A 228,434-nucleotide genomic window follows, 5' to 3' on the forward strand; every position below is an offset into this window, starting at 1 on the left:
GGGCTGAATGAGGTAAGCACGTGGTGGAGCAGGTGGGCCCCTGAGTCAGGTAAGCCCAAACAGGGTGAGAGAGACATTCCCATGGGAGGCCCACCCGTCGTGGAGTGTCAGAGATCCAGGGGAATAGGCGGGTGGACTAGAGTGCTGTATCCGACTAGAGGATACCCCACTCTAGGGATAGAGCTTCTGTTCCACTAAGAGGACCTGTAGGGGAGAAGTGACTGCAGTTTGAGATTGGTTGCACAGAGGAACTGATCAAATAAGTCAAGATTTTAAGAGATTAACAGGAACCAGATTTCCCACTTTGGGAGGAGAAGCTACAAATATGGAAAGAAGGAAAGCTGGGAGAAGCTATGGAGTTGGAAAACTTGTGGTATTTTGTCATGTGTACATCAGTGTAGAAATATGGTTCTAGGTAAATATATATTTGCATCGATAGATCCAAGAATAAATATAAATGTAAACATATTTCCTAGCACTCCCCACCAAAAGGGCATGGGATCAGTGATAACAGTGAAAGCAAAAGTGACTTTGCACCTTGATGTGCCCACGATACTCCTAGGATGAGCAGTCGCCATCCTCAGTGCCCAGACTGGTTCTAAGTAACATTTTCCACTAAAAGGAACTGGGACTCCTTGGAGCAATGGTTGATTTTAGTCCAAGGGCAAGTTACAAATGGGACTTCCTGGTTGTAGTCAAGACTCCATGCTTCCAGTTGAGGGGGCACAGGTTTGATCCCTGGTCAGGAAACTAAGACCCCACAAGCCGCGTGGTACAGCCAAAAAAAAATTTTTTTTTAAAGAAATGTACAAATGAGTCTGAGACATCTTGCACCAAAAAACAAGGAAGTGCCCAAAGAAAATAGAGATGTGTTAAAAGGATCCAGAAGTCCTCTTGAAAGGGCTCCCACTGGCCAAATATAAGACAATAAGCATCAAAATAATGATAGTAAAGTAAAAGATTATAATCCATTGAATAAAATATCAATCTGTGACTCTACTGATATAAACACACAAATTGAAAGTTTGATGAGGGACAGGGTACTTACATGGTTTCCCAGTGGCTCAGCAGTAAAGAATCTGCTTGCAATGCAGGAGACCCAGGTTCTATTCCTGGATTAGGAAGCTCCCCTGGAGAAGGGCATGGCAATCCACTCCAGGATTCTTGCCTGGAAAATTCAATGGCCAGAGGAGCCTGGCAGGCTACAGTCCATAGGGTTGCAAAGAGCGGCCACACCTGAACAACTCAGCACACGCACACACCTACACACACAGGGTCCTCACACAGGCTCAAAGAATCTCCTACAAAATACTTATTAATAACAAAGGGGAAGAGAGTACGTTCATGGCGTGGGAGGGGGAGCCCTGCAGACAGGATCTAAGTGAACATCATCAGTATCGGAGCAAAGAATATTGCACCTCCTGATGCAACAAAAAGGACACAGAGCTACTTTTGAGATATTTATGCAGAAGATGCATCACCTGAGGGATCAAATCATGAGGAACCATCAGCAGACAAACCCCAACTAAGAGCCATTCTGCAAAATCGTGGGCATGAAATTTTCAAAATTGTCAAGGTCATGAAAGTTAAGGAAGGACCAAAGAACTCTTTTGGATTAAGGGAGACCAAAGAGATTTGACAAGTAAATATGATGCAAGAGTGTGAGCTGGAGCCTTTTGTAATTAATACAAAGGACTCCATTGAGACAACTGATAAAACTGAGTGGGGTTTGAGGATTTAGTGACTATTAGCCATATTTTCTTGATTTTAATGTTTGTATTCTGGCTATGTATAAGAATGGTCTTTCTATAGAAAATATAAAAAAGTATTCAGAGGTGATACAGTATTCACCATTAGAATATCCATTATTCTCAAATGGGAACAAATGTTCTTTTTACTGTACTGAAAACTTTTCTGTAAGTTTGTAATTATTTCACATTAAAAAAAAATTAAATCAAGGTAGAGAAAAGTATGTGTTGTATGCTTCATTTATCTAAGAAAGGGAAATAGGAGTGCATATATGCACATGCTTCCATTAAAAAAAATGAAAGAAAAACCTAAACAAAAATTTTAAATGGTTATTTACAGGGGCAGAGTGGTTATATAGGGTGGAGAGAATGGACACCAGATTTAATTTTTTTTTTTTTTTGTAGATTTGGTTATGGAACTGTGTAAATATTTTACAAAATTATAAAACAAAATTAAATGTAAACCATTTATAATAACTCAAAACAACTAAAATGTTAATCAGTGGTGAACTGGTTAAAACAGTTTTGCTACATTCATAAAATGAATTCTATGCAGCTGTAAAAATGAATGAAGGTGACTTTTAGTTACTTTATGGCATGACACTGTGCTGAACGATGTATAGATAAATCACAGTTATATAATAATGAATGTAATCTATATTCATATTTGCCTACATTTCAACAAACTCTCAAAGGATACTCAAGATGCCAATAAAAATGGTTGGAAAGGGGAAAATGAAAAAGAGGTTGGAAGATTTCTTTTTATCTTTTTTTGTTGTCTTGGGTTTGACTATATGAACGTATTATCTCTTTAATCTTTATTTAAAAAATTTTTAATCATATATTTATTTACTTATTTTGGCCGTGCTGCACAGCATGCATGTGGGATCTTAGTTCCCCAACCAGGGACTGAAACTGAGACCCCTGCTGTGCTAAGTCTTAACCACTGAACCACCAGAAAGGTTTTTTAATTGTGTGTGTCCTCTTTTAAAAAACAAAATTAGTTAAAATGCCATTTAAAAATGAAATGTTAAAAAAAAAGAAATTCCTAAACATCAAAAATGGACTAAAACAAAGGAATCTGTATATCTAGTTAAAGGGCATACCCACAATGAGCGACTTTAAATCACAATACGTAATTGACTTTATAGTCCTTGTAGAAAATACTCAACAGACTAAAGAACTGCAAACACTTAAATTTAGCAATCATGCTGTTGGTGGTGGGGTTGGCTTTGTCACTCTGAGCTGTGTTGTGTGTGGCCTGTAGAATAAAACAAGTGAGCAATTATTTTGGTGTCACTGAGGACCGATATGGTGTTGGCACGGAAGAAAGCAGACAGATGATCGACAGGGTTAATTAAAATATGGTTGGGTCTTATATTTGAACAGACAATTTTAAAGAATTTATTTTTTAAAAAATTGTTCTTCAAAATGTGGGACTTTCCTGATGGTCCGGTGGCTAAGACTTCATGCTCCCAAATCAGGGGGCCTGGGTTCAATCCCTGGTTGGGGAACTAGATCCCACTTGCCGCAACTAAAGATTCTGCATGCTGCAATGATGATCAAAGATCCTGAGTGTGGCATCTAAGACCCAGCACAACCAAATAAATATATTAAAAAAAAAACCAAAAAACTGTTAAGACAAATAATATTTCCAAGTTCAGCGACTGGAAAGGACCGGATATAATGACCAATCCAGTCGCAATGAGATCCCTGACACCCAGATTCTAGGCTCGGAATATTACCTCCCACTGAAAAGAAACAGGTATCTGTGGAGGAAATTGATTGATTCCAGGTCTGGGGGTGAGGGTGGGGGGCGGGGCAGAAAATGTCCAAGGGGAATCCAGAACACATCATACCAGTAAGTAAAGATGCTCTCAAGAACAACAGGTCACTGAGTCAAAACAACTCAGGAGCTAGCCTGAATAAGCTGTTTGGCATCATTAGTTACCAAGGAAATGCAAATTGAAACCACAGGTGAGATGATGTGAATGTCATTAAGGATGATAGATACCTGAAGCCCACATGCCCTAGAGCTCTGCTCCATAACAAGAGAAGTTCCAGGCAATGAGAAGCCCGCATCCACAGCTAGAGAGTAGCCCCCTCTCACCGCAACTAGAGAAAGCCCGAACAACACTGAAGACCCAGCACAGCCAAAAAATCAGCCAATAACATTGTTTTTTTTTTTGCATATTTCATGGTACATGTAACATAATTTATTCAACCAGAGCTCCTGTGATGGACATCTGTGCTCTTTCCAGTCTTGTTAGCACCACAAATAATGCTGCAATTTCATGTACAGAGTATAGACTGATGTTTTTATTTCTGTAGGCCACAATCCTCAAAGTAGAATCCTATGTAGAGGGTTTTGTGTACTGCACATTTTCAAGAATACCAAACTTAGAAGGCCAAGTTGCCTTCTGAAAGGGCATAACAATACTTGATTATTCATTTGCCTAAGTCCTTCCAGCAGGCTTCCCACATGGTGCTAGTGGGGAAGAACCAGCCTGCCAGTGCAGAAGACCCAAGAGACGTGGGTTCAATCCCTGGGTCAGGAAGATCCCCTGGAGAAGGAAATGGCAACCCATTAATGCACTCCAGTATTCTTGTCTGGAGAATCCCATGGACAGAGGAGCCTGGTGGGCTACAGTCCATGGGGTTGCAAAGAGTTGAACATGACTAAAGCGACTTATCCTTACAGCACTTGATGTTACCAATATTTAAAATTTTTTTGCCAGTCTGTTGGATAGAAAATGGTATCTTGTTGGAACTTATATTTCCTTGGCAAGGCTGCTTAGTATAGTGTCTAAACATTATTTTTTTTTTAAAAAAGAAAATGAAGGGGAATCTGTCTTAGGATCGATTAGAAGAGATAAGAGACATACCAACCAAGAACTAGGTATGGACCACATATGGATCCCAGTTCAAACAAACAGAGGGAGTGTTATGGACAGAATGCATGTGTCCCCACCCCCCTCCCAAATTCAAATACTGAAGCCTGCATCCTTAATGTGATGTATTTGGAGGTGGGGCATTTGGGAGGTAATTAGGTTTAGATGAATCTTAGGTAAAGAATCTCCCTGCGATGCAGGAGACTGGGTTTCTATTCCTGGATTGGGAAGATTCCCCTGGAGAAGGAAGTAGCAACCCACTCCAATATTCTTGCCTGGAGAATTCCATGAACAGAGAAGCCTGGTGGGCTACAGTCCATGGAATCGCAAAGAGTAGGAGACGACTGAGCCACTAACATACTTTCTAGGTTTAGATGAGAGTATAAAGTTGCAACTAGTGTCCTTAAAAGAAGAGGGAAGGACCAGAGCTCTCTCTCTTCCTGCCACATGAGGACACAGAGAAGGTGATGGTCCACAAACCAGGCAGACAGCCCTCACTAGACCCCATATCTGCCAGCACCTTGATCCTGGACTTTCCAGCCTCTAGAACTGTGAGAAATAAGTGTCCATTGTTTAAGCTACCTGGTCTATAGTATTTTGTAAAAGCAGCCCAAGCTAAGGCAAGGGGTCTTGAGACAGGGCAAATCAGGAAAAGCCTGCTAACAGAGACAATGCTTGCTCTGAGTTTGGAAAGATCAGCAGGAATTGTCCTGGCAAAGAGTTGGGACCAAGTGTTCCAGAAAAGGTACATCCTCATTCAGGGAATTGCAGTAGTTCAGTGAAGCAGGTGGATGGGGAGCACTGGGGAGGGGAGAGATGGGCAGGTGGGGTAGGGAGGGCCAGTTCATGTAGACTGAGTGTCCCAGAGAGGAGAGAGATGAGGTCAGCTCTGTTCCAGGAAGCTCGCTCTGGCTGCAGAGGGGAAGTGATTAAGAAGGGCTGGATGTTCCCTCCCACTGATACCTGGCCATGCAGGGGGCAGCCAGATCCAAAGCTGGCCACAGTCACTGGTCACAGTGGACTGTGCCCATGTGACATCTGGCCAGTATTATAGAACCGTCAGACATGGCATGAGGCCTTGGTAAAGTGAAAAAAAGCGAGTGTTAGTCACTCTGCTGCTGCTGCTGCTAAGTGGCTTCAGTCGTGTCCGACTCTGTGCGACCCCATAGATGGCAGCCCACCAGGCTCCCACGTCCCTGGGATTCTCCAGGCAAGAACACTGGAGTGGGTTGCCATTTCCTTCTCCAATGCATGAAAATGAAAAGTGAAAGTGAAGTCACTCAGTCATGTCCAACTCTTCGCGATCCCATGGACTGCAGCCTACCAGGCTCCTCTATCCATGGGATTTTCCAGGCAAGAGTACTGGAGTGGGGTGCCATTGCCTTCTCCGGTTAGTCGCTCAGTCATGTCCAAATCTTTGTAGCCTACCAGCCTCCTATGAACATGGAATTCTCCAGGCAAGAATACTGGAGTAGATACTAGCCATTCCCTTCTCCAAGGGATCTTCCCAACCCAGGGACCAAACCTGGGTTTCCTGCATTGCAGACAGATTCTTCACTATCTGAGCCACCAGAGAAGCCCAACACCCTGGTGACATGCTAACAAGAATCATAACCTTCAAGACAGGTGACAGTATGCTGATGGCAGTTTGGGGATCAATATAAAATAATTATGCTGGAGTTTCAAGGTGACATACCAGGGGGATAGAGGCTTGGTAAGCCCCCACTTGGGGCTTCCTCTAGAACCTCATTTGGGACAGGCTGACAGGTAGCCACCAAGTGGAACATGTCTGCCAAGGGCAAAGAAAGGAGCCTGGAGGAGTAGTATCCCACCAGCAGGTATCTTGGGAATCGAACCTGGATCCTTCACATGGGACATAGTAAGCTACATGAGAAAGAGGTGTCTGAGGGTCACCTTCCCCAGACCTCAGTACTGCAGGGCTAATTTAAAGTTGTGGAGTTGGGACTTCTCGAGTGGTCCTAAGCCTATGCACTCCCAATGGCCTGGGTTCCATCCCTGGTCAGGGTACTAGATTCCAGATGGTACAACTCAGAGTTTGCATACCAAGACTAAAGGACCCACATGCCGAAACTAAGAGCCAATGCAGCCAGATAAATAGATATTTATTTTTAAAAGCAGTGGTGGAGTGTAAATGAAGAGGTCAGTAAGGCGGTTACTCCCAGGGAGAACTGCTGGTGCCCTGCACGAGGGTGCCATCCTTGAGGTGGAAAGACCTGGAAGGCCTAGGAGCTCCTTGGCTGAATGTGGAGCAAGGCAGCTCTCCCATTTCTGGGAGGGGAAGTCTGGGAGAAGAAGCAGGCTATAGGGTTTTGTTTTTTTTTTTTTAACATGTTGGCTTTGAGGTTTCTGTGAGACAGGCAGGGGATGGTGTCCACAAGGCCACCGGAATAGAGATCTGGTAAAGTGAAAAAAAAGTGAGTGTTAGTTGCTGAGTTGTGTCCAAATCTTTGTAGCCCACCTGCCTCCTCTGTCCATGGAATTCTCCAGGCAAGAATACTGGAGTGGGATGGAGACCCGCAGAGAGAGACAGATTCAGCCGTCAGCAGCCTCCAGGGTGGTGGGGGTCTCTGGGCAAAATGTACTAGGACACCCGCTGTGTTTATTTCGTGAGGCTGCTATAAAAAATGACCACAACTGGAGGGTGGAGGTCAACAGAAATCGGACTTGCCTAATGGTTCACTGGCTAAGACTCCACTTCCAATGCAGGGGGCCTGGGTTCGATTCCTATTCAGGGAACTAAGATCCCACATGCTATGCAAAGCAGCCAAAATATAAACAATAGAAACACATTCTCTCTCTCAGTTCTAGGGCCAGAAGTCCAAAATCAAGTTGGTAGGGTCCCTGCCTCCAGGAGGAAACCTGCTCTGCGCCTCTCTCCCAGCTTGTGGGTTGGCCGGCAGCCCTTGGCCTGCCGTGGCCCGTATCTACGTCACTCCCATCTCTGCCTCTGTTATCTCTCTGCTGCCTCCTCTGTCATTTCTGTCTCCTCTGTGTCTCCTGTAAGGACACTCATCGCTGGATTTAAGGCCCACGAGGATAATCCATGATGATCTCCTTGTCTCAAAAGTCCTTAACTTGCTTCCATCAGCAAAGACCCTTTTTCCAAATAAGGTAACATTCACAGGTTCTAGGGATTAGGCCATGGATGGGCACATCTCTTTTTTTTTGAGGGGTTGAGGGGAGGCAGCATTCAACCCACCACACCATCCTTTAAGGAGAAGAAATATGCAAGAACCCTGCGAGCGGAAGCTTCCCTGCGGGGCTGGACCTCAGATGCAGCAGGACTGCAGAGGGACCCCTCGGGGACGAGAGAAGGTGGGAGTAGATGATTCTACTTTGTTTGCTGTGATGGTTCTACTCCTTGGCTGCATTTCCTTTGGAGTTTAACAAAGTCCCTTTTGCAGGTTCTAGTCCATCTTGGCTGTGTTGCAAAACCTGGTTCCTGGACCAGAGTAACAGATGGGACTCAGCTTACCTGTGCCAAGGTGGTGTCAGCAGACATCGAAGTGAGGCCCTGGCGTGGAGGAAGTGAGGGCATCGTTGGCTCCTTGAGGCACATGGGCTGCCCTCCTGGAAGCCTCCTCTCAGGGTTGAGCCTTGGAGAGTCAGGGTTCTGTTCCATTAAGGAAGGTGGTGTCGTTTACACAGGCTTCCAGCCTGAGAAGCCTCTGAATACTGGTGATGCTAATACAGAAATAAAGAAGGCGGAGAAGGGGCAAAGGTGGGGGTGGGATGGGAGAGGGAGGGACATGGTGTCCAGACCCTGCAAGTTCCGGGTGTCCCTCCTCCTTCCCAGGGAAAAGTCCCTCCAGACCAAGCCCCTCCAGAGCCCCAAGAAGGCTGGGAGAGCCCTTTAGCCACCCCCAACATCAGCCACACAGGCCTCTGCACCTCGGCCCTGAGCGAGATGTGCAGGGCGGTGCGGAGGGAGGCAGGGTGCCCAGGCCCAGCTCAGCCAAGCTTCTCTCTGAGCTGGAGGCTGGAGGCAGGTGGGGAAGGAGCTGGCAGTTGAGAAACACAAAGAACCAGGCAGCCCACCATCCAGATACCCGCCAGAGTCTCAGATCTCCAACGAGAGGTACAACAGTGCGTGTGCTGAGGGCGATGTTGGGGGAGTAAAAAGGGCTGTTGCTATGACGTTTTTAACACACACACACAAAGTGGTCACTAGTGAGGCACTGGGGCGATAATACACTTCTCTGAGGTAACCTCCCCCAACCTAGAAAAGTGGCAGTTCATGTCCTGAAAGCAGAGAAGCCCCTTTAAAGAGGAATATCTGCATGACTCTCACAACTCAGGTTACCCGGTGGGGTGGGGCATCATGAAGATTCATGGGTACCCTAGGGGAAGACCCTTTTGTTTGATTCTGATTCCCCAGGCCCAAGAGCCTTTCCAGAAGAACTTAGGGAGGAGATGCCGCCCCTTCCTTACATTCCAGATGTCTGGCACCAGGAAGTTCTGCTTGGTATCTCTCCTAAGGCCCTCATGCTGCACCCTGGCAGATACCCTGTGTTGGGCTAGGATACACAGACCGAGGGTCTTTGGAGGGGGAAAAAATACAACAGAACTTGAGGACTCTGCCCAGCTCCACAGTGACCACTATACCCCCCTTGACTTTGGCGGACAGGCAGGCAGGTGGGGAGGGATCCAGTTGCCACCTGGAGGAGACAGCCATTCTTAGAGTTCCATTCTCGTCTCTGCTGCTGCTGCGTCGCTTCAGTCATGTCCGACTCTGTGCGACCCCATAGACGGCAGCCCACCAGGCTCCCCCGTCCCTGGGATTCTCCAGGCAAGAACACTGGAGTGGGTTGCCATTTCCTTCTCCAATGCATGAAAGTGAAAAGTCAAAGTGAAGTCGCTCAGTCGTGTCCGACTCTTAGTGACCCCATGGACTGCAGCCCACCAGGCTCCTCTGTCCATGGGATTTTCCAGGCAAGAGTACTGGAGTGGGTTGCCATTGCCTTCTTTGTCTCGGTCTCTATCAACTTCAAAAGCAATTTCCCTTATTACTGGTGCCATTGGCTGGAACCCTGGAAGAACAAATTAATGTTGGAAGCAGGTGGGCACAGTTAATACCTGCGTATGGCTTTATGATTCTCTCAGTGGTAAACAAAGATAACCTGAACGCTAAACAGCCACATTCGGGCTGCCCACCCAGTCCTTCCCACCCATGGCAACTTTGCTCAGCAGGTGATGGGCTTGTTTGTTTAAAAGACCCCAGGGCCCATCCTTCACTCTGTCCAGGTTCAGGGCAATGGAATTGCAGGATTCCATAAGGAGGGGCCACCCTCACCCTGCCAGGGCCGCAGCTCTGCGAGGAGGCTCCCTCCTGCCACTTCCCAGCCCTCACCTACCCCAGCCTCTCACTGCCCCGTAAAACAGAAGTCCTGCTGTACTGCAATTACTGCCACGATCCTGTGACACCTGGAGCCTCCAGGGCAGGCTGGTAGAGGCATCTGGGCACCCCAGCCCTGGCAGCACCCCCACCATCCACTGAGCTTGGGCTGTTCCTCCTTCCTGTTGGGCTCCTGCAGCCTGTGTTCAGGAATATATCTCAGTGAATCTCATGGCCCAGGTCGTGGGGAGCATCATGCAGATTAGTGGGTACCCTAGGAGAAGGCCCTCTTGTCTGACTCTGATACAAGGATCCTTTCCAGAAGAATTTAGGGAGGGGATGCCATGTCCTTTTCTGCTTTCAGGACCTGAACCCCCACCTTCCTAGGTTGGAGGAAGGCGGGTATCTCAGGCTGCTCACCACCCCAACTTCCCTCTCCCAGATTCCATGGGTCTGAGGGCAGGATGTTGTCACAACTCAGCAGGTCCCTCCAGGGGCTGACAGCACAGAGCCCCACTGTCAAGGGTGCCCTGTGGTACTTGAGGCTGACCACATGGGGGTCCCAGAGCAGAGCCCCCCACCACTGATGCCTGGAAGTAAGAATACTCATCACTAGCTTTTGCGTACTTATCATGTATGTGCTGAATGCCCCACATACCGGGGCTCACACAGCTTCTAAGGTGGGTCCTGAGGAAGAGGTGGGCTCAGGAAGCACTGAGGCAGGAGATTGACATGGGCACAGCTGAGGTAGGAATGCTGGGTTCGGAGGCCTCTGGCCAAGAAGCAGCCCCTCAGAACACACGAGTGGGCACTGCCCTCCCTAATATCCTCAGGAGGGTCTTGGAAGCCCCGGAATGGCAAGTGGGAAGTGGGGTGTATTAAGGAGCTGCAATACTGACAACCTTCCCTCTGGTGGAGGTTTCCAAACCCCTGAAGGGTGACTAGGGCTGGAGACTGGTTCCTACTCTGCTACTAACCTGCTGTTAGCTTGGCGACGTCATACGTGCCACTTAGTCTCCGTGTTCTCAAAGGTAATATGGGGGACTGGTTTGGGGCAAATGAAACCACTAGTCATTTTTCCAAAATTTTTTTTTAGCATTAGAGCCTGGAAGCTTTTCCTTAAAGGAGATTTTCCTTGGGAACCTTTAGAACAATATATAAAAATGGAGTTGTGCTAACTGACGGCGGCGCGAGGGAGAAACCCGGGTCCTGATCAGCGTACAGTCTTGTGTCCGCCCTGGGAGGCTCGACAGTCTCTGGGTTTGGTATCTGTCGTGACAGCAACACCGCGGTCCTGACCCCGCCCCACGATGGTCCCTCGACCCCCACCGCGCATCCCTAGCTCAAGCAGGTGACCCCGCCTTCGCGCTGGCCCCTCCCGGGCTGTATTGCAGGTTTTGGACGGGGACAAACGCCCTAAGTCCCAGACCTGGAAAAGGAGTCGCTCGGCTCCAAGTCCCCGGGGAATCGGAGCTGAACTGTCCGGTTTTTTTCGTGCGTCCAGAACCCCTGCGGCTCGGAGCGGGGTGGGGAGGGGAGGAGACGGCAGGGAGCGGGGAGAGAGGACCGACAGGATCCGCCCGGTCTCCGGAGCCGCCCTCAGCCCCGCCCTCCGCGGAGCCTGCCCAGGGAACGCTGTTCCATCGCCCACGGCTGTGCCCGAGCACCTGCTGCTGCTGCTGCTAAGTCGCTTCAGTCGTGTCCGACTCTGTGCGACCCCATAGACGGCAGCCCACCAGGCTCCCCGGTCCCTGGGATTCTCCAGGCAAGAACACTGGAGTGGGTTGCCATTTCCTTCTCCAATGCATGAAAGTGAAAAGTGAAAGTGAAGTCGCTCAATTGTGTCCGACTCCTAGCGACCCCATGGACTGCAGCCTACCAGGCTCCTCCGTTCGTGGGGTACCCCTTAACATTTATGACAGTGTGTGTGGCCTCTGTGATATGAACCAGTAATATTTTAAATTTGCACGTTCTCTATTTATTTATCAAACGTAACTTTTTTTTAAAAAATACGGATTTTTTTTTTTTTTAATAGCAGGAAGTTGGAAACTGCCCATATGTCCTTAAGATGAGCTGGGTAAATAAAGGAACAAGCACAGGATGAAATATTGCAGTAACGAATTGTCATAGAATGTAATCTTCCCAAGAAGGAAAGGTTACTCTGTGAGAAAAGTGAGATACAAAATACGATATACAATATGGTCTCTCTCTCTCTCTTTAATTAAAATGCACGTTGGGAAAAGATGGAGGAAGCCTGCATTGGGTGGTGGCCCGCGGGTGGTGATATGTTGTTCTCTGTCTGCAGTTTAGGGGTTACTTCTGTGATGGAAAGATAGCGCACATTAGTTTTAAAAACGAATTAGCGAAAAGGGAAAAATATAAAAACCCAAAGAACCAAACAAATCCTGCCAAGCGGCACACCCCTGGGCCTGGCACTTCCATGGCTCTCCCTCCCTTTTTCCTAGGCTTCTCTGTCACTCAGGTAATTCGATCCTCCTGGTGAGGAGAGTCTCCATCTCATGGGCTCCTCTCTCTGAGACCAGCTGCGTTTCCTGGACCCAGGGCTCAGGGCTTAAGAGGGAGACGCTGGCTCAGTCTGTACAGCTAGCCCAGGTTGAGAGGAAAGTCCTCTGTTCCAACACGCACTGTGTCCAGAAGTTGAAGTGGGTCTGCAAGACCTGAGTTTGGGTGGTCCTGTCTGCCAAAGGCTTCCTCCCCTTTGGCTAGTTGTTCTGTAGGAAGACACTGGAGGTGGCTCCTGGTCTTCAGAGACAAAGAGGAGAAACTGGTATCAAGGCACTCCCATTTCCGTGTCCTGAACTCAAAGCTCTACATAGATCATTGAACTTAAGTCTAACATTCCTATGAGGTAGATGAGTTTTATTCCCATTTTGTAGATGAGGAAACTGAGGCTCACAGAGGTGAAGGAGCTTGTTTCAGGCAGCAGCAGCAGCCAAGAAAGCCAGAAGATGCTCCTAGCCGCTGGCAGGGCTCAGTCCTGGTCTCCCAGGCTTGTTCCAGTGGGGCCAGGTCTTAGCCCCTTTCCTGGGTCAGGAAGGCAGCAGGAGATCTCTTCTGCTCCTCCTTAGCTGAGCCCCTGGATGGGACAGATCTGACAAGGCCCTCTGCTCCCAGGCTCAGCCAGCCCTGCTGTAGGCGGGTGGGGACAGTGAGCCTGGCCATGGACAGGCTGTTCCTGCTACCTGCCCCTCATTGGGTACAGAATGGACTGTGTTCACCCCTTCAGGGCATGTGCCCAACTGCCCTTGGGGTTTTTTTTTTTTTTTTGTATTTTGGCTGCACTGCACATCATGCAGGATCTTAGTTCCTGGACCAAGGATCAAACCTGTGTCCCTTGTAGTGGAAGCATGGAGTCTTAACTACTGTACCACCAGGGAAGTCCCCCAGCTGCCCTTTGGATAGGCTCCAGCCTGTAGCGGGGTGAAGAAGGGTGTCTGGAGAGACTGGGCTGCGTGGCGGTGTGGCCTGAAGGCCCAGGTTTATACTCCTCACATTGCAGGGAGCCAGGCCTGATCCCCACGCGCCCTTCACCCCTCTGAGGTCTCACCTTCCCAGCTGTGTGGGCTGCCCTTTGGGATGTGTCTGTGCCCCAGGCTCTTAGTTGTGCTGACCAGAGTCACCTTGGAGGACAGAAGGGTATATGGGAGGGGGCCGAGGGGAGAACGTCTGAGACAGACAGCAGAGGACAGGAGAGCAAGAGTTGATCATGAGACAGCAGTGAGAGAGAAACAGAGCCAGCAAGAGCAGACATCAGAAAGATTCAGAGAGGGACGTCCCTGGTGGTCCAGAGACTAAGATATCACGCCTGAGATGCAGGAGGCTCGGGATTCGATCCCTGGTCAGGGAACTAGATCCCACATGCCACAACTGAGAGTTCCCATGTCGAAACTAAAAAGATCCTGCTTGCCACAACTTAAGGCAATGAAGACCTGGCGCAGCCAAATAAATAAATGAATATTTTTTTAAAAAGAAGAAGAAGAAAAGACTCAGAGAGACTGGTGGAAAATGCAGGAGGACCCCCACTGGGCCAGCAGCTTCAGGGACTGTGGCTACGGTGGAGAATGAGCCCAGGCACAGTTGACAGATTTAGCACATAGAAATATAAGATTCCCAGTCCAATTTCAATTTCTACAACCCAGATAATCACGATGGTGTGATCACTGACCTAGAGCCAGACATCCTGGAATGTGAAGTCAAGTGGGCCTTAGAAAGCATAACTACGAACAAAGCTAGTGGAGGTGATGGAATTCCAGTTGAGCTCTTTCAAATCCTGAAAGATGATGCTGTGAAAGTGCTGCACTCAATATGCCAGCAAATTTGGAAAACTCAGCAGTGGCCACAGGGCTGGAAAAAGCCAGTTTTCATTCCAATCCCAAAGAAAGGCAATGCCAAAGAATGCTCAAACTACTGCACAATTGCACTCATCTCACACGCTAGTAAAGTAATGCTCAAAATTCTCCAAGCCAGGCTTCAGCAATATGTGAACCGTGAACTTCCAGATGTTCAAGCTGGTTTTAGAAAAGGCAGAGGAACCAGAGATCAAATTGCGAACATCCGCTGGATCATGGAAAAAGCAAGAGAGTTCCAGAAAAACATCTATTTCTGCTTTATTGACTATGCCAAAGCCTTTGACTGTGTGGATCACAACAAGCTGTGGAAAATTCTGAAAGAGATGGGAATACCAGACCACCTAACCTGCCTCTTGAGAAATCTGTATGCAGGTCAGGAAGCAACAGTTAGAACTGGACATGGAACAACAGATTGGTTCCAAATAGGAAAAGGAGTGCGTCAAGGCTGTATATTGTCACCCTGCTTATTCAACTTATATGCAGAGTACATCATGAGAAATCCTGGGCTGGAAGAAGCACAAGCTGGAATCAAGATTGCTGGGAGAAATATCAATAACCTCAGATATGCAGGTGACACCACCCTTATGGTAGAAAGTGAAGAGGAACTAAAAAGCCTCTTGATGAAAGTGAAAGAGGAGAGTGAAAAAGTTGGCTTAAAGCTCAACATTCAGAAAACGAAGATCATGGCATCCGGTCCCATCACTTCATGGGAAATAGATGGGGAAACAGTGGAAACAGTGTCAGACTTTATTTTTCTGGGCTCCAAAATCACTGCAGATGGTGACTGCAGCCATGAAATTAAAAGACGCTTACTCTTTGGAAGGAAAGTTATGACCAACCTAGATAGCATATTCAAAAGCAAAGACATTACTTTGCCAACAAAGGTTCGTCTAGTCAAGGCTATGGTTTTTCCAGTGGTCATGTATGGATGTGAGAGTTGGACTGTGAAGAAGGCTGAGCACTGAAGAATTGATGCTTTTGAACTGTGGTGTTGGAGAAGACTCTTGAGAGTCCCTTGGACTGCAAGATCCAACCAGTCCATTCTGAAGGAGATTAGTCCTGGGATTTCTTTGGAAGGAATGATGCTAAAGCTGAAACTCCAAGGGTCACGGACAGTATGGTTCCGCCGGTGCAGGTCTCTCCGCTCATCAAGCTCGGCCGTTACTCCACCCTGTTCCTCGGCATGGCCTATGGCGCCAAGCGCTACAATTACCTGAAACCTCGGGCAGAAGAGGAGAAGAGGCTTGCAGCCGAGGAGAAGAGGAAGCGGGATGAGCAGAAGCGCATCGAGCGGGAGCTGGCGGAAGCCCAAGAGGATACCATATTGAAGTGAGCCTGCCCTTCTCCTGAGCAGTGTGGCTGAATAAAGTTTTCTGTGCTCTGTGAAAAAAAAAAAAAAAAAAGCTGAAACTCCAGTACTTTGGCCACCTCATGCGAAGAGTTGACTCATTGGAAAAGACTCTGATGCTGGGAGGGATTGGGGGCAGGAGGAGAAGGGGACGACAGAGGATGAGATGGCTGGATGGCATCACTGACTTTATGGACGTGAGTCTGGGTGAACTCTGGGAGTTGGTGATGGACAGGGAGGCCTAGCGTGCTGCGATTCATGGGGTTGCAAAGAGTCGGACACGACTGAGCGACTGAACTGAACTGAACTGAACTGAACTATGTGCTCAGTCGTGTCTGACTCTTTGCAACCACATGGACAGGCTCCTCTGTCCATTGGATTTTTCAGGCAAGAATACTGGAGTGGGTTGCCATTTCCTTCTCCAGGGGATCTTCCTGACCCAGGGGTCAAACCTGCGTCTCCTGTGTTTCCTGCATTGCAAGCAGATTCTTAACCTGCTGAGCCATCAGAGAAGCCCAGTTTCAAACAACAATGAATACTTTTTTTTTTTAAGTGTAAGTGTGTCCTATGGGATACAGTTGACCCTTGAACAACACAGGTTTGAACTGCATAAGTCTACCTACATGCAGATTTTTTTCAATAGTAAATATGACAGTACTACATCATCCGAAGTAGGTTGAATATCCTCAGAGAAACTCGGATGTAGAGGGCGGACTGCAAGTTTCAATTGGGTGAAGCATCCGCTCCCTTAATCCTCACCTTGTTTAAAAGTCACTGATTTGGGGACATATTTATACCAAAAAAATGATTAATTGTTATCAGAAATTCCAATGTGACTGGCCTTCTGGGTTTTAAATGGCAAATCTAAACCCAGGGTCTACATTTCCCTCAGCTGCCCAGGCCAGTCAGAAGGCATTTATTTGCCCCCTCTGGCCACTGACACCCATCCTCACACAGTCAGGAAGGGGACCCTCCCCGTCCTGTGACAAGCTCAATTTTGTGGAGGAGCTCAGATGGGCTGAGGTGGGTTCCTCAAGGGATGAATGGCAGAAGATGGTCTGGTCCAAGCACCCAGAGGATGCACAGCTTCTGCTCAGGGGCCCAGGCAGAGGGGGTGAGACCAGGGAGATCACCCAGCCCATGCCAGGCAGTCTCTTGGAACGAGCATAAAACACCTTAGCTGAAAGGGAGTTCCCACCCTGCTGAAGGGAGGAGCGTCTAGAGGCCCGGAGAGGCAGGTCTGGGTGCAGAGCCCAGCCCCTTCGGTCCCCAGGGTGGTGCTTTCCACTGGCATGTGGAATGTCGCTGCACCACTGTGGCCTGTGGCCATGACATATTACTGTCCCTCGAGGGGACCTGTGGGTGCTCAGTCGCTTCAGTCATGTCCAACTCTTTGCGACCCTAAGGACTATAGCCCACCAGGCTCCTCTGTCCATGGGATTCTCCGGGCAAGAATAATGGAGTATTGCCATTTCCTCCTCCAGGGGATCTTCCTGACCCAGGGATCAAACCCATGTCTCTTTACATCTCCTGCATTGGAGATGGATTCTTTACCACTGAGCCACCAGGAGAGCCCTCGAGGGGACTTAACATTTTCTATTTAACAAAACAAACTTCTCTCCCCACCTTTGTCTCATTTGAGGTGCACGGCCACCCTAGGTGCAGATGGAACCACCACACTGGACCTGTTGTTACAGATGCAGACACTGAAGTACATACAAGAAATTGCCCACAGTCTTTATTTTTCTTTTTTCCCTTAAAGATTTATTTATTTATGGTCGCACTGGGTCTTTGTTACTGTGTGAGGGCCTTCTCCAGTTGCAGCGAGCAGGGCCTGCTCTCCAGTTTTGGTGTGCAGGCTTCTCATTATGGTGGTTTCCTCTTGTTTCAGAGCATGGGCTCTCAGCACACAGGCTTCATGAGTTGCAGTGCGTGGGCTCACTTGTCTCAGCACATGGGCTTGGCAGTCCTGAAGCACGTGGGATCTCCTGGGACCAGGGATCGAACCTATGTTCCCTGTATTAGCAGGTGGATTCTTTCCCCCTGAGCCACCAGGGAAGCCCCAGAAACTAGCCCAAAATTCGTCCAGAGAGGTGGTGGTGGAGGTACAACCAGAACCAGAGCTGTCTCAGCTGGAGGCAAAGTGAGGAGCCCCAGGGCAACTTGTTACTAATTCTTCAGCCAGTCTGGGTAGGCACCCAGGGAAGTTACCTAGCTTCCACCAACAGAAACTCAAGTTCATAGGCATGCCTAAATGATGAAATACTTTGTGCTATTTGCAAACAATCCCCCACCCCGGAGAGTCTTGGAAGATTCCAATTCATCCAAGAAGGGACTCTGCAAACTTGAGTAAGATAACAGAGGTGCCTCCAGCAGCAACCCACCCCCACAGCCCCTTGCTGGCCAGTGGAGACCCCACCCCACCTTCTGCAAAGGTGGGGGCTGGCCTTGGAGCCCAAGACTCTGAACTCCCCGCTGCCTGCTCCGCTTGAATGGATGCCTTCTGGTCCTCCCCTGCACCTCAGCTTCCCCACCAGTGAAGTGGGTGGAGATACTCTGTCATCTCAGGCTCGCGGCGCCCAGAGAGATAGATGCCCCGTTTGATTACAAAGTGGATTAAGTCCTGGGTACTTGATACGGGTAATTCTAGCCTGTACATGGATAGTCTTGTTGAAAAGCAACCTCAGGTGGCCTTTCACCAGCCTCCCTGCCCCTCCCTTCAAGCCCCCATGGAATGGGTTCTGAAGGAAAGCGAGATGGCCGATAGGCTCCTCCTGGCGCTATGAGGTATCACTGTGGCTGTTCTTTCTCACAGAGGGCTCCTAGGACGACCCTGGGGGCTGGGCGCGCCTAAGCCAGGCAGGCCCCTGTTCCTGCACCATTCCTCCCAAGCTGACAGCTGGTCTTTCCCAAACAGGGCCATCATGACCAGACAATGGGCTCAGACCAGAGGACCAGTGTTCCTGCAGAACATGGGGAGGTGCTCAGGTGTCCAAACACATAACCCAAGCTCAGATCCAGCCTTTGGCCAAGACCCTCCTAATCCCCTGGGCATTCGGGTAAGAGGGAGAGTGTGAGCTGCCCTCTCACAGGGGAAGCTGCCACCCTGTTGCAAGACCACGCTTAGCCAGTTCCTCACAACACACATGGGAAGGACTGACTGGGAGCCCTGGAGGCAGTGCAGAGCTAAGTGTTCAGTCACCGCCATGGTAGCTGGTGGTTAGGTGTGCTTCCGTCTCCCTCCTTGTGTGAGGGTTCCACTGTTCTTTTCCTGTGCGGAGCACTTCTGCAGACTGTGGTTCATCATCTGCCCCTTTTAGAACAGGCCTCGAATAAACAAGTGCACACGTGACACGTGCCCAGTGGTTTTCAGGCAGCTGAAACCTGCCTTCCTGACGGGAATGGAGCAGCATTCCCGTCCCCACGACGGCCGCCGTCTCCCTTCCCAATAGCTGCTGCCCCGGCCTCTGGTGGCCGTGACCAGGCGAAGCCACAGACTGCAAATAGCTGCTGCGTGCAGACCAATGCCTGCACGGGCTGAAACAGTGGGGCTGGCCTCTCCAATTTCAAATGCATGGAAAGTCTCCTGGACTTTATACTTTGACGCAGAGTGACATTCTCCTTGGTTATGGCCAATGCCTAAATTCGGAGACACAGCTCCAAAAGAAAGTTGGAAACCTGTAATTTTTTTCAGATTGATTTTTATTGTGTATGGTTGCTTTACAATGTTGTGTTAGTTTCTACTGTACAGCAAGAGAGTGAATCAGCCACACATATACATGTGTGCATGCTAAGTTTCTTCAGTCACATCCAACTCTTTGCAAACCTATGGGCTGTAGCCCGCCAGGCTCCTCTGTCCATGGAATTCTCCAGGCAAGAATACTGGAGTGGTTTGCCATGCCCTCCTCCAGGGGAGCTTCTCGATCCAGAGATTGAACCTGAGTCTCTTATGTCTCCTGCATCAGCAGATGGGTTCTTCACCACTAGCACCAGCTGAGAAGCCCATACACATACATATGTCCCCTCTTTTGGGGATTTCCATCCCATTTATGTCACCACAGTGCAGTAAGTAGTCTCTGTGCTATACAGGAAGTTCTCATTAGTTGTCTAGTTTATACATAATACCAGTGGTGTGTATGTGTCAATCCCAATCTCCCAGTTCCTCCCACCACCCGCCCTTTCCCCCTTGGTATCCATACATCTGTCCTCTACCTTTGTGAAACTTCTAGTTTTGTGACCAGTATCTACCCTCACTGGCCAGATGGGGCCAAGGCCTGTAGGTCTGGAGCTCAGGATGTGGGGCTGCCTCCCTGCCTGCTGGAAGCCAGAGGTCTCTCTAGGAATATCCACACTCAGTCTCCCCACATACACGGACAGAGGGTCAGCATGGCACTCAGACAGACTTGGTTGGAGTCCTGGCCGCACCCCATCCTGGCTGAGTGGCCGGAATACTGAACCTCTCAAGCCACAGTTTTCTCACCCATAAAGTGGGCGTAATACCACTAACCTCACACAGCTACAAGGAGGAGGGTAAAGCACACACCCAATAAATGTAATTTCCCACCTCCTAGGTTTTTTTAAATAAATTACAGACCAGAAAAAGAAACCATATTCGTTAACAAATGCCATGTATATATTCAACAAACACTTAACAAGTGCCTACTATATGCAAGACAGTTACCATTAACACCTGAGCTCTGAGACAGTTGGCAGGGAACTGGGGGCGGGGGTGGTCCTGAGCTTACAGGTAGGAAGTACACACAGGGACGTGTAGCCTGTGTGGTCACAAGGCATTTTGTGTTTGGAATTTCATGTGGAAAATAGAAGTTTCACCAAATGTGACAAGAGTCTTCAGGAGGAATATCTTGGTTTTCTAACCTCTAGATTGAAGGCAACCTGAAGCAAGGTGTCCGGGGGTTTTGAGGCAAGGTCAAAACTACCATGTTAAGAGGATAGTTCTATGAACATGACTCAGCCAGAGCTAGCATGGGACTGGCTGAAACCTAGGCAGATGGCCTGAGTAAGCTCCTATTGCAGCCTCCAGTAGACCTGAGTGGGATGGAGTCAGTAGACCTGACTTCTGGGATCCCAACAGCCAGACATCTAGGGTTCAGCCCTGCCGCTTACTACTTGTGGGATGTCAGCAAACCACTCAGTCTCCCAGAGCCTCAGTGTCCTTACCGGTGGAACAAGATTGTCCTGAGAATCCGATGAGACGAAGTGTGTGACAGCTCTTTGTAAACAGCCAAGTGCCATTGTTGGGGCTGGGAGTAAGAAAACCCAGGGCTGAGACTTCATCTGCCCTCTTAGTGAGCTTGGAAAATGCACACTCTCAGCAAACCTCAGATCTTCCCATGCCACTGAGATCTGAGGGGAGAATTTTATAAGCCATGATCTATCCAATCTCAGTCAATCACTGGCCCAGGTGCCCCAGGATTCCCTGGGGGCTCCAAAGTGTTGGAGTCCTTCACTGTGGTACTTTACTCAGAACATTTCCTCAGCATAGACAACAGATTTGTGGTTGCCAATGGAGATGGGGGCGGGAGGTGGGGGGCGTGGAAGGGAGGGATGGATTGGGAGTTTGGGGTTGGCTGATGTGAACTAATATACAGAGAATGGATAAGCAACAGGTCCTGCTATATAGCACTGGGAACTATATTCTATATCCTATACTTAAACCATAATGGAAAAGAATATGAAAAGGAGTGACTGAATGAAGTCTCTCAGTCGTGTCCTACTCTTTGCGACCCCGTGGACTGTAGCCTCCCAGGCTCCTCTGTCCATGGGATTCTCCAGGCAAGAATACTGGAGTGGGTTGCCATTTGCTTAAACCATAATGGAAAAGAATATGAAAAGGAACGTATATATATTTATGTATTACTGAATTATTTGGCTGTATAGCAGGAATTAACACAACAGGGACTTCCCTGGCAGTCCAATGGTGAAGGTTCCACATTTCTAATGCCAGGGGCAGGGTTCGATCCTTGGTCAAGGAAGAATATATATTTTTACTTATATATTTGGCCGCACATGATCTTCCCTGTTCATTGCAGCATGTGGGATCTAGTTCCCTGACCAGGGATGGAACCTGGCCCCCCCTGCATCAGGGAAGTCCTGGGCAAGCGATTTTAAAGCAGGAAGATGTACTGCATGTTACACCTCCTCCAGGATAAGCCAGGGCCTGCTGGAGTCAAGGATGAAAAGAGTGGGCAGGGGTCTCTGTCCCATTCAGTGGCTGTCCTCGCCACCTACCCTCTGCCTGAAGAAGTCGCTAACCTGTGGAGCTGACTGACAACACTTACGTCCTTTCCCCCAAAGCCTGGTGGAATGGAGAGAACTGGGGTCATTGATGCTTAGAGGGAAAATGATAGGGGGTGGGGTGAGGACAGAGAGGGACCAGGACCAGGTCATTATTCACCATGTGTGCTTAAAGGGTTAGCATATGGCAGATAATGACCAGATGTTCTCTGTTAGTTCCAGATGGAGTCGGAGAAAAATGGCCTTCGTTGGTAGCATGAAAGATTTAGGTGAGATATGGTGATGAACTTCCTGAGAGAGTTCTTGAGAAAGTGGACACATGTGTCCACTCCTGCAGGTGCGTGTGTGTATGAAGGGGTGTGTGTGTGTCTTGTAAAACCAGAGTGGGAAGAGGGCACTGGGTCTACATAATTCCGTTCTCTGAAACACTTCAGGAATTCAAAAGACAAACCTCATTCTTAAATGAGCCTGGGTCCCTCTGGGCTGGGGACAGAGCGATGGACTCAGACCCTTTCTCTAGGTACCTTGGAGGGCAATTAGCTGGCTGATCCATCAGTAAGACCCCCTAAACCAGAAGTCTGTGGAGCCAGATGGGTACTTACTTCCACAGCCCGGCCCCCTCCCAGACGGCTCTGTGCACTCTCTTCCCCATTAGTGCAGAAAAGACCATCCATCACCAGCGGGATGGTGATGTCACAGCTGCAGGCCTCCGATCGCACAGGAAGATCGCTCCGGCCTCCTCGGAGGTGCTAAATCATTCATGGGGTAGAGAGCCCGGGTGACAGGAGATTTACTGCCTAGGAAACACTTCAGGGACGGGTGGAAATCAATTCTTTAAGAGACCCCATCAGCTAGCAGGTGGCCTAAGGCTGTGGCTTGGCCATGTGATGGGGACCCAATGAAGTGAGTCCAGGCAGCCGGTGGGGTCAGCTTCCCAATTCCAAAGCAGAGGATGGAAGAGAGCCCAAGGCTTGGGGTCCAGGGTGGGTCTAAAGGGAAAGCATATCCCCAACACTCTGGGGGTGTGTAATAGGAGGCAGGCTCCCAGCTTTCCAGCTATGGCTCACACACGCCTCTTGTCATGCCTCTTGTCACTGCTATGGGCTTCGGTGCTCATACCCACAGGGCTCTGCAGATCAGTAAGACAGAACGAGGAACGCTGGAAAGTGTTTGCTAAGCCTCTTGGCTCTTTGATCTTGGGCTACCTCACTCCGCCCAGTCTCTGCCACAAGGAAAGTTCTAGGCTAACTTCAGTTTCTCTGAAGTGAAAGTTGGAGTATTACCGAGCATTCATCCTCTCGTCTCAAACAGACTGTGAGCTCCTTGAATGCCCATTCTGTTTTATGATCTAGAATTCCAGGGCTTGATTCAGCTCCTGGGGTACCATGTGCTAATTTTTTTAAATAACGTTTTTTTAAACTAATGTATTTATGTTGGGCTCTGCTGGGTCTTCATTGCTGCACGGGCTTTTTCTCTAGTTGCGGTGAGTGAGAGATAGTTTCGAGTTGTTGTGCATGAGCATCTTACTGCAGTGGCTTCTCTTGTTAGGAAACACAGGCTCTTGAGCCTGCGGGCGTCAGCAGTTCTGGCACGCAGGCTCAGTAGTTGTGGCTCCCAGGTTCTAGAGCACAGGCTCAGTAGTTGTGGCACACAGGCTTAGTTGCCCCTCAGCATGTGGGATCTTCCCAGATCAGGGATTGAATCCGTGTCTCCTGCATTGGCAGGCGGATTCTTTACCACTGAGCCACCAAGGAAGCCCACTGTGTGTTAATCTATGTGACATCCAGAACAGCCTGGGACTCCTGCTGCCCCACACCATGTAGCACACAGTAGGAGGTTCATAGCCAGCACAGTAGAGCTCTTCTGGTCTCAGCCCAGCTCATCTGCCTCTGTTTCTATGGCTACAGCATACTTCCTCCATGTGTCTTGTACAAGAAAAACTCAGGGTTAAAGGAGTGAAGGAACAGCATGTATAGATCACCTTTAGAAAAGCAGATATAGCTCCAAGGTTTCCTTTACAGATGAGGAAACTGCAACCTAAAGGGGGAATAGACTTGTCCAAAGGCCATGGCATGGGAAAACAGGAAGAGAAAAAGCCCCCAGAAGTCACACTGAGCAGTTTCCACCTCTCTGGAGATGACCCGGGTCACTGCTGCTAAACGGGTGAAGGAGAGCAGGCTGTGGTGGGGAGGAAGCCTGGGACAGGTTGTGGTCCTTGTTCTGCTGCCTTGACTCCGGTCAAAGCCGCTTCCTACGGCAGGGACCACACAGCTTTCAGGACAGGGCTCCCAGTTACCGTATAAGCTGCATCCCCACTGCTTTGGCTCATCCCTCCTGCAGCTGCCCTCAGTCTCAGGAGCATCCGTTTGAACTGGTTCCCACAAGGCAGGAGCCAATGCTAGACTCTCGTTCTTGGAAGAGCTCTGTGAAGGTCAGAATCCAGGAGAATCAAAGAGATTCAGGAATTCCTGATCTGCCAAGCCACAACCGCTCCCATCCTGCCCGCCCCCGCCCCCGCCCATCACACTTCGCAGGAGGGGATCTTGGCTGGTAGCCAAACACATGGAGATTACCCTCCTTGTAGGCATCCCAGCACTTGCTTCTCACTCACCCCTCAGGTTTGTCCTCAGGAAAATCTCAGCATATTCGAGGGTCTCCTCAAGTCCCCTCAGCTCCCCACTCTTGGCTAGATGCCCAAGCCCACCTAGGGAACCTGGGTGTTTCTGAGGCTGGGAGCTCCTGTGGCGGGGGTGGGGGTGGGGGTGCACCATTGAGGGTTCCTCGGTAATTTTTCTTAACCAAGCACTCATCTCTAGGAGTTCTCTCTGGATGCGCCCAACTCAGAAGAGGAAAAAGCCTCAGGCTGGCATCCGAGAACCATGCTCTAGTCGCCGCTCTGGTCCGAACTGGGGGCCTAGCTGCGTCTCCCATCCCTCCTGTGAAAAAAGCTGAGGGATTGGATCAGACAATCTCTGTAGCCCTGGGGAGGTTGGAGGAGACGCTCGGCAAGCCAGATGGACCCTAGCGCCACCAGCGAATGTCCGCAAAGATGCGGGGGCGGGTGGGCTGCAGGGCATCCAGGAAGCTTCTGCAGGGAAGCGCGCACCTCAGGCACAGGGCACGGGGGACCGGGCGTGGGGCGGGGGGCGGTGCGCGACGGAGACGCTTCCCGCTACCACGCCCGGAACGGAACGCCTCGCGCCCGCCACAGTTGCACCGGGAAAAGACCATTTGGAGGTGCGGGTTCTCAACCAATAAAGGCGGACAACTTAACCCCCTCGAATCTGGGAAGACTGAAAAGAAGTGTTCCCGAAGAAATACTTCGCAGCTTCTAAAGCGCTTGCAGAAACATTTTGTTATTCGATTTCTCCAATGGGGCGACAGAGGATGAGATGGTTGGATGGCATCACCGACTCAATGGACATGAGTTTCAGCAAACTCAAGGAGAGAGTGAAGCACATGAAAGCTTGGCGAGCTGCAGTCCATGGGGTCGCAAAGAGTCCCACACGACTTAGAGACTGAACGACAACAGTTCTCTGACTTGGGCAAGCTCCCAATTGACCGATGAAGAAACTGAGGCTCAGAAAGGTCAGACAGGAGCCTAACAAATACATACTTGTTAAATGGTTAAAAATGGAGATTATTCTAATTTAAGACTATTAAATCCTCTCTTTCCGAAGCATCCTAAAACAGAAATAAAAGTCTTTGCCTGATTTTGGGGCCAAATTATTCAGCTAAATTCTGCCTTGGACGTAGGAAGTGAAACATAGCCCTTGGCCAAAACCATATCTGGGTCACCGACCTTTGGATAATCTGAAGGCTTTGGGACCCCTCCCCCACCAACTGCAGATACAGTCTCTGCTTAGAACCTCAGAGTTCCCAAGCCCTGGATCCCTGCAGCCATCCCCCGGCTTCAGGTTGGGGTGGGGAGCTAGGTTTCTAGACCTAGAGGAACCCTGGCCTAGCTCTGGCCCACGGGCTCCTCTCCAGGGCCATGAACCAATTTTCTCCTTGGATCTTCCAAAAGAACATGTGGCGGGTGTTCTCAGTTTATTTCAGGTAAGAGGAAATGGAAGCTGTTCTCAGCCCCAAGGGCTGAGCTCCCACCCAGAGATCAGTCCCCTATGCCCGCCAGCAGCTGCCTCTGCTGACTCCAGTCAAGGACAACTCTGGGGTGGGCACTCAAGCCTTGGCGCTGTGGGGGCCCAAGTCAGCCTGGGTGCCAGCTGATGGGAAGGTAGGAGACGGAAAGGTGCAAAACTGCACAGGCCGTGCCCTCTGGCTGCCCTCGGCCCTTACTCTGAGCAGGAGTTCTGGACCTATGTCTCCCCGGAGCAGAGAATCCCAAGGCGCCCCCTCCACCCCACCCCTGCGCTCTCCTAACCAAGCTCACCATCTCTGGGGCTCAGCTCTCTCACTCTATGATTGACTTCTCCTGGCTTCAACATCTCAAATCAGATTTTTATAAAACCAATTCCTGAAGTTGCTTTTTTAATTGAAAAATGTAATACAGGCATGTGATAAACACATCGGCTTCAAATAATCCAGAAGGACATATAGCTGAAAGCCCCCTGCCCTCTGGCCTCCAGTTCTCCTACATGGAAACCACCCCTATTTGCTGGGTCTTACGTCTCCCGGCAGAGACTTTCTGCGCATAAAATAAATGACACCTAGATACCCCCTCATTTATATTTTTCCACGAACAGAAACCCATGTGTCTTTTGCGTTTTTCACTTAACATTCAGAATATTTTCCAGGCTATATAACCACTGTATATTCCACCCCCCCCTCACTTAAAAAAAAAGCTAAACAGATCGCCTTTCATTTTGTTTTTCTCATTCTTTCTCCATCCTCTCATTCACTCTTTGCCTCCGGCCCCACACCCCAGCCGGAGCTGAATTTCCGGGGTTCCCTGCCCTTTGAGAACCTTACAGAGATGGCTGCACTGCCCGAAGAAAATACGCAGACACACAAACACACTACTTTTCGAAAAATGTCGGGGGATTAACTGGGTTTCGAACATCCCTGCGCGAGTCGACGAAGCACATCACATCTAAGATTCTAGAACAAAGCCCCGAAGGCTGGGCCTGGGCCAAGATCGAAAGACACCGCTGCGCCCCCGCCCCAGAGGACTGGAGCCCCCAGCACGAGGTCCTGACAAGGAGTGGGTGGTGGTGGTGAGATCTCCCAGGGCGGCACCCGGAGCTTGGGGTGCGGCTGCGGGGTGAGGCACCCGGAAGGCATCTCGCAGGCGGGGATGCAGAGTCCGCTACAGAGATAACACTGGGGGTCTGTAATTTGTAGAGATATACGGGTCACGAAATACCGGCGAGCCTACGCGAGCATTCTTTTTATCCTATGGAGAGGTGAGAGTCGCTCGACCCATTTTGCAAACGGGGAAACTGAGGCTCTAGGCAGTGAAGTGAATCACCAAAAAATGCCCACCTGGTAACTAGAGCGCAGAAGGACTTGAAGCCGGGGCTGGGTCTCACTGGGGGATGCTAGTTACCCACCTCTTGGGGCGGAGAGCCAGGGTCCGTGCCGGACCGCGGCCAGTCGGAGCCAGGCCAGCGACTGTGACAGAACTGCCCCCGTCCGGGAGGGTCTAGGTGGGGTTCGGACGCCTGCCTCCCCCACCCCCGCCAGCCCTGCCTTGTAGAGTGGGAAGAGAGCGCGAGGCCAAGGCGGATGGATGACCTCTTCGCCCAGCATCTTCATCACAACGGGGAACTGCCATGGAGAGGGCGAGGTTGGGGGTTATTAGGGAAGCAGAGTGGGGCGTGGGCCAGGAAAGAACTGAGATGGCCGGAGACGAAAGTCGAGACTCCGAGAGAAAGGGGCCGTGTCCCGGGTCGGAGCTAAGGGAGCCGAGTCCTCCAGGGTGAAGTAAGTAAACCAGTCCTTCCTAAAGATTCTGGGGTCCTTCCTGAGCCTGACCCGAGGGTCAAGAAACTCAAAACTACACGTCGCGGTTGCCCGGCTTCGGGCTGATTCGGGTGATGTCTGCGGTAAAGATGAAAGGGTCTCTGTAGCTGGAGGATGTTGCCGCGGGCCGAACAAGACGGGGGACCCCCTGATGGGAAGGCAAGAAGCAGGAATGGGGTGTGCGGGACAGGGCAACAAAGTGAGGACCTGAGGTGGCCCAGAGCCGAAAGGGATCCGGGGTATCGGGTCCCCAGGGGCCGCCCCCTCACCGTCGGGGTCCAGCTCGGGTTACCGGCCGGGCTTTACTCCCTAAAATATGTATGAGTCCTTGCGGGTGCAGTTTCGGTGCCCCTCCCGGAGTGGGGCTGGGGGCGTCGGGGTGCTCGAAGAGCCACGGGGGGAGAAAGCAACGCTGGCTCCCGAGGCCAGGGCCGTCTCGACTTTCAGCCGCGCATTTAAGAAAAGGGAAACTGGATCTGTCTCGGCTGCGCCCCCGCCCCGGCAGCCCCGACGGCCGGACCGCGCGGCCGGGTGGCTCGCTTTGCGCCGCGCGGTGTCCGGTTCTCAACAGCAGGTGAATGGGCCCGGGCGGGGCGCACAGCGCACGGGGGGCGGGGCGCGCTCTATAAAGGGGGGCGCTGCAGGCCGCGGGGGCCACTCGAAGCCGGCGGGGTCTGCGCTACCTCTTTGCGGTCCCGGGCACACCGTGCGCTTACCACCAGCATCCTACAGTCCTTGGGGACCAGGTAGGGCGCAGATGGGGACTGAGCTAGGGAAGCTCAAGACGACCTGGCTGGGTGAGGGAATGCTTGCGGGCTGGGGAGGGCTTAATGTGGAGCCAATCCCCTCCCCCGCTTTGGCCTGTTGGTCCCTGTGCCTTGCTCCCGATCTCCCCAGTCCCGGCCCTGACTCACTGAAGCCCCATCTCTGGCTGTATCGCAACCCCGCGACTTGCCAAGCCAGCCTGCCTGGGGCTGAGGGTCTTGCCTCCTCCTCTGGCGGCCACTCCCGGGGCCTGAGTAGGCCCCGCCCAGGAGTCGGACCTATTGATGGGTTGGTAACCTCACCCGCCTTCTCAGCCCCTCCCGGCTCCGCAGGGGCGAGGGTGCGGAGGACCGTAGATCTCCACCCCATCCCCGGCCCCACCACTCCTTTCGCCCATCTCTTCAGCCTAGGGCCTGGTGCTATCTTCAATCTTAATACAAGAGAAGTTTAGAATTGGTAGGGATTCGGCTAGACACATCCTTTTGCGCGGGGGCGGGGGGGGGGGGTCGCTTCTCAACCGCCAGACAGACGGGGTTCGATCAGGAGAACTAGTGGCTAAAACGGAGGAGGACGGATTAGCGTTTTATTTTAATCTGGTTTTGTCCTGCGGTTGCCGTCTGCGGCAGCCAGGAGGGGCTGAGGCAGGGAAGGGAGCCCAGAACAGCAAGGGTTGGGGGCGTTCGGATGTTAGGATGCTGGGGAAGGAGGAAGAGGTCACCTCAAACGCTGACAGCCTGGGAGTCTCCTAGCCCCTGCCCCGCCCCTCAGAATGCTCCGGGTGCTACCTGAGCGAAGGACCGCTGAAAAGGATCTAATCCGCGTCCGCGCCCCAGCCTTGGCCTGCCCCGCCCCCTCCTGGGGGAGCCATTGCCGCAAAGGGGGCGGGGGGGAAGAAGAGGGGTGGGAACGAGTCTGGGGGCGGCTCCCCTCCCCCTCCCCCTTCTGGGACAGGCAGCCTTTGTTCGCGGCGGCGGCAGTGGCCAGACACCTGTGGGGCCGCGGAGCTGCCCGACTGTAGGTGGGTGAAGACGTGGCGTAAGCCCTTCGTACCCACTCCAGCCCTGCGCTCCGGCGGGTCCGCTGAGACAACTCAGGCTTGCGCACCTTTCTGCGGGGGAGACTGCGGAGATCCGTCCAGTGGCCCCACAGTGCGTCTCAGCTCCAAACGCACTTCCCTTCCCCCAGTCCAGGATCGGATTTCCAAGCTTGCTACCCTACGCGCACCTCGGCCATCTCCCGGCTCCGAGGGCGATTGGGTAGCCGAGCGTTGGGGGCGCATCTCGGCCAGCTGCACCTTGGCCTGAAGGCAGGATGCAAGGAGCGAGGGCAGGCGGCGAGACCCCTTGGGTCCAGAGCTGGCCGAGCTGGACGAGCTGGCGGGGCTCCCAGCGTCTCCGCAGTCCCGGTCGGGCGTGCCCTGCGCTGTGCACCAACCGGAGCCACATTCAAGGTGAATCATCCCCGGCCCGCCCCCTGCCCCTCCCCCGCCTCTCGGCACCTGAGCCAATGGCGTGGCGCAGGGGGCGGGCGGGGCTCAGGGGGCCGTGAACCTCCCAGAGTCATTATCCCTGCACTCGGTGTAGCCCCTGCACCTCTGTGCTGGAGCCCGTGAGCCTCTCTCAGGCCGCGCCGTCCAGGGCACCCTGCGCACGGTTTTCCCGGGCTCCGGGGTCCCCTTGCCTCTCTTACCCTACCCCGCCAGGCCCGCGGAGGCTGCTCCTCCTCAGGTGGCCCGGCCGGGGCCTTCCCCCCGCAGACCTGTCACCCGACACCCAGGAAGCGCGCGGCCCCATCCCGGCTCCTCTTTGTTCCCCCGCCGGGCTCCGCGCTCGGGCGCCGCCTCCTCCAGCGTCGCGCTCTGGAGGTTCTGGGCGCCGCCTTCGGGGCGGCCCGGGAGCTCCTTGGGTTCCGTCCATAGGCCCGCTCCGAACCAGGGTGTCCTTTTTGCCTTGTTTCTCCGATGTGGACTCCTCTCGGAGCTAGGAGGCGGCGGCGAGCCCAGCCCGGAGCCGGCGCAGGTGAGTGTCCGGGGCGGGGCCAAGTGGGGCCAGCGGCGGGCCGGGAAAGGAAGGTGGACTCGGGCGCCCCGGGGCGAGCGGTGCTAGATCCGAGTTGCGGGCAGGTGGCCGCGCAGGTCGGCCTTCGGGAATGACGCGGCAGTGCGGCCTCCTGGCTCTTAGGCGCCTTCCAGCGGAGTCGCCCACGAGGCCCCGTGATCCAGGGGTCCCCCAGCGGACCCTGCTGTGCGCCCAGGGCTGTGCCCTGCAGTTGGGGCGGCAGCGCGGCTTGAGTGCGGCTGGGGTTTAGCGAGGTGCTTATCCACGGTGGCCCACGCACCTCCGTGGGGAATCGAGCTGGGGTCGCGTCGGCGTTTCGCCGCCCTGGTGGGCTCGGATGGAAGCGCAAGGCTGGGAGGAGGGCTGCAAACCGGCGCAGGGAGGGAGTTCCTGCCCTGAGAGCTGGTTTCTTCAGCCTCTTCTCTTGGCATCACTGCAAGTCGTTACCGCTTTTGTGGCCCCGGGGCGGCCCCGCCCAGTCTTAGGGGGCAATCCGTTCTTGGACCTCTGGCTCCCTTCTGTGTCGTGGCCACCCATCCTGGGAGCGTTGGAGCACGCGCCTGAGACACTCTTCCCCCTCGCCCCTTCTCCCATCCCTGTTTGCGCTAGCCAGCCACCGAGGCCCCTGAGCTCTGCCCTGGGTGGGCGGCTGGACGGCGCGTCTCCTGGCCTCACCGGCAGCGCATCCTAGGAATTGGGCTGGGAGGGTGCCGCCCCGGAGTCAGGGATCGTCCCCATTCCGCGGCCCCCTCCAGGCCGAGCCATTCACTTTCCCATCCCCCAGTCCTGGCATCCCTACACTGTGTAGACGTACCCGCCAGGGGCTGGGAGTGCTAATACTGGCTCAGGGCGATTAGGAAACTGGAAGCCGGCGGTGCCCTAATCAACCTCCCCACCCCCACCATCACCCCCATCAGTTAGGTGAGGACCGAGCCTCTCTATATTCTGCCCGGCTTCGCAAAGCTCTTGCGGATTAAAAGCCTGATTTCCTCCTGGGGGCCAGGTGGCGCATGTCTGCGTTATGCCCCTGGTTCTCTGGCTGGGTCACTGGGCTCACTCAACCGGGTGTGCATCACCCTCTGCCCCGCCCGCAGCGGGCCCAACGGGCACAGAGTGGGCAGTTCTTCCAGCGGAGAAAGAAATCTATCCTGACTGGGGGCCGAGCGCACCCAAAGGAAGGTGGAGGCCCCACGCCCAGCTCTCTGCCACAACTGGCCAGCGAATTCCCTTTGAGGTTGGTTCTTGGTTCAAATCCTGGCTGCTGAGCCGCAGCCTCTGCTGCTGGTCTCTTTATTGCTCAGAACCTCCCTTCCAACACTGGAAATCCTGGTGCTGGCTACGGGGAGTGAATGGGGAACCCCTGGAGTCAGTCTTAAGTAAAAAGAGAAAAAAATTCTGGGGTACCAGTCTCACTTGTCAGAATTTCGTTTATGCCTTTTTCCTCTGCCAACCGGGTTAATGGAGCTAGAGAGCTCCTACCTCTGTGTTAATGGTGGGTGCTCTGGCATCCAGGGCAGCGAGCGAAGCAGCTTTGGCCCCTCCCCTAGGACCTCTGGGGAGAAACAACGGCAGGTACCGTGCCCTGGGCATATCTGAGAGCCCCAACCGCCCCTTAGACCTTGGGGACATTTGTCCCATCCCTGCCGGAAGTGGTGGGCACAGCTGGGATCCAGGACTCCAGAATCGTTGTGTAGAAGTGGAGAGCCTCTGGGCTTTCGGATGGTCAAAGACTGGGATCTGGAAGGGTTCAACCTCTTGACCTCTCTGAAGCCCATAGCACTGGAGGAGAACAGGAGACCTGCTCTATGTTTCAAGGCATCTGCACTGAGGGAGGGAAACAGACCAAAGTGTCAAGGCTGTCCCAGCACAGTGCAGGATGGAGCTGTGACCACCGAGGAAGGATTTGTCAGTAGAGACCTTGTAGGGTGTGTAGGATACATGAGACCCTCAAGTATTTGGAGCACTTTGGTGGCACTGTGGGCAGGACAGGCCCACCCATTTGGCCTGCAGGTCGGACCTGCACCAATTCTGGGGGCTTCTTTCTTTGCCAGGAGCTCACTTACAGCCAAGGTGGGAGACAGGGACCAGCCTCCTTGGGGACCTTTTCTTCATCTTCCCACACCCCAGGTGGATTTCTGTGCCTTTGGATTTCAAAGTCGGGGCTGGGTCCCCTCCCCCAACCCTGTCTGCCCAGGGAGGGTAGCGGGAGGTTGCTTGAGGACTCCTCTTAAACCACAGGCCTCGGTTTTCCCTCTTAAACCTTTCAAATGAGGTTTTTGTTGATTACTACCCTCCCAGCTCCCCTTGTCCCCAATTTCCGCAGAGCAGGCAGACCCTGATTTCCCAGGGCCCCTGCCCGAGCTCCCCGGAGTTGAAACTGGAGATGTGCTGCAGGGCCCTGGGGCTTGACCCTAGCTGGGGTGGCAGTCGCGGCCCCACCCCGGCACTGCGGCACCAGGGCCTGCCGCATTCCCGTTAGCCAGGCGGGTGCAGGGGAGGGGCCGCGCCCAGCTCTGCACCGAGCAAGGGAGGCTGGAACGGGATTTGGCCTTGTTAGCCATTCTCGGCATTCTCTCCCTAAGCAGTGGCAAAGGTGAGAACAGAGACTGAGTGTCTGCGCAGAGATGCCACATTAGTCAGGAAAGCACCTAAGAACCTGGTGACCCTGTGCTCTTACCTATGGTCACTTGTATTTCCAGGGCAGGGCAGAGGGGAATCCATAGCTACAGTCCTCTCCTCAGACCCCAGTCTGCTCCTTGGTTGCCTGGGGCCGGGCTAGTGCCCAGTGTTGCTCCCCAGAGACAAGAAGGAAAAGGGAATTCAGGGTTCTGTTTAAGGACGCCAAGTAAGGCTTCTCCTCGCTTGGAGGAGAGGCTTTGGGAAAGAGCTCCCAGACACTTCTGTGGGAGGATCTTCGTCCCCTGCCGTGGAGGGGCCCGGGTTCCTATTAGCATGCAGATTTGTGGGTGTGCCCATCCATCTACATCTCAACAGCCCCTTGGGTGAGCCTGCTGGTTACACCCGGAGAGACCTTGGAAACTACCTCCCCTAGAGCCACTGTCTTGGCTAACAAGGCTCCCAACAACTCCCTTCCCCCACCTCCACCTTCGTCTCTTCTTTCCTTCTGCAAGGTTTGGAGTTTTATGGGGGAAACTGAGACAGACTGCCAGGCAGTGACTTCCAGAAACCTCCTTCCCACCAGGCTGGCTTGGTTCTGGAAGACCAGAGCCCAGCAGGGGCCTGTGTTCTGGCAGGGTGGGGAGTCCCTAGGGGGTGGGGAGAGTGGAGCATAGAGCGTAGAGTGGTGATTTGGGCTCCCCTAGGTACAAGTGACATGGAGAAGGCAATGGCACCCCACTCCAGTACTCTTGCCTGGAAAATCCCATGGACGGAGGGGACTGGTGGGCTGCAGTCCATGGGGTCGCTAGGAGTCTGACACGACTGAGCAACTTCACTTTCACTTTTCACTTTCCTGCATTGGAGAAGGAAATGGCAACCCACTCCAGTGTTCTTGCCTGGAGAATCCCAGGGACAGGGGAGCCTCGTGGGCTGCCGTCTATGGGGTCGAACAGAGTCGGACACGACTGAAGCGACTTAGCAGCAGCAGTAGCAGGTACAAGTGACAAGGGCAGAATTGGTTGAGGATTTGGCGTAGGTGCCAGCAGCCCTGAGGTCCCTGGGAGAAGCATCATCAAGGAGTTTTCATAATTTCTGGACCAGACGACTCTCTCTGACCCTTCCAGGGGGCCGCCCTGCCCTCCGCTCCAGGCTGGCCCAGAGTAGGCCAGAATTACCATTCTGCAGAGCTCCCAGCCCTCTGCCCGAGCACCGGCTCCTCTGGGACCGACCCTCACTCCCTTCCTCCCCTACCTTCCCCAGGGAGCCTGGCACCAGAGGCAGGAGCCTCCACAGCAACTTCTCTCTAGGCAGCCGCTCTGGCAACCACTGATGCAACCTTTTCAGCCCCTCCCTTGCCTCCCTGCCTCCTGCTTTCCTCTGCAGTTCCCTCGGAGCCAGACAGAAGCCGCTCCCCTTGTTAGAGAATGCCTCCAGCTCCATGCATGCTGCCCCCTGGCCCTGGGTCTCCTGGCCCCCCGCCCCTCCTGTCCAGGCTTTTTCCTGCCTGGGTCCCAGCTGCGGGCCAGCAACAGAGATGGCCAGCTTGCACAGTTCACAGTCTGGTCAGGTTTGGGATGAGAGTGGCCGGTTTGGTTGGCCCCCTGGGGCTCCTCTGGCCACCGTGGGGCAGGCTGGGAATGGGGGATGGAGGAGACTGAGGCATCTTGGGACGGGACTGCTGGTGTCCGCTCAGAGGCCAGGAGAGGCGCCCTGGGTGTCCTGCTGGTCACTGTTCATTTGGGGCCTGGCATGATGGGCAGAGAGGAGGCTCCGGCAGCTGAGCTGGATGTGGGCTGGGGGACAGGAGAGGGACTTCGGAGGGCTTTCAGGCCGAGACAGGAAACACCTTGATCTGGATACCGCCCCCCCTCCCCTCCCCCTCTTCAAAGCCAGGAGCTGGGCGCCTCTCCTCAGCTCAGAGGTCATCTTCGGTTGAGACATGGCTTGTGGAACTTGTGAAGGTGCTGGGTGGAACGAGGGGGCGGCTGACCAGAGGGTGGGAGGCTGGGCCTTGGAGCGGGAGTCTCTCTGCAGGTCGGAGGCCAGAGAGCGTGACTCCTGTTCTGTGTATGGCACTGGTAGAATTCACTGTGAACAGTCTCGGTCAGTGAATTACCGAAGGGCCATAAACAGAGCAGAGACAGATCCGCGAGTGTCTCAGGAGCACCTCACCCTCCCTCGCCACCCCCCCTCCAGTGGGCCTGGACGTCGGAAGCGGGCGATGCTTGAGGTACCATGTCCCTCCAGCAGGTTCCCCCCGGGTCCGCACCACTACCGTCTGCTTGGCCGACTTTGGCACTAGCACATTTTTGCTTGTGTCTCTCCGCTCTGAGCAATCATGTGCAGTGCCAATATGGGAAAAGCAGGATGCCACAGCCGTTCACCCCCGCCCACCCCACCCCTGCATCTTGTGTCCAGGTCCCCATTCTCCTCAGCGGCTCCCTGGCCCATCTGGCTCAGCTGCTGCGAGGGCCGCGGCGGCCCGTGGGCAGCCGGATCGCCTTACACTGCCTGGGGCCACAGCAGAGCTGGACGCCGGGCAATCTGAGCTGGGCCAGCAGATGGGGCTGCCCATGGCCATGGGCGGTGGGGGGTGGTCACCATCTGTGGGCCAGCCTGGGCGGTACCATGGGTCGCAAAGGCGGTGCCATGGGTGCTGGCTTGGCTCCCAGCACCCTCCTGGGGTGGGACCTTGCTTGGCAGCACAGGGCCTGGCCTGCTGCTGCAGGAACTGAGGGGGGCAGCCCCTGGAAGGGGGTGTCCTTGAGGTTAGGCTGGGTGCGGAGGTGGTGGGGAGAGCTGTCGTCCCTCAGGGGAGAGCCTGCCATGGAGTGGGTTGTCTGGATGGCACCGTGAGCAGGGTACTTGGTGAGCTTAGAGTCCCGGGGTGTGGTTCAGGCCTTGTGCCTGGAAGGTTCTGGGGTGGAGGTGAATGGTCCCCTTCACACTCTACATGCTGGAATGTGGCTCCCTGGGTTGGGGCTGTTGGTTTTGAACCTTTGCCATCACTGGTGTATCAGGCAACATTACGTAAGTCCCCTCATTGATCTCCATCACAGCCCTGTAAGGAAGTCATGTTGTACACAGAGTAGCAGGCTCGGAGAGAAAAGACCCAGCTGAAGGGCCCAGTCTGTGAGCTATAGCTGGGCCTGATTGGCACTTCAGCCACAATGTGTATGGGGTCAGCCTCGTTGATGGGTTTTGTGCTGTGGGCGCCCCCCTGTCCCCCAGGGCTTGGAGGCACTTCAGCTCTGAATCTATAGGCCTGGTTTCCCAGACAGCGGAGAATGAGGCTGAGAGGCCTGGACACAGCCGGGGACAGTGGTCAGCAAGAACTCCGTCAGCTGACCTGGGATACTGACCAGCCGGGAGCTGTCAGACCCGAAGTCACTGGCCCTGTCCGTGATGGAGCTGCTTGTCCCTGAGGGGGCGAGCCTCAGGCAAGGACTTAGACTGTACCAGTAAGAGCCCTTTTTGGTTTCTGAGCCAAGAAGTGAAGTGGTGGTGGTGGTGATGGGGGGGTGGGAGTTGTGTGGTTGAGGCGGTCAGTCAGTGGAAGATGCCTGGATCCCATGGGCTGCTCACAAACCCTCCTGCCCAGGAACTACAGACCACCTTGGATGGGTCAGGCCATTTCTCTGCTGGTTCCCTACCTGGGAGGAGCCCCCTCCTAGTCCCTCCTGGGTGTGGCGATAGTGTCCCTAGGCAGAAGGTCTTCCAAGCCCCCGAAGAGAAATGTGGCGTTTTTGCTGGTTTCAGGACAGGAGGGGAAGGACTTCTGCCCGGGCCAGCTGCCGCCCTGCAGCTGGCTGTCCCCTCTGATGGCCCAGCCCCCGCAGGGCTGGCCGCCCTGTGCCCTCCTCCTCCTGTGTCTGCTCTAGGCCTAAGATGGCCGACCTGCTGCAGCCCTTCCCCTCCAGAACTCAAGGGCTCCTGGACTGAGGGGCGGCGACAAGGGGCTGACCCCTGGCCAGCAGGGGTGGGGGTGCTGGAAGGCGCTGGTGTGATGGCGCGTCCCTGGGACTTCCGGAGGGCAGCCCTTTGCGATGGGCCCTCAGACCCTGGGTGGCGGCCAGCTGGGCTGCGCTTCTTCCTGTGGCTCTGCTTCTGCTCCCCCCACCCGCACACCTGCCCAGGTGGGCGCCTCTGCTGAGCCTGTAGGTTGGGAGTGTGGAGGGGCTGGTTCTGTGCCTCCAGCCAGCCTTCGTGCCCCACCCCCGCCCCCGCCTCTGGGGGCCCAGCTCAGGGATCCCCCGGGGGAAGCCTTCAGGCCCCAGTTAGTTTCAGTCCCAGTGAGGCCCCAGCTCCTTCTGGCTTGGAGAGATGAGTTCACCCACAAGAGTGGGGACCCCAGGATAGGACCCCTGCAGCCAGCGCTCCTCCCTAAGTTTGGGGTGGGGGGGCCTGCCCCCATTTTGCCTCCCCAGCTGTCCTCACTTTTGTTCCTCACCACCCATTACAACGGGGCCTGAATCCTCTGTTTCCCGGAGGAAGAAGGGCTCCACCCATTCAGCAGGCACCTCTCAGTTTGGGAGATGTTTAGCCCATCCTAATGCCCTGTGTCCCCTAGGAACTCCTGCAGCCTGACTTAAGTCCCTGCCGCTGCAGCTGAAAGCATTTTCTTGTCGGAGTGGGAAGGTCTCTGGGAAGGACTTTGCTCTCCATTTTGGTGTTTTTTTCAAGAGCAGCCACTCCCCGGGTGTCAGCCTCCCAGTGCAGGGCCCCTCGTCCGGGTAGCCGGGGGTGGCAAGACGGGGAAGGGGAGCCTGGGGCCGCTGGAGATGGCAGCTCCCGGGAGGGGCGGTGTGAAGTGGATTTTCCAGACTCCTCGCCCCTCCCCCACACTCCATTTGCTTATTCAATCCCCGCCATTATCCCAGTCCCAGCCCGGCTCTGCGAAATGTGATCTGGCTCCATTGATTGCTGGTGGGGGCTGTGGTGCTGGTGCTGCTAGAGAAGCCGGGCTGGTGCGTCTGAGGCAGAGAAGAGCCCCCCTCCCCAGGCGCCCACCAGCCTGCGGGCGTGGCCGATGAAGGTGGAAAGGGCCTGACCTTGCCCAACACACACACACACACACACACACACACACACACACACACACACACACACGATGGTGGGGGCCTCGGGGGCTTCCTGGCCAAGTTGCTGGTCCCTGGGAATACTCCTGGACACAGAGCCCACTTTGTGCTGGTGCCCCCACAGGCCTCAGTGCCGTCACCGTCACCACCAAGCAGACTTCCCTCCATGGGGGTTCCTCTCCCAGTAAGCATGCCCAGGCCCACTGGCCCTCCCCCGGCCTGCAGCCACCCCACCCCAGTGGGGTATCTGTGGAAGGCCTGGCTCTGTTTGCACCTCTCTTCTTCCCCGTGGCAGTGGCTGCTTTCTCCCTGCCCCTGCTCAGGCCCCCAGCCCTGTGGAATGGGACCAGTCTCCAAAGCCCAGAAGCCTGGGGTTCTGGTTTGGAAATGGGCCCACTTACTGCCCAGGGGGCCTGTAGGGCAAATAGATCTTTCCAGCCATGGAAGGTTGGGCCACCCTGCTGATTGAAGACTTGAGGACCCAAGAGGCTTCCATGCTCTGTAGGAAAGGGCCTCCCCACATCTGGGGGATGTGGTACTCAGGTGCTGGCTGTCCTTGGGGTAAGCTACCTGGAGGCCTGAGGAGGTGCTACCTTAGGGAACCAGGTTGCACTAACCCTCCAGGAGTGTATGGAGTGGTGGGGCGGGTGTGGGTGTATGTGAATTCCTTGGTTGAGGAATTCTGTGTGGACAGGATAAGCTGGTTCTGGTTTGGCCATTCCTGCTACTGACCAGCCAATATGAGTGATGTCAAGGGCCCAGCAGCTACCTGAGCCCAGTCGTGGGGGGAAGGCCCTGCCCAGGTGTTCACTGACCATCTTTAGGGAAGAGACCCCACACATGGACTGATTTGCATCTTTGGGGCTTGATGATAGGGAAAAGTATTTTGCTTCCTTGGTGGCTCAGTCAGTAAAGAATCTGTCTGCAATGCAGGAGACCAGGGTTCAATCCCTGTGTTGGGAAGACCCCCTGGAGAAGGGAATGGCTATCCACTCCAGTATTCTTGCCTGGAGAATTCCATGGACAGAGGAGCCTGGCAGGCTACAGTCCACGGGGTCGCAAAGAGTAGGACATGACTGAGCGGAGCCACTAACACAGACACATACAGGGAAGAGTATTATGTACAGAAATACACCTTCCTACCTGTGGAGTGGAGCGCCCAGCTGGTGACTTTTAAGCTCTAGGGACTGTCATGGGAGGGGTCTTCCTGGATCAAATGGGACCGTGACATGGAATGCCTGGTAAATAGCAAAGCACTGCCACTTCAGCTGTCTCTTCTTTCAAGCCCAGGCAGAGGTTTAGAGAGGCGCCCCAGTCCCCAAACTCCTCTGTCCTCCTTAGCACACCTATCTCCTGCTGAACCACCAGCTGGTGGCCTGGAGTGGGGGCGCCCTGTCTGTGGGGTCTCCTTGAGAGTGGGTGGGCATAGCCTCGGGGCCTGGGCTAGTCCTGATCGCTGCACTCCCCTCCCCCGCTGTCTCCCTTCTGCCGTACACAGGGGTCTTGAGGAGAGGGAGGGCCTGAGGAGAGGCTGGCTCCCCTCCCAGGGCCACCACCAGGAAGGACACCATAGTGACCTCGTCCTAGTCGTGGGGAGGGTGCCTCCCACCAGCCCTCCGTGAACCACGCTAACTGTCCCTATCTCCTCCCCCAGCTCGCGCGGTCCCAGGTCTGCCGCCGCCGCCTGCCTCCCACCATTTTTGGCAATGGTAGAACTCACACTGGTGAGGTAATGGGATCCGGTGGTTCTAGACTTGCCAACTATGGTGCGAGGGCTTGGCCAGCAACTCCGCCAGCCGCCGAGGGAGGGTCCATGCTCCACCTAGACCTGCTGCCCCCTGCGGAGGAGGAGGGGACTCCGGTCCCTGGACCACCGGGCAGTGGCAGAGGGCGGCGCAGCTGGAAGTGAACTCAGCATCTCCCTGCGCCCCCCTAGGTCACAGGTCTCTGAATCAGCCGGCAAGACGTTCTCCGGGGCCCTCAGTGCCACTGAGAGGGCTGGGGTCCAGGCTGAGGTGAGGGAGTGGGCGGGCTGCAGGGCTTAGGAAGGAGGGAACACTGGGGGTCCACTGCTCTCACCCACCTCTTCTAGGTGAGGAGCCTCCTCACCCTTTACCTGGAGACCCTCTGTTCAGGGTGGGCTCTGAGGCCCCAGGGGAGGGCCCCCTTCCCTGTCTCGCTAAGAGCAGGTCTCTCCCTTAGGCTGTTGTCTGGGGGAATGAGGGCAGAGAGAGGACTGGCCGTCTGTCCCCAGGCATCCTTCCTGACACAGTGGTGGACAGGAGGGTAGGACAGAGGCCCTAGAGATGTGATGTTTAATCCATTTGCATAAATAGGGGAACGGGTCCCTTGGAAGTTGGTGGCCCCTGGGGTGAAGCCCTGCTTCCAGCTGCAGCTCTCCGCTGGGTGGACGGCGGGTGTGCCTCAGGGTCTGCTGACAGATGGCACCCAACTTCCCAGGGCCCAGGCTGCAGCAGGAGCTCCTTCAGACAGACCCTGGGGTCAAGAACCTGGCTTGGGTCAGGAGAGGTGGGAGAGTAGTGGGGGGCAGGCCTGTTGGGGAACTTTCTGCGCCTACAGAAGGCTCAGGGGCAGTGGGACTAGAGCTCCAAGTGTGTGTGTGTGTACACATGTGCACACACACATGTATTCTGACTCAGTGAACTGTACAATTACAGATGCAAAATCCTTCCCCCTGCTCCCAAGCCCCCAGACCTGCTCAGCCCCCGATTTCTGGGAAGACCCTGTCCCCTGTAGCTCTAGCTGTCCTTCCCCGCCTCCTGCCCTCAGGGTGGCCAGTGGTTCCAGGCACCGGGGCTGATGGCGGGCAGGGGTGGGCAGCCCACTCCAGGCTTGCCCTGGTCCATGTAGCTACAGCCTTTCAGGATGAGATGGGCCGAGTGAGGAGTTCTGGGCGGGGTGGGGGAGGTGTAGGCTGTTGAGGATGCGTACCCCAGAGGAGAGCGTCTGAGCCCAAGCTCTTAAGAAAGAGAAGGGGACCGTCCACTCACAGGAGTTTACAAAACATGATAAATTACAGCCAGGCACAGGGAGAGTGTGGGTTTCTGCCTCATGCCGGGCATTTATTAAGCACTCACGGCATGCCACACTGTGTAGCTGGAGTAGGCAGCATGCAGGGTATGAGGGGCACTTGCTGGGACGTGGGAGCCCTGGGGGCTGAGTGACATGGGACTTGGATGAGGACGAGGAGGAGGAACGGAGCCTGTTGGAGAAAGCCCAGATTTCCTTGGGGACCACACCAGGCTGGAAGGCAAGAGGCCATTGTTGAGGGCCTTAGGGGCTATATTTTTGCTCTTGAACCTGAGGGCAGTGGGAGCCATGGAAGGCAGAGAAGTGATGCGACCAGGTGAGTGATTTGGCAAGACCACCTGCAGTAGGTAGAGGAGTAATGGAGGCAGGAGACATGGGCACAGGTCCCTGGTGGGGGCAGTGGTCTGGGCTTTGGTTCGAGGAAGAGATGGTGGTCTGGATGGATGGAGGCTGTGGGGCTGGACTGGAGTGAGAGCCAGAAACACTGCCTGGGAAGATGAGTGAGGGAACATGGGTCTCCTGCCTTAGAGGGCTTAGTTCCTAAGCCTGCGAGTGGTGAGGGGTGGTGTGCTGTTGTGACAACACTGCAGGCCCCCTCCAGGGACAGCCTGGGGTGCGCTTGGTGGGGGCCCTGTGTGGTGCTCCAGGGTGAGCAATGGGGAAACAGCCCGATGAGAATAAATTATCGTCAAAGCCGAGGAGCTGGGTGGAGCAGGATGTCAGGCCGTCTGCAACAAGACCCCAGGCCTCTTCCTTGCTCAAGGCTGGCTCTTTGAGGCCTGGAGGGGCAGACAGGAATGAGATGATCTGGGGTCTTGGGGAGAGTTGAAGAAATCCGGAGTAGGGATGGGGAACTTTGGACAGTTATAGTCAAGGAGAAAGCTACCGATCTTTGAGCAACTTACAATGTGTATTTTTGTGATTTCAATTAATCCTCACAGCCGTGGGCCAGCCAGGATCAGGACGGATGACGAAGCACCTTGACCTCATCTAGGGAAGCAGAGCCCTGGCCATCTGCCTCCCGAGGTTGTGAACGCCGCTCTGCACGCAGGAAAGGAGCTGCCCGGGCTGTGGCCCCTTCAACCACTGCGGAGGCCCTGCCCTCTCGAGGGGCCATGGTTGCTGGGGTGATGAGACCAGAGCCAGGTCTGATGGGGAGCACCTGGGCACTGTCTCCATGGCCACCTCTCAGCCCGGCCCCCGGATTGTCCTCGGTGCTAATCTAACCCATGGCACCCCCCCCCACCACCCCAGGATAAAGCCAAGCGCCTTATATGGTTTATGAGGCCTCGTGTGACCTGGCCTGCCTCGGCAGGCTGGCCCCTTGTCACTGCTCCTGACTTCCCTTTGTGTTCTGCTAGGAGAACCCACATGGGGGGTCTTGCCCCTCCACCTTTATCTGTGCTCATGAATCTATGGTCTGGCAGCTATCTGAATGCCCAGGACACACCTCTCCCCCAGTCCTGGCTGCCTCATTGAAAGCACCTTCTGGGAGGTCTGCTTCTCCATCCGTTGAAAGCTATTTGGGGACCCGGCAGGATCTCACTCATACCTTCATGCCCAGGACTGGCAAGGTGTGTAACAGGGAGTGTAATGGGGAGGCCCGGGAATGCAACAGGGTATCAAGTTCCAGCTTCCACACTCTGCATGGCTCTGCTCTCACCTCCAGGATCATGTTCACCCCCAGATCCCAAGTTCCCCAGGACTGGAAGGAACACTCACGGTGCATGTAGCCCCTCGGCCCCTTAGGTCAAAGGGAGGTGCTCCCTTGAGCCAACTGATAACCCTGTTGGACCCTAATGCAAAGGGCTGGGCTCACTGATGGAGGCCTGGCGGCCAGTGTAGGCGGGGCCTGTTTCAGCACATACAGCTCAGCTGGGGTCCAGGACAGGTATGAATAGCTATGTGGATGGAGGGCAGGTCTGTGCCATGGAGATGGTAGGAGGCACTGGGCCCAGAGAGGAAGGCATGGTCCCCACGGCAAGGCTGATCCTGTGGGCTCTGAGTAAAGGTAGCACCTAGATTGAGCCTTCGGAGAAGGCGATGGCACCCCACTCCGGTACTCTTGCCTGGAAAATCCCATGGACGGAGGAGCCCGGTAGGCTGCAGTCCGTGGGGTCGCTCAGAGTCGGACACGACTGAGCGACTTCACTTTCATTTTTCACTTTCATGCATTGGAGAAGGAAATGGCAACCCACTCCAGTATTCTTGCCTGGAGAATCCCAGGGACGGGGGAGCCTGGTGGGCTGCTGTCTATGGGGTTGCATAGAGTCGGACATGACTGAAGCGACTTAGCAGCAGTAGCAGCAGATTGAGCCTTAGAGAAGAGGATCATGTGGAGAGGGACGGGGGCAACAGCCAGCTCCAGGAGGACCAAGCTGTAGCCACGAGATGCCAGAAGAGTCGGGAAGGGAGTAGCGGGAGGTGAGGCTGAGGAACCCTGGACTCGCCCCTCTGCTCAGGCTGGAGGACACGATCCTGCTCCCACCACAGTCATTTGCCATAGGATATAGTCGGAGCATGTGGTTGATACATCCAGGACAGCCAGAACAGTGGTCTTGTGGGGGCATTCTTGCCCCTTTGGGCAACATTGGGCAAAATGGAGATACTTGATTTCAACTGGAGTGGGAGAGCGTGGAGACTAGGGACGTTGCTCAACACCCTACAACGCACAGGATCGCTCCCCACGGCAGAATGATTGACCCAAATGTCAACAGAGCTGAGGTTGAGAGAGCCCAGGACAGAGTGATAGGTGAGAAGCACCAAGTTGACATCTGAGAAGGAAAAGTGTAAAACCCTACGTTTAGAAGAAAAATCAGTTGGACAAGGGCAAAAATGGAGGAAACCAGACTGTAATGAAATGTGGGTGAAAGGAAGAGCTGATGACTCTGGTTAACTACATATTCACCTGAGATGATACTGAAGGAGGGACAGCATCAGGTCATGGGGGTGGGATGGGGGATGGGGATGGGTGGGTGTGAATAGACTGTATCTGTGCCTCAGTCAGGGTCTGGTGCCATCTTCAGAGCACCTGCAGTGAGCTGGACCAGACCAATGACAGTCTGGGGAGCAAGCTTCCCATTTGCAGATTGATTATTGCTAGCTCGGTAATACATTTAAAGATGTGTTTTTAAAAATATTTTTAAAATGCAGCTCTTTTGGTTTTCCCTGGGAGGGTCATTCAGGACATCTAGTCCACTTTGTAATTAGAAACAGCTCACCACTCTCTAGGAAATGTTGGAACTGGAGATTTTAGCCATGAAAAAGGGTGGGAATGTGAAAGCTGTTTTCAAGTATTTGAAGGCATGGAGACCTTCACAGTTCTTTGTGGCCCCAGACACAATAGAAAGACTTTACAGAGAAGCAGATTCTGTTTGTCTCACAGAACTTCCAGGTCAGGTCAGGCTGTGACTTAAGATGGGTTAACTCTCCGTCTCTGGAGATGTTGCACCCTGGTGTTGGGGTGCTGTGGGGGATGGCAGCCTTAGATGGGGGCTAGACCAGATATCTCTGTGACGTGTCAGGTTTAGACTTGGGCTGGTTCCTCAGCCAAGGTGGGAAGGGGGTCTCTTGCATCTCCTTAAGCTCCCTGACCACAATCTAGGTGTTAGCTCACAGTTTCATTGTTAATATTTATTTATTTGGCTGCATCGGGTCTTGGTTGCGGCACGCTGGACCTTCATTCCATCATATGGGATTGTTGTGGGGCACGGACTCTTTAGTTAAGGCATTTGGGCTTAGTCGTCCTGTAGCTTGTGGTATCTTAGTTCCCTGACCAGGGATCAAACCCAGGGCCCCGCATTTCAAGCCAGATTATTAACCACTGGACCTCCAGGGAAGCCCGTCACACACAGCTTTTTAAATGTTTGCAAGTGCTGTTGTGGTGAACGAACTGCAAATTAATGCACGAGTTTTGCATGCATGGCAGATGTGTCTCTCTCTTCTCAAACACCAGACACTGGAAAGCCAGTTGCTGCAGTGGAAGGGCTGGTGGGCTGTGGGTTTTTGATGGTGGGTTAGTCTCATATAAGGGTTCTCAAAGCTCTGCCCTAAGTGTTCCGATGGCTGACCTGAACCTTCCGGGACTGGCAGTCATCCCCTGCACTGGCTCCATTGGGGCTTCTCAGGGTAAGAGGCCCATTGGAAAAGGAGACAGCTGGCTTGGGGAGGGTGATGGAGGTGGCAATGAAGCTTCCCTCTTCTCAGCCTGGGCCCCCAGCTGAGCTCCATTAACAGAGACACTTCTGGAGGGTCTAATGTGTGTGCTCCCCATCCCCTGATATCTGCCCTGCCCTGGAGGTCTCTCTCTTCTGGGAGCCAGACTTCTGCTTTCTCAGCTCTCCTGGGAAGGTGGCATGGGGGAAGGGCGGGGGCTGGAAGCCTTTTGGACCAGAACAAGGACAACTTCCTCTGAAGATTATCAGGGGAGGTGAGATGCCCGAAGAGGCACCCCCTTGTGTGGAAACAGAACCCTTCATTGCCACTGATGAACCCCCAAGTCTGAGGTGTCTTTTATGAAACCAAAGGTATCTTGGTGGGTTTAAACACAAGGTGGGTTTTACTTTCCGCAGTCACTGCCTTTGCCATGTTCTGCTGACTTTCCCTTTTAATTCCTTAATGAGGTTTTGAGTGAATTCCATAGCTTTGTAAATATGGTGCATCATTAGGCCCAGACCACGTGAAGCTTCAGTCTCAATACTGACTTCAACTTCACCCTCTTCCGTGCTTGGAGGGAAGGCAGGACCTGCAGTATTTGGGGATGAGGGTGTGGTCCAGAGCCTCTAGAATGGGGGGTGGAGCATGGTTTTGCAGAAATCCTGTTAGTTATAAGCACTTTTCTCAATTCCAAGGACCCCAATCGCGCCTCTCCAGTTCCTTGCAGGTCTTATACAAATTGGGGAGGGATCAGCTGGAGTGGTGCCTGGAGGCAGCTGGGCTTGTTTTGCCTCTTAGTAAGCCCTGGTGGTTCAGTGGTAAAGAATCCACCTGGATTCTGGGTTGGGAAGATCCCCTGGAGAAGGAAATGGCAACCCACTCCAGTATTCTTACCTGGGAAATTCCATGAACAGAGACTGGTGGGCTATACAGTCCATGGGGTTGCAAAAGAGTCGGACACAACTCAGTGACTAAACAAGAAGCCCTGGTGGAGGAGTGGCTCCTATGATTGGTGGTTTTCTAGAGAATGTAGGGGTTTGAATGTCCTCAGCTGTGTTTCCCAATGACCAGGGAATGGGTGAGCCCCGAGCAGCCTCCAGCTGCACCGTTTCACATGACTCAGAGTGGTCAGCTGCTCATCATGCTGGTCTCTCCTCCTCCCTTTCCTTAGCGATCTGCAAATAACTACCTACAGCCTCTCCCAGAATAATTTCAAAATTGAAAGCACACACATAAGACCCTCCTGAAGTGCCTCTGTTGATGGAGCTGGGCTGAGTGCCCAGGCTGGGAAGAAGGAGCCTTTCTTGTGGCCTCCACTGCCCTCCCCAAGCCTGCGGCCTCGTTTTCTAGCCAACCTCTCACCCTGAGAAGCCCCAGTGGAGCCAGTGCAGGGGGAGACTTCCATTCCTGGAAGGTTCAGATCAAGCTTCAGCCAGCACTTATGGCAGAGCATTACTTTAAAGTAATGCTCAATGGTTGAAAAAACGTGGAAGATGCTGAATGTAGTTAGCATTAAACTTAAGAAAGAATTTTTTTTTTTTTTTGGTGCTTTCTTTTGAATAACTGATGACTTGTTCCTTTCTTCTAGTTACAGGAACCCCATTACTGGGAGCGAAACAGGAACCTTCATCATATCACTATTTTGACCCCACAGTTGGCAAACGTGTGACCTCCTTTTATTTGGTCTTGAGTTCCTTTTTTAAAAATCTCATTGCACACATCCTTTATATAACCTGCTTCAAATTATTTTTTGAGAAAAATGTTTAAAAAACCAAAAAACCTTTTCTTTTGGGGATGATGAAAATGTGAAATTCGAAAATGTTGTGTAGTGGTTACACATTGTAAATACACTGAAGCCCCTTGACTTATGCCCTTAAAATGAATGCACCTAATAGAATGTAAATTACGAATCATTACAACTTTTAAAAAACCTTGAGGTTATTGGGGGTGGTGGGAGCAGAGAGACGGGACACACTATTGATTATCCAATGACTTCTAATTTTCTGACTTAAGACATTCACAGACTCAGGAGGATCTTCGTAGAGGCAATGAAGGGCAGTGCGGAAGCTGTTAGGGATCCCAGCTTGACTGTTCCCTGGCTGACGCAGGTTCGGTGGAAATGATGGCAACTGCCATGCGGTGGATCCATATCCCAGCCCCTGCAAGGGCTGCTCTACCTGTGCGACGGCCAGCCCCGCAGCTGGGTTTGGCTACCCGGCCCCAAGGCTGATTAGTCCGGAGACACACGTGACTTCAGCGGGCCAATCAGCTGTGTCCTCCCCGATACCACCCCTCCCTGTTGGGGAGTGCGAACTTGGGTTCCGAGGACACCGGTCCGTCTTTGTAAGGCACCTCCGGATTTCTGCTGTTCACATCCAGAGCGGTTTTGATCACCAGTGGACCCCAGGAGCTTTCAGTGTCTCATTCAGTCTGTGCAGGTGGGCCGGGCAATGCTGGGGCATGTCAGGACTCACAGTCAGGATGCTCGGCCTAGACCAAGCCAGCTTCCCTGGCTCATTTGCGGAACAGGAGTGACACCCGACTCAGCCACTTCATTGGGAGAGGCAAGCGACTCCACACTGTTGGTGATATAGATCTCCAGAAACGTCTGTTGTCCATGGAGTTTAACCAGTGTTTTGTACCGATGAGAACTGTGGGTTAGGATGAAGAATCCTATTCTGTCTTTCGTCTCTCTTAAGTTTACTCTTGTGAATTAAAAAAAGAAAAAGCTCTCTATAAAAATAGTTCTGGTAAGGGAACTAGAAAATATTTCGGGTTTTGAGAGTCTGAATGGAAAAGCCAGAGGAGGCACTCAGGGAGCAGAGGGCCGTGGGGGTACGGATGACTTCCACTGTCAGAAGTCTGGGAACAATGCCACCAGTCACGGGGCCCTGGGCTTCTCCGTGCCTGTAAGCTTAAACTTCATGGCCTAAATGATGGGTGATGGCTAATGTCCCTCCCAGCTTTAGAGGTCTCTTGCACACAAGGGCCAGGGGAGCCCAAAGACTGGTTGAGGTTTAGGCTTAACTGAAGACATCACAACCCAGCTTTGCCAAGATTTGGCCTGGCTTCCTTGCCCAGAGCTTCCTGGGTTTTAATATTAACTGATCTCTGACTTTGGGCCCTGGGGCTTTTGGTTTTATTTATTTTTTTTAACTTAGTTTTTAAATTTTCTGGCCACACTTCCTGGCATGTGGAGTCTTAGTTCCTTGATCAGAGGTTAAACCTGTGCCCCCTGCAGTAGAAGCTTGGAGCCTTAACCACTCAGATGCCAGGGAAGTGCCCCCTGGTGTTTTTAAAGAAAGCATAACGTGGGACATCCCTGGTGGTCCAGTGGTTAGGACTCTGAGCTTCAGCTGCAGGGGGCACAGGTTTGATCTCTGGTCTGGGAACTAAGATCTGCATGCCATGCAGTGCAGACAAAAAAAAAAACAAACAAAAACGTAACGTGACTGTTCATACTCAAGAATGTTCGAGCACCAGCAACTTCACTACCCTCCACCCTTGGCACAATCTCACAGGGCTGATTTTTCTTAGCAATAAAATCAACATTTTTACATCAAACATTATTTTTACATTTAACAAAGTTAACATTGGATTTTTGCAGAACTATTTGGAAGTAATGAGAATGTGGGAATGGATGTTTTTGGGGTTCTGTGGATTTTCTGATTGAATAAGGAACCCCCGGGAAACTAAGGTCTCTCATTCAGTGGGATGTAGTGGTTGCTTGCCTGTATACAAGTTCCTGTGTGTGTTCGGGTGTGTGTGCGTGCATGCATGGGTGTGTGCATGTGATGAAAAAGCCCAGCCACTGTGAGGATGCTCCTGGTATGGCACGCTCGGGTTAAGGACCATTAACTCCTGCTCAGAACACATTGACCACTGGGAGAGGCTGCATGTGGGCTGAGCTCAGGACTCAGCCGGAGGTTCCTTTAAAAATGAGAATCTAGGGGCTTCCCTGGTGGCTCAGTAGTAAACAATCTGTCTGCCAATGCAGGAGACCTGGGTTCAATCACTGATCCGGGAAGATCCCGTGTGCCGCGGAGCAACTAGGCCAGTGCGCCACAACTATCGAGCCTGTTTTCTCGAGCCTGGGAGCCGCAAGACCGTGGGCCACAACTGTTGAAGGCCCGCATGTCAGAGCCCCTGCTCATCAACAAGAGACACCACTGCAATGAAAAGCCTGTACACTGCAACTGGAGTTTGCCAACCGTACACTATCCCCTCTTGCTGCAACTAGAGGAAAGCCTGCAAGGCAATGAAGACCCAGCACAGCCATAAGTTCTATATATAAAACATGGGAATCCAGATGTGCAGCTCATTTTGTGTCACCTGTCCCCTGAGAGCTTGGCACAAAGAGCTGAGCTTCTGGAGGGAGGCTTATTAGTCTGACCCCAGCTCTCCTTTACTAGTTCTCGGAATTGGCCAAGTCTTAGCTCCCACACCTATAAAATGGAATCTAACCTCCATCTGAGGTTGTGGAAAGGATTAGAAATAAAGGTGTAAAGTATTTTGCATAGTGTCTTGTGCAGAGCAGCCATTTAATAACTGACAATTATTAGTTTCTTAAAGGGTAAATAAATTCAGAAGAAATTTGAGTTGAGACCCAGTTAAGTTACACCAACAATTTTATTGACAAGCGCATTAAGTTTGGGGAATATTTCTAGCTCCCCTCCCCAAGTATTAAATAAGCTACCTCTTAACTTCTTTGTGGTTCAGTTTGCTCATCTGTAAAGTAGGGAGTAACAGAGCTTTTGCAAAGACTAATAAATAACAACGTATAGTAACTCTCTTAGAACAAGGCACACTGTAAGAGCTGTACAAGTGCTCACTATTTTAACTGCTACCATATCAACACTCTGAATTGCAGATAGGCCATGGTTCTCATAAACTAGAGCTACGAAGGCTTTTGTACAGGGCTAGGGCGCAGGCCTGTCCTTACCGTACAAGGTGGCTCTGGAAGACTTGGGTTTTGGGGGTCCTGGCCCTGCTCTGCAGATGAGTATTATCCTGGTACCTTTGCCCTCCCATCTCCAACTCTTTGCAGAAATACACTCCAGTACTCAACAAACATCCGCTAACAGCCCACTGGTTTCTCAGGAGGGAGAAACTCAAATTCAGAGTGGGTTGGGGACTCATTCAGGGACCCAGCAGCAGCGGGAGCAGAATTCTCCAGCTATTTCAGAGTCCAGTCCTAACGCCGTTATCTCCCCGCTCTGTGCGCCTCCTTCCTCTGGGCTGTCTCCACTGTCCCGGGTGGATCTTCTCCAAGAGCTGCCAATCTGGAGCAAACAGCAGAGGCCAGATGGGATGCACTGATGGGTGTCCTTGATGCTAGCATCTGAGCACGAGCTGTGCGGAGGCCACAGGCTGGCCTGGTCTGAGGACCTGGGCGGCCCACAGCCCACTGAGATGGAGGTGCGAGAGGAAATGTAGGCTTGTCTTCCTCAGCCCACGAAGCTTCTGCTCCAGATAAGCTTCGACGTTCCCCCCGATACCAAAAGGGCCTACCACAGGCCCAGAGCTACTCCATCCACAGCTGATGCTTTGCAGGGGGCTGGGAGGGTGCTGATGAGGAGAGAAGAGGAACAGCAGCGGATAGGAAGGAAGGCGAATGCAGAAGCAGGCCCTCTTCGACGTGAGAAGTGGCTGGAAATGAGCCTTGTCTGGGTCTGAGTGAGGCCCAGGGCACACTGGCAGCTGGGGCTCTTCTTACAGGGTGAGTAGTCCCTTCTCTTCCCTGCCCTTCTGGTTCTCCTCGGCTCACTCATCTCAGTTCAGATGGCTCCAGTGGTCACCAGCATCGCCAATGGATCTTCTCAGATGTAGGACTTAAAGGCAAGAATTCCGAGCCCAAGGTAGTTGGTTTCGGTGAGCACCAGATCCTTGTCTGGAGCCTAGATGATAAACTACTTATTGCAGAGGACCCTTCAGCAGATAAAATGAGATAACAGAACCCCTTCTGCCACATCACTCTGTCCAGATGGCACCTTATCACGCTGGGCTGCCGCGGTCTGTTCACACAAAAACATCTCCTCGTCTCATCCTGTTTCTTGGGCAACTGCTATGCTTCATTCACCTGGCACATGGTAGGCATTCACTAAAGCAAAACTGACGCCTGGGGCCAGAGCTGGTCTACAGGTGGGTTTTCTTTTGTTGGCAGAGTATGTAAAAGACTTTTGATTTATTGTTGAAATCAGGAGATTCATGCACAAATCTGGACTCCTCAGTTTCTCTGGAAAATTTAGAAGTCAGGACTGTAGGGCCCATGTTCCTCCTGCTTGGAGACAGTCCACTAGCACTCAGGAGAGGCCACTCTCTTTAGAGATGCTCTCCACTCTGCCCATCTCCATCACTCCTTCCCCTCTCACAATGGAACGGCTTCCGCTTTACTCACTGACTCCACCTGCCGGGGCCCTGTGCAGGCAGCTGAGTCAGCAGCTCCTGCTGTGATTTGGGCAGTAACAGAAATGAAGTTCTCCATCAGCCCCACCAAAGAGAGTTTCAACACACGCTTGTTTAACAGGCAGCATCTGGGTCTTGCCAGGCAAACAGAATTACTGTGCCTATGGAGAGACACCATCCCCACAGAGGGACTCTAGACAGCCAGCTGTTGCAAGGGTGCCCAATGGCAATAATGTCTGCTTCATCTGGCTGCCACCAGTCCTTTCTCTGGCTCACCCTCTCTGGTGACAATAGATGATGATGTGCCATTTGGGCAAGAAGAAGGGAGAAGGGTGGCACTGGCTTTATGGAGCCACCGTCAGTCAGCAAGGAAAACATCTCTGGCCTCCCGCATTCAACTATTGTAATCATTATTACCAGGAAACAGACCCAAACACCTAACAAAAGGAAAGAAGGGTGATGGAGGTGGCAAGGAGAGCATCGTTTTGAGCTGAGGAAAGCAGCGGGCACGAGCATGGGAGTGCAAAGCCACTGGAGCTTTAGGAAGGGCCCGAAGCTGGGGGTGCGGCAGGAGGTAGGGGCAGAATGACAGCTGCCACGTTAAAGCAGTGAGCTGTGAGGGAAGCCAAGGAGGGCGGCCTTAAGGGAACAAAGGCATGGGGCCCCCACTTCAAGAAGGAAAACCCACTGCAATACTGAACACCATTCATGTGGGGAGGACACAGATGGACAAGTACCACCACCCACCCTGATTTTAATGTGGAATGCAATTAACCCCTAAAAAAGGAACTCCAGAGAAAAGGTTTTCTAACCATCTTTAGGAATTTTTAAACTAGATGCCCCCCGCCATAACCCCCCTGGACAGCATTCTGTAAAACTGATTCAACAGAGCTGTTCTGGTGAGGGAACACAGGCAGGAACCACCCCTTCCCCTTCTGCACTCCCCTTACAGGGCTCCACAACGCCAAGGAACACGGTTCAAAGATCACGGAGCTTGAATAGAAGCACCTATTCCTTTTACAAAGCAGAATAAGCCACCCCAAAAGAGAGCTCCTAAGAGGCTAAGTGCTCCTACACAGACGAACAGCTCCACTTCCTGTTGCCACATTGTTAACTATTTATTGAATGAGGCAGTAATAGACAGAATGGAAAACGACACAGAATCCATGCTCTGCTACTGGGGTTCTGCTTTTCTTCTTCTTCTTGGCATTTCTCAAACTATCAGGAGGGTATTTCACCACAAAGGAACACGGACTTTAAAGCCCCTGGACAGTTTCACAACGATGATAAAAAATAATAATTAAAAAAATAACAAATTGTAGAACTAGGACTGTTTTATGTAAATTTCCCTTCCCTCCCCCCATTACATACAGGAAAAAAAAAATACAAAGAACACTGGATAGTTTTATATAAAACAAGCAAATACAAGAATCTGAAACTTTTCTCAAAGGCTGAGCAAGACGTGAAGAATCTTTTTAATGTCGCGTTAAAAAAAAAAACAAACATTAAATACACAGTCACACATGGGAGTGGGGGGGGGGCCCAGGAGGAGGGAGGAAGAGTCGTCCCTGTACTCAAGGAGCAGAGATTTGGCCTGTCAAAAAGTCAGGTGAATTAACCCCTGGAGACTCAGGGCTTGTGGCTGAGAAATCACAGAATTTCGTTACAAAGAACACCCAGACCAATTAACAGCCATGAGAAGGAAGCTGTGGGGCCTGGGCCTAGCATGATGCACCTTGGGACAGCTGCAGGGTCCCTTCTGAGATCGGGCCTGATCCAGGGGCACAGGACGCACCCTCAGCCCTCTTCTCCCCAATGCCCCTCAGTCCGGTGACCAGCCTTCCTCGCGCCAGGAGCCCCTGTCAGTTCTTGTCTCCTCTGTTAAGCTAAAGGAAGTCACAGGAAGGGAAAAAGGTTGCTCCCATTGGTGCACCCTGGTCTTCAAAAGATTTTTCTCTCCCTCCTTCCTTTCCCCTTCCAACTCCTCCCACCGCCTCATTCTCTCTCCACAATGCACACACCCACAAGCACACGCAGCGCGCACGCACTCCTCAAACCCTTAACACTTCTGTCACCCTCAGTTCATACACATGACCAATTCAGGACTGACCTTAAAACCAAAGCGACGGGTTAATAGCTGTGAGACCGAGAAGGTTTCCTGGGGAGGGGAGGAGATGGGAGGCTGGAGAAAACCCTCTCGGTCCTGCCTGGGAGCTTTAAAGACATTTCATTTGCCTGTGGCAAGGTCAGCATCTGGGCCAGCCCGAGGAGCGTCTCAGCTGCCAGACCACGTGGCCCCTGGATCTTGCAAGCACAGTTTCTGGACCTCACCCCAATCCGGAACCTCCGTTCTCAGGTGAGCCCAGCAGGGAGAGTTCTGGGTGGCCACTGGGAGGCAGCTTTGGTGAAGGGCATGGTCACCTCTGCCTGAGTTTGTCAGTAGCTCAACGCATGACCCTGGTATGAACAAAACCAGGTGGCTGTCTGGCCACGTACCCTACACCCACTAAACTGGGTGAATTATTTTTCCACAGCTCACCTTGATTTCATACAGATAATTCCATGCGGGTTTCTTTTATATATATATATATATATATATACATACACATATATATATATATACTTTATATATATATGTAAATGTGTATATTCATATGTACACATATACATATATTCACACTCACACATACACACACCGAAGTATACACACGTTTCCGCAGAAAGAAGTCCTGCCACAATTTGGCTTTTTCGGGACTGTGAAATTGACAATGCAGTATCTTATTCCACCAATCCCAGAAAATCAAGAGTGGTGCTTTTTAAAAAATGCAATTCCAAAATCCACTGCCTTTCTTCCTTTTTAAAAAAAAGGTTAACAAAACTTTTCTTCCAAAGTCGAGAGACTTAATTCCATTTGATTGCACCTCTGCAAACGTGTAAAAAATTTTGAAGTAGACTAGAAAATGATGCCATGGTATGGCTGAATGTCACTGCTCCAGTGTCACCACCTCCACAGCCTGGCCGTCCACAGTGACTGCGCTGTCCGATATCCTGGTGGCCACAGGGGCCATGGCCACCTGCACCGGCCCGTTCCCCTGGGCGAGGCTGGTCACCACAGTCTGGTACATGCTCACAGGGATCTGGACCAGTCCTGGGGAGAAAGGGGAGGCCGTTAGTGCCGCGCATGGGTTCCCAGATGATGGCTGGACAGGGCAATCGGCTCCAGCCCTTGGGGTACCACTGTCTGCAGCCGCAGGTAACTGCATACCCACTGTCCAGGCACAAATACATCCCTTTCCCCACCCCGTTTTAATTCTTTAAAACAGACTATCAGGAAAGAGAATGTGGAGAAGTTGTAGAAACATGCCTCAGAACAGGGCCTCCCCAATGTGCCAAGAGATGACCCCACTTGCCTGCCTCTCTCCAACTTTAGGAGGCTCGCACAGACCCCTCAGGGACGAATTCTCCTCCCAACAAGCCTGTCTCTTCTGACTGCCTTCCTCTCTAGAAGGGGCCACCACTCATGTTCTTGGATATTCTGCTACACTGACTTCTTCAACCCTCTTTCTGCCTATGCTCAAATTTCTCTCAGCTTGAAAAAACTTCTCCCTTAAACTTAGCCTGCCTTCTGGCCATTGTCCCTCTCCTCTGGGTCAGCTTTTTTATTTTTCTAAAGCCTAGGTCATTAGTTTTCTGATTTTAGATTTCATAGACCAGTATAAATTTAAATACATTCTGGGGTCAACTTAAAAAAAAAAATCCCAACTACCTCCTAATATCACTATTATTTCACAGTAAAAAGAAGTGTTTAGTAGAAAGAGAGGAGGAAGTGAATAATTTCAGAAAAGGGCAGTCCTTCCAAAGAAAGGAAAACTGACAATTTTATATGACATATTAAAAAAAAAAAAGAATTTCCAGTTAAATAAGACAGAATAAATGCACATATAAAATTCTTCTTCCTCATAAAACAAAAATTATAGTGAAGGAGAAAAAAAAAGATATGAATGAGAGATGGCAATATATTGGGTTGGCCAAAAAGCTGACTTGGGTTTTTAAATAGCATCTTAGGGAAAACACAAACTTTTGGGCCAACCCAGTATATTTCTGGGAGATGCAAAGCATACATAAAGTGGTTCTGACATTAAAGAAGGGGAAGCTGCACGTCCTGTGTCCTGGAGTTCTCAGGGCTACTGCAGACTGAGAGGAAGAAGTGAAAGACAGGAGTTAGCTGACAGTTTGTATTCAACTGACTGGACCAGCAGGTCCTACCAATCCCAACACCCAGGCCTTTGTTGACCAGACACCTGAAGTTCATCCACTGTATTGAGAAGCTGACCTGGAGAAGCCCCAGGAAAGATCTATGAGGTATCTGGTGGGTGGGCAGGGGAGGGGTCGGGGGTGTGGAGACAATGAAAGATCTGCCACACAGTCCTGATACTCACCACCCCGAGCCCTGCAGGCCGCCCCGCTCTGCCCTGCACAGCCCAGCAGCTGTGTTTCAGTGCCTCACTCTTAAGGAACCCAGAGGCGACAGACAATGTGGGGAGCAGAAACAAAAACAAATGGCCCTAAACTCTAATATCTTCAGAGACAGAAAAGATTTGTATCATACAAACGGATACTTTTATTAAAATGAGAGAAAATTTGTTAAAGAAATCAAATAGATGAAATACATTCCACAGAAAGATGACACGGTAAAGTCAAGGAAATCTTCCAGAGAGCAGAAGAGATTAAAAGATGGAAAGTAGGAGACCTTAAGAGGTCCAATCTCTGATAAAAAAGATTTCTAGAGACTAGAAAAAACACAAGGTAGGAAATTATCAGACACATTGCAAGTAAATCCCTAGAACTGAAAAACATGAGTTTCAGATTGAAAAGGCCCCTTAGATACCCAGCAGAACAGAAGAAAAAAGATCTGGATGCTAAGACACAGCTTTGTAAAATTTCAGAACACTAAGGATAAAGCAGAGGTCCCAAAGGATTTGAGAAAGGGTAAAAAAAAAAGTCACATACAAAGAACTGGAAATCATTATTGGATTTCTCAAAACAAGCCTGGAGGCTAGATGATGATGGAGCAGTAGCTTCAAACCTCTGAGAGAAAATGCTTTCAGCCTAGAATTCTCTCTCCAGCCCATGAAATGACACCCACACCAATTAAGTGTGGGGACAGAATAAACACCTCTTCAGACTTGTAAGGGCTGCAAAAGCCGGCTACCCGTGCACACTTTCTTTGGAAGCTCTGAAGGTTGTTCCCCAAAGAAATGAGACAGGAAAACTTAAGAAATAAGTGGCTGTGGGGTCCAGGAGACAGAGAACCCACTGTAGGGATCTTGGGGACAGGAGGAGGGCCCAGGATGGGGGCTGTGCAGTACGTCTGGAGGACACAGGGGATGTGGCATGAGCTTGTGGGATAGAGTACCTCGAGGGGTCTTCCAGAATTGGGTAGAACCGGTGATTACTCCTTAAAAAGTAGAAGAAAAAAAAAAGCAAGGATTAACCATACCCACTCGTCGTGGCAGTGAACAAGTTTTACCTTTATAAAAATTTTATGTTTATAACAATATAAACATAGAAACTGAGTTATTGAAAATTGTGATAATGTCTCAAGAAATAATTAATATGACTATTATTTAGAATAATACACATACATACCAGAAAAAAGAACATGGAGTGTTGCCTCTGGGGTACATATAAATATATATATATATATATATTTTTTTTTTTAAAGGTCTTTTAGTTCTTTTTGTCATTTAAAACTGTGTATCACTTTGATGAAAATAAAAATTAATTATAAAAAGGGATGTTTTACCAGCATACTTCCTAATGCCAAAAGAAGTATCAAACATAAAATAACATGTCAATTTTACAACGTTAAATTGTATCTAATTGTTTTCCAGGGATAACTGTTGACAGTTTGGAAATAAGTATTTGTTGATGCTTCCCTGGTGGCTCAGACCAATGTAGAAGACCTGGGTTTGATCTTTGGGTTGAGAAGATCCCCTGGAGAAGGGAATGGCTACCCACTCCAGTATTCTGGCCTGGAGAATCCCATGGACAGAGGAGCCTGGAGGGCTACAGTCCGTGGGGTCAAAAAGAGTTGGACACGACTGAGCGACAAACACAATACAACACCGTAACATTTTATGATGCAACCTGAAATGAGGCTAAATGTTCTGTTTTGTAGCGTTTTTAGGATTCCAGGCTTACCCTGCTATGTGTTAATAAGAATGGAAGGCATGGCCCACAGTCCTCACACTGAGATGCTGGGGCCTGAAAGGGGAAGGAGGGGGCCAGCCCATACATCAGCTTCAGAAGGCTGTTGGCTTCAATGTTTTTCACCTAGACCTTTGCAAACAGCTTTCACATCTCTCTAGTCAGTTCCTTTTTCCATTCACTCCTTTCTGCCGCCCAAGTTATCTTTCTGTAACATGTCATTTCCCAAGCTCAAACTTTTCAAATTCCCTGATGCTAGTTAAAAGGTTCCCAAAGCCTATAGTAAAGTTCAAATGTTGGGCCTGGCATTCAGGACTCTTGTGATTTGTCCAGCCTTACTTCCCTTACAGCCTTGATTCCCTGTGCTCTGGGCATCACCCTGGACTATTCTCAATTCTCCAACACATTGGTAACCTTCCTTTCTCTGGGCCTTTGCTCAAGCTGTTTGCTACCTGGAATTCCCTTACTGCCCACACCTTCCCTTTTAAAACCCTCCGCTTGGAAGCCTATCCCAGCTCTAGTCAATACTGAGAGCAGCCTCCTTGGGATTCTCAGTAAGCATTGGACAATAGGATATAATCTGGTAGGTCTGGCTAATGCATGTAGCTAGGTCTTCCCCATCTACCTAGATTGAGCCCTAGATTGAGGGCTCCTTCAAGGTCAGGCCTGGCTCTGGCTCATGTTTAGTATGAGGTACAAGGTATGCCAAATACTGGCATCAGCACAGCCTCAAGGGCAGCAGGTCAAGGGATTTTATTGCGGGCCCTAACCAACGTGTGGCTGGGCTCTAGTCCCTGGCATCCAGACTGTAGGAATGGGCCTGAGTATATGTGAATATGTGAAGACCAAGACCCCCTTCCATCATCCTAGTGGATCTCCATCATCACTTTCATCCTGTCTTCTGGTCAAAACAGACAAAGTTAATAAAGTAACGTTTTTTGCCAAATGCCCTGTGGCAAAACCAGGACACCTCCAAAGAACCCTCACACTGCTGCTGCTGCTAAGTCGCTTCAGTCATGTCCGACTCTGTGTGACCCCATAGATGGCAGCCCACCAGGCTCCCCCGTCCCTGGGATTCTCCAGGCAAGAACACTGGAGTGGGTTGCCATTTCCTTCTCCAATGTATGAAAGTGAAAAGTGAAAGTGAAGTCACTCAGTCGTGTCTGACTCTGAGCGACCCCACGGACTGTAGCCTACCAGGCTCCTCTGTCCATGGGATTCTCCAGGCAAGAGTACTGCTAGCAAACAGCAACCAAAACCAGAAGCAAATATCAGTCTTATTTCACTGTTCTTGCTTCTGAGACTGATTCAGTTCAAAAGCTCTAAGCTGGGATAACAAGTTACAAACTTTACAAATACACTGAATACTGTGGGACCTTCTTACTGACTACGAGCAACGGTCCTGGGTCAGTGCTGGGATGGAGAGAAACTGGAAGAACTGTTAGAATTAAATCTCTTTCTTACTGGTTTATGATGTGTTTGGGTTACCTATGATGTGGGTCCATGTCCCACACTGTTGTTGAAACACTTTTTAGTATCATGGAAGATTTGCCCTAAAATAAAATGGAAAAGGGTTCAAATGCAGAAATTCAAACTAGCTGACACTGCTATAACCGGAATAATCTTTTGAACACAAACTGATTTTGTTCTCCTCTTTTACAATTCTTCACTGGTTTCCAATGGCCCATGGAATATAAAGTCCAAATCCCTTTGGAGGTATTTCAGCCTTTCACATCAGCCCCTGTTGCTCAGTTAGTTCAGCCTGGTGATACGTGAATTCCAGGAAGGTGAACGACTTGATTGAGGCTCTTTCCACACCTGCCTCCATGGTGTGCACACTTTCTGACTTCTGCCTGGAATGACTGTTGGCTTGTTCCTTGAATGGGCTTCTATTCTTCCTTCAGCTGCAGTCTCTCCTTCTCCTGTCTGAGCTCCTCTTCTCCCAAGGGTCCACAGCACTTTGCACTGGTCTCCATGGAGGAGGTGAGGGTCATATACTTTATCACTGGTTACTTGTCTTATCTCCAGGGAAACTGTAAATTCCTTAAGGGAGAGATGGAATCTCCGTATTTGAGTCCCTAGCAATGAGCAGGTGTTTTCTACACAGTTGAATGAAACCTGCCTTCTGAGATTGCACAGGTGTCTACCTTCCCCCCAACCCCAGGACAGAATGATTGACATGGGTGAGCCTTCAGGTGATTAGGAAGTTTCCAGAAAAAGCAACACAGAAACAACTCCATTCAAAGCTCATCCAAATAAAACCATTTTAAAAGACCTCATATTCTGTACTTCACAGCTTGGGAAGGAGTAAATTTGGCCTTTAACAACTGGGTGATGACTCCCATACAAAGCCATCTCGAGAGTGAATGACTAGTGACAGCGACTTCATATCTAAAAAGCTTCTTGGAGAAATCCCATATACAGGGCATTTCATAACCTCGGATGCCTTGAAATCCAAGGCGTTACTCTCTACACACAGTTTCAGTCTGCCTCCACCTTAAATAAGTGCATTACCATCCCACTGTGAGGGTTTTAGAATCTCACACACACAGCCATTTTGACATGAGATTAGATTAAATCATCTCAGTGTCTCTGACCTAGCAGCCTTTATGTCCATGGCAAGGAAAGGGGGAGGGGGCTAGAGGCTTGGAAACCCAGCGCGCACTAAATCGGCTGGCTGCCCTTGCAAGAGAGATGATTAAATGCTGAGGTTCAGTAATCAGGCCAGGATTGTCCCTGCATCTGCTCAGCCTGCCCCTGATTAGCCCTAATCTAGAAGGCGTATGTTAATCTCAGCTTGTATTCTAGGTCATTTCGACTGATTAAGCAACAGGAAGCCTTTCCCATTCTACATTAGGGACTTGAAGTTCTCCTTTTTGTTTTTCACAGAGACCCTGCACAACCCTAGTAAGAAAGCTCTCCTGGCATTTGTACAGTGCTTTTCAAAGTCTTCTCACCCCCACTGCACAGCACTCGCTTCCTGCTGAGACTCTGGAGCAGCAGGCAGGGCAGGTATTCTTCCCTTTCACAAATGATAGGCAAGTACTGTTGGGAGAACCATGGACTTACCATAAAAGCACACACTTATAAAAACCTGGAGCTTTTAGTACCCCAATCTCTAGTACCTCATCTTTCAAAGCTGTAAGAAACCATAGAGTTCTTCAGTTTAGAAAATCTAATCCCCCCTTTTCTTTAAATTCCAAAGCATATGGGTAAAAAGTTGATTTAAACAAAACAAAACATGGACTGAGGGAGACTGAGTGACCGAGCCGGTGGTAAGGCAAGGCAGCTGGGAGTCTCTGCAGGTACCGGCAAGCCTTTACCATTGACCACTACAGCCAGTAGGGACCAGGAAGGGAGAGGACAGTCCCTTTTGGGCTCACTGCTGCCTCTCCTCTCAGGCTTCTTGGTAAGGTTTACAGAATTGGCAAAAACGGAAAAAGAGGCCAAAAGAGACTTGGGAACTTCAGGTCCCAGTGCAAGGATTTCCTTGGCCAATAGCAGTCAGCCCCCAAATCCTGGAGGAACTGCTGGCCCCAGAACAGAAAGAGGAGTCCTGACCCTGCTCTATTTTTCTACCAGTTGGGTATCATTCTTGAGCCCAAATGGTCAAACACGCTCCTCCCATCTTAACAAATGGCAATTACATTCTTTTAGTTGCTCAGGCCCAAAACCTGGAAGTCAGGCCATTCTCACGCAATTCATCAGCAAATTTTCTCGTTTCAAAGATAAACCCAGAACCCAGCCGCCATTGGCCGCTGATCCCCTGGGTGAACTCCTATCCTCTCTTGCCTGGACTACGTGTTAGCTTCCCTCCACATTGCCCTGCGTCAGCCCTGGCTCCAATGCACTCTCTGCTCCCCAGACAGAAGCCAGAGGGATCTTCTAAAACTTCCACACGATGGACATGGGGACACACATTCTGAAAATTCAGATATTTGCTTTTCCTTGGTTTCTGCAAAACGGGTTCTGCAGTGCTCTGTCTCTGAACGTGTCACCAGGGGAGGCTTTGTGGTAGACCACGGGCGCCAGCGAGAGTGACTTCAAGGTTAGGGTCACTGCCCTGCACACTCTGGATTCATCATTCCTGAGCTGATCTACTCTATTCCTGGCCTCTTCTGAGGTAATGAATTCATCACTAACCTACCACATGATGAGTCTCTCTCTCACACACACACATGCATATAACTGGAATTTATTTACTGACGGGAATTCATTTATGGCACCCCACTCCAGTACTCTTGCCTGGAAAATCCCATGGACGGAGGAGCCTGGTAGGCTGCAGTCCATGGGTTGATAAGAGTTGGACACGACTGAGCGACTTCACTTTCACTCTTCACTTCTGTGCATTGGAAAAGGAAATGGCAACCCACTCCAGTATTCTTGCCTGGAGAATCCCAAGGACGGGGGAGCCTGGTGGGCTGCCGTCTATGGGGCAGCACAGAATCGGACATGACTTAAGCGACTTAGCAGCAGCAGCAGCGTTTTGAGATCTGATGAATAAGTCTATACATCACAGTTAGCTAAATCTTGAGATACTGTTTGACAACAGCTACTCCAACTCCCCCCGCCTTTTTAGTGGCTCCCTACTAAGGGAAAATAAAGTCCAAATAGCCAATAGATGAGGGATTATATCAGCCTTTCCCACAAATACTCTACCTTATGCCTTCATCACAACTGTACCTGTCTCCTCAGTATACCCTAGCCACCACATGTATTTACTCAGGCAGGTCTCTCTGCCTAGAATTACCCCTGCCAACCTACGTCCTGTTCTTTCCCTGTCTTTCAGGGGTTCCTCCAGACCTAACAGCCTACCGGGTTCTCTCCTTCTGGGGATTTTATTGCTTCACCACTCATTTGGCACCAGATCTGTGCTAACCTGTTCCCAAATAGGTACTGTTTTTCTCTATACAAACACTGCTTACTTAGATCTTGGCAGGACGATGTTCTTGAACAGTGAGCAACTTGAACACAGTAGACGTTAATACCTGAATATGACAATTGATCACATTCTTCATGATTTTCAGAAACTTGATTACATTCCCCTTAGCTGTGGTCTCTGGCCCGAAGCCTTTTACTCCGCTTTGGAATGAGTACTGTTGTCCCCACAACACTCTTAAGGCAGCAGCCGAGTGCTGTATGGCAGTTCAGTGCATTTGATGTGAAGGTGGAACAGGCGCTTGTATTTCCATTAGCTTCCCAGTCAGAAAGAATCCTGGCTCTGCCACTTACAGGCTTATGAAGTCTCACTTTCCTCCTACATGAAATGGTAATTCCTAATATTCTCAGGGTTGTTGAGAACTAGATGTGCTGACGTGGGTAGAGTCTGGCACAGTGCCTGGTGCACAGTAGGTGAACACTGTCAGCTGCTTTCCCAAATGATTTGGAATGAGAGGTCTGATAAAGCCTGGCTGGGGTCACAGATGTTAGACTACAGCTCTCAGGAAGCAGAAAGGAAAGCAGAGACAGTGCAGATCTCCTTTCAGCTGCGATCTGCTCCTGCCAGGAAGCACATCATTCGCCAAAGGCCTTCAAAGATGTAAAGATTAGAGATAAAAGCCATGAAATCAGGGCAGATGGACTGGAGGGCTGCTTCCTTTCTGAATGCAGCGATGGTCAGCACAGGCACTGGAACCACATGATGACATGTATGCAATAGCTGCTGATTCGGTATAGCAGTAAAGACACAACCTAGGCTAAACCACTAATCAGTATTAAGATCAGGGTCAGTATGATATGATGTCACCATGCCGATAAACTTCTAAACCCCAAAACTAACGGCACACGCTGGAGCCCAGCAGAGCTCAGAGTTGCAAGCCTACTCAGGGTCACCCAGAACCACAGGCTGCCCTCCCCGCACCCCACACCATGACAAGACAGAGCGGACAGACAGCCTGAGGAAGAATGGGCCTTTCATTTGCTCTCACAATCTGGGAAACCTTTGGGAATTGTTGTTTGCTGTAACTGAACCTTTCAGCCCAAAGGCCTTCCTAGTTGGTCATGGAAATATCTTTTAGTTTGGGAAAAAATATTGATGGTTGTGAGAGAAAAGTAGCTAAACAAATTATCAAGTAAACGTAACAGTTGGTGAAAGAGCAATAATTCTTAAAGCTGAAAGGAAAAATTCACCACGTAATACTTTCTGTGGTTTATGCATAAGAAAGTGAACTGTATGTATTAGGAAAATGCTGGCTTAAATGGGGAACCTGTGACTGTGACTGGAAAGGAGAGGAATAAATAAGAAAGTGAAATCATCTATTGTTATTACCTAAGTTACTTCTACAGTTTTTAAAGAGCCATCAAAAATATCTATAAGTGTCCTTAGGGAGGACAGGAAGGAGAGAAGTCCTTTAAAAAATCTTATCTCCAGGCCTGGAAAGAAGTTACATCAGTGCCTGACATCTAAGGAAAGCCACTATTATATGAAGAAAAATAGGCATGGTGTGTCCTGGCATAGAGATGGGAGAACATGATGGAAAACCAGGTAAAGAAGCTAGTAGGCAGGCAGCAGGCAGATAAAGAGGCCGAGAAACACAAACAAGGACCACATGGAAAGAAGACAGATGAGGGCAAGAAAATGAAGGTCATGAAAAGAACAATGATATCAAATGAAAAGGAGAGCCAGGTAACCCTCATAATAGTAAGACAAGGGAGAAACAGAAAAAGCATTTCTCTCTCAGTGGTTCTGTTTCTGCTATATTAGCTGCTCCTGGGACATTTAATCTTCCTTTTCCGTGTTTTTAAAGTCCATGGCTTTTGAGGGCATTTGAGGGATTTATGGATTAAAATATGTATTACATCTGGCAAGTACTGAATATTCTCATGAAGCCAATAGCAGACTCAGAGGTACCCTGGTGTAACAGGCACTTCTCAGCACCCAAGATTTCTCTCCTCTGACCAGACAATCTCAACCTGCTCTTGGAAAAACCACTTTCTGGAATAACTTCCATAGCAGTGGCCTTTTCTGGGTAGGGCAGTTTCACTGTGTCCTTAATCTTGATTTTGCAGACCACAAGAAAATTGTCTTGCCTGCATCCCACAAGCCAAACGTTAAGAGTGAATTCACTTTTACTTTATTAGTGAATGTATTTCAAAACACAATTTGTAGATATAATTTTACTATTCCCTCTTGAAATTACTAGAGTCCCCAGGAACACGAACGAAATCAGGGTTTTGTCCTTTAGTGTTCAGAATCACCATGGGCTACATCCTGGAGACTGAAATCCCAATGGAAGACTGAACAAACTGACTCCGATCCATGCTGTTCTGACCAAGAGGGCTTTAAACCAAAAATGGCAGGAGAGAAAAGTGTTGAAAGCTTGCAGGACATGTAGGTACTCAGGAGGATGTCTGACCAGAGATGTACGGAGAAGGGCGGGAGCAATCCAGTAAAGCTCCAGAGATCACTGGGAGGGGTGGGGAAACACTCCACATCTCCAAGGTCTGTGTAGCAGACAAGGTGTGAACAATACGCAAAGAGTTGGTATTTTTAAACATTAAATGCAGCCCATCTGACAGAAACCTTAGGAGAAAGTTACCAAGCTGTTTACCAAGAGTTTGCAATAGTCGGGTGTAGAAATGGACCAATCAGAAGACCAATAGGTCTTCTTACCTAGAGTTAAGAATGGAGATTTATTTTTCTGTTATTATGTTCAAAATTTTTATTACAGAAAATTTCAAATAGGCACAAAAGGAGAGAGACTAGTGTAAGGACTCCCACCCTCTGTGCCTACCACCCAGCCCTTGCCTCCTCCATCTGAACAAGGACAGACTGAGGCAAAAATCTGCCGAAGGTGCTCTCCTGATTTTTCAATGCCTCACTTAGCCCAATCTTAGAGCATCATTTAGGGGTTTCCCTGATGGCTCAGATGGTAAAGAATCCACTTGTAGGAGACCCAGGCTTGATCCCTCGGTCAGGAAGATCCCCTGGAGAAGGGAATGGCTACCTACTTCAGTATTCCTGCCTGGAGAATTTCATGAACAAAGGAGCCTGGTGGGCTATAGTCCATGGGGTCGCAGAGTCAGACATGACTGAGTGCCTCAGCAAAATTTGCTTTAGACACAGTCAGACACCTAAAGACAGTAGATTAGAGGTGGAAATAAACAGTTAAGGGGTCTGACAATCACAAAGAAAGAAATCTATCTTATAAACTTCATTTAAATTGAGTATTATTCCATCTTTCCTCTGGACTGTAGTTAGCATAACCAAGCTGTTAATGGGGACAAGTTCTTTATAAAAGAATTCCAGCTAATAAAGGCAGAGGAATGATAACACTAGAGAAATCACTAGTTTGAAACTTCTAGTGAAATAATGGATCTACATAATATCATTAATGGTTACTAAAGCCACTGGGGCTTCCCTGATAGCTCACCTAGTAAGGAATCCGCCTGCAATGCAAGAGACCCCGGTTCAATTTCTGGGTTAGGAAGATCCCCTGGAGAAGAGATAAGCTACCCACTCCAGTGTTTTTGGGCTTCCCTGGTGGCTCAAAACCATTAGGTGACCGGGTGATGAGGACTGTAGAATAAAGAAATGCCACCACCCATGTAGGCTGCAGTGCCTGGAAGGGTAGCCTCTTAAGTCTACCCTCCAGCCACTTCCTTCTTTCCACAAAGATGAAGCCCCTGTGGCCTGTTCAGCATCCATTTGCAACAGGCAATTTGCTATACAGAGGTCTGACAATGACACAGAACTTTTCAAAAGCATTGGGCAAAAAGGGCCACCAGAAAGGGCAGCAGCAGGAAGTCTGCTTCCCATGCACACCTGTGCCTGGGGTACAGAGCTGTCTTTGACATCTACCCATGGGGTTTACAAATTCCTTTGGGAAACGTGCCAGCACACTGAGTGCTAATGATGCTCATGATATAAAGGTAGATCTTTATAGTCACCTCTTAGTTGAACCAAAGGAAGGATGGGTCATTTCCTCCACAGTGCCCCCGCTAAACTCTGATTTCATGATGTGCTTTTCTTGTCACAGACTTATTTTCTAATCATGTCTTCTTTAAGCTAACATGAAAACTAATTTGTATTTCTTAAGTATGCAGCAGCTGGGCAGGGGGTGGAGGAGATGGTTCAGGCTTTACCCTGGCTTGCTTAGAGACACTGTCCAAGGATTTAAAATGTGCCATGAGTGATTTGCATGACAGATATTCGGTGTATGGCAACTAAGAATTGACTATATTTACATTTATAAAACCAACAGGGCCATTTCTGTTTCATAGGGCTGCTATGAGGATAAGTAACATTATATTTAAATAATTTAAGTTCTTGAGAAAAGAGATATTGTCTAAATTTGAGGTAGTATGGGTGGCTCACATGGTGAAGAATCTGCCCACAATACAGGAGACCTGGGTTCGATCCCTGGGTTGGGAAGATCCCCTAGAGAAGGGAATAGCAATCCACTCCAGTACTCTTGTCTGGAGAATTCCATGGACAGAGGAGCCTGGTGGGCTACAGGCCATGGAGTCGCAAAGAGTCAGACACGACTGAGCGATTAACATACATACACATCGTTATTTCATAAAGGTTTTCTCCCAGGAGTCAAAGCCACCATGTAGTAGCTAACAGAGACGGACATATGGAAGAAACAAGCTTAAAGGTCTGCCCTTACTCCCCAGACTTGCTGAAAATGGAAGATGCCACCAGCTCAGTGCTCAACCCTCAGGAATATTGTCCACACTCCACATTGTACACAAAATGAACAATCCATATACACAATCTTGGCCCCCAAGTGTTCACATGCCCTCTTGTCAATGAGAAGCTCTGTTTAATGAGAAAAGAATTCTTCAGGCAAACAGTGGGGCTGTGAAAGCTGAAGGAAGGGAAGGCCAGGGAGCAGGTCAGCTATAAGTAGACATTCCAAACATTAAAGTCTTTTCTCATAGTTGCAATACATTTTTAGTATCACTATTATTACTATTTTGTGAGAAGTTGGAGGGGCTGAGGAAAGGACACAAGATTCTTGGAGGAAAAATAATTTTAAGGTGAAAAGACAAAGATCATAGTTAGGAAACACCATTGGAAGCTGATCCAAAAATAATCAGGCAAGTTTCCTTTTCTCCTTCCAGCAAGGCTGAAATATTGGGGTGGCCAAAAAGTTTGTTCAGGTTTTTTCCATAAGTCCAAGGCTCACTTAAGCAGTCAAGACATTTCAGGAGGTTCAGACCAATCTCTACAACAGTCCTGTCCATGAGAACTCACTGTGAAGCAGGGCACAGCGTACCTGTGAGCACCTGACACGTGGCTAGTGTAATTGAGGAGCTGAGTCTTTAATTTTATTTGATTTTAATTAATTTCAGTTTATAAAGGGCTAGAGCAAGGCTCTAAAACCTTCCCAGAGCTTTCAGTGAGCCAACTCCACACCTTAAGCGTGCTTCAACTGCATACACACTGCAGAACATGCTAAGAGTTACTTTTGTTTAGATGGAAACTCAATCTGAAATTAGACACTCTGCATTCACCTAAAATATATTTTCCTGGCATTTCCCTTATTTACATTATAGCTTTTTTCTTTACTGCCCGACCCCATCAACTTATTTTAACACATCCTGCCTCCTGGGTGCCCCGGTGAGAAACTCTGCCAGCACTGGGGAGTACTGCAGTGGAGCTACACATTAGGGCACTACAAGCAGCAGGGGAGGCTGGGTGGGCACAGTCAGAGAACTGCTGGCCGCCTTGGTGAGCCAATCTGATAGCAGGTCTTTGTAGTCTCGCTCACAGCAGTGTCTCAGCTTCCATATTGAGACCCCTTCAATGATTCTCAGATCCATTTGCTAGCTTTACAACAGAAAAGATGTTTCTATCAATTTTACTTTTGAAAACCCCATTTAGGCTCTGAAAACCTCTAAATTGGGGCCTTTCTAATAATGAAGATTTGGTATAATTATAATGTCACAGGCAATCGTGCTGACAAAGCAAAACCAGTATGTCTCCTCGCTGGGCCTTTGCTCTCAACTCTGACCAACAGGAGGAGAAAAGAGGCTTTGTCAGGAGCAGATGTACAGTGGGAGGCCCCGGGAAAGCAGATCTGGTGAATGAAGCAGGTGCCACTTAGACATTCACTTTACTGACTCCATCCACAACCTTCCTTTCATTTGATATCCTGCTCTTGGCAGGAGGATGGGGAAAGAGCATCACACAAAGAGGAAGCATGTTTATCCTGTTCAGATTACTGCTCTGCTAGGCTGCTGCTGCTGCTGCTGCTGCTAGGTTCTGCACATTCGCTCTTTATTAAGCAAATGGTAGAGCTGAGAAGTGAATCCCTGTATTTACACAGGTAATCTGAGAGCCAGAAGGGCCCCAAAACCATAGTGGCTGTGATGTGCAGGCTATCAGAGTTAGAAACAGTGTGCTGACATTCCTTCAAAATCTTAATGCAAGCACAAATAAAAAGAGAAAAGTACACTTAACCAAGAACCTTAAAAACTTTATAAGAATTTCTCCTGTTATGATAATCTAGTTCTTGTGTGAACAGTGATTAATCCCCCTCTTACATGCTTAATTAAAACTGCTTTTTCATCCACATATTGAATAGTAATGATTCCAATTAAACTTGTCCAATTATGGCTCTAGATTTGGTATGCAAAAAAAAAAAAAAAAAAACCCTTTACAGAATATTACCTGCAATGACAGGCACCAAGATTCTGTCTTGGTTACAAGGAGCTGGAATCATCTAAGACCAGAATCTGTCTTTCGAATACAAAGACTCAGAAAGATCTGGGGACCTAAAGGGAAGGAGAATGAAATAACGAAACATGTAACTTGGCCTTGAGGACGCGGAGGTGGAGAGGATGCCGTGGTCAGTGGTGTCTGTCTGCCAGATGGCGGGTACCTTCTTGGCAATCTCTGCCCTGAAGCCCTGACCTGAGAGTCCTCTGCCCAGAACGCCCCTAACTTGTCAAGTTTCCCCAAGCTGAGAATACCAGACACAGACCAACCTGGCTTCACACGTGTGCTAATTCCCTCTGGGGTCCCAAGGAGCCAACTCTGAAGACATTCAGCTTTCAATGTGAAAAATACCTCAAAGCATCTGAAGGACCTGGCCATGGCTCAGATGAGTACTAAGAATCAAGACCAATGTATAGGGGTCATTTCATTGTAAAGGCCCTACCTTTCTCTGAAGGGCCTCAATTAGTAGCAATTCCTTGTGTAAAATGATGAATGCCTGAGGCCACTCCAGTTTATGATGGTGTAGAGGAGATGACACATCCCCTTTGAACTTGCAGACTCTGCAAGGAGAAAGAGGACTCTAAACATCACAATGATCCTTTCTTTTTCTTTGGTTGTGCCATGTAGCTTGTGGGATTCTAGTTCCCTGACCAGGGATTGAACCCAGGCCCTCGGCAGTGAGAGCACTGAGTGCTAACCACTGGACCAGCAGGGAATTCCCCACAGTGACACTTTCAAGAGGCAGTTCTGCTCCTTCGGAATGTATCCACAGGTCAGCATCTTTGCAGGAGACAAAGGCACCAAAGAACACCAAAACTAAAAACTCCTTGAGCCGTATAGGCAATGTCTGATGAGTGACAGAAAAGACTTGGTACTTCTGGAGAACTGGGTCTCAGTTTTGTCTGCCCCAGCATGCCTCAGGAATACAATCTTTGTCTATTAGTGCCAGAGGCTTTCTGAAGCAAGGATTCTCAGTGTGAGATTCACTTCCTTCTTCCAGCTCACTGTACCAGATCCTAAGAATGCATCCCAGAGATGTTATGAGTGAACCCTCTGAAGACTAAATCCCTTCCCATTCAATGTGAGTGTTTAATAACAGTAATAGTAGTAGTAGTAAACAGTTATTGTATGCTCACAATGCCCCCCAAATTAGTGCCATCAATGTATATCTTGGGGGAATGGAGGGGGTGGAGATCAGGGTGTCAAAAAAACTGCTACTTCCCTCTGAGAGCTATTCTGGAAGGCATTTTGGACCTCAGATCATAATGAAGCGGGTGGGGAAGGAGGACAAACCTCTATGGTACAAAAGGGCTGGATGAGTAACATACATGAGACAGAGAACTGTAACCCTCTTTGGATTCTAGAATCAAGAGCGCCATCACACATCTCCACGTTCCCATTTCTCAGAAGCAGCCACGTTTCATTGTGAAATCTGGAATTCATCCAATGCTAATGGCTTCTTTCAGACTGTAACCCACAAGGCTCTGGATATTTCATCCTTTTGGGGGCCATGATAAGTCCATTAGCATACCTGCATTGAAGACGGCTGCAGCTGAGAAGAGGAATTTGCACTTGTGGATCATCCAAGTGGAAATGGGCAAGTGGCCTTGGTTGTGAATACAGGGACCAGAAAGTGAGTCTAGGTGTCGCCACTGCTTCCTGTCTCCGATTTTCCTGCTCAGGACTCTGCAGTGCACAAAAATAGGCCAGCTCTTCTTGCCACCCTCTGCCCAGCTGTTTACTGGCTGCGGATTACTGGAGTCACGTGGCAGGTTTTTTTTAGCAAAGCTCTGCTGTCTCTGAGCTGAGAAGGTCGCTGGAGGAGGCTTGTGATGCACTTCTGCTGCCCTCCCCTGTGCAGGGTGGCACAACCTGCCAGAAGGCCACAGTGCTTTTGCCGCGGTCTTCAGAGCAGCACTGTCCAGCAGTGATGGGGATGCTGCGTATCTGTGTCCTTTAGTAGTCACTAGTTGCATGTGGCGATTTAAACTTGAATGTGAATAAATTAAAATTAAATAAAAAAACTAGCACCTCAGGTCACATATGGCTAACTGAGCACTTTGTGGCTAGTGTGACTGAATAACTGAATTTTTAATTTTATTCAACTTCCATTTAAATTCAAACAGCCACATATAGCTAGTAGCTACCGTACGGGGCACTTTATTTTAACAAATTTTTGGCTGCACCATGCAGCTTGAGGGATCTTAGTTCCCTGACCAGGGATTCAGTCTGGGCACTGGCAATGACAGGTCGAGTCCTAACCACTGGATCGCCAGGGAATTCCCAGGATATAACGTTAGATCTTGGATTTTGACTCCATTTACTTGTTTGCTTCTGTTAAGACTCATCATGACACTGATTTCTAAAGTGAGCAACACATGGCTATGACCATTCCTCAAAACAAGTCTGAAAAACGTGAGCCACACCAAGTAACAGTTTGATCAGATACAGTAAAGATGATGATTTTCATCTGTTTTATACCGTCTTTAGTTTCTTGGTTGAGTGGATTGGCAAAATGGAGTGAAGTGGGGCAAAAGGAGCCCACAGAGGCAGTACAGAGTCCTGGAGATCTGGGTTTGGTTTCACCGTTCAGCAGCTGAGTGACCCTGGGCGAGTCCTAGTGTAGCTGCCTCTACAAAACAAGCTATAAGCTCTGTTCTACCCACCTTCCTGGGTGAAGGGAGGTCAGTGTAGAGTACTTACTTAGTCAACTGCAAGGTGCAGTGGTAGGGCTAGTAGTAGGAGTGTTGATTAAAAAAAAAAAAGAAAAGGAAAGAAGGTAGGAAGAAAAGAAAAAGATGAAGGCCCTAAATAATAATGTTTAATGCACACTGTCAAAAGGCAAATAAGGAGTGAAACTGAAATAGTTATTCTCCCAGTATAACATCTACCAACATGTTTCCCAGAATGAAGATGAATCATCTTAGGAGAAACGTTCAGTTCAGTCACTCAGTTGTGTCTGATTCTTTGTGACCCCATGAATCGCAGCATGCCAGGCCTCCCTGTCCATCACCAACTCCCGGAGTTCACTCAGACTCACATCCATCGAGTTGGTGATGCCATCCAGCCATCTCATCCTCTGTTGTCCCCTTCTCCTCCTGCCCCCAATCCCTCCCAGCATCAGAGTCTTTTCCAATGAGTCAACTCTTCGCATGAGGTGGCCAAAGTATTAGAGTTTCAGCTTTAGCATTAGTCCTTCCAAAGAACACCCAGGACTGATCTCCTTTAGGATGGACTGGTTGGACCTCCTTGCAGTCCAAGGGACTCAAAGAATCTTCTCCAACACCACAGTTCAAAAGCATCAATTCTTCAGTGCTCAGCTTTCTTCACAGTCCAACTCTCACATCCATACATGACCACTGGAAAAACCATAGCCTTGACTAGACAGAGAAATGTTAGCTGACTTAAATGGGGAAGCCCCTCTCTGCAGACAGTGTTTCTCAGGGTGGCCCTTGGAGGACACTGCGCAGGGTCCCACTCTGAGCTCTGCCCTGGCTGCCGCATTCCCCGGTGTGGCACCAGCTTCCCAGGCAGCCCCAGTTCATGGGCTCAGCCTCACCGTTCTTTCTGAGCCACAGCTCAGAGCTCTCCTTATCTGTCCTAAGAAGTGATCGTCCCGGGTCTCTGAGTATGTCCCACACCCCCTCCATTTAAAGAAAGACTTGTGATTCTGAAGGGGAAAACAGCTGTATGACAGATGAATCTTCCTGTACTTTTTCTCACAGAACAGGTAATGCCTTGGCTTGGTCTGACTGACACCATCCTAACATCTTAGCTTCCCCTCAGGTCTCCCTGTCAGTGGAAAAGAGGGCCATTTACTTTACAGGATGGTGGCCTGAAAACCCACAGCTCCTGCTCTCAGGGGGCTTGCAGCCTGAGGCTCTCTCCTCACACACACAACCCTGGGGCTCAGGGGCTCACTGCTTCCAATCTAGGAGGCACTGAACTCCCCACTTTTTCATTAAAGGTACAGACAGTCTCACAGTGTCAAAGTAACAACAGTTATTTTAAAGCTATTATCACGCTTTATGGTGACTGAATATGCACATTTACAGTAAAACTTTACTTAATACAGTTTACTTATTTAAAGTTTAAAATATTGAGGCAAAGAGTGATTTAGTGCACACAAGAATAGCATATCCGCATCTTTTGGAGGCTGCAACATTGACATATTCCCTAAGTTAATTAATACTTACATCTTCACTGACTCTTCTGGGAACAAGTCCATATATTAATGGGTCCAGAAAACGAGGACCATAGGAAAAGGGAGGTGAGATGTATTCTATAGTTTATCAAGATGAGCACTGGCACTTTATCTCTTACTCTTAAAGATGAGCTGGAACAAAAGGACACGCTGCAAATAATAATGGATGATGGTGGTGGTGATAATACAGAAAAAGTGAGAAAAAAACTCACCCTTTGTGATGGAAGCTGAAATGCTGCTGGAAGAGAACAGCAGCCCTGGACCAAGGAAGGTGATATAACCAATTGCAGGAGCCATTAAACAACGTCACCTTCAATTTCCTTCACTCAAGGTTATAAAAATACTCCCATATATTCCCATTTTTACAGTATTCAACTCTGGACCATAAACCCTTCAACTGTGTAAGGTAAGCACTGGGACCTGTCCTACAGACAGGAAAGCTGGGTCTACTGAACAGTACTGTGCGCTCTGTACCACTTAATGTATTTGGGGGGATGCTTGAGAAGAAACTGATGCTGGCAGCTAATAATAATTTCACATTTATGAATGATGGATCTATGTGCCAAGCACTATGCTAAGTACTTCATAGGAATCTCTTTGTTTATTTAATGCTCCCGACTACCTCATGGTAGTAGTATCCTCCTAACTATATAGCTAAGGCTTAAGGAACTTGCCTGAGAGCACAGAGCTCGGCAGTGGTACAGCTTTCAGAGGACCCATCTAGACCTGAAGGTCCTCCCACCTCCCCGCCCTTCCTTTCATTCTCCATGCCACACCAGATACCCTCCGTGACCCTAGCCACAGTTTCTATGGTAGAGGTTCTTCATCTCAGTGGGGGGTGGGGAAATGGGAGCTCTCTCTGATCTACTTGCACTTCTGATCAAAGCTGCAGATTCCAGATAAATCTAAAACTTTTGTGCAGAATTTTTCGCAATCCACAGATCCAAGTTAAGAATACCCTAAAGGTTTCTATAATACACATAAAGCAGGTTTCTACAGAAAGTTAACACACACATGTTGCCTGCTGCAGGTCCAGCTGGGCTGATCTCTTTATAGTAAGTACAGGATGACCTGCTAGATAGGAATGTGTGTTCTAATCTCTCATGCAAGGACCCCACTCAAAAGTCCTGCTCTCCCTTATCTGAACTCTATGTTACTGTCCTCATCCATCTACTCTTTTATCCCCTTTGCTAAAAATGCCAATTAAAAAAAAAAGTATTCCAGTGATCACGGTTGAGATTAAATTCAACTGGGAAAACACATGCATATTTTTAAAAGTTTTTAAAAAGGCTAAAGAAAAACAAGGAGGTGAAAAAGTGATGACATGGTCAATGTGAAAGGAAGATCAAGGTTTTTTCCTCAAAGAATTTGAAAACTGATTTAGTGTGATCTGGCAGTTGGAATGGATAGTAGAATGTACATTTGTTTATAGTGCAGCAAGACTGAGCGGGGTCTTCAGGTTGTAGGAAACTATGTTGATGAATCTGGGGCAAGAGTCAACATTAGCAAGGCTGTTGCCAGGGCCAGGCCAGAACAAAGAGGGGCATGTGGTACTGAAGAGAAATGAGAAGGGCTGCTCCTCTGTGTGTAATGTAAATGCCTTGTAACAACCAGCTTCAGTGTTCAGAAGACCAGCCCTCCAGCCTACTTCTCCATGCCCCACTTCAGGGCATGGGGAAGGCAGCTGTCTCAGGAAGGACAGCACAGGCAGGGGACAGTCTCTGGGTGCCGGATAGTAGAGATGTATTTTATGAACACTTTGGGGAATGAAATCAAGGGCTGGACGCAGAGCCAAAGGGAAGGCTGCAGTGAGCAGGAGGGGAAGCAGTGGGCCAGTCAACTTGCTCCAGGCAGAAATGTACACCCCCCCAAGCTCTTTCCCACATTCCCCAACCGTACCACCTTGGTCTCTGTTTCCCTGGAGACAGGTGGGGAGACTGAAAGAGCCCGGGCACATACTGAAGGGCAGCAGGAGGGCTTGGGCAGAGGATTCTGAGGAAACAACTCTTCACCTGAGTTTACTTCCTCCTGACCATGATCTATGTCTCCCTAAACAAGCTCCGCTCATTCTAAACAGCACCCACCCAGGAATCCCCTGGTGGTCCAGAGGTTAGGACCCTGAGCGTTCACTGCTGGGCCCAGGTTTGCTCCCTGGTCAGGGAGCTAAGATTCACATTCTTACATAATGCCATACACCAAAATAAATTCAAGATATTTTATAGTATTTAAAATAAAAATTGAATCCATAGAACTGGAATGTAATTAGATATTGATCTGATTTGGGTCAAAGAGAAACAAGGAAACAAAACTAAAAGTAACAGAAGTGAAATAAAAATAAACTGGGAAAGCTTGCAACACACACAATAAAGGGATTATATCTTTCTCCTACTGATTTGGAGAAACTCTTTATATATTAAAGACCTCAGTAGAAAAATGGGTGAAGAACACAAATAGACAAATACTAAAATATGTATGTGTAGATAAAAACATGGAGAAAAGAGTAAAAATATCTTTCACTAATATTAAAAAAATGCAAATTAAATAAAATTCAACTTATTGCCTACCAAATAGGTATACACATACAAAGTAAATTATGCTAATATCTAATGTTGGTGAGGAGTAACTAAGTGGGTTCTAAACAGTTCTGTTGGAAGTATTAGGAAGGATAAGCTATGTAGAGAGCAAAGATTCATAGGTGTGGGCAAGATTTTGTACCAAGATGAACACTATTATTCATGTTGTAAAAAATTACCAATAACCTAAATTATTGACAATAGGGGACTGATTATTATGATGGATAATATGATGATATATTAGCAAGTATTAAAGTGATCTTTTCAAAAAACATTTAGCCAGATGAAAGTGGTTAAGATATTTCAAAACAAGTTATAAAATAGTACAACATGATCTTAATTAGATTAAAAAAGTTATGAATGGGGTGGGGGAGGCTATATTTTAAAAAACTCAACAAAAACAAAACCAAAACAAACCCTCAAAAAACATTCTGTGTAGCGTGATCATAGATGAGCTTTATTCAACCCCCCCACCCCCCGCAAGAAAATGCTATGCTCCCCTTTTTTCCTGTGATATTATTAGAAAAGTGCCAACCATTTTAGAAAACACTGATCCTTTCTAAGCAACTCTGGTAAGAAGCTTGATGGACAATAGTTGAAGCAGATGATTCCCATTACCATTATTGATTAACCATGAACTTCAGTTATTTGTTTTGTTTTTTCCCCCATCTAGATTTTTGTCATTTTGTTGTTGTTGTTGAAACAGGGAGGAAGATAAAAGATCTGAAGTGGTCCTGAAGTCCATTATTATTAGCAAAGGGGGTTCTAGGGTACAGAGGATGGTAGAGAGAAAGGAAACCAATGGGCAATTCAAAATTGTACAACCTCTTAAGGTGCGCTGTGGGGGTAAAGCAAGGGATAACTGTTAAAAAGAAGGAAAAGAAAAAGGCAAGGAAAGAACTCAACCAGAGCCCTTTCCCAGCCTTACACATTTTGAAGAGAAAGGCACCTGTGAAAACCTTTTAACTGCACCAAATCATGAAACACCATCATAAAAGACAAAAGACTCATTTATAACTATTTAAAATGAGAGAACACAAATGAAATAGAGTAATGCTAGTGCTTGAGTAGTCCCTTTAGTGTTGGGGTGGGACAGGATCCAGAAAAAAGGAGAAGGCTTCAGGTACAAGGTCTTTGTCAGGTCTGCCTTGATGCCACTGACCTACACTGCCCTGGCTGTCTCGCGCTGGTTACTGTGCTCTAGCAAGTTTCATATGCAGTGGTCCTCCATCCCTGGTGGTTCCATCCTAGAAGACGCTGAAATTCTTGCTTCAGGCCTGAACAGGCCAATATCCACACTGTTCTTATAAGAGTCATCTGCTAGTAGGATTTTTATTTAAGTCATGCTCTGGAATCTGGGATGTATTTTTTTTCTCCCCAGTTATGTCTGTTACCAAATAGCAACTTGTTCTGCTATCATCTGGTTCTTCCTGATAACAATTCTTGATAATAAATTGGGTCTACTGGCAGATACCATAAGCTTGTCATCACAGAAGTGACAAACAATGCCAACATGACACAATCTGAAATAATGATGAAAAAAGAACCCTTAAAAGTCCAGACAGACAAATTAGTTGGTTAAATGAGAATAATTTGGTTCCAAGTCCCAGAGTAAATCCTACAGCACTCTGGGTAAAAATGTTAGAAGACAGAAGAAGGTGTATCAGAATTACTTGGGTCATATCCAACATTTGATTCATCTTCGAATTGCCAAGGTATAGATGGCATGATGTGAGCCTTTGTCTAATATTAGTAGGATGTGGCACAACTCAATGGTCTGATTTGATGGCTGAGTAGACATATCTACTTGGCGGGAGACCCAGAGAGTTCTTACACTTACCTATTAACTCCTCTATCTGAAAAGGTGAGCCTAGGGAGGAGACAGAACTACAAAGCAGTCTCTTCTTGCTCAGACAGGTCAAGACCATTAGAAGGGATAACAAAGTCTCCCATCAAATCCACACTGGGAAGTATTTTCAGCAGTTTCATAGTGAAAAGGGATAGTTCCCAGGTGGTACTAGTGGTAAAGAGCTTGCCTGACAATGCAGGAGATGTAAGTGATGTGGGTTTGATCCCTGGGTTAGGAAGATCCCCTAGAGGAAATGGCAACCCACTCCAGTATTCTTGTCTGGAGAATCCCATGGACAGAGGAGCCTGGTGAGATATAGTCCATAGGGTCACAAAGAGTTGGACGCGACTTAGCATGCATGCACGCATAGTGAGTAACAGTAATTGCAATTCAGAATGTGACATAATCAGATATCCCATCCTTCTCCATTTAGGGTAGATGAGGACTCAGATATGGAACAGAAAAAGAAAAGAAAACAAGAGTAGGATTCTAGCTAAAGAGGGAGGATTTCCTTAATTCAAACTATGGTTCATTTCATCCTGAATATACACGGCTGTAAGATGCCCTTTACTTTGCAGTGCTCTGGTCAAGATCAACTCTATCTCTATTTGGGTTAGTTCACAAAAGCCCCTAGCCCTACAGAAAAAGCAGGCTGTCATTGTAATATGTTTGTTTGTTTGTCTGTATGAAGAAAATGATGCTCAGAAGCCACACGGTTCTTTACATTTCCTATTGTTCTCTGGAAGACCGAAGTGCTTTCTTCTCCCCACTTTTGAAGAATGATGCAGCATTTTGTCTTTCTTCAAAGACTTTTCCACTAACATATTATTCTGTTCTTAGGAATCTATCCTTCAAAAAGTGCCAAGGGCTTTTCTTTTAGCCACTCATGCCACTAAGGAATTGTCTGCCTAAATAAAAGTATGTTATTATTATCCTCTTTCTAGGACTTTAAACTACAGATCTCCAAAAACCATAGAGTAGTTAATTTGTCCTACTTAAACATTATATGTACATTTTAAACGCTCAATAAACAGTTGCACAGAGTCTCACAGAGCAGGGCTGGTCCTCCTGTTGACCAGACTTCTGAGGCACTTTCCCAGGCAGCCCAGTTTTGATAACTGACTCCCAGAGCCTGCTGAAATGGATTCAGAGAGCTGCACTGGAGCTGGAAATCCCTGTCAACGTATTTCTATGAACTTTATCTCTTTTGTTTATTCAGGATAGCACCAATATCCAGAAAACCAAAGAGCTGGGAAAGAAGGGCAGAGTAGTGGCATGTTATTGGCTCAGTCCAGAGGTCTTTGGTGAGGCCGCACTGAACAAGCAGCAGAACGCATAGCATCAACCAGAAAAGCGCCTTTATCACAGCCTGCTGGCTGACCTTGATATGAGATGGTGCTACCTTTCTCAAGATGGTCAGAACACTCTTTGTTACCCCAATGCACTCGCCCACAAGAGAGTCTCTGCTCTACTAAAGGACACTCCTCTACACCATGGGATAAAAAGGATAAAATGCACCTCACAGAAAAATTTTAAATCCTTCTCAGCAAGTCCTGTCACAGCAAACAGTTACTTCTCAAATAAGCCATTCAGTTAGGTAGCCACTATTTTGACTCCTTCCTCCCCCACAGGAAACCCAAAGTCTCCTACTAGGGAAAGAAATCAGAGGCTCCTAGAATTTTTCTAGGTATCAACTGCCTACCAATATAAACTCAAAGTTCATCTTCATTCTGAAGGGCTTGTTGTCAGTCATGTCATGAAGATTTCGGTGGAAACAGGGAAGAAGTTCAATAAAATATTCATGCTGTCTTACCATTAGCATCTTGGACTCCAGTAAGTGCTCCGACAGCTGCTGCGGTTTCCCCAGACAGGACGATCTGTCCCCCCCCTTGCAAGGTGGCCTCGGCCAGGGTGGCGACAGCATGGGCGGCAGCTTCGCTGTGGGTACAGGAACAGGAGGGGGATGTGTGAGGCGAAGGAGAACAGTGCTGCAGCAAGACAAACCAACTTCCAACCCTTCCTAGGATGGCTCCCTGACTCCATGTTTGAGAGCCTCCCAGCAAACAAGGGATTCCAGTGTTACTGAGAGAACCAGAGCAATTTTTAAATGATAATAGTAAATAGCTAGAGAAATGCCAAGTCTTTCATACTTATACAGCTAGAGTGAGGCTTTTCTTTAAACCTAGCAAATGGGTGTTTGAGGACAGACGGCACTCCTTCCCAGTCTCTTTTTTATCAGTATCAACAGAGTGCTTGCAAGTCACAGTGGGAGCTCTGATACAAAGTCACAATGCAAAAGCCATTTTGGTTGTGGATCACAAGGTTTTCTTTTTCTCTTTTCTCTTACACAAGGAGGACCATCTGAAACTGCCCTTTTATGGCCAAGCATGGATGATAATATGAGGAGTCAGAAACCTGGTTTTTTTAATTCAATTAATATTAAATAACAACTGTTCAATACTCTATAGTAACATATATGAGAAAAGAATCTAAAAAAGAATAGGTATATGTGTAACTAAATCATTTTGCTGTACACCTGAAATTAACACAACATTGTAAATCAATTATACTCCAATATAAAACAAAAAAATTAAAATATTCATAAAAATATATTAAATAATAACAACTTGATTTACATCCATGATTCCAAATACAGAGTAATGGTTGACTGGTATCTTGCAAAGTTCACTCCTTCCTTTTGCCTCATGTATATGTAGGCAACACTAAATTAACACTTAAAAGTTTAAATTATCATTATAAGCCCAAACTCCTTGATTCAAAACTTAATAAATAAATCTTCCTTCACTGCAAAGCAAACACTTTGTAGAACAGAAAGATATTAGCCATCTCTTTACACGCTATTCTAACAGTTTGTATCCCATTTTTCTTTTCTTTACTATATACATAAATATTCATTTTTACTGATTCTGTGATGATACAAACTATAAAATGTATTATTACTGTTTTATGTGCCAATAAAAAAGAAAAGTTCCTGTGAATTCCCTGGTGGTTCCCCTGGTCAGAGAACTAAGGTCCCCAAGCCACGTGGTGTGGCCAAAAAAAAAGTTCCTGACAATTGTAATCATAAGATTATAGTTTACCATCCAAACTTCAGAGATGTTAAAATATCGGGTGCTGGGGGAGAGCAAGTGACGAAATACTAGATAAATTCAGCACCTCTCCTGGGAAAGTATCAGGTACCACTTTGCAAAGGTACTGAGGGAATATCAAAAGTGGGCCTGGAGGAGAGAAGGTGGCGTCACTTAGCTTATCAGAGGTGGACGAAGTTCTGGGTCAGACACTGCCTAAGCCAGTGGATTCAGCTTCACTATAGCTGCAGACTCTGCCGTAACTACGGCAGTCATCTTGAAGGGCAAAGGGCTGTGGACTGCTGAGGGCAAACGTGCCATGACTGCGGGCAGAGCAACATGTACCAAACTCAACAGTGTCATGTCCACCTGAGAAAGTCAACAAACAAGTAAAGCAACTGACATAATTGTTCTTCTGGGGAAGACCTCTTTAACACTATAAGGATTCTGGAAGAAGTCTGAGAAGTCCAATGGACAAAAAAGTCTCATTAAATAGAAAACTCTCCCCTCTTGCTAACTTGCTTTGCTTTTTAAATTATGTGTGTTTAAAAAGTTATTTTTCTCTGATAATAAAATGCATGTAGAAACTCATAAAAATTTCATTAAGTATAAAAGAAAATTTTAAAACTTCGAATTACTTTCCTAATAATCTTAAACACTTTAACCAGATAGTCAAGATCATACTGTATTAGTTTTATCGCCTGCTTTTCTTACCTAACTTTGTATTTCCCCATGTAAATATTCTTTGACATTTGTTCAAAATAATAAGAGCAAAATTGCTGATTTTCCCCACTTTCCTAGTTGCTCAGCTGTGGATGTTTTTAATTTCCAGCCTTCTTTGTAATGACTTAGTCCAAGATATTATACATTTCAATTTTTTTACTTCCTTTATAAAAAAATTTGGGGATGGAATTGAGGTTGAGCAAAAAAGCTGGACAGAATCAGAGCTTCCATACAGCCCCTTTAAAAGTCAAGATCAATCTCTACGCTAAAATGTACTTCAGATCTGATATCAACAGCCAGTCATTCCACAGTACCTGTAACATGAATTCAGAGGCAAAGTGGACCCTTGACCTGGAATTACTACTAAGGCTACTCTTTACATTTTACAAGGTAGATTCTAATTTTAGGGTCCATCATAACTATTTATTAGAGATGGTAAAACAAATGATTATTTAGTGCCTAAGACCCATAACTTTGCATATTTTTCTGAGAAACTTGTATCAGATAATACTACCAGACAATTCAACAGTGTTCAGCTATCACTTATTAATGATAAAATATTTAACACTCTGACCTGAGACTTCACGGAAAGCCAAAAAGTAGAGTCTTTGGAAAAGGCTTCAACTATGTGGTACTCTGAAGAAGAAAGCTGGTTTTTGAGAATTGTTTATATGGAAATAGGAGCTTTGTTTACAGGTCGCCTCAGCGACTGCTCATTCCCCACAGTTTTTTTTTAATCACAATCTACAATAATCTTATTTCTACGACCATCAGAGGTGCTGCCCTGCCGCTCTCGGATGCATGCTTCCAGCATGGGGTTTCCCAGGCTCCAAGGGGGGAACAGTTACCCAAGCCCTGACCTGGAAGAGTCCCTGCATCCAGTCACACCCATTTTATGATGCCTGAAAATCTAAATATTTGAAGTCATTTTCTTTGATACCTTTCTAAAGTATGTTATGCGAGGAGAAAAGCTGTGAACCAGCAACGACTAAGGCAACCTGGGGAGCCAGGGATGAGCGGTCTGATGGGGTGACAGGTCTGCACGTTGGTGAGGTTACTTACTGCATGCCCCGTCAGGAGTCAGGGGCAAAGCAGTGACGGATGAATCTTTCACCTGGAGCATGAAGACAATGGTGCCACCAGTGGTCAGCAGACAATTATTTCCAAATCTACTCTAACCACTTACACTAGACTTCATGGGAAATGATCAAATGATATGCTGCTAGAAAAAGATTACCTTTACTTAAAAGGTGAATCAGGATCAAAATGTCACTAAGCCACTACTCTACAATTTTTTAACAAGTCATTTCCAAACCAGAATTACAATGAGAAATTTCCATCAACTCCCCCCTCTCCCTTTTTTCCATCAACTTTTTATCTGCAAGTGTCTAACCTTCATCTATAGGAAAAAGAGGCAGCTGCATTCTCTGCCCTCCATTTCCAGATAAGATTTCTGAACTAGGTTGTCCATCCCACGTTAGTGGACAAATAAATACAAATCTATATATTAAAGCCATGCTTTGTTTTAATAATATCTCTAATTTTAAGCCAATATTTTCCTTTAAAAAACGGTAAGAGTAAATTTTTCTTTAAAAATAGGATTCACTTCCTTTTTTAAAGCCAAGCCTCTTCACTGCAAAAGAACAGCAATTCTAACTTCCTGGGGCATTTCTCTCCCCACAGCACTGAGTCACAGCACCATACACAGTAGAGACGCAGTAAAAACCATCTCCCTGTCAACAACACAGCACACATTTATAGGAGGGCAAACATCGATTCAGTCCACCCATATTTATCATGCATCCTTATGTACAAAGACTGTACTGACTCTGCAGGACCTAGAATGTAAGTCTAGGATGACTTAAACCAACAGACTGAAACTTGAATCACTGTACTGCAACTAGCAAATTGTGATTTCACTTGCTTTCACATTGGCCTGTTCAGGGTGAACACTTTTTTTTGTTTTTTTTTTGAGTTGTGATGCTCTGCTTTTCATTTGTTCATTTTGACTCTCTATCTCCTTCCTAGAAGTACTGATTGATTCTGTATTTTGAAAATAATTAAAATTAACAAGTTTCCAGGGTATTCAATGACGATTTCTCCATACCCCTTTTCGGTTATTGTAAAGCCAGGGTGGGCGACAGGTTGTGACCCCAGGGCCCTCAGTCTAACTTGCTATACAAAACTGCTAACAGCATGGCTGGAAAAAAGAAGGCCAGTTCTGCACCTGCCCGACCGCCTTTCCCATTAGCAGCTGAGGGCGCCCTCTGTCTTGTGTCCACCTGCCGTTCCACGTGGCCAGCCTCTCTCTCTTTAGTCTGTGCCCACACCTGCTGCTTACAGTGCAGCAAAGGTGCAGGTGACTGTTAAGAGAACCAGGCCTGTTCCACCTGCACCCGAAAGAGATGGCTGGAAGAGAGCAGCTCTATGAAATCGTGTTACCACAGGAACAAAGCCCAGATTCACAGTATTTTTCACCAACCACAGAGAAGCAAACACCAAGGGCTTGTGTTTCAAGCCCAACCCTCCTGACATTAGACAGTGATAACAGCTCCTGGAATTAGGAGCCCATGATGTTCCCCTAACAGCCTGCAATGTCTAGTCATCACTGCTAGGCTTGGTTACTTCACCTCCAGCAAAGGCTGCAACACACCATCCCCCAACACTCACTGGGGCCATGATTGCAAACAGATTGCAACATCTCTTTACTCCTCCTTCATGCCACGGTGAACCATATTCTCCTTCCTTTGGAGTAAACACTGTAGCTGCCTCAGCTGCCTCTGAGTTTGTTAACAAGCCCCCAGGGGAAACCATTACCCTCCTTGTCTTTGGAAAAAAGCCCTGGTCCTCACACTAAAGGGAGCCAGAAATGTGCCTCATATTTTCCAGCATACAGGGTTCTCAGGACACACACTTCACTGGACCGTCCAAGGTGCTGGCTCAATGACATGAAATTTTTCTGGCCTTCAATGGTGGCCTGTTAAGGCCCCGTCCATCAGTGAGGGGTTACCAAACCAAAAGGAAGGAGTGTCTCACTCTGGTCTTGGTTTTCAGGAAGTTTATCTGTGTCTTCTCTCAAAGGTACGAGTGGGCTTGAGTCACAGTGCAGGAGACCAAATAAGACTTTCATGTCAGTGAAAAATGATACGGTTCAATGGGCTAAGAAAAAAGTTTCTGTTCCAGGTCTCTCAGGGACTCACTAGTAATTCTGGAAGGATAAGCATGTATATGTTTCAGTTCAATCACCAAGTCCTGGCCATACTTCCTTCAAAATCCAGTCACTTTATCTCCACTCTTACTAGTAGTTTCCAAGCCTTTGACAAGTCACAAGTGGACCACCTCTTCTCAAGTGGACTTCCATTTCTAATCTCTTCTTACTATAAGCAATTCTGAATAGATGAATCTTAAAATCTAAGTTAAATGATAATAAATATAAATCCTGAAATGCTGACTACAGGCCAGCCAGTTTGATGAGACTTATATCCATCATTTCAATGAATCTTTACGGTTCTACATGATGAAAATTATCCTTATTTGATGAGACCAATGCTCAGGGGTGAAATTTCTCAAGACAGTATGACAACTATATGGCAGAGGAAGGATTCAAACCTGAACCAATATGACCTCAGAAATGGTCTCAGCAACTGTACTATACAGCCTCATGGAAACCTGTACCTAACTAAGCCTATCAAGGCCTTCTACTGTCCATCACAGCCAATCTAAACTTTATCTGATGTTTATATTTTGAAGGAGGTGATCCCCTTCTGAATTCCCCCTATGTTCATAGTCTACACTATACAATTGTACAGTGAATTACACTCTAACTAATATGTTTGCTAAGTGTTTTACTGAAATCAATCTCCCAACCACATTATTATTTCTTTAATGGCAGACATTGTATCTTAGAGCACTCGTTATATACAATCTTACCTAGTAGAGTGCTGGCATGTCACAAGAATTCAGCGACCATTTGAGACTAACAGCTGCTGCACATAATGATAACAGCAGCCTTACCATACACTGGACACTAATCTGAGGCTCTCATATGCACTGGCTTTTCCAACTCTTACTCCAATTCTCACAGTAGGTACTGTCTTTACCCCCGTTTTACACAGAGGAAAGCCTGGGCATTGAGGTCAAGTAAACTGCCCAAGTCAAACAGCTAGTAAGGGACAGAGGATGGGATTCAAACCCAGGTAACCTGGCCTCAAAGCACACCCTCTTAACCATTATTTAAAGTATCTGGGTCCATTGAAAATAAAATTGTGTTAGCAATGAACAAGAAGAAGAATAATATGGGGATGATTTTTTTCTGTCAACAATCAATAGAAGGAACAACATGGAAAACAATACAATTTCGTTTTGGGAACTACTTCTTACTAGAGTATTCCATTCACAATATCCTTCCTAAGTATATCTGAAGAAAAAAGGTTCAGTTTTTCCCCAATAATCCAAAACTTATTTTATTTCAAAGGCACTGATAAGCAAAGAACAAATTTCTTGAAAAGTCAGTAAAGTTAGCTCCTGATCAGCTAAAACACGGATTAATATCCATAACAAAAAGCAGTTTCTTTGTAGGGTAAAAGGAAAATCAATCCCAAAGCTTCTTGATTTTTTTTTTTTTTATTATTACATCCTTTGGTCCCTTTAAAAACACAAGGTACACCTTGCTGTTGCTTTTGGTCTGTTAATGATCACAGAACAGGATACAGCAAAAGGGACCCATATCCCTGACCAGCAGGTTTTAGCAGGAAGTCAGAAAGGCTGAACTGGTTGCTGGGGGTGGAGTGGAATGGGAATAGGGTGGGTGAGGGCTGATTACAAGACAACTTTACAATATCTTATGGGTTAAGAGTATTAAGTTTCAAATGCCAGTTGTGACAAAGTGAGGTACGACGTTTCTCTTTACATCTGTATACAGGGACAGAGTCACCCTCCTCTTTTATTGCCCACCCCTGCCTCCACCTGTTGAGTGCCATGGTGACCGTAGCTCCCTGTTGCATCTCCTGAGAAGCTGCAACTGCGGCCTCTGCCAATGATGCTACCGCCTGGGTGGCCTCTGACGCTTGCGTTGTCTGGATGGTCATCTCACCCCCCTGTAACGTGGCCCAGTTTTGTTCCACCTGAGGCAGAAAAGGACAGGCTAGTTAAAAAAATCAGTCACAAGAGGATGGGGATTATGATTTCAAAAGTCATATTTCTAAAAAATTGCCATGTGCTCAGCCAAATACATACAAACTATAAATTAACATGACTTACAATGTATATAGGACAGGGTTTTTAGCATGATATTTTTTGGGTTAAAAAGGAGGTATTAGAATATATATTTGAATTTGCTTACGTTTGCACAAAGAAATTCTGGAAGGACACAAAAGAAACCAATGAAAATATTTTCCTTAGTGTGTGTGGAGATGTGGGAATAGGTTGGATAGAAAACAGAAAGCAAGATTTTCCACTGTATCCTTTCAAATAATTTTCAAAATATCTGAGTTTTTGAACAAACCGTAAGTATACTTCTAAAAAAACATTCAACCTGTACCAAAGGGGATACAGTGCCAGTATTCCAGACTCTTTGCCAAAGGCCACTAGCATCACCTGTTTCTCCATTTCTCCTGCATTTCTCTGCAGGGATATTCTCTGATATATGAGCGTATTTAGACACACACACACTCTGAAGAAAAACTGCAGCATATGCTACATATATTCTTATACCCTGCTTTTTTCACAAACAATACAGCTCTGAAATGATTCTAACTTGGAATGTATCAAACTACTTCATACGTTCATGATTCATAATAATGGCTGCATAGCATTACATAGATACACATGATTTATTTAACCAGTCATTTTTTTAAAGGGCATTTAAGTAGCTTCCAATGCTTTGCTATTACAAACAGTACTGGATGATATATAGTACTTTGTATAGTTTATGTGAGTCTACTTATTCAGTAAATTCCTAGAGGTAGAATTATATATCAAAATTACTTATTTTTATTTTTGATGGAAACTGCCAAATTTAATAAATAAATTTTTTTAATGTAGCAAAAACTGTTTTTTTTTTACTGGTGAGGAATTATGAGGAAACAAAACAACCAACAAAACAAAACAAAAAACCATACTATCTGGTTATTCGAGTAGATCAAAATTCAGCTTTTTTAGATCTAGCACAGGGTTTCTCAGCCTTGGCACTACTGACATTTTAGGTTAAACAATTCTTTGAGTTCTGTCCTGTGCATTGTAGGATGTTTAACAGCATCCTCCCCAGTCATGAGAATCAAAAATATCTCCAGACACTGCCAAATGTCCTCTCTGATGGGCATAGGGGTGTATCTGGCTGACAATGACTGATTTCAGTATAATGCTTTGCATTAAGAGATTCCATCCCCCCATCCCCCAGTTCTGGATACCTGAATCTAGCTACTTCAGTCCATTTTGTTCAATAAATACTGTTGAGTATCTCTCCCATCCACCACCACCAAAACCCAAAAAGCAGCAGGGGCAATGAAAGCCATTTCAGTTCTAAAACATGGCAGGTGATAAGCCAAGCAGCTCAGGTATAGTATTTCTACAGATTCAGGTCTTAGGATGCTAGCTCTTCTTACTGGAGCTCCCACGGGGGCCCAGTGCTAGTTCACTTGTGCTGGGACATTACTGTGTCCCAAAGAAAGTATCACAAGCTCTAAGAGAACAGATCCTTAAAATGCCTCCCTCTTTGGTTCTATTGCTATACTTTGATTATCACAGTGCTTCTCCAAATGTTTGTCAAAGGCCCCCCAGAGAATGAGACACCCCTCTGAGCTACCTTAGTATGTGCCCTGAGTTCTTATGGGCAGTGGGTTGTGGCTGCAAGCCTTCCATGCTCTAAGAGCCAGAGACATCCTACTTCTTTCCTTTAAAGCTGCAAAGGTGCCCACTCAGGAATTCACAAAACTCTTGCTTCTTAAGATATTATCGCTTTGATCTTATTACCCCAATGAGCATCACAGAAAACAACATCATTTGAGATGATGAATTACATTCCCAATTTCTAGATGGCCGATGATTCTATTCTGAAAATCAGCTGAAGCTGGCCAGCCCTGTAGCATTTCCTCTTTCCAGATCTGCCCCACTATACTTCTGCCCACCCTGCTGCAGAGTGTGGCCCTGTGCAGCTCTCCCAAGTACTCAGGCTCAACTCGCAGCAGCAACTTCATACACATGCATTTAGTTACAGCTATTATTTGTAGTGGAAATGGTATTAGAATGTTGCCATATACAGTATACGTTAAGGAAGTTGAATTTATGGCACAGAAGATTAATGGATTGTGGTGAAGGGTGGAGAAGAAGTAGGAATAAGAAGTACATGAAGAGATTTTTATTCAGAGTATTGATAGGCAATACATCAACCAGCTTAGGTGTTAACGTTTCTCTGGAATTTCCTATTCTTGAGTCTCAGTGCTTTGGTTGTGCTTGCTTGGGCTCTTGCTGACTCCCTTGCCATCTTTTGGGAACCACTCTATGGTTATCTATGCCTGGGCATCACCATGTCCCAGAGAAAGGGCCACACACTCTAGAAGGGAAAGATATTCAGAGGACGTATGGTCAGCTTCTGTGCTTTTCTGAGACAGAGCCACTACAGTGAGGCCTTTCAAACCGTGGCGACCTTGTCGCTCTGGCCACCATGAACCACCTGTGGCTCTCCCCCACTGTCACACTGTGATGTGCTGCGTGTGCTGCTCCCTTTGACAGGAACACAGCTCCCGTCCTTCCTGCCGTTGCTTCCTATTTACCCCTCCAATCTGAGACCAGGTGAGATGAGAGCTGGGACAGCTCCTCTTGAAGACAACTCCCTACAGCCAGCCCAAGGCTCAGGACCTCTCATCTTGTGTCCCACCACATCCTCGGCTGGCTTCTACTAGATCCTTATCTCATTGCCATTTTCTCTGATGTGTTTTTCTCTACCAGCTACCTGTGCGCTCTTTAAGAGCAAGGAAGGTCTTTATTTTCCTCTGCTGCTGCTGCTGCTAAGTCGCTTCAGTCGTGTTCGACTCTGTGCGACCCCACAGACGGCAGCCCACCAGGCTCCCCCGTTCCTGGGATTCTCCAGGCAAGAACACTGGAGAGGGTTGCCATTTCCTTCTCCAATGCATGAAAGTGAAAAGTGAGAGTGAAGTTGCTCACTTCTAGTATATATAGTGCCTGGTACAGAACTCAGAAAGCATTTACTTAACGGCCAGATGAAGAACATGTTCCATTATTCATATTTCCCTGCTAGTTCTTCAGTGTGCCCATACTTCAAATAAATTGATATTCATAAAAAGCCCACCTAAAATAAGCTATGCAACTTCAAAACTGTTAACATGTGTTGATGGTTCAGTTTAAAGTTCACATCTCTAATGTGTCCATAGTTCAGCTCTTCTGCTGCTTCTTCAACGGAATCATGTGTACCACTATTATCAGATATCATAGTGACGCAACTAACTGGATGTTGAATGCAGTATGATTTAATCTAAGAGCTCTTACTGGCAAGGCTAGGATAACACAATGACCGTACAACTTCTAAAAGTATAAGTACTGTCTATTTCTGTAAAGTACTTTCTGTTCCTGGGAAGAAACTATGCTAAATACAGGCAGAAGGATGTTTCTCCTGAGTCATCTGATGCAATGCTTTGTTGGCTTCATGTGGTCTTACCTTTCCAAGCCTGTGAGATAGTCTGACTAATCACAGCACTCATGGCTCAAAACTAAGATGCTTAACAATCATGTCAACATCTAAGAGAAATCAGAAGGCAAACAGAAGAGAACCATAAAATCTAAAACATTTTGCCACTTTTTGAGACAATATATGCTTCTTTTCTTCATATGCTTTTTGTTTTATTGGAAATATAGGAAGGGTGAGAATTTTTAAAATCTGACTGAATTTGGGTATTTACCAACAGGTTATTTGTGTATGTCATTCACACACTTCCATAAAAATGACTTAAAATGATGTTAGTCTGCTAGAAAAGCCACAGACACATGACTAAGATGTTTTTTCCTTCATATTTTCCATGAACTTTTGAAAGTGTTGATTACGTGTAGTTATTTTGTAAAACAGGTTTCAAAAAACTCATCTCTAGAGAAGTGTTTAGGAAACTCAAAGTTACTTTCTTTAAATAGAAACTCAAAGTTACTTTCTTTAAACCTAGGAAACGTTCAGTAGGGAGATATGGTTGCTGCTACTGCTGCTGCTAAGTCGCTTCAGTCATGTCCGACTCTGTGCGACCCCATAGACGGCAGCCCACCAGGCCCCACCGTCCCTGGGATTCTCCATGCAAGAACTGGAGTGGGTTGCCATTTCCTCCTGCAATGCATTAAAGTGAAAGTGAAGTTGCCCAGTCGTGTCCAACTCTGAGCGACCCCATGGACTGCAGCCTACCAGATTCCTCCATCCGTGGGATTTTCCAGGCAAGAGTACTGGAGTGGGTTGCCATTGCCTTTTCCGGGAGATGTGGTAAATAACTTCAAAAAGTAACCAATCCCACAGACGTACCAACCTGTGTCTTCACTACCTCCTTCACACTTCAGGGAGTGTCTGTCCTTTAGTCTTAGTGTTTGGGGACTGACAACTTTCCCCCTCAGCTAGTCCATTCTTCCATATCATATGGAAATTGATAAGTCAATTTCCTGTTGACTTTTACCTTTCTATACTGGGAAACCAAAGGCCATCTCCTGCCCCAAATCCTCCCAGTCTCGGTTACCAGAAACATTCTATCCTGAAGGTACCACTTTGCAGCATCTCTTACAGCGAGGACTACAGTTCATTCACACAGACCCCTCTCTGAGAGCAGGGTTCCTGTGTAATTCAGCTCCATACATCTAACACCTGAACTGCAGCATGGCAGGGGCTCACCACACACTGGCTGGCGGGAGCCTGCTGTAATTCTCTTCACCTCACTAGCCATGAAATGCAGCAGTTCTTTATCTTTCCTGAGATGCACAAATTATAGTGATTTTGTGATGTTCTCAGTCTATGGTTTTGAGCAGAGGAGATGGTATTTTTAGTTTCATTTCTAAAATGGCTCTTTGACATCTGTTGGCTAGTTTTCAAACTTCAGGAGTACAACCTTTAGGGGAAAAGCCTACAGTCACTTAACAAACCCTTTCCTGAACTTCACTGATGGCTCAGAGCTTAGACAACATTTTTCTAAATGTGTTACCCAGCTTGCACACTTAGGTTACTCTGTACCTTTAGACAAGTCACTAACCTTTCCCCTTTTTATCGTGTAAAAAGCGAAGATGATAACAGAACCTATACTTCTAGAGCTGAGAAGTGCTTAGTTGACTGAGTGCTCAATAAAGGTTAACTACCTTTAAGTTTATATCTCATAATTAGATCAGTTTTGATATGGAAGAATTTTCTTGCTTTTTTTTATTTTTGCTTCTTTGAGGGTTTTCTTGACTGTGTCACACAGCTTGTGGGATATTACTTCTTCAACCAGGGCCTGAACTTGGACCATGCTGTGAAAGTGCCGAGTCCTGACCACTGGACTGCCTGGGAATTCCCAAGGAAGGATTTTCCTGTGAAGTATTTTCAAAGGCTCATTTACAATGCAATAAATCATGTCTACTGATTTACAAATATATATACATATATATATCCCTTCAAAGAATGTTTTAGTCAGCTTGTTTTAATGATCTAATTTTAAAAAATAAAGTCTAAAGATTAAATTCTTTGGGATTCACAGCATAAAAGTATTTAATGGATATAAAATGCTATGTTGCAAATGTAAAATTTTAAGTTCCTGACAGTTACGTCTGAATCATAAAGATCCATTAATTTCAACTGTCATACACTGAGTATGCTATTTGCAAAACTGGCATGGAATGATATTTTTAGAAGGTTTATATAAGACAATGCTATAGATGTCTAGGCTACTTACAGTCTCTTCATATTCTGGCCCCTCCCTTCTCTTCCACCTATACATTCAAGCATCAAGTGAAAACAGACCGAATCCTCTTTCTTACCTCTCCATCAGCCACCGCCGAATAATTCACTTGGGCGACAGTGACTGTGGTTGGCAATTCTGAAGCATCAGCCAATGTGGCTACTGTTGCCCCTGTACCAACCTAAACAAAAAAATTGAAGTAATAAGTGTCGACGAATGGTTTCTTCAACCTCTCCTTTGCTCAGAAGTAAAGATTCATTCAATCCCAAATTCAGCAGAGGTAATGATTAATATGCATTGAAATATGAAATCAATGATTAAAATAATACATCAGACACTAACATGAGCTTCAGAGTTTTACTTCAATCAAATAAGTCAATATTAGAAGCCATCATGTTTCATCACTGGTGCCTTATGTCAGCTAACCAACTTTCTCTTCTCACCCCAATCTGAATTTTAGAGGTTCCCTATCTGTTTCTGCTTTATTGACTATGCCAAAGCCTTTGACTGTGTGGATCACAATAAACTGTGGAAAATTCTGAAAGAGATGGGGATACCAGACCACCTGATCTGCCTCTTGAGAAACCTATATGTAGGTCAGGAAGCAACAGTTAGAACTGGACATGGAACAACAGACTGGTTCCAAATAGGAAAAGGAGTATGTCAAGGCTGTATGTTGTCACCCTGCTTATTTAACTTACATGCAGACTACATCATGAGAAACGCTGGGCTGGAGGAAGCACAGGAGGGAATCAAGATTGCCAGGAGAAATATCAATAACCTCAGATATGCAGATGATACTACCCTCATGGCAGAAAGTGAAGAAGAACTAAAGAGCCTCTTGATGAAGGTAAAAGAGGAGAGTGAAAAAGTTGGCTTAAAACTCAACATTCAGAAAACTAAGATCATGGCATCCGGTCCCATCACTTCATGGCAAATAAATGGGGAAACAGTGGAAACAGTGGCTGACTTTATTTTTGGGGGCTCCAAAATCACTGCAGATGGTGATTGCAGCCATGAAATTAAAAGATGCTTACTCCTTGGAAGGAAAGTTATGACAAACCTAGAAAGCCTACTGAAAAACAGAGACATTACTTTGCCAATAAAGGTCCGTCTAGTCAAGGCTATGGTTTTTCCAGTGGTCATGTATGGATGTGAGAGTTGGACTGTAAAGAAAGTTGAGTGCCTATAAAGAAAGAATTGATGCTTTTGAACTGCGGTGTTGGAGAAGTCTCTTGAAGAGTCCCTTGGACTGCAAGGAGATCCAACCAGTCCATCCTAAAGGAAATCAGTCCTGACTATTCATTGGAAGGACTGATGTTGAAGCTGAAACTCCATCTTTGGCCACCTGATGTGAAGAGCTGACTGATTTGAAAAGACCCTGATGCTGGGAAAGATTGAGGGCAGGAGGAGAAGGGGATGACAGAGGATGAGATGGTTGGATGGCATCACCAACTCAATAGACATGGGTTTGGGTGGACTCCGGGAGTTGGTGATGGACAGGGAGGCCTGGAATGCTGCGGTTCATGGGGTCGCAGAGTCGGACACAACAGAGCAACTGAACTGAACTGAACTGATCTACCAACAAATTGTGTTTTACCACAGAAAAGGTAATTCAGAAGGACTATTTCCTGGCCACTAACAGAGTAAAATAACAAAAAAATGAAAACCTTTTTTTTTTTTAAACAGAGCTTTGATTTGGAAATACACAGAAAAGCTATCTATAGCTCTGTATTTAGCAAAATACAAGCAATTTAAAATATTATTTAAAAAATCAAGTTCAGGTAGTAAAATCTTAGGGAGCTGTATAAAGTTCATATAAGAATTTATGTAAATAAAACTCTCTAGTCTGACCTGCTTCAGAAATCACAATCTGATTTACTCACCGTAAGGTTTACTCACCTGGATAAGCGAGACAGTGCCATCAGGGTTACTAAAAGTCTGGACTACAGTCTGTGATGGTACCAGGTGGGCTATACTGTGTGTGGTTGTGGCCTGTGTTTGTGTTTGTTGATCTTCAAAAGCATACAAAAGGTCCTCCCGCCCATGCTGTTTATAACAGTTTTTAACTATGGTCCGTAGTGCTTGGGTCCATGAAACCTGTCATCAAAAGACCAGAAAAGCACATAAAGTCACAAAGAACGCTGGTTATTTAGTTCCACTGGGGAATAAGCAGCTGGTTAGTTATCAAACAAACCAAATCAAACTGGGATGGGGTAACTCTTCAGGATACTTCTCACAGACCCTTTTGAACACAGGGAAATTCAGCACCAAGTACCAGAGATTTCACACTGGTTTCCTTCCTGATCAAGGTCTGGATTAGCTTTTGGGTTTTATACCCTACTCTAACCTGAGGTCAACTCGTAAACCTCTCATAAAAGAAGGTTACTCTTTTGTCAAGAATTTTATATGAGATTCTTAGTAAAATTTAAAAGCTAACCAAAAAACAAATATGCAGAACAAGTAAGGGAGGATATCTGGTTTAGTCTTTCTTCTTTTTTAAAATGTTTCATTATCATCAGACTTGACTAGTTTCACATCTCTCTATATGTATTTTCAACAGTGATTCTTGCTAACCAGAAATAAGGACATTTCTGAGTCTTCAAAGTGATTAATGGGGCTTTCCAGGTAGCACTAGTGGCAAAGAAGCTGCCTGTCAATGCAGGAGACTTAAGAGACATGGGTTCAATCCCTGGGTCGGGAAGATCCCCTGGAGGAGGGCATGGCCACCCACTCCAGTATTCTTGCCTGGAGAAACCCATGAACAGAAGAGCTTGGAGGGCTCCATCCATAAGGTCGCAAAGAGTTGCACACAACTGAAGCAACTTAATATGCAAAGTGGTTAATACTTTTACTTCGAGTTTCTTTAGTTTTCCAAGCACCTTATAAAATTACAATAGTCCAAAAGGCAACTGCAGAGAGGAATATAAATTAATAGACCTATCCCAAGTCTTTATGGTGATGGACTGATAAACGGGAATCAGTGGATATCAAACTTCTTTTCGAGGATAGGTTTGACTACTACACATATTTTTAGACTTTTTATAGCCTAAGAAGTAGAACAACAAAAATGAGCTGGTTGATTCAGAATGAAAAAGCAATAGGAAACTCAGGCTAGAGAAACCTCACCCTTTGCTTCTGCTCTTCCGTGCGCACATCACTCCGAACGTTTGCCCATGGGATATCTTCAGGCCACCATATGGGCTTGCAGCTTTCTTTGCCCCAGCCTGGTTTCCCCCGACCTGTAGAGTACTTCAGCATCTCTGGGATAAATGCCCGAAGCTGGGCCTAGAAAACAAGAGCACAGTCATCAGCAGTCATAAAATTCATCTGGGATGTGTTTGTGTCTCCCACAAATTCTAAGATTATAAAATAAAGAGCCTTCCTGGAGGGTCCTAGAGAGTTCCAAAATGTGATGTTAGAACTGACTGCTTCCCACAGGTTACTAGAGCTCCATGAGTGATGGAGAATGATACGTACGTTGATAAAGTGCACCTTAAGCTGCATGTCATAGACTTGTTCCTATAAGATCAAGAATATCTAGTCCTGTGTTTGATTTCTACCCCCTAAGGTTCTACTGATGCTATAGCTCATCTCCCTTCTAGAACATCTATGCATATAAGGTGTCAAACAAAGTCAACATGTTTTCAGAAAAAAAAAACAAATGTGTTGTTCTGGAGATAGTAATCAGAACAATAAGATGAGAGAACTAAGAGGTGAGAACAGATGAAAATCACTGTTATTTGTAAATAGTATGATTGTGTATCTGGAAATCCCTAGAGAATAAAATGAAAAACCACTATAAACAGTAAGAATTCAGTAACATGACTGACTATATGAAAATATATGGGAAAAAATGGGATTTACTTAATAAAAAGGGAAAATAACTCTAAATCTCTTCTACAAAGTTTTTAGTAAGGTAGTCCAATGTCTATGAGTCTGACATATAGATAAACATAATGACACCTGTGTTGACCTTAAACATATTATGGATTTCACCCAAATTATTTTACAAATCAAATCCAGACCAAACAGTTAACCACAGAGACAACTACCATTCTTTGTTTTCTGGCATGGTTACCACGATGGGTGTGTATGCTGGGGGAGAAGGGGAGGCTACTTTGTGAATATTCTTAATTGCTAACAATGATTTTTGGCAAGAGAATCAGTTTATCAAGTTATAGTCTTCCCCCTCAGACCTCCTGCTTTCCTCTGAACCTGAGGGTCTACAGTACTCCAGACATAAGCAACATCTTCCATCTAAGGACACACTTACATTGCCTCTTATGACCAAAATGAGAACAATTTTAGCATGAGTCAGACCCAAGGACATGGACTTCTGGCTTGTAGAGAAAGAAAACAAACAGAAATGGGAATACTTAAGTCTTATTGAGAGAATGAGTACAGCAACCCTTGTATTGAAGAACCTACTTAAATATCAAGCTTTCTCATTTAAATATTATTTAATTGAAAGATGATAGAAATTAGCAGATAATATGGAATCACAAACCCAAATCGGTAATGTTCAACTAATAAAAAGTTTTGGTTGACAGTATTTACATTGCTAATTCGTGTCCCAAGCCTGCTATTTCACCTCTCTTTCTAAGCCCCCCTTGTCTCCCAGACAGTCTCCAGCCTGCAGGATATGATATAATACACACTGTTATATATTTGGCTCTGTGGCATCAAGCAGCAGGCTAATAGAAATGTATCCATTTGCAAACCCAGGCTATCAGCTGGCTCATGAGGTCACTTCTTCAGTTATTTTAAGAAAGTGCATCTCAAAGTCATTTTTCCCTTTATCCTGGCTTCCTAGGAGTGTGTCTTTTTCTAGCCTCAGTTATATAGAGAAGGAAAAGTTTCAATCCTCACAATATTTACATTTCTTCATATAGAAAAACAATAGCTTTCTCAGATGCGTAAACAAAATAAACTCGTATCACAAATTTTTACGTCTCCCCTTTCTTTTAATTCCATTAACAGTCTTCAAAAGGAGAGTTCTTCATATCCATAGAATGAGGAGATAATGAAACAAGAAGGCCAAATATCTCTAAATTAACAAAAAAAACAAAGTATTCATAAAAGTCTGAAAAGATGTTTTATTTGCTAGAACTTCTAGATGGGAAATATTTCAAAGCCCTAGGAAGAAGATAGTAGAGGCTAATGAGAGGCAGCAGAAACAGAAGCAGCACAAAGGAAAGGTGACTTCCACAGACAAAAAAAAAGAAAATCCCATTAAGTTAAAAAATGGACCCAGAGTGAAATTAACAAATTTCAATACAGAGTCAGATCTTAACTTTTTAAAGTACCATCAACTGTACAAAATTTGCCTCTATATCAAAATAAAAGGCAAAAAGCACTTTCTACCAGAAAAGTTAACTTTTCAAGTATGTACAGTTTAGGGATGAAGGACAATTTTTGCATTTAAATGCACAGAGATAACGTGATAAAGGCAATTTTCCACCACACTATTTTTATACTGTTCCAAATAATGAGTGTTCACAAAGGGATATTAATAAAGGGAAATGAGCTATCTAGTATAGAAAGAGTTAAATGATTTCTTTCCAGAATTCAACACTGTGCTCTCATTACCAGTTGGATTAATTACTGGTCCTGGAGAGTTTTGGAAACCCAAGCTACTCAATGTGCTTGTTAAGGAAGGTTTGTCTTTAATCCGCAGGGGAGACAATCAACAGGATGAGCAAAGGTAAAGCCTATCCTCTCCGGCTGTCCTTTAATTGGGCTGCAACAAGCTTTCCTGGCCTCTCATTCTGATTTAGGGCTCAAGACGGGCTTCAAGTGTCCAGCTTGGTTAGTAAGCCCACCTCAAATCAGCAGAGAATAGAAAACACCACTCCTTCCAGGGCACATTCAGCAAAGAAAAAATATGTTAAATTTGTGCCAGTGGCAATCAAAAATAAAGATTATATAGAAACCACAGATAGTTTTTAAGAAGATTTTTCTAACTCTTAAAGTTTTAATCTGGCCAAAATGAAACAATACTTCTTCTTATGCTATAAATTTTCCACTTGTAAATTCAGCCACTCTTTGTGGTCCAACAATACATCAGCCTTATATATTCCCAACTACTCTTCTCATTCCCTCTCTCTTTGCTCTGCATGTACCCGAGATGAAGAATTTTGAGGCTTCAGGTGTCCACTTAGGTTCAGTTACCAAGAAAAGGCCTTTCAAAATAAAATGTTTGCCAACCCCATATCTACTGAAGAGTTTGGAGAATATGCAACATATTTCAAGAGAGAACAGCTAAAATCAAGCCACATTAAAAGATAATGTTTTCTACATCAAACAGGAAAACAGCCAACAGAGCAGAGAAGGAAAACTGAAGAACTTTCAGACTGTGGCTTCATTATTTTAATTTAAAATTGTGAACTTCCAGTTGACAGTCCCTATCATACTCAGATGGATATTTAAAGGGCATTAGAAAATAAAAGCAAAATGATTTTTTGCTCATTATTGGGAATTATTTGTACCCCTGACCTCTGTTCACAGAGGTAATGAAAGTGGTTTTCCCTACTAGAAACACCAATCCTACGTCCCCACATTCCCCAGGAGGGCCAGCAGAAACACTGGTTTCTCTTCATCTCATTTTCCCATAAAACACACTTTCATGGAAACACAGGAAGAACAAGTTTGGAAGGAAAGATAAAATCACAGAATTCAAGGGACAGCCAATGAAGACACTCCTCTCTCAAGCCAACACTTCTGCCTCTGTCTCCATACAACATCAATCCATTACACTGTCTCTCTCCCATTAATCAAAACATTCTTAAAATTCTACCTTCTCTTTGAAGGAGTCTCAGACTGGTCAGTTTCTGCTACCTTATCCTAACTGTGCTCTTCTGTATAAAAATCTAAATAACACGGATAAGATAAGGTCAAAACCCTCTTATTGATCCACCCTTCTCTAATCTAGTTACCTGTCCAGAGACATTAATTTGATGAACATCCTTTCTTACAGGTCAAATTCTATGCATTTGCACAGATATATGCTGGAAAGGCACAGTTTTATATGATGAAAAAAACACATATGTTAGTATAATTCACTTTTTCTACTCAACATTTTGCCATAGAGATCTGCTTGTGGCGGTACAACTAGAATAATCTCATTTTCAAAAAAAAGTAGTTGCCTAGTATCCACAGGACAGATTTTTTCCAATTTACTTAACCATTTTCCTATTGATAAACATTTAGGTTGTAGCTCAGTCAGCAAAGAATCTGCCTGCAGTGCAGGAGACCCTGGTTCGATCCCTGGGTTGGGAAGATCCCCTGGAGAAGGAAATGGCAACCCACTCCAGTATCCTTGCCTGGAAAATCTCATGGACAGAGGAGCCTGGTGGGCTGCAGTCCATTGGGGTTGCAAAGAGTCAGACATGACTGAGCGACTAACACTAACACAACACAAAGTTGCCTGGACATGCTTCTTTGAGCACACCTGTGAGTATTTCTCTATCAGAAAAGAATTGCTGGTTAAAGGGTATATGCATTTAACATTTTCAGATACTGTGTGACTATAGTCCTAAAAGATTTTGTCAACCTTATTCCCACCAAAGGTGCAGAACAAAACCCAGTATTTCAAAACCTCCCTTCACTTTTCACATTTTTCCTTTGTTTTGCTTCCAAAAGGGAAGAAGCGCATAGCTCCAGCACCTGTGCACTGTCCAAAGCTGCTGGGCTGAGACAGGTTCTGGCTCCTGCCTGCCAGCTGCCTCGAGAGCGTGGGGGGAACGGGACTTCACATGTAGCCTCCTGAGCTGCCTTCACATTTTCTAATTATTCTTTTTTATTTTGGCTCGTTGGATATAGGAGAAATGATTTATTTTCATTATCATTACTAGTGAGGCTGAGACTTATATGTGTACTGATTATTTTTCTTTACAATTTTTAAGACTTTATTTTTCTAATTATCTTTTCACTAATTTGAAAGAAACAGTCATCTGCTCTAGATATTCTTTGCCATACAGTACACAATTATTTTTCTCTAATCTAGTTCTGTCCTGAATATGGAATATAAATGCATGTTCCCTTCCCTTAGTATTCCTGAATATACCCTGAATTATTTTACTCTACTCAAAACAGGCTGTGCTCTATATAAGAACACAGCCAATGTTTTTGTTATTTTTCTTTTCTCTTGATTGCATCCTGCCTACCTAACATCTACAAGATATGTAATGGAATCAGATACATCAATACTTTTTGATCATTTTAGACAGTAAGAAAAGCCTACTCTGCTTGTCATGTCAGAGATTCTGACATGACAGTAGGAGAAGCAGTCAGGACCTGTGATCCATAACAGTGGTTCTCAAAGTTGACTGCACAATGGAACTGCCTGGGGAGTTTAAACACTGCAGAGGCCTAAATTTCATCCCCAAATATTCTGGTCCAATTGGTCTAGAGCATGACCTGGGCACTAGGATTTTAAGTTCCCATTGTGGTTCTACTGTGCAGCCAAGTTTGAGGACCACTGAACTAATTACTTCTTATCCGACCTTATTTAAAAATTTTTTAAATTGTAGTAAAATATACCTGAGATTTATCATTTTAAAATATACAGTTAAGTGGCACTAAGTACATTTGCAATGTTGTGCAATCATCACCGCTATTTCCAGAGCCCATTCAACATCAAACAGAAACTCTCTATCCATTAAACAATACTATCCCATTTCTATTCCCCCAACCCCTGGTAACCTCTATTCTACTTTCCGTCTTTATGTATTTGCCCATTCTAGATACCTCATGTAAGTAGAATCACACAATATTTGTCCTTCGTGTTTGGCATATTTCACTTAGCATAATTTCCTAGCCTTTGAGGAGAAAAGGGAAAATATATGCTTTTTTAGAACAAAGCAAAGCAATATGCAAAAAAACCTAACTTGATAACTGATGAATATTTTCTGAGTAAAACCTATTAATCCCTGTGAATAATTTCTTTCAAAGAAGTAATCATACTTTGCTGAATGTTTCTGAAGATTCCCCTGAAAACTGGTGAAGAATTACTATCCTGTTGCATCATTACTCCAAGGGGATATTAAAGCAACAAAGACTGCCCCAGTGAGAGTAAGAGGAGGGCAATAAGTTCAAGGAAGGAGAAGAAAGGGAGAGGTGAAAAGGAGTGGATTTTAACCAATAATACTGGGCTGTTCTTTCCAGAAGTATTTATTCTATAATTCTTTGCCTGGATATTTTCTAACACAAATTCTAAAAAGATTAACAACCTCCCAAGAACAAGAAGACTCCTAAAGAACTCAAATGTGGTAAAGAACATAACTGATTTTCCACCAGCAAAATCGTAATTATTAAAGACTCTACAAGAAATGATTTAAGTCCTTAAACTCAAAGTACAGTCTGAGAGCCAACAGCACTGGCATCACCTAGAAGGTAGAAAGCAGAATCTCAGGTCCCACTCCAGACCTGATCTATAATCTACATTTAAACAAACAAGACTCTCAGGTGATTTCTTTGTACACTGAAGTTTGAAAAGCACAATTAGGCCATCCTCTGGTCTCTGGTGTGAAATACCCTAGAAAATTTTGCTAAACTGGCTTTCAAAACCTCTGAAAAAGATGATTTAATTATTTCATTGTAAACAAGGTTGCAGAATCTATATTAAATTAATGATTTCTTCTCCTAAGCCTTTTCTCAACCTCCTTCAATTCTTATGCAAAGAGGCAGACAGAAATGGGATAAAGTCTAGCAACTGTTCTTAAAGGAGCCTAGAAATTCACGTTTTCATTTTTTCACTAAAAATACTACAGAGCTGTGTGGTTTTTGCCGGATAAACATAAAAATATCAGAATCAAGATATATTTATAACAGTAAAAACAGAAGCTTTTCAGGTAAACAATCTATTTATTCATATAGAATTATACTTTTACCAAAAATAAGCAAAACATAAAAAAACCCCAAAACTAATAAGCTGATTCCTAAAAGAATCAGGGCATTCAGTTCACACAGAATTTAAGATACTATGTTATTAGTATCTTAATTTCAATCTGTTGTAGAAGGCAATTTTGATGATTGTTAGAGAAAATCAAGAAATTGTTTTATAACAGTAACTGTTCAGTGTAGATGACCTGAAACGCTCAATCTGAGTGATGATCACAATATAGTTTTACACAAAAAAGGAAGAGAGAGAGTAACAGGAGTCGGGGGAGAGACAGAGAGGGAGAAGCAAGCACTGGCAGTATGGACTCCAGTCTAAGTTCTATTCGTTTGTCACTAGCTTGCTTCAGTCCCTAGGTTGTTTTCTCTCTTTATGCCTCAATTCTTTAATACCCTGTGAACTGTACTGTTGTACTTCACTGCTGAGCAAAATCAAAATTCTAAGTTCATTAAGTTTCTCTAAGTTAAAAAATGAGTGAGAAATGTTATGTTCAGGTTATTCAATATAGGTAACATATATATCTAGCATTTCTAATTAGTAGTAATACTTTGTGTGATTCCTTAGTTTTCAAACTACTTTTCAATGTAACATCTCATTTTTTCTACCTCCAGCTCCATAAGGTAGGAAGGCATGTCTTCTCACTTTCATTAGATGAAACTAGGAACCAGGGCTACTGTGCAATAGAGCTGGGACTTAAAGACTAGATCTGCTGACTTTAACTAACTATGCTAACTTTCTAATTTTTAAAGAATCAAAATAAAGAAACACAAGAGAGTTCCAGAAAAACATCTATTTCTGCTTTACAGACTATGCCAAAGCCTTTGACTGTGTGGATCACAATAAACTGTGGAAAATTCTGAAAGAGATGGGAATACCAGACCACCTGACCTGCCTCTTGAGAAATTTGTATGCAGGTCAAGAAGCAACAGTTAGAACTGGACATGGAACAACAGACTGGTTCCAAATAGGAAAAGGAGTACATCAAGGCTGTATATTCTCACCCTGCTTATTTAACTTATATGCAGAGTACATCATGAGAAACCCTGGGCTGGAAGAAGCACAAGCTGGAATCAAGATTGCTGGGAGAAATATCAGTAACCTCAGATATGCAGATGACACCACCCTTATGGCAGAAAGTGAAGAGGAACTAAAAAGCCTCTTGATGAAAGTGAAAGTGGAGAGTGAAAAAGTGGGTTAAAGCTCAACATTCAGAAAACGAAGATCATGGCATCTAGTCCCATCACTTCATGGGAAATAGATGGGGAAACAGTGCAAACAGTGTCAGACTTTATTTTTTTGGGCTCCAAAATCAATGTAGATGGTGACTGCAGCCATGAAATTAAGACACTTACTCCCAGAAGGAAAGTTATGACCAACCTAGATAGCATATTCAAAAGCAGAGACATTACTTTGCCAACAAAGGTTCGTCTAGTCAAGGCTATGGTTTTTCCAGTGGTCATGTATGGATGTGAGAGTTGGACTGTGAAGAAGGCTGAGCACTGAAGAATTGATGCTTTTGAACTGTGGTGTTGGAGAAGACTCTTGAGAGTTCCTTGGACTGCAAGGAGATCCAACCAGTCCATTCTGAAGGAGATCAGCCCTGGGATTTCTTTGGAAGGAATGATGCTAAAGCTGAAACTCCAGTACTTTGGCCACCTCACGCGAAGAGCTGACTCATTGGAAAAGACTCTGATGCTGGGAGGGATTGGGGGCAGGAGGAGAAGGGGACGACAGAGGATGAGATGGCTGGATGGCATCACCGACTCGATGGACGTGAGTCTGAGTGAACTCCGGGAGTTGGTGATGGACAGGGAGGCCTGGCGTGCTGCAATTCATGGGGTCACAAAGAGTCGGACACGACTGAGCGACTGAACTGAACTGAACATTGAAACAATACTGAATGCAACTTACTCTCTTTGGATGATTCAGAACTCATTTTCGGTCGTATATCGAATTATATTTCTAAAGTAGTCATCTCCATAGCATTCAGTGCAGATAAGATGATTAGTTGAGCTGTCTGGTTAACCCAAGTCCATCTCTATTCTAGTGCACTTTTATAAATCTGGAATTTTATCACTTCAAGGAAATCATGGTCTCTAGAATTGGTATACACTTAAACTTAATTTAGTATCCAAAATTGGTATCCACTTTGTCCTTTATTGTTACAGATCATATCTGAGCTCTTCCTTGATTATAAAATAGAAATTATATACATACATAAACACTCTCACACTGGACAGCAAGGATTAAATGAGATACTCCTGTAAAGAGTTAGTATTGTGCCTTCCAACACACAGTAGCTACAGAAGAGAATTAAAAAAAAAAAAAAAAACAGTTGACATCTTCACCAGAACACTAAAAAAAAAAAAATTGTTGGACAAAACAAAGCAGAAACATCATAAAACCTGCACTTTAAAAAATTCAATTTTGGGTTTCTATGGTTATAAAAGTAATTCATGCTTATTACACAGAGACAATGAAAATCACCCATAATGCCACCACACAGTGATAATCACTGTTAATATTGGTGTATACACCTTTAAAATTTCACACACACAAGCTCAAGTTTTGTGTGCATGTTTTAAACAAATGAGATCATTAATTCTGTATTCCCTGAATGGAAAAATCTAGCCCCCCTAGTAGAAACAAACAAACAGAAATAAAGCCCTAAACTCCTCAAATTATACGGTACATAAGAAATGCTATTTTATAATCAGTTTTTAATTTAATATACCACAGTATTATTCTACTGTGATAGAGAGATAATCATCATTTCTAGCATCCAATATCTCACTGCATATTCACTTCCAGTCTCTTCTGGGCTAAGCTGCTCTTCTTTCCAGGTAAACACCACTACTATAATTTATTCAGTCACATTATTCTCAGATTTTCCTTTTGTAAACAATGCCATGAGCATGTATCTTTGCTTATTTGGAGGGCATGACATGCACATTGAAAATTTTGCCAACCTGCCCTCTGGAAAAATTTTACCAATGTACATTCGATTGCTGATGCTTTATATTCCCATCACCTTGCCTATCTAGGTTTGGTTTGAAATTAAACTCTGCTTTTACTACCCTTAATAGTTTTAGGATCAATAGGTTAAAAAAACTTTTTTAAAGGGAGGTATTTGTCTCACATTAAGAAATTATTTGAGGAAAACAAAATAAAATACAACTAAATAAAAAACAACTGTGGGGGGGCCACCCCCAGGATTGGAATACTCAGAAATTTCCATTCAGCTGGGAGCTGGGTTTTTCATCGTTCTGCTCACTCCTCCTAACATTTGTTTTGTTTGCTATGTGTTATTTTTCACTTGTCATCTGTGGTGAGAAGGGTACAGAGGGAATGTACAACCATAAAGAAGACGTAGCTTCCAACAAAGCACTTCTGAGACTGACTCATGACTTGGTACCAGCTTCCCTTGGATGCACCACTGCACCAAGCTCTACTGAATGCATATTTCACAAAAATGAAAAAACAGTTTCAAATGTTTTACCCCCAACATGATAATTAAACTGTTTGCTCTGACTTCTATGATCATCAGCAAACTTTCCTAATTATCAGTAGTCATGATTTAATATAATAAAAATCTCAGATTATTTCAACTAAACACACCAAATGTGACAAAGAAGCAAAACACTCCCATGGCAGGAGAAGAGTTTCTTAAACATGGTACATTCCTTCTTCTTAATGATTAAGTAAGCCTCTTAATCAGAAGCTTAGTCAGCTTTAGATGTACTTTATATCTGAGACAGAGTAGATTCTTTACATTAGTCAGGTAAAATTCACCTTATGTTTTCTTTAACCAGTCAGAATAGCCCAACGTATTAACAATAGCAGGTATGAAGTGACAGGAAAAAAGTTTAGGTAATGTTTTCCTCTTTGAACCACTATCTAGAGATGCTTCAAGTATCCACAGAAAGATCTATGAATCCAACAATCAAAAGATTACAATTTAGCTTTATATTTATAAAATACTGCATTACTTCAGACCAAGTTGCTAGTTTAGACTGGCTCAGACTTAGGGGAAAAAAACCAGGCGCCACCCCTTGAGCTGCAGCATCAACGTCTGGACTGCATGAATGCCTACTCAGGAGCCCCGCGATCCAGTTACCCATGATACTGGACTCATTTCTGTTCTGACCTTCAGGTCATCTAATGAACAGATACTATTACTAGAGCAGTCCCTTGGTATCTTCGGGGCATTGGTTGCAGAAGCCCACCATAGGTAGCCAAAATTAGAGGATGCTCCAGTCCCTTCCGTAAACTGGCACAGGATCTGCACATAACCTACACACATCCTGCTGTGCACTTTGAACTGTCTCTGTATTACCTGTAATACCTAATACAACGTACATGCTATGTCAACAGGTGCCAGTGCTGCAAATTCAGATTTTGCTCTTTGGAACTTTCTGCAATTTTTTCCCAGTTGAATCCACAGATGCAGAAATCACAGATACACAGGGTCAACCATATTTAGAATACAGATATTATCTGATGCCAGGCAGCTATACTGGACCATGGTGAAGAATGGAAAGAAACTAAGCCCTTGCTCTCAATTCTAGCTGAAGAAACAGATCATACACAAGTAGAAATTTAACAAATAAGACAGTTTCAGGTAGTGATAAGTCTTGCAAAGACAGTAAAATGGGGCTGTATTAGTCTGTGACTTGGTGGTGAAGAGAAAGCTTCATTAGATGGGATAATCAAGAAAGGCTTGTCTCAGGAGGTGATATCTAAGCTAGACTTTGAATAAGGTAAGGTCAATCATGCAACAGTCTGGGAGAACAATGTTTCAGGTAGGGGAAATAGCAAAAGCGAAAGAAAGAGTTTGGGGTGTTTGACAGAAAGGAGGACGAGCATGGCCAGAACACAGTGACTAAGGGGGAGAATGAGAAATGAGGTAGAGGCCTGGTTATATAGGGCCTCAGAGGCCTTGGCAGTGTCTGAATTTGATTCTAGGAAGAGTGGAAAGCCATTAAAGGGCTGACCCAAGAGTGATATTACCTGATTTAAGTTTTTTAAACAATCTCTGGTGTCTCTGTAGAGCATGGACTGCAACAGAAAGGAGATTAACAGAACTGATCAATGGAAAGAGTCCATGCAAGAAGCTAAAGGTTTGGGCAAGGGTGGCGAAGGGGACCGAGACGAATGGTCAGACTCAGAGTATGTTCAGAGGTGAAATGACATGACTTGCTGAAAAACTAAATGTGGTTGGTGGGTAGTGAGGGCAAAACAGGAAACCAAGGATTACTCCTATGTGGGGACTTGAGCAACCAGATGGACTGTGCAGCCGTTAGCTGATGAGAGGGTACTAGGGGGAGGAACAGATTTGGAGCGGGGAGTGGAGGCAATTAAAGTTCTGTTTTGGGCCTGTCTGGTACTGAAAATCTACTAGTAATATAAGCTGGAGTACAGACCACACACAGATGGGATATAAAGGCCATCTGACAGGATGAGATTACTTGAAGAAAAACTACAGACAGAGCCCTGGGACACACCAATACTGGTCAAGTGAGAAGAGGAAGCGGAGCTAGCAGAAGAGCTGAGAGGGAGCACGCAGAATGGCAGGAGGATATTCAGGAGAGTGTTGGGTACAGAAACTGAAGAAGAAAGTTCTGAGAAGGAAGGAGTATGATAAATGCTGCTGAAGTCGAACAAGATAAAGAAAGAAGGGACTTTGCTGGTGGTCCAGTGATTAAGGGTCTGTGCTTCCACTGCAGGGGATGCAGGTTCAATACCTGGTCAGGGAACTAAGATCCCGCATGCCATGTGCCACGGCCAGAAAAAAACAAAAACCAACAACAAAGATAAGAAAAGAAAACTCACAACTGGATTTAAAGCTAGAAGTATTAATAAAGAAAAAAGGTAGGAAGATATGTTATTTAAAAAGGCATTTGATCTTGATCAAGCTATCACTTTTAGAGCTAAAAAAACAAAAGGAACAGTCTCAGCAAAACCCCTGAGGTTATGTTGATTTACCAGGATTAGCACATTTTGACTTTCCCTATCTAAGGGAGAGCAGGGAAGCAATGACCCAGGAGGGTGTTCTTATTCCCTGGAGAGGGGAGGCCCCTGTGGCATCAGTGTGGTAGAATTCAGAATTTATATGGAAAGAGGACCAGCTCAGCTCAAAAGAGACTGCAGGTCTCTTGCCCCATTTGATTGTGATTCATCAAAGTTCTAACAGTCTCCTGTCCAAACCAATTCCAGCTAAAAGTAACCCAAGGGCCCAACTGAAAGGAAAAAACTGCCAACAGGAAGAGAAGACCACATCCATGCCCTGGGCTGGGGGCATTCTTCTGGCCTACATTTTCTTTCCCAAGGTTGCTACTGTTTCACTGTCAGACTCCAGCCTGCATCTTCCTCTGATGGTGGATCACTGAGGACAAAACTAAAAGGCGATGTGAGGCCCGCCCACACCTGAGTCACTTGCTTCTCCTCCTCACTCCCCGCCCCTTACTTACCTGGGTCATTTTGTCTACAGAGACTGGGATTCCATCTATCGTGAGAGGCGGCAGCTCTGAGTTAACCTCCTGTGGTGCAGGGGCGTGCTCTGCCAGGGCGGACTCCAGGTCTTCCAGGATCATGCTCTTGTACTTACGCACCTGCAGGGAATTAAGGGCAGAAGTAAACAAGATGCCCAAAAACCAGGGAGGGTTGATGCCAAGCAACCAGAGAGTGGGTGGGGCTGGACTCCCTTAGCCACTGCAGAGCCCTAAGAACAAACATGTCTACAACTAGCAGGTAAAAATACCCGCTGGCCCCAAAGACATCACATCGTACAGAATTAAATGAAAAGATGACGAAATTACAGGTAACAATGGGATAAAGAAGCGAGAGGAAAGAGTTTTCTAGAAATACTGCTCCTCAGTTAAAAATCACATTTTCTCAGTAAATGCTGGCCCCATTACCTGTTCCAGATCTAACAGGAATGGTATTCATATTCTGCATTTCCCAGGCCATCTGATAAAACCCAGCTGAGGCAGTTAATTACGAAAGTCATTTCCAAGATCACTGAGGATTTATGTCTCTAAAACTCTAAGCACCCTCTTTGAAACTTTGCTATGCCCGCTGTTTTCCTACAAAGCTAGATTACCAAACAGGAGATCAGCTGTACAAGAGGCTGAACTAAAAGGCATCAGAGAAAAAAAACAAGACGTGTATACTGGGTGTCACAGTGCAGCTGGGTGTCACAGGCGCCACCATCAGTAAGGCCTGGGGCCAGAGAGAGCACCACAGGTCAAGTCCTCTTCCTTTCTGTCAGGGACTCCCTGGAGACAGAGGTGGACTTTAAAACCATGAGGCCTCTGTAACTCTGACAAGGCCATGTCTGAACCAGATACTTTTGCTCTGACTCCATTCCTTCCACTATTAGTGAAAGTCTCACAAAAAACAGAACAGCAGCAAGTTGCACATGTACACATTCTTCTATAGAATGTAGAGAGTTCACTGGATTCTACCACCATCAATAATGGGTTCACTTACTTATAAGAAATAGATCAGGGGGGATGAGGATACTTTAGGGATAGTAAAGGAAGCCATGGAGTTATAAAAATGTAACAAGATGGGATAGGAAATTAACTTGCTTTCAGGGCTCAGGCCATCATCATAGAAAAAAAGGTAAGAGAATATGAGGTTTACTCAGAAGTTGTAACAATGTTATAGTCCTGGACTGAACTCTCAGTCACCATATACTTCCCTAGAAATATCTCATTATAAAGATTAGAAGAGAAAAATCCCCATACTCCACCTTAAACATATGGAAAAGTAAAAATTATTGGCTACGATGTAAAACTTTTATAGAAATTTCCAACAGATCAACAATAAAGGTGATGAAAGAAAAATAGTGCAAACTTATAGAATCATTATTACTCTAGAGATTCAGTTTTATCCTGGTTTCTAAAAAGAAAGTTTCAAAAATTATTGCCAATGTATTTACTGTAAATAGCTGTGTTGCCATGACATCTTCAAGGATATATATTTTCTGATTTCTAGGTTTCTACATCATAAGTAGAGTTTTTACACTACCAACCCACAGAAAAACTGAGTAAGCCTAGGTTATAGTCTTTGAACTTTAATGTATCAGGTTAAACCATTACATCAGTATATATGCTCATAGTAAGAGTAAATGAAAATAGTAAAAAAAAACTTTCATTGTGCAGAAACATCTTGCATTCAAAGATAAAAAATCATTAGCTTATTACTATTATTACATTAATAGCTAGTTTCAAACAATTTCAGCCGTTTTATGGGTCAGTAGAATTCCAGAAATTCAGATCCAGGCATTTTGCTAAATTTATCCATTATATCTTGATTTTAAAAAAAATGCTGGGAGAACATCCTTCAGAGTAATTTACAACTTCAGGTTGTGACCACAGTATTTCTAAGTTTGCTTAGTAAAGTTAACTAACTTTCCCAGAGTTATAAAGCTAGCATTCAATTCTACCTAATTTATCAATCCTGAGATAATCTCCCTCCCACCCCCCACCATTTATCATTCCTCTGGAAACTCGGATACCTCTTAAAATTGCTATAGACAAAGTGGTATGGGGCACAGCAGTCATGGCCTGCACATAAGTGAACATGGTTGCTATGGAGGCACAACTGCAACCCCCAGGCCTTTTCAATCAGCAAACCATTTAGCACCATTTCAGAACGGAATGTGAACCTTGGGTGTTGTCTGATAACTTTACCAGTGATCTTTCCGTAAGACCAAAAAGCACCAGCATCAAACTTGTCACAGCTGAGAAAAAGTCTCAGAGACAATAGCAGAGCTCTTTTTACAGAAATGCAGCATCACCCATGCTCCTGATGGTAAGGAAGACAATATATTACATGCAACCATGCAGACAATGATGACTCTGAAACAGGAAGTAATTCAGAATTGGACTCTGAATGTGAAAAAGTTTTAGGACTAGTTAAAAACAATTTCAGAAATTGGAAATTTATTTCACTTAAATTTTCCTTTTTACATATTTACAAAAGCAGTATGATCAAAAGCTGTCTAAGTAAGCCTGAAAAAGCTCTTTCAATAAGTATAAAATAAAAATTCTAAGTGATAGTAAGCGCTATGTCAAAGTTTATCAGTGTTTTTTCTTTCTTTGTGGCACATAAATAATGGTGCATCCTATAACTCATGGTATCACAGATATGATGAAATACAGGTTTGTTTTAGAAACTTCTACTTTCTATTCCAAAATCCACAGCTAAAGCCTTTGTTATTTCATACCAATATGTCACTGACAACTAACTGGTTTCACAATTCAAGTTAAAAACCACTTAAAAACAAATTCAGTTGGTCTGCCTACCAAGCTCTCCTCCTTCAATTCATTCTCTATACTACTGCCATTTAAAATTTCTGAAAGATTGATATAATAAAATACCATTTATTGAATACTTGCTGTGTGTCAAGCACTGCATACATTCAGTTAATTCTCACACAGTTTTATAAAGAAACTACCATTATATCCATTTTGCAGATAAGAAAATTCGGGTTAAGTAACATTCCCAAATCATATAGGAATATAGCAGAAAGTCAAATTAATTTTTAAGTAGTTCCAAAGCCTGTATGTTCAGCCACTTCCGATCGTTTATCCTTTTTTCTCAAAAATAGTCCTACAGTGCCCCACTTCTTACAGGATTGCATTTCAACCATTCTGATCATTCCTTGCTTTCCCAATACTCTCTGCCAAGGCCACCAACTACAGCCGTGCATGCTCAGCCCTGTAGATTATGAGAATAAGCACCCTCTTGAGTTCCCCATGTATAAGCCAGAGTCCTACTAGGCAATTTTGTTCACCATCCTTCCTCTTTAGCCGGCCAGCCTCCTCACTAACTTTTGCATATAGCAAGTTCTTTTCTATCTCTATGGAGAAGGAAATGGCAATCCACACCAGTATTCTTGCCTGGAGAATTCCCATGGACAGAGGAGCCTGGCATGTTTCAGTACACGGGGTTGCAAAGAGTTGGACATGACTTGAGTGACTAACACACTTTCTATCTCTGGGTCTTTAATTCTGTTTCTAATTCAAATACTATCCATTATTCAAGACCAACTCAATTCCCACTTTCTCTGAGAAAACTTCCCAAGTGTTCTTGCCCTAATTCTTTTACTCTTTTAAATGCCAACAGACTCAAACAATCGTGTGTCACTTACTCTGGTCTATGTTGCACACAACCAGTGTTATGACATCACTGAGCACAGGAACCAGACCTTTTAACATACATTACGAAACATTTCACATATTAAGACTTGTACAGATAAAACATTCTCATAACTACCAGCGATGCTGAGTTTAGGGTATTTATAGGAGACTTAAGAGTTCTGGGCACAGAATGAGCTTGTTGAGGATTTAGGAACTGGTTGCTACAACCATAAGGTCAATGGGCCTTTACTGAGGTTGCAAAAATAATCTCAGACAAGATATCAAAATCCTTCTGCACATTTGCTTTTCTGGATAAAAGAAGAATCTTCAGGAAGGTCTCAAAAAAGATTTTTAAAATTATTTTTTACCTATGAGCTCCTCTGTGATTAAAAATACACTGTCATCTGATGAATCTAACAAAGAGATGCCCAAGCACAGGGCTGCCTTCAGATCAGGGATCCTGAAGCACACTTGGCACAGAGCCAGGCCACAAGCTGTGGCCCACAGAATCTGCTGGCTTCATCCTCTTCTCTCTCCAGTCCCAATGTCAGCCTCTTTCCTCTCCTGCCTCAGTCCAGATCTCTTTTTCCCCAACCCCTTGGATCCCTTGTTCTGAATCTTGCAATCTCAAAAGACCTGGATGGAATTCTTACCTCATACTTTATATCTAACAGTCTTAGCCATTTGTTGCATAACTTAATAAACAAGCAACAGGGCTTTTACTTTATTTTTTATATTATTATTATTATTGCCTGTGTCATGTGGCATATGGGATCTTAGTTCCCCAACCAAGGATCTAACTCATGCCTTCTGCATTGGGAGCTCGTATTCTTAACCACTGGACCATCAGGGAAGTCCCTTACTTTATTACTTTTTAAATATGCTTCCACGTTTTAAGCAACCTGAAGCCATCTTTTAAAAACTTACCTAAATAAGTGAATGTCTTAGAAGAAGAAATCATGACCAACTCCAGAGTCAACTTATCTACTGGGAAGGTGGAATTAAACGAAGGCAGAAGGATGATTTCAAGGAAATATGTGATATAGCAGTAAGTCATAAAGAGAGTGTTCTTACGACTCAACAACGTTAAAATCTACCATTTACCAATTCCCATTAGATACAAAGTATGAGATAAGAATTCCATCCAAGTTTTTTGAGATTTCAAGGTTCAATTCCTTTCATGTCAGTTCTTCATAAAGACTACATATAGGAGAAAGATAATAAACTTTAATTTCTATTTCTCCCCAGTGAGGTTGCTATTATCTTTATTTCACACATGAGGGCACTGAGTCACATAAAGGAAAAATCAGTGTGGGAAATCACTCACAAAATCAAAACTTAAACACAGTTTTCACCAAAGTGAAGTTTTTAGCTATATACATTAACACCAACCTATGTGCATGATTCAATTAACTTGTCTAAAACTTACAATCCAATTGTGGGCAAGGATGTAATATGGGCAGAACACAGCATAGAGAAATAAGTGAAAACCTGGAAACCATAAGAAAAGCTTCAATACCATCTATTAGAGGGCCCAGTAAAATTTTCAATTCTCCTTTGACAAATTTGTAAAAAACTGATAATTTTGAGTCTGAAATCCATATTCCAAAGATGAACAGCCCTATGGAATTTAAAACTTCCAGAGTTCCCAGCAGCCTCCAGAAAAAAGAGCAAGAAGAAAGGTTAATGATGGCTTCAGGCAGGAGGACAAAATGCAAATACCAGAGTTTTAATATTATTTAATGAGATAATACATGAAAACTGCTTATAACTTATAACCTAGAACATAGCATTCAGTAAATGTTAGACATTATTATAAAATCCAAATAATTTCTTTTACTGTTACTAATATGAGATTATGCAGAGTATACTGTATAACTGATTACAGTAAATATGAGCTCTGATTCTTTAATACCACCCTGTATATCAATATATATATAAGATTAAGGAATATTCTATACTTTGAAGGTTTAACGGAAGTCACTCGAAATAATCAGGAGTGTAGTATCCCTTTGAGAGATATGGTTTAATTACTTTTTCAATTTTGTATGTGTTTATTGTCTTACTGGTTTGGATATATTTGGTTATTTTTTTATTAAATTATCCACTTGGTTGAGGTTTTTTAAAGAAGAGAATTAATGCATAGCATTTCCTTACAATGTTCAATCTATTTTTTATCTGCAACTATAACTCATCTCACTTCTAAGACTGTGTATTTGTTTTCTTCATCCTTTTTCTCAATTAGTATGCTCGTTTATCTATTTCATTAGATTTTCATAGTTCAGTTCAGTCGCTCAGTCGTGTCCGACTCTTTGCAACCCCATGTACCGCCGCACGCCAGGCCTCCATGTCCATCAGCAACTCCCGGAGCCCACCCAAAGCCATGTCCATTGAGTCGGTGATGCCATCCAACCATCTCATCCTCTGTCGTCCCTTTCTCCTACTGCCCTCAATCTTTCCCAGCATCAGGGTCTTTTCCAATGAGTCAGCTCTTCGCATCAGGTGGCCAAAGTATTGGAGTTTCAGCTTTAGCATCAGTCCTTCCAATGAGCACCCAAGACTGATCTCCTTTATAATGGACTGGTTGGATCTCCTTGCAGTCCAAGGGACTCTCAAGAGTCTTCTCCAACACCACAGTTCAAAAGCATCACTTCTTCGGCGCTCAGCTTTCTTCACAGTCCGACTCTCACATCCATACGTGACCACTGGAAAAACCATAGCCTTGACTAGACAAACCTTTGTTGGCAAAGTAATGTCTCTGCTTTTGAATATGCTATCTAGATTGGTCATAACTTTTCTCCAAGGAGTAAGCATCTTTTAATTTCATGGCTGCAATCACCATCTGCAGTGATTTTGGAGCTCCAAAAAAATAAAGTCTGACACTGTTTCCACTGTTTCCCCATCTATTTCCCATGAAATGATGGGACCGGATGCCATGATCTTCGTTTTCTGAATGTTGAGCTCTAAGCCAACTTTTTCACTCTCCTCTTTCACCTTCATCAAGATGCTCTTTAGTTCTTCTTCACTTTCTGCCATAAAGGTGGTGTCATCTGCAAATCTGAGGTTATTGATATTTCTCCCAGCAATCTTGATTCCAGCCTGTGCTTCCTCCAGTCCAGCGTTTCTCATGATGTACCTTACATATAAGTTAAATAAGTAGGGTGACAACATATAGCCTTCATGTACTCCTTTTCCTGTTTGGAACCCGTCTGTTGTTCCATGTCCAGTTCTAACTGTTGCTTCCTGACCTGCATACAGATTTCTCAAGAGGCAGATCACGTGGTCTGGTATTCCCATCTCTTTCATAATTTTCCACAGTTTATTGTGATCCACACAGTCAAAGGCTTTGGCATAGTCAAGAAAGCAGAAATAGATGTTTTACTGGAACTCTCTTGCTTTTTCCATGATCCAGAGGATGTTGGCAATTTGATCTCTGGTTCCTCTGCCTTTTCTAAAGCCAGCTTGAACATCTGGAAGTTGATGGTTCACGTATTGCTGAAGCCTGGCTTGAAGAATTTTAAGGATCACTTTACTAGCGTGTGAGATGAGTGCAATTGTGTGGTAGTTTGAGCATTCTTTGGCATTGCCTTTCTTTGGGATTGGAATGAAAACTGACCTTTTCAGTTCTGTGGCCACTGCTGAGTTTTCCAAATTTGCTGGCATACTGAGTGCAGCACTTTCATAGCGTCATCTTTCACGATTTGAAATAGCTCAACTGGAATTCCATCACCTCCACTAGCTTTGTTCATAGTAATCCTTCCTAAGGCCCACTTGACTTCACATTCCAGGATGTCTGGCTCTAGGTGAGTGGTCACACCATCGTGATTATCTGAGTTGTGAAGATCTCTTTGGTACAGTTCTTCTGTGTATTCTTGCCACCTCTTCTTAGTATCTTCTGCTTCTATTAGGTGCATACCATTTCTGTCCTTTACTGAGCCCATCTTTCCATGAAATGTTCCCTTGGTATCTCTAATCTTCTTGAAGAGATCTCTAGTCTTTCCTATTCTATTGTTTTCCTCTATTTCTTTGCACTGATCGCTGAGGAAGGCTTTCTTATCTCTCCTTGCTATTCTTTGGAACTCTGCATTCAAATGGGTATATCTTTCCTTTTCTCCTTTGCTTTTCGCTTCTCTTCTTTTCATAGCTATTTGTAAGGCCTCCTCAGACAGCCATTTTGCTTTTTTGCATTTCTTTTCCATGGGGATGGTCTTGATCTCTGTCTCCTGTACAATGTCACGAACTTCCGTCCATAATTCATCAGGCACTCTGTCTATCAGATCTAGCCCCTTAAATCTATTTCTCACTTCCACTGTATAGTCATAAGGGATTTGATTTAGGTCATACCTGAATGGTCTAGTGGTTTTCTCCACTGTCTTTAATTTCAGTCTGAATTTGGCAATAAGGAGTTCATGATCTGAGCCACAGTCAGCTCCTGGTCTTGTTTTTGCTGACTGTATAGAGCTTCTCCATCTTTGGCTGCAAAGAATATAATCAATCTGATTTTGGTGTCGACCATCTAGTGATGTCCATGTGTAGAGTCTTCTCTTGTGTTGTTGGAAGAGGGTGTTTGCTATGACCAGTGCGTTCTCTTGGCAAAACTCTATTAGCCTTTGCCCTGATTCATTCTGTACTCCAAGGCCAAATTTGCTTGTTACTCCAGGTGTTTCTTGACTTCCTACTTTTGCATTCCAGTCCCCTATAATGAAAAGGACATCTTTTTTGGGTGTTAGTTCTAGAAGGTCTTGCAGGTCTTCATAGAACTGTTCATAGTACCATTTCTTCATAGAACTTTTTCATAGTACCATTTCTTAAATAACAATTCTGTTTACAAAATCATTAATTCCTTCTACATGTTTACTTACTGTATATCTTTCTCAGATGAAGTTTCTTTTCTTTCTTTCTTGTATACATAGAAAAAAAATAAAGGCAATAAACATGCTTTGGAGCATCTGTTTAGATCATAATTTTTAAGGCTATTTAAAATTTGTTTTTAAATAGTTCGCAGATTAAGTTTTTCTCTTAAGTGTTTTTGTATACATATAAGTGATTGGCTTTGCTGTATAGCAGAAACTAACACCAGAGAAGGCAATGGCAACCCACTCCAGTACTCTTGCCTGGAAAATCCCATGGACGGAGGAGCCTAGTGGGCTGCAGTCTGTGGGGTCACTGAGTCAGACACGACTGAGCAACTTCACTTTCACTTTTCACTTTCATGCACTGGAGAAGGAAATGGCAACCCACTCCAGTATTCTTGCCTGGAGAATCCCAGGGACGGGGTAGCCTGGTGGGCTGCCATCTATGGGGTCGCACAGAGTCGGACACGACTGAAGCGACTTAGCAGCAGCAGCAGCAGAAACTAACACAACATTGTAAAACTACTACAGTAAAAGGTATTTTTAAATTTCCATGTGGCTGAAAATTTTTGTCAATCTTTCTTATATTAACTTCTAAATTTTCTATTCTTTAATAAAAAATATGACCTGTGTAATTTTCTATCTTTACAATTTATTAAAATTTACTTTGGGACCTAATAATAACACAGAGTCAATTCTTATAATCCATTCATGTAATTTTTCAAATATGGTATATTCTCCCTTAGTATGGTATCAATGTTAAATATGTTAACATTTTATATTAACCTTATTAATTCTATTCTTCAGATATCTATATTCTTATTTATACTTTTCTTCCTTGAGTGACAAAGATATTAAAGACTCCTACTACCACTGTGGTTTCTATTTTTTTTCCTCCCATTACTAATTTTTGATCTATATTATTTGCTTTAATGTTGAGACATAAAAGGTTCATTATAAATTTATACTGCTTATCAATACTAAAGGACCTATGGTCCTCAGTTAAGACTCATTTGTCTTGAGAATTTGGCTTTGTCTGATATTAATGCTGTGATCCATGATTTATTTTTGTAGGGATTTGTCTGACATTTGCTTTGCTTATTGTTTTGCTTTTAAAATTTAAACATCCCAGTTCACCAGCCCCAAACATCCTGTATCATGCATCGATATTTAAAAAAAAAAAAGATGAAAGTAATATAAAAAAAAAAACAAAAAAAAATTTAACAGCTTTATTGAAATATAATTAATATGCCGTACATATTAGCTTCCTATGGTTGCCACAAAGTATTACAAACTTGGTGGCTTCTATCAACAGAAATTCATTCTGTTAGTTTCATAGGCCCAAGTTGTTGGCAGGGCTGGTTGTTCTGGAAGCTCTAGGGGAGGTACCATTTTCTCATCCTGCCTAGCTGCTGTTGAGCACATACTGCTTTGCTTCTGACCCGTTCCTTGCACCCAACCTCTTGCTTCCGCTGACACATCTCCACCTTCTGTATCAATCTCCTTTTGGCTCCCTCTTACATAAAGACACTGTGATTAGATTTAGGGCCTACCTGGATAATCCAGGGTGATCTGGATTATCTCAAAAATCTTTAACTTAACCACACCTGCAAAATCTTTTATGTCATATAAAGATTTGGATCTGTGTATCTTTGGGGGCCACTCATTATTCAACCTACCATACAATACCATACAATTCACCCATTTGAAGTGTTATAATTTACTCTTTTAAATATTTGCACGGTCACGTAAGCATCATTATAATCTATCCCCCATGAAAGAAACTCCAAACTCACTAGCTGTCACTTTCTATTCCTCCATTCCCCCCCCACTTTCAAATCTGGCAACCACTAACCTACTTTCTGTCTCTTGAGATTTGACTACTCCAGATACTGCCCATAAGTGAAATCATACACTGTGTGGCCTTTTATGAATGGATTCTTCCACTTAGCACAATGCTTTCAAGGTTCATCCATATTGTAACATTTATCAGTACTTCATTCCTTTTCATTGCTAAGTAATACTATACTGGATGGATAATACAACTTTTTTTATCCATTCATCAGCAGATGAACATTTGGGTTATTTCCACTTTGTGGCTATTATGAATAATGCTTCTACAAATATAGTGCACTGGTTTTTATATATAAGTTTTGTTGCTATGAACACTGTATGTATAAGCTTTATTCTCAGCTCTTTTGTGTAAATGTAGGAGTAGAATTGTTGGGTTATATAGTAACTGTTCTTTTGATATTTTGAGAAATTACCAAATTGTTTTCCAAATCAGCTGCATCATTTTACATCTCTAACTGCAATGTATGGGGGTTCCAATTTCTTCACATCCCCATCAACATTTATTATTGTCCATCTTTTAAATTATATTCATCATAGTGGGCATGAAGTATCTCTCTGTAGTTCTGCTTTTCATTTCCCTAATGATTAAGTTATTTATCAAGTGCTCATGTGCTTGCTGGTCATTTCTATATTTTCTTTGGAAAAATATTTATACAGATTCTTTGCCATTTTAAATTCTGTTAATTGTCTTTTTTCTGTTTTTGGCCATGCCGCACAGCTTGCCGGGTCATCGTTTCCTGACCAGAGACTGAACCTATGCCTGCTGCAGTATAAGCACGAAGTCCTCTCCACTGAACACCAGGGCATTCCTGGATTAACTGTCTTGTCACTGCTGAGTTATAAGGGTTCCTTATATATTCTGGATACAAATTTCTATCAGATATATTTTGCCAATATTTTTTTCTTTCCCATTCTGTAGACTGTCTTTTCACTTTCTTGATGGTATCATTTGCAGCTACTTTAAACACTTGTGAGTCACTGTAAGTATGTCACATAAATTGAATAGAATTGGGTTTTGATGTGGATTGTTTCTGCTCCAATCTAAAATAAAATCTTTAACAATAATATAATTATAATATTTATATTATGGTTTATAACAGAATTAACTGGTTTCACTTCCATTACTTTGTTAGTCAGGTATAATTTTGAACTAGAAAGCCATCTACCACACTCCTCTCAGGAAAGGTCTTAATATGCGTCCTATTCTAGGGACTCAGGAATCTGAGGAAAAACTCAAACTCAAAAATGTTTAGAAAGAATCACAACATCTGTATATGGGGAAAAAAATACAATAAACAAAATCTCAACTGATTACTAATTCTGAACTCTTGAAATATCTATGTTCAGTATGGGGGAAAATCTAATAAATTCATTTTAAGCTCAGAAATTTTATCCTAGTAAAAATAAAATGCAATTTAATTCTGGACAGATCATTATTCTAATAATGATTTAAAGTTACTTTATCCAAAGAAAGAACAATTCACATAGTAAAAGTATCCAAGAGTAAAATATTATTTTTATAAAGTTAGCTATAGATAGGGATATAATCAAAATATTCAACTATATTTCAACACTGAAGGATTAAATCAATTATTTGAAGAAATAAAAAGGATTTAAAATACGCAATTCAGATATCAGTGATCAGTAAAATGCCTCAGGAAGTTCACATCTTGAGAAAATACCATTTTGTTTCAGCAATTTTCCTACAAAATCTTGCACTGGTTTCTTAAGGAATACAATATCATTTTTTCCCATTGCATCTGATGAGGTAAAATAGCTTGCTATGAAAAGGAGAAACAGAAATGATCCATTTTACTTTGATCTGCATAAAGGAGTTTGAAAACCAGTCTCAATTCCCACCCCTGGATGAAGGGAAGATAAAATAACTATTGTGCTAGACAAAGGATCAAAAGAATGCGAACAACAACTCACAGAAAGCAAAGGGTATCTGAGAACACACACAGTTTTCTTACCACATTCTCCAAAGGAGCTGCACCGAACACTTTAAAGACAGGGTTGGGTTTGGAGGGAGAGATACAAAGGACAATGGCTTGCTGTCCCACTCGAGTAGTATATTCATCTAGTGTGGCTCGAAGTTTCCTGAATTAGAGAACGAAAAGACAGAAATTATGTGACACAGACACAAGATTTCCTTTGACTTGAGACAATTTATTCTAATTAGGTATGTCTTCTTTTACCTGAATTGTGAAAAGGGTGTGTGTGAGGTTTAATATCCTGTTCAGCAGAAATATGTACATCCCTTTGTCCTAAAGACCCGTGACTAGCCCACTGACATGAGAGTCTACCCCAGGACACAGCCGTGACACAATGTTGAATACAGACAGTATCATACTTCCTGATCTCAGCACCAAAAGTGTGCTGCTTATAATAATAAAGATTAATACTGACATGTCCTCCTATAGACTTTACTATATCATCTCCATGCTTACTGAAGGGGCCTAAAATGAACTGCTTCTGATTTCTTTGACTGATATAATCATTGTTTATGTCTTGCTCCGATGCTCAGTCACGTCCAACTCTTTGCGACCCTATGGACTATAGCCTACCAGGCTCCTCAGTCCATGGGATTCTCTCAGCAAGAAAACTGGAGTGGGGTGCCATTTCCTCCTTCAGGCAATCTCCCTGACCCAGGGATTGAACCTGCATCTCTTGCGTCTCCTGCATTAGGAGGCTGATTCTTTACCACTGAGCACCTGGGAAGCCTATTTATATCTTACTACTTCAAAATGTTGTCATTTCCAGATTTTCACTGTGATATAAACAATAATTCTTAGTCCTGAAGTATTTTACAAATGAGGATGGAGTAAAAGAGCTTTTTCAAATACATCAGCACTGTATTAAACAGAAACACTGTCCTCTCCTGGAAGTTATGGGAGATTATTTTAAAGTTCTACATTCCATAATTCTTCTGTGAACACAGTCTACCCTGTCAAGGGACTGGTGAGTCATGTCATTTCAAATGAAGCAAAGCCAACAAATCACAAGAAAGTTTTCCATCTTTCTCCAAAAGCACTGTCTATGCCCCTTTTAGAAAAGATGGCTCTATAAAAAATATATTCAATTCCTCCTGCCTGTACTATCATTAAAGGTAGTAAGATTTATCATTAAAGGAAAGGAAATTTTTTTGCCCATCTAGTGGTATATAACCTCTGTGTTAAAAACTACCATTAAGTATTTTCTGGATTTTCCCTTCAGTTTCTTATAATCTTATGTTCTTAATATAGACTATATTTTCTAACTTTTGTCCCCATATCATTTACAAGTGCTGGTACTCCATTTGGATTCAACATTCCAATAAACATCTTAACAATTTGGATATATAAAATACTACAAGAAGAAACTACTGAAACATTTTATAGACTAAATTTTTTATTATACATGAATGCATGTTGAGCAGCCTGTCAAAATATGAAGTCCTCCGTGAAACACAGATGTGTAATAATCTTTCTTTGCAACCTACAAACTCTTCAGAAGAAATAAAAACAAGTGGAGGAAGTGATAGTGAAGTCGCTCAGTCATGTCCAACTCTTTGTGACCACGCGGACTGTAGCCTACCAGGCTTCTCCATCCATGGGATTTTTCCAGGCAAGAGTACTGGAGTGGATTGCCATTTCCTCCTCCAAGGGATCTTCCCAACCCAGGGATTGAACCTAAGTCTCCCGGTTTGCAGGCAGATGCTTTACCATCTGAGCCACCAGGGAAGCCAAGTAAAGGACCACATAGCAAACAAGAAATCCAGTGGCATTCCTTGAAAGAAAGATAAGAAAACACATTCACTCTCTCCAATTCCTCTCTTCCCATTCTCTCTTGAAGACCCTTTAATCCTTTCATCCTTACTGCTCCTCTGAAAACACATTATCAAGTTCAATCATGATCTCCATGTTGCTAAATTTAATGGTCAATTTGCATCTTAGTCAACCTGTCAGCACCATCTGATAGTGCTGATCACAAGTCCTCCTTCTTGAGACAATTTTTGCACTTGGTTTCCAAGACACCATTCTCCTGGTTTCCTCCTGACTCACTGGTCACTTCTTAGACTCTTTGATAGTTCCTTTCCTTTCTTTAACCCCTTCAGTGCACACTCATTCCCTCAGTTCAGTTCAGTTGCTCAGTTGTGTCCAACTCTTTGCAACCCCATGAATCTCAGCACACCAGGCCTCCCTGTCCATCACCAACTCCTGGAGTTCATTCAAATTCATGTCCATCAAGTCGGTGATGCCATCCAACCTTCTCATCCTCTGTCGTCCCCTTTTCCTCCTGCCCCTAATCCCTCCCAGCATCAGGGTCTTTTCCAATGAGTCAACTCTTCGCACGAGGTGGCCAAAGTATTGGAGTTTCAGCTTTAGTATCAGTCCTTCCAATGAACACCCAGGACTGATCTCCTTTAGGATGGACTGGTTGGATCTCCTTGCAGTCCAAGGGACTCTCAAGAGTCTTCTCCAACACTGGAGTTCAAAAGCATCAATTCTTCGGTGCTCAGCTTTCTTCACAGTCCAACTCTCACATCCATACATGACCACTGGAAAAACCATAGCCTTGACTAGATGGACCTTTGTTGGCAAAGTGATGTCTCTGCTTTTCAATATGCTATCTAGGTTGGTCATAACTTTTCTTCCAAGGAGTAAGCATCTTTTAATTTCATGGCTGCAATCACCATCTGCAGTGATTTTGGAGACCAAAAAAATAAAGTCTGACACTATTTCCACTGTTTCCCCATCTATTTCCCATGAAGTGATGGGACCAGATGCCATGATCTTCGTTTTCTGAATGTTGAGCTTTAAGCCAACTTTTTCACTCTCCTCTTTCACTTTCATCAAGAGGCTTTTTAGTTCCTCTTCACTTTCTGCCATAAGGGTGGTGGCACCTGCTATCTGAGGTTATTGATATTTCTCCTGGCAATCTTGATTCCAGCTTGTGCTTCTTCCAGTCCAGCATTTCTCATGATGTACTCTGCATATAAGTTAAATAAGCGGAGTGACAACATTCAGCCTTGATATACTCTTTTTCCTATTTGGAACCAGTCTGTTATTCCATGTTCAGTTCTAACTGTTGCTTCCTGACCTGCATATAGGTTTCTCAAGAGGCTCCCTTAAAAGAAATGGAGCAGCCATCAGGGTCAACAAAAGAGTCTGAAATGCAGTACTTGGATGCAATCTCAAAAATGACAGAATGATCTCTGTTCATTTCCAAGGCAAACCATTCAATATCACGGTAATCCAAGCCTATGGTCCAACCAGTAACACTGAAGAAGCTGAAGTTGAATGGTTCTATGAAGACCTATAAGACCTAGAAGTAACACCCAAAAAAGATGTCCTTTTCATTATAGGGGACTGGAATGCAAAAGTAGGAAGTCAAGAAACACCTGGAGTAACAGGCAAATTTGGCTTTGGAGTACGGAATGAAGCAGGGCAAAGGCTAATAGAGTTTTGCCAAGAAAACGCACTGGTCATAGCAAACACCCTCTTTCAACAACACAAGAGAAGACTCTACACGTGGACATCACCAGATGGTCAACACCAAAATCAGAATGATTATATTCTTTGTAGCCAAAGATGGAGAAGCTCTATACAGTCAGCAAAAACAAGACCAGGAGCTGACTGTGACTCAGATCATGAACTCCTTATTGCCAAATTCAGACTGAAATTAAAGACAGTGGAGAAAACCACTAGACCATTCAGGTATGACCCAAATCAAATCCTTTATGATTATACAGTGGAAGCGAGACATAGATTTAAGGGACTAGATCTGATAGACAGAGTGCCTGATGAATTATGGACGGAGGTTCGTGACATTGTACAGGAGACAGAGATCAAGACCATCCCCATGGGAAAGAAATGCAAAAAGCAAAATGGCTGTCTGAGGAGGCCTTACAAATAGCTGTGAAAAGAAGAGAAGCGAAAAGCAAAGGAGAAAAGGAAAGATATACCCATTTGAATGCAGAGTTCCAAAGAATAGAAAGGAGAGGTAAGAAAGCCTTCCTCAGTGATCAGTGCAAAGAAATAGGGGAAAACAACAGAATGGGAAAGACTAGAGATCTTGTCAAAAAAATTAAAGATACCAAGGGACCATTTCATGGAAAGATGGGCTCAGTAAAGGACAGAAATGGTATGGACCTAACAGAAGCAGAAGATAGTAACAAGAGGTGGCAAGAATACACAGAAGAACTGTACAAAAAAGATCTTCATGACCCAGATAATCACGATGGTGTGATCACTCACCTAGAGCCAGACATCCTGGAATGCGAAGTCAAGTGGGCCTTAGCAAGCATCACTATGAACAAAGCTAGTGGAGGTGATGGAATTCCAGTTGAGCTATTTCAAATAGTGAAAAATGATGCTATGAAAGTGCTGCACTCAGTATGCCAGCAAATTTGGAAAACTCAGCAGTGGCCACAGGACTGGAAAAGGTCAGTTTTCATTCCAAGCCCAAAGAAAGGCAATCCCAAAGAATGCTCCAACTACCGCACAATTGCACTCATGTCACACGCTAGCAAAGTAATTCTCAAAAATTCTCCAAGCCAGGCTTCAGCAATACGTGAACTGTGAATTTCCAGATGTTCAAGCTGGTTTTAGAAGAGGCAGAGGAACCAGAGATCAAATTGCCAACATCCACTGGATCATCGAAAAAGCAAGAGAGTTCCAGAAAAACATCTATTTCTGCTTTCTTGACTATGCCAAAGCCTTTGACTGTGTGGATCACTCATTCCTAGTCTGCTTCAAATGCTATGTATGTGCTTCTATCTTCAGCCTTGCTTTCATTCTTGTACCCTCAGTCTATTCTCAACACAGTAGCCTGAGTGATACTTTTAAAATATAAGTTAGATTATATCATTGTTTTAATCAAAAGTCTTCATTGACTTCCTATGTCACTTAGAGTAAGAGTCAAAGCCCTTAGACTGGACCAGAAGACGCCATGGTGTGGCTTTCCACTACTATTATGACCACACCTCTTCTCATTCTTTCTCTAGCTGCTCCTCAAACATACCTAAGACATGCCTTCCCACTTCAGAACCTTTGCTTTTACTACCCATCAGCCCCAAAAGTTCTCCTGTAGATATCAACATGGTTTCCCTTAAAATTACTTCAGGTCTCTGTTCAAAGGTTGCCTTAACAAAGATCATTTCTATAGAAAAATAAAAACTACCATATCCCTCCCAATCCTCTAACCTTTCTATTTTATTTTGCCTTTTTTTTTTTTTTTTTACTTTTCATCATCTGATGTATCATATATTTCTTATTCCCTCCACTAGAATATAAGCTCTTTAATTTATCTTGTTAGCTGTTAGGTTCCCAAGGCCCAGAACAATACGTGGCACATGGCAGGCATATATTAATAAATTTTCTCTGAATGAAATAATATAATTCTATACATCTATACAGGGAAGTTAGGGCTTCCCTGGTGGCTCAGTGGTAAAGCATCTTCCAATGCAGGAGACATGGGTTCAATTCCTGGGTCAGGAAGATACGCTAGAGAAGGAAATGGCAACCTACTCCAGTATTCCCGCCTAAGGAAATCCCATGGACAGAAGAGCCTGGTGGGCTGCAGATTACGGAGTCGCAAAAGAGGCTAATAAGACCCAGCAACTAAACAACAACATACATCTGTTAATCATAGTTACAGTTTCATTTATTTTTGTTTAGAGTACTTTAAAGTCTAATTCTGTCATGAAAGAATTTAATTTGGTATCCCTTGATGAAGGGCTTCCCTGGTAGCTCAGCTTGTGAAGAACCTGCCTGCCGGGTTCAATTCCTGGGTTGGGAGGATCCCCTGGAGAAGGGGTAGGCTATCCTTTCCAGTATTCTTAGGCTTCCCTGGTGGCTAAGACAGTAAAGAATCCACCTGCAATGTGAGAGACCTGGGTTTGATCCCGGGTTGGAAAGAGCCCCTGGAGGAGGGCATGGCAACCCACTCCAGTGTTCTTGCCTGGACAATCCCCATGGACAGAGGAGCCTGGTGGGCTACGGTCCATGGAGTCACAAAGTCGGACATGACTGAGCGACTAAGCACAGCACACCACATCCCCTGATGAACCTAATAAGGTATATTCTGTCATCCATACCATAAAGTATTTGAGGAACAGCAACAATATGGATAAGGAAGCCCTCACCTAAGCAAACGTGTTTGCTGTCTCTTCCGGATAGATGGATTAGATTCAAACACATGAGGACGTTTCCGTTTCTTTCCTGTTGCCACAGCAGCAGCAGCAGCCATTCCCACCGGACCTGAAACAATAACATATGTGCTGAGACCAGGCAGAGTCTGTTAACTGCACCAAGCAGAAAACAATTAGATGTACAAAAAAGTAGCATTTATTTCCTAGTATATTATCAATAAGTATAGAATATTACTGATAACCATCAATATACTTCCCTCCTATTCAACATGGATCATATTTTAATTTACCATTAAAACTTACAATGAAGATTTTTAAAAAGTTAATGACTTACACCTCCCCACCACATACTAGCTTGAATTTTATATAATGTTTTTTGTTTTATCAGCATATCCGTACTGTTAAGGCAATATTCTCAAAGGTGCTAGATGAAATAGCACCATTGAGAGGAAGAGCTTGCCAAGACAAAAAAAGTTACAGATTTCAAATTTCATTTCCATTCCTGGGCCCCTCTTTCCGTTACAAGGCACTGACAAGTTAGAAAGTCAGAGATAATCACTCATATTTGGAACCCCAACCCTACCACCACCACCACATATTAAGAGGACTATCTAGAAGAATACCGTCTTAAGTGGAAAATTTTTTGTTATATATCTGAGAATTATGCCCTAAATGGAACTGTTAACCACAAGGTCATGTTGATGAAAGCATCCCGGAAGGAAAGTAATAAAAACTGTCGTACTCTAAGGGGAAAATGTTAATAAGATTTGGTCTGGTTTGCCCTGAAACTAATGACTAAAACAAAGGGTAGGCCTAAAGGAATTATTAGTCTCTGATTCACCCAATCTCAACATATCAGTGGCATTCCTTTTATTTTTTAAAACAGACAAACCATCTTTATTTGCGAACCCCCTAAAAGGTTTAAATGAAAATCAGGTTTAAGTGCTCACATTTATCCTGGCATATATGTTCTATAAATGGCTCAATTACAATGGGCCTCCCTGAAAATCTAGATGAGCCTCTCTACATGTTATTTAGTAGTATACTCAGTCTGACTTAAATAAAACCTCTCTAAAGAAGACTCTTTTGAGAGTCCCTTGGACTGCAAGGAGATCCAACCAGTCCATTCTAAAGGAGATCAGTCCTGGGTGCTCATTGGAAGGACTGATGCTAAAGCTGAAACTCCAGTAGTTTGGCCACCTCATGTGAAGAGTTGACTCATTGGAAAAACCCTGATGCTGGGAGGGATTGAGGGCAGGAGGAGAAGGGGACGACAGAGGATGAGATGGCTGGATGGCATCACCGACTCGATGGACATGAGTTTGGGTGAACTCCGGGAGTTGGTGATGGACAGGGAGGCCTGGCATGCTGCAATTCATGGGGTCGCAAAGAGTCGGACACGACTGAGCGACTGAACTGAACTCAAAGAGCCCCAAAATAAGCAAGAAATAAGGTAATGCCTTTTACCTTCCTTTCCATTATAAACAAACAGCTGGTAGAAGAAAAAATATTACTGATGCATTTTTTTCTAACATTTAATTGTTTAAACTGTGGTAATGACACAACATATGAGATCCACCGTCTCAACAAACTTTAAGTCTGTTAACTACAGACACAATGTTGTAGAGCAGATCTCTAGAACTATTCATCTTGACTGAAGATGACTGAAACTTTATGTTCTTTAATGGCAACTCCCCATTTCCACACCCCAGCCCCGGCCAACCCCATTCTACTATATGCAGAGGAGAATAAGAGTTTGAATATGATACTTCATGTAAGTAAATCATGCAGTACCTGTCCTTTTAACCTGGTATATGTTACTTAACATAATGCCCTCAAGGTTCATCCATGTTGTCATATATGGTAGGATTTCCTCCTTTTTAAAAAAAAAAAAAAAAAAAGCTAAATAATATTCCATACATACATACCACATTTTCTTTATCTATTCATCTGGAGAAGGGACTGGCAACCCACTCCAGTGTTCTTGCCTGGAGAATTCTATGGACAGGGAAGCCTGTTGGGCTACAGTCCATGGGGTCACAAAGAGTCACACATGACTGAGTGACTAACACACATTCATCTGTCAATGGAAATTTAGATTGTTTCCACATCTTGACTACTGTGAATAATGCTTCAGTGAACACAGCAGTGCCAATACCTCCATGAGATCCTGATGTCAATTCTTTTGAATAAACATCCATAGGAAGAACTGGATCATATGGTAATTGTATCTTTAATTTTGGGGGAGGACTTTCATACTGTTTTTCATAGGGGCTGTATCATTTTACATTTCTACCAACAACATATAAGGGTTTCCATTTCTCCATATCCATGCCAACACTTATTTTTTTGTTTTCTGGTAACAGCCATGTTAACAGGCGTGAGGCAGTATCTCATCATGGTTTTGATTTGCATTTCCCTGATGATTAGTGATGCTGAGCATCTTTTCATACACTTATTGACCATTTGTATGCCTTCTTTAGGAAGATGTCTACTCAAGTCTTTTGTCCGTTTTTTAATCAGGTTGCCATTATGTTACTGAGTTGTGTGAGTCCAACATTTTTATTATTATTATATTAGAAGTTTCAAATATATTTTTTAAAAACTTTAAAATACATAGCAAAGTTGAAAGAATTTTATAGTGAACATTCACCTATCTACCAACTAGATTCTACTAATATTTTACTATATGTATCTATCCACCGTCCTACCCATTCATCAACCCATGTTGGTTTTTTTTAAATACATTTCAAAGTAAACTACAGTATGATCCCACTATATACTTCAGTAGAAGTATAATTAGCTAGAGTTCAACATTTGTAAGTTTTTTCTTTTGAGATAAAATCTACATATAACAAAATGTACAAATCATTCAATAAATTTTTTTAAAAGCATACAACTATGAAACCCAAACCCCTACTAAGATATGTAACATCATCACTACAAATAGTTCTCTCCTGTACCTTCCCATCAGTTCTTCTCTGTACTTCCCACCATAAGGACACAATTCTTGTTTGTTTCACCCTACATTAATTTTGCCTATTCTGCTGTTACTGCTGCTGCTAAGTCGCTTCAGTCGTGTCTGACTCTGTGCGACCCCATAGACGGCAGCCCACCAGGCTCCACTGTCCCTGGGATTCTCCAGGCAAGAACACTGAAGTGGGTCGCCATTTCTTTCTCCAATGAATGAAAGTGAAAAGTGAAAGTGAAGTCGCTCAGTCGTGTCTGACTCTTTGTGACCCCATGGACTGCAGCACATCAGACCTCCCTGTCGATCACCAACTCCCGGAGTTTGCTTAAATTCATGTCCATATTTATATAAAAATAAATAATATTTATTCATTCTAAATTTTATTTATTTTTAAATACCTTTTTATATGAATGTTTATTTTGAAATGTTTAACTTAATAAATCCTATCAAGAACAACCTATTCTCTCTTTCCTAGGAAATAAACCCTATTTATTTATTTATCTGGCTGCACCAGGTCTTGGTTGCAGCACATTCGATCTTTGTTGTGGTGGCATGCAAACTCTTAGTTGTAGCATGTGGGATCTAGTTCCCTGACCAGAGATCAAATCTGGGTCCCCAGGATTGGGAGGGCAGAGCTTTAGCCTCTGGACCAACAGGGAAGACCTGATTCTAAAATTTAAATGGAAATGCAAAGGGCTAAAAACAGCCAAAGCAATTTCTGAAGATTTTAAAAAGGAAGCAGGGGCACTCATCCTACCAAGTACCAATAGTTACTATAAGGCTACAATCCCTTATGACAGTGTAGACCTGACTGAAAAGATAGACAAATAAATCAACATAACTTACTCGAGAGTTCACAAACACCTTGCTGTGTCAAAAGACAGAGGTGGGAAAAGGATGGATGATTAAAGATCTGGTGTCGGAGCAACTGACTGTCTGCATGCAAAAATAGTCAAAGTAGATCGATACATCATACTATACAAGAAAATAAATTCCAGGTAGCTTAAAGGCTTAAATGTTAAACAAAAACATCAATAAAATAACAACAAACTATGTAACTTCTACAATAAACTACTGGAAAGTATTTACAAACACAGGGTTAAGAAGAACTGCTTAAACAAAACTCCAAAAGGATAAAACACCAGTAACTGCACAATGATATAAATCCAAACCGCTATGAACAAAAAGAAATAACAAAAAATTGGGCGGGGAGTGGACAACTAAGAGAAGAAGATAATTACAATAAATATTCACCAAGAAAAGATTAGTGCTAAGAAAAAAATCAGTAACTCAAAAAAAAAACTGGGAAAATGGACAAAGGAAAATATGCAAAATAAGAATAGTCAATAAAGTTCTGAGATAATACTCTATCTTATTTTCCTGCACTGGCTGGAATCTCTTGCTCAAACAAGCATATTAAACCAACACTGAGATACTATTTCATACCCATCAGACTGGCAAAAATAAAAACAATTGACAATACCAAACGTGGCGAGGATGAGAAGCAAAAGGTGCTTGAGTACACTGCTGGTGGGAATGCAAACAAATAAAAGTATTTGGAAAGACATTTGGGATACCCAGTAAAGTTGAAAATGTGCCTATCTTTGCCCTCCTGAGTATACCCTGAAGCAGCGTTTTTCAAACTATGAGTAGTTTTTTCTTTGTTTTAATAACATGGAATAAAGTGAAAGATATCAGAACATATCAAAGAGTGTGTTACTTGCAGTAGAAGTTAAGTATCACTTCATGAGAAATTGTTATTTCAATTATATGTGCGTATTTATTCTAGATCACAATGTATTACTGTGGCACACTGTCAAAAGAAGTTTGAAAACCAAAGCCAAGAGCTCTCTCTCAATATGTACCAGAAAACATACAAAATAATTTTTATTTGTAGCAACTGTAAATAGTAAAAGATTATAGACAACCTAAGTGTTCTCCCAATATATGACACATTCAGATAATGAATGGATACTAAATAACAGTTAAAATGAAAATTATCCAGCCATATTATCAACATAAATAAATCTCAGAAAAATAATACTGCATGAAATAAACACTTTTAGACAAACAATACCAGAGTGATACCATTTATATATAATTTAAAACATGCAAGTGAAAGTGAAGGTCACTCAGTCTGACTCTTTGTGACCCCATGGACCATACAGTCCATGGAATTCTCCAGGCCAGAATACTGGAGTGGGTATCCCTTCTCCAGGGGAATCTTCCTGACCCAGGGATCGAACCCAGGTCTCCCGCATTGCAGGTGGATTTTTTACCAGCAGAGCCTCAAGGGAAGCCAAAAACATGCAAAAACAATGCTAAATATTGTTTACTGATACACACAAAAAAATATGAAAGAAATTCAAGAGAATGATGACGATCAAATTCAGAATAGTGGTTACTTCAGCAGAGGGAGACAAGGAAACAGGAATAGAAAAAGAGGGTAACCAGCTACCCTTCCCTCTCCATTTAAAGTTCATTATATTCCTCAGAGAACTCAGTGGTTTTGAAATTATTTAACTTGGTTATATGTACCCTTCTTCCTATCACTGGTCTGTAAGGTCCTTTAGGATCAAGTTCTTGCCTGTCTTGTTTATAGTGTCTATGTATACTAATATAAAGTATGTAATAATTTCTCAATCACTGTTGAATGATTAAATCATTTCTATCAGTTGGGCCTCAGTTTCCACATCTGCCACATAAGAGGGTTAAAGTTCTTTGCTAATCTTAACACTATGACAATGCAGTACTGTATTATAGCAAAACTATGTCTCAAAAACACCCTCCTTCCTAGGAAAGAAGTTGTCTTTGATTCATTATGTTAGGATGCCCTCTTCTGGGAAGTATAAAAATTTCAAAATATATCTCACAAACATGTTTTATGTATTTTGCCACTAAATCTTATTTTTAAATTCACTATTTCAGAAAAATACAGTGGATAACAACAGACAGCAAAAGTTTATTTTCATTGTAGCTGTCTTCTTTCACTTAAATACAGCATATACATTTTAAAAAAATGTAGTACTTTGGCTATTTCTAATCATTGATTTCTTGTCCATCTTTTCCTAAGTATCTTCAAAAGCAGTGTTCCTTATACAATATTAGATCCATCCAGATATGGTCTACATGGAGCTTTCCACATAGTGCTAAATATACAGTGTAAACTGTAAAGAGAATGATACAAAATATCACCCAGCTTTAAGTCATTTTAGGGGCCCAGAAAATCTCAAAACCTTAAACTGGATTAAGATCATCCAGGATTGCTAGTGCCCAGGCACTGGCAGAAGCAAACAAAAATCCTCGCTAGAAGACAATAATATTATTCTAGATCCTAAATTATTCTAAAAATAGTTTCCTAAACACACACACATCCAGCATTCATCCAAATAGAACCAGAACATGAGGAGAAAAACCAACATAAAGCAAGCTGGATATAAGAGGGAAAATTAATATTAAGTATGTATGAAACAAAAATAATAGCACAAGTACATCTAACTTCTAAACTAACAAGAAAAAAATGAAAAAATAAAAAACAAAAACACCTTTTAATCACTCCAAAAAAAAATCAAAAGGAAAGTAAACAGGACAATGAGAAAGCATATAGTAAACATGATAAATTTAAACCCAAATATATCAGTGATTACATTTAACGTAAATCGACTAAATGAGTTAAAAGTAGGGCTTCCTTGGTGGCTAAGATGGTAAAGAATCTGCCTCCAATGCAAGAGACCCGGGTTGGATCCCTAGATGGGGAAGATCCCCTGGAGAAGGAAATGAAAACCCACTCCAGTATTCTTACCTGGGAAATCCCACGGACAGAATAGCCTGGTGGGCTACAGTCCAAGGGGTCACAAAGAGTCTCATATGACTGAGCTGTTGAGTTAAAAGTAAAGAGTACTGGAATGGATGAAAAGGCAAAACCAAAGTTCATGTCACTATATATGACATGTTCATGTTCATGTTACAGTATATGAGTCTAGAACCTAAGTACATGGATCTAAGTATATATGTCACAAGTATATAAGTCTAGAACCTAAGTCTCAGTGTAATACAGGTACAAGTTGAAAATGCAAGGCTTTTCACACAAGAACCTAAAATGCAAGGCTTTTCACACAAGAACCTAAAATGCAAGGCTTTTCACACAAGAACCAAAGTATATATGTCACAGTATATGAGTCTGGAACCTAAGTCTCTGTGTAATACAGGTACAAGTTGAAAATACAAGGCTTTAAAAAAATCATGAAGATACGATATGAAGATACCTGAATGCCTGTATCCTTGGCTCTTTCAGATAAGCACAGTACCAGAGTTAAGCCAAAAATGAAGAGATTCCAATCCAAACATTACCTGCAGCAGCCAGATGGGCTGTTACCTCATCAGCCGCTGTGGAGTTAAGTATGTCTGAATCGTCATAAGAGGTGTCCTCAGGAGAAGAGGGTGAGTCTTCATCAGCACTCAACATACTGTGTTCGGTGTAGGTGGCCACATGGACCTGCTGAACTTGTTGGGCCACAGCGTGAGCTTCTATGGTAGCCATGTGCTCAGTTTGGGTCACTCCGTGTTCCTCCATGAAGATCCACTATTGGAAAAAAAGGTAAAGAACAGGATTCAGTATGTAATACAGGTTAATACCTAAACTAAGAAATACTTTCCTCAAGGGAAGAGGAACTTCGACAAGCCTTTCATTTTACTATATACCTCACCACACCAAATCATAGGAAATGGGCAGCATCATTACCGTATGACATAAAAATGGTAGAACATTTTCCTTGCATGAAACTATTCTGATGGAAATTCACTGCGTTAATTTTATATTTAAAGTCACAAAACAATAAATATCTTTGGTATTATCCATAATGATAAAAAAGATATTTAAAAGGTCCTGGTGACTTGCATTTGACACTGTGCACATAAAAACGGTAAGTAAAGTACTTAACAGTTCCTTTGTAATTTAAACACATATAGGAGCTAAACATTTTTTTCCCAAACTGTGATCATTCAAATTGGTTTTTCTGCTTGTAACACTGTGTTTCTTATATACCCTGAAATGACACAGTAACAGGACTAAGGTATGCTCTCCTACAGACAGCACTTAACGCTCTGTTCTCTCTTCCCCCTGCCCTAACATACAGAGAGGTACATTATCCTTAACAATCTTCTGAAGCATACATACATATGTATGATTTAAAATAAAAATAGGTTCACAATACGTACATTATTCTGTGACAAGATATCTGGACATTTTGACATGTCAAAACAGACATACACCTTTCTATATAGCTGAAGAATACTTCACTTGATTGATTATTGATGTGCCATAATTATGCAATCAATCACCTACTGATACATAGGAAAGTGAAAGCATTAGTCACCCAGTTGTATCTGGCTCTTTGCGACCCCATGGACTGTAGCCCACCAGCTCCTCTGTCCATGGGATTCTCCAGGCAAGAACACTGGAGTGGGTTGCCATTCCCTTCTCCAGGGGATTTTCCTGACCCAGGAAAAGAATCCAGGTCTCCCAGGGAGATTTACCATCCGAGCCACCTGGGAAGCCATGATATATAGGAAGGCAGCTTCCATATTTTTGCTACTATAAACATCAGTGAAGTGAACTTCCTTTTATATCAAACTATGCATATCAGTTTCTCAAAAAACTTTCAGAAGAATTACCATATGATCCAGCAATTCCACACTTCTGGGTACTATATATGCTGGGAGAACTGAAAGGAGGGTCTGAAAAGGCTTTTTGTACACTGATGTTCACAGCAGCATTATTCACAATGGCCAAAAGGTGGAAGCAACTAACTATCCACCAATAGATGAATGGGTAACAAAATGTGGACAAACCTCCAATTAAAAATAAATTTACAAAACTAATTAAAAAATAAAATGAATTTGAACCTTAAAAAAAAGTGGACACACGAACAGTGGAATGTTAGTCTTAAAGAGGAAGAAATGCAAACTATGAATAGAGGGCATCTTTTTCAACTTGATAAAAAAAAATAATCTAACTAACTAACTAACTACTAACTAACTACTAACATCATGCTTAATGGTGAGAAACTAGACAGAATTTTGAAGATTCGAGATACCCCCAGATTCGTACATATCTAAAAAGGAAATTTAATGCACCATTTAAGTCATGCAATTAAACACAATATATGAAAGGAAGATACCATTAAAATACTATTTTTCCATCCATTTCACTGTTCTAGTCTGAGACAAACTGCCTAGGGCATTTTAGAATTCTGGGTACTCCAAAATTGTTTTTAAATGATTTGGGATTAGATGGCATCTAAATCCTTTTCAAAAGGATTTGTACGCTATGCACTTGGCATAATGGATTTCAGTTCTTTTCTCCAGAACAGCAGTGCACAGAATAAATCAATAGGGATGTCTGTTTCACAGGCTTGTCACTCCTACCCAGAGCCTCATCTCTTTCTAGGTCTTTCCCCAGGCCATCCTTCAGCCTCACTAACCTGTCTGCTGACACTCTGTAAAAAGCAAAGGCAAGATCATTTCAGACTTCTTTGAACCAGAGTGGGATACTTGTAAAGGATGCTTTAAATGGTTTCATAATTTAGTAAGCAAAACAGGTTGTCTAAAGCCGGATATGACTGGCATACACATACTACAGGCAATTGTCACACCCCATCCCACTTAAGTCATTTTTAGTGACGAATTCCAGCTTTCATCCTCAAAAAGTCAGATTCTCTGGAGAGCAAAAATGATAGGAACTTCTGATAGATAAAAACATTAGATAATATGAAAATTTAAAAATAGCACAGGCTACTACCAGACATTCAGAACTCCTTGACAAGTTACTTAACCTGTAAGCCTCAATTTCAACCTTTTTTTTTTTAATGGTAAAGAAAAAAAAAGTAGTACCTTTCCTCAAAAGGAAGGGGGTTAAAGGAAACTTTCCAGATATGGTGAAGAACACATAAAAGCTCAACATTAATTATTATGATGCCAGAATTCCTATGTCTTCATGATTCTATCCTTCTTGACACATTACCTGACTTGTCTCTCAAGGACTGGGCCTCAATTACCTCATCTTTAAGCTATGCATCCATCTCTGAGGATATAGCTTTCTTGCTGCTGCTGCTGCTTTGTCGCTTCAGTCATTTCTGACTCTGTGCGACCCTATGGACTGCAGCCTGCCTGGCTCCTCTGTCCATGGGATTCTCTAGGCAAGAGTGGGTTGCCACACCCTCCTCCATTGGATCTTCCCAATCCAGGGATGAACCTGAGTCTCCTACACTGCATGCAGATTCTTTACTACTGAGCCACCAGGGAAGCCCCATGGCTTTCTTAACTGCATGCACAAGATTTTGAGTCAAGCATCTAAAAAGACTTTATTACATTAACTTCAGCGACTCAAATACTAGACTCCAAAACATTAACATAAGGAAATTATAGGGAACACCTCTAACATAATTTCATGAGAATGCACAAAACAGAGAATAGACCCGATAGTGATTCCTCTGAATAGATATGAAAAGCAAGATGAAAGGACAGACAACAGGTAAGTGTGATTCTAAACATTACATCCAAATAAAAAGGCATGTCTATTACCTGGAACCAGTGATGTTCAGCAGATTAGTTACACTCCATTTTTAAAAAAGCATTCCCCCCTAAAATAACACAACTTGGTAGCAATTTTATTAAAGCCTGTTTCTTAGCCTAGATCATCACCTGTGGTGCAACATATACTTCATCTGAAGGTTCTTCTTTAACATATAATCTATAAGGGAATGGGGAACTTCCCTGTGCAGAACACATGGGTTCAATCCCTGGGTCAGGAAGATCCCCTGGAGAAGGAAATGGCAACCCACTCCGGTATCTTGCCTGGGAAATCCCATGGACAGAGGGGCCTGGCAGGCTACAGTCCAGGGGGTTGTAAAGAGTCAGACAGACTTATTGACTAAGCGCACATGCATAAGGGATTGGAGAACGGGAATTTTAGACAGAGGAGTTCCTATTTTTGCCACTGTGGACCAGTAGGCATGGGATTAAAGATAATGGGAGAGAACTCAGAAAAACAGATTTTCTGTTCAGAAGCATCCTGTTAGTTGTAGTCAACAGTATGTAAGGAGCTACTGGAATTTGGATGAAATGTCCAAGGGCAGTTAAATTTAGTCTAATCCACACATAATGAGATTAAGTGTAGAGTATTAAGAAAAAAAAAACAAAGTGGAAGAGCAGGCTGAGAAATCCAATCAAGGTATAAATAAAAGTAAGAGAAAGCCTTAGACTCACCAATAGAATTATCACATCAAAGGAAAAGCTATAAGAACAGCCTGGGGGAAATTCTCAGAGCAAGACAATGTCCACAGACAAAACCGGGGACAGAAAAGCAGAGAGGTTCGATTTAATTCATAGACATGTCCAGAATCTAAATTTCATGACTGGGATAGAAATTTTACTAAACAAAACAGCCTTTCCCAAAAAAGCCTAAAGCCAAAGACAATAATCTGATTCTTGAGGGACACAGGGTAATGGATCAAAATTGTACCACACCAGGAAAAACTTTAAAACAACTGCAACAAGAGAGTCAAAGTGAAAATAGAAACAAGGTAAAATGTGGTTTAATTCTGAGTAATAAATGGAGCTTAAGAAAAAAGGAATCCATTTGACCTTCCTAAGAATATTCTCTTTCAAACAGCCCAAGGGTGTTATAGGACTTGCAGAGGAAGAAGAAAACACACATACACACAATCCTCACATCACTGAGGTCTACAGAAAAAAAGAACAAGCCATAGTCATGATGCAGCTTCTTGCTTTCCGTTTTCAGACTCCAACTATACTTAAAAATCCAGCAGATTAAATATAACACAAAGTAGAATGTAAAAGTTATGAACCCTGGCAATATGAAGGCAAAGATCAGGCTGAGAGAGGTAAGGAGGCAGGAGACGGTAGAGAGGTTGGAGAATGGCTGGGAGTGTAACAGCCTATCTTCACACAGTGAGGGAATCAGACCAAGAGCAGAGAGATCTCAGTATCACAATGCAACTCAGAAACAGAGTGGAAAGGAAGTACAGCGAGGTAAAATGCCCCAAGCTTGATAAATCAAGAAAAAGTAGTACAGGTATGTTTTCTAAAGTTATGGAGGTAATACTGTTTGATAATACTATTAACAAAATAGTTAAAACTATAAACAGAAACAGTTAAAGTAACTTGTCTCTGAACAGTGGGACTAGGTGCAGGTGAAGAGTGTGGCAAAAGGCCACTGATTTTTTATTATAAATACTTCTATTTGAACTTTTCTTATAGGAATGTATTACTTTGAAAAATGAACCTTAAAACCAAATAACCACAATATAGCCTTCCAAACTGATCATTTTGAAACTTTAAAAATTAAACATGCTAGAGCAAACCATCACTAGAAAAATCAAGACCCTTTCTCATGCTCAGATCAAGAGAACAGCACAGTTCAAGTTTAGAAATTGTCTTACCTTGAGTAAGGCTAACTGCCTAATTTATGACTGGAATCACATAATATTTTTCATTCCAATGTGGATAAAATTTGTAAATATTCATTAGTAACAACCAAAGAGTCCACATACTACTTTTATACATATGTGAAAAAAACAAGCTTTAACACACAACTTCATAATGACTTCAGGGTGAGTGGATGGTTTTGTGAAACCAATATTATAAGTTCATGGCAGGCAGGGCCTGGGTACTAAAGTCTCTATGAATAGCAGCCATCATAATTTGTTCCCTAATAAATGCTTGTGGGTAACTGGTTGCACATTATAATTAGTAAAGCTACAGCCAGGCAATTACAGTTTCCATTAGTTCTCCTATAATACTGTGCTAGCCATTCATCTCTTCTCTCAACTTCCAAGCCCTCTATTCTATACCTGTACTGAAATGCTCTCTAGCCAATTCTGGACTGGGTCGGCAAACTTTATTCACCAGCTTCATATTAGGTGTTACCAAGGAGAGACAACAGGGTAAGATGGGAAGAAGTGGAGAGAAGGGATTGCCTTGTAGTTTTCATTTCTAATAGAGTTGCTCCAATGACCAAGGATAGCCTCATCTCCCAACTCCAGCTGTGCCCCTCTCTCCGTTGGCTGAGCACCAGCTGCATGACATCCCACTCGGAAGTGAGATTACCAGCTGTGTGGGGGCCCCTCTGAACTCTTAGGTTCCTCTATTCTGTTCCCTCAGCCCAAGGGGAGCGGGAGTAGCTGCTTCCTGTGTTACCTGGATTAACTCAGTGTCTGCTTTTACTCTTCTGGTCTTCCAACACCTGTGTAACCAATTCCAGAATTAAATTCACTGAAATACCTCACATGGTTTACAGGTCCTGACTGATACAAAGGGAAGAAAATATGTACCTTTGTGGAAATTACTGAAAAGTGTGAATAAGTAGCAAAATTTTATTTTGATTTAAGTCAATACAATAAAATGTATTGACATTTTTATACTATCAATGAAGTGATTGAGGGACATTTTTATAAGGACACTACTATGGTTTGTTTCCATATGCCGATGGAAGTTGAATACAAAATCTTGAGTTTGATTAATCATTAAAAAGAGGCTATGATTTTGTATTCAACTTTCATCGGCATATGGAAACAAACCATAGTGGTGTCCTTATAAAAATGTCCCTCAATCACTTCATTGATAGTATAAAAATGCCAATACATTTTATTGTATTGACTTAAATCAATATAAAATTTTGCTTCTTATTGACACTTGTGAGTAATTTCCACAAAGGTACATATTTTCTTCCCTTTGTATCAGTCATCTAGTTAAGGCTATGGTTTTTCTAGTGGTCATGTATGGATGTGAGAGTTGGACTGTGAAGAAGGCTGAGCACCGAAGAATTGATGCTTTTGAACTGTGGTGTTGGAGAAGACTCTTGAGAGTCCCTTGGGCTGCAAGGAGATCCAACAAGTCCATTCTAAAGGAGATCAGCCCTGGGTGTTCTTTGGAAGGAATGATGCTAAAGCTGAAACTCCAGTACTTTGGCCACCTCATGTGAAGAGTTGACTCATTGGAAAAGACTCTGATGCTGGGAGGGATTGGGAGCAGGAGGAGAAGGGGACAACAGAGGATGAGATGGCTGGATGGCATCACCAACTCGATGGACGTGAGTCTGAGTGAACTCCGGGAGTTGGTGATGGACAAGGAGGCCTGGCGTGCTGTGATTCATGGGGTCGCAAAGAGTCAGACGTGACTGAGTGACTGAACTGAAGTTAAGAGTATAAAATGCCTCAGGAAGAGAAAAATGGGACATAGAAGTGAGAAGGGGGTACAGACAGGAAGAGAAAAATGGGACACAGACATGAGAAGGGGGTACAGACAGGAAGAGAAGAGTTATACAAACACACAAACTTTTATCTGTTTATGAGTCTATCTTACCTGCTCTTTTAATAAAGTACTTAATAAGTCTAACATTCCAGTAAACCTCAAAATCAACATCACAATAATAAATGCCTTTTTATGGCATATATGGAAATAATAGTGACAATCACAAAAAGATCTGTTACATTATTCAATAAATACACTGGGTCCAGTGTCTGGACAAACAGATGAAAATGTGGTAGTGGTGGCAGCTGTGACCATTATCTACCACTCTAACTTCTTGGGCAGACTGACTGTACAGCTAGATCTATGTATATCTGCTGAAAATAATAGGACGGACTAACTATAATTTCCAGTGTGGCTTGCAGAGATTGAGAGTTTCGTTTTCTTATTATACAACTAGCCCCAAGGAATTTAGTACAAGAGCATGCCAAGAGTATGCAAGGTGTTGTCCTCTCCATTCCACCCCATTCCTCCTTGAAAGCTCATCCTCACTTCCACAGCAGAGTGGTTGAGATTACAAACTCTGGAGCCAGAGTACTGAGTTCAAGTCCTTGCTCTGCCACTCTATACCACCTTAGACAAGTTCCACTTGACTTCTACACCTTAGTTTTACAGTCTTTCAGTTGGGGAGATTAATAGAAACTACTTCATAGAATTACTGTAAGGACAAAATGAGGTTTTGGACCAACTTTTATAAAAGGGCTTAAAATGGAACGTGGTATATAATAAATGCTAGTTAAGTGTAACCTTTTATTACTAGTATTACTATTCCACATAAAGACAGATAAAGCATAGAAATGTCAAAGGGAAAGTTACAGGATTTATTTTTACATTGGGAGAAAAGGTGCTTATAAATCACAAATTGGGAGTTTATGATCTAAACAAAGCTGAAACACTAGAGGGTGCCACAACCAAGGAAAAATGTAAGGAAAGCACAGGGAATTTCAAGCTGTGCTTGAAATTAAAATTCTTCAACTGGAATAAACATCCTTCTGTATTAAATAGGTGAATCTACTCCACCAAGTGCTTCAAAATACATCAATTCTTCTATAGGTTCTGGACAGTACTGCTTTAGAACCTACAGAAGAGTTGATGAATTGTCCAATAGGAATTTCTGCAATGATGGAAATGTTCTCAATTTACACTGTCCAAAATAATAACAGTCACTAACCGCATGTGGTTAACTAACCAGATGCGCCTACTGACCACATGAAACGTGACAATTAGTTTTAAATAATTTTAATATAATTAGCTACAAGTGGCTGTGACTGCCATGATGAACAGTACAGTTCTTCTACATTCTATTTTTAAGTTTTGAAATGACTTGCTTCTAATCATTGTTAGAGAAATTTCTAATAAAATAGGTTCATACATATTTCAAGCAAATCCATCCCTTGTGGTAATTCAACGCTGCAAAGATAGGAAAAGCGACTGTCTGTGTAACTCCCTCACCCTAAAGGTGTTCAAAATCAAAAGCAAAGCTTTCTTTTACTCATTATAGAAATTTTGCCTACCCAATCCCTTGACTGTATTTCTTGGACCCTTGGTTAAAAGAGCTTAAAAATAAGTACAAATTGATAAAATTAACTTAGAAGGCTTTTTGCCTTTAAAAAAGCCTTTTTCTAGGACTTTCCTAGAGGTCTGGTGGTTAAGACTCTGTGCTTCCAATGCAGGGAACACAGATTCGAACCCTGGTCAGGGAACTAAGATCCCACAGGCTGCTCCTCAAAAGATATTTTTTTTAATAAATAAAAACTTTTTCCTTAAAAAAGAAAAAATCATATTCTAGTGATAATCATCACCAAAGGCTACGGGAGCACTGAGAAGAGAGGACCACAAGGGCACTGAGTAGGTATCGTGAAGGGGGGACAGTCTTCAGCCAGGAGTCTGTCGGGTGCCAGAATGAAGGAAGGGGGCTGGCTACAGGCTGAGGCAACGGCTTGTGAAGGACGTGGCAAAGAAGAGGACAGGAGTGAATACCCAGACGGCAGACTCAGGAGTCTGGGGACCAAAGGTACGGAGCTTTCAGCTGCCTTCACACCAGATTCTTTCTTTACATTGTAATTTAACCTGCTAAAAACAAAATGATTCTAAGGATAATGCTGACCCACCTGTCAAAGAGGAAAGTCGTCTCCACATTACAGCTTACAACCCTGTGTCTGTCACAGTGCCCTGAGTGAGAAGGTACCTAATGAATGTTGATGACAATGATAAAAAGGATTAGAAAATGCATTCTCAAATATTCAGATGCTTATCAACAGCTACAAATATCAGTTAAAAGGAAGTGAGTTGCTGAAGCTATCGCTGGATCAGAAACATGGTGGATAGGAAGCTTAGTATACTCAGGCATTTTCAAACGGTAAGAATGCAGCTGGCTCCTTTTTGCAGAAAAATCATGTGTCCACAGCTGCTCCCCAAATTGCCAAAAAATCAAATAAGTAGCTGTCATGTGACAGCAGGATTAGAGGCTGCCTCAATTTCCATTAAGGAGAAATAACATGAATGGCTCCAAGTCCCACCCCTCAGTCTCACAAGCACAAAGGACACTTTTATTCAGATCCTGCTTACTGTGAAATATAGCACTGTTGCCTGGCCGCTTCTGTAGTGGGCCTCGAGTCTGCTGGATTTGCCATTACACAACCAACGTTCAGTTAAAGCCATTTCTTAGATTTTTCAATGCATGATTTTTCTTTTGAGATAACTAGGACTTGCTTCTGGATAAAACTGTGAATGTATAAGTGTCAGTGGGGATCCAGAAACCTCTGGAATCAACTATTCTCTCATCCACTTCACAAATATTTACTGAACCTTATTGGGTACTCCTAGATTATTTTAATACACTATTTCAAGAAAAACTGGCAACTCTAATTTTTTAATCTTTAGCTTAAAAACACATGTTCTTTTTGGGTAACTGAAAAAACACAAGTCAGAAAAAAAAGGAAGAAACAGAAATCAGCACCACCTGAGGTGCCACATTACCAAATTAACAATTCGGCATGCCTGCCTCTGGGCTTCCCTGGTGGGTTAGGGGTTAAGAATCCACTCGCCAGGGCAGGATATGCAGGTTCAGTCCCTGGATCAGGAAGATCCCCTAGAGAAGGAAACGGCTACCCACGCCAGTATTCTTGTCTGAGAAATTCCACAGACAGAGAAGCCAGCCGGGCTACAGTCCATGGGTCCCAATTGTCAGATATCACCAAACGAATAAACAACAATTCATGCTTCTAGCATTTTCCCCTGAGTTTCTTACACGGTTGCTTTGTGTTTTCTTTTTTTTTAAGACAAAAGTGAGGCTATAGTGTATATATTGTCTTAGAAATATTTTAAAACTTACTATAGAACAGAATTTTTTATGTTATTAACATTTAACATCATTTTTTTTAATGTTTAAAGGGCATTCCCTATAAAAATGCATAGCAGAGATTTTACTAACTCCCTGAAGTCGTTTAGGCTGTTTCCAATTTTTCACTATTTTAAATTCAATTGTGATGACAAGTCTGATATTCAATAAATATCTGTTGAATAAATGTGTAAATGAATGGTTTACTAAGTTAAGTCTTTAAGTACATATCCAATTACTTCCTTAGCTCTTAAGAGACATAAAACTTTTGAGTATTCATACAGTTATGATTCTGGACATGGCCATTAAAGAAGGCAAAGAAATGTAATGTGGTAAAAACAGTAATCTAAACATAAAGATAAGCACATAATACTTGGGGGATGGAGGACAAACTAAAAATATTAACCATAATGATGTAACAGTCAAGTATGGCTCCCAGAACCTGGAATACTAGAAAGAGGGTTAGTGCATGGGGCACTTATAATGCCATTCTACAAAATGGCAAGTTGGTGGACTGAAAGTTGATGGATCAAAAAATAAGTCTATCAATTTGAAACTATAATTAATAAAATACTTTCAAAAATATAACTATCAAAAAATGGGGGCTGGAGAAAGGAGGAAATAGAAAAAGTGACTTAAATTCTTATTTTCATACTAAAAAAGTCCACAGATATGGTCTAAGGTTGGTAATTCAAGAAACAGAAGTTTACACATATTATTAAGCCTCATGGAAGTAATTCTAAGAGAAGCTAAAAACAAACAGTGAAATCATTTTTAAAAGTTGTCTCTGAACCATAGGGCTATGGGGTGGGAAGGAGAGAAAAGGCAGGAGACTCATGTGTTTTTTTCAATCATAAATTTTCCTCTGCTATTTAATTTGTTAGGAAGTACAAAGAATACTCTATATAATTGGCTGAAAACCTGTAATTATTCACTTTGGATCCCCTAACTATATATGTCTTCTTTATCTTGATAATCAGTCAGACCTAGATGCTCACAAAGAGTTATCTTTAACCAGATGCCTAAGACCTTGGAGGCCAACTAGTCTGATTTTCTCATTTTACAGACTGAGATGCAGAAAGGCTAAGACCCGAAGTCACAGCTCCACTTTGCAGCAAAATCAAAACTTGAACCCACATCTCCGGCCTTCTAATCAAGTGCTCCATCAAAGCTCCCTACTTTGTCCCAGAGCACAGTATCTGACCATAACATGCTTGGGCATGTTAACTCTATCCCACACTATCCTGTGTATATCTTCAACCCAAGATTTGGATCTTACCGATTGGTCAGAAAACTAACCAATCTGATCATATGGACCACAGCCTTGTCTAACTCAATGAAACTATGAGCCACGCCGTGTAGGGCCACTCAAGACAGACAGGTCATGGTGGAGAGTTCTGACAAAACGTGGTCCACTGGAGAAGGGAATGGCAAATCACTTCAGTATTCTTGCCTGGAGAACCCCATGAACAGTATGAAAAGGCAAAAGGATAAGACACTGAAAGATGAACTCCTCAGGTTGGTAAGTGCCCAATATGCTACTGGAGATCAGTGGAGAAATAACTCCAGAAAGAATGAAGAGATGGAGTGAAAGCAAAAACAACACCCAGTTGTGGATGTGACTGGTGATGGAAGTAAAGTCCAATCCTATAAAGAGTAGTATTGCATAGGAACCTGGAATGTTAGGTCTATGAATCAAGGCAAATCGGAAGTGGTCAAATAGGAGATTGCAAGAGTGAACATAGACCTTTTAGGAATCAGTGAACTAAAATGACTGGAATGGGTGAATTTAATTCAGATGACCATTATATCTACAACTGTGGGCAAGAATCCCTTAGAAGAAATGGAGTAGCCATCATGGTCAACAAAAGAGTCTGAAATGCAGTACTTGGATGCAATCTCAAAAACGACAGAATGCTCTGCGTTCATTTCCAAGGCAAACCATTCAATATCACAGTAATCCAAGTCTGTGCCCCAACCAGTAATGCTGAAGAAGCTGAAGTTGAACGGTTCTATGAAGACCTATAAGACTTTCTAGAACTAACACCCAAAAAAGATGTCCTTTGCATTATAGGGGACTGGAATGCAAAAGTAGAAAGTCAAGAAATACCTGGAGTAACAGGCAAATTTGGCCTTGGAGTACAGAAGGAAGCAGGGCAAAGGCTAATAGAGTTTTGCCAAGAGAACGCACTGACCATAGCAAACACCCTCTTCTAACAACACAAGAGAAGACTCCACACATGGACATTAGCAGATGGTCAATTCTGGTAACAGATTTATATTCTTTGTAGCCAAAGATGGAGAAGCTCTATACAGTCAGCAAGAACAAGACTGGGAGCTGACTGGCTCAGATCATGACCTCCTTATTGCCAAGTTCAGATTGAAATTGAAGAAAGTAGGGAAAACCACTAGACCATTTAGGTATGACCTAAATCAAATCCCTTACAATTATACAGTGGAAATGAGAAATAGATTCAAGGGTTTAGATCTGATAGAGTGCCTGAAGAACTATGGATGGAGGTTCGTGACATTGTACAGGAGTCAGAGATCAAGACCATCCCCAAGAAAAAGAAATGCAAAAAGGCAAAATGGTTGCCTGAGGAGCCCTTATAAATAGCTGTGAAAAGACGAGAAGTGAAAGGCAAAGAAGAAAAGGAAAGATACATCCATTTGAATGCAGAGTTCCAAAGAATAGCAAGGAGAGATAAGAAAGAAAGCCTTCCTCAGTGATCAATGCAAAAAAATAGAGGAAAACAAGACTAGAGATCTCTTCAAGAAAATCAGAGATACCAAGGGAACATTTCATGCAAAGATGGGCTCCATAAAGGACAGAAATGGTATGGACCTAACAGAAGCAGAAGATAGTAACAAGAGGTGGCAAGAATACACAGAAGAACTGTACAAAAAAGATCTTCATGACCCAGATAATCACGATGGTGTGATCACTCACCTAGAGCCAGACATCCTGGAATGCGAAGTCAAGTGGGCCTTAGCAAGCATCAAGCATCACTATGAACAAAGCTAGTGGAGGTGATGGAATTCCAGTTGAGCTCTTTCAAATCCTAAAAGATGATGCTGTGAAAGTGCTGCACTCAAGATGCCAGCAAATTTGGAAAACTCAGCAGTGGCCACAGGACTGGAAAAGGTCAGTTTTCATTCAAAGCCCAAAGAAAGGCAATGCCAAAGAATGCTCAACCTACTGCACAATTGCACTCATCTCACATGCTAGCAAAGTAATGCTCAAAATTCTCCAAGCCAGGCTTCAACAGTACGCAAACCATGAACTTCCAGATGTTCAAGCTGGATTTAGAAAAGGCTAAGGAATCAGAGATCAAATTGCCAACATCCGTTGGATCACGGAAAAAGCAAGAGAGTTCCAGAAAAACATCTACTTCTGCTTTATTGACTATGCCAAAGCCTTTGACTGTGTGGATCACAATAAACTGTGGAAAATTCTGAAAGAGATGGGAATACCAGACCACCTGACCTGGCTCCTAAGAAATCTGTATGTAGGTCACGAAGCAACAGTTAGAACCAGACATAGAACAACAGACTGTTTCCAAATTCGGAAAGGAGTGTGTCAAGGCTGTATATTGTCACCCTGCTTATCTAACTTATATGCAGAGTACATCATGAGAAACGCTGGACTGGATGAAGCATAAGCTGGAATCAAGATTTCTGGGAGAAATATCAATAACCTCAGATACGCAGATGACACCACCCTTATGGCAGAAAGTGAAGAAGAACTAAAGAGCCTTGATGAAAAGTCAAAGAGGAGAGGGAAAAAGTTGGCTTAAAACTCAACATTCAGAAAACTAAAATCATGGCATCTGGTCCCATCACTTCATGGCAAACAGATGGGGAAACAATGGAAACAGTGACAGACTCTATTTTGGGGGGCTTCAAAATCACTGCAGTGGGTGACTGCAGCCATGAAATTAAAAGACACTTGCCCCTGGAAGAAAAGCTATGATCAACCTAGACAGCATATTAAAAAGCAGAGACAGACGAGATCGGGCGCGTTCAGGGTGGTATACAGTATACTAACACATATATATGGAATTTAGAAAGATGGTAACAATAACCCTGTATACGAGACAGCAAAAGAGACACTGATAAAAAAAAAAAAAAAAAAAAAGCAGAGACATTACTTTACCAACAAAGGTCCATCTAGTCAAAACTATGATTTTGGCTATAAAGAAAGCTGAGTGCCAAAGAATTGATGCTTTTGAACCGTGGTGTTGGAGAAGACTCTTGAGAGTCCCTTGAACTGCAAGGAGACCCAACCAGTTCATCCTAAAGGAAAGCAGTCCTGAATATTCACTGGATGGACTGATGCTGAAGCTGAAACTCCAATACTTTGGCCACCTGATGAGAACTGACTCACTAGAAGAGACCCTGATGCTGGGAAAGATTGAAGGCAGGAGAAGGGGACGACAGAGGATGAGATGGTTGGATGGCATCACCGACTCAATGGACACAAGTTTGAATAAACTCTGGAAGTTGGTCATGGACAGGGAGGCCTGGCATGCTGCAGTCAATGGGGTCACAAAAGTTGGACAGGACTGAGCAACTGAACTGAACTGAACCGAGAGACCAGTGAATTTGCATTATAAAATATGCACATCGAATTGATTTTCAAACTGCATCTGCAGTCACTCATCCCAGTCCCTCTAACATGCCTTCCAGTCCCCTCACCCTTCAACACCCACCATCACTGCCTTAGTGTGCGTGCTCAGCTGCTTCAGTCACGTCTCAAACTTTGCAACCGTATGGAATGTAGCAAGCCAGACTCCTCTGTCCACAAAATTCTCTAGGCAAGAATACTGGAGTGGGCTGCTGTGCCCCACTTCCCGATCTGGGATCTTCTCGACCCAGGGATCGAACCCACATCTCTATGTCTCCTGCCCTGGCAGACAGGTTCTCCACCATAGTGAAAGAATAGTTTCTACAAACTGAAAGACCTGACAGCATTCTTCCCTGCTACAGGAATGAATGTTAACTCATAAGCTGCCAAAGCAATGTCTTTCAAAGCCACTGTCTTCCGTGAACACCAGGGTGGTCAATTGGTTTCATGTTTTTCTTCATTTGTATTAAATGACTTATTTAGCTAACTACCCACTCCCACTTCCAAAAAGTGGGAAGAGAACAAAATTGTTGCTGTTTTGTTTTAAAAAAGAGGACAAGGGACTGACTTTTTGGGGGGAAAAATGAAGAACTGAGCTCACATTTTAATGCTTGTTATCATTATACCATTTTATAAAAAATATTTTAAATTGAATTTTAAATGGTATGAAAGTCCCTACTATTTATATAAATTATTATTTGCATAGATTATTATTTATGTAAATTTAGAAATTAAAAAAAAAACATGTAAAAATGGGAACCAGATTAGTCACTAGAAATTAAGTATATACAGAAGGGTCAAAATCTAAAAACCAAAACCCCAGTACTGAATGAATTTTCCATAAATTGTGTATAATTTATGGATACTGTATTGTCTCCTTAATTTAAATTAAATAACACTTAAAGCATGCTTTCTCACACATGGAGTTGCACATAATGAAATCAGTGGGGCAACAGCAATACTGATTAATATTGAAAAGCAGGCTAAGCAGTGAGCCTAACACTCATCATTTCCTGGTTTACTTCCTGCATTTTACTTCCTCTGATCCACTGTGAAACTGAAGACTAAGGGACACATACATACAGTTTGATGGTGGCAGCATCAGTTGAAATTTAAAAAGTCAACAATAACACCTTATAACTGCAATATGCTACAGAAACGTAAGGCATTATTTTGCTTTATTTTATTGTGGAGCAAGAAAATGAAGCAGAATCGGAAATGACTGTTGCCATCGTCCTTACAACCATCCATCCAGCACTGGAGTACCAGGATCGTAAGGGTAGGATCATAAGCAGTTCCAGTTCTATTCAGAGAGAAACCACATAAACCAAAGCAGCCCCTCATACGTGTTTTATTTGGTTTGCACTGTTTTTTGTTTGTTTTTTTAGTGTGAATGAATTGCCAACATTTTAAAATAGAGAAACAAAATAAAAGTTCCAGATTTCTGACTTTTCCTAAAAAATCAGGACAATCTGGGTAAGCCAGTAAGCAGTACTGTGTTACAGCTTGGGCTGGAGAGTCAGTTCTGTCATTTGCTAGAGCGGTTACACTTAACCTCTCCATGTACAGCAGTTACCCTATTTATAAACTGGTAATCATGTATTAATACCTTCCTCATAGTGTTAATGTCAGGATTAAATGAAATGAAGTAATTAAGGACTTGGAAGAGTGCTCTCCACCTCCTTTAAATGCTAATTTTTATTATCATTTCAAACTGGCAACAACTGACTAAGTGGAGGGAGAAGAAGATGCTCTTACCAACAAGATCTTCAAGATGTCCATTCCTGGACTGCCTTGACCATTCACAATGCCCGCTCGTTCCAGCACTGGAGATTGCAAATTCAACAATGCAATGTATAAAGAGGAGAGGGTAGATAATCCAATCAATCAACAAATATTTAAGAAGACATATAGATCGCTAACACATGAAAATGTGCTCAACATCCCTAAGCATCAGAGAAGTGCAAATCAAAACTACAGTGAGGTATCACTTCACACCGATCAGAATGGCAATCATTTAAAAAAATCTACAAACAATAAATGCTGGAGAGGGTATGGGAAAAAGGGAACTCTCCTACACTGTTGGTGGAAATGTAGAATGGAGACCAGCATAGAGGTTCCTCAAAAAATTCAAAACAGAGCTACCATATGATCCATTAATCCCACTCCTGGGCATACATCTAGAGGAAACCATAATTTAAAAGATAAATGCACCCCAATGTTCATTGCAGCACTATTTACAATATACAGGACATGGAAGCAACCTAAATGCCCATCGACAGACGAATGGATAAAGAAGATGTGGTACATCTATACAACGGAATATTACTCAGCCATAAAAAAGAACAAAATAATGACACATGCAGCAACATGGATGGACCTAGAGAATTTCACACTGAGAGAATCAAGTTAGACAGAGAAAGACAAATATCATACTATATTGCTGATATGTGGAAACTAAAAAGGAGATGCTGGAGAAGACTCTTGAGAGTCCCTTGGACAGCAAGGAGACCAAAGCAGTAAATCATTGCAAGGACTGATGCTGAAGCTGAAGCTCCATACTGTGGCCACCTGATGCAAAGAGACGATTCATTGAAATAGACCCTGATGCTGGGGAAGACTGAGGGCAGGAGGAGAAGGGGTGACAGAGGATGAGACGGTTGGATGGCATAACTGACTCAATGGACATGAATCTGAGCAAACTCCAGGAGACAGTGGAGGGCAGGGAAGCCTGGCATGCTGCAGTCATGCAGTCTGGGCTCACTGAAATCATTCCTTTCATATACATCTCAGCTATCTGTGCCAGTATCCTGTTGCAAAGAGTTGGACACAACTTAGCCACTGAACAACAAAAAGGGGGTACAAATGAACTTATCTACAAAACAGAAATGGTTATAGACGTAGGCAACAAACTTATGATTACCAAGGGGTAAGGGGGGAGAATAAATTGGGAGACTGGGATTGACATATACACACTGCTGCTGCTGCTGCTAAGTCACTTCAGTCGTGTCCGACTCTGTTCGACCCCATAGACGGCAGCCCACCAGACTCCCCCGTCCCTGGGATTCTCCAGGCAAGAACACTGGAGTGGGTTGCCATTTCCTTCTCCAATGTATGAAAGTGAAAAGTGAAAGTGAAGTCGCTCAGTCGTGTCTGACTCTGAGCAACCCCATGGACTGCAGCCTACCAGGCTCCTCTGTCCATGGGATTTTCCAGGCAAGAGTACTGGAGTGGGCTGCCATACTATATATAAAATAATAAATAAGGATCTACTGTACAGCACAGGGAACTCTACTCAATAATGAGCCTGTCGACTTAAAAAACAGTCACAATCTTAAAGTTGAGAGTTCTGTTTTATTCAGCAGGAATTTTTAGGACTTCAAGCCCAGGAGACAGCATCTCAAATAACCCTGAGAGAACTGCTCCAAGGAAGTGGGGGGAGGTGGGGGCACAGAGAGTCAGATTACATAGAAGTCGGAAACAAAGGGCAGGTAGTCTGAAGTATTTTTGTGAATTAAAGAAAACCGGGTATTTGGCACTTTTCCCTTTTCTATGTATGGGAAGATGCAAGAGTCTGGGCTCATTGAAATCATTCCTTTCATATGCATCTCAGCTATTTGGGCCAGTATCCTGTGTTTTTCCTCAGTGCTCACTGTAGGGAGTGGCTGCAGCCTCATGGCTGCTAGATCACAGGTATTATTTTGCTTCCTGGTGCCCCTTAGGGCTCAGAAATTCACATTTGGAGGGTCGAAATTGCTGATGACTGTGACATCCTTGTTTACTGATATGACAGGAATACTCCATTTCTCAACCTATATGGGAGAGACAAAGAGTGGGTACATGTATATATATGTAACTGGTTTACTTTGCTGTACATCTGAAACTAACACAACATTGTAAATCAACTATACTCTAACAAAAAAATTTTTTTTAATTTACTGGGAACCAGATTCTAGGAAAGAGACACAGTGATAAGCAAGAAGGCAGAGTCTCATCTCAAAGAACTTACATTCCAGAGGAAGGAGCCATGACAATAAAGACATAAAGGAAAAAATAAGAATTTCTGCTATGCAGAGGATAAAATAAGGCAATATGATAAGAAAATGGCTGTGGAGGGGGGTGGTCTCTGATAAGGCACATTTGATTTGTGACCTGAATGGGTAAGGAGGCAGTCAGAGGAAGAGTTTGGTGAAAAGGCAAACAGTAGAGGGAGATAAAATTGGAAAAAATCAAGTAAGGCCTTTATAAGCCTTGGAAAGGAGTTTGGATTTTATTCTGATCAGGAAAGATGTTACAGAAGTAGCTATTTGAGAGGTGTCACTGGGAGCAGGAAGGAGGCTGGGGTGGAAGTATTCAGAGCAGAGGAAACAGTGTAACATATGGAGCATGACCAAGCTGCAGTATACCAGAGGTTCAGCTGGGGGGAAGCCAGATGGTGGGGGCCTTATCTACTGTGCAAAATAATTTGTAGTTCATCTTATAGCTCAGTGGTACTCAATATTATGGAAGATCCATTTATAACAACCAAAGGAAGGAAGGGAGGGATGGTCTGAGAGGGAAGCGGGGGGTGGGGTGGGGGGAACAAATAATGAAAAGAGTATACTATAAATCACTTGAAAGTGAAAGTTGCCCAGTCGGGTCTGACTCTTTGAGATCCTATGGACTATACAGTTCATGGAATTCTCCAGGCCAGAATACTGGAGTGGGTAGCCTTTCCCTTCTCCAGAGGATCTTCCCAACCCAGGGATCAAACCCAGGTCTACTGCATTGCAGGCAGCTTCTTTACCAGCTGAGCCACCAGGGAAACCCATGAATCAGGTAGTTTATTTGAAAACACAAATGTAAGCAATACTTTCGAGAGAGAGAGTATTTATCAGTTCAGTCTAGGAATAACCACAAGTCATGAAAGCCCACTGCAGTAACTCCCAGTCACCCTTAGGGTTCTAGACTACAGAATGAAGCATTACTAAAGGTGGTAAGGAGCAAACAGTCCTCCCAGGCATGTGAAGAATCACTTGGAGAGGACTGAGGCTACAGGCAGTCAAACCGGTCAGGTAACTAATGGTCAATGAGGGAGGGTTAATGGGGCCCTGAATTAAGAAAATGGAGATGGAGAACATGTGTGAAATATTTAGGGGGTGAAAATGTAAAGGATTTAGTGAACAACTTGATGAGAACAGTGAAGAAAAGCTAAATCCAGGATGACGCCAGTGTTCTGGCCTGGGTTAAAGAGTGGCTTATTAACCAAGGTAGAAGAGTAAAAGAGCAGATTTGCAGAGGAGGACAGTGCATGACAATATTTACAGGCACTGTCCAAAGAGATACCCAGATCTGGAGCTGTGATGCACAGATGCCTCTGATGCAGGTGTAATTTGAGACTCATCAAAAATGAGATGGTAATGAAAGCACAGAGCATGAACAAAACTGACCAGGAATAATTAATGTAAAGTAAGTGATAAAAGAAGCAAAGGAGACTATTCAAAGGAACGTATTGAGGAAGGAAAAAAACAACAGGTGAAGACAAATAAGAAGCTGGAAGGAAAAAAACAGAATCAGGAGATAGCAAGTATCATGGAGGGCAAATGAGAGAAGTCAATAATATCAAATGCAGTGGAAGAAGAACTGAGATGACTTGTCAAGAAATTCAAGTCATTCAATCAACATATGCATAAAAATCACCTACTGTGTGTCAAGCATTGATGAAGACACAGAGGAAAGAGCCATGAATTTTTTTAAAAGTCCTCGCCTTCTTGGATTTTACATCCTACCAGAAGGAGATAAACTAAACAAGTATATACACAATATTTTAGGGAGTGGAGAGGTGGGGACGAGAGAGGCTGCAGGCCAAGAAATGCCATTCTGACCATATCTGAGCTCAGATCTGTAGGAAGTAAAGGAGACAGCATGAAACATGTGGGGGGAAAGTATACAAGGCAGCAAGAACAGCAAATGCAAAGACGCTGAGATAGGAGCATGTTTGATGTGATCAAGAAGCAGCAAAATGGCCCATAAACCTGAAGTATCCTAAGCTAGGGGAGAAGCAGCAGTGAGATTAGCCAGGGTCAGGCTTGTGGGACCTTGAAGGCTACATAAGATCTTTGGATTTTACTCTGAATGAGATGGGAAATGTTTAAAGGTTTTGAGCAAGGGTAAAGATGTAAACTGATTTTCTGGGCTGGTATTTGAAAGTAGACTGAAGGGAGGAAAGGGTGGAACCAGGAAGACCAATTATAAGGTTTCTGCAAGATGAGCATGGCTTGGACCAGGATAGCAGCATCAGAGGTGATAAGAAGTAGTTAGATTCTGCATGTTTTGAGGATACAGCTGTCAGGATTTCCTGACAATTGGGATGCAGGGTAGAGTAAAAGAGGGTAGTCTAAAAAAAATGATCCCAAGGTTTTTGGTTTGAGCAACCGGAAGAACTTAATAGCTATTTACTGAGATGGGAATGAATGTCAGAGGAACAACTGAGATGTTCATTATATATCCACAGGAAACTGTGGAGTGGCATGTTGTGAACTGGAGGCTTAAGTGTGCTATTTTTTAAACTGCTTTTAGGTGCTTTTAAATGTTCTTTAACATTTATTTTTGCTCCTTTTTGGAAGAATACAATTAAGAACTGCACTTGCATTCTTAAAAATACTGAGGTAAACATTTATTATTTGGGTTCATTCATTTCTGGACAAATCGGCTATAAAAGTGCCACTATTACCCTTTCTAAGGTAACAATATAACACTAGGTCACAATTACTTATCTATCAGATTTCTGTCAAATAGTTTTCTTTATGGATGTCAAAACAGTCTATCAAACAGGATAAGTAACAATGTTGGAGAGATTCAAGGATATACTCTACAAATTACTATATGAATAGTCTTTCTTTCTTCTTCTTTTTTTTCTTTCTTTCCCTGACAGCTGTAGTGTAAGCAAAGAGAAGCCAGAACTTGGAATCAGTAATGCCTGGTTTGATTTCTAGCCGCATAACCTTGGAATCAAATCCTAAAATCTCTATGAGCTTCTGTTTGATCATCTGCAAAACTGACAAGGATGATGCCTACCTCATAGGGTAGTAACGGTAATAATAGCTAACACTTACTGAGGCCTTAACTATATGCTAGGTACTTTTCTAAGGACTTTTTTTTACATATATAATGACATTATAATGTATTATATAATCCTCATGACCCTAGGATCACTGTCATGATGAAGTGAGGCACAATGAGGTTAAGTAATTGTTCTAAAGCAAATAGTAAATGATAGAAACAAAATTCAAGGTTTGTCAGTGTGCATAATAGTGCTTTACGATTAATAAAACATGTTCATATCTTGTTTTTAAAGGTAGGTATAACACAGTATTGGGCTTTGCCAGTGGCTCAGCAATGAAGAATCCATCTGCAATGTAGGAGAGGCAGGAGACGCTGGTTTGATCTGGGGTCAGGAAGATTCCCCTGGAGAAGGGAATGGCAACCCACTCCAGTGTTCCTGCCTGGAAAATTCCACGGACAGAGGAGCATGGCTGCCAGGCTACAGTCCGTGGGGCCACAAAGTCAGACACGACTAAGCACACACACAACACAGCATGAGACAGAACAATGTGAAACTGCTTCAAGATCCAAAACATCAGCAATTTCATATGGTTCAACCAAAATTATTATGCTATAGCCACTTTAAAAAATGAAATGTGAAAATATTTTTAACTGTCAAGCACTAGGGAAGGTATCATTTTTAAGCAGCAATAAATAGATCCTCACTAAGAATTAACACAGTTGTGAAAATGAAAGTGGTATGAAAGGGAACAGACAGTAAATATGACCCTAGTGGTTGAGTCACTAAATTGTGTCCGACTCTTGCAACTGGATGCCTGTATTTACATTCAAATTGCAATCAATGATTATAGTCAGTCAGAAGTCCGTTATATATCCAGCCCAGGTTTCCCCTGCAGCCTTGGTATGTTTGAGGGTTAACTGTCTGAAAGATATGGGGACAATCTCAAGCTGACACAATTTTCCCCTTGAAATATTTATCTTTTTATTCAACCCATTAGAAAGTAAACTCATGGGGGCAAAGATTTTTCTGTTTTATTCATTCAGTGTTATCCCCAGCACCTAAAACTGTTCAAGGCTCCCAATAATTACTCAAATTTGTTTACTGAATGAATGAGAAATCAGAACCTCCTAAATTGGACAGTAACATATGAAATACATTTTAAGACAAAGATAAAGAATACTCAAGAGATTTTGTATAAATAAATAACAATAAAGAAACCTTTCTAAATAGCAAAATAATGGTCCCTACCATAAACACTTCAGTGTCAGACATCTAAATCTAAATAGTATCTATTCAAAAATAAAAATCTCCATATTTACATAATCCATTAAAACAAATTATATATTGAATTCCTTCCAAAATTAAAACTAGAATAGCATATAATCAAAGTTTTAAAATCTTAGAATCCTAGATGAGGAAAGAAAGAGAAAAGTAAAAAAGCACATATGTTTCAAGAATAAAATTTGCAAAGTGGTTGAATATAAAATTAAAATGACTTCACTTCAAACTGGGAATAACATTTCCATTTTAGAATTTGTTTAACCTGTACAAGATATGCCTAAAGTTAAAAGACAAGGGAGAAATGCTATCCTAAGTTTCTAAAGAAATACAAGCTACTTAAAAAACATTTACACTATATTTCCTGCTCAAAAAAAAATCACCAAATTTTTCCATGACTACAGAAACGTTGCATCTGTTTAGAAGAAGTTATTTGAAAAATGACAGAACACTGTACAAAAAAAGTAATAACCATTCTATAAGAATAAAAAAATAAATATTTTTCTCACTACCAATTTCTCAACGTGATCTTTGATAAAATTTTAAGAAACGAAAGGGGGAAGGGACCATCACATGTAATTTACCAGATACATTTATTAGCAACCGCTTAGTCCTGGCCACAATAGACACCCTGCAGCTGCCTGTCAAACCACCAAAAGCTGCTTGTCACCCACCTTCCTAGGCGCTTAGAACTAAGCTCACTTGGGTCAAAACAATTCAACTAACTGCTTTTCTCATCAGTAGTAATATACTGGAATAAAAGTATAATTCTGTCTGCCAAGATTCTGTTCTTAAGAACAGTCTTGTAACTATTAAAGGGGACACTAAATTAGAGCTATTGCCTAAAACAAAAGGGTTATCTGTATCTATAGCTTCACTGGGATAATACTTCTGAGGTTATGATGTATAATCTAACCAGAGGAAAGAGAAGCAACTGGAAAAAAATAAATATCACAATCCGCAAAAAGAGTTAATAAAGAGTTAACTGCTGAAAAAAATGAGTATACCAGTAATAAGATGTAAATAAAAGTAGGTTCATACTTTAGAACAGATTCCACATGTTGTGCAACAAGGAATATTCCTCTGACTTAGTTTAGTTACAGATCACTGGTCAGAGAAATATTACAGAAGTATTAAAGGATTGAAGTAGACTGACAGGCACTGACACAGAAAAATGTCCACAATAAACTGCTGTAAACTGGAAAAACAAATAAACAAACAAAACAAACGGACAACAAAAACAAAAAAACCAGGGTAAAAAATCTGCAGAATGAATGTGGTCTCATTTGAAAAACAAAAGTTACAGATGTGATTATGGAAAAACAAAAGAATCTAGAAAGGTACATTGAAGCTGTCAAGAATGCTTTTCCGCTGTGCACAATGGAACCATGAAGACTTTTTACAGATTTTTTTCTCCTTTTATGTAGTTACTTTTACAATGGGGGGATGGTGAGTGGGGAGTTAATCCCAGATCTGGGACAGAAAAGACAAACAGCATGATAAGCCCCTCTCCCCCTTCAGTGAATGAAAAATCTGAAGGTGACCCCTAAGCTCATGGAATCAGAGAGACTCATATATAGACCATCAAAACTGCCCAATGTCCTCTGAGAACTTTCTTTAAACAGAATCCAATGTAGAACTTCAAAATGTAAGACAAAAGTAGAACACTTCCTATTGAGAAGGAGCTGGGGAATGCTGACAGCATAGGTATTCATCCCCCTCACCTCCTGCAGTACCCTCTGAGGCTCCTTAGGACTCCACAGAGGACAAGTGAACACTCCCTGATTATTCAAATCTCCCATCATGCAGTTGGGAAACTAAGACCCAAAAATCAGCCTCCTGTTAAGACCTCTGCCTTAGGGATTGGCCCCAGGGTCATGTTATATACTAGGCACGATAGCCACAGTCCTTGGGACTTGCAAGCTTTTCAAACGCACACAGAAAAGTTTAGAGAAAGCTGAAAACACAGAAGAATTGGCTTCAAAATACCAAAAGAATGAATAATCGAAATTAATAAATGTCAAAGAAAAATAGCTATAAAGCTTCTTAATGTTCAACATGATTCAGGCACACTACAGTTTCCTAGGGGCTCTGCAAATGTTTATGTCTTTCTATTGTTTGAGGTTCATGTTTAGCTATACATATTCATCAAAGAAACACAAGATGGCATGTGAAACTGAGAAAGACAAGTGGGGGAAAAAAGGCAACAATTGTTTTGGAAACTGAAAAGAACAGAAAAGATATGTTAATCAAATAAGTGGATAACTAGAGATGCAAGAAATAGGAAAGTCTGCACTTGAAGGGTAAAATCAAATTCCAAAAAACTCAAACAGCCTAAACGAATGAGTAAAATCTCACAGGATAAATTAACAAGCATAAACATAATATTCTGAACTTTGGCTTAAAAAACCCCATTGCAGAAGAACACAGGATGATGAATACTTGTGTCATCATCACAGAAAAAAACAAAACAAAAAAACTCAAGGGAGTGCTGATTCACACTAAATTTAGTATGGAAATAAGAATCATGACAAGCATCATATGCAGACTATGGATATTGAAAGGTGCTTTCTGCATCAGCTTGATCACACTTGTATTTAGTGCTGGGCACTTTTTTTTTTAGGAAAACATATTTTTATTCTTATACTTTGATTAGAAGAAAATGAACAGTAATTTTAAGGTAGGTGTGAAAGAATATTCTACCTGCACATCACCCTCCCTTCCCTTACCACTCAATATTCACAACTGTCTCTAAAGTCAGGAATCATATTTTTTGGGGGGGGATTATGTTTTTAAATTGTCATTTTGGGAGCATTTTTATCACCTCAAGATCAAATTTCAGAACTGGACATTTCCCATTGTCATTGTACTGTGAGCACTTTACTTTTAAAAGATGTTAAAAATTAAAGTACATTGGGACTGTGAAAAAGTCAATTATTATAAGGAATAGTTGGAAAAAATGGAGAGGTCTAAACCTAGAAAAGAAAGGGCTTTACCGAAAATGACCTCTCATTTAATATTAAAGAATTATTAAGAGGAATTATAAATATTACGTGACCTCAGTAAGAACAAATTGGCAAGAAGTTAAGGTAGGTAAGGCAGAATTCCTGCAAACAGACCATTCTTCTCACAGCTCTGTGAAGACAGAGCTGGTTGTTGCTAGGAAGCAATGAGCTCTCCCATCAACAGGCATCCTCCTGCAAAGCAAAGACAACCACTGGGGGGCACTGGAGAGGTGGCTTGCACCTATCCTAACAAACTAGCATGCAGAAAGTAAGGAGCAAACCAAAACAACTCCAAGATTCTGCACCAGGAGATTTTCAATCAAGAGGTCCAAAATGTGTATTAGGAAGACTGTCTCAGGTGAACTGGATACATACCCAGATAAGATCTGATATAGTCCTATCCATACACAATTCTGCTGCAGTTTGGGGAATGTACAAATGTACACACAAACAGAATTATATCGTTATATAGATCTTTAACTAGAGGTCTGGTCCTCTTTAAGAACTCTAACAGTGGGGCTTCCCTGGTGGTTCAGCAGGTAAAGAATCTGCCTGCAATGCAAGAGACTAGGGTCTGGTCCCTAGGTAGGAAGATCCTCTGTAGGAGAGCATGGCAACCCATTCCAGTATTTTCGCCTAGAAAATCCCATGGACAGAAGAGGAACCTGGCGGGCTACAGTCCATAGGGTCACAAAGAGTCGGACATGACTGAAGCGACTTAGCACACACTCATGTCTTTCTTGGCTTTGACTCATTCCTTTTTAGTGCTAAATAATATCCAACTGCATGGAGGTACCCGTTATCAATTCTTTCTTTCATGGGTCGTGCCTTTGGTGTATCTAAAAAGTCATCACCATACTCAAGGTCATCTAAATTTCTCTGATGTTATCTTCCAGGAGTTTCATAGTTTTGTGTTTCACACTTAGGTCTATGATGCATTTTGAGTTAATTTGCATAAAGAGTATGAAGTTTGTGTCTATATTCATTTTTTGGCTGGTAGATATCCAGGTGTTCCAGCACCATTTGTTGAAGAGACAACTTTTGCTCCATTGTATTGCCTTTGCTCCTTTGTCAAAGATCAGTTGACTATATTTATAGGAATCTATTTTGGGGCCCTCTGTTCTGTTTCATAATCCATTTGTCTGTTGTTTCACCAATACTGCATTGCCTTGTTTACTACACTTTATAGTGGGTCTTCGGAGAAGGCAATGGCACCCCACTCCAGTACTCCTGCCTGGAAACTCCCATGGACGGAGGAGCCTGGTGGGCTGCAGTCCATGGGGTCGCTAGGAGTCGGACACGACCGAGCCACTTCACTTTCACTTTTCACTTTCATGCACTGGAGAAGGAAATGACAACCCGCTCCAGTGTTCTTGCCTGGAGAATCCCAGGGACAGGGGAGCCTGGTGGGCTGCCGTCTATGGGGTCGCACAGAGTCGGACGCGACTGAAGCGACTTAGCAGCAGCAGCAACATAGTGGGTCTTGAAGTCAGGCAGTGTTGGTCCTCTTAACTTGGTTCTTCTTTAACAATGGATTAGCTGTTCTGGGTCTTCTGCCTCTCCATATAAACTTTAGAATCAGTTTGTTGATATCCATAAAATAACTTGCTGGGATCTTAATTGGGACTGCACTGAATCTACAGATTAAGAGGGGAAGAACTGACATCTTAACACTATTGAGCCTTCCTATCCATTAATATCTATTTTAGCTCTTCTTTCATTACAGCTTTGTAGTTTTCCTCATATAGATCTTGAACATATATTAGATGCATACCTACATATTTCATTTTCATTTTAATCAATAAGTTAAAACCAGAAAAGTACTTAATATTTAAAGAGGTATCATTTATCTGCTAAGTTTACTACAAAAATTTCAGAGTTTTAAATTTTGAAAAGATGTTAATACTATCTAACTCTTCCCAGATGCAACTTATACAGTGTTTCCACACTAAGAAATACACCATCAATAATTGATATAGATAGCAAATTTACTAGGCATATGTGGAATACCTGGTCTATGTGGAACATCTAATATGGAAAGCTCGTTTTCTTTTTCAACTAAAAAAGGATTACAGCCCTTATGTGGCTATTTTGCAGTTTTATGTAATCCATAAAACTGTATCCCATTCATATTAAAATGTACCCAGAAAATGCATAAATGTAAGTGGGAAGCAGGGTAATCAAAGGGAACTGTGGTATCTCTGGATAACAGGGCTACAAAATTTTCATCTTTATATTTTATTTTCAAAATTCTCTTCAAAGATTATATACTACTTTTATATGTCACTGAATCAAATATTATACAGCATGTAAAATGAGTAACCTATAACTACATGCATCAATCTCATGTAAGTTTAAAAACATACAAAACAATATTATCTTTCCTATGGATAAAACACATAAAGGTAAAGTTGTTGTTTTTTTTTTTTTAATGAAGGGGAATGATAAACATCAAATTCAGAATAATAGTCACAGATGGAAAGGGAAAGAATGGGGAAAGAATGGCCAGGAGGCTTCAATATCATCTGAGATATTTTATTTTTTAAGCTGGATAGAAGATATATGGTATTCATTATATTGTTCTATATCCTTATTTATGCCTTTAGTATTTTAAAAAATTTAAAGGTGGTAGCTACAGAAGTCATATCAAAGTAGTAAGTAGTACTTAACCTTCATTGCAAACTACTTAACTGGGATATGGTACTACAGGAATAACAGTTACAAATGTATCTTTTATAAGTGAGAAAATTCTCTGGAAAATTTAAAGTAGGAGTCCTAAAAGTAGGTTTTAATGTGTATATTTACAAGCAAATAACAATCTGAAACCTGTATTCCATAAAAGATCTATAGCAACCACTCCCATTGGTGCCTTGCACACAGAGCTCAAAATTAAATCTGTTCAGGAAATGTAATACATAAATTATCTTTAATTTGTAATACATGGATTATTTTTAATTTGACTTTATTTTACATTTCCACTTACAACTCTGAAAACAGACTTTTTACATTGGTTAGTTTTAAAACAGAATTTGGTCTTTTAAGGATGTCATAAAAATAAAGTTAATCTTATTTTTATGACAGCCTTAAAAGGTGACTGGTAGTTTCCAGTTTGGTGATTTTAAATGGTTTCTAACCAGGACATGGCACCTACGACAAGAAGCACACATAAATGACTCTTAAATAGTAACTCACCCCTGTACTAGCTGAATCCTCTCTTACTGTTAAATAGGCATGATGGTGACCAAAGTTTAGCTAGTGCCTACCTTATCCAACTTTTTGGTGGTATTCACTCTAAACAGAAGTAATGACTTTCCAAAGACTAAAGGACAAAAACTTACAATATGTTTAAAGGAGACTCAGGAACTTTTAACATGAAACAAAAAAAGTGTGTGGTTTTGATGGTTAGAAATGCCTTACCTCTTATAATCTTTATTTGAACTAGGAGTGAGAAGTTTTTTAAAAGTAGGGATTGGGGGTGGGAGCAGAGAAAGACCTGGGATGGTTTAGAACTAACACTGTTCCTTCCCATTTCAAATCCCAATTTACTGCCCATTCCTATATCCTAGCCCTAAACTAGAAAACCTGTAACAAACTAATCACTTCAAAACAAGAGAAGTACTATTTAACAAATTTTGAGATTATCAAAACTTAGCTAGATGAACTTAAGCTTCTACACTTAAAAGAGGGTATAAAAAAGGCTATATCACACCGTCTTATCACCCAATTTCTTGCCCCAAAATACACAGTAGGGTATTCATTGGACATATTTCCTTAGAGAGGAAAATGACTACCGGGGTACGCAGTTTATTTAGACCACGGATTTTTAGTCACTATTCTTCATAAAAAGTGATTTGTTTTTAACATTCACCTTCAATAACTCTTTTTGAAGACTTTACTAGATCAAGCACAAGCTGTGACCTATTGAAATTTAAATGAGATGTTTGCTTGTCAGATCAGATCCATCTTGAGGATCCTTTCTTAGACCACGACAAATTTAAAGACTCAAAAAGTAGAAGACTTTAATAGATACCTAACAAGGCTCAAAGTTGGCTTTGTAGGAACTTGTACATGTATATCCTTTTCCTGTGCATTCCTGAAATCAGTTAATTCTAATTTCAACATCACCTTATATTCAGGTATTTCATCATTTGCATTTACCAAGTATATTATCATCCACATTCCATTTGTTCACCCTGTTCTCACCAATGTCTATGGGAAAGCTGCCTGATCAAGCCTGCTTGGATGGATGGAGGCAGCTACATAAATTTACTCATCAAGTTTTGTCCTGTTTAAATGTCATCAAATCACATTCATTAAACAAATATCTTTTGAGCACCTTTTCTGTGTAAAATCCTGGACCAGAAACTGAAGGGGGACGTGTGGGATGATTGGTTCAACCTTGAAATAGCTTACAGCAGCAGTTCTCAAAGTGAACCTTAGAAACCTGGGGATCCCTGGGTCAAACTATTTTCATAATAGCTAAGACATTCTTTGTCTTTTCTCACTGTGCTTATATTTGCACTTAGAATGCAAAAGCAATGGTAGGGTAAAACTACTCGCAATCTCAGCACAATTTAAGGCAGTGGCACTGAACGGTACTGGTTGTCATTATATTCTTCACCCTCATGTACTCTTGATAAAAGAATCAACTTCACTATTTAAGAATGTCTTCATGAAGGAGTAAAAATTATTTTATTAAATCTTCACCCTTGAATTCATGTCTTTTTACTATTCTGTATAATCAAAATTATACATGAAATTAAAAAGGCTTCCCTGATAGCTCAATTGGTAAAGAATCCGCCTGCAATGCAGGAGACTCCGGTTCAATCTCTGGGTTGGGAAGATCCCCTGGAGAAGGGAAAGGCTACCCACTCCAGTATTCTGGCCTGGAGAATTCCACGGACTGTACAGTCCATGGGGTCACAAAGAGTCAGACACAACTGAGCGACTTTCACTTTCATACATGAAATTAAGATGCTTGCTCCTTGGAAAAGAAGCTACGACAAACCTAGACAGAATATTAAAAAGCAGAGACATTACTTTACCAACAAAGGTCCATCTAGTCAAAGCTATGCTTTTTTCAATAGTCATGTATGGATGTGAAAGTTGGACTATAAAGAAAGCTGAGCACTGAAGAACTGATGTTTTTGAACTATGGTGTTGGAGAAGACTTTTGAGAGTCCCTTGGACTGCAAGGAGATTCAACCAGTCCATCCTAAAGGAAATCAGTCCTGAATATTCATTGGAAGATGCTGAAGCTGAAGCACCAATACTTTGGCCACCTGATATGAAGAACTGACTCACTGGAAAAGACCCTGATGCTGGCAAAGACTGAGGGCAGGAAGAGAATGGGATGACAGAGGATGAGATGGTTGGATAGCATCACCAACTTGATGGATATGAGTTTGAGCAAGCTCGGGGAGTTGGTGATGGACAGGGAAGCCAAGCGTGCTGCAGTCCATGGGGCCGGACATGACTGAGCAACTGAATGGAACTGATAATCAAAAAGTATAGAGTACTTCTGTATTCAGAAGTATGATGGTTATTTCAAAAAATTTTAGCCTTTTTTTGCCAAGGAATACCATTTTTACTTGAAAGAGTGGCTAACAAACTATGTGGCTATTCAGACCTGGGTAACTGACAGACATTTTTCCAAAAATGAACAAAGTGAGCCCATCACTTCAAGCAACTGAGAGCATTTGTTGTCAATGATAAAACTGGGTATTTCAAGTGATAATTAGAACTTTGGAAAACTTGTATCCACCACAGGGATGATTTCCCATTACTTAAAAGCCTTTTCTGATGAGATCAGTGGTAGGGTTCATGAATGTGACTTTTATGCCAACATTCGGAAGATCTGCATAAAAACCATGCATGGGTTAAAAGATCCAAAGTGCATGACAACCAATATATTTTAATGTAACAAAGCATAGATAGATGTGCTTTCAGATTCTGCATTGCAATTAACCTTGAAGAAATTAACATTGCTGAATTTTAGTATAATATCAAAGAGTATCATCTACAATAATCTGAAAATGCTCTTAAAATACTTTCCCCTTTTCCAACTACATATTTAGTATGAGGCTAGATCTTCTTCTACTTTAACAGAAGTTGTAACATACTGCAGCAGACTGAGTGTGAAAGTAGACAGGAGTATCCAGAGGTCTTCTATCCAGCCAGACAGAAAAGAGATTTGCAAAAACTGTAAAATATTCTTCTCACTAAATTTCTGTTTTGGAAAACATGGTTTTTTTTAATTACAATGTTTCACTTATTTTAACATGTATTGGGTATGTTATTATTTTTAAATTAATAAACATGTTTTAATTTCTAATATAATAAGTATCATAAGTTACAACCCATATAAACAAAAGCTCTTGAGTTCTCAATGACTACTAAGAACCACTGGCTTACACTGTAACAAAAAAGGGAGGGGAAAAAACCCCAAGTACAATAAACCAAGGTAGAATGTCCAACAGATGAATGGATAAAGATGTGGTGTTATTTAATGGAGTACTGCTCAGCCATAAAAAAGAATGAAATAATACCATCTGCAGCAATATGCATGGACCTATAGATTACTGTGCCACGTGAAGTAAGTTAGACAAATATCATATGATATTGATTGTATGTGGAATCTGAAAAATGACACAACTGAACTCACTCACAAAACAGACTCACAGGCTTAGAAAACAAAATTATGGTTACCAAATGGGAAAGGCGGGGGAGAGGATGAATTAAAAGCTTGGGATTGACATACACACACACTGAATATAAAATAGTACTCAATACTCTGTAATAACCTATATGGGAAAAGAATCTTAAAAAGAAGAGATATATGTATAAATAAACTACTTTGCTATACATGAGATGAATACAGCACTGTAAATCGACTATACTCCAATATTTAAAAAAAAAAAAAAAAGGCTCACAGTGACTTACACTGTAACAAGAGGGAAAAAACCCATACGTAATAACTCAAGGTAGACTACTACAGCTACCACAACCCTTCTATTTTGGAATTTTCCAGCTCTCAACTAGACCTATACTATCTACCTGGCTCCTGAAATAATCTCACCCTGCTGTCAATATAATAAAAATAAGTAATTCATTTAGCAAGCATGAAAAGGCCTCAAGCACTACCAAGATAATATGTTAAACCAATTTGAATTGATGAGCTTTTCTTTAGTCATTTTCTAGGTAAGTGGCCTGAATTAAAACTGGTTTTACTTCCCTGGTATAAACTTAGCCTATAGAGAGAATTCTTTCACAAAGAACTATATAATATACAACACTCTTGGAAATGCATCCCACACAATCAAATCAGTGATGGGAAGCTGTAGAATCTAGTCTCCTGCTTCTCAACAATAGGGTATAGAAAAGAAAAAGAAAAAAAAAATCTAGAAATCCTACACTTGGGCTGCTGAGGATGAAAATACAAAACATGGCATTCAAAAACATATTAGTTGTGTCAGGCACTGTGCTTGGTGGTGAATACCAACATGATGTCTATTTTCATAAAGCTTACAATCTGGTGGGAGGGACAGACATACACCAAGTAATAAACCAACAAATGTAAAATGACATATACAGACATACATGGTGAAGAAAAAGTACAAAATAAGGGAAATGTGTAAAACTTCCCTGAGGAAATGAATAAAATTTTTAAGATTTTACCAGAGAGAAGAAAGGAAAAAGGTTTCCAGGCAGAAGGAAGAGCAATGGGAAGGCCTAATGGGGAGGGCAGCACGTCTGACATGACATGAGCTCAAAAGGCGGCACAGCCCCAGCAAGGAGCTCCGTCTTCATCCTAAATGGGGACATGACCAAACTTGTGTATTTGGAAAAGTTCGATTAACTCTATCTGCAATGAGGAGAATGGACTAGTGTTCAGCCAGTGTGGATGCACTGTTAAGTTACAGGTTATAGGTTAAGTTATAGGTTAACTTATAGTTAAGTTATAGGTTATCGCAACAGTCCAGAAAAGAAACTACTCAAATGGAAGTGGTAATGGTAGAAATGAAGAGGACAATTTGAGCTCATTTAGAAAATTAAACACGATCTGACAATATGAAAAGACCAGGTTTCTGTTCTGAGAAAATAGATGAAATAGTGATACCCTTCACTGAGGTAAGTAAGAATGGAACAGGGCCAAGTTTGAAAAGGGCATCTCATTTTGGGATGAAGTATATCTGAGGTACCCAAGAGATGTCAATTAGGCCACTGGATATAGAGTTCTTACACTCTGCGGGTAGGCCAAATCTGAGCATACATATTTATATGGAACAGTTGCATATTATTTTATCTTTTAGGGAAAACAATTATTGTCATAAAATAATCACTGTTCTTTAAGAAATAGAATTTCAAAACTGTGCTAGCCTAAAAGATAAGAACCACTACCTTACCAAAGGCCCTAAATTAATACTAGCCAAAGATTACCTCAGAGAAGGCAATGGCAACCCACTCCAGTTCTCTTGCCTGGAAAATCCCATGGACGGAGGAGCCTGGTAGGCTGCAATCCATGGGGTCTCGAAGAGTCGGACACGACTGAGCGACTTCACTTTCACTTTTCACTTTCATGCATTGGAGAAGGAAATGGCAACCCGCTCCAGTGTTCTTGCCTGGAGTGTTCTTGCCTGGAGAATCCCAGGGACGGGAGAGCCTGGTGGGCTGCTGTCTGTGGATCGCACAGGGTCGGACACGACTGAAGCGACTTAGCAGCAGCAGTAGCAGCAGCAAAGATTACCTATTTAAAGTACACTGGATATATACCACTCATCTAGCTACAAAATGGATCTCTTTGGCATGAAAACAATACATCTCGGTGGATTCCCAAGCTAGAATTAGCTGCTACTCTCACATCTTTCGGACACAAACACCAGAAAAAAAAAAAGTTTGAGGCAAAAAGTCTGTACTTATTCCCAGATTGTCCACCTACTCCTATGTCTGAAAGATACTGATTTAACCATCTTAATTGTCAAGTATAAATGATAAAGTTTTTCTCCTAGAAGTTTCTAATTTTCAAAGTAGAAGGGAAAAGAATGAACAAATCAGACTTTTTTCCTTCCAGCGTATACTTCCATAGGCTTTACACTATACTTCGATGAAAACTGACTAGACAACTTTAGGTATTAATTGTGATAACTAAGGAATAAACACAAAGGACAAACAAACCATCTTCCAGAAAGACTAAAGCAGAACTAACAGGAGTAGGCAAGAAAATTGGGTTACATTACTAACTTTTCTAAAGAGAATCCACTGCACAAAATCTTTACGAAAGGTGAGAAAAAGCCAGTATTATTTACATGAAACTAGAATTATATACATCACATACTTATTTGAGACAGAGCATGGATTAGACTACAAAGCATTTTATAAACACAGATATTTATATTTTACGTACATAAAATCTTTTGAACCTTCCACAGATAATGCTTTTTTGAAAAAATAAGCATTTTTAACACTTCTGTATTAAATGATTGCTGCTACTAATATCAACTTATTCTCAACGGGAATATAACAACTTAGAAGGTCTCAGGACAAAACAAAAGACTTGCAACATTGACACAAACCAGAAACTATCCTATAAATAGGAATCCTGGCTCAGGAACTGTGAGGACAGAGTGGAGAAAAAGCAAGTTAATATGTGAATGAAATTGAGGTTAACCCAGGATTTACCTTTCATTCTTCATTAAGTAAGCTTTCACAGGCAAGCCCTTCCATTCTTACTCCAAGTTACCCTTACCTCAGCAAAACCATACAAAGCATGAAACAGGCAGTAAGTATTCCTGGACAAATTTGTATTTTGACAGAAACTTTCAATGTCTTTCATATTTCATTGAAATGGATTTAATAACTGTTCCATTAAGAATGTCCCAAGGCAAAATCAACAAATCAAACATCCTTAGACATTTCTGGTTCAAGACAGTATACAGAGTCCTATTTCATATTATCATACAGTACATACAAGCAGTGTGAGTGCACATGCAACATACATGTATACTTAGAGAATATCTAAACCAAATAATTAAAAACACTGTTAAATATCTATGTAAACAATTGTAAACTGTTTTACAATTTTAAAATTTTTTCTCTTTGCTACAATGAACATATTTACACACTTTTTACAAGAAGAAAATATATTTATTAACACATCGTAACACAACTCAGAAATAATTTTAGAAGGAACTTTTTATTTAGTGAGAAACTTTACCATTTCTGTACTCTTCATTTTTCAAATGGGGAAAAAGGCCTAGTGAGAATAATTGACTTGTGCGCCCAAAATCTGTTAGTGACTCCCTACGGCGGTAATTATATTATGGCCATAATCATACTTTTTATTTTTTCTAATTATAAAAATGAATGCATTTTCATTATGAGCATATATGCTCATAAACCAAAGATAACCACTGATTTGGCTGCTTCATTTCTTTTCTAAAAATTTTCACTACAAAAATTATACATTTTCAATGTAGAGAAACTTTCAAAATAGAGAGATTAAAAATTAAGGAAGACAAAAATGTTAACAATCAATCACATAATTGGTGATACTGGAATTATTTCTTCAAATTTAGTTTCTAAATTCAGTTTAGGGTCAAAAGACCTTAAGGGTAGCTCAGATGGTAAAGCACCTGCCTGCAATGCAGGAGACCCAGGTTTAATGCCTGGGTCGGGAAGATCCCATGGCGGAGGAAATGGCAACCCCGCTCCGGTATTCTTGCCTGGAGAATTTCATGGACAGAGGAACATGTCAGGCTACAGTCCATGGGGTTGCAGAGAGCTGGACACGACTGAGGGAGTAACACACACATGATGGTGTTTGTATGGAGCAAACTGACTCTTTCATTTGTGATTATTATGTGAAAGATCTACTACTGAAAATTTTATTTAACAATTGTTTAATGAGACAAAGGGCTTCCCTGATAGTTCAGTTGGTAAAGAATCCACCTGCAATGCAGGAGACCCCAGCTCAATTCCTGGGTCGGGAAGATCCGCTAGAGAAGGGATAGGCTACCCACTCTAGTATTCTTGGGCTTCCCTGGTGCCTCAGCTGGTAAAGAATCCACCTGCAATGTGGGAGACCTGGGTCTGATCCCTGGGTTGGGAAGATCCCCTGAAGAAGGGAAAGGCTACTCACTCCAGTATTCTGACCTGGAGAATTCCATGGACTACGGGACAAAGAGTCGGACACAACTTGAGCGACTTTCACTTTCAAAGACAATCCACAAACACAAGCCCAACTGCAAGCTGCATAACACAAATTTTCTTAAGATTATCCAACATGTTTACTCATGTAATTCTTACATTTACCAATATTTTTACAGGGTATCCTATACAACTGCCAGCTGGCATTAATTACAGAAAAAAACATGAATTATAAGCAAATATATTTACAAAAACAAGCAAATCAAGCTCACAAATTACTGAACCATCATTAGCAAGACAATTTTTACCTGATTATTTTAAAATGTTTACCTTCTACATATTTTATAATGCACATAAATATATTAGTACAATAACAGGAATACCATCTATAAATAAATGTTTTTCAGAATGTGTGCTCAAAACTTACTTGTAAGGGTGACAACAAAAGTTAGAGATCACTGACTAGAATCCAGGGCCTAGCTGACAAAATTGCCCCCTAATCTAATTAGGATCCAAAGATTAGAAGAAGAAAGTAAAAATGATCAATTATCTAAAATTCAGAATTAAATATTTTGGGAGTCAAGTAAAGTTCTAGTATGAAACATTATTAAATAATCTGCTTAAATTTCTGCATTTTATCAATGATTTATGAAACATGGACACTAGCAATTTGTTACCATTGTATCTTAGATCTTAAAACATTCCTAAATTGTCATATTTTATACAGACTCTATAAAACAAGCCAATGGTATTTTCATTTCACAGTTAGAAAAATTAAGCAAGCAGAGAATAAATGTCTTGTCCCAGATCACCAGATTGATACGTGTACATTGTAGAAGTTTTCTATGGACTTCCCTGGTGGCTCAGATAGTAAAGAATATATTTATATGTGTACTTTAGAAGTTTTCTAAAGTGCATATGAGCAACCTTACAAATGAATTTGACTTTGCTGTATGCCTGAGACTAACACAACGTTATAGATCAACTACTCCAATGTAAAATAAAAATTAAAATTTAAAAAGTGAGTTTGATTGTAACCTAATGAACTATTTAGCTTTCTTTCAAAACTCACTTTCTCTTTAAAACAATAGTAATTTGATCCTCCCACAAAGCCTATTGTATAGAGTGCATGAATAGTCATATACAGTACAAGTATAAATTCTGGAATATAAAAAAGCAAGGAATTCAGATGACTTGACAAAATTCTCAAGCTGGTTAAGCTTTGCTTTGGCATTCCTCCCACCTTCCTTCTGGCGCTCCTACTCTTCTCTCCGAAAGGTACCTTCCATCTTCCCAAGTTCCTCACCCCAAACACCTACTCAAAATTTCTTTCCCTTGCTTGATCTAGCCCAGTCAGGATAACTGATTTCAGCCAACTAACATAGCCAACATTTACATTACCAAGGGCCAAAACGGCCCTTAACTTTTCTGTGTCAAGAACCCCTTGAGAATCTTATAAAAGGACCCTCTTCGCAGAAAAATCACATAGGCCCACACAGTATTTTTCAAACAATTTCAAGACCCAGAATCTCATAGCCAAAATATATCCATGAACCCCAGAATTATAAAACTCAAGTTAAAAACCCCTGTCTGTATCATATAAATATAAAACCTCGAAACCCTTCAAAAGGAATTTGTGTTTTAAGAGATGATAAGCTCAAAAATGCTACACTATATATACTCAAAGACATAAACTCTAATTGTTAAAATTTAAGTCATCTCCCCAAGTTTTTAATGCTGTAATTCTCCTGAATAGCAAGACCTATTTCTTTTTTTTTAAGACCTATTTCTAAACACTCATCATCCATTAATATTGTGTTTTAAGGCTCTACCTCTATATTCAATAAGACTCTGTAAATCTGTTTAATTATCATGATTCATGACAAAATAATACATACATACATACACATAAACATATTCTGATAAAATCCAGTTTTTGCCTCAAGGAGCTCTGCAGGATTCCCCACACTGCTATACCCTGTTAAAATTCCCTTAATCCCTATCCTCAGTTTCTTCAACACTATACCGTTTACCTTCTCTCTTCAGGCATTGGTTTTCAACTTCCCTTACAGGCCTCTGTTCTTCCACTTGACCTTTATATAGATGCTACCCAGGGCTGCCCTCAGTTCCTTCCTCACTCTTGATATTATACTCTTTGGCAGTTTTTACATCACATTATGCCCAAAATACAAAGATCCTAACAGACCCCTCCCTCATTTTCCCTTGATCTAAAGTCCAAATCATTAGGTACCTAACTTTACCTATTCAGCATTATATACTCCCTAGCATCATACATCATATCCTATTTACCTTCCTCCTCAAGCTCTGTTCTCCCTATACATTCCTTACTTTATTAAAGGCATCATCATTATACATTAACCAACTATAATCTTTAACTCCATGTTCTTCCTAATCAGGCCACAATCTCACCAACTTCATTTCCCAGTACTTCCCCAAGTACAGCAAAATCTACTTGGTGTTTCTCAAATCAGACTATCAATGCCCTTCCTCTAGACTCTTCTTTCTCATCAGTAAAGCAGCTACTCATCCTTCAAAGTCCTAATGGGTTGGCCAGGAAGTTCATTCAGGTCTTTAAGATGGTATAGAGAAGCCCAAACCAACTTTTTGGCTAAGCCAATACTTAAAACACCCACTACATGAAAAATCTTCCCTAACCTCGCTTAATCTCCCTGCATCACACTCATCCCTTCCCCCAGAATTCCATCCCTTCTTCTATAATCCCACACCACTCTTTCTTCATTTTAGTGCTCAACAAGTTGTATTATAGTTAGTTGAACCCTTATCTTTCTTCCCTATAGACAAAACCCATGATTTATTTGTTCCTCTTGCATCTAGAACATGTCCAGAATATAGTAATATATTTAAATGTTACCTGGTGAATGAATGGCAAAACTCCAGAGTGAGGACACACTTAAGGTTATTTCCCAGTGGAAACGATGCCTCATTCTCTTTTGAACATAAATCAAATTAAGTCCCCTAGTCCCTAGCCACCAGTCAATCCTAAAGAAAATCAGTCCTGAATATTCACTGGAAGGACTGATGCTGAAGCTGACACTCCAATACTTTGGCCGCCTGATGTGAAGAGCTGACTCATTAGAAGACCCTGATGCTGGGAAAGATTGAAAGTGGAAGGAGGAGGGGAAGACAGAGGATGAGATGGTTGGATGGCAAACCGATGCGATGGACATGAGTTTGAGTAGGCTCCAGGAGTTGGTGATGGACACAGAAGCTTGGCATGCGGCAGTCCATGGGGTCACAAAGAGTCGGACATGACTGAGTGACTGAACTGAGTCCTTAGCTCTCCACTTCAAGTCCACTGCTTAGTTTTTAAGCAATGTTTCATGGGGATATTTCTTCATTTCCTCTTGTCTTTTGTAGATTTAGCTGTCAGCCTAACCACATTAACATTCAGTGGCAGCAATGAAACAGACTCTCCAAGTTCTAAAAAGCTAAGACTTTACAATTACCAACAGTAAATATAATCTCTTTTAAAAAATGGTCTTAACATTTAAGCACACAAAGTTCATTCTTCATGATTCTGAAAAAGGCTTGGCATAGTTTATCCAACAGGCACCATTGAAAAGTTCTGATGAAAATTTCCACTTAAACTGTCAGCCAAACTTTTCACATTTGTAACCACAGAGATCAGCATACATGAAAAAATGTGAATACTATACTGATATACTTTACTGTCTGAACCAGGGAAGCTGATATACTAAATAATACACTGCAAACAGCAGACACCAAATCATGTATATCATCAAAATGACCCATACAGAAGTAGCTCTTTTAGCTTCTTTTAAAACTACATCTCCAAAATTTCAGTGATCATCCAATGAATAAAACCAGATTACCAGTTTCATCTACCTTTTTCCCTCTCCTCCCTACCCTCTCTCCCCCAACACACACACACACTCCTCCCTTACTAGGCATGGCTTCCTCAGAAATTATCTAATGGCTCAGAAACAGTTTGATAAGGAAGGTTATCAAGTTGGAATTCTGGAGAAGATTCCTTATGGTCGGTTTATTTTCTAAGTGACTGCTGTTGATAAAGTACAGACTGACCTCAAAGGATCACAATGTAGTAGCCTGCCTTCAATGCCCCCTGGTTTTGTTTTACCTTTTTTATGGGGGAGGGGCAGTCTTTTAAAAATATACTAGAATATCTTTATGAAGTTGTATTTCTGACTTTTCTTCAGTTCATATAAATGTTCACATTTTAGGACTAAAGACCACGTGATGAAACATTTTTGAAGGTTCAGTAATTAAACCGCTCTGAGCAGGATTGAAACATTTTAGCTTAATTATGAACCACACTGCAGGGGGGGAAAAAAAATACATATATATACACTCCAAGTGAAGTCGCTCAGTTGTGTCTGACTCTTTGCGACTGCATGGACTGTAGCCCACCAGGCTCCTCTGTCCATGGGATTCTCCAGGCAAGAATACTGGAGTGGGTTGCCATTTCCTTCTCCAGGGGATCCTCCCAACCCAGGGATTGAACCCAGGTCTCCCACATTGCAGGCAGACGCTTTAACCTCTGAGAGCTACCAGGGAAGCCCGTATATATACTCCAAGGTATATATAATCCACTTAGCAATCATAAATTCTGTTCATTGTTTAAGTTTTCTCCATATTACATCAAAATAACTTCAGACAAAGCATTCTTGTTGCTCCAGGATTAAAAGTTTCCAATAGCTCAATGTGGTTATAATCGTCCAGAAACACCTGAAATTGATTTGTTTCACCTCCTTTACTCTTTCTCTTCCAGCCTGACCTCCTTAGTAAAATACTGATAGATAAAAGTACTACCTGAAAAGCCAAGAAAGTAAATAATCCACCAGGGAGTTAATAAGGAAGAAACTATATGATACATAATGCTCAAAAGTTAACATGTATCCAGAGCCTAAAAAAATACTGATTGGACTTGGTGTAAATAAAATGTTTCTAAAATAAACTTAAGAAGTGGGTTTCTTTTCCATTGCTGTTTTACTAAGTATTCATGAAAAATTATATCTGGGTAAGCTCAGGCTGAAAACACTGGCTTCAGCTCTCAAGGAAAATAAAAAAGAGCACAGAGAAAATGTACTTCAGTATAAAGCATTTTCTGAAATGCTTTGTATAAAACCAAAGATTGGTATTCTTCGGTAAGAATGATTTTCCAAATACTATATATATATATACACACACACACAAACATATTAATAAACATCACACTTAGTCACATATAAACATCTAAATTCAAATATCGAATTTCTTGGATTAATTACAGCCCTACAGAGAGTACGCGGAAACTCTTGAGATTAGACACTTCTGTGACTCAACAACCCAAAGAGCTCCCCCTCTACCCTCCACCTTTACAAAGGGGCACTGAGTGGATGAAAGAGCCCACTGCAACATGAAGGACTGAGCTTGCCTAAAGATATCTGACAGAAGCTGAATGTATGCAATAACTTCCGGTTCTCCAGAGACTGGGGGGTGTGCTTCTAAAGGCTGACAGTTTAGTCCTTCAAGAAACCAACATGCCTGTTCAAATACTTGTGGAAAAAAATTTAATTTCAATCATTATGCTCCTCATATTATCATCATTCCCCAACTAACACTGATTGAATGCCTTATTACATATAAGGAAAGAGGTATAAAAAATTTAACCCCAGACTACAAGGAGCTTAATTTCCCTTAAAAGTCACCCACTTCCTATCATTTCACATAAAATACTTCTTGAAGAAAGTCTGCTTGAACCTATGATGCAATGCAAACTCATATCCTAGGAATTTGGTCTTCAGCTACCTAACAAAATTAGAGATGGATACATTAATTGCGATTTAATTAAAAAAAAAAACCCTACAATTTTGGGTTCCATTGGAATACACAAGAATTGGGAGGGAAACCTGAAATTCCTTCTCCTTTAATTCCCTCTACATCTAGACAAGGGCCCTCATTATCTCCTACACTTAGAGATATTTCCCTAAATCCAGGAGCTGAATTTGCTTAAAACATGGTTAAGAAAACTCCTGGCTTGGGAATAAGAAATCTTCTTTCTCCCTAAATGAGAATATGATTACAACTTCCAAGCAAAAAATCCTTTTCTTCATGTATGCTGAGTCTGAGATGGGGGGAGGAGGAAAGCGTGCACTGAAATCAAAGTATTTCAAATAACGATGAACCAAAAGAGAGTAAACAGTAATTCTTATACTGATGGACCCCGCTGAAAGGCACATCTAACACCTGTCCGAAGGGGGAAAAAAGGTCCTGCAAAAAAATTCTGCATGCAGTTTTGGACCCAAGTTAAGGTTAAGTATACTACATTACATTTGATAACTGCATGTTTGCTTCAGCGCTCATAAAATATGGAAATCTCACTTGGATGCACAGATAAGGGTTAGTCATATTTTCACTATGAAATAACACATCAAGAACTTTCAAACACAATTCTAGGGAGTCAGGCTACTACTAACTTATGGGAAGAAAAAAATCCTAGCATCTCCCAGCCCTCCTCCCCACCTCCCTTGAGTGAGGAACAATCCAGTAACTTACTGTTCAAGGCCAAAGGAAAAGGAATTTTTTTTTTAAACTGGGGGAAGGTGAAATGGGGAAAGGATCACTGTGACAGCAGATGATATCCTGCAACAAAAGGTGTGAGATGTGCATACCCATTCTCTTGCAGAGCACTGTCCAAGCTGACAGTCTCACTCACACTACCTTTCACGGTAAGAGTTTCCAATACCCTGTTTCTACACACTTAAGAAAATGTGAATTTTACTCTGACCACAGAAAGAGTTAAGCACAACTGACATCAGCTCTAAAACAAGCAATTAATATATTCTAATCTAATGCTTAAAAAGGGATGGAGACCAGGCAACCGCTGGACAACTGGCTGGACCAGTTATCATTTGAAGCCTTAAAAATATTACAATTTTTTAACAACTTCAAGTTTTGATGGGCACAGTCAGATGGACCGTCGAAAGTTTAGAACCAACAGCAATGGCACAACAGGTGAGAGAGGAGGTGGACATCATGGCCCAGTTAAGTGGCTAACATGCAAGGGCAAACCCTTGAGTTCCCCGAAAGGCTGGGGTTGCGGGATAATACCCATGCACAAGGCCATCCAGAGCTCCTGTCTTCCCAGTGTCATAGGTTTGGTCCCTTCCCGGGTCGCGCCACTCCCCCTATCCCTCCCCCTGGGGACCAACACCCCAAGCACAGAAAGAACCCAGGCCCCTCCACCCGCAGCATCTTAGCTAGGGAAGAAAACACAATGTCGCTCCTTATTTCTGCGTACAAAAGGACTCCGCGCCCTCCTCCTTGAACTGCCGCCGCTGCCGCCTCCTAACTTGCAAGAAGGTGGGCAAAGCGCCATATTCCAGCATCCCCCAGTCTACCTGGGTAACAAGCCCACGCCACCCCGGCGGGAGGGAAGCTTCGGAGGTTGCCCGAAGAGCCAGCCTCCTCTCCCGCAGGAGACAGCGGCTCCCGCGCCCCGGCCCAGCCCGCCGCGCCGCGCCGCGCCGCCCGCGGACCAGAGCCGGGAAGGGCCGAGGAGGCAAGCTGGGAGCCGCCGCTCCGGTCCCGCGCAGCCCGCCCACCTCCCACTCCCAGGCCAGCGCGCTCTCCCGGGCCACCAGCTCCCGAACCCACGGGAAGGCAGGGCCGGGGCCCCGGGTTCCACGACGGAGACGAGGCCGCGGCCCCGAGAGCCTTAAGCGGCAGGGCAGGCCGGAACCCTGGGGCTCTCGGGAGGGCAGCGCCTCCCTCCCGAGCCCGCCAGGACGCCTGGGGCCTAGTGCGGCCTGCGCATCCTCGGGGTGGCGGTTTGACTGGGCCGGGCCGGGGCCCCCCGCCCGAGGCGGGCCGAATCCGGCGGGGGCCCAGGCCTGGAGCCGGGGGCGGCAGGGTGCTGGCTGCGGGGCGGGCCGGCCGGCCGGCGGGCGGGCGGCGTGTTGCGGCTGCGCCGGGGCTGAAATAGCTGGAGATTGCGCGGTAGGGCACTCACCTCAGAGCGGCTGCGCTACCGTGGGCCTGCGCCGTGGAGACTGCGACCGCGCCGGCTCCTCGCAGCCTCCTGCCACCAGCGGCAATGGCGAGCGCTGCCGCCTAAGCCGCCGCCGCCGCCGAGGAGGGGGAGGGGAGGGAGAGGAGGCACGCACGCGACGCACGGGCTCGGCTTCCCCGCCCGGCCGCCGCCATGATGGGGAGGTCGGCGCTACTTCGGCGGGGCATCCCGGAGGGGGCTTGGGCTCGGGCCTCCGCAGCCCCCCGAGTCTCCCTGCGTTCACATTTCCCTTCAGAGTTTTGGATCGGGCCGGAATCGCAGAGGCAACAGTAGTAAAGTCAAATGTGGACGCCCGGGGAAAGTAAGGCAGGCAACCCAAGATGGTTGCTAATCCGTAAATAGTCACATTTTTCGCCCCCCGAGTCCCGGGAATTAGGACCCCCCGAGTGTGCCTCGATCACCGGCATGGGGCTTCCCCCGCCTTTTCCTCCCCGCTGCCTTGCCCGTCGCATCCTCACCCTGCCTTTGGAATGACCTTTGCTTCTCTATTCAAACCCTGCCGAACTATTTAAAAGCTAAAGTTTTTGTACCAAGCAATCTATAAATGTTTTCGCCCATTCATTCGTTTGGCAAACATTTCTAGAGGGCCTGTTCGTTGCCAAATATTTTTCTGGGCGCCCTGAAGATGTATTTACTTGTTAGGATAAAGGAAGTCCGCACTGTTAGCAACATAATCGATGAGTGGAGGCAGTCAGAAGCAATAGGGACCCCCCCAAGCAAGTAGAGAGAGCTCAAGAGTAGAAAAACTAATGTTAGGGACACCGGAGAGTGTTCTTTGTTTTTTAAATTGTGGTCTGGAGACTACCTGCATCGGGGTCATTCAGGCTAATTATTTAAATTCTGGGGTCCAAATGGTTTCTCCAGAATCTTAGCTTCTTAGCCCAGGAACCCACATTTCTAACACCCCTCTCCATTCCTCCCCCACCCGTAAATACACATGGTTGTCAAGCACCATAGTTAAGAACCAGTTGTTTTAGGGACTTAATAAACATCCCAAAGGGTATCAGGAAACAGTTTCACAAAATCCGGATACTTTTAATTTTCAGCAAGATTCCATTAATCTCAAAATGCAACGGTAACTAAAAACGAAATGTCTTTTTTATCCAGCATTTCTAATAGAGTGAGTGTCACCACCTACCACCTAGGTGTTCAAGCCAGAAACCTAGGAAAGATCCATTACTCCTTTCTCCCTCAAATGCCATTATCCAGTTAGATCTTTAGAAACAGTTGTTCCATCTCATTTTTTCCTTGGTCCAGGTGACTCGCATCTCTCATCAAGATACTGCAGTAGATCCTTCATGGTCTCCCTGTTGCAGGAATTGCCTTCTCCAATCCATTCTCCACCCTCCAGTTTGAATGGTATTTCAAAAAAGTAAATCATGTCATTTCTCTACTTAACAGGCTTAATAAGATCCCATTACACATAAGTTAAAGTTTAAAACTCTTTGAGGTGCCCTCAGGGCCCTTAGTTTCTGCTTTAGCCTAGCCGCTCCATTCTTTCTGGAGCTATTAGTAATTGCCCTTCTCAGTAGCATACTGGACATCCTGGGACCTGGGGGTTATCTTCCGGTGTCATACCTTTTTGCCTTTTCATACTGTTCATGGGTTCCCAGCAAGAATACTGGAGTGGTTTGCCTCTTCGCCATGACAAGGATGTGACCCCGAGCTGCCACCTCTAACCTCATCTGCCACAGACTTCTCCCTCAGACTACAACCAGACTGGGAAGCTCTCTGGTTATAGGACAGAGGAAGTTCTCCTGTCTCTCAGCATTGCAAGGACTGCTCTCTGCACAGAGCTGCTCTCTCTTCTATGTATCTGCTTAAAAGTGCCCCTGAATAATTCCTAGTACCTCTTTAAGGTCTCCTCCAGGAAACATTCCCTCCTTTCCTCCTTCCATCATCACACCTGGTATTTAACACCTATGTTTACTGAGCCTTATTTTACATTCCTTATACACATTACCTCCTTTCTTACTTCTCAAGTGGAGTCTATGAGGTAGATACCAGTATTATTATTATCTCATTTTGGTGATGAAGAAGCAAGATTAGTAAGAGATTGCTTGCTCAAACCCAGAGAGTAAAAGATGGAGCCAGGTCTGAAAGCCATCAGCCTGACCTCAGTGTTGTGCTCGTAACCATTACCAGCTTTTTTCAGACTGTAGATTGAGAGCCACTAAAATTAACTTAGTGAGTCATGAACAACATTCCATAAAAGAAATAGAAAATATCAGAGGACATCAAACCCAGTCAGACTCTTATTCTATGAAACTCATTTCAGGTGTATAAATGTATGTACATATGTGTGTATGTTTGTGCTAGATCATGCTATAAAATACATTTCTTCTTGGCTTACAGTTGCAAAAAAGTTTGAAAGCACTGGATTATACTTTCTATACAGTACTTCTCCAACCATGTATCTTCCACAATTCAGAAGTTGCATGAGGGTAGGGATTTTGTTTATAGGGTATGCAGGATCTTAGTTCCCCAACTAAGGATCAAACCCGTGCTCCCTACATTGATGGCATGGAGTCTTAACCACTTGACAACCAAGGAAGTCCCAATAGATCTTCAATAAACATGATGAAAGATCTGTATCTACCCAACTCAGAAAAATAGAAAAGTAATACAAATTACAGTTGGCCTGTGGCTCTCAGTATTGGAGGAGTTGTAGTTTTAGGACTCTAACAGATAACAAAATCCCAAGATATTCAAGTCCCTTATATAAAATGGCATACATGCTAGTATTTGCATAGAACCCACTCACATCTTCCCATCCTCATATACTTTAAATCATCTCTAAATTACTTATAATACCTAATAAAATGTAAATGCTATGTAAATAATTGTAAATACAATGTAAATGTGATGTAAATAGTTGCCAGTGCATAGCAAATTCAAGTTTTGCTTTTTGGAATTTTCTGCAACTTTTCTCCAAGTATTTTTTTTTTCCCGAGTATTTTTGATCTACCATTGGTTGAATCCACACATGAGGAACCTGTGGGTACAGAAGGCCATTGAACTTTCCAAAACAAGTGAGCCTGGGAACTCCAATTGCTCTGACCAAAAGGCTCAACAGAACCTGAGATTCTAGAATCAGTCTCAGAAAAAATATGGAAAAATCTACTGTAAGAGATTAAAGAAGATTTTCTTTATTGACTACAACAAAACCTTTGACTGTGTGGATCACAACAAACTGTGGAAAATTCTTTAAGATATGGGAATACCAGACCACCTGACCTGCCTTCTGAAAAATCGGTAGGCAGGACAAGAAGCAACAGTTAGAACTGGACATGGAACAACAGAATAGTTCAAGATTAGGAAAGCAGTACGTCAAGGCTCTATATTGTCACCCTGCTTATTTAATTTATATGCAGAGTACATCATGCAAAATGCCGGGCTGGATGAAGCACAAGCTGGAATCAAGATTGCTGGGAGAAATATAAAAAACCTCAGATATGCAGATGACACCACACTTGCAGAAATTGAAGAAGAGCTAAAGAGCCTCTTGATGAAAGTGAAAGAGGAGAGTAAAAAAGTTGACTTAAAGCTCAACATTCAGAAAACTAAGACATGGCATCCAGTCCCATCACTTCATGGCAAATGGATGGGGAGACAATGAAAACAGTGGGATACTTTATTTTGGGGGGCTTCAAAATCACTGCAGATGGTGACTGCAGCCATGAAATTAGAAGACACTTGCTCCTTGGAAGAAAAGCTGTGACCAACCTAGACAGCATATTAAAAAGCAGAGACATTACTTTACCAACAAAGGTCCATCTAGTCAAAGCTATGGTTTTTCCAGTAGTCATGTATGGATGTGAGAGTTGGACTACAAAGAAAGCTGAACACTGAAGAACTGATGCTTTTGGACCGTGGTGTTGGAGAAAACTCCTGAGAGTCCCTTGGATTGCATGGACATCAAACCAGTCCATTCTAAAGGAAATCAGTCCTGAATTTTCATTGGAAGGACTGATGCTGAAGCTGAAAGTCTAATACTTTGGCCACCTAATGTGAAGCACTGACTCATTTGAAAAGACCCTGATGCTGGAAAAGATTGAAGGCAGGAGAAGGGGATGACGGAGGATGAGATGGTTGGATGGCATCACTGACACAATGGACATGAGTTTGAGTAGGCTCTGAGAGTTGGTGATAGACAGGGAGGCCTGGCATGCTGCAGTCCATGGGGTCGCAAAGAGATGGACACAACTAAGTGACTGAACTGAACTGAGATACCAACAAAGTTGGTTCTTAAAGAAGGAACTAGATACCAACAAAGTTGGAATGCTCACTTGATTGACTCATTACCTATAAAAAATTGTACTGTGTGCTAAGTACCAAGTGAGTAGGGATACAAATGGTAATCAAAATGAAGCTATGTGAGAACTAGGGGGAGGTAGAAACAAAGAGAGATGAGCCAGGGCAACTGTTTTCACAGGGGACTCTTCAGGACCCACTGATAAACTGCGTGGAGCTCCAAGAGCAGTAGCAGCTACCCCATCTCTAGTTAGGAATGTGCACAACTCCAGCCCTACAAGGATGGATGGGACCTTGGCACTATGGAAGCAACTTCAAGGAGTTTTGCCTCTTTGGGAACTTCAAGGGCTGGCCCAAGAAGGGTCTGCATTACTAGAGAGTGCTGGCCGCAGTCAGCATGAGTGCTGGAGTCAAATTCCCAGTTCAAAGCCTGGACATACCACTTCCTACCTGTAAGACTTTGGCAAGTGGCTTAACAGTTTAAACTTCGTTTTCTTCACCCATGACATGGAGGTGAGGAGATAATACTCACAAAGGACTCAGGACAGTGCCTGGTGCCCAGGAAGCACATAGTAAGTGCTGGGTATTATTACCTCTTTCCAATTACCACTAATTATGTCAGTTGCTTAGTACAAAATATTCTTTAGTCACTAAATCGTGTTCGATCCTTTTGTGACCCCCATGGACTGTAACCCACCAGGCTCCTCTGTCCCTGGGATTTCCCAGGCAAGAATACTGGAGTGGGTTGCCATTTCCTTCTCCAGGGGATCTTCCTGACACAGGGATCAGAGCCGAGTCTCCTGCATTGCAGGCAGATTCTTTACTGCTGAATCACCTGGGAAGTCCCAGTACAAAATACAGATATGATAGGTGGTGGCTACTGTGATGATAATGATGAATGAGTGTTCATGAGTATATGTCACTATCCCTGGGTACACCCCAAAAAAGTTAGGGAGGATATTCAAGGAGTGCCAAGACGAGGGACTTGTGTAAGGGAACAGTGTAACAAGCTTAGATATGTCAAGATGAGTTCTTTTATACTCATAAGGTGATTTTTGAGAGAGGGGATGGAAAAGACTATTTATTGTTACTTATTTTTTGACCATTTTGACCATGCTGCACAGCATGTGGGCTCAGCATGTTCCCTGACCAGGGCTCAAACCCACATCCCCTGCAGTGGAAGCACAGAGTCCCAACCATTGGACCCCCAGGGAAGTCCCATTATTTTTTTTTATTAATATTTGCTATATTAAGGTAACAACTTTTAAAACCAGTCTTTCTTTACACCTTTAAGTTTAATTCACTAATCTCATCTGTTTATATATCTAGGGAATTTTAACAATCATTTTCAAGGGCCCTCCTCTCACTGAACCCAAGCTCTGCTGATGATCCCCTGAAATATGTATCTCCCGTTCCAAACTCTTTCCCTGGGCGTCTGCCCTGTGTGAGACTTCAAACTGAGCTCATGTCTTACAGACGCCATACGTTTAGGCGTCTTGGGAATGAACAAATTCATACAAGAGCTTGCAATACTGTTTGACTTTTAATGAATGCTTAGTTATTGTTATTATTAAGAGGGTTTTTTTGAGGAGGTATATATGAGGAGGGTTTTTTTTTTGTTGTTAGATCATGCATTTAATTATAGTATTTAAAAAGCAAGGTGAGGGACTTCTCTGGTTAAAGGGAAAAAGCCTGCCCTCTTTATCCTCCCTCAAAGCTCCTCCTCCTCTTGTGGTCCTTGTCTCAATTCACAGTGTCTATGGGTTGTAACGGGCTTCTCTGGTGGCTCAGCGGTAAAGAATCCACTTGCCAGTGCAAGAGACATGGGTTTGATCCCTGGGTTAGGAAGATCTCCTAGTGTAGGAAATGGCAACCCACTCCAGAATTCTTGCTTGGAGAATCCCATGGGTGGAGGAGCCTCACAAAAGAGTCAGACGCAAACTTAAAGACTAAACAACAACAAATGGGTTATAACATCTTAAAATCTTTTTTACACAACTTCTCAGTTCAGTTTAACACATATTTATTGGGCACCTGTTAGGTACCAATTGCCTTAGTGCTGGGGTTATAGTGGGAAACATGGACCTTGTCCTTGAGAGGAAGCTGATTAATGCTCCTTCAACTCAGCTAAATACGCTAAGCTCCCTTTGATAACTCCTTCACTTACACCAGGGCTTCCCTGGTAGCTCAGAGGTTAAAGCATCTGCCTGCAGTGCAGGAGACCTGGGTTCGATCCCTGGGTCAGGAAAATCCCCTAGAGAAGAAAATGGCAACCCACTCCAGTATTCTTGCCTGGAGAATCCCATGGACGGAGGAGCCTAGTGGGGTACAGTCCATGGGGTTGCAAAGAGTTGGACACAACTGAGCAACTTCACTCACTCACTCATTTACAACATTATTAATAAAATCCCCTAAACATTTTAAACATCATTTACATACATAATATAATGACTTGCTTTTTTTTTCTGCCATGCCCATGGCACTCAGGCTCTTAATTCCCCAACCAGGGATCAAACCCATGCATGCCCCCTGCATTGGGAGCATGGAGTCTTAACCACTGGACCACCAGGGAAGTCCCTCACTTTGCCTTTTAAATACTACATTAAATACTATTTAAATAATTAAATGCATGATTTAACCAAAAAAAAGAACCCTTCTCATATACTTAATTGGGCTTCCGTGATGGTTCAGACAGTAAAGAACATGCCTGCCAATACAGGAGACCCAGGTTCGATCCCTGGGTCAAGAAGATCCTCTGGAGAAGGGGATGGCAACCGATACAGTATTGCCTGGAGAATTCCATGGACAGAGGAGCTTGGCAGGCTACTGTCCATGGGGTCGCAAAGAGTTGGACACGACTGAATGATTAACACTTTCACTTTTCATATACTTAATAACAAGAATAACTAACTTCTCTGAGGATTCATTAAAAGTCAAACAGTATCACAAGCTCTTGTATGAATTCGTTCATTCTCATGCAACAAACTGGTATTATTATTATACTCATAGGTGAGAAAACCAAGGCAAATAGTTCAAGTTGCTTGTTCGATAATCAGATATCTAGCAAATAGTTATTAATTGAATACTCTTATAAATCTAATAAACTTGTAAATATAAAGAACGTCAGATTATCTTTCAGTATTATTTGCACACTATTAAAATCTCTAGTATGAGTCTAAAATCAGTTATTTAATTATGTATCTTATAATGGAATCACAAGGCTTATTTGTCATATTCTCAAATTAATACATTATCTAAATCTTACAAACATTCGAAATGCCAAATTACATAGAATACTACTAAAGTTAACGTGAAAATATGAATACTGTGGATTTGGTGTATTTCATCATTCTCATATTTAATTCTGAACTGTCTTAGGATTAAACAACATTTACCATCCGGAGCACATTCAGGTTACTTCCTCAAGCCTCCTGGACTTACCTTTGCTGGAGAATGGGAAGTCCTGTCTCAGCAGCCTGAGGTTGCTTTTTAACCAAGACGTGTCAGAGAGATGAGATTTTTCTGCCACCACTGTGAACACGCCAAGTCCCTTCTATGTGATGCTAGGTCAACAGGGTATTTTCAGACCCTACCACACTAATTAGATTCCCAAGATGCTTTACTTAGTTTTTCTGGACCTATTGATTAGGTTATGATTCCTAAAAACATCTAGTAACCACCCAAGTTCTCTCCCTTCTTGATTAGATCCAGCTAACCTCTTCATTGGGTGATTATGTTTGTATTATTTTCTATTCTTGCCCTGTATGCCATAATCCTGTGCTCAGGTGCTCAGTCGCTTCAGTAGTGTCCAACTCTTCGGGACCCTGGGGACTGTAGCCTGCCAGACTCTGCTGTCCCTGGGATTCTCCGGGCAAGAACATTGGAATGGATTGCCATGCCTTCCTCCAGGGGATCTTCCTGCCCCAGGAATTGAACCCATGTCTCTTACGTCTCCTGCATTGGTAGGTAAATTCTTTACCACTAGTGCCACTTGGGAAGGCCCCTGCATTGGCAGGCAGATTCTTTACCACTGAGCCACCATCATTCTAACGACAAAAAAAAAAAAAAAAAAAAGGTAGGTTGAGACCATAGAGGGTCCTAATAGCTGCCTTAAGAACTGATTCTTAACTCAAAAGACAACAGATAGCTTTAGACAGTTTTGAGCAAAGCACTAACAAGATCACAATAGTGTAGACTTGTACATGCATGCTCAGTCGTGCCTAACTCTGCGATCCCATAGACTGCAGCCCACCAGGCTCCCCTGTCCATGGGCGTTCCCAGGCAAGAATACTGGAGTGGGTTGCCATTTCCTTCTCCATGGGGTTCTTCCTGATCCAGGGATCAAACCTACATCTCTTACACCAGCAGATGGATTCTTTACCACTGTGCCACCTGGGAAGACAGTGTAGGTTCTCTAGAATTCAAATATGAGTTGAGCCACTGGTCCCTAGAGGGCACTCAAGACTCTCCCCTTCTTCACCCTCTTTAGCGTGATGTCAGGGAGTTGAGCAAGAATTTTCATCCCACCCTACCCCACCCCCATAAAAGAAGAAAACCTTGCTAAAATTGGAGAATATGGACTAAGTTATGTTTTCCAGGCGTAGAGTCTTTAAAAGGTTAAAGGTTCAGCATGAGTGGGTGCAGTCTCCCATCTTCAACACATCCTCAGTGGTAACAAGGGCTACCCTTGCCCTACTAGCTCAGCTGGTAAAGAATCTGCTTGCAATGCAGGAGACCCCAGTTCAATTCCTGGGTCAGGAAGGTCCCCTGAAGAAGGGATACGCTACCCACTCCAGTATTCATGGACTTGCCTGGTGGCTCAGATCCTAAACAATCCTCCTGCAATGTGGGAAACCTAGGTTCGATCCCTGGGTTGGGAAGATCCCCTGGAAGAGGGCATGGCAACTCACTTCAGTATTCTTGTCTGGAGAATCCCCATGGACAGAGGAGCCTGGCAGGCTACAGTCCATGGGGTTGCAAAGAGTCAGACATGACTTCTGTATTCGGAAGCACCCCAGCCAGCATCCTTTCTTTTCCTCTTCTACAAGCCTAGCAGGCCCAGTTATGAAGGCTTGGGACAGCCCAAGCCTTTGAGCCAAGAGACTTCGGATTTGTCTTTCTCCTCATTTTCTCTGTTGAGAGTGGCTTTTTGTCCCACTAGGCAGTAAGATTCTAAGACTCAAATTTGAGTATTGACAAAGGAGAATAGACAGAGATGACCAGGGTCCCGCCTGTCTTTCTTGACTTCCGTATTGTGATTTAAGGCCAAATACCCAGCCAATGGGATTCCCTTGTGGCTCAGCTGGTAAAGAATGCAGGAGACCTGGGTTTGATCCCTGGGTTGGGAAGATCCCCTGGAGAAGGGAACAGCTACCAACTCTGGATACCCAATTCTGGCCTGGAGAATTCCAAGGACTATACTGTCCATGGGTTCTCAAAGAGTTGGACACAATTGAGAGACTTTCACACTCACTCACTCACGCAGCTAATAATAAAGTAAGTTCTCTTTTGCCTGGTTGTGTTATTGTTCCCTGTACATATATGTCCTCCCCAGGACCTCACAAAGAGGAGGTGCCTGGCCAAGGCAGGATTCAGGCATTCCCAGATCCCCAACCAAATATCTTCTCCTTATTCTCTTAATATCAGTCCTTGAAAGATAAGCTGAACAGGCCAGAATTCCATTGGAGATGGCTAAAAAAAAAAAAAAGAAAATAAAAAGATCAGTGAGGGAAATTAAGGAAAATTCAACACTGCTTGATAACTGATAAGATATTGAAGGACTAGGAGGGCAAAGGTCAGAACTTATCCCAAAGTTTTAAGAATTAAATGATGGAGGGCTTCCATAGTGGCTCTAGGGTAAAGAATCTCCCTGCCAATGAAGAGCATAAGGTTCAGTCCCTGCTCCAGAAAGATCCACGTGCCTGTGTGTCACAACTGTTGAGCCTGTACTCTAGAGCCCAGGAGCCACAACAGGAAAAGCCACCAAAGTGAGAAGCCCTCACACGGCAACTCAAGAGTCACCCCTGCTCTCCACGACTAAGGAAAATGAAGACCCAGCAGAGCCAAAATTAAAAAAAATTTTTAATGTACATGAAAATAATAATTAAAACCATTTGAAGCTTAAGAAAAACAGATATATGGAACAAAAGAGTTTAAAATGAATATGTTTATACACAAATTTAGGTAGCATTTTAGATGAATGAGATAAAGATGCATTAGTCAGGGATATGTGACTATTGGGATAATTAAACAGCTCAAGCTGGGATACTACCACACTTCATATGCCAAAAAAAAAAAAATTAAATGATGGAAAGAGGGTGGTGTTATTGACAGTCCTCTAAACACACACACACACAGAAGTCGCTCAGTCGTGTCCGACTCTTTGTGACCCTGTGGATTGTAGCCCACCAGGCTCCTCGATCCATGGGATTTTCCAGGCGTGAATACTGGAGTGGGTTGCCATTTCCTTCTCCACAGTCCTCTAAAGGGATAGCCAATTTAGATGGAAAGAGGCTGTGTTTGGTTTCAGGCAGACTGAGTGGCAACAGGGAATTCATGTGTAGTGGGAAGGTTACTGTGGGCACAGCCAGCAGCGTGGAATGAAGGCAAGGAGGCTGAGGTGGAGCAATCAGGCTTTGAGCGAAAATTTGTGTGTGGAGGCGCAGCGAAATAGGAGGGAGGGGAGGATTTGAGAGACAGGGAAGAAAGCTTAATCAGGTCTTGGAGACTGATTAGATTTTGAGAGTGACGAGTGAGTGAGTTATCCAATAACTCCCTAAGACTTACCTAGTAGCTTCGGACAGTTGCTCTTTTTCAAGGGATTCTTTACTCATTTATTTATTCCACAAATATCTTGTAACAGTCACCTTTGAGTGTGACTTTGGCTTGGACGAGCTCAACAGATTTCCCCCTTCTCTGGAAACTGCTGCTATTTACAGAGTGGTCCCCAGAAGTCAGGACTGCACTTCAGAAACACCTGCCCCACCCCACATTAGTGAGCAAGGCAGGCATAAAATCATCTGACCCATGCTGTGCCAACTTTAGAAATTTAGCCCGTTTGCCTAAGAGACACAGAGACTGGAAGCACGCTGGTCACAAGGGACGGAGTTACAGATGAAAAGCCCATGAACGCCACTGAGGCCCTCGAGGCGGCAGGCTTCCTATCGTGCCTTCTGGCCACTGGTGATTAGCCCAGAAGCAGGTACCGGAGTAAAGCTAGACTAATCACATCCCTTCGTGAAGCTATTGACACTGATGTTGTGATCTCTCTCTCCCCTGCTCTTTTTCCCCCATCCCTTCTCTCTTTCTCTCTCTTCTTGATATTTAAGGTTGGGAACTGGAGACAGGGGCCCCTTGTGCATGCTAAGTTGCTTCAGTTGTATCCGACTCTTTGTGATCCATGGATTGTAGCCCACCAGGCTCCTCTGTCCATGGGATTCTCCAGGCAAGAATACTGGAGTGGGTTGCCACACACTCTCACAGGGGATCCTCCAGATGAACTGGCATCTCCTGCATTGGCAGGCAGGTTCTTTACCACTAGCGCCACCTGGGAAGCCCCGGAGACAGAGGGCATTTTCCACCGAATGAACTGGAAACAAACAGTAGTGAGAGAGAAGTGGGGTAGACACATGCAGAGAAGCCAGTATGAGATAGTACTTCCTGGGGTCACCAGCATGCTCTTATCTCTGGTTCTCTTCCTAGAACCCACAGGGTCTCTGTCCTGGAGATCTGTAAGTTCTTGATTATCCATCCTTCTAATCAATTCCCTTTTTTCTTTTTTTTTTTTGGCTTAAAGCACTTTGAGTAGATTTTTTAATGGGTAGACACTCCAACCTCGAGTTCTAATGAATATACATCTGTGTATGAGGCTCTGGGCATGGCACCAGGGATCAACATGGATCAGGCTTGGTTCTATACTCAAGGAACTTTGAACACTGGGGAGAATATAAACTCTGTTATCAATAACTACTTTACAGGTAGGAAGAGAAAGCCCACTAGACATGTATGAAGCAAGCTCTTTGGGGATTTAGAATGGTTTAACATTTGCCCCACCCTGAGAGTGAGTATGTCCTTAAATTTTGCACCCCAGACTTATAGTGAGGGTCAAGAGAACTTTATAGAAGAATTAGTATCTGAGCTAACCTAGGGGCAGGGAGGATTTGGTTTTGGTGTCAAAGTCATACACCTCAAGGTAAAGTAACAGAATAGAAAATACTTCCATGAGAAATCACAAGAGCTGCTCTAGGGTTATCAGACTCTTCAGGATGACTTAAGTGTTCAAAGCATGAAGGAAGTGGGGAGAGTAAGAAAAAAAGGAGGGATCATAGAGTCACATTCTGCAGGCACCAAAAAAATTGTGATGACTATTAAGCTGAGAAATTACTTAATCAGAGTTTGTTCTTGTTGTTCAATTGCTAAGTTGTGTCCAATTCTCTGTTACCTCATGGACTGTGGAATACCAGACTGTTCTATCCTCCAGTATCTCCCAGAGTTTGCTCAAATTCATGTTCATTGAGTCAGTAATGCTATCTAACCACCTCATTCTCTGCCACCCCCTTCTTCCTTTGCCTTCAGTCTTCAATGATAGCATCAGGGTCTTTTGCAATGAATTGGCTCTTCGCATCAGGTGGCCAAAATATTGGAGCTTCAGTGTCAGTCCTTCCAATAAGGGTTGACTTCTTTTAGGATTGACTGGTTTGATCTCATTGCTGTCCAAGGGACTCTCAAGAGTCTTCTCTAGCACCACAATTCAAAAGCATCAATGCTTTGGCACTCAGCCTTCCTTATAGTCCAACTCTCACATTCATATATGACTCCTGGAAAAACCATAGCTTTGACTATATGACTGACCTTTGTTGGTAAAGTGATGTCTGTGCTTTTTAATATGCTGTCTAGGTTTGTCACAGTGTTCTCTCCATGGCTGAGGTCACCATCTGCAGTGATTTTCCAAGAAAATAAAATCTGTGACTGCTTCTACTTTCCCCCCTTCTATTTGCCAAGAAGTGATGGAACCGGATGTCTTGATCTTAGTACTTTTTAATACTAAGGTATTTCAAGCCAGCTTTTTCACTCTCCTCTTTCACCCTCGTCAAGAAGCTCATCAAGCAGGATGCTACAGATATTCTAGATTTTTCTCAGAGCAATAACTGTTTGAGTCCACACAAACTACTAGCTTAAGGTAGCGTCCTTTCCATGTTAGATTGCACCACATTCCTTTGGATGACATATTTTTACAGTTATGTGATTTTTGTTCTTTTAACACTGTTTCTTGTGAAAATCAATGTGAAGTGGGAAATAAGGGTTACGGTATTGTTTCCAACCTGATTCCAATGCCTGAAAGGTTGTGCAGAGCATTGTAATTATTTAAAAATGAAATACAAATATTATTTTTTTCTTTCTGTCCTTTGAGTATTAAAAAAAGAATATTAGTTGAACAGAATAGCATGAACTAAAGGAAGGGCTAAAGTCTGGGCAAATAGTGGAGGCTATTGTGTTAATCCAGGCAGAAAGGTGAAAGTCTAAACAAATTGGCACTGGGAATGGACAGACTGTAGGAAAAACAATGTACAATCAATATAACTTGGCAGTTGATGGAGTGTTGGAGACAAGGGAAGAGAGAAATCAAAAATACCATTAACAAAGCATGAAAAAGCATTTGATGAAAACAGTGTCCAAGATATGTATATGAAAAATGCAAGGGGTAGAACTGTGTATATGATAGTTTACCAGTGGTATTTTTAAAAGAGGAAAATAGCTAAATAAGCCTATTTGCTTACATATGCAAAATATATGTAGATATCCTTAAAGGAATTCACACAAACCTTATAGCATTAGTGGCCTCTGAGAGTGGAAATGGGTGGCTAGGGTCAGTAGTAGAGTGTTCATCATTGAACCTTTTGAATCTTAAACCATTCAGATATGTTGCCTAATGAAAACAATTGAATAAATTGCTAAACAAGGGCTTCCCTGGTGGTTCAGTGGTAAAGAATTCCCTGCCAGTGCAGGAGCCACAGTCTCAGCCTCTGATCCAGGGAGATCCCGCATGCCACAGGGCAACACCTAAGCTGGTGCTCCACAACTACTCTAGAGCCTGCGTTCCATAACAAAAGAAGCCACTGCTTTGAGAAACCTGCGCGCCGCAGCTAGAGAGTAGTCCCCTCTGACCACAACTAGAGAAAGCCCGTGCCACAGCGAAGACCCAGCACAGCCAAAATGTGACTAAAATAAAATAAAAACCCAAACTGCAACAGAAACTGCCAACCACTTAATTTTTGTTTTCAGTTGTATAGACCAGGAGTCCCCACCTCAGGGATGTGATGCCTGATGCTCTGAGGTGGCGCTGATGTCATAATAATAGAAATAAAGTACACAGTATCCTGAAACCACTCCACCCCCACCCTGGTTCATGGAAAAATTGTCTTTCATGGAAAAATTGTCTTCCAGGAAACTGACCCCTGGTGCCAAAAAAGTTGGGGACCACTTTTATAGACAATTTCAGATGTAGAGGCGATGAGATCAAACAGAGCAAACCTCAGAATGATTCTCCACTGGAGCACTGTGTCAACTGCTTAAGGCACTGAGCTTTGAGTATGATCTTTCAAAATTATTTCAACAAAGATTACATGTTTTATTAGAGACTTGTTTATCTAAAAAGCATTTTATATGCAAATAATTTTTAAACTTCAACAACAGTAGGAGCATACATTTCATAGTTTAAACATACTTGGATGTAAAATGAATTCAACTTTGGTTTGTGTGTTTGCAGAAAAGTATCAGCCACTTAATTTTTAAATTTTATTTAAGTTTTTGAATATATTACTTGTGGTTCAAACATTAAAATGTATATAAAGGCATACAATTAAAAGTCTCTTTCCACCTCGATCTAATCTCTTGGGGTGCATATTTTCCATGCACCCCAAGAGGTAAGTACTGCTAGTGCTTTCTTCTTTTTCTTCCGGATATTTTTAATACATATATAAGCTACCAGGAAAATACATTTTCCACAATAATAGTATGCTCTATACACTCTTCTGTACCTTGTTTTTTTAAAAAACAATGACAACATATAAAGATTTTTCCATAATAATACAAAAAGAGTCTTCATTCGTCTACGTAGCTGCATAGTGTTCTGTTATACATGTATTATATGTGTATCATAATTTAATTACCCTGGTGATGGACATTTAGTTTTTGTCTTTTGCTGTTATAAGTAATGCTACAATGAATAACTTTGTCTGAATGGCACTTTACCTGGGAGGGAGTATAACTGTAAGATACATCCCTGCTGCTGCTGCTGCTAAGTCGCTTCAGTTGTGTCCGACTCTGTGCAACCCCATAGACGGCAGCCCACCAGGCTTCCCCGTCCCTGGGATTCTCCAGGCAAGACCACTGGAGTGGGTTGTCATTTTCTTCTCCAATGCATGAAAGTGAAAAGTGAAAGTGAAGTCGCTCAGTTGTGTCCGACTCTTAGCGACCCCATGGACTGCAGCCTACCAGACTCCTCCGTCCATGGGATTTTCCAGACAAGAGTACTGGAGTGGGGTGCCATTGCCTTCTCCGAGATGCATCCCTAGAAGTGGAATTATTAAGTTAAATAGTTTTCTTGACCAGGTACTAACAGATACTCTTAGAGATTGTTCCAACCTACCCTTTCATGCTTGCTTATTTGCCTGGAATAATGCAGAATAGTAAAACAATCAAATATATGTAATCACATTACCATTTTTAAAAAAGATTTTTATGGCCACTTATTGCAAAAAATGAAAACTTTATCATAAGTGGAATACACTGCCTACCTCAAATCTTAAGGTCTTTGTGCTCCATTTTTCCTTTCTTTTCAAATGGATGATTCTTTACTTCCCCATGGCCCAAAATAATTCTGACAAGTGTTTTATCTATTTTAGAAATAATATTTATCACTTTAATAGCATAATAAGCCTTAAAATTTTTTTGTTATATAAAAATTATTCTCCCATTACCCAGCTTCAACTCAATTCATAGCAGATCTTATCCACATCTTCCCTACTCAGGATTATTTCAAAGCAAATCTCGTACTTCATATCATTTCTCTAAAAATATTTCCAGGTGGATCTTTAAAATATATGGGTAGAACCACACTAGGATTATCCTACCCTAAAAAAATGACAATAATTTCTTAATATCATTGAATATCCTATCAGTGTTCATTTTCCCCTGATGTCTGTTTAATTTTTTTTTTTCTCATTGTGTATTTCAATCTTGATTTGAACAAAGAATATGTATTATGATGGGCTGAAGTGAAAGTCGCTCAGTCATATCTGACTCTTTGCAACCCCACGGACTATGCAGTCCATGAAATTCTCCAGGCCAGAATACTGCGGTGGGTAGCCTTTCCTTTCTCCAGGGGATCTTTTCAACCCAGAGATCAAACCCAGGTCTCTAGCATTGCAGGCGGATTCTTTACCAGCTGAGCCACAAGGGAAGCCCAAGAATACCGGAGTGGGTAGCCTAGCCCTTCTCCAGCGGATCTTCCCGACCCAGGAGTCAAACTGGGGTTTCCTGCACTGCAGGCAGATTCTTTACCAACTGAGCTATCAGGGACTATCTATGATGTTCTAACATTCAAAACTGCCTAAGAATTCTCCACTCCCTCCCTCTTCCCCAGGGAAGAAGGTGACACTCATCAATTGGTAATCCTAGAACAGAACCTTTTAGAGAGGTTATCCTCTGGGTGCTAGGATGCAGGCCTCCACGTGGTCAGCTCCAGAGTATGCTCTGTCCCTGCAGAGGGCAGTTCTGTTCTACATGGTGACTCTAATATGAGGGAGAGACCCAGCAGGAAGTATGTGACTACAGATTTAAGTCCTGTTCTCCAATCCCTTTTATCTGATAATGTTGATATTTTATCTCTATTTCTGCATTGCTTCTACACTCAGAGGGTGCTATAGGCTGAATATATCTGTGTCTCCCCTTGCCCCCCAAATTCATATGTTAAAAACTAACCCCCAATGTGATGGTATTAAAAAGCAGGGCCTTTGGACAGTGATAAAGCCATAAGAATAATAATGGGGGGGCCTCCTGAATAGAATTAGTGCCCTTATAAAGAGACTCCAGAGAGCCCCCTCACCCCTTCTGCCATGTGAGGGCACAGCATCTATGAATGAGGAAGTAAGCTCTCACCAGACACCAAATCTGCTGGCACCTTGATCTCAAACTTCTCAGCCTTCTGAATTGTAATAAACAAATTTCTGAGGCTTATAAACCACTCAGTCTATGGTATTCTGTTATAGCAGCCTGAATTTCCCTAAGAGGGAAATTGTAAACACTGCAGATTATCTGATATGTTTGTATGAGAAATTCAACCGAAAGACTATTAGAGGGTGTGCTTCCTAGAAAACAAATTAAATGAAAAATCAAGGTAAATATTAACTTAGAGGGTGTGTGTGGAGAGGGGAGATTGTACAAACAATGAAACCAAAGCACAGAAAATCAGCAGGCTCAGTATTCATTCATTCCAGATATTTACAGATAGCCTTCTACATGCCAGGCATATTCCTAGGCCTGGGGGACACAGTGGTAAACAGAATCCCTTCCTTCAACAAATATATAGTCAATATTTAAATCAGTTTGTATGTAAAATAATGTCAGGGTGTATGTGTGATTAAGCTTGTAAAGAAAAGTAAAGCTGAAAAAAAAGATGGAGGAGGGGAGTGTCATTTTAGTTAACATAGTCTGGAAAGACTTCTCTAGTCAGGTGATATTTGAGAAGATTCATGACTGAAATAAGAAAGCAGGTCAGACAAACATCAGGGACAGGTGTCTTCTGATAGAGGGAAGAGCAAGTGCAAAGACCCCGAGACTCAAGGGCACTCAGTGTGGTCACAGCTCAGTGTGGTCATAGGTTTGAGGAATCACAGAGGCCACTGGTGCTGGGGAGAAGTCATGGAGAGAGAAACAGCAGGAAGAAGAGGGAGGCAGATCCTATAGTGCTTTGCAGGATGTGGCACAGACTTGAATGATTCATTAGCAGGATAAAGTATGCAGTGAATACTGATGTAACTAAAACTCATGAGAAGAGATGGAGATTGTCCAAAATGTCAAATCCTCATTTACTACAACAGAAAGTCAATAGATAACATCTAGAAATCCTGCAATATGAAGAATTAGCATATTATTTGGAAATACAGAGATAAATACTAGAAGAAACAGCTCAAAGAGTTGATAGTGATTGCCACCAGGGAGGAACTAGGCTGGATGGCAAGGGAGTGGGAAAGGAGGCCATTGTTTATTATTGTAAGGCTTTTAGTATGGTGTAATTTTTAAAAGCATAAACCATATCACTCTGACAAGATTAAAAAACAAAACAAGAAAAAAAACCACTGAAAAACCAATGTGACCTCTCATGTCCTAGTTGCACAGGCAACGAAGGGGTGATCTTCTTGTCTTGAGGGGAAGTCTGGCCCCTGTAACTGCCACCCATTGGCCTAGTGCAGCTGTTTGGAAAGAGCTGAGAAGACTGCCCGCTCCTCTCCATGAAGCAGGTCTCTCAGAAGATCCTCTAGGACGGTCCAGCTGTTTCATCTCTTCCTCCCAAGACAAGGTTTCCTCACAGAACCAACTCAACTCAGTGATAAGCAGCAGCCCAGATGGGCAGTCTGGGGGCTAAGATAAGGGACAGGACAGAGTTTGAACTTAAAACCCAACCCACCGAGGCATTCCTACCCGGTTTCACCAGGCTGGGCCGTGTTCAGAGGGAGAAGTTATGAGGGAAGAGAACTTACGTTCACTGAACATTCACTACGCTTTAGTTTTAAAAGCCAGAGGCTTTACATATGTTATTTTCATTTAAGCCTCAGAAACAACCCTATGTGTTCAATACCACTGAATTGTAGATTTAAAAATGGTTCAGATGGATGTGTTGTATAATACAGGGGATATGGCCAATATTTTTGTAATAACTGTAAATGGGAATGTAACCTTTCAAAACTGTATGAAATTTTTTAAAATAAAAACAAAAAATGGTTAAGATGGTAATTTTGTTATGTGTATCTTACCAAAATTAAAAAAAAAAAAAAAAGTTGTGTGGAAAGTATTGTCCCCATTTTTCAAAAGTGGAAACAGAGACCCAAGAAATTGAGCACTTGTAAATCAACTATACTTCAATAAAAACTATTTTAAAAGAATGAAATTAAGCAACTTGTTCAAACTACCCAGCCAGTAGCTGTTTGAGCCAGGTGTATGTGTACGTGTAAAGTTGCTTCAGTCGTGTCTGACTCTTTGTGAACCTATGGACTATGGCCCGCCAGGCTCCTCTATCCATGGGATTCTCCAAGCAAGAATACGGAGTGGGTTGCCATGCCCTCCTCCAGAGGATCTTCTCTACCCAAGGATCGAACCCTCATCTTTTACATCTCCTGCACTGGCAGGCAGGTTCTTTACCACTGGCGCCACCTGGGAGGCAAAGGAGCCGCCTGTGTCAGGCTTCAAAGCCAGTGACTTTCTGCCCTCTGGGAGATCTCAGGAGATAAAGTAAATGCCAAGGGAAACAGAAGGAGTCAGCCCCAAGAGGGGTTCATGGTCTTTCTCCAGTGTCTCTCAGTTTTGCCCGCTGCCAGCCTGGCACTCCTCCCTGTAGATGTGAACAAATGCGAAGTGAGGCTCATTAATTCCCATTCCCCCACACTCAGCAGCTCTGGGAGGGGGGGTTCTATCAGTCTGTCTCTCACACACGAAGGCCATGTCCACGAAAGGCGGCCCAGTCTGCGGCAGGGGAATGCGCATCTCTGAGACTTCTCAGCTACTCCGCGGGAGGCTCCTTTAGCTTGATTTCAGGTTCCAAATTAGCTGAATTTTTAGATGATGCAAATCCAATTCTTTCCCCGCAGGAGCTGGAGGAAATGACAAGTACTTGACAGAGGGCAAAGAGAGCATCAGCATATCATTAAAATCCAGTTGGGAGAGTGGGGGTTGGGGGAGGGAAGGCTTAAGGAGGACAGGTGAAGGTGGGAAGAATAATTACAATAATAATGCCATCAAACACCTTTATAAAGCAAGCCATTTGCAGACACTCTTCTAAGCACTTTATATGTATTAATTCATTTAATTCTCATGACCATGCTATGGGGTTATTATCAGTTAGCTAAAGAGTACACAGTTTATAGGCCTCCCCAGGTGAAAAAGAACCCGTCTGCCAATGAAGGAGACATAAGAGATGTGGGTTCAATCCCTGGGTCAGGAAGATCCCCTGGAGGAGGGCATGGCAACCTTCTCCAGTATTGCCTGGAGAATTCCATGGACAAAGGAGCCTGGCAGGCTACAGTCCATAGCGTTGCACAGAGTTGGACAGGACTGAAGTGACTTAGGGAGAAGGCAATGGCACCCCACTCCAGTACTCTTGCCTGGAAAATCCATGGACAGAGGAGCCTGGTAGGCTAGGAGTCGGACACGACTGAGAGACTTTACTTTCACTTTTCACTTTCACGCATTGGAGAAGGAAATGGCAACCCACTCCAGTGTTCTTGCCTGGAGAATCCCAGGGACGGGGGAGCCTGGTGGGCTGCTGTCTATGGGGTCACACAGAGTCGGACACGACTGAAGTGACTTAGCAGCAGCAGCAGCAGAAGTGACTTAGTATGCATGCATAACAGTTTACAAAACATTGAATTATCCTATATGCAAATTTCCACCTAAGAAAGTGGGAGAAATAAGTATTGATAGGGGGCTTTCCTAGTGGCTGAGATGGTAAAGAGTTCGTCTGCAAAGCAGGAGACCTGGGTTTAATCCCTGGATCGGGAAGATCCCCTGGAGAAGGAAATGGCTACCCACTCCAGTATTCCTGCCTGGAGAATTCCATGGACAGAGGAGGCTGGTGGCTACAGTCCATGGGGTTGAAAAGAGTCGGACATGACTGAGAGACTAACACGCACATATACAACTATTGATAGAAACTGCCTAAAGGTCTGATAACAGGGAGTATTAAAGCCATGGAATTTATGCAGACAAAAAGGATTAATAATAACATTATTTCCTAAGTGCTTGTGATACATACATTACCTCCTTTCATCTTTAAACAACCCTTTAAGGGAGGTCCCTGTAGGAGTCCATTTTACAGGTATGCAGACAGGCTCAGAAGCCTTAGAAGGTTCACTGGAGTAGATCTGAAACTCAGCCTCATCTAACTTCAGGACTCAAGCTCTTACATACGACATTGTCCTGCCTCTGAAGACTGGAAGGTCAAAAGTGTTGCACAAAACTGTTATTCACCAGGATTACAATCACACAGAACCTGAGGCTGTGGGAAAATGCCAGCAGTGACCATAGTATGTGAATTCAGTAAGGCGGTCATTTGAGTGAAATGAGTAGAAGTTGTTCTTTCTAAATACAGTTGTTAAAAGAATCCCTGAACAGGGTATTCTCTTCTCTGCTCTCATGGTTAACAGTTCCCCTTACATAGTCACTATGCTCTGTCCCACTTTGAGCATCTGGGCCTTCATGTCCGAGGCACCAAAGCGAGAGAGATGGCAGGATATAGGACTTTTCCTTTCCTGATTCCCCTGGGACCTGCAGACCTGCGCTGACAGCTCTGTGCTGAAGTTACCCCTGCTTGGAGCAGATGACAGTGGCCCAGGTGTCTCTGGGCCACGCTTCAGTTGAGTCCCAAGCCTTCTGGGAGCCCAGGACTCCATTTACAAGCCCCCTCTCTGCCATGGGCACCCACGTCCTCATACATACCACCAGTGGCCCAGGGTGTCTCAGGGCTGAAAGCTGGCTCTTCCTTGACTTCCACAGACCACTCCCCCAGAGCTTCTGTTCGTGTAGCTGAATTTCCTGACGATTTCAAGAGAGCAGACCAGAGAGGTTCATGTCGCAACCACACGCTGTCGTCACCTTTCTCCACAGTCTTTGGCCTTTCTCACCTGTGCCGGCTTCTGGCCACCTCTCTGGCTCCTCTACCTGTCTTCTGCCTGCCCCCTCCCTCATCTCTCCTTTCACCACACGGAGTCGGACCCGACTGAAGTGACTTAGCAGCAGCAGCAGCTCCCTGTTCAGGCAGCTTTTCTGATAGCTCAGTTGGTAAAGAATCCACCTGCAATGCAGGAGACTCTGATTCGATTCCTGGGTTGGGAAGATCTCCTGGAGAAGGCATAGTCTACCCACTCCAGTATTCTTTGGCTTCCCTTGTGACTCAGCTGGTAAAGAATTTGCCTGCAATGTGGGAGACCTGGGTTCGATCCCTGGGTTGGGAAGATCCCCTGGAGAAGGGAAAGGCTACCCACTGGCCTGGAGAATTAGCAAAGAGTTGGACACAACTGAGCGACTTTCACTTTTACTTTCTCCCTGTTCAGGAGCAAAGCCAGTAATTTCCCCCGGCCTCTTGCAAACCACTTCCCCTCCTCTCCCTGCTAACTCCATTCCCACAAGTCACACCAGATCCCTGGGAGACTCAGCAAGGGTCTTTTCCTCAGAAGACACCTCCTTTCTGAAGAGGAGTTTTAATAACAACTATGACAAAAAAATGACAGGTTAAAAACCAAAATAACAACAATAACAACAACGAAAACTGTTGAGATCATCCGAGTGCAGGAGATTTATTGGGATGTGCTCCTGGGAACAACCCCGTGAGAAAAGCAAGACTGAACACTGGGGGAAGTTGAGCTTCGATGCAGTTGCAGTAAGAGTCCTCTGCCAATCTTGAAGAAAGTTCTGGAACTGGAATATCCCTTTGGAGTCATAGCGCTGAGACTAGGGGGCCAGGCCTTTGTGCTCCCATCTCCACATGCATATTGGCAGCCAGTCACTGTGTCAGACAGTTCCCTCAGCAGAGGACTGGTCTAGATGGGGACACAGCAGACAAATTCCCAGTACCCCGGGGAAAGGAGTTCCCAGCTCCTGAAAGGACCATATGAATGGTGGACATTGCAGTAATAAAAAAAATTTTTTTTAATTAAGTCTTTATTGAATTTGTTACAATATTGCTTATGTTGTTTATGTCCTGGTTTCTTGGCCATAGGGCATATGGGATCTTAGCTCCCAGACCAGGGATCGAACCTGTACCCTCTGCATTGGAAGGTGAAGTGTTAACCACTGGACCAGCAGGGAAGTCCCCCAAATTTTTTTTAAGTAGAAAACAATCTAAATGCCTATCTATTGGGGATTTGATAAATCAGTAATGGTACAGTCATACCAAAGAATACTATGCAGTTGTTAAAAACTCAGCCCATTTACTGACATGGAGTGGTATTCTAGATATGTTCTTAGGTGAAAAAGCAAGCTGCAAAATTATCTCATTACTCCGTTTTTGTATTTAATTTTGTATTTAATATATTAAAATATAGACATACAGTCTAAAAATATCCAGTCCAAACTTTTAACACAGACTGTCTCTGGAGAGGCAATTATACTAAAAAATTAATGTTTGGGGGGAAAAAAGTCCTAGTCAAATGAAACCAGGTAGCCATTGATCAAATTTAAGCCAAGGAAGTGACTTTTCTTGCTGCCGACTTGAATTTCTCTCTCCATCAGTTTTCTGTAAGAAACGGCATTTCTCTCCACTTCCTGCCTTAAATTGCACTGCAGCCTGAGCAGCTGTTGACCAGCTGTCACGTTCTGTTCCAACACAGAGGTGGCTGTGAGCACCTAATGGGAAGGCTGTTGGCTTGGTGTCCAGTGTGGGAGGCACCGGAAGAACTGGGGTTGCCCAAATTCCACAGATTTGTTGCCATGCAACAAGCTCCCAGGCGGTGGCTCCCTCTCAGTGTCCCTCGGAGGCAGGAATCGTGGCAGCTCTCGTCATCCGTCATCCTTGTCATCATCGTCATCAAAAGAACAATGACCACTTAAGGAGAGTTCACCACGTGCCAAGCGATGTACCAAACACTTCCTATTCACCGTCTCATTTCTTTCTCGCAACAGTCTGATGAAGTTATATACAATTATTCTGTTTTACAGACAAGAAACAGAAGTCTTCACATTTTTTGTGACTATCCTAAAAGCCATTGAACTGTACTTTCTTGGCATGTGGATGCTTCTTCAATGCTTTGTTTATTATTTATTTAAATGAAAAATACAGAGCTTTTATTAGATACTTTGCCCAGCCTAGGTATATGAGATCTAGTGATGACCAAATGGTGCAGAAGTTTATTAAAGTTTATTTTTTTAAAAATATATATTTCTTTGGCTGAGCCAGGTCTTAGTTGCCATGTGAGATCTAGTTCCCTGACCAGGGATGGAACCAGGGCCCCATGCATTGGGAGTGCTGAGTCTTAGCCACTGGACCACCAGGATGTCCCTCAAAACTTTTTTTAAAAAGAGAGAACTACAGTCCATATAGGTTAGATAACGCCCAGAATCCTGTACAGAGTTACAAAGTGGCTGGATACTGTCAGTAAGAAAGAAATAGGCGGTGGAGGCTTGCAGTGCCTGCTACGCTAGAACCTCCTGCCAGCGGGCGGCACATGCTGCAGTGCTCAGTGTCCCTGACAGCCTGAGTCGGGGTTCTGGGTTGGGCAAGCTCTCTGGGCAGTCCTAGCTGTGAGCAGCAGCCTCTGGACTCCTCAGAGAGGGGCCCTAGCGGTGTCGGGGTGGGGAGGGAGCTGTAAGAATGGGAGTGAGAAAAATGAGTGACATTATCGCAGGAAGCCCCCTGCCAAAAGTGCGTCACTGGGTGGAGGGCTTCATCACTAGCTGCTTGGATCGGGCCACACATGAGGTGGAGTAGGGGCCGGAGGAGGTGCAGCAGCAGGGGGTTTCTGTTGCAGACCCCTGGGAGCCTGGCATCCCACGGAGTCGATAGAGAGAGGGGCTTCTGCAGCCCTAGGCTGGCTTGCAAATCTCTGTCTTCACCCTTGCTGGAACCTGTCCTTCTGCGCCAATGTGCACTCCCAGCTGTGGATCCATGCGGGCTATGTGGGTTTTACTCTAAGGACACATGCATGTGCTGCTAAGCAGACTGGCAGCATTATCTTGAAACAGTTAGTGGGGAAAGTTTGATGAGTTTGAAATCCATTGCCTTATCACAAGAAATTTCCATAAGAGCTGTTAAACTCAGTAAAGATAATTTTAAATTCCTTAGAACTTTGAAGGATGGTAAAAAGCCTTTCCATTTTTTTATCGCCTGCCTGGGCAAAATTTCTTACTGATTGCTAAGGACTTGAATGAATCACCATTCAAAAATCTTCATTGGCAATTATTTATTGCTATTGCAAGCATATAAAAAAGGATAATGGAGGACTTCTCTGGAGGTCCAGTGGGCACAGGTTCAATCCTTGGTCAGAGGGATAAGATCCCGCATGCCACAGGGTGTAGCCAGAAAATAGGGAAAAAAGAAAAGAATGTTTGAAAGAGTTATGTTCATGCTATATTTACCATCCTCACTGCAGGGCAGTGTGGTCCAATCAGGAAGCCACACGGGGCCACTGAGCACTTAATTGTGGCTGGCCCAAATGGAGATGTTCTGTAAGTGAAAAATACGCACTGGACTCAAAGACCTAGTAAGAAAACAAGAATGTAAAATGCCTCATTCATAATTTTTATATTGATGACATGCTGAAATCATAACATTGTGGCCATAAGTTAAACTATGTCATAAATTTTTTAACGTTATGTTCATAGAAGCAAGCTCAAGTTTCTCAGTAAAATTTGAAAATATTTTATTTGGAAAATATTTTATATGAATTCAGTATGTAATATGTTCTCTAGTTACTTTATATTTATTTTTATAATTCTTTAATATAAAGAAAACATAATTATTTTTTCCATCAAGCCTCGTACAGATGTCCTCAAATCCCCTCCGGTTTACTTGAACAACCCATAAAAACATGAATGCTTCCTGTGAGGGCGATAACATTAAATTATTTAAAAGAAGGCATTTTTGAGCATCTTTCAGGTTTGGAAAGGCATTTTTGAGCATCTCATAACTCCTGGAGCCATGCTGGATTCTGTGGATACACAGAGTTGTAGAAATGGTATATTGTATTGTATTGGGTTGGCCAAAAAGTTCCTATGAGTGTTTCAACATCTTATGGAAAAACCTGAATGAACGTTTTGGCCAATCCAATATACAGAGTGACATATATTCAGCGGTGCTTATGGTATATTGTATGCTGTGTGCGTGGTAAGTCGTTACAGTCCTGTCTGACTCTTTGCGACCCTATGGACTGTAGCCCGCCAGGCTCTGCTGTCCATGGGATTCTCCGGGAAAGATTCAAGGGAAATTTTTGTTGTTCCACTAAGGAAAGAACATCTGGTAAGAAGCTCCCAGCAACTTGCTCTGTTGGCCACAGAATCCGTGGGCATCTTAGCAAGGCTTGGACCAGCCACAGACCAGTAGGTCAGGAGGCCTCAGGCTGAATGGAGTGACAAGGAGAACTGAGGCCTTTTGCGTTTTTTGAGTCTTATGTTTGAGTGGAACCTCTGGCCCAGCTCCATATTACATGTTTTCTGGACATGAGGGCTTCCCTCTTTCCTCCTGTAAACTCCAGAAGCCCTGGCTCAGCTGCCGAGCATCTGTGCACGTTTCCTATAATTCACATGCCTGAGGCAAGGTGTGTTCAGAAGTCAGAGGCCAGGCTACCCAGGTGATTGTAAACGTGTTTAATTTTTGCATGTGTGGCTTTGGCAAACCATTTCGTCCTCATTATGGGCCAGCTGAATGCCAGGGCTGACTCTGTTTCCAGCTCTGCCCCCCTGGGCGGAATCCTGACTCCATAAAGGGGCTCCAAGGTGCAGGACACCCCTTGTGTACCCCGACTTGTGTAAGTGGAGATGTTAGCATTTTCTCAGCTCCTCTGAGGTGAAGCCCAGGAGACAGTCCATTTAGAAAATCATCAGGGAGCTCTGAATGTGATGGAAATCAGTGTTAGATCCTAGACTTTAGATTCACTTCCTGGAAATGCAGAGAAGCAGTACAGCGTGAGGTCAGATGAATATTTCTTTCTCGAATTCTGTGTGGCCATGGGACTGTTCTGTGATATAACTGTCATACTTTCCCCATCTTTGCCCCCATATACCTGTTACTTGTGCCTAAAGCAACCGATATACAAGTGTAGGTGGTACATATTACCATAAAAACTGTGTATATGTGTGGATGTACATTGAGGGGGAGGACTTAGTGATAAGTGTTGTATTGAGATGACAAGGGTCCTGGATGTTGTTTATTAAGTCATTTAATATTAAACAAACAGTTAAACTTTAAAAAACTGTCCAGTTAAAGGCAAAAACTAATAAAACCCTTTGAAGAAAACTAAAAGAATTTCAGCCAATTAACTGTCCAACAATAGGGGAGCAATTAAGTAAACATAGCAATTAAATAAACATAATGAGTAACGGCTTACTGTACCCTTTACTCTGTGTTAGGAACTAGTCTAAGTGTTTTATATGCTTTATTTAGGGCTTCCTTGATGGCTCGGATGGTAAAAGAATCCACCTGAAATGCAGGAGATCTGTGTTTGATCCCTGGGTTGGGAAGATCCCCTGGAAAAGGGAATGGCAGCCCACTCCAGTATTCTTGCCAGAAGAATCCCATGGACAGAGGGGCCTGGTGGGCTACAGTCCATCTGGTCACAAAGAGTTGGTCATGACGAAGAGACTCACATACACACATGTATTATTCACTTCTGCTTAAGTGCTCAAAATGTCCCAACAGAAGAGGACTATAATTATCACCATTTTCATTTTCCAGACAAGAAAACTGGGGCATAGAGACATTCAGCCACTCACCAAAGATCACATATCTAGTTAATAGCAGAGGTGGGATCTGAACCCAAGACTGCTGGGTCCTATGACCAACTGTCAACCACTAGGTTACCAGACAGCCCACTATCACACAAGTGTGGTAAGTTTCATAGGCAGGCACACTATAGGTGGGACTACTAATGGTTCAGTTCAGTCGCTCAGTCACGTCCGACTCTTTGAGACCCTATGAATCACAGCACGCCAGGCCTCCCTGTCCATCACCAACTCCTGGAAGCTTCTAAAAAGAAGGCACTTTTGTGGCATCTATCCGAATGTTAAGCTGCACATACCATTTGTCACACAATTCCACTACCATCGAGGAGAAGTTGCATAAAGACAGTTGTACAAGTGGTTGGACACATTGTCAATGTCCATTAACTGGGAAGTAGCAAAATAAATTTTGCCACATTTATAGATGAACCATGTGGCAGCTTTCTCAAAATGCAGTGGATTTTCCTATGTTCTGATATGGAAATGTCTTGAAGACATGAAAAAGCCAGTTGTAGGAACATTTTTAAAAAGCTGTTTTGCATGAATACATAGAAAAGTCTGTAAGGATAAAAACTACACTGTTAGAAGTGGTTTACCTCTGAGGCATACCAGGGAAAGGAGAAGTGAGGGAACAGTCTCCTTTTTCCTTTTTATATTTCCAAATTGTTTTAATTCTTTACAGTGAGTATGCATTACTTGTGTAATTAAAAAAATAATATGGAAAATTTTCAATATTCTCAACCAATTTTTAATGATATGGGAAAACATTGTAACAAGTGAAAAAAATTAGAGCGTGAAATTATATATACTGTATGATCTCAGCTACAGAAAAATGCATGTAAAATCCAGGAAGGAAATATATCAAAATATTAATAGGGACTGCCTCTGGGTGGCAGGATTAGAGATGGTATATAATATATATATTTCTTTACCTTTCTATACTTTCTAAATATGCTCTAATATTTTTATAGAAAAAAATTAAGCAGGTCTGCCAAAGGTGCATGGCAGGTTGTAAAACACAAGCAGCTGCTACCCACGCTGGGTGGCGTGGTGATCTAAGATTGCCAGCCACCTAAGGAAAACTTCCTAATTGCAAGGGGATGGATAAGCAGAAAAAGATGGGTTTTCTCCATTCTGCTTTTCTGATGAAATTTCAAGAGGGAGAAGGAGATACCCAAAGAAGATAGAGTCTCCCAGCAAAGAGGGTGAGACTCAGAAATGGGGCCAGAATGAGCTTGTGAAGATGAGAGCACCAGATCCCCGAGGGAAGGTTTCTGATCCTGGAAGTCAGTGACGGTCTCTCCTAGGAATTGGGGGACCACTGTGGCTTTCATAGTGTCTGCATTCAACAGCTGAGTGGATGGAAGGCAGGCGCCACACCAGCTGAGGGAGCGTGTGTGGTTCCCAGAGACTGGCCAGGATGCTGCAGCGACACGGCGCGGAGGTGGGGTGGTGGTGGCTGCAGGGGAAAGCAGCTCTGTCATCTGACCCCTATGCCCCAGTGGATCCCATGATTCTGGAAGCACGGCTCCGAGACTGTCTGGGATTCCTCCTGAAACCCAGCGATCTAAGATTCTGGAGGAAAGGACCTCTCTTTCTACAAGTAATCTCTCTCTTGGTAAAGAGCTCTTGGTTTACATCCCCGTTCTAGGCCTGTTAGCACCGGATGCCTTTGCTGCTCTTCTTCTCCACACCACACGTAAATCAGGGCTGCCCCATGAAGCTGGTTCCAGGCTTCCTTTTATCAGCTGGATTCTGACTGCTCTTAGCCAGTGGAAGGCGGCAGCGTCAGGAGATGGGAAGACAGGAAGCAGGGAGAAGCCGGGGTGTTTCTCCTCCACCCTCTGCTGGTGATGTCTCTGCCAGCAAATGAGTTTCCTCCATGACAACGGCCAGGTACTCTTGGTCTCCAGTGACCCCACTTCCTCTCTGTCCCCCTCAGCATAGGGGCAGAGGTGACTTCCTGTTGTTGCCTCTGGCTCGTTTGAATTCACACTCCTTGTTTGGCTTCTCAATCCTTCTATCACATGTGTAATCAATTCCCTACTATTAAATTCTCTCTATTGAAAGCACTTTAAAAGTGATTTCTGTGGTCCTGCTTAGATCCTGAGCTAATACCTTCTCGGTCTAGGTTTGCCCCTGTAAAGAGAATCCCGAGATGAGAAAATCGAAGAAGAGGTATTATGTGCCACTGGCTTACGCGCTCCCTTACCGTGTCCCTCAGGGGTGCCCAAAGTGTCTCAGCTTTCACTTTACATACATATAACCTGGGGAGCTTGTTAAATGTAGATTTGAAATCAGTAGGAGTGAGGTAGGGTCTTTACAGGTTAGAATCTGTATTTCTAACAAGCTCCCGAGTGATGCTAATGCTGTTGGTGCAGACCTGCCTGAGTAGCAAGACACTGTATCTGTGTCTTGAACTATATCAGAGAGGGAAACACCAGCATCCTTTCTTAGCTCAGTGGCTTTCGTCCTCTGTGGCACTTCCACTTGCTGAATCTGTGTCTCTTAGAGGCAACACAATTCCACATTTGAATGTATTGTTCTGACATATTCGTTGAGTGAGGGATAGAAGGTGGAAGCCAGCTACCTGGTGGCAAGTTGACTACATTCATGTAGCTGCTAGTGTCTGACATCTTTATTATGACATCTAGAGTTGTTGTGATTACTATTTATTTAGCCATGCCACGTGGCACAGCCTTAGTTTCCCAACCAGGGATCAAACTTGTACCCCTTGCAGTGGAAGCACACAGTCCTAATCACTGGACCACCAGGGAATTCCCAGCATTTGTTTATTTAAATATATTTTATTTTTTGTGTAGTCAAAGTTCATATAGTCAAAGCTATGGCTTTTCCAGTAGTCATGTAGGATATAAGGGTTGGACCATAATAAAGGCTGATCACCAGAGAATTGGTGCTTTCAAGTTGTGGTGCTGGAGAAGACCCTTGAGAGCCCCTTGGACTGCATGGAGATTCAACCAGTCAATCCTAAAGGAAACCAACTGAATATTCATTGGAAGGACTGATGCTGAAACTCCAGTACTTTGGCCACCTGATGCTAAGAGCTGACTCATTGGAAAAGACCCTGATGCTGGGGAAGATTGAAGGCAGGAGGAGATGGGGACGGCAAAGGATGAGATGGTTGGATGGCATCATCAACTAACAGACATGAGCTTGAGCAAACTCCGGGAGATAGTGAAGGACAGGGAAGCCTGGCATGCTGCAGTCCATGGGGTCCTGAAGAGTCTGACATGACTTAGTGACTGAACAACAACAACAACTTTCTTTTTAATAAAATATAGCTTTATTTTCCCTTTACTACACAGTTAGGAATACATGTATGTGTATATTCTTACAAATTCTGGTTATAGTTAGGATACTTACTTCTGAATTTCATTTTCAGGGTAGTAAAAGGGATGCTACGAAGTATTTGCTTTACAAAGAGGCCTTGGGGTGGAAGAAGGTTGAGGATCTGGGTTAGAGGATCTATCGCAGGATGTAGTGGACGGTGGCACCACCCAAAAATCCTGGTCCAGAGGCAGAAGTGGGCACTGACAAGACTCTGGGTTGCTTCCCTTTCTGGGGGATGGGAGGAATGCACACACTCTTAATTAAACAAGGGGTAGTGTCACTGTGTCCGTGCAAAGCATTTTCACTTTCGAAGTGTAAGAATTGGGAGAATGAATTACCTTGCTGCCAAGCAGTCAGGGACGTGGGTTCTGCTGGGCACCTGTCATTCCTCTTGGGCTCCTGAAAACCTTTCCTCTGGGCTGGGCCGGCCATTCCTCATCCTTGGGGTTTCAGAGCCTGCCTGTCAGCGGAGATGCTGCAAGCCCAGATACTCGCTCTCCCGGGCCCCCTTGTAGCTGGGTGTGGCCACACAGAAGAGATGCACCTGCCCAGAAAAGAGAAGAAACTCACATTTCCCACGTTCTGGGGCAGGCTCATCCGGCACCTCCCTGAGCATCTGGTCTGGCCACGTCCACCGCTCTGTGGGTGGCCCTGACTTTTCAGTCACTCCTTATGGCAAATGCCTTGTGTTATTTGCTTTCTCTAGTTGGTCGATGTCTTCAGTCACATTTTTAATTCTTAATATTTATCCTAGAAAGTAACGCTAGTTTCATTTTGGGGGAGTTTTGCCTATCCTGCCATGTTCTTCTTGCAGAGTGTGATGTGTGGGAGTAAACCGCCCATCAGTCTTGCACTGAAGAAGGGCAGAGAGGCTACTGTGTCCAAGGCTTCTTCTCAACACTGTTCATGTAAATATCACATGGATGGTCCTCAAGAGCCTCTAAGGTCACTGGCCTGAGTGCCCTGGGGTTAGAAAGCTGCCTGCCCATCCTGCCAGGGCCTGGAGAGCTTAGAAGCCAGTGGGTAATGAGAGATGATTGGATGGCATCACCGATGCAATGGAGATGAATATGGGCAAACTCCAGGAGATGGTGGGGGACAGGGAGGCCTGGCGCGCTGCCATCTATGGGGTTGCGAAGAGTCGGACACGGGTTGGTGACTGAACAATAATAGTGAGAGCAAAACAGCCTCCCATATTCCTGGCCTCGTCCCTGCCCAGGCAACCCCTTCTCCTGCTGCCTCACACCGAGCCTGCCAAATGCACAATGTCAAGAGAACCAACCTCACATGGAGGAGTTTTCACACCCTGTGGCCAGAAAACATTCTGGAGCAAATATGTGTCCCCCCACCTCCCCTAGAGCCTGGGGTAGATTCAGCAGGAGCTGGTGTGAGAAAAAAGGAAAACAGGGGAAATAAAGTCAAGGTTGGTCCTGATCGGGGCCCAGCCTGGCTTTTCTCTAAACCCAGACCTGGCCTGTAGGCTTCAGGGGGCGGGGGAGGCAGGAACCAGAGGAAGACCAGAGAGGAGAGGCTGAGGCTGGTCATAGGAGGATGAATTTTCTCCCCTGAGTGGGAGAGAGGGCGCTGCCGTGAAGTGGCCCTCCTCTTCCCTCCATTTAAAAACGAACCAGGATTTTGCTTTTACTCAGTTGTGGTGAGGCTGACAGATCAGGAGACGACTGCCATTGATGAAAGTTTGCTGCCCACAGTTCCCAAGAGGAGAGGCACGCCACACTCAGAGGCAAGCTGTTCACTATTTCTAGAATGTTGGTAACCTTGGGAAGGGCAGTCCCCATCCTACCACAGGTGTACAAGGCCCCAAGATGTCACAGCATTATAAAATACAGAACAGAAACAGCAGAATATCAGGGATTTCCCTGGTGGTCCAGTGTCTAAGACTCTGACATATGGGGGACACATATTTGCTCTGAGTTCCCAAAGCAGAGAGCCCGCGTTCGAATCCTGATAAGAGACCTAGATCCCACAAGTCACAATTAAGACCTGATAAAGCCAAATAAATAAATATTAAAAAAAAAAAAAAAAGCAATGGCTTCCCTGGTGACTCTGTGCCAATGCAGGAGATATGTGTTCGACCCCAGGTCTGGGAAGGTCTCACATGCCTTGCACCACAACTATCAAGGCTGTGCTCTAGAGCCTGTGAACCGAGGGCAACTACTGAACCCACGCACCGGATCTACTGAAGACCCCACACCCTGGAGCCCGTGTTCCATAACAAGAGGAACCACCACAGTGAGAAGCCCACCCACCACAGCTAGAGAGTAGCCCAAGCAGCAATGAAGACCCAGCACAGCCAAAACAAAATTATTATTTTTTTAAAAAGCAGAATGTCAGAACATGCCAGAGCATCTGTGTGTCTTTGCAGGGACTGTACCCTTTCCAAGTTCCCCACCCAATGGGGTAGAGCACGCGAGCCAAGATGGGGATGTGAAAGTAGGGTGTGCCCAGCCAGGTCCCCGCATTTAGCCTAAACTGGGGGAGACCTGCCTTTCCCCCTGTTCTACAGGATGGAGTAGGGGATGGACTAGAGCTTTGGCATCAGACAGATCTGACTTGAGTTAGACCTGGTCCTCAGGTACTGCTGTGTGACCACGGGTAAATTACTTCCCCGCTCTGTGCCCAAGAGCATCCTGTTATAGAAGCTTCTCTACTTTAGCTTCTGGCTCTGTGTGTTCCACCACCCAGAGACGGCTCCAGCAACAAAACACAGCTTTCCTGGCTCCACCCAGATGTTCTTATGGCCGGTGCCTGGGCGACGCTCAACACGTGGTACAGGGATGACCAGACCAGAAGGGACTGTGCGAAGGAGACATTTCAGGGAACAGCAGGGAGACACTGAGGCAAAGCCAGGTCACTCCAGCTGAGCGGAGACCTGGCCAGACTGAGTGAGCCTCATGGCTTAGGCTGCAAGTGGACTCTGAGGCCCCAGGACACAGACTGTGAGACGCTCTGCCACACACAGGAGGCCGGCGCACCTCCGCTGGGTCCAGAGACTGAAGCCACACGTGTTCGCTGAACACAGGACCAGGACCCATGTACAGCTCTGTTAGGCCCAGGATGAGAAATAAAGCCACATTCTGAGAGGGAAAGGGAAATATCACATCCTTTTCAAGTTCCTGGTAGCACCTGTACATTCCAAACTGTGGAGAATGGACCATTTACTTATTTATTTCTTTAAGAATGGACATTTAAAAAAGTAAGCTCATTTTCCCCTGGTCATCTTTTCTCAACAAATTCCAAGAAGGCTGAAACTCTAGAGCTCACCTCTAACAGTCCTTAATCCTGCCTGTTCCCCAACACAAGGATATCTTTGTGGGATTTCTGATGAGAGAGCTGCGTTTCTCTGAGGTGGTTTCACAGAATCCTGGAGTCGACCCTCTCTCGTCTCCCATCTCCCAGCTGTGATGGAGCAAACTCAGACCTGGGGCCCCAGGGAACCCCTGCTTTCTGAAATGCCTGACTCATCCTACCCAGGCTTTCTTGAAGAAAGTGAAGTGAAATTATACCCTCCCACACTCCTTTAAAAATGTATATTCTACATTCCAGTTGTCGTAGTAACATCTTCACGCTGCCCCGCGGCCTTTTATATATTTCAGCGCTGATGGACCATTAGTTACCATGAGAACAGGAATGATTTCAAACACAGCCAGTCTTGTGGTGCTTCTATTTGTGCCTTGTAAAAAGCAAAACCCACGTCCACAGGGACAGCTTCAGCAGAGCTCAGATAGTGGACCAATGGAAGGATGCGGTCCTCAGTCAGTGGATCCTAGAGACCACTAGAGGGTCACTTTATTTGTCCTCTGAATTGTATTTTAAAGAAAAGGTGTATTTTTTTTTTTAAGATGCAGTTGCTCTATTCATTGTCACTTTTTGGTAAGTAGATTAGTTTCAAATGCATGTTCCAAACCTCAGCCTTGAAGACAAATTTGTCACTCCTGCCCCACAATTGTCCTCGTGCCCCGAGCCATGCTTCACTCTACTCCAGCCTGACCCGGAGACCCACGGGTGACCAGGCAGTGCTATTTCAGGGGCTAGTTCAGACCCAAGGTCTGTGCATTTATCCTTTCTTTCCTAGTTGAATGTTTGGAAAATGTAAGCCCTCTGAGTTCAAGGACATAACTCTTGAATCTTCAGAACTCTCTGCACAGTCCTATCTGTTAATTGACTTGACTTATAAGCTTTCCATTCTGATGGAATTAAGTTTCAGCTGAGAATTTTAAGTCATTTCAGAGGATCTGCGTGTGGGAACAAACCTGAAGGCAGACACCAACCCCACAGTCTGAACAGCAGGCTGTGACACATTCTTTAATTAGTCCTATTCCCATAACGAACATGTATTGCGTGCTTACCACGTGCTGGGCACATGGCGAAACACGTGACACATATTATCTCATTTAATCTTCATAATACCCTATGACGTACACTGTTTTTAAGGTTTTTAAAATAATGTTTATTTCTTAGAAGTTAACATGTGCATAATAGGAAACCAAAAAACACAAGAAGCAAATACCAAAGTCGTTCATAACCACAGACAGTTCACCGTTTGTCCTTCTGGGTCTCTTTTGTGTATTGTCACAACTAAGCACCCATTTTTATGTAAGTTGTTTTTAATCTTTCGTTTTATGAAAGAGAAAACAGAGCCACAGATATTAGACAACTTGACCCAAGTCACACACTAACTACCCAGTGGAGCTGGAATTTGATTTCAAGTGTCTTGCTCCACAACCCATGCACTTGCTCACCAGGCCAAGAAAACCTGTGCTACAAAGACATCCTCAGACCAAGGCCCCTTGTTCAGCTGTGCAAACTCAGCAGCAGATGGCAGCATGGAGACCCTGTAGAAACTGGCCATTCCCTGTGTTCTGGCTTTCCTGCCTTACCACTTTGCCACTCCTGCCCTGGCAGAATTCATTGCCCCTTGAATCAATTCCTGGTCCTCTGGGAAACAAGCTGGTCCCTAAAACACCAAGGGGCTCCATAAAAGGACTTCAATTTTTGACCCAATACGCTCATTCATTGGAACTTAGTCTAAGAAAATTATTCAAAATGAACCTAGACACAAAAAAGCATTCATTCAGCATTATATATCATAGCAAACGTTGGAAGCAACATCAGTGTCCCACTGTACTGGATCTTCAGGTAAATTATAGTACACCAATGAAACATAATATCACACAGCCATTAACAGACAGCTATGAAGATGAAACCACCCGTTAAAATTTTGTAATTCAACACATATACTCAGTTCAGCTGCTGAAAATTAACCTTCACCTAAGACTATGGCAATGTTTTATCTTTTTAAAATGTTTATGATTAGTGAAAAGCAGAATATAAAATGTTTTCAATATATTTAAAAATTAAAATATTTTAATATATTTAATAAAATATATTCTGTAATTAAAATTGTGTAAACAATGAATTGACTCTGCAAAGGGCCTGGAAAGACAGGGAAAAATATGCAAAAAGAATAGGCGTCAAGCCTGATTCATCTTGGTATCCCAATACCTAGCTGGTGCCTAACACACATGAGCTAATCAATATTTTTGGTTGAATCTAAACTGCTATATCAGTATGGGAGAATCAGGTTACTAATTTTTCTTCCCTTATAATTAATGTAATACTGTTATAATAATGTTAATACAATTTTTAAAAGGCAGTGTGCTTAGAGTCTTCTGGATTGGAGGTTGAGCAGTGTATTAGCCTGCTTGGGGGGCCGTAAGAAAATGGTGGTTGGGGATTTCCCTGGTGGTCCAGTGGTTAAGACTCCTCCTTCTAACGCAGGAGACACAAGTTTGATCCCTGGTCAGGGAGCTAAGATCCCACATACTGTGTGATGCAGCCAATAAATAAATAAATGGGTGGTTTAAACAACAGAAATGTATTTCTCCCAGTCCTGGAGGCTGGGAAGTCCAAGACAATGGTGCCAGCAAGGAAGTGGGCTTGCTGGATCCTAGGATAGTTCTATTATTAATTTTCTGAGGACTCTCCATACTGTTTTCTGGTGTCTCTGGGTTTTTTTTTTTTTTGGCCACCCTATGCAGCTTGTAGGATCTTAGTTCCCTGACCAAGGATTAAGCCCTGGCCCTGGTAAAGTCCTAACCACTGGACTGCCAGGGAATTCCTTGGTGTCTCTTCTTATAAGGATACCAATCTTACTGTACCGGGACCTCACCTTCATGACCTCACTTAACCCTAATTACTTCACAAAGTTCCCATATCCAAATACGCCACGTTGGGGGTTAGGGCTTCAACATATGAACTGGGGGGCAGGGGACACAGTCAGTCCGTAACAAGCAGTTAATGCCCAAAAGAGTTTTCTGTATCTGATAGCAGCTGGAGACCATTCTGGGCGAGGCTGACCCCAGCGGTGATGGTGGCAAGTCCCATGGAGAGACTGGACAGGCATTTTGACTTCCCTTGTTCATCCATGAAGCCTGCAAGGGACTGAGGTCAACTTAAGGGCTCTTAGGAGACAGCAGCACCCTCCAGTAGGACCAGTGAATAGAGGGATCTGAGGAAGAGGCAAAGACCCAGGGCAGTGGGGAGGACGGCCAGACTTCTACCACACCTGGTGGCTCTGACGGGGCACGGTGGTAAGCCAGACTCATTATCCAAGGAAAGGGCTAGTCAGTAAGCCACTTCATTTGGACCGGAGGCCGAAACCAGCAGGGGAACTTAAGCTGATCCATCAAACAAAGCAAAGCTGGGCAAAGAGGTTCTTCAACCCACTACTGCCCCCGTGATAACTCTTTTCCCTCCTTTCATTGTCTCTCAATTGATTCTCAAGGTCAATAAGCAGCCACACCTTCACACTCCATATCGGTCCTGAATAGACAGTGATTTCCATCTATGCCCATGTGGTGGTGGTACACAACACACACACAGCCTGCTGTACTGCAGCAACAGGCTGCCTTTGTCGCCTTGTGGGTTCTGGGAGGTTGACTGCAGCCGTGCTGTTGAGCTCAACAATCTTACAGAACAGAAGCCCACAGGCTGCTGAAGAGGTCAAGGTGGAGGGCACAGGGAGCCTGAGAAAAGATCAAGTGATTCTTGCCCGTTCAGTTTCCACAGTCAAAGGGCGGACTCAGAAGGGTGGACGGTGCTGTTTCTAGCTCTCCTGCTGACCTTTCGTGACAAGTACGATGGTGACTGGTGCTCCAGAAGCCAGAGACCAGGCAGCCCAAGAAGATGCGGTCTGAGGGACCCCCCTCTCCCGTGGGGGCAGTGGCCCTCAGTCTGCACTCTCCTTGCGCTGACACTGCAGCAAGCCTGGCCTCTCATTCACAGCATCTCTGCCTCGCTTATCATTAACTCACTTCACATGCTAAGCAGGGAGAGAAAACACAGGGCTGAAATAACTGGAGGAGGCCGTTCACAGAGCAAGGGGAGGGAGGGCTGGCGGCAGGTGGTGTGGTTCGGGGCCTGGAGGGTGAGCCCTGCGGGAGGACAGAGAGGCACTGTTCTCTCTACAGCACAGAGGAGACACGTGCACTCTGGCTGCCATGTGCCGGGGGAGGGAGCCAGGGGAGGTCCTGGAGGGGATCATACCTGCCCCTGTCACCTCCAGCTGGAGAGAGAAAACCTTCTGTGGGAGGTCTGCCCTGCATATGCCTTCCCCTCCCACCTCTACCAGAGATCTACAACAAAAAAGGAAAATCCTTCATTTTTAAAAAAATTGTGGTAAAATACATGTACCATTTTAACTGCTGCTAAGTCTACACTTAGTGGCATAAAATACATTCTCAGGAATTCCCTGCCAGTCCAATGGTGAGAACTCCATGCTTCCACTGCAGGAGGCACGGGTTCGATCTTTAGTCAGTGAACTAGGATACCACGCAGTGTGGCCAAAATAAATTTATGGATAAATACATTTACAATGTCATACAACCACCACCGCTATCCATTCTTTATCATCCCAAACAGAAACTCCATACCCCTCAGACAACAGCTGCCCATTCTGCCCTCCCCTCAGCCCCTGGTAACCACTATTCTACCTTCCATCAGTATTGTTGCTGTTGTTCAGTCGCTCAGATATGTCCGACTCTTGCAACGCCATGGACTGCAGCACACCAGGCTTCCCTGTCCTTCACCATCTCCCGGAGCTTGCTCATGTTCATTGAGTCGGTGATGCCATCCAACCATCTCATCCTCTGTTGTCCCCTTCTCCTCCTGCCTTCAATCTTTCCCAGCATCAGGGTCTTTTCCAATGAGTCAGCTCTTCGAATCAGAGGGCCATAGTATTGGAGCTTCAGCTTCAGCATCAGTCCTTCCAATGAATATTCAGGATTGATTTCCTTTAGGATGGACTGGCTTGATCTCCTTGCAGTCCAAGGGACTCTCAAGAGTCTTCTCCAGCACCACAATTCAAAACTATCAATTTTTTGGCACTCAGCTTTCTTTGTGGTCTGACTCTCACATCCATACATGACTACTGGAAAAACCATAGCTTTGACTATATGGACCTATGTCGGCAAAGTAATGTCTCTGCTTTTTAATACACTGTCTAGTTTGTCATAACTTTTCTTCCAAGGAACAAGTGTCTTTTAATTTCACGGCTGCAGTCTGCAGTGATTTTGGAGCCCAAGAAAATAAAGTCCGTCACTGTCAGTATAAATTTACCTATTCTAGATAACTCATGTAAGTGAGTCTACAATATTTGTCCTTGTGTCTCTGGCTTATTTCACTTTGTGTAACGTCTTCAACGTTCATCCACACTGTAGCATGTGTCAGAATTTCATTCCTTTTCCAGGCTAATATTCCATTGTATGTATAGACCACTTTTTTTGATCCACTCATCTGTTGATGGACATTTAGATTCTTGCCATCTTTTGGTTATTGTGAATAATGCTATGAACATGGGTGTGCAGGCATCTGTCTGGCCCCCTGCTTTCAATTCTTTTGGGTATGTACCTAGAAGTGGAATTGCTGGATCATATGGTAATTCTATGTTTAACTTTTTGAGGAACCGCCAAATTTTCCCACAGTGACTAAACCACGCCTTGAGCTATTTAAATGAAGGATGAATCTATCCCCAAAGCCTCATGTCTAATGTCCTGTCCTGGAAGGATGAGCCAATGTCCAGAAAGGCATGGTCTCACTGTGCTGGGAAATGTGGGTGCCCATCTTAACAATGGGGGCAATGGAGAACTGCTAACAACTAGGAGAGGGCGACCAAGAGGGGTCATGTCAAGAAAAGTGGTTGACTTCCAAGTAGTTCAGACACCCAAATTTTCACCACCAAGGGCATGGGTTCAATCCCTGGTCAGGGAACTAGGTTCTACATGTCACAACTAAAAAAAAAAAAGTTCTGCATGCCACAACTAAAGATCCTGTATGCTGCGACTAAGACCTGGTGCATCCTAATAAATAAATATATTAAAAAAAACACCACTGGGTGTATAGATGCAGCATCTTGAGGACACATTTCTTTAACTAGATACCCAGTACCACTTGTCCCTTAGCTTTATTTCCATTTTAATGTTTTCTGAGTCCTTTCTATTTCTTACAAAAGTAATGCACTAATACAATAGTTACTAGTGCTAATAGTTACTAATAGTGCAGTCCAGCAAATATTTCTGGTTTTCCTCTGGGGCATGTTGGGTATTGTGGTGTCAGACTTTATTTATTTGGGCTCCAAAATCACTGCAGATGGTGACTGCAGCCATGAAATTAAAAGACGTTTACTCCTTGGAAGGAAAGTTATGACCAACTTAGATAGCATATTAAAAAGCAGAGACATTACTTTGCCGACAAAGGTCCATCTAGTCAAGGCTATGGTTTTTCCAATGGTCATGTATAGATATGAGAGTTGGACTGTGAAGAAAGCTGACCGCAGAAGAATTGATGCTTTTGAACTGTGGTGTTGGAGAAGACTCTTGAGAGTCCCTTGGTCTGCAAGGAGATCCAACCAGTCCATTCTAAGGGAGATCAGTCCTGGGTGTTCATTGGAAGGACTGATGCTGAAGTTGAAACTCCAATACTTTGGCTATCTCATGCGAAGAGTTGACTCATTGGAAAAGACCCTGATGCTGGGAGGGATTGGGGGCAGGAGGAGAAGGGGATGACAGAGGATGAGATGGCTGGATGCCATCACTGACTTGATGGACATGAGTTTGAGTGAACTCCGGGAGTTGGTGATGGACAGGGAGGCCTGGCGTGCTGCGATTCATGGGGTCACAAAGAGTCAGACACCACTGAGCGACTGAACTGAACTGAACTGAACTCCTTTAAAGGTAGGTGTGGCCACTGTGACTTACCTTAACCAATAAAATGAGAGATGCAACCTGGGTCATTCAAGGTGGGAACTTTAAGGGCTGGTGTGCAATTTCCACTTCTTTCTTTCCTTCCTGGTGCCTGGGGCAGCCTGTGACACCCCTCGTGGTGGCTGCTGAGTAAACCTGAGTTCCTGAGTGAGGAGGATGGGAACAGGCTCCCAGTTCACCCTCAGTGGACACACAGCCTGAAGGAGAAAGAAAACTTCCAGACAGTCCTCCATGAACTGCAGCCTTAATAAGCAATAAACCATGGGTTGTTTAAAGCCACTGAGATCTGGAGTTTATTATCATGGCATAGGTGGCTTGTTAGCAAAATCCTTCAATGAATATTTATGTGCCAAGGTGCTGTCAGTGCAGCTGGGACCAAGAAAGCCATTAATAAGCCACCAAGCCCCTCTTAACAGAGAGCCAACTCCTAGCAGGAACGATAACTACTAAATAGTGAATCATACAATTAACTATTTCACTGTAAAATGTGTGGAGGAGCACAGGGCCCTGAAGAGTGTGAACAGCAAATGACCTAGTTTGGTGCGGGTTCAGGGAGCCTTCTTTTGGGAGGATAGAAGGAGGGGCTCTAGCGGCTAACTGAAGTCACCTGGGTGGAAGAAAGGACAGTGTTCCAGGCAGAGGGAACAGCGGGAGCAAAATCCCTGAGGCAGAAGGGAGCTTGAGCATCAGGGATGCTCAGAACAGGGCAGCGAAGTGCTGGGAGGCCAGAGGTAGGGACCTGACCACTCAGGAGCTTTGGGCCATGGTGGGAAGCTTGGTCATATCCCAAGAGCGATGGGGTAGCCACGAGAATATTCAAAGCAGAATTATCATGTGATAACTGTATTTTTTTTTTTTTGGTAAATATTTCTTTAAAAAATTTTTTTTAACTGAAGGATAATTGCTTTACAGAATTTTGTTTTCTGCTGTATTTTTAAAGAGCAGCGGCTAACACAGTATTTGTGTGGGGTTAAGAAACGTCACGGAGAAGGCAATGGCATCCCACTCCATTGTTCTTGCCTGGAGAATCCCAGGGACGGGGAGCCTGGTAGTCTATGGGGTCACACAGAGTCGGACACGACTGAAGCGACTTAGCAACAGCAGCAAGAAACATCAGGTGGGGAGAAAATCGATCCCTGGGTGGCCCGGACCCTCAAGACCAAACACAGACGCAGCCTCTAAACACAGCATGCCGGCTCAGCCTCCGGGAGCCTCAGGCTACACTGAGCGATCCTGTTGAAAGCTGGCGGTCGCGGCTCAGGGACACATGCTCCATCCTCCCACCACCAGGGGGCGACGAGGAGACGTGGGCTACGGCCTGCGGGGCTGGCGCAGACGGGGATTCTGATACCTGCAGGTTTTGGTTTGTGCGCCCACGGAAGCCCCGGTCCCTCCCTTCTACATTTACCTTCATCTCCTGTTTTATAGAGGAGGCTGAGAACAAGAGGACCCCTTGTCTAGCAGATCACGGTCCCTGTTCCCGTTCCCCACCCTCCCTGACATCTCTGCCGCGTGCAGCCCCACAGATTCCCTTTTTTCCAGGTTTCCTCTTCTTCTCTGACTCCTGCTCCTAAATCTAAGGAGGTTGTCCGCCAGATTTCTAACTTGCTGCCCCTTTCTCATCTCAGCACTATGCTGATAGGCAGTCGGTCCCATGTGCGCTTGTGCTGAAGTTAAGTCTGTCTAAACCTACACACCTGGCCAACAACTCTCTCCTGAGCCCTGGTCCCCAAATCCTGAGTGCCTGTAGGGCATCTCCCTGAGTTTCCGTGCCACCTCAGGGCCCTTAGGGAGAAGGTCTGATTCATGTAGTTCAGGTTTTACAGTTAGGTGGGCGGCAGAAAGTGGGAAGGAGGCAGAAGCCATAGAGAGCACAGCCAGTGTGGAACGGCAAGGGAAGAATTAGCATAGAAATAGAGTCCACAGAAGTAAAACAGATGTAGAAGTACAGGTAGAGGTAGGGGAGCCAGGAGGGACTGTGTCAAAGAAGTCCAGACGGAAGAGTCTTGAGAAGAAGGGAGTGGACAGAAACAGGGTACTCAGTTCAGTACAGTTCCGTCGCTCAGTGGTGTCCGACTCTTTGCGACCCCATGGACTGCAGCTCGCCAGGCCTCCCTGTCCATCACCAACTCAGCCCCGGAGTTTACTCATATTTAGTCATGTAAGCTCATGTCCATTGAGTCCGTGATGCCACCCAACCATCTCATCCTCTGTTGCCCCTTCTTCTCCCACCTTCAATCTTTCCCAGCATCAGGGTCTTTTCAAATGAGTCAGTTCTTCCCATCAGGTGGCCAAAGTATTGGAGCTTCAGCTTCAGCATCAGTCCTTCCAATGAACACCCAGGACTGATCTCCTTTAGGATGGACTGGTTGGATCCCCTTGCAGTCCAAGGGACTCTCAAGAGTCTTCTCCAATACCACAGTTCAAAAGCATCAATTCTTCAGCGCTCAGCTCTCTTTATAGTCCAACTCTCACATCCATATATGACTACTGGAAAAACCATAGCCTTGACTAGATGGACCTTTGTCAGCAAAGTAATGTCTCTGCTTTTTAATATGCTATCTAGGTTGGTCATAACTTTCCTTCCAAGGAGCAAGTGTCTTTTAATTTCATGACTGCAGTCACCCTCTGCAGTGATTTTGGAGCCCCCCAAAATAAAGTCAGCCACTGTTTCCCCATCTATTTGCCATGAAGTGATGGGACCAGATGCCATGATCTTAGTTTTCTAAATGTTGAGTTTTAAGCCAACTTTTTCACTTTCCTCTTTCACTTTCGTCAAGAGGCTCTTTAGCTCTTCTTCACTTTCTGCTATAAGGGTGGTATCATCTGCGTATCTGAGGTTACTGATGTTTCTCCCAGTGATCTTGATTCCAACTTGTGCTTCATCCAGTCCAGCATTTCTCATGATGTACTCTGCATATCTTAGTGGTACAGAAAATGATGGTATGGTTTGCAGTCCTTGGAATTTTAGAATTAATGGAACAATGACGTTTATCAAGCAATTTTGCTGGAGCAGCAGAGGCAGGAGTCTGACTGTAACAGGTTGAGAAGAGGACATTTCATGAAACAACTGGGTCTAGATGCTTGCTCCTTGGAAGAAAAGCTATGACAAACCTAGACAGCATATTAAAGAGATGTCGCAAAGAGTCAGACACAACTGAATGACTTCACTTTTTCACTTTACCAATGAAGGTCCTTATAATCAAAGCTATGATTTTTCCATAGTTGAAGGAGATCAAACCAGTCAATCCTAAAGGAAATCAGTCCTGAATATTCATTGGAAGGACTGATGCTGAAACTGAAACTCCAATACTTTGGCCACCTGATGGAAAGAACTGACTCATTAGAAAACCCTGATGCTGGGAAAGATGAAAGGTGGGAGAAGAAGGGGACGACAGAGGGTCACATGGTTGGATGGCATTACGGACTCAATGGACATGAGTTTGAACAAGCTTCGGGAGTTGGTGATGGACAAGGAAGCCTGGAGTGCTGCACTCCATGGGGTTGCACAAAGTCTGACAGGACTGAGTGACTGACTGAACTGACTGAGACCAAAAATGTCAACATCAGGGAGTTCCCTGGGTGGCCCTGTGATTAGGGTTCTGGGCTTTCACTGCCACCGCCTGGGGTTCAGTCTCAGGTTGGGGAATCAGATCCTGAAAGCCAGCGGCACAGTCACCCACCTCCCCCCAAAAATAAGTATCATAAATGATTCCCTGCCAAAAAAGGAGGAAACTGTTTCAGATTAACAGAGACCACAGAGACATGATAGCTAAACACCATGTGTGATCCTTGATTAGATCTCTGATCAAAAGAATCCAACTAACTGGGATAATTTGGCAAAATTGATGACAATTAAAAAATCCCTGATGGTTCAGTGGTAAAGAAGCTGCCTGCCAATGCAAGAGATGTTGGTTTGATCCCTGGGTCAGGAAGATCCCTGGAGAAGGAAATGGCAACCCACTCCAGTATTCTTGCCTGGGAAATTCCATGGACAGAGGAGCCTGGCAGACTATAGTCCATGGGGTCACAAAAGAGTCAGACAGGACTTAGCAAGTAAGCAACAACTGGGATAGTTTAAAAAAGCAATACAGATTAATATTGTTTTGATGTCAATTTCTTGACCATAAAAATCCTACTGTTGTTATAAATGAGAAAGTCCTATTATCAGGAGCTAAGTATTTAGGAATGAAGATTAATGATGAACACAACTTACTTTAAAATAGTTCAGAAAAGAAAAATGTGCATGTGTGTGTATATATATATGTGTGTGTGTGTGTGTGTGTGTGTGTGTATGTATGTGTGTATATATATACCCTTTTACATATTTTAACATTTTGCTACATTTGCTTTCCATGTATGTAAGACCTACATAGATGTATATATGCTACATATACATTATATGTATAATATGCGTATTAAAAATAAATAAATTTATTTATGGTTGCACTGGGTCTTCCATGCTGCATGCTGGTTTTCTCTAGCTGTGGTGAGTGGGGGGCTACTCTTTGTTGTGGTGCACAGGCTTCTCGTTGTGATGACTTCTCTCGTTTCAGAGCAGCGCTCAAAGGTACATGACTTAGTTGCCCTGCTGTATGTGGGGTCTTCCTGGACCAGGGATCAAACCCATATTCCCTGCATTGGTGGGCGGATTCTTCACCTCTGGACCACCAGGGAAGCCCTGCGTATGTTTTATACAAAGATTCACAATTTAATAGCTGCCACTTACTCTGATTATCAGTATATAAGAAATATATATATAGATATACATGTATGTTTGTATTTATATTATATATGTATATAATATATACACGTGTACATATACATACTCTGATTATGTGTATATAAGAAATATATGTAGTATACAAATGCTTACCTATATATTTGTATTATACGTGTGTAGGTGTGCAAATGTGACAAAATGCTAGGGCAATGGTTTCAACTTGGAATGACTTTGCCTCCCAGATATGATGATGTCTGGAGGTATCCATGTCCTTCTCAGTTGAACTGGTGCTACCAGCATCTGGTAGGTGGAGACCAGGGGTGATGCTGAATATCCCACAGTGCACAGGACAGGCTCTCAGGACAACCAGTGATTCAGCCCCAAATGTGAATAGAGCCAAGCTGAGAACTGTGATTTAGGTAAAAGGCCTAGGTGTCATTGCACTTCCTCTTACTCTTTTGGTAAGCTTGAAATTAAAAAAAAACAAACAACTCTTATTGTCCTTTCTGTACTGTGTGCAGTCCTTAGTTGCTCAGTTGTGTCTGACTCTTTCCGACCCCACAGACTGTAGCCCATCAGGCTCCTCTGTCCATGGGGATTCTCCAGGCAAGAATACTGGGGTGGGTTGCTATGCTCTCCTCCAGGGGATCTTCCCAACCCAAGGATCGAACCCAGGTCTCCTGCTTTGCACGATTCTTTATGGTCTGAGCCACCAGGGATTTTTAAATTGTCATCAATTTTGCAAGGGGTACTTCCTTTCTAAAAAATGTCCTCTCTCGGGAATTCCCTAGCAATCCAGCTTTTAGGTCTTTCACTGTTGAGGGCCCTCAACAGCGGCCAAAATAAATATACATATCCTCTCTCCACATGCATTGCCACATCTTCCTTCCCCTTCCATGGACATTTTGCATGTTCTTGGAGTTTCTGGCCATGGGCCCTGCCTCCTCCCTCACACTGGAACAGCGCTTCCTTCACAAACGGCTCCAGTAGCCTCACAGCAAGGAGGCTTGCCTCCCAAAAGCTCACGTGTGGCCTGTGTCTGGACTTTCCTGTCACAGCTCCTTTCACAGGCTCCCCTTTGAATTCTCATCCATAGGAAGGATCAGGATCCTGGTTGAGTTGGGTTTAGGAGAAATAAAAACCGCAGGGTTCGAGGACCTATTTTATCATC

General features: G+C 43.9%; 1 protein-coding gene and 1 pseudogene across 10 annotated transcripts; one reads left to right on the plus strand and one right to left on the minus strand.

Annotated features, from left to right (window-relative positions):
• The first annotated feature begins 15,468 nt into the window (after positions 1 to 15,468).
• Positions 15,469 to 15,748, plus strand: LOC113891858 (annotated as a pseudogene). The gene has a single exon (XR_003510891.1). The product of XR_003510891.1 is annotated as an ATP synthase subunit e, mitochondrial pseudogene (transcript).
• A 34,483-nt stretch (positions 15,749 to 50,231) lies between these two features.
• Positions 50,232 to 181,016, minus strand: NRF1 (nuclear respiratory factor 1). 9 transcript variants are annotated; one of them, XM_027539009.1, is made up of 13 exons: positions 180,896 to 181,012; positions 144,553 to 144,629; positions 135,464 to 135,695; positions 128,137 to 128,251; positions 121,982 to 122,108; positions 109,621 to 109,761; positions 96,379 to 96,537; positions 95,152 to 95,349; positions 93,329 to 93,430; positions 87,308 to 87,465; positions 80,344 to 80,468; positions 57,443 to 57,484; positions 50,232 to 55,174 (listed from the first exon to the last, which is right to left on the minus strand). In XM_027539009.1, exons 3-13 carry the CDS (start codon positions 135,684 to 135,686, stop codon positions 55,011 to 55,013), a joined length of 1,554 nt encoding a protein of 517 aa, XP_027394810.1. In that variant the 5' UTR covers positions 135,687 to 135,695; positions 144,553 to 144,629; positions 180,896 to 181,012; the 3' UTR covers positions 50,232 to 55,010. The 9 variants fall into 9 exon arrangements, with proteins under 9 accessions (XP_027394810.1, XP_027394807.1, XP_027394815.1 ...); XM_027539006.1 differs by lacking the exon at positions 144,553 to 144,629 and adding an exon at positions 152,167 to 152,234; XM_027539014.1 differs by lacking the exons at positions 57,443 to 57,484; positions 144,553 to 144,629 and adding exons at positions 69,857 to 69,960; positions 152,167 to 152,234.
• Positions 181,017 to 228,434: the final 47,418 nt, after the last annotated feature.

Source organism: Bos indicus x Bos taurus, chromosome 4 (genome assembly GCF_003369695.1).
Source record: "Bos indicus x Bos taurus breed Angus x Brahman F1 hybrid chromosome 4, Bos_hybrid_MaternalHap_v2.0, whole genome shotgun sequence".
NCBI lineage: Eukaryota > Metazoa > Chordata > Mammalia > Artiodactyla > Bovidae > Bos > Bos indicus x Bos taurus.

What these genes read in the sequence shown, in the direction of transcription:
- NRF1 (XM_027539006.1), bottom strand. Translation starts at nt 152,190, where the DNA reads ATGGACATCTTGAAGATCTTGTTG. An exon ending in CAGCAAACACGTTTGCTTAG is followed by an intron (nt 122,109 to 128,136) that starts GTGAGGGCTTCC and finishes TCTCTAATTCAG; the next exon opens with GAAACTTCGAGCCACACTAG. An exon ending in ATTCTGGAAGACCCCTCGAG is followed by an intron (nt 55,175 to 57,442) that starts GTACTCTATCCC and finishes CTTTCTCCCCAG; the next exon opens with GACTGGTCCAGATCCCTGTG.